General features: G+C 47.7%; 13 protein-coding genes and 2 long non-coding RNA genes across 47 annotated transcripts; 7 read left to right on the top strand and 8 right to left on the bottom strand.

The window, feature by feature from the left end:
- Positions 1-3,282: 3,282 nt before the first annotated feature.
- Positions 3,283-9,218, top strand: LOC122390432 (60S ribosomal protein L44-like). Its single transcript, XM_043383377.1, has 3 exons — positions 3,283-3,376; positions 6,189-6,362; positions 9,030-9,218. The coding sequence occupies exons 1-3, from the start codon at positions 3,374-3,376 to the stop codon at positions 9,165-9,167; spliced, it is 315 nt and encodes a 104-aa protein (XP_043239312.1). The 5' UTR covers positions 3,283-3,373; the 3' UTR covers positions 9,168-9,218.
- Positions 9,219-11,105: 1,887 nt separating this feature from the next.
- LOC122390424 (WASH complex subunit 3-like) lies at positions 11,106-13,474 on the bottom strand. 5 transcript variants are annotated; one of them, XM_043383356.1, is made up of 4 exons: positions 13,331-13,474; positions 12,961-13,086; positions 12,375-12,539; positions 11,106-12,126 (listed from the first exon to the last, which is right to left on the bottom strand). In XM_043383356.1, exons 2-4 carry the CDS (start codon positions 13,009-13,011, stop codon positions 11,650-11,652), a joined length of 693 nt encoding a protein of 230 aa, XP_043239291.1. In that variant the 5' UTR covers positions 13,012-13,086; positions 13,331-13,474; the 3' UTR covers positions 11,106-11,649. The 5 variants fall into 5 exon arrangements, with proteins under 5 accessions (XP_043239291.1, XP_043239294.1, XP_043239295.1 ...); XM_043383359.1 differs by having other exon boundaries at positions 13,295-13,336; XM_043383360.1 differs by lacking the exon at positions 13,331-13,474 and adding an exon at positions 13,303-13,321.
- A 691-nt stretch (positions 13,475-14,165) lies between these two features.
- LOC122390425 (probable 28S ribosomal protein S25, mitochondrial) lies at positions 14,166-23,993 on the bottom strand. Of its 6 annotated transcripts, none has more exons than XM_043383363.1 (5): positions 23,963-23,993; positions 21,001-21,150; positions 15,359-15,465; positions 14,887-14,974; positions 14,166-14,423 (listed from the first exon to the last, which is right to left on the bottom strand). In XM_043383363.1, the coding sequence occupies exons 2-5, from the start codon at positions 21,135-21,137 to the stop codon at positions 14,243-14,245; spliced, it is 513 nt and encodes a 170-aa protein (XP_043239298.1). In that variant the 5' UTR covers positions 21,138-21,150; positions 23,963-23,993; the 3' UTR covers positions 14,166-14,242. The 6 variants fall into 6 exon arrangements, with proteins under 6 accessions (XP_043239298.1, XP_043239297.1, XP_043239301.1 ...); XM_043383362.1 differs by lacking the exon at positions 23,963-23,993 and adding an exon at positions 23,908-23,953; XM_043383366.1 differs by lacking the exon at positions 23,963-23,993 and adding an exon at positions 23,932-23,951.
- On the top strand, positions 23,982-25,764 carry LOC122390426 (ribosome biogenesis protein WDR12 homolog). The gene has a single exon (XM_043383368.1). The coding sequence runs from the start codon at positions 24,487-24,489 to the stop codon at positions 25,747-25,749; it is 1,263 nt and encodes a 420-aa protein (XP_043239303.1). The 5' UTR covers positions 23,982-24,486; the 3' UTR covers positions 25,750-25,764.
- A 960-nt stretch (positions 25,765-26,724) lies between these two features.
- LOC122390421 (importin-7-like) lies at positions 26,725-44,467 on the top strand. 2 transcript variants are annotated; one of them, XM_043383345.1, is made up of 17 exons: positions 26,725-27,162; positions 32,210-32,457; positions 33,642-33,800; positions 34,643-34,820; positions 35,158-35,321; positions 35,623-35,796; positions 36,481-36,626; positions 36,872-37,035; positions 37,730-37,849; positions 38,098-38,286; positions 38,644-38,883; positions 39,317-39,499; positions 40,758-41,203; positions 41,559-41,701; positions 42,191-42,369; positions 42,686-42,947; positions 43,274-44,467. In XM_043383345.1, the coding sequence occupies exons 1-17, from the start codon at positions 27,079-27,081 to the stop codon at positions 43,348-43,350; spliced, it is 3,156 nt and encodes a 1,051-aa protein (XP_043239280.1). In that variant the 5' UTR covers positions 26,725-27,078; the 3' UTR covers positions 43,351-44,467. The 2 variants fall into 2 exon arrangements, with proteins under 2 accessions (XP_043239280.1, XP_043239281.1); XM_043383346.1 differs by lacking the exon at positions 33,642-33,800 and having other exon boundaries at positions 26,950-27,162.
- A 307-nt stretch (positions 44,468-44,774) lies between these two features.
- On the bottom strand, positions 44,775-69,076 carry LOC122390422 (sorting and assembly machinery component 50 homolog). Of its 7 annotated transcripts, none has more exons than XM_043383348.1 (11): positions 68,921-69,076; positions 65,382-65,444; positions 55,030-55,104; positions 51,932-52,150; positions 50,522-50,733; positions 49,541-49,646; positions 47,946-48,121; positions 47,472-47,565; positions 46,823-46,984; positions 46,301-46,427; positions 44,775-45,147 (listed from the first exon to the last, which is right to left on the bottom strand). In XM_043383348.1, exons 2-11 carry the CDS (start codon positions 65,400-65,402, stop codon positions 44,960-44,962), a joined length of 1,380 nt encoding a protein of 459 aa, XP_043239283.1. In that variant the 5' UTR covers positions 65,403-65,444; positions 68,921-69,076; the 3' UTR covers positions 44,775-44,959. The 7 variants fall into 7 exon arrangements, with proteins under 7 accessions (XP_043239283.1, XP_043239284.1, XP_043239287.1 ...); XM_043383349.1 differs by having other exon boundaries at positions 68,847-69,053; XM_043383352.1 differs by having other exon boundaries at positions 68,997-69,050.
- LOC122390423 (glycine receptor subunit alpha-2-like) lies at positions 58,050-61,059 on the top strand. The gene is made up of 2 exons (XM_043383355.1): positions 58,050-58,778; positions 59,445-61,059. Exons 1-2 carry the CDS (start codon positions 58,729-58,731, stop codon positions 60,640-60,642), a joined length of 1,248 nt encoding a protein of 415 aa, XP_043239290.1. The 5' UTR covers positions 58,050-58,728; the 3' UTR covers positions 60,643-61,059.
- Positions 69,077-69,108: 32 nt separating the features above from the next.
- Positions 69,109-73,089, top strand: LOC122390434. The gene is made up of 2 exons (XR_006258145.1): positions 69,109-70,752; positions 71,348-73,089. It is a non-coding gene; the product is annotated as an uncharacterized LOC122390434 (long non-coding RNA).
- Positions 73,090-74,904: 1,815 nt separating this feature from the next.
- Positions 74,905-123,947, top strand: LOC122390406 (LON peptidase N-terminal domain and RING finger protein 3-like). Its single transcript, XM_043383313.1, has 11 exons — positions 74,905-75,033; positions 77,493-78,211; positions 105,498-105,616; positions 107,315-107,431; positions 109,573-109,701; positions 114,168-114,273; positions 115,898-116,094; positions 118,256-118,554; positions 119,640-119,824; positions 120,575-120,780; positions 123,440-123,947. The coding sequence occupies exons 2-11, from the start codon at positions 77,533-77,535 to the stop codon at positions 123,533-123,535; spliced, it is 2,133 nt and encodes a 710-aa protein (XP_043239248.1). The 5' UTR covers positions 74,905-75,033; positions 77,493-77,532; the 3' UTR covers positions 123,536-123,947.
- Positions 123,948-124,168: 221 nt separating this feature from the next.
- Positions 124,169-154,199, bottom strand: LOC122390407 (protein ILRUN-like). Of its 2 annotated transcripts, none has more exons than XM_043383315.1 (6): positions 154,037-154,199; positions 152,659-152,841; positions 145,196-145,430; positions 142,382-142,514; positions 141,381-141,616; positions 124,169-124,769 (listed from the first exon to the last, which is right to left on the bottom strand). In XM_043383315.1, the coding sequence occupies exons 2-6, from the start codon at positions 152,811-152,813 to the stop codon at positions 124,734-124,736; spliced, it is 795 nt and encodes a 264-aa protein (XP_043239250.1). In that variant the 5' UTR covers positions 152,814-152,841; positions 154,037-154,199; the 3' UTR covers positions 124,169-124,733. The 2 variants fall into 2 exon arrangements, with proteins under 2 accessions (XP_043239250.1, XP_043239249.1); XM_043383314.1 differs by having other exon boundaries at positions 153,818-154,061.
- LOC122390408 lies at positions 132,985-133,887 on the bottom strand. The gene is made up of 2 exons (XR_006258144.1): positions 133,601-133,887; positions 132,985-133,356 (listed from the first exon to the last, which is right to left on the bottom strand). It is a non-coding gene; the product is annotated as an uncharacterized LOC122390408 (long non-coding RNA).
- An 81-nt stretch (positions 154,200-154,280) lies between the features above and the next one.
- Positions 154,281-165,367, top strand: LOC122390405 (translation factor Guf1, mitochondrial-like). The gene is made up of 14 exons (XM_043383312.1): positions 154,281-154,591; positions 156,486-156,646; positions 156,948-157,057; positions 158,243-158,323; positions 158,825-159,025; positions 159,504-159,622; positions 160,038-160,190; positions 160,549-160,678; positions 161,037-161,146; positions 161,451-161,578; positions 161,862-161,999; positions 163,874-164,088; positions 164,355-164,567; positions 164,913-165,367. Exons 1-14 carry the CDS (start codon positions 154,479-154,481, stop codon positions 165,036-165,038), a joined length of 1,998 nt encoding a protein of 665 aa, XP_043239247.1. The 5' UTR covers positions 154,281-154,478; the 3' UTR covers positions 165,039-165,367.
- A 3,572-nt stretch (positions 165,368-168,939) lies between these two features.
- Positions 168,940-176,297, bottom strand: LOC122390431. The gene is made up of 2 exons (XM_043383376.1): positions 176,158-176,297; positions 168,940-175,945 (listed from the first exon to the last, which is right to left on the bottom strand). Exon 2 carries the CDS (start codon positions 175,604-175,606, stop codon positions 169,592-169,594), a length of 6,015 nt encoding a protein of 2,004 aa, XP_043239311.1. The 5' UTR covers positions 175,607-175,945; positions 176,158-176,297; the 3' UTR covers positions 168,940-169,591.
- A 188-nt stretch (positions 176,298-176,485) lies between these two features.
- On the bottom strand, positions 176,486-194,811 carry LOC122390418 (troponin T, skeletal muscle-like). 16 transcript variants are annotated; one of them, XM_043383328.1, is made up of 17 exons: positions 194,702-194,806; positions 189,886-189,927; positions 188,969-188,989; positions 188,300-188,335; positions 186,766-186,780; positions 185,501-185,537; positions 185,054-185,182; positions 184,463-184,672; positions 184,085-184,189; positions 183,636-183,749; positions 182,799-182,869; positions 180,605-180,626; positions 180,101-180,181; positions 178,919-178,997; positions 177,529-177,650; positions 177,136-177,224; positions 176,486-176,783 (listed from the first exon to the last, which is right to left on the bottom strand). In XM_043383328.1, the coding sequence occupies exons 2-16, from the start codon at positions 189,909-189,911 to the stop codon at positions 177,147-177,149; spliced, it is 1,146 nt and encodes a 381-aa protein (XP_043239263.1). In that variant the 5' UTR covers positions 189,912-189,927; positions 194,702-194,806; the 3' UTR covers positions 176,486-176,783; positions 177,136-177,146. The 16 variants fall into 16 exon arrangements, with proteins under 16 accessions (XP_043239263.1, XP_043239261.1, XP_043239262.1 ...); XM_043383326.1 differs by lacking the exon at positions 178,919-178,997 and adding an exon at positions 178,559-178,637 and having other exon boundaries at positions 194,702-194,804; XM_043383327.1 differs by lacking the exon at positions 182,799-182,869 and adding an exon at positions 181,536-181,606 and having other exon boundaries at positions 194,702-194,804.
- Positions 194,812-208,697: 13,886 nt separating this feature from the next.
- Positions 208,698-216,300, bottom strand: LOC122390414 (D-ribitol-5-phosphate cytidylyltransferase-like). Its single transcript, XM_043383321.1, has 7 exons — positions 216,196-216,300; positions 215,604-216,012; positions 214,964-215,217; positions 212,463-212,613; positions 211,340-211,404; positions 208,979-209,129; positions 208,698-208,714 (listed from the first exon to the last, which is right to left on the bottom strand). Exons 1-7 carry the CDS (start codon positions 216,280-216,282, stop codon positions 208,698-208,700), a joined length of 1,134 nt encoding a protein of 377 aa, XP_043239256.1. The 5' UTR covers positions 216,283-216,300.
- Between the last annotated feature and the right edge of the window lie 29,120 nt (positions 216,301-245,420).

Below are 245,420 nucleotides of genomic sequence, written 5' to 3'. Positions count from 1 at the left end.
GCAGTTTCTCGGCGACCATTCAGTACCATGGCTGATCTCTTCTTGCAAATTAGTGGCTGAGCGCCGTACGCCGTGACTGGCACTCCCGAGATCGCCCAAGGTCAGGGTAGGGTAGACGACCAGCGGCAGCCACGGCCTGCCGGTCACAGTGTCACACCTGCCCACGCACGCGCCTGACATTTGCAAAGGTCGCAAGTCCCTAGGGAAAGCGGGAAGGGCCACCCCATGGTGCTAATCCCTCCCCAGGACCGACGCGGGAGGGCTGACCAAGGGTGTCCGGGGCCACCGCAGACGCCAAATCCTTCCGCGATCACCCGACCGGGACAGTTATCCCCTCCCCTCATCACGCATATCCCCACCGTACCCGTCAGCGCACATAGACCATCGCATTTCGCTGGGGGAAGCCCGCCGGTGGCGGAGCGGCGGGCGCCCGTCCTGGCGTCGGCAGCCGCCGCGGCCAGTCCCCCTCCCGAACGGCGAGCCGAGTAAACACCGGCCGGCCGGCCGCGGCTATCTTTGGAGCCGCCCGTCGAGGGCGCCACGGTCATGAGGGCGCCTGCCAGCCATCTGTTGGCGGAGCCCTGAACTAGGCCGCCCACCGCGGCGCCGGCCGGCCGGCGGCTCCCCCCCCCTCCCCCCGGGCGGCCCCCACCGCGCCGGCCTGCCGGCGGGTCCGAGGACGCCGCCCGGCACGGCCGCCAAAACACAAACACGTCTCATTTCTGTCTTTATTAGAAAACGGTACTGTAATAACGGCAGGCGCTCTCGCACACGTCCATAGGCGTGCAGACAACCCACCTTGAGATCCGGGAGCTCCCGGTCGGCCGTCGACGTCCGTTGAGAACACAGTACCAGCACACCAGCAGTCATCCCTCCCTCCGTAAAACCGAAATAAAACAGTGGTCGTTGTGATTCTGAAGTGTATGTAAAATGATGAGTTCACTACTTGGAGCAACAAGTTGCAATATTCAGCGACCGATGTGGGCAGCGAAGATTCGCAGTGTTGTTTTATTGACCGAGTCGGGGGAAAGGAATTTCGTTCCTTAGCATTATGCCAGTGGGTGGCGACACCCATACACCAACACGACCCACCCCCGGGCGCGCGGAGGAGTGCGGTGATGTCTAATTGCCCGCCCACCCACCTGCATGCATGTTACCCTCCCTCCCGGGCCCGGGCGCACTCCCCCGCGGCACCGGGCGCTCTGCTCTAACACAACACGCCTTTCTACTTGTACACATCGAGAAGGAATAGTTACATGACACAGATGAGGACTCGACAGACGAGGGGTGAGACGCTTTGTGATCTCGTCTGTGGCTGGCTGATGGATAAAATTGATGTCTGCCGGTGTCGGCGGCTCGGTGCCGGCCGGGCCGGGAGGCCGCGCCGCCGCCGGAACATGCGCCCGGCCATCGACATGCCCCGACAGCGGCCACCTGTCAGCGGCACCCCGCCATTTTAGTCCAGATGTAATGAAGCTACACAAATTATGCATCGTCCTCCTCCTCCTCACCGCCCTCTTCTTCCTCGCCGTCCTCCTCCTCACCCTCTTCGCCTTCTACGTCCTCTGCGGAACACAGACAGCAGTTAGAACGAATGATTCAAAACGCATGGAAATGAAAAGCACAACAATATGCACCGCAAATAGAAATTCATTGTTTAGACCGAACACAAAATGTGTTACTGACCTTCATCCTCCTCGCCCTCAATATCGTCTTCCTCTCCTCGATGTCGTCCTCCTCGCCATCGATGTTCTCCTCCTCCTCGCCGATGTCCTCCTCTTCCTCGCCGTTGACGGTCTTCAACTTCTTGGCCTCAATGTCATCCTGCAAGGTCAATATTGCACAGATTAAGAACTGCACGCTTGAAAATTGTCGTGGGTAATACACGCAAAAGCACGGTACAACAAAACAAAAAAATGTAGAATATAAAGCCTTATTTTCCGGTACGACTAGGATTTGTTAGAAACAGAAATAATCAACATGCATAAAACGAGTTGTATCAACGAGGGGTGTTTATCCGTGGGAAGTGCTACCTTACGAGGAATTGCATGGTTCTTTGCTGTTTCAAAAGTAAGAGCTCCAATAATCGTTAGGTAATTGCAACCAGAGAACAAGAGCCTATCGGCTACGACATGTAGGTAAAAGCTGGGTAAAAGGTCTCCCCGCCGTACCGGTCGTCACCGGCCTGACATCTAGCGGCCAATACGCAAACTAATAGCAATGGCGCGAGATAGGCTATGTTCCCAGGATGATCCTGTGTGACACACAACACCGCATATATCAAACCGGCAGATGTATAAGAAAACAAGCCAAAAACCAAGCAACTGGCGAACAGTTTGAGCGGCATATCCTCCCGGTAGAGGCTAAACCCCTCCCCCCGGCCCCAGCCCCCACCCCTGCCGTACCGGTCGCGGTATTTATTCAGCGGAAGCAAATTGAAATGCAGTGATGGCCAGCATCCATCAGGATCAAACATGGAAATTTTATTGTAAATATAAATATCAAAAGCCTTACAAAATATTCTGGGAGCACGAATACAGGCACCGCTTGCACGTGACGGACGCCGGCTTCCCACCAGAACCTTCGAACACAAATAATATCAAAAGTACAACTTACCTCAGCAGCCCGTTTCGTTCCCTTCACGTCTTCGGCATCAGCCTTGCCATTTCCGAGGTCCTTCTTGGTCTCCGTCTCGCTCATTTTGAGAAATTTGTGGTTTTTACGCGAGCGCGTACAACCGACCGGCACCCACGACCTTTCCACAACTCCGAATGAGGGCGCTGCAATCGGTATCTGATAATTTGTCTGTAGTACTTCATTGTGCTGAAAAATTTCAAATGCTATGAACTGATGACCATAATTTCAAATTTCATTGAGGCAACAGCCTTTTTGTTACGAATAAACCTCTCTTTGATGAAAAAGTTGACGTTTCTTACATGCTTCGTTTTTGGAGTAAAATAGGGTTTGGTTTGGGTTTAGGAGTAGAATAGTTCATAAGACGACGCCAACTTCCGGTCAAATATATTCTATCGATGTACAAAACTTTGTGAAAAGTTGGTATAGAAATTCAATATTTGAAGTCTCAGATCAAAATTTTACATTCAAAACATTTTATAAATTTTAATCTGATATTTTTTGTCCATAACTGCCATTTAACTTCAATATCAATAAAAATATTTTCTGTTTTTATGCTTGTAATTTACTACTTTACTCTAATTATTATTTTGAAAATAATTTTGAACAATTGCATTGAAAATTTTTATCAAAAAATCAGAAATAGGCAAAACTGTTTATATTTATCGATACAATACTTTTTTGTAGCTTATAACGTCGATAGTTTGTAAACTTCCTTTGACAAAAGCAAGCTGCAAAGATGGTAATGTATTTCGTTATTTTTCGTTTACAGTTGTATATATGCCTTATTTTGGAATGAGAGAAGGTTATTTGATTATTTAGGGACATATTTGTGTTATGAGGTTATCGGTGGAGCGAACAAATAACTAAATGTACTTACTTTTATTATAATAAAATATAATAAAAGTAACTTACTTTTATTATAATAAAAGTAAGTACATTTAGTTATTTGTTGGCTCCACCGATAACCTCATAACACAAAGAAGGTTATTTACGAGTTCGATAACTCACTTTGTTTTTATTAAGCATAAAGCTGTTTAAAAAAGGTTGCAGCTTTACTTAAATTCTAATTTGATTAGGTTTTAACTAGGCACGGAAGATTCTATTGTTATTAATTTGTTTAATGCATCATCCATGAACATAATTATTGTACTATAATAGCATGTGCCCACATTGTGTCAGGATTTTCTTTCATGGGTGCACGCAAGGTTTCTTTGATGAAATTTTTCATTGTTTTTTATAAATTGAGCTTGAATGTTTGAATGGACGGATTGACAGAGCTGGAGCCCACGCTTTGCAAAGCTTGTTGCATAGACCCTGAACCCTACCGTTTGATTGTGCAATTCCGGGTAACGGGAGAATTTAGATGCCAAAGTTAAACATGCCCTTCAAAGGCTGTCTGACTCAACTGACTTCAACTGGCTGCGGCTGCTCCCACCAACTACAGACCATCCCCGTCAGGAGTCTCAAATATCGAGCGCTGGAGCGTCTAGAACCAGGGCTGTCACTCCTGGGGGGTCCGATGCTCTACCAATTGATCTACAGGACAGATACCTATGTTTGGTCACATAGGTATGGTGAGAAGCTTCCATCAAAGTAACTACCTCCCTGAGTTCATCATCTAGTAATGTATCTCCATAGGTGTCAGCCTATGTGAGCATTTAATGCATATCATCATCATCATCATCACGTTTATTAAGAAACAAAAGAATACACAAAATCAAGATAAGTAAGAACTGGTGCAAAAGCACTCGAAAGTGCTTAATTCGAGGCACCAGCTCTGTTAAAGAACATACAAGCAAATAAACATACACACATATACAAGAACTTAAAATGGATTCAAACAAACTAAATCGCCGGTCGCCGCCACCAAGCCGAACGCGTCGCGCATTAGAGGTTGTCCAGAGAGCCCCGTTGCCGACGCCACCCCACCGAGACACGCCCATCCCGCCTCGTAATTAAATAGTCAGAGTGTTGGGATTGTAAAGCGCCGTAGAGTATATAGAGTTGCTGTAGCAGGCATTCTCACAATAAGAAGCAGTAATTGATAAAACATTTCCTAAAGCCCAAGCGACATAATGAGTGACAGTCCAGAAATGTGTGTGCTTGTTCTGCAGATCTGTGCTTGCCGGATTTCCTTATCGCAGTTTCTGCAGTTTTCCAGAATTTCCATGAACAATTAAAGATATGCTGATACCATCATGACTACTAGCAAGAGCTTTGCTATTAAACATAATTTTTTGCTATAACAGAACATTTAAAATAAGATAGATGTTGAATAATGATAATGACACTTGTGTTTATATGATACACCGCCAAGTGGGTGTACAGCTCTCATCTCGCGCAAGCTTGCAGATTCTGCAAAAAAGTTTAAATGTTTGAACTTCATATCAGTATGGCCAACCCTGACAATTCTGCCTGTCTAATGTTTCCTGGACTCAACATCCATGATTTCCTTGACTGAATGTGTGTGCCCCACAGTGTAGACCAGTGTAGCCAACCCAGTGTGTTTCCTAACAGCTGAACTTGGCCTGCGTCCTGATTTCTTGCAAAACCTGACAAAAGATTAATCATACAAGTAATTTCCTGGAGGATCATACATAGTGTAGCCTGGGCTAAGCCTGTAAAGTGACGCATCACATTGACGCTTCTAATATTTTTACACAATATATTTCTAAGTTACACTCAACAGTCTGCTGAGTCAGAAAGTTTGGTTATGTTAGATAAGGTTTGGTTATGTTTTGGCATTTCTGCTTAGTGTACTTTTTCAGCATTCTGCTGCTTTGCACTCCCTAATTAATAACTATGCAATTCACAAAATAAAAACATTACAATAGATAATGATTTAGACAGAAGTACTGAGACATCACCTGAAAATTATAATATTTTTACAGTAAAGCAGGATACTAGTCAGTAGTCACTCTGCAAAACCTCACAGTATTCACATGAGAGGAAGGCAGATAATTTGGTGATAATTTTGTAGATAATTTGGTTAAGCCTGTCCCGTAGCTCAGTTGGTAGAGTTTTTGACTCCCGGTAGTGATAGCCCGGGTTCGAGTCGCTCCGGCGCTCGATATTTGAGACTCCTGACGGGGATAGTCCGCGGTTGGTGGGAGCAGCCGCTGCCAGTTGAAGTCCGTTGAGTGGAACAGGCCGTGTCCAGCTTTGAAGGGCACCATAAACATTGGCTTCTAAATTCTCCAGTTGCCTGAAGTTGCGCGATCGGACGGAAGGGCTCGGGGGCTGGGCTTACGCAACAAGCTCAGCGTAGCCTGGGCTCCGGCTCTGTCAATCGGTCCGTTCAGACATTCGAGCTAATTTTGAAAAAATATTTGGTGCCACGTTCTTGGATATGCAGTATGCTGCACCATCTCACTTCTTAACTGTTTATGGTTGCCCTTATCTAACGCAGGCTATCCCCAGTGAAGCTGCTAGATTTGGCCCGGTCAAGCTGGCGTGTGAGAGGAATAGTTTGATGCTTAGTATAAATGTATTGTGCATTTACCCATTTGAACTATCTGGAATATCTTCAGTGACCATATTTGTTGTTTCAGGTGAACGTTCCGAAGTCCAAGCGGACTTTCTGCAGGAGCTGTAAAGCTCACAAGGTCTTCAAAGTAGCCCAGTACAAAAAGTCTAAGGAGAGGCCCGCCTCCCAGGGTCGTCGTCGTTACGACAAGAAGCAGGCCGGATTCGGTGGCCAGACCAAGCCCATCTTCAGGAAGAAGGTATGTGCAGTAGAACTGCATTATGCGTGCCACAGACACTTGGCATTTTATTAGTATAGCCGACAGAAGATTCATGAGGTCTGATTGTGCATTGATTACCTCTTGTTTGTCCTAGCCCGCAACCCCAAATTATTATTATTAAATATGGTTGGTAATACTTCAGTCAGAAGTTACAGCTAAATGTGTCCATCTGCTCGGATCCACTCAACCCGCTCCAACTTTCCAGCGCGTGTGGTTGCCCTTACCAATCATACATGGAAGTCTCATGTGCGGACCGCTGGAGAGATTCTGACCCGCGTCACATCCTATCGCCATTAGCTCCAGAACTGTGGAGTCGAAGTTGAAATCTGAGTTGTCAGTTCTCGGGGGTGTCGGAGTCGCCAAAATATTAGGAACTGAGTCAACATCCGGTCCCGTAGCTGAGTCGATAGAGTGTTGGTCTCCGCGTGGCGATTCCCGGTTACAACAGTCTTGGTTCGAAGCGCGATGGGCGATTGACGTTTATGGGCCTCCTGACAGGTACTCGTATGGTTGCGGTTGATGCCGGTGGCAGGCCATAGCCAGGCGAAGTCAGTGAGGGGACCGGCCTTGCGCGGCTATTTGCGCGTGTTAAACTTTGGACTCCAAATTCTGCAATAGAACTAGAATTGCGCGATCAAGTTATACCCTACACCTATTCGCTTGATAATAGGACTCTTGTTAACCTTCCCAAAACTCTCTCTTTGACCTTTCGCAGACAGTTCTTGTAGAAATTTTTTGCCATACTTTTGACATAAACGGAAAAGTATGTTTGCAGTGTAAGGCTTATAACGTTCCAAGGAATTCTTCCAGGAACGGTAAATAAATCTCCAACATCATGAACCTAACATCATGATGTGGACTCGAAGAAAAATGTTCAAAGCTGCTGCTGGAGTCTGAGCCAGAGTAGAGTTGTTTTTTTTACTCCAATTTCTAAAAATCAACAAAAATCCAACTTCGCAGTCTGATTGTTATGCTCTACCAGCTGAGCCACGAGATTGATAAGAATGCTATCAATTAGCACTATCACATAACCCATAATAGAATGTCGACCACATCCACATTGTCGGACATAGCCCTCCCTGTTTACCGATTTCATCTGACCCGTTTCGCGACTACTGCTATTATGACTGTCGACCAAATAATCAGGAGCAAATGATAACGCGAAACCGCACAAAGCGGGTCCTCAATACCGCGCTGGTCAGTGGTCCACCAAGGTGACGGACATTGGCTGAGCCATTACTTTACGTTGAGCTCATCAATATGATAGTCAATGGTTAGGTCTGAAAACAGTATTGAAAAAAAAAATGTTGGAAGGAAGCTATGAACTTTGGCCTTCGCGAAATGATTCATCCATTGAGTATTCTAACGATAATTAATTCCAACTGTCTGATTTTGCAACGCCTCACCCTGGGAGAATCTGGATGTAATGCTATCGGTGTTTCTCTGGTTCTAACTTCTAAACATCCTCTAGGACCGCTGCATTGTGACTAGAGGTCGCAAAAGGTGAACGTTTTGGGGAATCAGACTTGAACCGGACCTTACTGGACATTTCTGGTACCAGTCAGATCCGCTCGAAGAAGCGCTGAAGAAGTTGGAATCGGAACCAGTCGACCGACCCTTTCCCCAAAAGTCAATGAATATTGAATATACACTATATTTGTAGATATCATTAGTTGCATCATGTAAAACAGCCTCGAATAATTACGAGCTACAGTGTGCAAAGAAACATACATGAACAAATGTTTTCTTCCCATTCACTTCATATTTTGCAACTGTGTAGTGTGCAATAAAGATGTATGGTTTATGGTAGGTACCGGCTGCACCCGTCAGCGTCAGAAAATTTCCAGGAACCGGTCTGGCTGGACCCATATGGGTTCAGACTTCAGACTGGTTCTTGGGATCGGGTCCTCGGGTCCACATTTTGCTACCTCTAGGCTCTAATTGTGACCACACTTTCGATGCGCCCCCTATATAGCACTTCTAAAAACGTCTCTTTGTTTATTGAAGGAATTTATGCATGCTTTTCCAATATCGTGCTTCCTCTGCAACTTTATTTTCTTGCTTTCAGTTAGGAGATTGTAACGCTCCAGCCTGTGCAGCCGGGAAGGCTTTCCGCTCATTTCCCTCAACTCGAGTGCTGGCTTACCGGCCATCAGATTTCCTTCTAGCCCATCAATTAGCTTATCGATAGCGAGCAGTGGACTATGTGTTAAAAACTATTCACGCAATCAATCTTCGAAATTGACATTGACACCCATTCGAGTTGAATACTAAATAATATAGCCCGAAATGTCACATAGAATTTGATATCGAGTCTGATGTATATTTGGGGGGGGGGCGGCGAGGGGGGCATTGCCTCCTTTAGACTTGGTTAGCGCCCTCGGCGGGCCCTTTGGTATTCGATGTCACCGGTTGTGACCTGCGGCCAGGGACGTTATTGGCGGTGGTCGCGATGTAGGCTGGATGGAGCTGCTGAGCGGGAGGGACTGTGTCGGTAGATGTTTAACGCAGCTCCCTTTGTGTGTTTTGCTGTCCACCGTGCGACTTTCAGCTACGATGTTGTTTTCTCTGTCCCAGCTCCACCCCCTCCCTCTCCAATTCCCACCTACACACTCCCTCTGACCGGTCGCGTTATTCTCTCTTCAGGCCAAGACTACCAAGAAGATCGTGCTGCGTATGGAATGCACCGCCTGCAAGCATAAGCGCCAGGTTCCCATCAAGCGGTGCAAGCACTTCGAGCTGGGAGGAGACAAGAGAAGGAAGGGAGTGATGATCCAGTTCTAAGCCGCGAAAGAAATGCCCACATTATCTTGTCAATAAAATCTCGCTCGAAGATCTGCCGAATTTGGAGGGGACATGGGGTGTCTACGGTAAGACTGGTTGGTGGGGGCGTGGAAGGTGCGGCATCAGGGCTCGTCACCGACTAAAGTAACTATACGATTTTATTTACTACTCCTTTAAAATATGGCAGTTGGTCGAAAACAACTTGAGTCACCTGCGCAGAGCTGCCCGTCCTTACGTTTCATGCAAGTTCATAAACGTGGTGCGTAAATTGTAATTTGTTATATGTAGTTTTATCACCAATAAGTTTCTTGTGCACCTTAAGTTTAAATCCAGGGTCTTCGAGTACCTGATAGGTACCTGAGGGTAGCTGAGGGCTTTATGGGTTCGATGTCTGTTTTTTTTTCAGGCTGTTCTTTTGTAAGTCATACTTGAGCAGGGACGTGTGATAGGGCGGATAGCTAGTGGGCTGGGGTCTGAGTTGGCTCATCGAACTGTTTCAGCTTCATGATTCGTGATGAGCCGTCGTGACTAGCAGGTCCAAGGGGAGGGGAGGGAGAGAAGTTCTACGGGACGGGTCACCGGGTTGAGTGGTGAGGTGGGGGGACTCCTCTTACTGTAATTATTCTTGCGGTATTCGTTCACTCTCCCGTTCGTCGCCGCCCAGCCAATTGAATGAATGAGAATGGTCATCAGGCGATATCGTGTTACGACCCTGGTCGAAGTAATAACGGACGATGCGATATAAGTGGATTATTTACATGATCTTGGGCTTAGTAAAGCTGTTATTAGCCGGCTAAAACCGGTTATAGCTAGCCTCATCATGGCAGTCATGCGGTTGCCAGTTTGGGTCGTACGCCATGAAAGTGACTCGTGTCTCAGTTGAATTTTGCTGTTGGGTCCGTGGCAAAAATGTGTGTTCGGTAAAATTGTTGCCATCAAAATTTAAAGCGGGGCAGAGGCAGAGAAATTGAGGGGCGTTGGCGCCTGAGAGATGGCTGAATTCCTCAAAACTGAACGGAACAGGTCCAGCCGTTCACGCTCGTCGCTCGTGATTTTCCACGTTATTACATAAAAGATCGTTCAAGGTTCCAAAGAAACTACTATTGCTAGGATAATCACCGTTCCGTCGTTTCCATCCTCAGGACAGTCAAATCCTTCTCCACTTCTCAACCCCCTGATAACTGATCCGGGATGGAGTGGGCAACTCCCATAGGAGCACACACGCGTAGCCGGGTGCAATGGGTGCTTGGGGTTCTGGGTGGCCTGTCCAACTGGACGGGCTCAGCCCCGGCCTCGTCCTTGGCGACTCTCTTGGGTGCCCGCCCAAACCAATGTCTCCCTAATTTCTGTCATCCTCCCGGCTCTGCAGTAGTTACAATTGACCGAAAGAGCTTAGCCAAACAAAACAGACTAACAGAAAGCTGGGGTAATGCCCGGGAAATGCGAGCAAGAGTACTCGGCTCAGGGTAGATGGCGCGATGAACGGGCGTGTGTTCCGATTGCAGGTGGCGCCACGGGTAAGCGACTGCGCCAGAGGCGGCCCCCGTGCTCCTCGTGTTCGACTAGTCCCTTGACCGCTCCAACATCTGAGGGTGGCGTGGCTCATTCGTGATTCATAAGACAGTAGCCAGTAGCCACAGCGAGGCACAGCGATTCATTAGGGCGCAGCTCGGTTCAAAGTAAAGGTTGTCTGATGCCCGCGATGTCACTGTGGATATTGGTTGGTTAGCCGAGCGTTGCATTGGGCTAGCCCAAACCCCTCAATCCTCAGTACGATCGTACATATGTCATCTAATCCACAGACCACAAGCGATATCGGCATTGGCTTTTTATTGACGAAGAACACCATGCACTTAGCAATACAGCAGCGGTCATAACTACACATCTCAAAGCCTTCGAACTTGTAAATGTATTTCAACGCCTAACAGTACAAAAGCGACCCTTTCCTTCCAAAGCTTGATAACAACCCGAAAAGAAGCCGGGGTAATTCGCATACAGTTGGAATGCCACATCTGTTTCACCTATCACAGTTTCATGTCAACCCAACAGACTCAAGAGCTGAATGGGGAGAGGGGAATATACACAGCCCCTAGGAGTCACGGGATGTAACGGTTTCTAACGGTACACGGGTTTGTCCATAACCTGCGCAAGTTCTACACTAGGTCTCACGCTTTCCCGAGGGAGAACAAAATCAGGGAAGATGACAGAGCAGCTCAGCTGGGTACTCAGGCGTAGTACCTCGGGTACTACGAGTTCGACACAGCGATAGTATTTGACAAAGGGAAATATTGTGATGATATATAGGCGCAACATGCGTAATTATGTACTCAAGGATAATTACATTGCTTGAATATTTCTCGATAATTACGTGATACATGAATACTTCTCGACCGCAGATAATCAGCATGGCTGCTAAGCAGCGCATCAGTCACATAGTGACCAAAACACACACACATGCCACTCCCGCCGCCCGATCACCACATCAGCTGGAGTCGGATTCCCAGCTGGGGGCGTCCGACTCCTCCGAGCGCGAGCCGCGCCTCCGGCCGGCCGTCGCCGGCTCCGTTACCAGCTCGTCGCCCCGCTGCAGGACGCCCGGGTCCACTCCCTCCTGCTGCATCTTCATCCGCACGGCCGGCTCCGGCACGCCCACCTCCAGCATGCGGAAGTAGCGACGGTAAGGCTCGGTGTCACGCAGACGCACCTGAGTTGTCCCCGGCTGGTCGGCGGCCGCAGGTTGGTCGACGTCCGGCTGAGGCTGTACTTTTGGGTCGCCGTTTGGCTGGGATGATGCTGATTGGCCATTTGTGAGCTCTGTGGAAGCCGATTGGCTGCCAGATTGTGCAGGTGGAGAGGTGTTACTGTTATCTGATGGCTTGGTGCTTTGTGATGCCTCGCCATTGGTGGTAGCTGGGCCGGCTGGGCCCTTGGATGGTGTCAGCCCCGGCACAGATGACAGCTGAAGCGGCATCAGTTTGGTTAGGCTAGTGATTAGTGCATGATAGGTACTGGTCTAACATAAAAGGCAATGTGTATTGATCATTTCTGATCCTAGGAAACACAAACACCAATGATAACATATAATCTTGTTAATTTAGGCTATTACTGGCAAGTGCTGAAATGTAACATGTCTGTAGCAAATGCTTCATTGGCATTACAACATACTTATGCTATATGTAAGAATATCAGGAGTGCTGTGTCACCCACCTTTGCTTCCAGTATTGACAACATGGTCTCCAGCTTTTCTAATCTTGTGTCAACTGTAAATAATTTCTCTTCACATTGAGAAGAAAACTTATTCAGAAATGTGACAGTTTGAGCAACAAATTCATTGAAAAAAGCAATGATCCGCCTCTGGCTAAGCGCTCCAACCTGAAACAAAGGTGATTAGTAATGAGAAGTGATGGTCACCTTTAGCACACCCGACTCAAAATTAATTAAAAGACTAAGCCATATGGTCATAAACTTCCTCACTAACTTGGCAACATTTAATGAAAATAAATAAATATGTCATTTCAATAGGTACAGCCCACCGCTAAAGTAATGTGTGGTTTTACCAATCTCAACGGATGGCTTCGACAGGCGATTTTTAAATGCGGACTGATTGGAAAGAAGACGTCAATAGATAAAGTTGTAGCTGCAAGGGTGAAGATACATGTAAGCTACATTTAAAGTCTCGTTGCAGTCTGGCTGATCGTTCGTAGGCTTCAGAAGCAGAACATACCCATGACTGAAACCACACGTCACTTCTGCTGTGGACTGTACCTACAGAATACAGATCAATCAAACCCACCTCTTCGTAGTTAATAGTACTGTCAAGATCAGAAATGCCATCAAGGTCCATGTTGAGCAGTAGAGTTGAAATGATTCTGGTTTTTGTCCTCTTGTAATTGTAATCAACTGACAATCAGGAAAATCACTGAAAGAAGGGAATAGAAGGTTCATAACATAACAACAAACAACAGCAGCGTTTACATAACATTTTTGACAAGGCTCTAGCCTCTAGCCCATTTATTTTGCGATAATTTCGATGCAGTGATCTTTGAGTATTTAGAGGGGATAATTTTGTAAATTGTAAAGCACCATTGGCATCTTTTGCTATATAACGGGCGGAGCTGTCAGCTTACAACAATCCCTATGTAAACGGGGCGGCTAATGCTTACCAAACTAAACGGCCTTCTTCGACCTGATATTGTTCATGGCTCGATGCATTTTCTGCGCTATGATGTATTCTAGAAAACAGAACAAAGCTATTAGTTGAAAAGATGGTTTGTGAGTTCGCTAGCATCTTGCGTATATACTTTGAACAGATATTTCGTAATTGTTGCGCAGGAGTTGATACATGAAATAGCTACCATATCATACGATTTTCCTTCACCCACCATAAATCTCTCTGAGATGCGGAAGGCCGCAAGCTTTTGGCCGCCAGGCGTTATCACTTGGCAGTCCCAAATAATGGACGGGTTTTATTTCTAGGCAGGCAATGTGAAATTTCCCATTGTAAAATGGCATGTATCAAGGCCCTAGCCTAGCCCAGTAGAGTGCCGATTAATAAACATAATAAAACCGGCCTCTGTTGACCCAGCTCCGGTAGCTGTTCCCCTCTTGGACCCAAATCCGAGACACCAAAAAATGCGAGCAAAATATGCAAGCGCTTATGATGATCTTGAACTGATAAGTAGCCTATGGAACATATAAGATCTAAGCTGAGCTTATCACGAATAATAACGATCACCAACTCACCCACTAAATGCGATGTAAGAAGTATTTTTAATGCCCAAGGCCTCATAATCCGGCCGGGCCAGTTTATTGTGATAATTAACGAGCCCCTGCTCATCAACTTTGGTTTCCAGTCATATATGCAACTCAGAAATGTTACATCACGATCGAAACACTTTGCAGTTCCTTTTTACTACCAGCATGACCCGATGTCAGCGGGAGACGACCTAACTACACGCATGCGCCCGTTGGGAGCCACCTATCAAGAAAAGGCGAAAATCAGCTCACAGCGCCATAATATATTGCTAACACTAGACGACACCATAACACGAGACACACACCAACACTGGCACAAGTCAGTCGTCGTCCATGTCGCCGTTTTTGTATTTCCCCCGCCACGCCTTTGGCAACGGGACGACGGAGGGACAGGGCACCTGGCCGGGCACCTCACAAATGCAGTAGCGGCCGCAGCCCACGCCGAAGTTCGATTTGTTTTCAACTATCTGCGCCTCCTTCTCCTCCGCTGCTAACACAGATCTGTGAAAGATATAAAGTTTATCAGAATGGGTAACACTATGCTCGTATTCGCCTCACTCGCAAATGCAAGGCTGATTTACCTTCATTCATACTGAGGTTAATTCTCATCAGCTCAAACATAAAGGCGGACTCAAGCCATAAGTATATCACAGGCTGAAAGCTTCGAAAAGTTTATGACGTCCTCATTTTAACTACCTGTGAAAATGAGAACCGTTTGTGCCTTCCGTTTGAACTTCTCTAGGCTATGAGATGGACAAACGATATACGCTGACAAAAAGAAAAGCATCGCAAGGTTGGGAGAAGACTTTCGATTTGATGATTCGCCGCCAGCAGTGACTTGAAATATGCAATAAATACAATAACGATATATATTACATACGATGAAACACATGAAGCTACTGTAACACATCATCAGCATGCATGACAAAAGTATGCGTTACAATGACATTTTATCGATGCTTACTGGGATTTTCCTAAAATCTTCGTCAGATGAGAGAGGATGTCTTCTTTTGTTTTTCCTTCCGCGTCGACAATTACCTCCTCATCACCATCTGCGAATAAAGATAAACCAGGATTAACATTTTATGCTTCAATATATAAGAGTACATGTCCTGTAAAGTAAACCATAGCACATTTCGAGCAACTGTTTGTCTTTGACGATTGATCAATTGGTGACAGCATCCTCTTCGGTACTTTTCGGCAGCTGCTGTTAAATTCAGGTACCCTTAACACCTAGTCAAAGCAATTCAAACATAACGAAGTTTGTTTTTACGTGTATACCTACGGAGAGCTGGGAGAATCAATCCTGTCCTATCTAAGTCAGATCGGACACACGGATCTACAAGTCCACGACGCGGACTGGCGTCGACGATGCCCCGATGTCTCGTGAGTCGAAAGTACCCTGTTCTCCGATTCCACCGCTCTTCAGCACTCACCGAGGAATAATCTGATGAAGGGAGACGGCATCATGTCCTTCATGGCCACCAGCTGGACGTTGGGGTTCTTGTACTGGATTTGTGGCGTATACCAGTGAAGAAAATCCCTGAAGAAACAGAGCACACGTGTCATGAGTAAAACGGAAAGAGTGGGATGCTACTGCCGGGAGACTAGTGATGCCGACGGCACAGGGCACCGTGCCGTGTTCACATACACCACATACAATGCAATGAAGGCTGGATGAACTAAGTAGCCAGCAGTCACATCACAGGCTGCAGTCTATCTCATCATTTAGCGGCACGAGGCCCCACGTTATAGCTGCTTCCTTGCCGCAAGCGGGCGACATCGACGTGCTCAGCGGTACAGCCTACTTTACGGCGTTCATCGCTAGCGCCATCTGTGGAGGAAATGTAGAAATGATAGTCCCACAACTGCGGTTGGTGGGATCTTCACTCAATATACCCTGCACCACCACACCCGTGTTACCAGTGTGGTGTCGGTTATGCCGTCTGTTGAGCTGGCTGGCTGTAGTCTCAGCTCCGCCCCCACACCAAGGCCCCCCACACCAGTGTGACTGCCGACTGGTGTGGGATGACGTTCGCCGTGCCATCTGTTGGCTCCAATGGAAACCCCAGTTGTGCCCCGCCATCTGTTGGCCGTAATTTAGACTTCGGTTCCGCGCTGTCAGTGCGTCCGCCACCTAGCGGTCGTAATGTGTGTGAGGAAATGTAACTTCGCTCTCTTGCCCCGCGGTCGCCGCCGCAGCCGGCCGACGAAGTGGCCGGCTGCCGCCATTTTATAATAAATCCGCTGTCGCTGTTAACGAACCTCTCTCGCTACACCGGGGCAGTGGCGGATCCAGGGGGGGGGGGCTGCGGGGGCTGGCAGCCCCCACCCAAGGAAAACTGGCGCCACTGCGCAGAAGGCGCAGTGGCGCCAATTTTCAATTCGCAACTCATCGGAGTGCCGCATACTAGGACTAGGATGCAAAAATCAGTCGAATAACGTCGTTTCAGTACGCTCCGCACCGATATTTCCAATCGTGTGGTGGCACTGTACATACTGATCCTGGGCGCCTCTTGTCAGGGCCACTGGGCGCCAATATTTCAGCGCCAATACGATGCGACTATGGCGCCCATCCGGGGCGTGGCGCCCAATTATGACCTGCAGCCCCTCCCCAGTGAAAATCCTGGATCCGCCACTGCACCGGGGATAACTGGCGTGGTGACAGCGTTTCAACCTATGCCTCCCCTTGATGTTTGTTTTGCCAAAAGCGGCGCAGCGACACTTGTCGTACTGCACATTTGAGGCGGTTTATGTTATCAAGATGGCGGCGCTGGCGCGTCCGCGCCGTGGCCTGAGTCACCTGAGTATTGTTTATTCTCGGAATTGACAAGCATCGGATTTGACGTCAACAGAAGCCAGAAGATACGGTTCTGCGCCTGTTGTTTGTTTTTCAAGCTGAATATGTCTGCTGGCTCGCTCTGCCGTGGTTCTGCTGGTGCTGTCGGCCGGAGACATGCCGCGCCACGCCGGTCGCTGCTGCCTTCGACGCCTGTCCTGTCGAGTGTCGGTTTGACCGCCTCAGACTGCCGCCAGCTGCGGGCCGTTGTCGGCGGCCCCGCCGACTCCAACTCTGATTCTACTGACTCCCTAGTCCCTGCTGAAGACTGCCGCGCTCACCGTCCGGTGTGCCCCTGCGTGAGGCTGCCGGCTGGCCGAAGAGCGATTCCAGTCGGGGAAACTGTGGAGCCGCAGCCTGCTGAAGAAGCGGCTGATCCCCAGTATTTCTACCTTCTCTGCCGGCCTGACCCTGCGGCCGCCCGACACTGGACGGCCGCCCGCTCCTGGTCGCTGTGCGACGCTCCCGCCGCGCCGTCGACCGTGGAGATCGGCCCATCAAGACTCGACTGTACGAGCACGTATGTAGCCGCGACTCCGCCCGAGTGTCTTTGTTGTTCATTCGGACTGTGCCTATGCTAATGCGCGCTCAGCGACTCCCCTCTCCCGTTCGTTTGGGGTGATACGAGTACGACCTTACGATGCGATGTTTAGTGATGCGTGTTTTGCCACCCGCGGTGATTTCACTTGTATTTTTTTTTTCCATTCGCTCCTTGCACCTCGTTTTGCAGTCCATCACAATCAGGGCTATGCTGATTTTTATCCAGGGCATTCGTAATTTTCTTTTCGTTTTTTTTTTCGATTGCGGAAGAGAAGAAAAGTGGTCACACCACCACACCCGTGTTACCAGTGTGGTGTCGGTTATGCCGTCTGTTGAGCTGGCTGGCTGTAGTCTCAGCTCCGCCCCCACACCAAGGCCCCCCACACCCAGGGGGATGTCGTCCCGGTTCTCCCCATGTATTATTCGCCAATCAGCTTAACACTACCAGTGACGTCACTGGTGGATCACCAATCGGGGCCGGCCGGCCGGGCCCGTAGGAGGCCAAACGCAGACGTTTTCAGAAAAGCGTAAGCCGTATAGATACAGTCTTGGATGGAGTTTTGCTGTGATTCGGCTCTTCAAGAGTGCGTCAGCGGACCAGGACCAAGATAAAGGTCATAGTGAACCGGCATCTGATAAAATCCGCTCACGGCTTAGCAGCCGACTTCGACCCTTCGCCCTCGTAAAGTACAAAAGCTTGCCGGTCATCAATCCACCTGCATCTCCTCATCTCCTTACTGCCTATGTCGACCAGTTACCGCAGCCGTTTTGGAGCGGCTCACGGCCGATAACACGCCGGGCGTGCGCTAGCCGCCGGCGCTAAGCGCTAACCATTGAGTGCGCATGGCTGACTGCCGCCCCGATGGCGCTGGCCCCCGGCACCGACACCGGCGCGGCGCCGCTGACCCATGGGGGGGGGGGGATTGCTAGAGCCGGAATACTGAATAGGGATAGAAGCCGGTATGGGATTGGGATGGAAACTCAGCGAGACTAAGGGATTGTGTTGTGCCTTCGGTAGGCCCCCAAAAATCACCGGTGTAGTGCCCTCAGGGCCGCCGGTTATGAAGCCTTTGGAGGCACTGGTGTGGGCCCTCAGAGGCATTGGTGCGGGGCCCCGGAGGTGCTGCTGTGGGCCCTCTGAAGTGCTAGTGTGTGGCCCTCAGAGGCGCCGGTGAGGGTCCTCACAGTTGCCATTGTGGGCTCTCAGAGACACTGCAGTGTGGGGTCATCACAGTCGGGTGTGGGACCCTTAAAGCTGCTGGCTCGAACCCTTTATAAGCCGACAGGGGCTCTCAGAGACCGACAAAGGGCCCTTAAGAGGTCTGCGGTGTCTTCAGGAGCCCTGTGGAGTCCTCAGAGACCAGCAAGGTATACTCTCAGACGCCGGTGGGGGCCCTAAGAGTCGTCGGTGCGGGGCCCTCAAAACTCAAGTCACCGGTGAGTGGCCGTCCGATGCGAAGGTCCCGTCGTAGGCCGTCCGAGGCTCCGGCGTTGAGCCCTCAGAGCCGCCGATATATGGCCTTAAGAAGCACTGGTTTGGGCCTTTGGAACTTCGTCGGTTGAACTCAGAGGTGGCAGTGTGGGGCCCTCAGCTGGGCACCGCTTTGGGGCTTTCACAGCCGCCGGTGAGGGCCCTCGCAGGCGCCGTTGTGGGGGCCGTTGTGGTTTAGGGGATCATCACAGGCGTGTGTGGAACCCTTAGAGCTGCTGGTCCCTAATAGGCCGGTAAGGGCCCTCAGAGGCCGGCAAGTAGCCCTCAGAGGTCGCCAATGGGCCCTAGGGCCCCCTCTCAGCTGAGAGGCCGGCAAGGGGCCCTCAAATGCCGACATGGAACAATAAAAAGCCGGTGTGTGGCTCTTTTGGAGAGAAGTGTGGCTATTGTGTGGCTATTCGGAGCACATAAGATGTTCTTTCGAGCCCTGTGGGGCCCTTCTGAGTCGAAAATGCCAGCGTGGACCCTCAGCCGCCAATTGGCGTCGCAGGGCCCCTCGGGCCCGAGAGGCCCCCTGATCCGATGGGGGCACGTGCCCCCTGCCCCCCCCCCCCTCCGGGTGCAGATAGAGAATGTAATCGGCGGTGCGGGACGCAACAATTGCAATCGTTCCTTCTCCCGTCGCGAGGTCGCCCATCCGACCCACATATATCCCAAGATTGTCAACCCTGGGGCTCAGGTCGGCAATGTATCGGCAAGGAAATCAGCTTTAGGTGGGTAAAAAAGTTATTAAGAGTCATTAGTTGTCGTTACGTTCAGTAATAGCAACGATAAAGTGCCAAATGTACCCGACGTACGGCTTGGAGCCGGGCGCCGCGCGGCATCCACCAGTGACGTCACGCTAATGCTTAGCGACCGGTCCATTGGAAATTGCGGGATGATTCTACCTCTCTTAGGCCTTGCCCAATGCCCACACCAGTGTGACTGCCGACTGGTGTGGGATGACGTTCGCCGTGCCATCTGTTGGCTCCAATGGAAACCCCAGTTGTGCCCCGCCATCTGTTGGCCGTAATTTAGACTTCGGTTCCGCGCTGTCAGTGCGTCCGCCACCTAGCGGTCGTAATGTGTGTGAGGAAATGTAACTTCGCTCTCTTGCCCCGCGGTCGCCGCCGCAGCCGGCCGACGAAGTGGCCGGCTGCCGCCATTTTATAATAAATCCGCTGTCGCTGTTAACGAACCTCTCTCGCTACACCGGGGATAACTGGCGCTGGGTGGGATCAGCCGCAGCCAGCTGAAGTTGAGTGGGACAGATCGTGTCCGGCGTTGAGGGGCACGCTAAACTTTGGCATCTAAATTATCCCTTACTTGTACTTGTTGGGTTAGGGCGCATAGCCTCGTTGGGCTCAAGCGTCCGTAGTTGCTACAACAAGCGTCCGCTACCCGGAACTGCGCGACTGGACGATGGGGCTCGGGGTCTACACAACGAGCTCTGCTTAGCCCCGGCTCTGTCGATCCGTCCATTCAAACATTCAAGCTAAATTTAAAAAAGGCCATTTGGGACGGGCCAGGGTCATGAAATTTTAATAGGAGATGTAACATTGCACAATTCAAGGATAACAAGTTTCATCGCGATCCACCGCTTCAAAGCAAATTATTTGCGAAAAAACTGAGGGGATCCATCCAGTCCCCTTTGAACCCTGGCCATGCTGGGGATGGGGAGGGGGACGTTTTTACATCTCTGTCAGTTCTGGTTAATAACTCAGAAACTGTCGTAGATCGATGGCTAAATTTTCAGTACCTGTTGGGACGTACCATTTGTTCAGCATGTGCTAAAATTTCCAGCACAAGTCATGTCAGGTCAGGTCACTTGGAGACTGGAGTGACCCACTTTGAGATAGAGTTTGCAGTTTCACAACAGCCAGAGTTGAGAACAGATCAAATAGAAAATTTCAGGATTTAATTAGCTTACTAAAATCTACACTTTGAAAGTCCCATTTTTATATTGGTAACCTAATGTCAGGTCAGTTTTGTGACCTCTCCATTAGAAGTCAATGGGAGAGAGTAGAACTGTTCTTCTTTTAAATGAAAGCCATGCCCAGCACTCTGAAACATTAGGAAACAAATGAGCATGACACACTGAATCAGAAAATTGCACACATGACCCCTCTTTATGCCCAAGGTAATACCCATTTCAACCCATGAACGGAGAAAGATAGAGACAGAAAAAATGCCTGTAGGCACCCATGTTGACATAGGATAAAACTTACTTCACTCCAGCATGTGACTTTTCACGTGGATTGAAGTGCACCAGCATCACCCGCACTCGCTCCTTGAAAACTAGTGGACCCTTTTCCAGGTACTTCAAGGTATGTCGAATTGGATCCTTTCCTAGGCGGAATGGCATATTTCAATATCACCTGTAACAAGATACCAAAAGTCAGTCAAATGAAGTCTTAAGTTCAATGTACCTTGAGCATATGTTCGTTTCTTTTAGAGTTATAAAAGTTAAAACATGGCATGCATTACACATCTATTCAATGGAATACAACTAATAGGCACTAGATAGTTAGATAAGAATTTAAATGTAGGAGAGACCCGGGAGGTATGGGCCCCGGGAAGTATGGGCCATCGCAGTTTTGAAGAAGTGTTATCAATTATCATATCACGCAATCTCGCAGATTCTGCAAAAAAGTTCGTAGCTCTGAACTTTATATCGGTAAGGAACATCCTGACCGTCCTGACTATCCGGCATTTCCTGTACTGAACGTCCGGGATTTCCTTGACTGAATCTGCGTGACTCCAGTGTAGCCGACCCTGTGTATTTCCTATCAGCTGAACTTCATCTGCGTACCGATTTCCTGCAAAACCCGCAAACTCGCAGATCACGCACGTAATTTCCTGGACGATCACGCATAGTGTAGCTCGGCCTTTACATTATCCCTCCCTTGCCCCAGCAGCCTGAGAATTGAGACTGAGATGGGTCATAGAGACAAGCATTGACATGAGCAGTGGGGGGGGGGGGGGGGATGAAGGATGAGATGTGAATCGTTTGCCTTCTCTTATCCTGTGTGTTCGCACAGTCTACTTCCCAGTGCGGCTTTCAGTCCCTTTTTAAACTGCACCAGGGACTCCTCGTTCACCAGCCAATCTGGGAGGGCATTCCAATCGCGCACGACTCTGTGGGTGAAAAACCTTGACCTTGCATCTACATTTAAGACTCCGACACGTTTTTATCTTTCTACTATGCCCCCGCATTCTGTTGCGGCCTCCAGATCCCAGAGGATCTCCGGGGATATCTGACTGTGGCCGTGAAAAATCTTCCAGCATTTGATAATATCGGCTCGAAGGAGGCGTCCCTTCACAGAGAATAGGTCAAGTTCCTTTAGGCGATCACCATATTCCATATTACGGAGCCCAATCACATTGCGGGTCCAGAGCCTTTGAACAGACTCTAATCTTTTGAGATCCTGTACATAGCCAATGCTCCAGATCGGTGACGCGTACTCGAGAATGAAACACAAGGTGAAAACACAATTCATTGAATTGGGAGGTGGACGTTGGGCAGCAGCGGCGGAACATCTTCAATTAAGGGGGCACTGCCGACTTTTGGTCCCATTCTTATTTCTTTCCATGCAACGCCCATAGGGGCCAATGTTAAAATGCCAAAATCAAAAGGGGGCACGGTGCCCCGGTGCCCTCCCCATTCCGCCGCCTATGCGTTTGGGGGAGATAAATAGAGGGCATGTTTTTTTAGACCGCAACACAACTTGCGTAACTTTTTAAGATTATTTCAAATTCTTGTGGGTTGTAAACAGGGATGCGGAGCCGTGGAAATTTCAGACGGCTCCGGCTCCGGCTCCGGAGAAAAAAATCGACTCCGGCTCCGGCTCCGGCTCCGGGTGAAATGTATTGGCGGCTCGGGCTCCGGCTCCGGCTCCGAGTAAAATGATCCGGCTCCGGCGGCTCCGGCTCCGGCTCCGGCTTCTACTCAGTACATCCCCTATGCGATCAATTAAATACGGGTGGAAGAAAAAAGGCGATGGGATTGGTACACGTTGCTTCTGTATTTGCATAACAAGGCTATTTTGAATACCACATTGTTTTACGCCTTGTACTGTCAAACCGAACTAGGTAAATAATTGTTTCCTCTTAAGAAAAGGAGCCGGAGTCGCCCCCTTTTTTGACGGCTCCGGCTCCGGCTCCGGCTCCGGGCTATATTGTTTCACGGCTCCGGCTCCGGCTCCGGCTCCGGGCAAAATATGCCGGCTCCGGCGGCTCCGGCTCCGGCTCCGCATCCCTGGTTGTAAATTATTTTTCTTAAAGGAAATAGTTCACTTTTAACATGGGGTTTTGAGCTGGAATAGCAGTTTCGTAGCTTGAGCTGAGACTAGCACAAATCAGGAGCTTTTACGGCTCAGCGATCACCCTAGACGAAGATATTCCATTTCTCGTTCCGAAAAGAGTGCCTTGTAGAGGAATGCGTGCCTTGCACAGGAATGCAGCGACGTCATCGTCAGCCAATCAGCGTGCTGCTTACAGCCAATGCAGTATGCGTAGGTTTGAGCTACACAATATGATTGGTCAATGCGTAATAAGCTTCCACGTCAAACATTATTTTACATAGAATATAGTTCCTATATCTATATTCTATGTAAGACTATATAGTTCCTATATAGTCCTATATTAAAATATAGAAAATAATTGTTTTTACAAAAAGGTTTTATTTTATTTCATGATTATTTTGAGCATAAAAAATCATAAATCAATAGCAAAATACTGATTTCAGGAAAGTGGACTGTTTCCTTTAAAGCTGTATGCCTTCTATATTTCTTGTTTGTATTTGTATTGTATTTACATTTAAGAGCGATCCACATACAAAGTGCGTGGCAATTAGTGATTACTGCTGTTTGTGTATAACCACGGTGAAGTGTGAACCACCCACCATGGTATATCAGAGAACTATGTACCTAATAGCAGAGCCTATCTATCAAACAATCATCATTCATCGTTAACCCGGTTTACATAGCATATTTGACGAGGCTCTAGCTCGTTAATTTGGCGATAATTTCGATGCAATGGTCTTCAAATATTTAGAGGGGATCATTTTGTAAATTGTTAAGCACCATTGGCATCTTTTGCAACATCACGGACGGAGATTTAAGCTTGCAACAAACCCTATGTAAACGCGTCTAATGCACCCAACACAAATGTTGTAAATAAATCATGCACCATGCACACATCAGCGAAGCATAGCACCAGTAAAGTCTGATATTGGTCCTCTGACGTCATCAACACTCTTGTTTTCTATTTGCGGTTGGAATCAGAAACAATTTTTATATGAGTGGTGTTGGTCACTGTTTTTATCTTCTATCAATTATAAATGCTTTAAAGCTACATGCTCTAAAGTATCAGTTAAAATTGTCATGCATTTTTGCTTAAAAAACATTTGTCGCTATCTATTCTAATGACATCATTATTTGTAAGAATTTGTAACTTTTGTCTAGATTTCAGTCCTTTTTTGTCGCAGGTGCGCAATGACTGAAGCTGTTGAATAGTGATGAAAAAATCAATTTTTGAAGAGATTCATATTAGCTTATTGACGCTATTTTGCAAATATTTTGTTTTGACTGTCAGAGGAAACGAGCTTACTTTCGATGTATCGGAAAAATATATCAAATTTACGTCCGAATCTTGTAGCAGATGTCAAATTATTAATTAATCACCTCTAAATTGCCAAACATACCGGCGGCATCATGGCAGGCGTGGGTGATGAAAGTGCTCCTCATATTCAAGTTAAATTAACTACTAAGCAAGAGCGATATGCGGTGCCAGATACGCCATTCTCAGTTCCTATCACCATTGGTCATGACGAGCTCAATAGCTTGATCAACAGTCTGAGAAGTGAAACGACAGAAGGATCTGCTGATGCTGAGTTCGACTTTCTTATCCATGGCGAATTTCTTCGCCAGTCGGTCAGTGAGTTCCTGGTGGAAAAGGGTATATCTTCGGAGGCTGAAGTGGAAATTGAGTATGTGGAAAAGGCTTCACCCCCAGAACCAGAAGACAGCCTTATGCATGATGATTGGGTGTCGGCTGTGGAGGCATCTTCGACACTGCTCCTGTCTGGCTGCTATGATTCAACATTGCACCTGTGGACGCCAACCGGCGAGCACAAGCTGACCATACCAGGTCACACAGAGCCTGTGAAAGATGTGTGCTGGATAAGCCATGATGAGGACATCTCTACCTTTGCGAGCAGTAGTATGGACCAGACTGCACTGCTATGGAAGTACAGTCACTCTGGAAACAGCATTCAGTGTGTAACTGTCTTCCAAGGACATTCCAAGAGTGTAGACTGTGTAGCGGGTCAGAATACTGGCAATCTTCTGGCCACAGGGTCATGGGACTCGACCATCCACATCTGGAACACTGCTGCAGCTCCAGATGACTCCAAGGAGCTGCAAGTCAAGAAGAAGAGGAAAACAGTTGGGAAAGCTCCTGTTGCAACCCCAACCATGACACTGTCAGAGCACAAGCAAGGAGTATCATCTCTAGCCTGGCTTTCACCCTCAGAACTGGCATCAGCATCGTGGGACCACACCATCAAGCTCTGGGATGTGGAGCTGGGGGGCATGAAAAGCCAACTTGCAGGCAACAAGGCATTCTTCAGCATATCAGCATCCTCAGTGAATCACACCCTTCTGGCAGCCTCTGCGGACCACTATGTCCGTCTGTATGACCCAAGGTCCAGTGAGGGCAGCATTGTGAAGTGCATGTACTCGTCCCACAAGGGCTGGGTGACTGACGTCTGCTGGAGCTCAGACAGGGAGTACGAGTTTGTGTCATCAGGTCAGGACATGATGGTGAAGCACTGGGACTCCAGGGGCACAAAGGCCCCTCTTTATGACCTGCAGGGTCACAGTGACAAGGCGCTCTGCTGTGACTGGTCGAACCCAGAGAGGATAGTCAGTGGAGGCGCAGACAACGCTGTCAAGGTCTTCTCCATCCGCAAATAAATGAAGTGACTGTGACCGTTGTTGTGTTACGCTTTTATGTCTTGTGGTGTAAATAGAGAGCGGCATCATCCAGAAGCCATCCTTGTGAATTGATGTGTATTTTGGAATCGTTTGAATTAGGAGATGTGCGGTAATATGTTACGTTACCCCCCGCTGATCCTATCGGTTTTAACACCCTGACCAAGGGGGTGGGGCGACACCTCTCGTCGTTTTGCTCCTGATTGTAATGGACCTAGGTAGAACTAGGAATAGCAATGTGAGAGTTGTTACGAAACATGGGGACTAAAGGGAATATTCCATTTTCCAAAGCACGTTTTTATTAGCTAGCTCGGTCGGTTATCCCTCGGTTCAGGCATCTGTCGGGATCGGGCTTTCAGTAAATGACTTGGAGAAAGATGACCACAGAGCGCTGATTTTGTTAGGTAGGTACAATGCTTTTGTCATGTACCGGGGATGTTTTACTAGGCCATAACCATCCGAGATCGATGAAGAGCTGGACCCAGGACCACTGAGAGCTCAGGGTACTGAGGGTGTCTGACCAAGAAGGGAGGGCATTGCACTACGCTGGCGTGTCAGTGCAGTGTTGTTACTTCGAGACATTCCGAGCTCTGGACTCTGGAGGGAGGCAGTCGTGGGCCACGGTTCGCCGGAGTCACCGAACAAGGCTATCGAAACTCCAGCGATAGGCGTCAAGAGGGCGCCGGTCCGCCAGCGCCCACCACGGTGTGCCACAGTGCACCACGGTTTGTATAGAAGACTGTGCACGCACACTACAGAGTCTTCATCTCTTCAATTCAATGCATCTGTAGTTGCCGTTTCGCAAAAGCTGAGAGTGAACGAACCTGCTCCCAGACATACCTAAAGGAAAATGAACTAATAAGCTCGTATAAGTTATAACACACGTAGATATTTTGGCGGGCCATTATTCGGGTCATTTCCCCGCTCGTCCAGCAAGTTTTAGGTCCATGGCAGTCGCCAGCTGGCAGAAATCCCCGCTCACATTTTTGCTAATATTTCGCTTGTTCGCTTCTATCCGATAAAATAGGTACAATAATTTACTCAAGCTTGGCAGTTAGCATCTTTTCTTGACCAAGACAGAAAAACACGTTTGTTTTTGTTGCAGTAAGTTAGTCCTAGAAACGAATAAAAGTGCATATTCCACAATTTGGTGATATCTCATACATTTTAGGGCATGGTTTGCCTCCGTCGGCCTTTTCTCGCGTGGGAGCCGCGAAGTGGGGTGCGGGGTGACGCGCTTCGACTGAAAGTTTTGTGTTTACTTAGTGCATGTAATAATTAATTCTGTAAGACATCAATTGAAGACTAAAGATGGACCAGCAAAACATTATAAATCTGTTGCGAAGCACGTTAGACATCAGCCACCAGAAGGAAGCATCTGCTCAGCTCGATCAGGTATGCCGCACATGCTCCTTGGTGCGCCAATAAATGTCTGGCGCCCTTAGCATGGTTTCAGATGATGAATATTGATGAAATATATTAATAATGGACGTTAAATATATGAAATATATGTCAGGATTTCATTGAAACATGGGAGTCAGCTACACTCCTTCCCATTGTTTGACTGGAATTTGAATGCCAGGTCTGACAAATTTGCTATCAGGCATCAGTCGGTGACACACCAGGGAAATAAGCTAAAATTAGAGCGCTCTATTTATTGCTCCTGCCCCATGTTGAAGAGATACCCCTAAAAACGTGATCTTTTATCGGCCCTTACGCAGCAAGGCAGTAATTCTCAGACCGGTGGATGGTATCAATAGAAAGAGAATGCGTCAAAGATTAACATGAATTAATTAAAATAACATTAAAATGTTAATTAAACGTGGAAATTAGTCCCAAACATAAGCTACTTATTGCTCCTACCTCGGCGACGGCGCTCCCCGCAGTCGGCGGAGAAGCTAAAATAAAAGCCACCATCCTCCTCCGTAAGTCAATTTTAGAGCGGCCGAGTGGGCCGATGCGGGGCCACCAAACTGAGGTGAGACGTGGCTAGTAATTGCAAACCGCCATAGAAATCAATATCTTAAGACGTACAATATGGAATGATTACTCTGAAGCTGGAGTGAAAGCATGAGTAGATTGCAAGAAACGAAATGCATAGATTGGTTGAATTATGTACAACTACAATAGGCACAGCTCAGATGAAGCCATTTCTATGATGTTGACATATGACATAACCCTTCCTCTCCTCACCTATGACCTAAGTGCATTGGCAATTACCGGCATAGTTTTTGAGCACGAGTGTAATTCGCAATCGGACCGCAATACATGTTGCTAGGCTGCTGCAATTACAACGAACATACGAATACTGCCTTCATTTGTAGACGTTTGTTTTTTAGGCGGTCTTTGACGTGCAGGGGGCATACCTGTCGACAACTTCAGTTTCTCCGAATTTCAAAAACTCCCAGAATTTCAATTCCTTATGCACTGTTGTAGGTACAGCTATGTTCACAAGTTTTCGTTTTCTCCTGTTCTAAAAAGGATGATATTTGTCGATTTCGTGCGTCGCTGATAGGAGGGTGCGTTTAATAATTAGGCCCAACGCTTTCTGCATCCGCGAGTACCTTCAAAAGGGAACAACAGTTTCCATTTATTACACTATGGGACATGTGACAAAATGACCACTGGAACACGCATGAAACGGAGCTCATATTCCTAAAAATGTCTACAATCACTTCTTTTCTGACACTATTAGCAAATACCATCTCAAGTTAGGTGGTTGACAGACAGTCAATGGAGATCTGGGGAGACTGAGTGATGCCAATTCACCACTTAACTGATAATGAGGGCCGAGGGAAGAGAAACATGCAACATGCACAACTGACAACTTGACAAGTGACAAAACACTACCACTATTGCGCAGTGCACAACAAATTACAGCAGCCAGCCCAAAAAATGCTTTTGGTGGCTAATTGCAAAACAAGTCACTAATAAATGTCTTAGTTGCAGCTGAACACTGCACAATAATCACACTGTTCACACATTGAGTGAGATGCCACAGGTGGTTTGAATCACACTTTGGTTCAACTGCAAATCTGAAGTGTTGTCATGAGGTTCATACCTCCATGATCACAGCACTTTGGTTGTGGTTGGCATAACACTTGTAGTCTGCAGAGTTCCACATGAACTGCAGACACCTCATCTGGTGGTCTTCATGTTGCTCAACTTCTTCAGGAGGCAAATGTCGACCACCCAGCGGAAGCATGGTCCTGCAGAAAAGAAAGGTAATGCATAAGGTACAAACATTATCTGCTGAAACAGCTCCTTCTGTTGGCTGTTATTAAACTTTTAACATAGGTAACATAACAACATGTATTCCATGTATATTACATTTGTTGAAGTAAAATACTGCCGGCTATTTCAAAACCAGAAAATGAAATTATATTGTGGCATAATTCACCTGCTCAGCTATTGGTATCAAATAATAATTAATTTAATATTTGGCATATTCTTTATAACACATTCATAGAATATTCTACTTCACGTCACAAGGACTCACAATCTTTCTGTTGGGTGTTTGATTGACGCATTAACTAAGTTCGTCTTAGGTTTTATTATTGCAAAAAATTCATACCTATTGCATTATTGTATCAAAATACTGCCAGCAATAACAAAACAAGAACATGAAATGCAATGAGCAGGCCGCCTTTCCTTAAAATGGATTACTTTGAAAGGAATTTTAGTTTCTTTTAAGGAAAAGGAGAAATGATTATCAGGTAATTATCAGAAAACCACTCAACCAGCAAGTGGCTGGGTGGTTTCACAGCAAACATCAAGCCAAAACATATACTTACATCTATCTAACAATTGAGCCATTTGACTACTACAAGGATATTTGAGAAAAATAAGAATTCAATTATCCAATGTTGACTTCCTTGCAAAGTTTATGCCTTATTTTATGAAAATGTGTCACTAGAATATGATAATTATCATCGAATATTATTTAAATTACGATTTATTTCTATCGGAATGCACATGGAGTCCCGCGCCATTTTCGTCGACGATGAATATGATCGTGCTTCATGAAGAGATAAGGGGTTTCAATGGTCTTTCAAAGCAATAATTTGATGTAAAAATTTGTAGGAAATAATATGAAGCTGGTTCAAATGGCCATCAACCATTTAAAACACCGAAAATACTCACAACTCCGTCCCGACGACCACGCAGCACCGCGCACGCCACACTACTGGCACAATGCCAAAACTGCTGTCACAGCGGAAATGTTTTTTTTCTCGATTGCAATTGTGGAATTATTTATTAAACAGAAGATGATTTTTCCGAAAAACCGACTGATTTCATACACAGATGCATGGAAAATAAAAAAATCCCGGTAAGTTTATTTGTATTGTTTTGTCGATTTTGACATGCTCCTAGTTTGCAGCCATATTTCGATATGTTCTACAGGGAGTTCAGAATTATTTCAGGACCAATCTTTTCCTCATTCATTTTCCCGTCGATCATGAAATTTTTAGAGCGGAACAATTGGTTTCCAGGCGGTCCGAGCGGTTTTCGTGAGAAGGGTGCAAAAATCGGCGTCATTTTTAGAGCCTCGACACCAGCTCAACACAGGACCCTATGGGAGACGGTGAAGTAGCGGGAGCAATAAATAGAGCGCTCTAATTTTAGCTTATTTCCCTGGTGTGTCACCGACTGGCATTCTTGCTATGGATCTCTCGTTTCATTGCGTAGCATACTGTGGATTGTCATTGAGGTATTGCTTTGCTAAAATACTCATTTCAGAACCTTAGCAGTACACTTCGCCAAAAATGTGGTAGGTAGAATAAATTGGAATGTCATTTGGTTGGATATATGTCAGGAGCTCACCACCACTCTTCATTGGCATGCTTTTGGAGTGATAAGCATATGGTTCCATTATGCCACTTTCTGGTGCTATTCAGCCACTCATTGGTGAGCAGCACTTATGGCATAGGTAACCCTTATGCCTCATTGGTATTTAGGTATTTGCTGTTTTAACTTTTATTAGGAATTGAGCTGGTCTCTGGTTGGGCTATCAGACTAAAAACTAATGCCTAACATCTCTAGAGGATTCAACCATGGTATCAGGTACCTTTTTTACATTCTACATTCCATCTACAAATAATGCTAAATTTTGTTTGTGCATTTTGATAAAAAAGACAAGCTTATAGCTGGTGGCTATCTTTCCCCAGTGAGCATAAAAACAGTGTCATACTTTTGCATCATAAGTAGGCTTGTCTTAAAATGCATAGATATTTTGGGAACAGCTGTAGACTTAAGCATTGAAGTCGACATGTCACTTGATAGCTTTTATCTCAAGTTCTGTTATTTGTCATCATTTTTTGCTCTTTAATGCTAATCACTATGAAATGTACTATGACTTTAAACAATACAGGCATATTTGTATAAGATATGCCTGTATTATTATGTATGATGCCAGTTCAACAATTGACATAGTAGAAATAGCTGAGCTACCTAATGTCACTAATAATATTTAGTCTAGGCTCAGTAAAGGCACTTGAAAGTGCCATGTTTGAGGACATGCTGCTTTTAATGCTTTCTGCTTGACAGATGTGCTGTTTTTTAGGGGGGGGGGCATGATAATTAGTGAAAGATTGAAGTCTTTTACTGAAAGATATATCTCTGTTGCAATAATGGACATGTTGATTGAATACAAGGATACAAAAACTAATCCAAGAACAGGCATTGACTTCATTGAGGTTATCTGATATCACATCAATGAGAAATTGGTTGTTCTTTGAACTAATATTCCTAGAATGAAAGTTTAGGTAAAATTGTATTCATGTTTATCATATTTGTATAAGATGTGCTGTTGCTGTAAAGACATGTAATTTGTAAAATCATTTTTGGAAAGCTGATGTTTATGTTACCTTAATTAGATATTCAGACTCCATAATTTTGAGAAACAACTAGCAGCAGTATGATACCTTGTAGATATGACTGCCAGCCTTTACTATGCCTGTATTATTAGGTATGTATGATGCCAGTTCAACAAGCTCTTAACAAGTGGTGTTACATGTGATCCAGGAATCTGAACCTGCAGCCATTTTTTACCACATTATGTGTCAAAATTTTGTAGCTTCACAGATTTCTGTAAAGGCTCACCAACTTGTATTTGTTTATCTCTATTTGCAATTTACATAGGAAATATACAGTTTGCAATATATAACAGGAGATCATAGAAATGAAATAATGAGCATATAGGTACTCACCAATATTCATAATGATCAGCACCTCTCTTAGACATAACGATGGTCGTTTTGCTCCCATCTGGTCATGAGGATGTCTCTGGTCATAAGAACACTAAGAAACACTGCTGTCAAGTGTAAGGATCAGACACTTGGGAGAGCTGGCTACAAGGAATCAACCAGGCTGTTGACCAGCTGTGAGCATTTCCATCAAACCAGTCGAAATGACTGCTGATGTACGATCTCTCTCCCCACAGATGTACAAGATCATCGGCTTTGCGCCGACCCTGCTACAGATCGTGATGAACAACCAGGTGGAGATGCCGGTGCGTCAGTCAGGCGCCATCTACCTGAAGAACATGGTGAAGCGCAGCTGGGCTGACCCGGGCCTCCACCTCAAGTACAAGCCGCGCGAGCCGATGCCGTTCCTTATCCACGAGCAGGACTGCGCCGTGCTACGTGACACCATGGTGGACGCCGCCGTGCACGTGCCCGATATTCTGCGGTCAGTGGCGGCGGATGGGACTGTTAAGCGAGCCGTGTGGTGTCGGTCATCGGGACAGATAAGGCATGACTGAATTGGGGTGGCAAGCTGGCCAATATTAAGTTGTCAACAGTTTTTACGGAGCGAGCGAAGCGAGCGGAGTCTTACGTAGAATAACGGAAATTTCTGAGTATGAGCGGCCGGCCGGCCGTGCGGACGCTTTTGCGAGGCTTATATCTCAGCAACCACTTGACCGATTTACACGCGGTAATTTTTGTAGGGTAGCTTCATTCCTTCTACCAAGTATTGGACTATTCCCGATGCATGTGGGTGACCCCTTATGCACGTGCCACGTGCAAAACGAAGAGGTGTCAGTTTTGTAATTGTTGCAATATCTCGGTAACTACTTGGCCGATTGCGCTGAAACTTGGCATGTAGGTAGGCACCCACTAGGCACTGCACATCCATGTGCCAGAGTTGGGGTGCTGCTGCACGTGCGCACGTGCAGGGGTCGTTTCCAGATCTCGAGAACGGCTGGACCGATGGCGCTCAAATTTGGTACGCGGTTAGGGACCAGTTAGTAGGGTGCCGTGCACAAGTCAGTTGGGACCCATTTTGCACGTGCGCACGTGCAGGGTGCCGCTTCCAGATCTCGAGAACAGCTGGGCCGATTGTGCTCAAATTTGGCACATCGCTAGAGACCGGTTAGTAAGGTGCCGTGCACAAGTCAGTTGGAGGTACCCCCTCGAAATTTCGCACGTGCAAGGCCCACCCTCTCGCTCGCTCTGTTAGTCGCCCCAAAAGGCGTTATACTGGTTCAGTAGCGGTCGGATTCACTCGTTTTGTTATGGAGAAAAGTGACTTCGTTTCCTGTTGGCAATCAGCCTTCCCCCCCCCCCGTTCGTTCATACTTTTTTTTTGTTCGAGAGCTCGAGCGTGCTTGTCGGCCCGTCGGCTCGTTCCTCCGTTCATCCTCTCGTTCGCTTGTCCATTCATTCATTGGTTCGTTCCTTCGTTCGTTCGTTCGTCCGTCCGTCCGTCCGTTCTTTTGTCCGTCCGTCCGTTCTTTTGTCCCTTCTTTCGTTCGCTCGTTCGTTCGTTCGTTCGTACGTTCGTACGCTCGTTCATTCGTCATTCGTTGGTGCTTTAGCACATGTCTAGTCTGTTGTTCGATGGTGTCATTTTACCGTTTATTTTTCCCACAGGCAGCAGCTGACCGTGTGTCTCAAGGACATGGTGAGCAGCGACTTTCCGGAGCGCTGGCCGGGCGTCGTCGACAAAATCTCCATCTACCTGCAGAACCCCGACAGAAACATCCTCTCCGGAGCGCTCAGCTGCCTCTACAAGCTAGTCAAATGTTTCGAGTAAGAACTTAACCGGTTGATTACGGAGCGAGCGAAGCGAGCGGAGTCTTACGTAGAATAACGGAAATTTCTGAGTATGAGCGGCCGGCCGGCCGGCCGGCCGTGCGGACGCTTTTGCGAGGCTTATATCTCAGCAACCACTTGACCGATTTACATGCGGTAATTTTTGTAGGGTAGCTTCATTCCTTCTACCAAGTATTGGACTATTCCCGATGCATGTGGGTGACCCCTTAAGCACGTGCCGCGTGCAAAACGAAGAGGTGTCACTTTTGTAATTGTTGCAATATCTCGGTAACTACTTGGCCGATTGCGCTGAAAGTTGGCATGTAGGTAGGCACCCACTAGACACTGCATATCCATGTGCCAGAGTTGGGGTGCTGCTGCACGTGCGCACGTGCAGGGGTCGTTTCCAGATCTCGAGAACGGCTGGACCGATGGCGCTCAAATTTGGTACACGGTTAGGGACCAGTTAGTAGGGTGCCGTGCACAAGTCAGTTGGGACCCATTTTGCACGTGCGCACGTGCAGGGTGCCGCTTCCAGATCTCGAGAACGGCTGGACCGATTGTGCTCAAATTTGGCACATCGCTAGAGACCAGTTAGTAGGGTGCCGTGCACAAGTCAGTTGGAGGTACCCCCTCGAAATTTCGCACGTGCAAGGCTCACCCTCTCGCTCGCTCCGTTACTCGCCCCAAAAGGCGTTATACTGGTGATAGGGGCGACCTGATTTCTGTTTGCTTATTTTACATGATTGACTGACAGTATGGATGTAAGGCAGCCTACAATTGCATAGAGTGGGCGCATTTCTGTTGCATTCTAGCTGATCGGTGTCTTGGCTCGACAGATACCGTGCCGAGGAAAAACGCCAACCAGTGGTGGACGCAATGAACCTGCTGCTGCCCATCATGTACCAGCGCATGTGTGAGCTGATGCCAGACATCGGCGAGTGCTCTGTCCTCCTTCAGAAGCAGATCCTCAAGATCCTGCGCAGCTACCTGCTGCACCAGCTGCCGCTGGAGCACGTGAGTGTCGGCGTGGCAGGTGGGAGGGGAGAGATGTGACCAGAGAGATGTGAGAGATGTCATGAAAGGTGACATGGGAGGGGCAGGGGGATGGCTAGTGCAAGTACGTGCCATTTGGTAACTCCTTTTTGGAGACTGTAAGACGAGCATTTGCAGTGTTCTAGGACAGGCCCTCGATTTGCCAGTATAGTGTATCGACAAGTCCCGTATTCATGCTATGCCGCTGTCTCCCCACTGCTCACCCTACCACCTCTGTCGTTTTCTCAGATCACCCGCGACTCGCGAGGTATTCACCCAGAGGAAGGAGCTGTCACCCTTCTGTCTGTCGTTTTCTCAGATCACCCGCGAGGTGTTTACCCAGTGGATGGAGCTGATTCGTCAGGTGGCCGAGCGGCCGGTACCCGAGCAGGCCAATCAGATCGACGAGGAGGAGCGCTGTAACCTCTGCTGGTGGAAGTGCCGCAAGTGGGCGCTTCACCTGCTCAACCGCACATTCGAGAGGTTAGTCGAGAGAAGAGGGTCGACATAGGGGGAATGCAGGAGTCTAGGCGAAAGTGCGATAGTCTAGCTAAAGGACTGTTAGTGACTCAGCTGTGTGCAATATGAGTTATTTATTTGAATGATAAGTTTATCGGTTCCTTTTTACTACCTCAGTTGTGCAGAAGACTACTTGCAGATGTGTATAGTCATTGATGGCTGACATTTTTGCCGCGTGTTTGTCGTGTTCTTGTCCTACAACCACGAATCACCCTAACTGTCCATTATATGGCGATAAACCACGCCATCTATCTGTCTGCTGTAGGTACGGCAGCCCGGGTAAGGTGCTGAAGCAGTACGAGGATTTCGCCGCGTGGTACCTGAAGGCGTTCACCCCGGGTACTCTGAAGGTGCTGATTGGTATCCTGGACAACTATCGGAGCGGACAGTACGTGGCTCCCCGCGTTCTGCAACAGACCATCAACTATCTCAACAAGTGGTGAGTGACGCTGGAGGTGCGACAAGGGTCGCAAGGGTCGAAGGTCTGGGTGTGAACGGATAAAACGACAACAAGCCAGCTGATGAGCCATATGAAGTTTGCTTTGTAAGTTGTTGAATAGTTCGCTACATAGTTTGATGGTTTGGACGTGTGACCGGGCGCACCAGCAGGCGGGGATATAATATCGCTATGCTACATAGTTGACACATGATTGTGAAGTGTGTGGGCGGTAGCTATCGGTCGCGATTTCCCCGAAGTAATACACTACTGACACATCAGGATATCGCACTATATTCATGGCTGATTCATGGCAACAATCGCTTTAATCTCAAACCTGTGCCACCTTTGAGTCAAACCTGTTCATTGCCCAATCTTGATCTAACTGATCTAACCTTGATCTAACTAGTGACATATGAACTCTGCATCCACCTCTGAACTTTACCCTGCCTGCGTGCATTGCCTTTCTACTCCGGAGTAACGGTTTGACACCCCTGCGCCATCAGAAGTCTTACAGTCAGAAGTACCACTTTCGACTTTCCGAACCCTGTAGGAAGTGCCGCTTTGGTATGATGAACATAACATTGCACATCTTACGGCTCTCGTGCCTTGCCGGTACCGTAGACTGCATTTGTTCCGCCTCTCGCAGTGTGCCGCGCTGACGCACCCTCTTCTCTTTGCCGGCAGTGTGCCGCTGTCATTCTCCTGGAAGCTACTGAAGCCGCACATGCTGGTCGTCATCAAGGACGTCATCTTCCCAGTCATGTGCTTCAGCGACGCGGACGCCTCCATGTGGGAAGATGACCCTTACGAGTTCATCAGGGTCAAATACGGTAGGTGTTGCCGGCACTAATTGACGTGAGGTCGTGGTACTATAATGACTGAATGGCTTCTAGCAGTTTCACTTGTATGAAGTTAACCCTAAGTAGGACGCCAATTCATGCAAAACTCCGTACTTTCTGCGTAATTCCAGTAACTATTTACCGACAGGTGTCTTCCAGACTTCCAACGTGAATTCATTCGCCTAATCACGCACCCTATTCTGACCCCGCGGTGTGCCCGTCCGTCTCGCCCACAGACCCTATGGAGGACTCTGTCTCCCCGGCCATCAGTGCCGCCTCCCTGCTGAACTCTGTGGCCAAGAAGCGCAAGGACATGCTGCGCGACACCATGATGTTCGTCGTGCAGGTGTTGACGTCATCCGAGACGACGCCCCGACAGAAGGACGGCATTCTTCATCTGGTGAGAGGCTGGGAGAGGGAGAGATGCGGGAGAGAGGCTGGGAGTGGCGTGGGAGAGAGGAGGGAGAGTGATGAGGTGGATAGTTTGTTTAATTGGGTCTTAGGTGCCGAATGAGCTATTTGATGCATGGATGAAATGGTAACAGACTGGGAGAGACGGGAAATGTGAACGGTGTTATGTGTTGTGCTTTGGAGGATTGGACAGATACCTGAAGTGGCTTGCAGTGGCATAAGCTAGCCAGGGGTGGGCGCTTCATTTGATGTGAACGAAACTTTTAGAGTATAGCAGTCACGGATTAAGTACCAGCGCCATGGAATTTCGTTTCCACGTCAACTGTCTTGGCTACATACGGTATGTTCCCGCATTGTCGGCTGAATTATTTAATCACTGTGTTAGGCGCCACCTGTTGGACTCAGGTGTATGATTATTAATTATTGTCTGCCTGGTGGCAGCTGTGGCCGAGTTGATGGACGTATGGTAAAGAGGGGGGGGGGGGGAGGGACGCCAATGAGAGTTGGTGCGCCTTTTACTTAGCATGTTCTGGTGCTGCATGGCGTCGTCCACGCTACTTTTCTTTCTGAAACCCAAATGTCATCGACAAAATAGCCCCAACTCGGATTTGTTGTTGGAACTTTAAGGATCTGTTTATTATTAGCCGTATTACATTTTTTACCTAACGTTTCACTCTGTGCAGGTGGGCAGCATCAGCAAGGTGTTGCTGTCGAAGCAGCTGTACAAGAGTCAGATGGAGATGATGGTGACCACGCACGTGTACCCCGAGTTCACCAGTCCACACGGCTTCCTACGCGCCAGGGTGAGTGAGGCCGGACCGTCAGCGATGTCGTTATATCGCTCCATTACACTTCGTTGACCGTCACTGTCTACCCAGTGATGATGACACTTTTACGACCAATACCAAGAGCCGGCTCTTCAACTTCCTTTTGCTACCATTCACTCATGATTCATGCATGCAAAGTGGACTCTGTACCATAATGTTCATTTCTGTTGTGCCACGTGTCAACTAATGCTCAGGTCGAAATGCTGACGGCCTGATTCCCTCAGGCGTGCTGGGCGATGCAGCATTTCAGCAAGATCAAGTTCCAGAACGACGAGAACCTGGTGACGGGGGTGAACGCCCTGACGCACTGTCTGCTGAACGACAAGGAGATGCCGGTACAGGTGGAGGCCGCCATTGGTCTCCAGATGACCCTCCACTTCCAGACCAAGGCCGTCAAAATCCTCGAGCCCAATGTGAGTGAAAGGATGCTTTAATTCTGAGGCTGGATTGTGCTGGGTTATGGATTTATGCGACAACGGGAGGTTGTGAACTGTGAAGTGCTTGATTGTGATTGATGAAAATTGTGAAGGATGCTTTAATTTGGTGGTTTGCCTGAATGTTTTAAAGTCATTATTCGTGAATCGTGTGTGCCGTCCTGTTTATTGGAAGCCTTTTGAAATGTCTGAGCACTTACGATGTGCGTTTTCATGTCTAACCATAACGTTGGTGGGGTTTCGCATTACCAGTAATGCAAGGTGTGACAAAAAAACCCGATGAGACCCGAACGGCCATCTGCCACTGACCTGTCCCCTACCTCGCCACCGTTTCAGATCCGGGCCGTGCTGGTGCGGATGTTGGACGTGATCACCACCACAGACAACCAGGAGCTAACTTCGTCCGTGCAGCGTATCGTCTACACCTACCACGAGCAGCTGATGCCCATAGCCCTGGAGCTGGCCACCCGCGTGCTGGACGCCTTCAAGGGCATCTGCACACAGTGTGGCGGCGATGAGGCCGAGGACAAGATGCCGGCGGCCATGGGACTGCTCAACACGATGGATTCGATCTTGGTGAGTGCATTGGTGGTTGGATGTGAGGACGAGTTGACTGCTGTAGGCCTTGGGTGAACTGCTCGTTACGAGCTCGTATATGTAAAATTGCTTGGGTGAATTGCTCGTATATGTAAAAAGTGAACCAGTGCTTGCATCTGAAGCACGCTGCGTTCAACTAGAGCTGAGCATGCTTCCACGCTCTCAGCACATGCGTGCGGGCCCGTGTCCGTGTATTACCGGTTACTCGCAAGACGCAGACCCGCACATTTCATTTTAGCCCGCGTCTATTTTCATCTACCGCAAGATCGTAAGGCAGGACCAGCGAGATGTGGCGTGCTGTGCAACGCGTGAAACGTGCACTGCATATTTTCATCCCTATTGCAGCAGTACCAGTGGGAAGACTAATCTCATTATGTGTTACGTGACGTGTAATTCCATGTCTCTATTCCAGGACGTGTGGGAGGACGAGCCGGAGATTTGCGCCCAGCTGGAGCCCGTCTTCCTCCAGGCGGTGGTGTTTGTCCTGGAGAACAGCATCATGGACCTCTACGAGGACGTCTTCAAGATCGTCATCAGCCTCACCATGACGCGCATCAGCCCCGACATGTGGAAAATATTCGAAATGCTATACAAGGTGAGTGATTGATGAAGTCTTGGGTCGCAGCTGAGGATCCGGACTTACGTTTAAACATATATTTGGGAAAATTAGAAAGTTAACCCTCGCCCATGTAGGGGGGGGGTTGGTGCAACCCCCCCCCCTGAGGTTTTTCGGAAATAGTGCAAAAACGGCGGCGCGCAGCGCCGCCAAATTTTAGGTACCTTATGGGGCAAACCTTGCGCATCTTTTGATAAAAAAAATTGACCGGGTCATGTCAGGTCACGGAGTTATGACGTCACAAAGGGAACAGCCTCCGGCCGGATTTTCACAAACTGAGTGCCAACGCCCGAGGTTTCCTGCCGGTGGTACGGACATCGGTTGATGGATCGTGATGAAACTTCCCATGCATGTTGGGGCAAGTATTGGCTATCATATGGTATAAGAAACTTGACCGGGTCAGGTCAGGTCACGGAGCTATGACGTCACAAGAGGAACAGCGTCCGGTACTATTTTTGAAAAGCGTCCGAACCACTATTTTGCTAATTCTTGTCACCTCAATGGGAATATGCAGCTATATTAGCTTCTATAGGCAGCAAATGGACCTTCCAAATCCAAAAATACAATCAGATTTCAAAAATTTAAATTTTGATTTTTCGAATTTCTGCCGCCGACTGTGACCTTGCCGACTTCCGGCGCTCCCAACGCGCCATTTTTAGAGCTAGGGAAACGAAATACATACCAAACGATAGAGAATTGATCAAGGAACACGATAGTGAAGGTTTCAAGTCGATATCTCCCACCGTGTTGCCGCAATCGCCGCGGAAAGTTGAAAAAAGTCTATTTTTCCGAAAATTTGACCTTTGACCGGCCAAAAGTAGGTCAAATGTTGACCTAGGACCAAAAAATATACCACCAATCGCGAGATCTCGGCGAGAGCAATCCGTTGGTCTTTTCCGCTAAGCTCTACGACGCTCCGTTTTCAAACGCCAAGGGGGGGGGGGTCGCACCAACCCCCCCCCCTGCATGGGCGAAGGTGGCAGATGGCCGTTTACGGGCGAGGGTTAATATAGGTATCGCGGTGCTTGATTCTGTTCCGGTCTCGGCTTCGATTGTGAGTGTTTGATAAGCTTCAGCTTTTCTCCTTTCGACCGTTGAATAATATTCGTGATCCTCTCGGTGCACACGCTTATAATCTTTCATCATGTCGCTCAAAATGCAGTCGATGTTGGCCCCAGTAGCTTCTCAGTGCCCTACGCGGTCCCTTGACTAACTCACATCCCTCCACCTTTCTCAGGTGTTCGAGGACGGCGGCATCGACTACTTCGACGAGATGATGCCGTCGCTGCACAACTACGTCACAGTCGACACAGAGGGCTTCCTGGCCAACGAGGCGCGCGTCGTGGCCATGTACAACATGTGCAAGGCGGTGCTGACCGGCGATCAGGACGAGTACAAGGAGCTGCACGCCGTCAAGCTACTCGAGTGTATCATCCTGCAGTGTCAGGGCCGCATTCAGAAGTTCATCCCCATGTTCATCCAGCTGGTGGTGGAGCGACTGATGCAGGCGATGCAGTCCGGGGACCTGCGCGTCATGTGTCTGCAGACGCTGATCGCGGTGCTGTACACGGAGCCGGCCCTGCTGCTGGAGACGTTCAGCAAGACGCCGATCCCCAACACTAACCAGACGCTGGTCGATCACTTCATCACACAGTGGATCAGCGACCACGAACACTTCTCAGGGTGAGTGTCTCTCAGGGTTGGTGGCAGGCCGGATCTTCTCAGGGTAGCAGGTGCCATGAGCTGGTGCAGATCATCTGGCTGGATGTGGACGGGTCCGGGCCCAGGGGTATGCTCTATGTTGTGTGTCAGAGTTGTGGGGACTGTGCTCGGGGGAAGAAGCATATGCCTTTCGGATGTACTTCAGCTTTGGGAAAATTTGTTTTGTCTATGATGCTTCACCAAACTGGTGATATGTTTGCCAGTTTTATTCTATGCTGAGCTCTCGCCACCCGTAGAATTTCGGTTTGTATGTGAGGTCTCCTTACCTTCTGTTATTTCATATTCAACTAACATTTTGTACTTCGCCCTTTGACAGCATCCACGACCGCAAGCTGTACGTCCTCGGCTGGTGCGTACTGATGCAGCTGCAGAGCCGGCCGCCCGCCGTCGACACGGCCACCAACCAGATCCTGCCCGCCATGGTTGTCATACTTCACGGGCTGAAGCGAGCTTACGAAGGTAGGGACGCGCTCTGACAGGGCTCGAGAGGGAGGTGTGGCGGATGGTGGGATTGTGAGGCAGCCGTGATGGCAGGTGAGGGATTGAGTGGTGTTGCGTGTGAGTGAGTCGCTGCTTTGTTGTGTGAGCTTGTGAAATGGGTAGATGCATTTTGTTGAAAGTGAGCTGACCAGTTCTGTGACTGATTCTGGTGAAGATGCTGATTACTAGTAGAAGTTGCGCTTTCTCTGTGCTTCAATAGTTTTTTATTGAGAGCTTCCAATACTGGTGGTGTCTTTAGGTCTCATCTCTCTCCTTCCACAGCACATGACGGGTCCTTAGGAGGGTATACCCTGATACTAGCCACCAGTGTCTTTCCTCCCCCCCCCCCCCCCCAGCACGTCGAGCCCAGGAGGAGGGTGGCTGACATGATCACTCCCACGGCACGAGGAGGGTGACTAGAGGGGGGTGGCGACTTTGGCTCAACAGGCGCCCTCTCCTCCCTTACAGCACGAGCGCTGGAGGAGGGCGACGACTCGGACTCTGACGAGGAGGACGAGGTGGCCTCGCTGGACGAGGACGAGGACGAGCTGGACGAGGAGTCCAACCAGTACCTGGAGCTGCTACAGAAGAAGGTGCAGGAGGCGTCACCCAGCTCACCGTTCACCATCTCGTCGCAAATTATCGAGGTGAGACGCGGTGTGGTGCGGTTTCGCGGGAGACGGAATGCTGTAATGAAATCTATCGTCTTGAGGCTTGTAAAGAGGTGATTGTCGGCTATGACGTACAGGATGGAATTTGTATGCTTTCCTTAGCTGAACTTCTTACAGCTGTTCGTTATCTCGTCAGGCTCTGCAGTTGAGGCGTAAAACAAACCGGACGTCAATGGTATCAGACTTGGTCACTTGTGTGTCGCTGTTTTGCTGTATCTTTCGCTGTCATCCAAAAAAGCTGCATTGTCACGGTCACCTCCGTCTAAACCCGCCGCCTTTTCACCATTTTCAGGACGACAGTAGTGAGTACAGTCTCGACTACGACGAACTATTCGAGGACTACACGACACCCTTGGACGCGGCCGACTGTCCGGTGGACGAGTTTGTCGTGTTCCGGGAGACGCTGGAGGGCCTGCAGCGCGCGCAGCCCGAGTGGTACGGCGCGCTGACGGCTCCCCTCTCAGAGGAGGACCGAAAACACCTGCAGGAGGCGTTCACCATGGCCGAACAGCGCAAGGCCGCCCGGCACGCCGAGGCCATCAAGAAACAGGGAGGTCAGTGAAACCGGGAGCTGAGGGGAGAGGGAATGTGATTTTTATCTTGCGATGGCTGGCTTTTCTGTGAAATAGGTCACCGAAACTGGGTTTGCAATTGGTAATCGCTTGTGTTTGCTATGACTGCATTATATTTTGGTTTGTTGTGGTTGGAACTTAGGCTGAACGATTGGTATCTTTAATCATTTTCTGTTATCAGAGATGCAGTAAATATAGCGACGATGATCGTGTGCTGTGGAACATGATCTTTATACTAAACATTGCGCTGACTGCTAATCACACCGCGCCCCTTGCTGATTGCGCGCTAACACGTCCCTTCGTTCCAGGTTACAACTTCGAACAGAAGACGGTGCCGTCCTCCTTCAACTTTGGCGGCGGCAACGTGACGTTCGGCAGTCCGTAGCGGCGGTGGCCGTAGTGAGTGTGCGCGTGCGCAGCTGCACGTCAGAAACTGCCCGGCCCGCCGGCCGCAACCCAAGTCAGGTCCTATTTATCGGCAACAGTAGCTTGACAGAGACGGTCCCGGTGGAGTGAGGTGGCGCGCGCGTCTGGTTGGGACTGACGACGCGCGCGCGTGCATGCAAGAATCCGGCGGCCGAGTCCGCCCCCACTGTGATCGGCGCTGTCCGCCCGCCCGCCTGCCCGCCGCCGGTACAGAGCTGGCGTCGGAACACGGTTTTGTTGCCTTATTGCTGTTGCAAATTTGCAGCGATACAATAATACCCCGACTCTCGGACTCTGCGTTTGGGGAGGGGGCGCCGGCGGGCCGAGGGTGCTGTGGCGAGTGTTGGACAGCGAGTGAGTGAGTGAGACCGGACGGTCGGCAGGGATGGTGACGGTAACGGCGGGCCGGCGGCGCGGCGCCGGGTGTGACGCGGCGGACAGAACAGTTCAGACGGAGCGGACTGTGAGCTCCCGCCGGGCAGTATGTGCGAGGGGCCCTTTCAGCGCAGCCCGCTGTCGGTTCGGCGAGGCCCAGCGACGAGACGCGAGACGAGACGATGGAAGGCGAGCAGTCCAGAGGCCGGACGGCGAGCGCCAGCGCCGAGAAACATCACTGTGACCGGCCACCGAGCAAATACCTGTTACTGAAAATATGTTGTTGATGCGGCGTCAAATTGTCGTCAACTGTGGAGTGTGCCTCCGTTAGGGAAATTCGTGACACCGACGGGGTAAATTTTGAGGCATTCGTTCCCGCAGTCAGCTTGGTACGGATGCGATCGGAGAATCCCGTTCCAGTCGCTGCCGTCAAATCCAGTGGGTGCGCCATTTGTTACCGCCCCAGGCTATGTCGGGACGGTCGCTTCTGCGGTGAACCGTGGAAGCTTGTTGTGGCCGGCGGACAGCAAAATGGCGACCACGGACCTATCTGACGTGTGCGCATTTATCTGTTTTGTATTAATGTATTCTGAAATATTACTTCGGCGTTTGTGACATGGCGTTGGCTGATACGGGATAGCGTGAGGCTACGAAATGCGAGAGATGGATGAACTTCAAATAAAATGCATGAGTAATTTAAAGTAATGGTGTATTTTAATGACCGCTCTCTGACGTTCGATCTTTGCAAATACTGGACTACGGAAGTCTCTTACTTCGCGAGTGTCTCCTCTCCGCAGTGATGATAGCAAACACCCAAGAAAGTTAGGGTCGCGCCTCGCGAAGATCCTAGAGGGTTTTCTTCGCGACCTATACCTAGCGGTGGGCTTACCTCCATACCAACGGCAGATGCGTGAATATAGGCGTTGTATGGACCCATGACACACGGGGCGTACTCGTCTTGGCTTTTGAGCTATGGAACCCCCGGCCCCATTCCATGTATCCAAAAACTTTTAAAACAACGTCCAACGCATCATATATTCACTATTCAGCACCAGTGACAACCTCACCACAAAAGCTGGCCGGGCGGAGGTCCCGCATTGGACCGAGTCCGCGTGCGCAGCCCACGCGCGCGTCGTAACACAGAATATATCATCACCAGCTGTCTGGGACCGCCGTCGGCCGGCCAGCCGCCGCTACAGAAACGAGACGCCCACGCCGAACTGGAGCCCGTGCACGGGCCGGTCGCCCTTCTGCAGGCGCGTCGGCACGCAGTAGTTGAGCTCGAGCCGCGCGATCTCGCCCAGCCGCATGGACACGCCGATCCCGTAGGCCAGCCGCAGGCCCGAGACCAGGATCTGGGCATTCCTGCTGATGTCGTCACCTGTGGGCGCAGAGGGCGCCGGTGAGGGTCTGCAGTGGTAGCATGGGGGAATACACGTAGTGAGAATATACCAGTAATAATAATAATAAAAAATGCGGGAGGTCTTGGAGGAGCACGAAGTTGGACATTGATGAACAGGAAGAGCGAGTGAATACGGAAATGTGTCTGATGGAGGACGGAAACATCGATATAAGAGCATAAACTAAGACCCACTTCATTGTTCGCTTATCGTAGAAGTCGTTTTGAAAGAGAGGCAACTAATTTTCGAGCACCCTGTTGCCTAGAAATAGTTGAGCTTTTACATAATTAGATTCACCTCAACCTAGACATACTTCTGCCTAAGCCTTTGACTGACCATTGTGTGCAATACATTATGTCTTAAAGTCATTCAGCTATCTTATAATGCCTGTGAATGTGAATAAAGTGCAATTAAGAAGACTTAGTAGTAGACTTAGTAGACGACTTAGTACTTAGTAGCGGTGCAAAATGACGCCATAAAATAGGACAATGAAGTGGCATCCTGTCGCATGAAATAAATTGCATTCCGTCGTACGAACTGTCATTCATGGCAGAAACGCTGGTACCGTAAAGTGGGGCTATTTGAGACAGTGGGGCTATTTGAGACAGTATTTAAAATCGCTATCAAATGAAGATCGTTTGATTTTTGTGTGATATTTTTGCTCAGGGAAGTGTGGAATCGAGCAGTAAATCGCCTGAGCAAAAAATTGAGCGTGAATTTCAAGTGGTTTTTATTTTATAGCAATTTTAAATACTGTCTCAAATAGCCCCACTGTCTCAAATAGCCCCACCTTACGGTACTTATTTTACTTCGGCACCTCAGACAAACGTGAAAAGGCGTTCAACAGGGCTATCGTACATAAATACACTGTGATGCAATGGTACGTTCTGCTGACCAAGAATTGGCGTTCAATGTTGCATGATAGAGGATGATTTGCCACAAGCCTCATTATTTCAATATTAGAGACCGTAGCCATTTGACAAACGAACCAACGCGAAGTTTCCTTCATGCCCAGACGTTATCGAACGTTAAAAGTTTCGTCGCACGCTCCTTGGCTATTAAGGTATGATAACTTCGATTCCCAACAATCTTCCCAGTTCCCATCCATGCGAGTGATGTCCCGTTGCCACTCACTGAGTCTGAAGTTGCCGATGTTGCCTGTGTTGACGAAGAAGTGCGTTCGGAAGAGCTCCCCGAAGCCGCCCTTGGAGCGTCGGAACGGCAGCGGGGTGTACAGGTGGAACGCGGCCGCCCAGTACATCTGGAACAGGCCGGACAGGCGGTCAGCGCTAGTTCAATTCCACGGGCAGTATTCAACACAGCTGTCCAGCCAGACCAGCCCAGACAGAGATGCCTAACGGTTTCCATTCGTCTCTCGTGCCTTATTCTCTATATCTCATAGACTGACTGACTAGCCGACTAACTGATTGAATGAATGATGACTGGCTGATTGGCTGATTGCTTGACTCACAACTCAACCAGACTCACTGTTTTTTTTCTCTTTCTCTCATCATGCCCCACACACATACTTCTCCCCTCTCTGCCCAGCCCACGTCAAATCCTCTCACCCACTCACTTCTCCAACACGACTCACAACGGCACCAATGACTTTAATGCCTTGTCCCTACCCTCCCCAATCCTCCAGCCCCGGCTCACATCAGCACCGGTGAAGGACCCGTCCGACTGGGGTCCGATGCCGCGCATCTCGAATCCGCGCACGTTCAGTGGTCCGCCCAAGAAGAAGCGGTCGCTGATGTTGTACGTCTTCTCCGGATACATGGCCTTCATGTGGCCACAAAAGAAGGCGCCTTGAAGTGTCTGTGGGAGCAGCGTGCGGCGTTGGCAGGATGCGACCGAAACAGTGTGTCTTGGTGAGCGTGTCAGGTTTAGTAGCTATAAAAGGGACACATGGGCGATGAACCATGATTGGTGATGTTACATACAAAGACGACGATAAGCTGCCGACTATGAATTATTGTGATGAGGCTATTTAATGTTGGCGAAATGGCAGCATAATGCGCATCGTGCAATAACTAGGACGCCAGGTGGCCTCAATAGATTCACTTACGGTGACGTCTGAAATCGAACAATACAGAGTCACAACTGCTGGGGAACAGGCGCGCTAGAATGACCCATAAAACGGACAGGTATAATTGTTAACGTCATGAGTTTCTATTGCAAATCATAACGCGTTTCAGCAGTGTAATCGCATACTCATTTCCGCTCTTAAGACTCAGACAGTGCCCCGTAAATGCCGCCCGCTGCCCTAAATTTGTTGCCATTTTGACCGCCCCGCGTGTCTTACGATGTCGAGCGGAAGAGGCAGATTGTACTGGAGCTCGGCCTCGTGCTTCAGGAAGCCGATGTTACCTCCCAGGCCCGCCAGCTCCTGGTTCAGCCTAGAGAGCACGGTGCGGAAGGTATGGTTAAGACGGAATGTCATCTTGGACAGCACACTTGCTGACGACACACTAAACCATCATCAATGGCTTGGATACCGAAGTCAGCATCCATCAGTTTTCTTCACAACTCAAGGAGTACCATAACAAATAATCAGGTATCAGGGTGGCAGATTTATCAAGACGGCACTAACAGCTGATGACTGCGAATATTTGGTAAGTTACCACAAAGCAAGCAAGTTACAACTCAAGAGCCCTTATGAAAACCGAAACATCACCATCAACACCTCACATTGACATGACATTCGCAATTTCATTGTGAACCTTGCTAAAACTACCAATACCCCACACTTCACATTCCTTAGTCCGCCGCCACCCACCTGATAAGCGCGCCCTCTGTGGGGAAAATGGTCGAGTCGCGTTTGTCGACGGTGAGGATGTGCTTGACGGCCGATTTCAGCGAGTGGCCCGCCTCGAGTCGCACCTCGAACGGCGTGGCCCGGTCCAGACAGGCCACCTCGCGCCACGCTACGTCGTAGCGCAGAGAGTGTAGCACCTGGCGGGTACGGGCCAGGGCAGGTCAGGTCACGTAGCATCGAATCGGTATCGTAATGTGATGCACATGGTGTTTACGCTAGGTCAGGTCAGGCTGAGGTCGCACACCGTCGTATCCCAATGCGAGGTGTCTAGCGGGAGATGGGTAAAGCCAATTACTCATATCCAAGAGGCATCATTTCCTAGTAATGTTCCCATGTTCCTATACTTTTTACTGGGGTTAAGCCAGGTGAGGCGGTGCGGCACAAAATATCCCACATATTTACACCAGTAACACTTTTGACTCTTGGCCTTTATTACTTATGCAAGGCTTTGACAAACAAGTGAAGTGTATTGCGTCGCTTGCTGTCTTACATATTATGTACATAACAAAAATAATACGCGAACTATGACAACATTCGTGCGGTCTGCTGAATATGGGCACAAAGTAAATAAATGGCACTCGTGTCTCGTTGATCATTTTACAGACGTCTGGCACATACAGGCGGGGCTGATCGTTAAGGCACGGTTAATAGGCTGGGAATGGGGACAGCTGTGAGGAATAAAGTAGCAAAAGGGTCCGGACCGTCCGGTCATGGCGGTAGGGCTGCAGTAAACACCCCTCCTACCTACCGGGAAATGGGCGAAGCAATGTGAGCACTTGGGGATGGGAGTGCAAATGAGTTCAACCGATAACGCGTACTGGTTTCATGTTTTGTCCATGCGTCAACTGGTAACACTCTTCAAGATTAAAGCAGGAACTTTGTTATGTTCCCAGTGACGTAAGCAAAACGAATTGAATAAAACTCCATAGATCACATGAATCATGTTATCTATGCTAACATGTTCATGTTATCATGTTATTCATGTTCATGTTCATTGTTCATGTTATTCATGCTTTCTATGCTAACTCCTAAGCAGTGAGCAACGCTCCTGAGTTTTTTCTAAGATAGTCCCGGTTACCCATGATCAGGTAACCAGGAGTGCCCCCTCCCACAGTCCCGGCGACGCACAGAGACCTTACTTTAACACCAGGGAACATAATAAATTGAACAAGTCGCGGCACTCCCTGCTAAGAAGTGGAAAATACAAATAAAATATAACGCATGCAATACTACAGTGTCGGCCCGAGCAAAATGACTGCCCACTATACCAACACAAGCAACTACCATTCATACCGGTGTTAGTAGTTAACGCAATACGCATTCATACTCGGGTGGGGAAAAGCATGCCTGGTCTGTTCTTGCAAGGTCGTTTTATTGCCGAAACCCTTGGCTCCGTTCGGCTAAGCTAGGCTTGTTGCCGGAGTTATTACAAAACCTGTATTACCGCACTGCGATATCATACCGCCAGGAAAACATTTTAAGGCGGGCCAAAGCGCGTCACACCATGTGAAATGACCTCTACTTGAAGTGGCATTACCAAACAGCACAGCACTTACGTCTGTGGCGGATCGGAAACTGAGATCCAGTAGCAGGCCGCGATCGATTTCTCGGAAACCCGACCACGGAAAGTCCGTTCCAGACTGGTACACTGACGTGGACAACCTGAAGCGATACAATATCATATATTTATGGTATGGTCGTTGCAGACTAAAGTGGAACGGTTGTAAAGCTGGTGAACAGGGAACAGGGAATTGGGCCTACTGGGGATGTATTGCACCTGAACATACTGGTATTGAATCAGACTAGAGGCTGCAACCAACACCAATGCATCGTGCGATACCTACATCATACACTGATGGCGCTGGAAATGAAAAAGGCTGAAAAACGCGACTATCCAACATGCTGTGTAAATATATAGAGACAAGCAGCATCGGGACTCGCCAATATTATTAATGCACTGGGAATAACATTTTTTTTGTGAATATGTCTGGCGTCTGGGTACATTCACGATTGACAATGCTGGGTTTGCCAATAACATCAATAAGGGAACAGCACCATATGCCTCGCACCAGTCCCATCCCGGCAATGGTATGCTTTTGATAATAGACCTGCTAAGTCGAAATGCCATGGAAAAGTGTCTGCGAACGACCCTGGGTACTTTGATTGATGGGAATGACGGCAACCAAGAAAACAAATGGAAGGCCAAAACATCAATTTATTATAAAGGCATGAATGCTGAAGAATCGATATATTCTTACAGATGTCAACTAACCTAGTCATTAATCACGTAAATATTCCACTACAACAATCAATCAATTGCATTTGGAATGTTATCCTAGATTAACGATGGGGGGGGGGGGGCGGCAGGTATAATATCCGGCTATGAGCTCAGCATGAGAAGAAAGGCATCTCAACCTAGGACCGTTTTTACATATTCCAGATTATATATCCAACTCCGTCACATATAACCCAGCCCCGCTATTCCATCACACAGTCCCTTCTCTTCCCTTCACAAACACTCCAATAGATCAACTCACGTGGTTCCGGCGGCGTTGTGGAAGGGCTTGACGAAGGCCAGATTGACGCCGGTGGTCTTGTTGGTGCCGTAGGTGTACTCCCCCTGTAGCTTCTCGCCGCGTCCGGCCAGGTTGGGCAGGCGGCAGCTGAGCACCAGGGAGCCCTCGTTCTGACCGACCAGCGTGTTGATACCTCCGACGATACGACGCAGCTCCTGTACCTCGAACGTTACCTGGTGGGAGAGACAGGGGGTCGGTGGGGGAAACGATACTAAGACGAGTCTATCCCCAACAGCTCAACTCAGAGTCACGGGACATACTCGTATTCTAGGAACAGCCTAGTCAACAGAGGAAAAAGTAGATGCCTCTAGCTAGCTCCATATAGCTCAAAGAAATAGTTCCCAAAATCTGACCATTTAATGAATTTCAGAAGCTAGGCCTTCCCACTTCAAATGAGACCTACCATTCCTGCAGCCACAGCGGGCGGTGGCTATAGGAGTCTCATGAAAAACGGAAACACAGCCCATAAAATTACATAAATGTAGTTATAAGCCGACGTTTGCATGGAATGTTACGTGATCAGCCAAAATAGATCAGAACATAGCAATAAGCCAATATCGTTCGACTTACTCTACTCCCGTGTTTCAAACAAGACTCTGAACGAACGGCACGGAGGCACGCATAGCCACCGTTCATAGTACGCTCATACACGAGAAAAAGCCCTACGAACGTTTTGCGACCCCGCTGGCAGCGTGACCTCATAAAGTTACTCCGGAACATAATCGTTACGGAAATGTGACGGACGACACACGGCTGCGTGCATGTAGACAAAGCATCACTCACGCTAATTGTGCAGCAATAAAATGTATTCGTGTTCACCGCTGCGGGACCATGTCGGAATGTATTGTATTGTAACCGTTTTTCGTCCGGCAGAGAAATGACGCAGGATGTTTAGGCGTGACATCCTTTCGTCGGAATACGCTACATCGTTATAGTCATCGGTTCACACTTCATCATTTAGTCAATAATATCCAAAATAATGGTGCGACGAAGCTTCTATCAGTTGAAAACTGAAGGGTCACCTGACTCTTATATCGAAGGAAAGCGGTTTATGGTGTGCGAAAATGGAGCAAAGAAGAAAGTAATAATATCCAGGGGTTTCCTTCATTGCTTTTTTTTAGCGATTATACACAGACGTTGGTATAGGACGTCAGTACCTCAAAACAGCCAAGCACCATTCACTTTCCTGACCAATGACCGGAATCCCCAGCATCAAATAATTTTGGGGTCTGTTCGTGCCACCCACCGACTTCAACTTCCCTCTCTTCTCCCGTCCATTGATTACTCAACCTCCCACGCACTCTGCCCTTGTTCCACCACCCATCCCTCCCTCCCACTGCCCTTTCCCCCACTCCTCCCCCATCAACTCACCTCCAGCCCCTTTTCGGTAGCTTCCGGACCGCGGCTGGTATCAATAAACACGCCCACAGAACGGAAACAGCCGAGCTGCTCCAGCCTGGTGCGTGCCTCGTGCGTGCGTGTGATCACATCCTCGAGTGTGGCCGCCTCGAACATGGGCTGCACGGTGGCCTGCACGAGATCATCCTTGGTGCGACCCACGCCGTCCACGTGCACCTTGTCCACACGAGCCTGTGGAAGATGGTGGAAGTGAGTGGAAAATTACCGGCGGTATGGTCATGGGGGATAGTGCACTGAAAACAACTAATAAAAGCGGCGAATGAATGGAAAGGCGGAAAAAGTGAATGGAAAATGTCATGGGGGCATTCCATGTCAACCGGGACAGCCAAAATCGGCCACCTCTGCGATTTTGTTCAAACTTGGTATGCTTGTTGGCTATTGGGTGAAACCTCTGAGGGTCAAAGGATTTTGTCATATGCCCTCGGGCTACAGAGATACAAGCCGCTAAACTTCTGCTTTTTTAGCAGAATTGGACGTGTATTGCAATCTTGAAAGATCTATAGCTTCAACATTTTTGAAGCTATTAATTTCAAACAAACGGAAACGTGAACACGAGGAGTTATGCTAGTTAAATTTGGTAATTTTAACATTTTTTGGTGATTTTGAATTTATTTTATTTTGAATTAAATTCTTAAAATCTAATTTGTGAAAAATGGGTACCCTTCGATTTTGCTTAAATTTGGACATTATCTTCCACCACACGTAAGGCATACGTGCTGAGAAAATTAGAGTGGGCCAACGATAACTTTGGATGATATAGCAACAAGTAGTGCAACGTAGCACGGGCGATGGAAGGGGCGGATTTCGCCAACCCCACCTGTTTTTCGCCAATAACTCACGCCATAACTATTATGTTAACGGCAAACTTTCAGCATCTGTCCAGAATTGAATTGCAAATCCTCCTGTGCAAGCAATAGGTAAATCGGTCCACAACTTTTCTAGTAATAGCGGTGTAAAGTCAAACATCTTGCCGGAGCGGCGCGGCGGCCGGCGTCGGCCGTTGCCGCCTGAATGGTAGACTGTGCCGGCGCCGGACGGTTCCATCTTTGCACTGCGCTTCTTACCGCTGATTATGATCGATTCGTGTCAAATTTTGTGTGAAGGCTTAAAAATGTACAGGCAAACTAATGGTCAAATAAATACGAAAACCAACTGGTAAAAATTGAATTATTAGGGTGCAAACACAATCTGTGACTGAAACGTTTCCCGCGTCGGCCGATCCCCGCGCCTTTGCCGGCGACATCTTACTCTTAGCAGGCCACTAACTGCCAAATTTATGGTTAGATTATCTTAAGATTCTCATAACACTACAAATGTCGTAAAAAGGAAGAAATAGGAAAATCGGCCAGTAACTCTTAGAGCTATGGGCGTATAAACGCAAAATAGTCACCAAAGCAAATTTCATCACGATTAACCTCATTTGATCTTGAAGATATTGATCTAGGGCCATGAAATTGGCACACGATAAAGTTCCCCACCGCCCCACCTACAATTCAAATTCCGTTTTTTATACCTTTTTTGGCTAAACCGGGCCTTTCTCCCCTAGCGCTGGGAGAGTCAGGCGTATTTCCTTTTTGCAACCAAAGAGAGGCGCTGCCCGGAGAATGCCCAATTGCATCATTAAAAAAAAAAAACTGGCTTACATCTCCGCGATGACCAGCTATCTCCGTGGCTTAGTAGTTAGTGTGCCGAGTGTACCCAACTCGTAATCTAAAGGTGGCTGGCTCGTGGCCGGTTAGCCTCAAGTGTTTAAACACGCATTCGTTTTTTAAGTAGCATCTGGCCAGCCGGCAAATGTCGTGCAGGGCTAATGTTCGTATCTAAGTAGCATTTGGCCAGTCGGCAACGGCCGTGAGGGCTGTACATATTTACGCATGTTAGATTAGGTCAGGTCACGTCAGGTCAGGCTAGGTTTGCTTTGGTTTGGGGCAGAAAGAAGCATCTCCGGGTAGCGCCTCTCCTTGGTTGCTAAAACGAAACACGCGAGTGCCAGACATTCCGAAGTCCAAAAGGCAGTTACGTAGACGTCGGCCCATTCTGGATTTTTTATATGATGTAGCTTATGTATGGGAGAATAAAGTATGAGAAAATCAGCAAAATCGAAGGGTACCCATTTTTCAGAAAATCAAAATTTATTTTTTTAATTTTAATTTAGTTCATTAATTAGCTAATTATGTCAATATTGTTATCCTCAAATTAAAGCCTGATCTATTCCCTCCATTTCACACTTTGTCTCATGGTGATATGTCTAAAACTTCAATGGTTATGACGCTTTAAAGATGACAATGTGCCTTGCCTAAGTCAATGTTTGATGACGTGTACCTCGGAAACGTGACGTCATATCTTGACAAAAACATGTCTCCTTTCTTTTCACATATAGATGAGTAGTTTCACAAAGTTTCGCAAAAATCGTAGGAGGTGAGGTTCAAAATGGTCATTTTTTGTCTCACTTGACGTGGAATGCCCCCATGGTGACAGACAGCAAATACAAAATATGAAAAAATGAGTGGAGCACGTAGTATGCTATATCAACTCATTCACAAGTTGTCTAGCCGAGCTAACATGCCACAAGCGATCAGTTCAGCTCCCTTTATGCCCTGGCTAGTGCGGAACGCGCTCGCCAATACACTTAACACATTACGGAGAGGATCAATGCCACATAAAAATTCTACAGATAATTACACTTGGCCAGGCAGAAGCCATCGGAATGCCACGCAAACTTCATTCGTTTCGAGCGTAACTATCGTGCGTGAGGTTAAAACAAACATATTATTACCCGTCAACATGCAACGCAGGCACCACCAAAGTCAAACTCTCATTGTGTGTAAGCAGGACACGTCGTGTTAATTTAGAAGTATGCCAATGTGAATCAACATAAGTGCATGTCACAGATGCTTACGACAGCGCGAGGAGACATTTCGCGCTTTGTGGCTGTCGATACTTCCAGGGCAGACCATGACCACAATGGACATTATCGAGCACCGACACAGCCAAACGGATGCGGCGTTCCCACGGCTCGCTGCCGGCTCCGTGTGTAAGTGGCCACCCACCTGTATGGTTTTGAACTGCTCCAGCATGGAACGCTCCTCGTGGGCGGCCGGGGTCAGATCCTCACTGGCCGCCGCCTGTGGGCACACGCGGGGTCAGGGGTCATCAGAGGTCAGGGTACGGGTCATCAGAGGTCAGGGTACAGGCCATCAAGTCATATGGGTCGGTACAGGTCATCAAGTCAGCTTATGGGTCAGCAAAAGGTCAAAGCTCAATCAAAGCAGTCAGATGACAGAATATGGTTCATCAGAGGTCCTGGTCCATGTTCTTCAGAGGTAAGGGTACAGGTCTTCGGGGCCCGGGTCATCAGCGATCAGAGAAAGGATCAGTGGTATGAACAGGGGTCATCAGAGGTCAGGATCTGGAGGTCAGCATGAGATGGAGCGGCAACAGTGGCACTGGGCAACACAGAGTGACAGCAGCGCTGGTGTCCTGTTTGCGTCAAAATGGCATATTGACGGAAATTGTTCATATGCCGGCCTAAAAAGGTGGTGTTAGAGCTCATGCGTTAGCCTACGATGTCCACAATTCTATGAATGTGGCGGACGTTATTGGCAACAATATAATGACTGGTTCAATTACTGCGACCACTACTGATCCTTGCATCCAAGCATCGATTCATGGTGAATGCTCCGAACAAAGGGAAAAAGGTCACGCACATTGGCCATGCCGGGCATTGGTTGATTGATCATACCTGCGTTCCTGCGGAGCCAATAATGTCGGGTCATTACCCCTTACACACCAAACCTCGAAACACGAAACAAATACGGTCATACCCAACCAAAAGAACGACGAACGGTGCTCTGCTGCAGTCCAGTAGAATGGACAAACCTGGGCTGAGAATAAAAGTAAGAAAGAAGTTATTTATTACATCAAAATGTAACGCGATCCGGGAATGGCTGTGCTACAGACTTCATTCACAAATGTATGAAAGAGGATTAAGGTGAAAGAGGATTGTTTCTTAGCGGCATAGGCGCTAGAGCTCGCAGATAGCAGACTGCAGCAATTTTGCGTCACCAAGAGCTTTTAATCATGGTGGATCCACGAAACATATATTAATGTTTTAATTGGCACAATAAATATGTATATTTAATCTATTTAGTTTCATAGAAGAGCGAAATTAGAGGAAATGGTATATGTATTGCTCTCTTTCCACGCACTGCGCAAATGGCTTGCACACGGCACATCCGGGAGCCTCAAAAGCGCATGGTTAATTGGTTAATTTCCTGTAAAGACTTGTTCAATAGTTGTTGGGAGTCTTGGGACACCATCAGGTGACCAACATTTACATACCATTCACCGAACAGACATGCTCGCCATTGCGTTTCCTCCATCCACAAATAACCCAATAACGACTCCGCATGGAGCAACGCACAGTAAAATGGAAACAAACGACAGCCTTCCACGCCAGGTGGGGCGCTGTTCCGACCCTCACTGCATGACCATCGTCACACAGGTCGCATGCAATGGTGATGAGGCCTGTTTGAAGGCGGTCCCGGCAGACGGCATCAATCAAGGATCGCGGGGTGCCGGCATTGCCAGTGTTTGGAGCACAGTGTAGCAGCTGGACACTCCCACCATTCCGAGTTCGATGGTCGGCCGGACTGGCACGGGACAAAACACGGACACGCGGAACGCCTCCCTGTGTTTTTGCATGAATGGTGATGTAAATGATGGTACAGCCCAAGGCTATATAAACCAGGTAGAACGCTCCCGAAGAAAAAGTGGTGACAAGCAATATTTAGTTGCCGCGACCCTCACTTGTTCAAGACTATATCCGCAAGCAGCATTTACAAGCTAGCGGAAATCGACCAATCGGCGTTCGGCAATACTCAACGCTGATTGGCCCGATGCTCGTGACGAAATTGCGGGGGACTGCAGCTACTCCCCTATGGCGTTTCATTGACTTATGACTTTTGAAGGGGATTTGTATCAGTTTTTGTTGGGTTTGAGGCCATTTTTGAGCTTGGATATTCTTTCCGTGACCTTTGACTATATAATAACGACATTTAATTATGACATTTCTATATACTACCGGTGTCACATCGGCCAAAAAGACCGTAAGTACATGGGATAGACGGACCACTGCTGATGGGGCCACACATGTCGGCGTGTGGTCATCGGAGGCCCATGAGGGCTCGACATGGGCCCTTTATGGGTCGGTATAGGCCCAGTGGGTCCAGTGCAGGCCTACCAGGGGCCGGTGGCATATAATGTAAGGCTGTCTCGGGACGAATTGAGGGCTCATGGGGGCCATATAGGACCATTAGGGACAACATAAGCCAATCAGGGGTCCATTTAGGCCAATAAAGGCGCTTCAGGGACTTGAAGAGGCCATTCAAGAGCCGTGGTGGGCCCATGAGGGGACGGCATTGGTCCATCAGGTGCAGTCAGGGGATGTTGTACGGGTTTCTCAGTGACCCATTTGGGCATATCAGTGACCAATTTAGACCCAGCAGGGGGCTTTGTAGACCTATCAGGGGCTGGTGATGGTTTATCGGAGGCCAGCGTTAGTCCATCGGGGCACGGCATGCCCATTAGAGGTAATTGCGGGCCCACACTGAACAATGATGGCCCTTCAACGGCCCCTAATGGATCTAGATTGACCCATGTTCCATGATGTGTCATGTATGCCCCTATGGCAGGCCTACTCAGACCCCTGATGGACGTTCCCGGCCTCTGATGACCCTATACTGAATCCTGGTGGGGCTCTAAGAGTCTCCAATAACCCTTCTTCAGCCCATTATTACCATACGCTGGCACTAAAGGCCCCACATCAGCCGCAGGGCAGTCCGTGCCAAGACAGCATGTCTTTTCGGCCGATATTACATCGGTAATATTAATTAAAATCATGATTTTATGGTGCCATTATATAGCTAACAGTCATAAGAAATATATTTCAACTCGAAAACAGCTCGAAACAGCATATAATCTTAAAGAAACCCCTCTGAAATCCAAAAGCCTATTCGGGTCCATAGAGAATAACTGCGGTCCCCCGCAATTTCGTCACGAGCGTCGGGCCAATCAGCGTCGAGCACTGCCGAGCGCTGATTGGTGGATTTTCCGCTAGCGCGTGAGTGCTGCTCGCGGAACAAGAGTTCGTCGACAATCCTCCACAAACGTCTGTCACCACTTTTCGTAATGCTAAACAGCCGGAGCGTACCCCCCTGGTACAGCCAATCATTTACTTGTCGTACAACAATTTCTCAGCTGGAATGTTCCGATGTTTACTAATAACTGTTCCAGAAGTTTATTGGTATCATTACAAGAATGACGCGTGAAACGCAGATGATGAAACGCAGAAAACGCAGAAGCGTAAGTAATTTTCTTCAAGGGAAGAACTACCGTGACCGTTTGACATTGCGTTAGACAATAATTTCAATAATAAGAAGAGGAAACCCCTTTCATGTCCCTCATCGGCGCATGAACGAACACAAGTCACGGAAACTCATCGACAGAAAGACATGCAGCTACATCCATCCATCAACCCCAACAAACAACCAAATGTATGAGAGACCATGCATAACGATACAACAGTGTGTACCAATCAACGTTTGGCGTGCGCATAGGTCGACGCCGGCCGGGCGGGGTGGGTCACCATACGTCACATCGACCAGGCGACCACTGCGTGGCGCTCTACTGCTGCCCCAGGTGGGAGTCCAGTGTGGCGGTGCTGCCCGCCCGCTCGGGCAGCCGCGAAGATGGTGCTTCACTGGCGGAGACTGGTCGGCCTGCTGTGCTGCACGGTCAGGTCTGTAAGGTGGCTGTTCCGAGGGGCAGTCGGGCATTGGGCGGATATTTATCTCACGAGTTACGAATTTCAAACAACGGACTCTGCTTTTCGTTGACATTATCTGGGCATATGAGAGCAACTTTTAGTTTTATCTAAATACAGTGCCAAGTCTTCCTAGTTATATCAAGGGGATTTATGCATTCGAAGAATGGCCCGCTGAATTTCACAAAATTTCACAAAGCTGATAGTGTCGGACTCCCAAAACAATAGCGACTCGATGATACTGGAATTCCAAGCTTAAACGAGCCTTTGGCTCGTTTCCAAGGCTCCGCTGAGCCTTTGAAATGTGCATACATCTAAAAGAGAACATGGATGTGATTAACTAATAACTATAGACCAGTGCATACTTGCTATGTAGGGTCTGTAGATAAAGATTTGACTAAGAATTCAAAATGTTCACGCTAACGAGCTGTACAGTGTGTGCAGTGTACACATCATTAACGTCGTGCAGTTCGACACCAATGCTCTTTACGCTCTCAATCACACACACGCTTCAACTATGTATCATATGGTGTGCAGAGCGCTTATGCGTGACAAACTGCCCGTCAAGAGGTGCCGCATTATCTATCAACGCCTGGTTCCGTGTGAATCCACTCTCTTACATCGCCATGCTCTTGTTCCCAGCGTGCTGTCCGCGGCCACCACCGCCAACAGCACTGTCTGCGAGCGGCCGCCGCCCGACCAGCTGATTCCCGCTGACTACGACCGACGCGTGGCACCCTTCTCCGGCGACCAGGCGCTGCCGGTTCACCTCTCCGTCTGGGTAGTGGCCGTCACCTCAGTCAGCGAGCTACAGTCGGATTTCTCCGTGGCGCTCTACCTGCGGCTGAAGTGGCGCGATCCGCGTATCGTGTTCCCCACCTGTCTGCGCCGGCCGTTTCTGCTGATCGAAACGGGCGAGATTGATCGACTCTGGCTGCCCGATGTGTATTTTGTGCATGACAAAAAGTCGTCCAGGCATATGGTGGTGCGGCGAAACGCGGCACTGCGGTTGAACCGAGAGAACTCGACGCTCTACTTCTCTGAGAGACTGACGCTGACACTGCGCTGCAGCTTCGACTTCGAGCTGTTTCCCATGGACACGCAGGTCTGCGAAATGATCATGGAGCCATACGCCTACGACAAGCAGTTCATGGACCTGCGCTTCGAGAATCCGGGCATCTACTTCAACAACTTCAAGGCGCGCATCGCTCAGTTTCAGCTACTGCGCGTGCTGCCAGGTAACTGCAGTTATACCTATCTCTACCAGGGAACGCAGCTTCGCCAGAGCTGCCTGCGGGCCGTCTTCTTCTTTCAGCGTGCCTTCAACTACTACCTTCTGCAGATGTACGTGCCGTCGATGCTGATTGTGGCCATCAGCTTCCTGGGTTTCTGGGTGCCGGTGAACCTGGTGCCGGGTCGGATCGCGCTCTCCATCACCACGCTGCTGACGCTGGCCACGCAGTCGCAGACGGTGCAGCGCCAGCTGCCACCCGTCTCCTACATGAAGGCCAGCGACGTGTGGATGTTCGCCTGCATCCTGGCCGTGTTCGCCACCCTGGTGGAGTTCACGCTGTCGTACCGACACTACGACCGGCGCCTGGTCAGCGAACAGAGCGCCGTGCTGCCGCTGGGCCAGCCGCGCCGCGAGCAGCGCTCCCTGCACGGCGGCTCCAGTCTCCGGCGCCGCCTGACACTCGCGTCCCGGTCACCCCACTTTGTCGACAACGTGTCCAAGATATTGTTCCCGGTCTCGTTTGTTTTGTTCAACATCATTTATTGGCTTTATTTTACGGCTAGCCAAAAGAAGAAGCATCTCGAAAAGATGAAGTATATTGCGTAAGCGCTTGTGAAAAGTTGACAGCTCAGGAGAGCAGTGCACAAATATCACGAAGTTATATTTGTGATATTTGTGTTATCACGAACCTAGTTACGGCATACGTCATCATTGCCGTCATAGGCACTTTTCTGCGCAGTTATTAATGGCCGTTCCGATTTGGATTTCCCGGTTAAAACTTGCAACTTGGTTTTAATTTATCTCGATTTTTGAATTGATCGTATTTGCTAGGCCAAAAAACAACTTATAACTAAATTAAGTGTGCTGATCAAAAATTTAATGCATTCTTATATCATCGAACAAGCAATATTACGGATACGTTGTAATACGATCGTTGAACCCCAAATCAATGTTGTATGGGCGAAAAGAAAACAAAAAGAAAAAGGACGAAAAGAAAAAGAAAAACAAAACAAAAAGAAAACTGTTAATTGAGTTGGTGGCCGCCACTGGCGGTCGCAGGGGGGGGGGGGGGGGGGGGCCACGGGGGCCATGGCCCCCCCTTTGGTGCTGAAAGGTGGGGCCATACTATCTTTTGGCCCCACCTTTCAGATCGAACAAAAGTCCTAGAAAAGTTTTTCGTATGTTTCATTTTCTTTCTTGCGCCATCAAAGGACGTAAATTTCACTCATGAGTGGGCTCAGTTTCGCATTCTGTCAATTTGGCGGTCAGCGTCGCTGGCACCGGTTCACGAGTATGGCCGGATCTTATATGGAATATCAGCGTGGGTTTACTTGAGGCTCTCGTAGGCCCAGCATTCAGCAATGGCTGGCATGAGACCCTCTTCGGCAGTGGCGGGTGGGCCCTGCTAAAGGAGATTGGCTCCAAGACACTAAAGTAAGACCTCATGGGTTGGTGCTGTGCACCTCAGAAGCCCGGTGGTGACGCCGTATGCCGGCTTGGTTTCTTAAGGATTAGCGTGGGACCTCCGGGGCCTGCATAGAGTTTGCATGAGCTAGTATGTAATCTCAGAGGCATGTGTGTAATGTGTACACAGTGGCGGTCGCGGGGGCCGGGGGGGGGGGGGGCATCAGGGCCATGCCCCCAAAGGTCAATAAAGGGGGCCATCATATCATTTCCCCCCCCCCCCCCCCTCAAACAACCAATGGGCCCCCATATAGGTGTATGGGGCCCTGGCAATTATTCGATCGTCACGAGGCTAAAAAACCCACGCCCAGCTATTAATATAGCTCCCACACCGGTCTTTGAACGTCCTACACTGACCTCTGAGGGAACTTCAGTGGCGGTCAAGCGCCTACGTTGACCGCTAAGAGCCTACATCAACCTCTGAGGCCCCACATCTGGCCTATGAGGGCCCCTAACCGGCCTCAGTGGTCCCAACCGGCGTCTGAGGGTCTCACACCGGTCTCCGGTAGCCTTATTTTTGTCTCTGGTGTCCCAAGACGAACCTTTAGGTGCCAATAAGGGCCCCGCACTGGCTGCTGAAGACCCGATGCCGGCCTCTAAGGGTCTGCATTGGCCTCTGAGGAGGGCCCATCTTGGCCTTTGAGGGCCCTCTGCTGGCCTCTGGGGTCCAACGACGGCTCATGCCGGTCTTTTAGGGCCCCACGCTGACCTCTGAGGGCCCATGCTGGCCTGTAATGAGTAAGGACCCACATTAGCTTCTGAGAGCCCAACTCGGTCTCTGATGGTCTCAAACTACTGGCCTTTGTAGTTTGCAGGCCCTGTGCTGGTCTCTGAGGGCCCTAAACTAGCCTCTACATGAAAACATACATGGGTGGGTTTCTGAAGATCAGAGGGCTCACGCAGTCTCCGGCACAGCCTTACGTTGGTCCTGATCGAGATTGCTTTACGTCCTGATGGTCCCGCGCTGATTCCCTCATATTTCGAGGTCGGGACCCCATGAGCCGGTATGGGTCCTGGGGCTGGCAGAGACTGATGAAGTCCTTAGGGCTCAGGGCCAGTCTTTTTAGCAGTAGGACTAGGCAGGTTGAGTGAGCCCCAACAGAGCCGTTGCGAAGCCCCGCAGGAGTCGCGCGCGGCCCTCAGATGCCAATTCTGAAAGCTCGGAACCTGTGGGGGTCTCCAGAGGCCGGTGTACCTACTCTCTCCCGCCGCCACACAACTAGGTACCTATATGGGTAAATGTCATAGTCTAAAAATGCTCTCTGGGTTTCACATGCTTGTTCAAAGCAAGAGGCATCTGTACTTTTTAGCAAGATGTATCTGTACTTTTCCGAATTGTTTTATAGTGGTAAGGTCATGAATCCGCGTGCCTGACCTTCCAGTATACCTATGCTTCACCGATCCGTCGTCATGGACGGTGCAGCGGCCCGACCGGTGGGCACACCGTGAGACGGTAAATGGAACTGGTGATTTTGCCTTAAATTCCTTAAATTGAGCTCAAAGATTTCACGCAAGAATGAGATGGATGAAGCATAAGTAATGCCAACTGTGCGGCGCCTCGTGGACGTAAAAAATTAGCCGATCACCCCCCCCCCCTCCCGGTGACGGATAATGTTATGTCCCGCGAGTGTGACTTTGGCCCCCCCTTTTGCTAGCGGCTGCGACCGCCAGTGGTGGCCGCGGATGACGACTTATCATTTCAACACATATTCAGCATACCGTGTCACCATGACAGCAATACCTATGTACAGCCCACCGCTAAAGTAATGTAGGGTTTTACCAATCTCAACGGTTGGCTTTGACTGGCGATTGTTTAATGCGGAGTGATCGAAAATAAGATGTCAATAGCTAAAGTTCCAGCTGCAAGGGTGACGATAGATATAAGCTACATTTAAAGTTTTATTGTAGTCTGGCTAATCGTTCCTAAGCTTCAGAAGCACAACATACCCATGACTGAAACCCCACATTACTTCTGCTGTGGACTGTACCTGAATGAAAATAAACGAAACAATGTATGTGCATGACAATACACATTTCACGATGGAGGCGTCCTGGCTTGAGCACTGTAAACAGCAGGACAGAAAACAATCGATGGAATTACCTACCTACCTAGAACTGATGTTTTTGGGAACAATGGTGTTTTATGATACGCCAAGTAACTTTATCGCACAAAACTGTCAGCACGAGCTTGATACGCATTGCAAGATCCCACTACATCCTGTTCAATGACCTTTTTTGCACATAAATTGAACCATCAAATTTAATGACAGCAAACGAGACGAAAAAGTTAAAAGTACCTATGCCTTTTATGATGTTTCAGGTCAACGTGGAGGCACATTGCTCAGTGTTGGCGAAATCACCCAATTTTCAGCTAACTACAGACCCATCTCAAGAGGCCCACAGAGACAACCCAACTATCAAAGCCATCGGACGAAAGCATATGCTCACGATGAATAAGCCAAGTGAGCCATTTGAACGCATTTAAATGACCTAAACGTATCTAATGACCAAGCAAACGCGTTAATGTACATTGTACAAGCAAAGTGGGGCGGTAAAGGTGGCCAGGCAGAATGAAGTGTCTACATGAGCGCATACAAATCGATACATAACGTCTTGTCGACCTTAATAATAGTAACAAGGAATAGTAAGCAGGGCGTAATAAATATTCAAGGGAATGGCCTGGATTTTGCAAACCCAACACATTCACCAATAGGGCCCGTACATAATCAGTCAATGAGGCTGCAGAACTGAGCTTAAAATTCACGGGCAGGACAGTCACCACCCGAGCCTTTTACACAGCTATTGGATACCATGCATCACATAAAGAAATGGGAGCAAACTCGAGGAGGTAGCGCACCATTCCATTAGTTCACCTGCTCCAATTCCCTTTTCAAAACTTCTCGCTCAAACTAGCAGGCGTTGCTAATTACAGGCAAGCTAAAACCAAACTTACATTGATAGTGATACCTTCACGTTCTCAGGTACGAATGCAACCAACAAGCTTCCTCCATGCAATTTGCTACTCCAGAAAGTCTACTTGGTGATCCCTCGCCAACCAGCCCGAGCGTGGACGGTGCTGCCACCTACACAGAGCCGGCAAATGTGACAGTGCCATCAAACAAAACGAGCACATTCGCTCCCGATAGGTCCTTATGCGATGATATAAGACATATAGCATTGCTTTTTCATAACCACATTCATCGCAATCTAAATTTCACTGAGAGGGCCGCGCCGTAGCGTATCTTGCGCTAGGAGTTACATGCCATGCGGCACAGCATACTTTCAGGCGTTACTGCTAGTGCCATCTAGCGAGGGGAATCTCTACTAGTCGAATACTAGCTCGTTCTGAGTAGCTGAGGAACGCTACTCGGTTCGGAGACGAACGTTTTATCGAAAAATATTTCGAGAACAATAAAGGGGCAGAGAAGCACAAAAATGTGGCAGTCAAAGGCAATAAAACAACAGCAACAAGAAAATGAAACAAAATGGAACCTAGGAAACAAAGGTCATGACTGTTCATTAAAGTTACGTTATCCTCAATTCATCATTCCTCTCACAACCTCAGCTTATGTGCGCACTGTGCAGGTAAGCGTCGATCAGCACATCAAGATTTCGTTTTTTTTTTTTGCTGTAGGCATAACTAACAGTCTGACTAGGGGAGCCAGGTGTATTATTGGCCTCGAGATAAGGGTTCCAGCGACCAGTAGATAGCGGCGTTAAATGCCCTCACCCTCGCCCCCATTCGGGTGGGACTGGGTCCACTTAGGCAGAATCTGCCAGCTTGGTCGCTCTGATAGCTACGGGCATTCAGACTGCACCCAAACTACTGGTCGCTGGAGCCCTTACTCGAAACCTATACTATAAACGCAGACGGCACCTACCTTGGCCTGAACGGCGCCCATGGTGATGGAGCTTCACGAGCACTTCCACAGGCCAGCCGGCACCTGCCGAAAATGAGGTCTCCGTCAGGATTCATATCACATACAGCAGAGTATACGTGTATGAGTTCAGAGCTATGCTGTGGTGAATTTCAGAGGTTCGGAGTCGGAGTCGCCCGAAGTCGTGACCACGAGCCAAGAGTCGGTGTCGGTGGCGGAAGAGTCGTAGTCGGTAAAGCTGCGTGGACGCTAAAACCTGGCGTATTTCTAGACTCGTTTCTGAGGAGTCATTTAAAGCAATACATTATACCACCCGCAAAAAAAAAACAGCCGATTGCTCTCGACGAGACATAGCAAATATTGACCAAAGGTTTAAACTCTAGGTATGTACAGTCCACAGCAGAAGTAATGTGCGGTTTCAGTCATGGGTATGTTCTGCTTCTGAAGCTTAGGAACGATTAGCCAGACTACAATGAAACTTTGAATGTAGCTTATATGTATCGTCACCCTTGCAGCTGCAATTTTAGCTATTGTCATCTTCTTTTCGATCACTCCGCATTAAACAATCGCCAGTCAAAGCCAATCGTTGAGATTGGTAAAACCCTACATTACTTTAGCGGTGGGCTGTACCTGACCTTGACATTCTTCACTTTATCAACTCATCAAGACTGCATTAAAATTATGCCTGGACTGATCCAAAACCTTTCATTCATGGCTTGTTCGTCGACACTGCTTATCAATCTATTTTACTCGTTTCCGTAAGTTCCCAGGTCTGGAGACTGCCCTCAGCCTATGAAGGCTCGGTAGACCCACAGTGCCTTGAAAGGCCCTCAACCTGATCTAAGGGTTTTCTTTACTAGTGAGATCAGCCATCCAGTCTCAGAAGGATCATACCAGCCCCTAGGGACACTGTAGAAGCAAGAGAAGACCAAACCACGCTGAGATGGCAAAGCAAGTTGCGTATCTATCACTCAGTGCTGTCAGTGAAGCCATGGGTCCAGACCCCAACAACTCCCCAGGGTCTTCAGCGCTGATCTGACCCATGCAGGAAAACCTATTCTGATAGCTGGGATATGCCATGCCATACGAAATTGGTAGATAATTAACACTAAGAACACTAATTGGCGCAGATCAGGCCTTACGCCGATGAGTCAAGGAGACGCTGTGAGTTGCACTTGGGATTAGAAACACACATGGGTTGTGCTCCGTTGCAAACACCAAACACCACAGCAGAACTTGCTTCATCACCCTGGCCCCAGGACAGGTAGGTGTCATGAGCATGTGAGTGCACGTCTACAGTATCTTTAGGAATCTTGTTGGTCTGCTGATCTGCGCCATTCAGCGACTGACATGCGCCACAAAATTTAGCGGTCGCCATGATCTGAATTTGGCACATGTGAAGTTTCGTCAGACGTGTGCTGGGGAGCCATACTGGAAACCATCCACACACTGCGCCCGACGTCTGTGAGACCCTCATTCGCCGAAATTCGGCGCAAGCAATTTTGCCCTGAAACTTCTGCATGAGTTGCACTGAAAGTTGGGTGTCTATTTGCGCAAAAATTATGCCACTTTTACATAATGCACATGAACACATCTACCAACCAAGGTTGTATCAACCAGACAGAGTGTTCGTGGGTCGAGCATCTGAATTAATGTGATGTTTCCAAATAATTTTTTTGGGGGCAGGGGGGAATTTCCATGGAATTCAATGGAATGGAATTGATGTTCGCCAATTCAACAATACGCTCAGCGGACTGTAGCGTCGTGGCATGAAACAAGGCCGGGACCGGAAGGACACACAAATCGGCACGCCCAGGTCAGCGAGAGGGCGGCCGAGGGCAGGGCGGCCGCTTGTTTTGTCAGATTATCCCCACTCTAATTCCTCTCGATCTCGCAGTGAGCAGGAAGGACTACCCATTGAAGGACTTGAGAATTGCTGAGCATTCACGATGCTCACCTTTCGTGGGCGGATGCTCCTCCGCTGAATAAACTCAGGGCGGCAGCAGCACATGACAGTCGGAGCAGGGGACATCTCATCCCAAACCCTCTCCAGAGCCACCCACAGCACGAACTGCTGCTAGATTGACCAGCATGCCAAAAATTCAGTGACTGTTATTCACCAAAAATGTTGTGGCTGCCCCACTCTGTGCTGAAAAATTCAACGGCTACCTACTATGTGCTGAACTCAACACATGCGAAGTGCTCTGGATGTGTGCATGCGAAAAACGGCGGGTGTGCTCCAAAATTTTCTGTGCAATCCCACTACTACGCGAGACATATTCAGCATAACATGCATTTTTCCAGTCTGGCTGAGGCGTGCAGAAATTTCAGGTGCAACACCACCACACCAGATAAATTTGGCATAGCGTGCATACTACATTTTTCCCAGTCTCAGTTGGGGAAACTACGAGGCGAATGTCAAAAAATGGATTGGTCAATAAATGGACTTTTGATGACCATATATGGGCATAAATGCAGCCCCCGCTACTAAGGGTGAAAAGCTGTATAACAAGCCGGTACTTGCGGTATCGTGTCTACTTATTGGGGAGAAAAGGCTTCCATTTTTCACTAGGAATTAGTGTGATTTGATTAAATTCGGCGAATTGACTCGAAAATGGCGATAGGTAAACGGCTTTTCTGCAGGTTCTGGGCATCACAATCAGCTGGCCATTCAATAAATGGATTGGTTTTATGAAAGAAAACTGTTTAAAGATTTAATTTAATTACAATAAACAAAAATATTTAATTCTAAAATAATAATTTAACTACAATTAGAAAAACCATAAACAAAATAATAAAAATGACATTTTTAAACCACGGTACTGCTTACATTTTTTGGCGCGTCTGTTTCAATCGGCCATATTTGCCAATCACGGTTTGACCATGCCGCCATGCGTTGTAACTCTGCGATTTAGAGCCGCCAGTTAATTATGCACTGGATGAGTGTAGGCCTTGTGTGGTTAAAAAACATTCTTATGCCTTATTTTTTCATTTGAATGCTAAAATTCATTGAAAAGATGAAGTTGTCTGATTTTATGACCATATATGGTCATTGCCCCGCCCACTCCAGCCGCTGATTGGCTTATCCAATTTTTGCTTGGCTCCTCGTAGTTTCCCCAACTGGTCTGGCATAACATTGGTAAGGTAAGGGCACCTGGTGATTGGTGGTGATGGTGTAAAGCGATATTGTCAATTCATAACCAAATGAAATAACACACCCTGATCAGAATCCAATTTGAATTGAGCAGGTAGGTAACTAACTTCCCTTTCAAATAACCCACCCAAGTCCACATGTCACTTTGACTTCCAAATCAAAATTGAAATTGAGTACAGACTTTAGAGTAAAATTGAAATTCAAGCAGCTCTAACCACGGTAATATATAGGTACGGTACAATATCTATAACATAGTCTACGTGCAAAATTCATAGTATGATATGCGCAATGCAGATATCATTCAGTATCAGTACCTCATCAGAGTGAGGTACCTCACTGATAGGTACCTCAGGTACCTATCAGTGGTGTGTGACCTATCACACACCACCTCCTTCAACAAAAATAGCGCGGTATGTATATTGAAAAATAGCAAAAACAATATAGTAGCCACGCCAAAAGACAACTATTTTGCGGCTTTGTCGAATAAAATTATTGTGGCGCCAGAATAACTAGCAGGGAAATGGACGCCAACAGCTGATGAGGTGACATTCCAGTTCTGCTACTTGCATGTTTTTTAATCCCACCCAGAAATGACAAACAAGCTCCCTGATTGGCCAGTTGCCGGCCAGTTGGACTTGAGCGGTCGCCATGGTGGTATCGGGGAATCGGCCGGCATCGTTAGGTGTTGAATTATGTGTTTCGTTGTGCTAGATATTGCCAATTTGCTTTGATATTTGATAAATAACGTTGGCTCATTCTTTGGTGACCTTGCATACTAATACGACGATATTTTGATACCGATTATTATGCATCAAACATCATGAGACAAATGTGGCGATTTCCACACCCTTTTGCAGTGCCCCCCTCTTGTGTAGTGAGTTAACAGGCTTGTAAGAACCAAGTGAACCATTTTTATGTCAAGTGGTCATGATCGTCCCTACATCTAATGGATGTACATCTACATCTAATGGAAGTGGTCTTGCGCAAACTTATAAAGTACTGGAGGAAGCAGAAGTTACGATTTTGGAGTACGCAAACTTGATGTTAAAAAATCTCAGGTATTTTGGCTATATAAAGTGAGAAGAAAAGTTCAATTGATCATTTTTTATTACAACTGCAATAATGATAATATCATGATAATTGTACTGTCAGGTATTGATAATAGTCATGTCACGTCATGCCACTATATCACCAGGCACACAGACACAACACATTTTCAACTTTATGTATCTAGGCATAAGGTGTTACAGGCATGTTTTTGCACACCTCTCATGTGCGAGAGGGCATGGCCTCCTTCACAGTTAAGTTTTGGCTGATTGTGCTCAAATTTTGTAGGTACCTACCTACATGTAAAGGGATGTAGATACTAGATACAGTTGGCCGGGCACTCTTCTTAATTCAGTTTTGTGCACCACTTCCTGCTTTCACCATGCTGTGCCCACTCTGCTTTACAGTGGACAGCTGCTTCTGTGACACGCATTAATCTTGCGTTCATTGAAACACTTAGTTTTGAGTGTTTTGACTCAGTTTTGTTGTAACGTTACCTGTGTTTATATTTACAATAACTTGTTTTGGGCTTCTCATATTTATCTTTTTTTCTTGGCTTAGCAGGTTTAGTGTAAAACAAGTTTTAGCTGACATTTTACATGTTAAGATTACATGAGTGCATACATTTTATAAAAGCTATTTCAAAGTACTGTAGCCATGTGTAACATGCATATGTCTTAGTGAATGACTACTCAGCATGCTGCTTGGTGCTCAATGGTAATAGTTTGATTTGTTTTTGACATCAAGTAAGATTTGATTTTTGTTTCTGAGATTCCAATGTTATTTGTGGCAAATATTTTCCAAAAATCCTCCATCTAAAGCTTCAACTGAATTCTAAAATGCCTGCATTTTCTACCAGAAACATTATCATTGATACCTCCTACAATATTTCATTTTGTCACCAGGTACCTGGACTGGTGAAAAGTGAAAACTGAAATTCGTTCATGTCACTATTATCCTACGACCTACCCCTAAATGGAATTGATCTTGTTTCACAAATGAGTTGTACATTGTACAATGTCTATCAGCTGATGTCTATTGTCTATCTCTCTTTCAGCACAGAAGATCCTCAGTCATAGTTAACAAAATGGAAAAAAAATTAGCTGTGTTTTAAAGATTCCAGTGGTGGCCATCAACTGCTCAGGAAAGCAGCCCAGAATCACTTCACAACAGGTATGTTGATGCATGTACATTGTACATTAACATCAATGTCTGAATGCTGAAGAATTGTTGAACAGGGAACACATTTACCTAGCCTCTAAAAACCACAAATCCTACATTACTTACATAAACATTTTTCTATAGAACTTATATTATCTACTTTCATCTGGCTAAGGCTTTTTTACATTATATTCCCTCTGTTAAACATGAAAATATGATGAGTTATAGACTAGTATAACAAGCTGGTAATTATATCTGCCTTGTCAGCTTGGCCAACATCTGCATCATGTCTATCACAAAATATGACTGCTTTCCTGACATTTGCATTTGTTCCACTCACCAATTGACCACTTCTACCATCTGCTTGCTCTGTGCACAGACATTGTCATAGGGTCTGTTCCAGTCGCACTTCCTAACACCTCTCAACTCCTTCAAGATTGCTTCCCTGTTCCAGTGGCAGCTTTCGCCCCTACAAAGCCAAGAAGGGCCCTGCTCCAACCTCCTCTATCTTGCTCTTTGAGGAGTTTAGATGTGTTAGGAAGTGCGACTGGAACAGACCCATAGCAAAACAGTTTCATCTCCCTGAGTCTGTACTGTCTTTTTCCAGGTTTCCAAAGGATCATCATTCATCAGCACAGAAGGGTGGGAAAGAGAAGACTGTTCAAATTCTGAAAAGCCAGAGCTGCAAAGGAGGTCAAAGATGCAGTGCAGTTGGCCCACTCAGTAGAGTTTCACTAGTGGTTCTGATGTGGACTGAAGATTACACGCTGGATTGAAGTGGCCGGTCTGGAGCAGCTGTAGTTCATCATTCTTGCTGATTGTGGACGAGTAAGAGCCCGCGTTGGCCCCGATCGGCGATCGCTGGCCAAAGCCATGGATTAGAGATAACTTTTATTATCTCTTATTCATGTATCATGTATTCATTATTCATGCATTCATGTATTCATGTAGGTATCTCTTATTCTTGCCAAAGCCCACCACCAGTTTGGTGATAGGCGTTGGCTGTGATATCTAGTGTCGCCTATGTGTGAAAAGGACAAGTTGATAACAAAACCTGTTGCGCCATGTTATTAACCCGCGCCCGGGTGGCCCTCAGCCAACTTGGTGGGGGGGGGGGGGGGGGTGTATTCGGCCACACCAGGTTATCTTGGAATGTAGCAAAGCTGGAAAGACGCAGTAAAATCAATCTATAGATCGCTATTTTTCTTCAGAATCATTCAGGTCATTTTTGATCAGGTCATCGCTGAGGTCACTGGAGGTCACCAAAAGTAAAATGATGACGAATTTTGGCCCCCGATTTTGACAACTTCACAAATTGGTTCATAATTCGGGAACCAAAGAAGCTACAGCGCCGCGGAAAAGCGAATTCGATAGCTCTTTCGAAAATCTTTCAGGTTCTCAGATTTGAGCTAAGGTCAACTAGGGTTAAGCCTCCAAAGGGCAAAAACTGAACAATCGGCTTGCTTCGGAAGTCGTCTTTTCTTTAAAAATTTTTTAAACTGATACCAACCTTTTATTACGTTGATTTTACCGGCACTGCGTTTCTCTCGTCTTCTTGGCCTAACAAGGTCAGCGTAATAAATTTGACCTTAGGTCAATGTCGCAGAAAATGCCATTTTGCATGTCATTGATTCGTTACATTGAAATTGAGATTAACATCAGTAGCGGCGGAACACCTTCAATTAAGGGGGCATTGCCGACTTTTGGGCTCATTCTTTCCATGCAACGCCCATAGGGCTAATGTTAAAATGCCAAATTCAAAGGGGGCACGGTGCCCCGGTGCCCTCGGCCTGTTCCGCCGCCTATGATTATGATGCTTTTAGCGCTCTGGCCACGTTCCATCTAAACTCGATGTACAAAAATAAACTGTTGGGAGGCGTTACATGACCTGAGATGACCTCAGGAGCATACGATAGATCCCGATGTTTGAGTGCTTTTGTTTCAAAAGCAGAACATTTCGAGTTCCTCATACTGACTGAAACTGGAGACGTCGCAAAGTTGACCTGACCCTAGGTCACCACCGATATCAAAATTAAAGATATTCAAGATGTTGGTACTGATTCTCTCATGCAATAGCTCGAGCTTCAAACTTCTACTTCATGGTGACCTGACCTGACCTTAGGTGACATGGGGTTGCTTTTTTCACAATTGATGCGAATCGATGCATTATACATAAGCTATACTAAGTTTCGTGTCGTTTTATCTATGCAAGCACAAAATTGTTAGGTATGGCCAAAAACGCCCCCACGGACCACCCACCTGGGGAACGTTAAAGCAGTGATGTATTTTTTCGGTGTATTCCACGATGCATCGATCGGTGTACTTGATAATGCATTATTTATTGCTGCGTGTGTACGCTTTTCCTCTGTTCAGTGTGATCTGTGATAGGAAAACTACCGATATATCTCCACCCGCATGACTGAAAGAGCTGGCGTGATCTATAATAATGGGTGTCTGTTTTTGTTTGGCATTTTATAAATAATGAGTCAGCTGTGATCGTTTGATGAGACACTGGGACAGCCGTCCTGTATGATCAGCGAACGGCAGGCGGCGGGGCAGTGGTCCGGTGGCTGCTGCATGGGACTGACACCAGCAGATTCAGAGCTGCGATACGCGGACGTTATGTTCACAATACCTTTGCAAAATAATATCTGATAGATATCATGTCCTCGAAGATGTTCTTCAATCAATATGATTTACCTCCTGGCTTATTCCATGGGGGCCGAAACCGATCGTTTTATGCACGCCTTTTCTGGGCCTCGTTCTCCTCTAAATGCGTGTAGGTAGCAATTTTATTCAAGGGACGATTGAAAGTGCCTCCGATTGGTTTTCAGCGTAGGTGGGATATGGCCGTTGAATGTGAGGCAGTCGACAAGGAACGTCGAGCTGGAACGGTCATTGGGTAGGTACTAGGTAAGGTATGTGAAAGGCAGCAGTGGAAAACAAGGAAGGGAGGCGTTTGGTGTGAGGTTTCAAATGCTCCATGCATAAGAAAAGTACATTTGATTATATGACACCGTCCTTTTTATCGCGATACGTGAGCAACGCATGAGACGCTCACTGTTCAGACTTGTAGCGTTAGAGACAGGCTGAGAAGGGCTATTTCCGCGAAAGGATATTCTGGAATTTGAATTGAAAGGCATTTAGTTTTGAAAGCATCAGTACTTCTTAACACGATACTGACTCATTTAAAATTTCAATTTTTCCCCATTGCGATAACATAAACAGAGACTGCGGTGTCCCCGTACGCAGAATTGTGGAGACTGTCAGGCGGATGTTAGTAGCTAAAAGCTTTTGTTCTTTATTTAACAGATAACAATCATTTCTTTTAATACTTTGTAACACCTAACTGACTAGAAACAATCTGTACGGGCTTCCAAAAATGTTATATTTAACATGTTAGATCATATACAATATTTTAGCTGCCCTAACCTGTAAATGTAACGGATGCGTCATTATTGAAATCGTGCTAAAGCATAGTATTCTATTGCTGACAAATATTCTGCGTCTGTCAGCCAAAACTGGCCAATCAGAGGCCTTAACCCGGTTTACATAGCATATTTGACGAGGCTCTAGCTCGTTAATTTGGCGATAATTTCGATACAGTGGTCTTCAAATATTTAGAGGGGATCATTTTGTAAATTGTTCAGCACCATTGGCATCTTTTGCAACATCACGGACGGAGATATAAGCTTGCAACAAACCCTATGTAAACGCGTCTCTTGTTTGTCATTTCTGGGTGGGATTAATAAACATGCCTGCTACTTTTGCCCCATTTTGGGTTTGAATGCTAATTTACGTTCAACGATTTTTCGTGGATGGATTGTCCATTAAAAAATGTCGAAAATGCGTCTTTTGACAGCCAAATTAGATAATAATCGAAATTAAAACAGGGAAAACTAAAATAGTTTTCAAAAATTTAGTGATAAATAACTTAAACCGGAAAAAGTATAAAAGAAGGACGCAAATATCGTACCCAAGAAGTAAAAAAGTCACATTCGTTTACTTTTTTAGTATAATCTTAAAATGATAGTAATAAAAAATCATTTATATTTTTGTTGAATTTGACCTAACATCACAAAAATTGATTTTATAAATATTGACGTCATCAAAATTTTTATTTTTATTCAGCAGATTTTGGAAGTCAATATGGCGCACATCCTTGCTATGCAGTTTCGTTTGCTTTCATTCAGAAGGTGGGCGAGGAAGGGAGTGGGACGGCGCATCTCGTCAGTCTCCTTGTTGGTGGATTGAAGAGGTCTGATCCTGTCTGATCGGTCACCGTGTTTTCAGGTAGGGGCATGACAAACAGTTATTTGCGTAAACTTCAGTTTCATTGCTCAATCGTTAAGTTTCTGCAACGGAGCTTGATCTGATTGCATGTCAATCTTTATCTTGGCTAATGCAATTATGATCAATAATTAGAATAGGAATGACAATTTGAATTGCTGTCATAGTTCTAGGCTGAGATGTTTGCATTTCTAATATATGTCCAAACATTAGGCATGTGTCCATGCAACTGATGTGGGTTGGCACTGCAGCAATTCAATCCAGGCGTATTGTCTATGCCACCCATCTGGATCTGAGCAAACCTAAACCGAGTTAAATTTGTAGCATTTTCATTGATAAGAACTTTGTAAAGGTATGTAAAAGGGTAAACAAGTTTATCAATAGGTAAGACATTATGATAATCTGCGCGCCCTAACTCTCCAACAACAACAACAACGACATTATGATAATGAAATCAACATTTATCATTTGTATTATGTGTCGTGCAGGTATTAGATTGGAAAATACATAGGTATCTCTTGAAACATTTGGAAGTTAACCTAATAATGATTGTATTGCCCTCTGGATTTTCAATCATTCATAACAGGGATGCGGAGCCGTGGAAATTTCAGACGACTCCGGCTCCGGCTCCGGCTCCGGAGAAAAAAATCGGCTCCGGCTCCGGCTCCGGCTCCGGGTGAAATGTCATGGCGGCTCCGGCTCCGGCTCCGGCTCCGAGTAAAATGATCCGGCTCCGGCGGCTCCGGCTCCGGCGGCTCCGGCTCCGGCCTCTACGCAGTACATCCCCTATGCGATCAATTAAATACGGGTGGAAGAAAAAAGGCGATGGGATTGGTACACGTTGCTTCTGTATTTGTATAACAAGGCTAGTTTGAATACCACATTGTTTTACGCCTTGTACTGTCAAACCGAACTAGGTAAATAATTGTTTCCTCTTAACCCGGCAGTTGCTGGGGTATTTCGCCACCCACCGTTTGCTGGGGGGGGGGGGGGGGCGTTAAACGCCCCCAGCCGATAACTCGAGAACCAATAGGCGCAGCGAAACGCACGAGGCGGCAAACGAAAGAACGCGACGAGACGCTTTAGATGAGTACTTTAAAGTTGAATTTTGAGGTCACAGGTCGGGTCAAGGTCAGGTCAAACACCTGAAATCGGGCTTTCAGTAGCATGGACTTCAGGACTTCGCAATGGGCGCCTCTCGTCATAAACTCTGTCAAAACGGTGCACAATCCATCATATAAGGCCTACAAGAGTGTCAGCTCCATGTAGGGGTCAGTCAAGCATAGGTCAGGGTCAAGGTCAGGTCAACCGGGTAGGCACATATCCCCGAAAATCAAAACTGATATTCGCAGCCCGTTACACATGTTTTATGGGTAATTCGGGGCGTAGAACACGATGGTGACATTCATTTTATCATATGTGTACGTGTTTGGCTCAAAAAGTTCAATTTAAGAAATGCATGTATCATGGTCGTCAAGTAGTTAGTCACTAGAAATTGCCAAGTTTCAGTTCAAGAATTTGGGAAATGCGGAACGATAATCAATAATCAAAATCAAAGATAGCCATTTGATTGTTCATGGTATTGGCAGTCTAATGGTGTTTACGGCATGTCTGTATGTCTATTCTGTGATTTTATATGATTTTTTGAACATATGCCGTTTTTGGTCGAAAACTCAGAAATCATGACGTCACTAAAACCTCGATATCTCAAAATTTTTCCGACCGATTTTTTTGAAACTTCGTCACAATAAACTTCAATCAATTCCCTACAGGTACCCAAAATTTGGCGCGCCTGCGACGCGCCGTTTTCATGCTATGGCCCGGCGAAAAAAAGTGGGGGCGTTTAACGCCCCCCCCCCCAGCAACTCGCGAGTTAAGAAAAGGAGCCGGAGTCGCCCCCTTTTTTGACGGCTCCGGCTCCGGCTCCGGCTCCGGGCTATATTGTTTCACGACTCCGGCTCCGGCTCCGGCTCCGGGCAAAATATGCCGGCTCCGGCGGCTCCGGCTCCGGCTCCGGCTCCGGCTCCGCATCCCTGATTCATAAGATTTTAAAACAATGAATTTTTTATTTGGAATACTGGTAAATGTCTGAACAAGTGAGGTCTTTTTCTACAGAGTTTCTTGAAGGTCTGTTACTATTTGTGCTGATATGCATGCAAGCTGCATGGTGTTATACCTATAAACTGAATCTCTGCTCACCAAAATCTTAAGGTGTCCATCTAAATCCTTGAAGAGCAAGTTCATTCTTATACATTTGTATTACATCACTGTTTTTGTTGATATATTTCCAAGGTTCTTACTTCTTGGATGTATTTTTCACAGAAAATCAGTTTAACTATATAGAGCATCTGGCACTCAGGTCAGGCCGCACACCAATACTTTATTTACAGTAACACAATATAGATAAAAATACAAATCTAATAATATAATATGCAAGCTGATTATGCATTGTTTTGTTGCAGAGCTTCTGGATGAATATCTCATGGTGAAGAAGTGGAACAAATGCAATTAATCATCAAGAGGCTCAGAAATATGGCCGAAGCAGCACCAGTAACTGGAGAGCCACTGGACGACCTGTTGTTGAAAATCCTTAGAGACATAGACCACAGTAAAGACTTTCATGGGTGTTTTGCACCTAAGAGTTGTGCACCACGAGAAGGGGTGCTCTGTAGTGTCATGGCAAAAGGGAAAGAGGTAAATACCTTTGAATGTTTTCTGGAGACATGCGACAATGTCACTTACAACAAAGTCATCAGTGATCTCATCGATCATATTTTGAAAACATGTTGCGAAATTCTGTGCCCGATTCCTGCGGGCACCGTCGATAGGATGAAACCAAGCCTGCAGTCCAGCTCTTTGGAACGGCTGAAGTGCACTCACCCGTTCTCCTGCCCGATCTGTGATTTCGTTCTGAGCGAGCCCGTGACCCTTCTCTGCGGCCACACGTACTGTAAAAAGTGCTTAGTGAAGTGGAAACCTAATGCCTGCAAAATCTGCAAAAAGCGACTGTATGGATACGAGTTTGTGAGTGCTAAGGTGAATGTGCTAGTGTACGGACTTGTCAAGAGATGGTGGCAGCCGGAACTGGACGCCGAAGCTTGCCGGCTCAAAGGAAACCAGAGCATGGGCGTTCAAGACTATGCAAAGGCCCTGAGCGCCTACACCGAGGCCCTGGAGCAAGGTCAGTCCCGGTGCTAGTTATTTGTGCATGTCAGCCTGCATGGGGTGATGGTCTTCTGTGAATCAGTATGCAAATGATTGCTATCAAACCTCATTGACCTTTTCCAGGTATACGTGTTGAGTTACGCGTTTGACAATATCATGCATTTTTCACCTCTTTCATATTGTTAATGATTAGTTTAACGAACTTGTTTAATTACAATTTACCAGGGATGCGGAGCCGGAGCCGGAGCCGGAGCCGCCGGAGCCGGCATATTTTGCCCGGAGCCGGAGCCGGAGCCGGAGCCGTGAAACAATGTAGCCCGGAGCCGGAGCCGGAGCCGGAGCCGTCAAAAAAGGGGGCGACTCCGGCTCCTTTTCTTTAGAGGAAACAATTATTTACCTAGTTCGGTTTGACAGTAGGGACCGTCGAGGTCCTGGTCAGTGTTCTCTACCTTCAGTGTTCGCATACACGGTTACACCTCGCCTCGCATTCAAAGCAATGCTGCCACCACCTTCAAGGCGTAAAACAATGTGGTATTCAAAATGTGGTATTCCACCCGTATTTAATTGATCGCATAGGGGATGTAGGGTAGGGTGAGGTAATTTGAACATGTGGGGCAATTTGAACATAGTGTGAATAACACAAAATTACGGAAAATCCATAAGTGGCATGACAATAAGACCAATGAGAGAAATTATCGTAACTAAAAGGGCTATCATATGAACGGGGTTTAAAGTTTCAGGGAATGAAGATGTTGACGCACAGTGTAAAAAATAATTTCGCAAGGATAAACGCCTAACAACACGTCATTGCAACTTCATTGTAGCGCAAAATCTTGCATTGCTAGTGCCTAATACGTAACAGCTTTTGTTGTACAATGACCTAATCAGTGTCTTCAATCCAAGAAATTTGCTTTTGAACCCTGTTTTTGAAAATGGCAAAATAACTTTTTGTGTGGGGTAATTTGAACATAGTGTGAGAATTTCAATGAAAACAGGGATAGCTCCGAAAAAAACAGCTCTCCCAGTTTTTTTTTTTTGCCAATATTTTCGACCCAAAGCAGTAGCAGATAAGTGATGCCAGTTTTCGAAAATTTACGTCTAATTTCCGTCTAATGCCCGGCATTTTCGTTGATTTTCCGTCCAAAAATGTTAAAGTCAACTATTTGTCCAAATATGTCCGAAAATTATGCAGCTATCAACACTCAAAACCGTCATTTATATTGCTTATCACGTAATTTTACCAGCCGAAAAGTGTTCATTACATTGAGAGCTTAACAAGCTTTCCATTCGCCAAGCAATGCTACGCACGATTACTTGATAAAAATGCTCAAGTGTGGCAGGCCATCGTCCAATGTTGTCCAGACTACTATACCTACCTTTGTGCAATCAATTCCGAATTGGACATAATAAAGAATCGGAACTCCGAATGTCCAGGTTCCGATTGGCACCACTATAACAGATGAAGTAAGGTTTGGTAGAGTTTTTATCGAACGGAGATGATAGACGTCCTGTTAATTGAAGAGAGGCGAATTCTTTCAACTGACCTGTGTGCAGCGTGCAGATATCGATACTCTGCAACTGTTATTTTTGTTGCTGTGTTGATTTTCAAATGAAGGTATGTTTAGAATTGCTCTACCTATTCGTTTATGGGTCAAACAATGCATCGGTGCTGGCGAGACTATCGTTTTTATGGCAGGTAAAGGCAGTATGTTCAAATTACCCCACGGTGGGGCAATTTGAACACACCGTGACTTGGTGGAGAAGTGATGCTATGCTATTCAAGGTATGCTCGGCTCGTCCAAAAATGAGGCTTGCATGGTAAAAGCAAGTGACACATGCGCTACTGAAACAGTTTTTCTTCATCCAGGGTTGAGCTGGAAGTTGGTACAAGGGAGAAGACGTAAAAATATGCTCAAATTACCCCACACTACCCTACTTGGTAGAAGCCGGAGCCGGAGCCGCCGGAGCCGGAGCCGCCGGAGCCGGATCATTTTACTCGGAGCCGGAGCCGGAGCCGGAGCCGCCATGACATTTCACCCGGAGCCGGAGCCGGAGCCGGAGCCGATTTTTTTCTCCGGAGCCGGAGCCGGAGTCGGAGCCGTCTGAAATTTCCACGGCTCCGCATCCCTGCAATTTACAAACACATTTCACTAACGAAGACGTTCGTATTGTTTATATCTTCTCCAGGATTGAGCTGAGTAGCTGATAAATCCAATCCACTGAACGATTTATTTGTTCTTCTTTTGCACACGATCCGAACTTTGTTTATGTAAGCTCATCTGTAGGTATGTGTTGTTTGATATCATATCTCTGATCATCTATTCCGTGCCTTATCGGGTCGAGCGCATATTTCCCGGTCCCGCCCTACCCAACCTGTGTTTGTACCATTCCGCCTTCTCTCTCTCTCTCTCTCTCTCTCTCTCTCTCTCTCTCTCTCTCTCTCTCTCTCTCTCTCTCTCTCTCTCTCTCTCTCTCTCTCTCTCTCTCTCTCTCTCTCTCTCTCTCTCTCTCTCTCTCTCTCTCTCTCTCTCTCTCTCTCTCTCTCTCTCTCTCTCTCTCTCTCCTCTCTCTCTCTCTCTCCCTCCCCTTCCTCTCCCTCTCTCCCCTCCCCCTCTCCCTCTCCCTCTCCTCTCCCCATCCTCTCCCCCTCCTCTCCCCCTCTCTCTCGCCGCCCGCCCTCACAGCTCCCCCTCTCTGTGGTCGCAATTGTTGGTTATATAAGCGGCCGTGGGCGGCGCGGCAACGACCTACCGCACCACCCGATATGCGGGGCGCTCTGCCTCCCCCGACGTGCGCCGATGGCCGTCTACCTCCCTCGACGTGCGCCGATGGCCGTCTAACCAGGTGCCGAGCCGCGTCCTCGCCATGCCCCGCGGCACTATGACCCTGTGTCAGTGCCCAGAACCTGTGACCGGCGCTGGGTCAGCGGGCGGTGCTGCGAGAGAGGCGGTGCTCAGCGAGCTCTGCTCGCTGTATTTTACTGCAAACCTGACCTACCTCCACAGTTTGCCGTCGGTGCACCGGTTTTGTTGGTTATATAACTCTCCTGTGTCGACTGGGATCAGTGCTGGTGAAGCCTACCTAGCGACTCGTCTAGGTATGTCGAAAAGACGACGATTTATGAGATTCGTGGTAGCCAATGGGTTATATAATCATTGGTGTCTAATTTTAGTGTCGTCCTCTTCCGAACTGACTCGTCCGTTGGCCACAACGATGCGCTGCGGGGCAGTCCAGAGGGCTTAGTTTTTATTTGTTTCATTTGCAACTATGCTACGTTATGTAACGGCTCGCTCCAGTGTTATATAAGTCGCCACTGCGAGACGGCTGTTGTTGAGAGGTCATTGGGTGCGTTTGGCTGGATAGGGGACGACGCATTTGGGCTCATGACCCCTAGATTAGTCGCGTTGGGTCCTAGATCTAGGCGAAGGCTGGATATTCTTTGGGTGCTGTAGGCGTCTGTAAAACATATTACGATGCTGGTCTGTGGAGGGACAATGGACAATATTGTGCCTGAATAAGTTTTTTTTTAATCGTTTCGCTGAAATCGGCACATCGTGGCCTTATGCATGAGACGATTATTATCGAGATCTGCCTTATGAACGTTGCCTCGACGAAATAACCGGCGTTATGTTTTGATATGGTGTCTGGACTGCAGCCACTGGCACCACACATCATTTGTATTGATCATTGATGACTCGGCGAGGCTATGAAATTCTGCGTCATGCACCTCCGGTTCGAACTCGTAAAGCTCTGGTATTTCTATCAAAGCTTCTGTCACATGCCGGTTTTTACGTCGGCTGAACACCGGTTAGATCCGGCGAAGAGCGGTTCTCACGACACACGTGCACGGCCCGTCGTTGGCTCGCAGCTGGGGCGTGGCCGCGCTCGCTGTATCGTGACTCTGCATTGTGCACCAGAGTAAATGGCTGCCGGGGCGGGCTCTGCTCGGCTCGATGGCCGCTCTCAGTCGCGCGCGTCGGTCGTCGTCCTCCAAGCGGCGTCACCGGCGCGGTAGATCCCCCAGAACCGGATCGCCGGCCGACGGGGGATCGATTCGAGTCCGGCGCTGTGCGCGCGGCACTGGCCGAGAGTGGGTCGCCGCCTCTGAGTCATGTAGAGTGGAGGTCTCTACGGGCGCCGCGCGGACCGCTGACTCTTCGGGCGGTATCTGACCTCGCCGGCCCCTCCACCGAGCCGGAAGTAACGAAACCACCGTGACTGTCTTTGTTGTCCGCCCAGCGCCTGGTCGTTAGGCGATGGTAGGTACTGTTCAGGCGAACAGGTGACGAGTCCCATTCATATTCGGTCACTGAAAGACACTGATCTGAAGGTGATCTAGAAATGCAGCTGCGCTGCTGGAAGGAAGTGATGAACGCCTGGAGAAGTTATGCTTGAAAAAAAAATTGTCTATGTATCAGCCATGAGCCAACAGACCCAGTCTCGTTTATTTTTGCTAATGACAAGGAAATGTATGATACATCTCGGGTTTTCTGAAATATTAACAGATGCAATGAGATAAGCGGTGAAACCTAAAACATATGCTACAGAGAGTACCATTTTGATAAGATTTCCGGTTTCGAAGAGCCACCCGGCGTCAGACGGTTGCCCGTTAGTCGTTTTACAGTTTTAATAAGCTTTCGGCGTTATTGATCGCAGTCGGCGTGTCCCATGAGTGTCAAGGTCAGCTTCCAAACAGATATGCCCGCCGTATGGTTCATATGCGCAGCCCCATGCGCCTAATCCGCTCTGCCCCGCCTGCGCAAGCGCCGACGGTTCTGGGCTCCTCTGGCGCGCACATGATGGTAACGGTCTATGGGAAACCGGATGGCCTCCCACCCAGACGGCAATGGCGCCCAGACGTCATGCGGTTGCGCAGTTGGAATGTCTGGCAATATGGTGTCTCCACGGCTTTGCCGGCTCTCTGGTGTCATAAGTTTTGATTGTGGTTAGGTACCTGTCCTTCGAATCGGTGTGCTGAGATGGATATTTAATCGCTGTTCATATTCATTCTAAGCCACGGAGAGCTCACGTCCAACACAACTGGCTTGCTGTTGACAAGCAATGCGATTCGCCATGTGCCCTGCTGTGATTGGTCAACCTGCAACAGCCAGGTAATGGGGTGGACCGCCCCAGCGTCGCAGTGCAGACCCGCTGCTGACGAACCAGCTGCCTGCTCGCTGCTGGTTGGTCGGATGCACACAGATGACGGACGCTATCGCGTTTCATCCTCCAGAGCACGGCAGCTCATTTCCATATGGTTATTTCTGGATCATTGTTCGGTGCTCCAGCAATCGGTTGACTGCGGATGTTACTATGTCATGAAACAATGGAGCGATATTCCCTATAAAGTGACAGGGGGATCTGCCTCAATAGTTTGCATCTCTGCCTGATTCAATTCTCTTTGATATCGGATAAGCGAGGTCAGCCTTAGCTTCCACAAGCGACAGGTGGGACAGCATCGTGGCTGACAAAGCTTCAATCTTGCATTCGCCTCTTGTTTACGGCACGTTTACGATCGCTATCTGTTTATGTTACTGTCAATGTGCTTTCCCTCCTTCCCATATCAATTATCCGGTCCTCGGACATGCTACCAATGTTCGCCCCTCTGCCTTCGCTGCAGGATGCCCGGCAGCTCTTCGCTCCCTGTAACCATGCGGATAGCGCCGTACCAGCTAGTACCGACCCGTGTTAAATCAGTGCCAAGTCGTATTGTGATGGACGGCTGCCCAAACGGTGGCGCCAGCGCGTCCAATACACTTAGTCCAAAGCCTTCTGTGGATCGGCTCAGGGCTCTGATGGATGAATTCAGGTCGACGTTTCGTGTTGGAGGTAGCTCACTGGCGAAATGAAGCCAACGAAGTGTTCCGGGTGCTCGGGTGTTTTGTTGGATGCATTAGAATCCACGGTAACGTTATGAGCTCTGGTGTTTACCGTAATTGCCTTAATTCGGTGTCGGTGCATCCGTTATGAAATGATTTTATCCGCCCCAATTTCTTATTCTTGATCTTATTGAAATACCTCTTGCATGCTTATATCCAGTGCTTATTGGAGGAAGGTTCTCTCATGTTTACGCTGAAGTATATAATATGCAGATCCACTTCTGCTTCCACCGCACTGACCATTTGTTTTCTTAACTGCCTTTTACTGTAATCATTCGTTCTTGTGTGGCATAACCAAACGTTACGCTCTTGCTGTTGATGTGCTCTGGCTTGGGACATTGCCGTTCGACCAGGTGGTAGCTAGTTTCGCTGACACGGCTCCCAACAGTCACGCATGCTGGCTACCGCGGCCTCCATTGGACGTGACGCGGCTTTCCCGAGCCATCTCCACGCCGCGATGCATGCGGGCCTGGTCTGGTTCCTTTCTTAAATGAGGCCATCCACTGTGTGGAAATTCACACCATTGCAGTGCAGATAAACCATCTATTTTAAGAACCGAACTGCACCATGTGTTAAATAAATTGATAAATGTTAGTACTAAATGTCCTTGGTGAGCTATGCTGCGTACGAATGACCAGTGTTATTTTTAGGTATCTGACTCATACAGGAGACATGGTAACGTTGCGAACATAAAGAGCGTACCCACATTTTTTCCACTGATACAATCTGCAGACGCCTTTATATAACCTCCGGTCCCTTTCCATTCCGATGAGATTTACCTTAGTTATATAAGCGTACGCCTGGTGACTTTGTCCGGTTGTGAGTGGTCCGATACTGGATTTTTTGGCGTTGTTTTTTAGTATGATTCCATAATGGTGACGCTACGTGAATTCAATATTGTTTTATCTTTCTGTCATGGTAAATTGAAGAAAAGTATTGGTGACAGCTACTGGATGTTGTGTTGAGGTAGATTTAGGTAAGCACTTAGGCCATGCCGCGTGACTACAAACCGCATTGTTAGGGTGTAAATCGACTTTTGAAACGACTTCATAATGTCTTTATTTTTCATCCTTCTTGTGTACCTAGTGCTTGTGGCTGTCTCTTAATAAGGGGTAGACTTCCAAATAAGTTCTGGCTAGGATTGCGGGCGTTGATAAGGCCTGCACAGTGCACATTAGCCTTTATTAACAAAAATATTTATAAATAAGGCTTATGGGTTGTTTCCAGGAAGCGTACGTGCAGTTTCATTAAGCCTTTACAGTTAACATACACCTGATAGGTGAAGGAGTATGAGGGCACCATTCTGCGAGCTAGTGTTATAATTGGTCAGTGATGCGTAAAGGTAATCCGTAAAACAGTAATAAGTTAAGCTTATGCATTTGCTGATCGCTCGTGCCGATGATTATTGATTTGGTCTCACGAAAGCACGTTCACCACCACGGGTTCATGACTACCTTTCTGGCTGGCCGGCTCTAGGGCTCGTGAGTCATGCGGATGACCTCAGGCCGACCTGATCATGGGGTCGCCAATGATCGTTCCCGGTAGACGTAAATCGTGTTATATAAGCCGCGCGGCGGCGGCCGAGGCGCAGCGCTCAGAGACAGAATGGTCTAATCATCGGGACCAGTGCGAGGCATTCGTACCTAGTCGAGACGGGCCAGGACGACAAATACAGCGGCTGCAGGGTCGTGGGGAACAGAGCGGCGCAGTCTTTTCACAACCGGCATGGCGTGATGGTTATATAACAGTTCTGGAGCTTCTCCAACGAGCGTGTCTCGCCTGGAAAATGCACGTCATGGCAGGTGATAAATATGATTAATCTGAGAACTGAAATTGCTTATGTTTGAGTCATTACCCTGCATGAGCTTGTGTGATGGCGTGTTTTTTGTTTATGCCTGGGCGGTAGTACTTTTATGATCTCATTCTCAGTCTTATTTTTTGTCCTACCGTCTGCCGCTTCTCAAAATGGGTTTATTTGACTTGCCTTGCATATGCTCCGTAGGTACTGAGAGTTGGCTTAGGTACCTATGCGGTGTAGTGTTACGGCTAGCAGATAGGATAACCATAGACCCCCAACTTTACTGCTACTTTTTCCTAGTTTTTTTTTTCACAATAACATCACCAGACCTTCAAACAATGGCCATCTAAATTCGTGTTTTAATGGCCACGAATAAGCTATCGCAATATATTCCCGTCCCTCTACCGTCCATCTATTCGTGGCGTCTCTGCCGTCGCCAGCAGCGCACTCTGTCACTGTCTGGAGATCCCAGTGGGATTGCATCCGTTAATATGCCCACACGGCGCTGTCACAGCCGCCTTTAAATAGTGTCTGGCTATATTGGCACGGTGTTGCATTATGCAGCGCCTCATGTCTGTAGCGCTGTGGCTGCTCGCGGCTCACACACTCCTCACTGAGTATAGTGAGTGTGAGAGACTGAGAAGTTCTTGTAAGTCCTCCACAGCATCCCATTGCATCTATTGTAGAAAAAGTCTCGTATTTTGCGAATTTACCAAAGAAACCGTTGTTTGAAAAGGTTCATCTTGATTATCCTTCAGATTCCAAAGCCTGCTCTAGGGACTGACATACTCGGAAAGTTAGAGCTGTGCTTCTGAGCGTGGGTGCAGTGATAATGGCTTTGCCACTCTCTACTGCCCGATAGTCACTATGGCGGAAAAGTTTGCATTCATGCATTGATAAGCAAAGTGGAACAGTGGACTGTGGAGATTGCTCAGCGTTTGATGGAAATTGTTGGAATTGTTTGCGATTAGCCATTCGCGATTAGCCATTCTGCATAGTTTCTGCGTTTTATCGTACCTTTTGACCAACGGATGCCAATTGCTAGCATGTTATTTGTTACATTGGAGGGAGAACAGAATATCTCTTTTATTTCATTTGGCTGTATCATAGGCGGCGGAACGGGGAGGGCACCGGGTCACCGTGCCCCCTTTGATTTTGGCATTTTAACAGCCCTATGGGCGTTACATGGAAAGAATGGGACCAAAAGTCGGCAGTGCCCCCCCCCCCCCTTTTAATTAAAGGTGTTCCGCCGCTACTGGGCTGTATCACTTTCATTGAGCCTTGACGGAACATCCCCTCCCAAAAAAGTTATTTTTTAGATCGGCTGGTCGGTGTTGGATTACATAACTGTTTGCTTGCCTACTGTATAGTCGGTCAAATATGTATCTTTCCCGGCCGGCCCTCCCCACGCTGGGCAGGTCGGTAACTTGGCTGAATCCGCCGGCCGCTGCGAGTACTACGGAGGGGAGGGGACAGGTTGTGCGGTTGCCGCGTCGGCCAATCAGCGCGGACCTGGCGAGCGGGCTGGGGCCACGGCGTGTTGACCTAATATGGTCAAAGGTTCATGCCCTGCGGGTATGGTCTGCGGCCAGCTGGCCCACTGATTGAGCCACAGCACCGGGTCGCGGAAAGGTTTCGATAGGTATCTGAATTGGAGAGTGGAGACCGTTAGCTTGAACTTGAGTGTAGTCGCTCTAGGTTTGAGATGCCGTATCACTGCACCGTTTTTGAAAAGGGGAGAATTATTCAGTTGAGTGATGAGGGTAGAACGGTTGCAGAAATCGCTAACTCGACGCTAACCGTCTAACTCGACTCCTGAGCGTCGTAGAGACAAGCGGTAGGCGGCGTTCGAAAGAGCGATAAAAACGTTTTTACTTCTGATACTTTTTCTTAAATAGCTTTTGATCCAGACAAGATAAAGGATCGATTCGAACGTCATCGTTCTTAGCTTGTCAAAGCGCATCGAAAGCTATATCATGTGACCTCGAAAGGTCAAGTTGAAAATTTGACCTAAGGTCAAGGTCATGACCTGACTGAAATAGGTCATGTTGCATATCATTCGATCCGCATTGATCAGACAAACATGATAAACGTCGAACGGAGTCTCTATTTCTATTCACTCAAAAGTTATTGCAGAAAACCCCCGCTGGTGACCTCAGGTGACCTCGGATGACCTAGCGACACCTTCCAAAGGTCACCGGTGACATCTTTCGGTAGAATGACCACCAGGGACCTGCAACACCATGATCCTGAATATATTGTGTGGATCGGGTGGCATTCAGATGAAGTTGAAATTTATCCCATTGACTTATAATGGGGAGGTTGTGAGATTGACCTGACCTCAGGTCATAGATAAAAAAATCCGAGACATACATTTTGTGGATATTGTCACCCTTACTAACTCCTGAAAGTTTCATATCGATCGGTCAACAGTTGTAGCATTGGTGCAAGTTCAAACTTTTTGTGACGTTAGGTCACTCAAACCGACCTGTTGACCTGACCTTAAGTCATATAAGGTCAAAATTCGCACACAGTATGCGCAATAGATGGAAAAACAGGTATGCAAAATCTGGTGGCGCTGCACGCCGCCGTTTTTCGGCTATCTGCGAAAAACCTGGGGGGGGGGGGCGCAAATCGCCCCTCCCCCCGGCCCGGCGCAGGTTAAGATTTTCAGTAAATATGGCTTAACGCTTTCCCGTTAATGCCAAAAAAAAAAATGAAAAAAGTTTTTGCTTTATCAAAAAATAACCGGTCATAATTCGATTAAATATTTCTCTTGCGCTAATCATCATATCACCAAGCATTCGATCGTATCAAGAGCAACCATCTTAATTTTTAGGTCAGCGACCCCTGTTGAAACACGAGATAATCCTTTGATAGCACATAGCACTCAGTCTACAATTTACACGGCGCATGAAAGCACAGCCATCATTAGACCATCGCGCTGCCCTCACATTCGTTAGATTCCTAACGCATCCGCTTGCTCGCCTCTCCCGGCCAGACCCGCCGGAGCACCCGGCGGCGAGGCCGTCCAGTGCTGGTCTGCGGTCACTCTCCAGCCGGCCCACTATGGTTGGAAACGGCCTCACGGATGGCCATGGGCAATTTCGGAATATATGTACATTTGGGGTGTCATTCGGTTGGAAATTGATGAAATTTTCTGAATTGGACAGAAAAAATATTTAGTTGCGCATTTAGTCTTCATTATCGTACGTGGAATCGGGAGTTTCTGATAGTGGCTTTTTTGGTGCGCCGTCAAAGGTTTAAACAACCGCGCTGGTGATAGCATGTGGAGTACCTCAATGACGTTGTATAACTGGATTATTATATATCAAAATAATTCTTGTTATGTTGGCTATCGAGTGGAGTGACTCTTTTTCCCATGCGTGTTCAAAATCAGGAACGGCATTGCATTCTGTTTGCAGTGTCACCACAGCAACATTTGCAAAATTACGTTTATGTTTCATTGGACTTACAAAAAGTTCTCCATCGACCTCCATTGAGCTTTTTGGCAGAATAAATCTCTGTTCAATTCTGCGTAAGGGGAACCTAAAAGCAAACTGCGCACTTGTGCGCAAAATCTTCTGTGAAGCTTCATCTCCCGAGGCGTACCTACCCGTCGCTTCGTTAGCAGCGGGTCGGCTCGTCAGTAGTGCAATCGCTTATCCTAATAAATGATGGTAAGAAGCAGGATTGCGGAGTCGTGGTGGCGCCAAATCCGACTCCGACTACGACTCCGACTCCGGACTTGTTGCCATGACTCCGGGTGACTCTGTCTCCGACTCCGGAACCCTGCCAGTGTTTCGGAGTCGTGATGGAGCTGTTTCGATTCGGACCGACTCCGACTTCCACTGCGGGCTCCTGACCGACCCCGACTCCGACTCCGACTCCTGGCTCGTTGCCACGACTCTGGGCGACTCTGACTCCGACTCCGACTCTGACTCCGACTCTGACTTCGACTCCGCACCCCTCGTAAGAAGTAACTGCTCGCCCCTGCACCTGGAGTATGGATATCGTGCAAACGTGTATGGATATCCTGGAGTATGGATATGGATATCCACTGACAGAACAGACATACAGACATGCTGTAAACGCCATTACACTGCCAATACCATGGCAAATCAAATGGCTATCTATGATTTTTGATCATCGTTCTACATTTTCCAAAATCTTGAACTGAATGTTGGCAATTTCTCGTGACTACTTCACGACCATGATGCATGCATTTCTGAAATTGATTTTTTTTCAACCAGCCACGTACTCGTATGATAAAATGAATGTCACCATCGTGTTCTACGCCCAAAAGTACCCATAAAACATGTGTCATGGGCTGCGAATAGGTACCAGTATGGGCTGCGAATGGGTACCAGTTTTTAATTTTCGGGGTTATGTGCTTACCTGATTGACCTGACTTTGACGCTGGCCTATGTTTGACTGACTCCTACATGGATCTGACACTCTTTTAGCACTTATATGAAGGGTTGTGACAGTTGTGACAGAGTTTATGATGAGAGGCACCGATTGCGAGGTTCTAAAGTCCATGCTACTGAAAGCCCGATTTCAAGTGTTTGACCTGACCTTGACCCGACCTGTGACCTCGAAATTCAACTTTTTTCGTGTGAATCGTCTCGTCGCGTTCTTCTTTCGCTTGCCGCCTCGTGCGTTTCGCTGCGCCTTTTTGTTCGCGAGATATCGGCTGGGGGCGTTGAACGCACCCCCCCCCCCCGGCAAACGGCGGGTGGGGAAATACCCAGCAACTGCCGGGTTAATCTGACGCATTTCTTTTTTGTCATTTGATCGTCATTTTATTTCTTAATTTTTTGCCCAATCTAAAAAAAAAATCATTAATACTTTTTCTCCAAATTTTTGACCCTTTATGACCAAAGTAAGACACTGTGCGTCACTACGTTGATATTTCTCGCCCTAAAGCATAACAACAATATCCATTCAGTAATAGCAGTATTCAAAACCTGTTCAAAATGCCTCGCGATATCGATAACATTACGAAAGACATAGGCGACTTATAACATACTTGCAATGATGACGTTAAACACGCGTGACGTGACGTGATCTCGTCATTTCTGAGTTACTGTATGATGCACGAAAGACACTGGTATACCTATGCAAAGTTTCATCGCAGTCGGTCTACGCATTAACAAGATATGGGCAAAACATTTTTTCGCGTTGACCCCCGGCCATCCGTGAGGCCGTTTCCAACCATAGTGCGGCCGCTGTGTAGCTCCGCCCCCCGCGCGTGACGTCACAGGGCCGCCAGAGCCGCCAGGGCAGCTGGGGTGTGGGCTCAGCCAACTATCGAATCCAGACCGTAGCGCCACTTGGCGGCCGGGAAAGATACATATTTGACCGACTATACAGGCACAAATATGGATAGGGGAGAAATGTGGTAGCTTTGTGTTTTCAACAACACGTGGTGTAACGCTTTGCGATGAAAGATTTCGTGAAACATGAGGGAAGTCGGACACGCTTGGCTGGTTACTTCACAGGAACTACATGGTCAAGGCATTTACTGTATGCCTGGCCTATTCAAATACATTAGCCAGAGGGGTGTGGTAATAACTGGTGTAAGCAAATTGACCACGGTCAAAAATGCATTACCAGAATGCACTTAAGCCAACATTTTGGGATGGTCTCGTTCCTAAGTCGGCTAAGAGCTTCGGTCCAGAAAATAAATTTATCGTTGGCATACAGTAAAATACATACCAAACTCGGCCGGTGATAAATTTTCAAGACCTCAGTCCTTACTGATTTTTGAACTCGGCCTTCGGCCTCGTTCAAAAATCCAGTAAGGACCTCGGTCTTGAAAATTTATTTACACCGGCCTCGTTCAGTATTATATAGCACCACATGACTTCTTAGGTGGTGGCGATGGACTTTCACTTACAAAGAAAGAGTATGGGACCGAGTACAGCTCATTTGCAACATGTAGGGCCTTTCTTTCGCCTTCATGTTGTCACATTTAACCTTACATATTTCCGAACTCACAAACAGTTGTTCTGCATCTGACTAGAAATTAATCACAACTTTCTTAAAAACAGCGAATATTAATACACCAAAATTGCAATGAATACTTTCCTAGGTCTCGGCCAAGGCCATGCGCCCAGAAATGTCCGAACGCCGGCCTTTCTATGTATTGTTTTATCCTGCTTCCCATACTCTGCTAATCTGTCCAAGAAAAGCATTAACTTTTGAAGGGCACCTACCCAGTACCCACTTTTCTGTAAGGATTGACCTGCCTTGAGCGGTGTTTGTCATCGACTTTATGGGATGACTCATCGATAGGTGGGCATCGTTCCCCAAAATTGTAACTTCGTTACTCGTTCCTCCGTTCCTTCAAAACGTGACTTCCGTTACTCGTTCCTCCGTTCCTCTGCATCTAATGTAACGGAAGTTCTTTAGTCCGTTACTCCGTTACAGCAAAATCAAAACGTTAAAATGTTGGGTATTTCACACATTTTTTAGACCATTCTGACAAAAACTAAACCTACCGAGAAAGCGGAATGCCCACCAAATCTACCAAGACAGCGGGCACTGATTGGACACTAAACCTTGGAACGTCTGGTGGTACTGATGCGCATCACTTGCCCCTGGCCAGATGCCGGTTGCCCTTCACGAACACTAGACGTTCCGTTGGCATGTGAGAGCATAGGCGGCGGAACGGGGGGGGGGGGGCACCGGCGCACCGTGCCCCCCTTTGATTTTGGCATTTTGAGTTTTAACATTAGCCCTATGTGCTTTGCATGGAAAGAATGAGACCAAAAGTCGGCAGTGCCCCCCCCCCTCCCCCTAATTGAAGATGTTCCGCTGCCACTTTCTGAGAGGGTAGCCCTTTTTGCACGTAGCAATCTTTTCCCATTGAGAACATGCGCAAAACATGCGCTCTACTGAGGCGCTTGAAGGGACGCCCGTGTTGAACTTTGCGAACACATACTGCAACGCCGGCTCATTGCGGAAGGCCAGTACACTGAGGCCATCTTCCGTCTTCAAGTCAGGGCTGCTCAATAATCCACTATTCCGCTGCTGCATTAATGTCTGCGGGTTAGCTGAAAGATCAACCCACTCGGACAACGAAAAGTAACGGAGGAACGAAGGAACGGACTAAACTGTTAAGTGTAACGTAGGAACGAACAACCAATGTAACGGAAGTTACTTGGTCCGTTACCCTTTTTAAAATGTAACGAGTCCGTTCCTCCGTTCCTAAAAATTGTAACGGCGTTCCGGAACGGAGGAACGGAGGAACGGATCGTGCCCACCTATGCTCATCGGCAACTTCTAACAATATCTTTATTGATGAAGAAGCGGTCATGTTTCTTGTTCATGGTCAAAGGGTAACATAATATCTTGTCTGCCCCATCCTGAGGCGACTATGAGACAAGCCCCTCTTCCATCGGTATCATCTATTTACTATGCTGGAAGCTGTAAATTATACCGATAGCGAGCACCGAACACACTGTGACGAACTAATGTATTTTAATTGCAGGAAGACTGGAAACATGATGACTTGTCTCATTTGCAAGACTTACGTTTTCAAACGCATTGTGAGCAGTGGTCTTCTTAGCTTAATCTAAGGAGAATATGTTTCCAATGTTGTCTTAGTATACATGCATACATATATTTATGTATTCTAGGTGGATATATTTCCTGCAATGTCTCGGTTTAATCTAAGCGGAGTAGGTATATTTCCAGTGGTCCAGAACGGCCACATGGTTACAATAGTTACATAATACGCAGTGCAACTTTTGAGCCCACATGACTGGCCTTGTGGGTGATCAGACGATGTCATCGTCTCCTGACGAGCAGGTTTCGATTGGTCTCAGCCTCGCCTCGGCTCTGTCGCTGTATCATGCAGCGCGCCGTTGTTTGTCCCGAGGCAATAGCATAGCTCCGTGCACTATTCAACATTGAATAACTACGTGTCGCTGAGCTATTTGAGGCGAATAGTCGTTAGACTGTGCCTGTATTTATTTTGTTTCTTTCTGTCATTACCTACGACAGTAAGTCGGCGGTATGTGCCTTCTGTGGACTGGGTGTCCATCACTATACTATCTCTTGTCTATCCATGTCATCTATGAAGGTTTTTCCGAGTCACATGAAGCTCGAAACCTCCCTTGTCCTCCCTCTGTCATACCCTCGCCAAAAACAGCTCAAGAGACCGATCCAAGTCGCTCTGAGTGCCCTCATGGTCGTTCGACCGGGTCAGTCTGTCTGATTGCGTTTCTGTAGTTACTGGCCGATACGGCAACGTGACGACGCTCAGCCGCCTCCGGTGCCGAGACTCGCCTTATATAACGGCTTATATAAGCGCGCCGCGACGGCACCCGGGCCAGGGCGACTCTGCCGACCCCGCACGTGTTAGTCGGGAGTGTACACGTGCAGTTCGCCAATACCATCCCCGGCGCTAATGGCGCGCATGTCGTGTTTGTTGTTTATCGGTCGATTCCCCCGGTTACTGACGTCACGATCCCCCTCGCGGTACGCACAGTAGGCTTAGTGAGCGTGGGATGCAGCGGAGCGATACGTTAGCCGTAATTGTCCAGCTGCGGGTAAGATAGGGCGGTAATGGCTGTAGTAAATCCCCAGAAACTAGCTCAACTACTAATGTGAAGCGCCCACCGTGAAGGGCGTTTGTTCTAATTGCAGCTAACTGTCAGCAGTGTTGGGTGGCATTGCTTATCATACAAGTATCTGGCTTGAAGCTGATTTTCGGTTGGCATAATCTTTCCTTACTTCATATGCAAAATCAACTTTGGCGAAATGGGCAAATAAGATGTTGAGGGGTCGTGGTGAACGGAACTTGCTTCAGACGTGCGGGGAAAAAGGGGTCACCTTTGCTAGGTAAGACAAAGTAAACAGTAAACACATTCACTAGCATAATAACTGTTCAACTACAAGTGAGGGATCTTGCAAATGCTACTTGTTGTTAGAGCGTTCCGGCTCACAGTAAAATTGATTTGTCAGCTTATGACGCGTAAACCTGTTTGCTCGCAATATCAAACGGCAGAAAGTTTCTCCATTCTCTGCGTCGTCCATTTGCGTATCTCTTATCCTCTGTCCTCACGCTATTCTCGAAAGCCTTCTTAGGGACGTGGCCCTGGCGACAAAGGCCTTATTCCGTGCGATCAGGTCTTTTCAGGCTAATGCGGGCTGCGTTGCAATGCGGGGTAGTTTCCCTCACGCTATAAATAGCCTCACTGGTCGTATGACCGGTGGCGGGTTGTGCAATTCATAGCATATACCTGACAGTGAAAGCGTGCCGAAACTCACGATTTCATCAAGCTTTGCTATTTTAAGCATTTGCAAACTGGAAATAACGAATGTCAAAATCCATTAATCGTTTAACGTTGTAACGACTACGCGTTTTTGACCGCTTTTTATGCAATTGCATGTGAACGTATAATTTCAATCGGAGTGGGCCTTTGACCTTCGGTGTGCTGCGCGAGTGCAGATGAAGTGGCTGAAGTGAGCTGCTTGACCTTTTTGACGGGTGCTTTGCTTGTCATAGGGTTGGCCAGCGGTTAAGCAAATAATATTTTATTTTCTGTTAGCGTAGATATAGTCGCATTTTCGCACATTCAAACGCACGCGATATTGACCAGACCTGGGTTGCTTTGACAGGGCATGCATATAACATTATGTGTGCAGTTAGTAGGACAAAGAGTAACTATAGCTATACCTGCATTCGCTAAATACATTCGAACAAATATGAAATCCTTGTCTTCTGAGGCCGGGAACAGCAACAGTTTTACTTTGACTTTACCCGGGAGGATTGAAATAGCACCACAGTGGATTAATTTGGGCGTCGTTGGACTAACAATATCCAAAATAATCTAATGGCTTTGTTGCAGAGTCCTGCAGATTTGATTCGGACTGATTCCGATGGATACGGAGCGTGGTTGGCAACCATGGCCCATGTAGATTTTCGCATGTGCGGGCGGGGATAATCCTCATGGCAAGTGCGACGAAGTTCGTACCCGGTCAACTCGGTCATGACGACGAAAAGCTCAGCTGCCATGGGGTCATTGGGAACGGCCTGACGCAGTTCTTTCCCTACCGGTAGACACTACGGCGAACGTTACATAACGGGGATTTGAAAGTTCCTCAGCGACCGTGTCTCTCGTCGTAAAATGCAAGTCATGGGTAGTGATAAGTGCGACTTATATTTATTATTACATTAGTAAATAACGTTTTCTTACATGCTAGTGACCATGAAACACGCTGAGAAATAAACCATTAAGTCATGCCGCATACGTTGTTTCATGCGTTATGATTAAGTCGAAAAAGCACAGATTTGATGAATTTTGACTTGCGCCGTTTCTAGAATCCCTCTGAAGACGCGCAAGATTGATCGATTAAACTCAACACTGATCTGGCGCGCAGGAGTCCTGATCGTCATCCTTGCACCGTCATCGCCCGAAGTTCGGTCACCTCATTCCGAACACATGCGGATATCGTACCGCGGAATGCGGATGTTCTGTCATCATGACTTCCCACTCGTTTGCTGAATTTGCAATATTGAATCCGCCCATGCAGAATTGCGATCTCTATGCAACCCCTCCGTCATTACGCCATGTATAATTTACGCACATAGCAGCGCGCAACAGTTTGTTTAGCGTGTTACGCGACCGTTGAAATTCGACCGCGCCGCGGTGCCATCCGTTTGGCCTTGCGGGCAGCCGGGCGGCGGTCACCACCCTGCCAGCCGTGCCCGCGGCCCGCCCCGCCGACCGTACCGCCCGCGATTGTATGGCTCAGTTCCCGCCGCCGCCGCCGCCGCCGAAACACGTGAAGCTGGCCGGGCGGGCCGGCGCGTTGGCCGCTGCACGTGACCGGGCCTCACGTGTAGCGGCGGGCCCGCCGACGGGCGACGGCCAGGGTTCGGCCCGCCGCCGCCGCCGCCGGGCAGCGCTGACACTGCGCGTGCCTGGGAGACTACGTGGCTGTGACGTAACCATGAGATTACGGGACGAGGGGGAGGGTAACTGACGCGAGTCTGTTGTCAAACTGTAGATTATTTTTGACGAGCTGCGCTCGTAGGTGTTTAAACTCGCACAGTTTTAACGCAAAGACGTGTCACCATGGGTGACAAACCGAACGGAACGACACAGATTGTCTAAAGCGGATGGGACTGTTTGGAACATGGTCATCCTGAAAAAATGTTTTTTTTTTATTTGCATGCACTTGCATGACGCTGCTCGAATATGTTGCTTTTAGATTGATTTAGCCACATTATACGGCATTTGACCCTTGCCCGACCCGGCTGCAGAACTGAACCGATGTCGGTGTGGACCGTTTCGGTTTGTTTAGACGGCTATCTTTCCGATGACGCACGAGGGCCATGTTTGCACCGCACACTAATGTCACCGCGCGTGGCACGGGTCAAGTGTGTAGTGAAGGTCGCACCGTGACGTCATAGGGTGTCTGCGGTCATGGGCGCGAGCGTGTATGGTGGTTGGGGACAGGGTTACGCGGGCCCATCACCGTCTGACGTCCGGTTTGGACAGCAATTTGACAGCTTTTGGTTGCTGACGTAACGCAGAGTACGCTGTCGCGAGTTAAAAATGATGGAGCATGATCGCACTTCCCAAATGTTGCGTGCGTCTGCCGAACGGCGTTTCCGTTTTTGGTGCGCTCCTTCTTGTCGGCTGCCTCCAGATCTTATTCTGTACGCACGCACCTGAAATGTTGGCCCGCCTGCGGTTAAACCGGACCGGATCTTGTGATCATATTCTCTGGAATCATATTACCTCGTGTGCCGATTTCGTGTTGAGATTGGGGCTTACAAACAAAAAGTTGCTGCATTATTATTTTGTATATTTGTTTGTGGCTTGTTAACAACGGTATGCAGTTCATATTTATAGCAATGCACGGAAACAGGTTTGTTCCAAGTTCTCTGAACCGCTGTCGTTTTGCTCGAACAGTAGGCGGGTTCTGTCCGCCCCGAATTTTTGTTTATATCACGAAAATGCAGGCAGTGACACGACAGAATCCTCGTTATGATGTTCGGACGTGTTTGTAGTTAGTCTCTGGCTGCAGAAGTCATGAAATAAATAAAACGAGCAGAGAGGTGGACACCATGTTTGCTTAATGATGAGCACGATTTATTATTCCTCATTAATCATGCAGTGTACTGCAGCCCGACTATGTACGGATGCAAATATGCGAGTTTTTCCAAGTGTTTAGGTATATCCATAGCGCACCAAATACTTAAAGGTATTATCAGGGTTTTTTTCCGAAATTTCGGAGTTACTCAGTGAAACGTGTAGAAGAAGGTGGCTGAGGCCCCAATCCGAAGTCATTCGTCTCAAAATTGCCTAATTTCCAAATGGTGGGCCTCCAAAGTTGATCCGTCTGCCAGCCAGTACCTGGAGGAGGCAGTACCAAGTACTCGGATACATTTCCCTATAAGTCCATAGGCTTAACACTAGCTAGAGACTTCTAGAGACATTTTTTATGCCAGATAAGGCCGTCGCATACCAGATAAGGCCGCAACGGCCGTTCAACGTTACGTGGGGAAATGGGAGAAATCTAATGACTTTTTTTCTCTGACGTCTCCACTCCAATATCTCTAGCGCAACTGGCAAGCGTTGTTAGCATTGGCTCGCGTCGTCGTAAATAAGATTTGTTTGACGGATATTCCGTAAGTTGAGTGTGTTGTTGTAATTTCTGAGGCTGTATGAGTTGGACGGAATGGCGCCATCCCGCCATGTGCGAAATCTGTGCGAAACAAAGCTGTTCCTATTCATATTTGAATGTTCAAGACTTTGACTTGTGGGCTTTGTAGCCAGTGCGTGTAGCTTCTAGATATCCTGTGGGTTATCAAAATAATTAAAAAATTGTGTTGTGTGCTTTCAAACTAAGCTCATCCCGAGTGTAATTCAAGAATGTCTTAGTTCAAGTAATTAAACTTGAAAGTGATATAGCTCCAGCAATGAAGAAGCTTGGATGGAACGTTGAATCAAAGTTACCTATCATTTGTAATGTTAATGCTAAGCGCTGAACGTTACCAATAATTCGAGACATCCGTTGTAAGATGTATGACGCAGATCAACTTTGATCAAGTGAAGAAAATTGATTTAAGATGAAATAATGTCAATGTTCAAGGCTGAGCGACTGGCAGATTTCGGAGTGAGCACGAGTGGCCTTGAGACATTCTGTTTCTGTAGGTACTCAAAATAAATAAATTATCATGTTGTGTGCTTTGAGGTTAAGTGTTATCAGTGGTGCTTCATGGTTGTGCTTTGTTGTTGGTGTATGGGCATGTTTTGAGCACATTGCAGCATGATATTGGTGGTGTGTAAAGCAACTGATCTCCGCAGACTTTGCACTTACTTGCAAAGCCTGTAGACTGACTTTGCAGACTTTGGCTGACAATGAGCAATGCATTGCTGACTGATATCATTTATTCTGTGTTTGTAGCACAAAGTACAGAAGTGGCACATACATTGTTACTTTGAAAACCTAATGTGAATTTGATGTAGAAAATTGGTGGCTGACGTTGAGTCCTTACGTATTGTGAGTAGTGTACAGCTGGTGCATTGAGCACAGACTTGAGACCAGTGACGTTTGTATCAGTAGACTGTGTTTGAGTCTACTTGTATGGGTAGTCATAAAGCAGGTGTCACACAAAACAAGTGTGACGCCTGCTATACTACTACCCTTATATGGCCTTGGTTTGAGTGTGGTGACCGAGTAAGCTGGTGTGTATAGCCATGCAATAAGTGTTTTGAAATATATTTTTGGGACAGTATTGAAATGGTGTGTTTTGGCCATCTGGCATGGATGATGGAAAGCCACTAACTCAACTTCAGGAACGCTTCTTCATTATGCTCATCTAAGGCACAATCATCTATTTTCTCTTCGCAAGGATTTATTCCTAATTCACTGTCAATTATAACCTGGGGCAGAAGGTTTCGCTGGGCCACACGGTTCATACAGATTCATCCACAGTGCTCAGCAGTGCATGTTTTCAGATTTCAACAGACTGTAATTGTTTCTGTATGTACATATGCATCATGCAAGGGTACAACAGATGCGGTATTTGGTAAGCAGTTGGCAGCAAGGTGGTGTTTGTACTTATTGGCAGAACCAGTTGAGCAGGACTAAAACTATCCTAGTTTCTCTTCAATTTACTCAGATCCGTCTCAACACATTGAACATATTGAAAGCGTCCATCCATGAAGATGTCTGCATGTATACTCATTTCCGAGAAGGCACGGTCGTCGCTCATCCATTGCCGAGCAGGCACTTGCGTGCCAATCGCCGGCGCGCATTAGCGCGCGTCCATGGCTGGGGCGCACGAGCGCGGCCATGGCCGGCATGCACGCGCGCGCGCCCATCGTCGGCACGCAAGCGCGCGCGCGTCCATAGCCGGCGCGCGCGCCGCGTCCTTACCCGGCGAAAACGCCGCGTCCGTACCCGGCGCGCACCCGCGCGCGTCCACAGCCGGCACTGACAGACCCTGACCGACGGGCGTGCTGCCGTCGGCGGTCCTGACAGATGGGCGGCGGGCCCGGCTCCCGCAGCTCCGGCAGCGGGCGGCAGCCATGGTCGGCATACACGCGCGCGCGCCCATCGTCGGTACGCAAGCGCGCGCGCGCGCCCATCGTCGGCACGCAAGCGCGCGCGCGTCCATAGCCGGCGCGCACCCGTACCTGGCGCGCACCCGCGCGCGTCCGTACCCGGCCCGCACCCGCGCGCGTCCGTACCCGGCCCGCACCCGCGCGCGTCCACTGCCGGCACTGACAGACCATGACAGACGGGCGTGCTGCCGTCGGCGGTCCTGACAGATGGGCGGCGGGCCCGGCTCCCGCAGCTCCGGCAGCGGGCGGCAGCTCCGGTGACTGTTCCGGCAGCTCCGGCAGCGAGCGGCGTCTCCGGCAGCGCTCAGCAGCGGCGCCAAGCAGCAGCAGCGGCTGAGCCAACAGGCGGCCGCGGAGGCACGCCCCCCCCTTGCACATTGCTCGTCCATGGAGATGTCTGCAAGCACGCCCATTGTTGAGAAGGAACGTGCATCCATGGCTGAGCACTGAGCAGGCACGTGCGACCCCTTTGCACATTGTTCATCCATACATATCAATATAATTTACCTTATTGATTAGTGTGTCTTACAAAATCTTAAACTCAGAAATACCACAAGGCAGGCTGCCTGGGTGAGTTGCTAATATGAACATAATGAACATTATACATTAGTGCAGTACCAATAAGTATCCATGCTGTGTGAAGGACTTGGCCCTCACGTTCATTCGTTTGGTGATTGCACATGGTGGCATGTGTACCAATTGTTCTCCCTAACCCTTCTTACAACTTTGACTAGCAAGTAGAAGCTGGCAAAATGCAAGGAGCTTACAAAGTATGCTTATATGTAGATAACTGAGGATGATTCTCTCAATTGAAGCATGATCTGCACTCAACAGCTTCTTCTGTTCTGTTCCACAAACTAAAACTGAAATGCCTCAATTTTCCTCAAAATATATTTATTTATCACTCATAAACAACAAAAATATACATTAAGTAGGTACCAGGGCAATAAAAAACATACAAGTTACATATTTTTTCATGTACAGTCCTTTCACAGCAACAATATGTAGAAACGCACCAAGATGTTCACGGAGAGCCCACCCATAACAAACTATAGTTGAAGGCGGGGCTCTGCTGCAGCAGCACTAGCAGGGGAGACGTACAGGGCACAGAGGTCATGTCACAACATCATGTTGTAAGACCTGTTGTTCGAAAAACAGATCAACATAGATCTTGAAAAACTGTAGCGCCTTCTTCAGTCACTCAGGTAAGCTTTCTCGCAAGACGTTACATTAGATTCACCACTCTTGACAAAATAATCAGATTCAAACTTAGCTCTTGTGCCTGCAGCCTGATGCACTTACATTTCAATTTATTGAAATAAAACACTCAAAATTAACCTTGAAAATTGTTGCCATTTAAATGATATTAACATCAATATTTTGATGATCAGCAAACAAGCTATTCAAATCACACCCAAATAATAACTTTGGCAATGTTGATAACTCTTGCTGTCTTATTGAAAAGTAAATCTTCAATTTGTTAATATCCAAATCCAATGCCAAGCACTGAAATCTTGTTGCAAGGCCCTAAAAACAACAGACAAAAACAAAACAGACAAGGCCCGTCTTGTGGAAATCGCCAGTGCGGTGCGGCGGCCTTGGCGAAATTTCCCAAGGCTGCTCTTTGTTTACATTTTAGCGATGGGCCAACTTGGCCGCCCAAGTACTTGTTTTGCGTGAGTAAGTACAATTTTGTCAATTTTGAAACGGCTATATCTCGCAAATTTTGGTACCGATTTACATTTTATGCATATCTTTAGAATCGGCAGAGTCTGGGGAGTTCATTGATTGGAAATTTATGCCGATTCCTTTCAATTTTTAAACCCTGATAATCCCTTTAAAGGAAATAGTTCACTTTTAACATGGGGTTTGGAACTGGAATAGCAGTTTTGTTGCTTGCGCTGAGACTAGCACAAATCAGAAGCTTTTACGGCCCAACGATCACCCTAGACGAAGATATTCCATTTTTCGTTCCGAAAAGAGTGCCTTGCAGAGGAATGCGTGCCTTGCTGAGGAATGCAGTCACGTCATCGTCAGCCAATCAGAATGCTGCTTACAGCCGATGGGTTTGTCCTACGCAATATGATTGGTGAACGCGTAATAAGCTTCCGCGTCAAACATTATTATATATAGAATATAGTTCTTCTTATACTAAAATATAGAAAATAATCCTTTTTACAAAAACGTTTTGTTTTATTTTCTGATCATTTTGAGCATAAAAAAACATAAATCCATAGCAAAATACTAATTTCAGGAAAGTGAACTATTTCCTTTAACGCTGTTTACCCATTTTCGCATTCGGCTTCTGTTTTAATAAAAATTAAATTATTTCCTTAATGTAGCTATCACCAGATTAATTGCAAATTGCAAGGCCATCGGGCACAGGTGTGATATTCAGAAACCGTTCGCAACCACAATCCGTTGTAGAACCAGGAAGAAAAAGGTCTCTTTCGTGGTTTCTGACAGGAATATTCCTACTGCTGTTAAAAATTCACTTCTCGAGACGTGCCTCGTACTCGTGAATGTTCAGTGAGCTTCCTTCCGCGGGCCCGCGGCAGTCTCCCGTTCACCTTAATTACATAACAGCCCCGGACATTTGCTATCGTAGATCAAGTCCGTTGATCCTCCGCGAGGCCCACCTGCCACTCGACAGGGAGAGGCATTGGGCACGTACTCGAATACCCTCGAGTACAGTGCAGTTTGTGCACGAAGCTGCCGCGGCTCCGGCCCCCGCGGTGAAAACGACCAATCACGGGTCGACAGCCTGCTCTATCTACCGGCCGCGTTCACGGCGCGTTGGCCTCGAGGTCGACGGCGTCCCTTGACCGGCGTCGGTGAACGCTTCGTGCCGCCGCGGGCTGTCGCCGGGCCGACCTGATGTAATTCAGGCCACCGGGAAGGCCCGGGCCGGTCGGCAGCCTCGGACCGGCGCGTCGGGGACTCGGCCGAGCCGGCAGGATCGATGAACGCCGACGGCACCGGCGCACGCCGCCCCGGGGCCCGGCGACGGCTGGAGGGCGGCGCCGAGTGGGGTTCTCGGTACCTACGCCGACCGGCCGCGCTCCCCACTGCACGGCGGCCGAGTCGTGAGCCCTGGACTGGCTCAGGCTGTTAGCTCTGCTGCGTACCGGGGCGACAGCTGTCGCTCAACATACATACTCTGCACGCGTGAAGCTGGTTCGTGCCTGACATTTCGGTAATGTCCGGATTTAGCGCTCACCGCCGACCTCTGACGTGCCCCCGCACATTTTCGTGCTATATCGGTCGCCGCGACGCCCCTGCACAGGGACGCTGACGCGCTGTTCTGCGCTGCAATAACCGGCCGACCTACTGGACTACTATCTGAGCACTCATCACCTTTCCGACCGGGCGGTTTTAGCCGACGAGGAGCCTCGCCGTTGGACCACGCCCTTGGCGGTACGGGGGCTACAGGTGTTCGCTGGCAGCCAAAACAGCTCAATACCGGCGGGCCGGGCCGTCCGCGCGGAGAGGCGCCCGCCGCCGCCGGCCGTTATATAACTCTGACGGGCGCTTGCAGGGCCTCCCGGGAGGGCCTCTGGGACGACCGGGCGGCCGGGGCGGACCGTGCTGTCCCATAGCACACACCTCCGAGCTGTCCAGACGTGTGGACCGAGACAGGAGACTGGGGGCGGTCAGCTTCAGGCGACAGGGGTGTCTCACCCACCGTCATAGCAGTGCCGGGGCTGGCCACTGGCAAGTGTGACGCTCAAAATAAGCTTTTGCTTCCGCTTCCATGTTGGGCTGCTTTATGTTTCGGCATTTTTATTTGTTTATGTAATGGTCCTTAAAGACACTGATTAGCTGGACCGTTTCCACTGCATGTATAATTACTGCATTATAAATATAATCATGCAACCATTTCTGTGCACCTGTTTTTTGCTTTTTTGTCTTTTTATCACGTAACTATGATGCTTCAGAGATGGTGTGAATGAGTTTTTGGGAAAAATATTGGCCTTTTCCCGTCATTTCTCACGGCTTCGGCGCTTATGTTTCAAGCTATCCATTGTCAGGTTGTGTAATGTTCATGAAGACTTTTGGTTCTGCTCGAGAGCGAGATATGTTAGGTGAACAGAACATGATTGTGATTGATCTACTAACGATGAAAAGTGCGGTACCCAGTCTTCCGCCTTGAGCAGAGGACTAGACGCCATTCTTAGCTAAGTCATAGCTAACCGGAAACATATTACTCAGCTTCTCAGCTGAGTAAGTTCAGCTGGGTAGGTTCTCAGCTGCTTTTAGGCTGGGTTTACATTTCAAAAGATTTCGCGTCAGCTGATGCTTTTATCCACACATTCTATTAAATTTATGTCGAATGTCTGTTTTTAGAAAGTAACATCCGGATCGCAAATTCAAGGACCGTAGTGCGCACGTATGAGGTGTGCGCTGCCTGTTTGTCATTCATGCTTGTTTAACGCACTCAGACGGACAACAGTGCATTGCAAGGGATAAAGAGAAACGCATAGTTTGCTACAACTCTAGCTTCCAAGCACCATGCATACCGCCTTGTTCCTATCGGGAAGCAGTGAGCTGAAGTCTTTTGGAACTCAGTCCACGCTGAACACCCCAGCCGCTGCTATATTCTGCCCCACATTATGTAAGATGGTTATGTGATCTCCTCTTGCGTAACTGTGTGCTTGGTTGGAAAAGTACGGGAGCGTAAAATGTAAGGGGTTTGCTGCGTACTACTTAGTTTCCAATGCGATACTGCCAGTGAAGCTACGATCTACGATTATTGGCGAACGTAATGCGTCGCTCTGAACGGGTTCTGCAAAGGACAGCGCATCTGTCGTGCTAATGAGAGGTGCATTCTATACGTTGCATAAAACGTATCCTTACACATTGAAGACCCCCGGCCTAAAACTGCTGGTGACCCCTCTGTGAACTCGGTCCTCACTCGCCAGACCTTGCCTTTCCACCTTTCTCCCGACATTGATAGGAGTTTTGTTTCAGTTCAGCACCCCTCCCCGAATTTGACCCGACCCTGACCGAAGTTTTGTTTCGTTTCAGCACCTCAAGACCACATCACACTGAGTAACCGCAGCCATGCGCTCAACAAGCTGTCTCGGAATGCAGAGGCGCTGCGCGACGCGGAGGCGGCCATCCAGTTGCAGCCCTGCTGGGCGAAGGTGAGTTGGCGCCCGGATGGGCTGCGAGAGGCACGGGCTATGAAAGCCGACTGCGACTGTGGCCATGGATAGGCTTATGGTGGTATTTATACTAGGATGCCTCCCGGCCTTTGCGACATGGTAGTGCTGAAATCGAGTTCTTATAATAAGATTGTCTGTATCATGTGATGTCTTCTATTTGGCAAGAGATGGATTTCCTCTCATGTGACTTCAACAAACCCATGTGTTCAAATATTTGCATTACTAGTGAGATTTTAAAGGTGTCGAAACACTGCTTCACGCCCTAATGCCACTAATGAAAGCAACTGAGATGTGTAAAATGACTGGTGAAATGAGCCGTGAATATGGGTAAAGGTCACTTCCTCCGCTCATCACCATTCCGTGATATTGCTCCAGTTCTCGGCCGCCATTCCGGCTCAGGTCGTCAGTTTCCAGGGGACGTCCGTTACCAAGTCCTCGGGCGCCCCGACTAGCGCCCACGGCGACTGATTGCTCAGGAAATGGGACCCGCTGCAGCGAGTCAAATTGCTATGAGCGCCCATTCAGTAAATGGCTCCTTACTGGAGCAGAGGGCGTTTTATTAGTTTGCTGGCATTTGCGTTATGTAATTCTCGGGTAGGCGCAGACTGAGGTGGGCGGTAGGAGATGCCGCGAAGATTGTTTCAAAGCACCATGATAGTGGGCGGATGCACTACTGAAAATGACAGAATTGGCATGAGCCTGCTCAATTTATCCCATTTGAGGATGTGCGGCTCAGTGCCAGCCAGTCCTATAATCTCTTTGAAGTGTGCTAAAGTTGTGTGTCATTACTTTTATGTCATTTGGTTTGGTCAGCGTCCGTTTTCTGTACGAGATTCCTATGTCATGCGCGATATTTTTATTGCCAAAATAAGCGCCTGTCAGACAATTTTGTGCGTCACATTCTATATACACTAAGCATGAGATGACGACGATAACCACAGAACGAGACATTCCGGGTTTGCTGACTGCGCACTTTGTGCCTTGCTATTTTTTTTTTTTTAGCTCAGTCTGGGCATTGTCTGCTGTCTAGTCACTCGCGTGTATCATATGGGTGTGGAATGTCATATACTCATTGCTTTGTGGCACGAAACAACGCTGTTTCATCAATATTAAGCCTTGGTTACATTGGAAGTCATGCTTTGGCTTCATAGTGCCAGCGAATTCAGCTTTTGATAGTGAACAAAAAATTTCGTTTTGCTGCTCCGTTTTCATACATTCCTGCTTCCGGGCTGCAAGTTTTGGGAACACGTGATTCTAAAAAGATTGGGGAACTAATCAGAGAGACCATCGCCGTGACTGCCAGATACCCTGTGTGACGGTGGTGAAGTGTGAAAACTGGTGCGTTCGCGGTGGCTGGGCGTTAGCCTCGGCCGCCGGGGGCGGATGGGTGTCACCCGGACACGGGTGTGCCACGCCGCGCAGCGCTGTGGTCTGCCAGCTGCAGGGCGGCTGTGTCTGGCGACTGCGGACGACAGATGCGGTCCCGTATGGAGGGTGGGCGGGTTAGTGTCTGACGGCTGGGTGGAATGGTGTCTGGTGGACGGTGCGAGACAGCTGGGTGGGCCATGGCAGCTGGCTGAGTTACTGACTGACTGCTGGGCTGGACGTTCTCTGACACTGGGCGGACGTTACTCTGCCGTGCCGCTGTACTGACATCTACTGCTGTCTGTTCGACAGGGCTACTTTCGTCAGGCGGCGGCGCTCAACAGCCTGGGCCGGCTGGAGGACGCCCTGGTGGCCTACGTGCTGTGGGCGGCCCTGGAGCCCACCGCCGCGCTGGATGAGCTGCACCTGGTGAGAGTCCCTCCGCACTCTGCCTCCCCGCCCCTCCGCACTCTGCCTCCCCGCCCCTCCCCCTCTTCCTCGGCCCGCACCGTCTGCCGGCCGGAGCACCGTTCACCGCCCGCGCCGTCCGCTGCCGCCGGCGAAATTAGCGGCACGCGCAGACAGACGCTGCCGGCAGCGTCGTCTGAGCACCGCTGTACCGGAATAGAGCTGCCTTCATCGTACGCTAGTCGTACAACCGTTGCGGCAGTGAAATGGACATTTTTGGTAGTTTTATATAAGGGGTTTTATATAACTACGAAGTGGTGCAAGACATGTCTTTTGACTGCTGGGTGACAGCTTTCTTTTTTTCTTCTCAGTTACGATGCCCGATTTTGAAGGAACTTACAGATCTTGTACACTTTGCCTCCTGCGCTTCTTGCTTATTTTTCTTACCGTCTTACATTACATCAAATCGGTCGGATCTTTTGTCGACATGGCCCCTGCCGACACGAACCTAAAGTATGCCTGTCCCCTGCCATGCTGCGTCATTGCATTGCGCGGTTCGGTTACGTCACCAGGGGTACGCCGTTCGTTTTCTTTGTCTAGCCCCCACCGGCCCCCGCCTTCTGATTGGTCGATGCATTTTGTCAGCAGTAGTCAGCAGCTCACAGCAGAAGTGGTGAACAGAGCTCTGGGCTGCGACTGGTGACTGGTGCGGTCGCCTTCCACCCCACGCCGCCCCGAGCTCAGCACCCTCTAGATTTCTGCGCTGGCCCCCGCACCACCCAAGCGGGGTAGGCAAACGGGGCTCTGCCGCCCGACCCCCCCCCCCCTACATCACCCCTCTTTGTCTTGTAGAGTATCTCGCCCGCCTTACTACGCCCACGTCATTGGGCTCAGTTGTTAGTGCTTTTTACTACTTATTTATAGCCTCACTAAGATGTCCGGTAGGAGTTGTTTTATGTAGGCAGCTAGGCATGGACGTCGTAAGGAACCCTATTCCATAACTCCCAGTCACCTGTGGCCTCGCTCCGGTCTTATGCGCTACCTTGTGCAATGTGCAATGTGCACTGTGCGCTGTGCGCTGTGCAGCCTTGACACCGCGAACTTGTAAGGACACACTTTTTATGAAGCATTTTCCTTTCATTTATCAGTTGACGTATAATGCGTCTTAGGCACAAAAGCGTTAAACCGTTAGCGTTCTTTTCTGCTATCAATCACGCTTACAAACCATGTTAGGCTTACGTAAACACACTGGTCGACTGCGTTACGTATGGTGTTCTGTATTCAGCTTTCATCCACAATGATAAGTGACTTTTAGGATAGGTATTTTCCGTGGATAAGTTCATTTTCCAAGTCCCGCTACTGAGCAGTGTAGATTTTAAAACCAATGTCGTGTTATATTATTTGCCCATCACTAGGCCGTGGGTCGGTCTGACCTTATCCTCGGGATCCCAACGCTGCGGAATTCAGGGTTATGTAATCGAGCTTGGGTTCCGGCTGCGTCGGACATAGATCCCTGGATGCCTCGGGGGCCGCGCCCGATCTGGCCTCGCCCCCACTGACGCGACGAGCCGCCCGCGTCACCGTGCGATGACGTCAGACTGATGTGCTGCCGGGGTGTGACTGATGTTGGCCGCCGACATCGGAAGATGATCGTGCATTGAAAATGAGGCTGGTGTTCGTCTGATGGCAGTCTGATGTCACCGTTGCATCAGCTAGCGTGACCCCGATGGGACGTGACCTAACCGTCGCTTATCGTGTGCGTCATAGCATTCCACGGTCGTGAGCTGTGTCGGGGAATACGATATGACCTGGGCCTCGGTCTGCACTGTATGTGACATTCAGTGATTGGGACTAAAGCCTGACTTACAAGTTGCAACTGACGGCAACCTGCACGCTACTGTGACTAGGTTATAATTACCTGCCAAGTGCCCACAGTGCGGACTGTGATCTGATCGTGACCTGTGAGCCTGTGAGGATCCCTGTGAGCAGCTGTGGCAGTTTTTACAACGATGCCCGTCCTCAGTAATCACTGTGATCTGACCGCTAACTATTCACTGATTAGTTGGCCATCACCTGTGTCAGATGTCCTGCACCTGTGACTGTGGCCTGCCTTCATCTATAATCTGACATCCTCACAGCTGTGATCTCTCTCCTGTCCGCAGTTGCTGAAGCGGTTGCTGCGCCGACGCCATCCCTCCGAGGGTCGCGGCGGAAAGCGCTGTCGGCGTAGCTCCGATGCCGAGGAGCTACAACAGCACAGTGATGACAGCAACTCAAGCAACTGCAGCACGGTAAGAACCGAGAACTCACTGCAGTCCCGCCGGGCAGTCCCGCGCGCGTTCGGTGGCGCGCAGAGTCTTGATGTCATGTGTTCAGACTGGTGTTTGATTCATCTGTGATTGAATCGATTGGATTGAATCAAACAAAATTTGTTGAATCAAAAAGGTTTGATTCACCGTCAGGATTGTTTGATTCACAAGCCATGATTGAATCAAACGCATTGGGAATCAGGGTTGATTGAATAAAAAAAAAGATTCATGAACTTAAAAAAAAATTGTAGTGAATGATTCTCTGAATCAAAAGGAATCGATTCACCAAATTTTTTGAAAGAGTCAAACGGTGATTGAATCAAACAAAAATCAAATGAATCAATGATTGAATCGATCCAAAAAAGTTGAATCAAAAACCAGTCTGGATGTGTTGTTAATGAGGAACAATACCGACGTTCAAACCATTCAAAATTCCGGTGCTAACCCATGCGTAGTGAGGGTCAGATCTGCTGTATCGTGTGTCTGCATAATCCCACCACAAGAAACACAAAGTGGGTAGGGACTAGGGAGGGGCAGAACGAGCGGGACTTTCAGAGCTGCTGGTGTTACGGAATCCGAGCGGGGGCCTCAGCTCGTGCTGCACTGGCCGGCTCTCACGCCCTGCTGCATGGACCCCCGTCGGCGGAGCGCTGGTTGTACACCTGCTCATGGCGCTTATCGGCCCATCGGAGCTGGTGACACGGGTCAGCCGGACCGGGGGAACACGCCGTGTGACAGGGGAGGACAGAGGGCCGGATGTCGGAGGCCGGAGAGAGTGACGGGAGGAGGTTCCGGGGCAGGGACGACAGACGAACTTAGGGCAGTGCGGCCAGGCCAGGTGTTCCGAGGTATTTTCGTGTGTCCCCATGTGTTTTCATGAGGTGTATTAAAAGTGTTTTGCTATCGTTCTTGGAATGACATTCGGTTGCTGTGTGTCAACAGAGAATCGTGGTGTTGTGACGGCTGGTCCAATTTGTCGCCTGTAACTTCATGTTGACTGCAGATGTCATGCTTCATCCGCTCCAGAAAGAAACAGGGCGGGAAAGTCGGAGACATGCACGTCCACTGTGGAAAGGAGAGCTCCCACTGTCGTCCTTGTTAGTGTTGTTTATCACGGAAGCTGCCTCTAAGCAGACTATCACATGCATGTCACTGCTAAAGACGGGCTGAGTTTTGAGTCTGACTGACGCCTTTGTGCTATCGCTGAGGGCTCAACGACGGCTGATCGGGTTCCGATCCTTATTTGGCCGCATTGCTGGGACGCCGTTTAGACAAACGACGGACAGTATCAGACGCAGTGGACACCTGTCGTTGTCAGTCGTGTTGGCATGGATGGTCTCTGCATCGTGATGCCTTTCAATGTCATTCCTTCTGCTCTCTTGTGCCACTTAGCTATCAGCTTTTACCAGTCATGCTGGTGCTTCATATGCGCAAGTCGCAGTGGTTGGGTTTACTCTTGAGACATAGAACTGAGCCTTCCTTGAGTTCCTGCACTCACGAAACTTCATCAGCATGGACGGTGGCTGCAGGAATTGAAAAATAACCCAGTAGATGTAAGCACGCGCCGGTCTGAGTCGTATTAGCATGCCTACTCAGTGCTCACCGTGCCCAATTAGTACTCTGATATAAGGGTGAGTATCGTGTATCGCTAATAAATCTCTGACTGCAGCATATCGCGCAATTTTAGTTACGTAATCGTTCATTAGAAGTGCTCTTCCGTGGAGGCCCCTATTCTAGGAAAGCTTCATCTTGCTACTGCATCCATCTAACTAGTCGCAAATCATATGCATCTTACCCAAGTACCCGGATTTATTTTCTACAGACACGCTTAGCGGTTCATCTTCTGGTATAAAGTCCATCAGCAAATGACCAGCTGCAGTTATCCTTTCCAGGCCTCACAAGGGCGTTACTTAATCTAATTAGATCCTATTCATATCTCTCCTGAACTAGACGCATCACATTTTCGCGTCGCAAACCACCAGTTAGTAGCTTGGAACATGTGTGACGCACTGTTTAGCTACGTGATACTGATACTAGCAATGTTTGGACGGTCGGTACGGGTAAGGCTATCTCAGAATATGATAGTGGCGACTGGCGATACCCAGCTGATGTGCGTCTTATTTAGTATCTGTGTGCTGATGGAGCGGAGTTACAACCGGCTGGTTTTTCTGTGTCCGGCTGACTGGGCTAGTGGACCTGTTGCCGCACTTCCGACCGGGTCCATCTCACCTGCTCAACTGGTGGCTCTGTTTGGAGTTGGCATGCTGAAACGCTGCTGAGCTGAAACGCCACTCATGTCTCCTCTCTGTCTTTGTTTCGTCGGCGTGCCTAGCTGCTCAGTGATGACGCTGCCCTTACGATTTCCTGGAGTGCATCGGACCGTGATAATGTAAATGTGGGTAGCTTCTAAATACCCGGTCACGTCCGGCTTACGTGGACGCCAAATGCATCGTTATATAATGGTTGAGCCTTCCTATTTTATTTCTCTTCCTATCTTATGTAACGCGACATGCCTGATGCCGTTTCTCTTCATGAAACTTGGTTCATCGCTCTTCCGCGGAAGGCTTGCGGTTCTGGATGACTGCATCTTGGGAGCGCGACGCACGACCGTCGCTGGGTATAAATCTTTTTTAATGTTTTTGTGTGAAGACGGAAGAGGAAATGCGATCGTCCAATGCAATTTGACCCTCGTTTCGTTTCAAGTGGACAAGTTGTTGATGAGATGAAACGTGCTGGAACATTTTACATTATTTTTCTCTGTTGCAATTCCGAGAAAGCAATGTTTCAATTTCCTTTGTTCTCTCTGTACGCTTTTTGCTCGCACACAGCCGGATTGAAGCAGTTTGGGGCGGCCCGCGTGCAGGCCGCGTCTCTGAACTGTTTACCCGTACCCCGGGCGTTGTGCAGTGGGCCGGGCTGTTTTCGCCCGGTGCCGCGCACGCGTTATATAACGCTGCGCCGCCACCCGGTCGACCAGGGGCCGCCGCGCCGCCGCCCGGCCCCGGCGCAGCCGGCGTTACGTAACCACCAATCGGTGGCGCGACTGGCGGCCGCTGCATTACGTAAATAGGCACGGTCGTCACCTGCGACGCAGCTGCATCGGCGACATATGCTGCGGCGGCGGGCGCGCCGCCCATGGGTAACCCCCATGATAGCTATTATTGGCAGTGAAGCGCGTGGGGCTTCGCACGTAGCCGATGGGCAGATTCGTCACTGGGTGAGCCCCGTCTGGATGGTTCCAGACCTGTGAGTCGCGCTGAGCGGTCGGCCCGGGCTCTGAGACAGAGGCGGGGCTTGAGTCGGAGGCGGCGCCTCGCTGAAGGCGTGGGCTGCGGAGGCGCGAGGCTTTTCCGGCTGACCCCGGACTGGTGCTGTCGTCATCCGTTGGCATCTGGAGCCGGCCTGGCGCGATGGGCGGCCCCGTTGGCCGACCGACCCCAGCCAGCACCTTGGCAGACAGAGATTATACCGATCAATGCCATAACTCATGGAAGCCCGGTGAGGCCCGCGCGCAGAGGCGTGCGGAGCGAGTGCGGACTGCGGAGTCCCAGTGTCATCAGAACTGCGCGTTTCAACCCGCCCGACCAGGGGGCGGAGGCGTGCAGCGACGGTCGCAGCGCAGGGCCGTGGCGCAGCCAGCTTTTACGTGCTTCGGCGTCACCGGATTTACCCAGAAAACTCGAGTTGGCTGTATGGGTTTAGCGCTACTCCGCTGCGCGGTCGCTCCTGTACAGCCGTCTGTGCCGTGCATCATGATTCGGGTTACTAAAAATAGATTCCGGTTGGGTTGGTTTTCATGACCCTCGACTCAATGTCACATTCGACTCATTGTCGGCGTTTACGTGTTACGGATAAATCCAGGCGCGGCCTGCCTTTGAGGACAGGTGACAGTGCGTCGAATTCCGCGGAACTGCACCGGACGGTTATCGCTGTTAAAAGGATGTCGTGTCGGGGATTGGTGTACTGAGAACGGATCCGTCCGGTAAAAGCGAATCAGCGATGGTATATCATCTTGGTATCAGCAATTATATAACCAGTGGGAAAGTGACGAAGCATGAAGGTTGAAAGCTGTATGCCTCCCATAGATCAGCCACGAAACCGTTCTGTTTTCCTGCTGTAGCAGTCTCTTGTGCGCTGTTCTCTGTTCGTTTTTGGCCTTTTTTCTGGGCTGGTTCGCGGGCGGCCGACGCTGACGTCCCGGTTGACCAGTCACCACCCCGCCCGACCTCGCCCGGCTTCTGGAAGCCTCCTTTGAGTGGTGACTGCGCGCGGTACTTTAGCTGTGTGCGAGGCGTGTGACGAATGGCTCTTATATAACCACAGGCGTCTGATTGGTGTGCCGCGCACGGGAGTGAGCACGTGACCTGTGCCTGTGATCGCCTCCTCACGTGTCGACACGTGACTGTGCCGTGACCTGAGATTGACACCGGTCTGTGTCTCTTCACCAGGATGTGCCCACCACGCGGCCAGAGCCGACCCGGGTCGGCCTCTCCGCCGACCAGAAACTGCGCCGTATCGTCGAACGGTGCCACAGCGCGGCGGTAGCTCTGCGAGGTACGTACCCCACCCCCTCCTCTCCTCTCCTCTCCTCTCCCCTCCTCTCCTCTCCTCTCCCCTCCTCTCCTCTCCTCTCCTTTCCTCTCCTCTCCTCTCCTCTCCTCTCCTCTCCTCTCCTCTCCTCTCCTCTCCTCTCCTCTCCTCTCCTCTCCTCTCCTCTCCTCTCCTCTCCTCTCCTCTCCTCTCCTCTCCTCTCCTCTCCTTTTTACCCCTTTCTCTCCCTCCCTTCCCATCTCCCTTTCTTCTTGTACGCCCCAGTGCACGTACGCCCCTTCCGGCCCATCCTTCTGGTGCTTCGTTCTTCTGTGGCCTCGAGCTAGATTCCTGCGCTGCAATATGACGGTGACCCGCAAAAAGAGTCACCGGTCCAGCTGCGCTCGATGGGAAATGTCAAGGCCGACGGGACCCACAGCGATGACCTTGTGGGGATCTCACACAAATGCTGACAAGCGTGTTTTTAGGGGTTTCTCCCCGCTTGTTCCCTTTACATAAATGCGTTCAGCTCTGCCGTTCAACTCTTTGTTTATTGCCAGGACGGAAGAGGAAGGGGCATGAAGTCGATCTTGTTTGTCTGCTAAATAAGTTTCTTTTCTTGCAAGGTGTCGGTCGAACATACATTGAGTTGATTATTTGCTTTGTGTGCTAGAATGTGCCTAGTGCGTCTTTTTAAAGCGATTTTACCGAATTCTTGATGTTTTTTCCTAGTTTATCGCTGCGTTATTAGCTGCGAGAAGATGACGTGTATGTGCTATATTTGTGCCCAATGTTCGCTTTCACATCCTGGTGGCCGTATTTTTTTGCTACCGCCTTTGTTCATGCCCCTCTACCTAATCATAGGTCTAACCATAGTTACCAGGAGATCAGCCAGCTCCAGACATCTTACTTTGCGGACTCCCCCCCCCCCCCCGCTCATATACCACAATGTTCAGGTTTCAGCGATTATTGTAAGCCCACCCGGGGAAGCACCGTTTCCTTGGAAACGCAGACAACATGTGCCTTTACGTCCGGCGGCGCGACTGATATGCGTTCAGTGACAGTGCCAATATTGACGTACACTTGCACGAAACTTGTGACACGGACTGAGCCCGCGCTGGCAGGCTTGCAAGACCGGGGAGGGGGGGGGGGGTAGACATTACCGATCGGAATCATGGAACTGGGTGTGTGTCGGGGGGAGGCATGGTTACATCAGGTGTTTGATGAACTTGCGACATTGGCAGGGCTTTTATACTACTATGGAAACGGGGAAGTCAGGGTTTAATCTATGACGCAAGAAGACTGGGAAATACACATATGGTGCTGCAAGGGAACATCATATCTTAGACAGTTGGTGGTAGTTTTTACGTCTTAGATAAGATGCTTGCAGGAGTTCTGCGAGAACTGACGCGTTGACAGCTGAGTCAACTGACAGCGCGTGGTGTGGCTGTCACGGACGAGCGTCTGTCGCACCTGTCATATCTGTCACGTGTACACTGTGCCTGTCACTTTGTCCGTTAGCACGTCTATCGGTCCATCGCTTCTGTCTGTTTGTCACTAAGGTGTGTCGTTCAGTCAGTCTGCCACTTATGCCACTTTCTGTCTACCCGTCCGTCACTCTATCACATATGCCCTTCTCTGCCCACAGCGCGGCAGGGGAAGCAGTTTGTGCGTACGGTGGCGGACGGCGAGGCGCGCCGGGAGGATTTGGAGTGTTCGCTGTGCTTCCGTCTGCTGTGGCAGCCGGCCTCGACTCCGTGCGGTCACACCTTCTGTCGGCCGTGTATTGACCGGTGGCTGGACCATAGTCCCACCTGTCCACTCTGCAAGATGGCCCTGGACGAGGTGGGTGGCCAGTCGGCAGATAGGGACTCGGAGAGGGAGAGAGAGATCAGATAGGGCTGCTGGCTGCCCCCAGTGGAGTGTGCTGTGTCGGTAGTTCGTCCCCGCTCGGAGTTTGAATTTGTTCGATATTTCTTTTCAGTGGCGTGGGGCACCAAAAATAACACAATAAGGCAGCTGATGCGTATTTTGAACTCCCACTCGTAAAATTCCCACAAATACCTCCTAGAAATCCCAGCACAAGACATGCGCAAAAATAAATGCGCAATAATTGCTCGGTGCCTTCATTGAACCATAGACCTCTATGGTCTATGATTGAACATAATCGTATACCGTTTGGGCGTGATCGGCTTGCCAAGCAGCCGTTTGCCTGCTGTCCGTTGGAATGGTTTATGCATACAAGTACATCCGGCACTGGCAGGCTAATATTTACCCATTAAGGGACTCAGACAACCTCAGCTCCTCCTTACCAATGTGCCTTTCAACTATAAATGCTCCATGAATTTTGATTACGATCATCATCGCTCAGGTGTTGTATCAGTGGTAGAAGTTATGCTTATTCAACACGTCCCATTTATAATCTCCGGCTGTGCGACAAATCATCCTCTGCAACCAGCGTTCAAACTCAGACGCCTTGTTACAAAGAAGCGTTTTCAGAACCACGGATGCTTCCTGTTTCCGCATGCTGGCTCCACAACAGGAAGATGCATTTTCAACAAACATCTCACTTATCTCTCCTACCCTGTCCGCAGTCTAGTCCCGACCGTGTTAACCCTCGCCCTGGCAGGGGGGGGGGGGTCGATGCGACCCCCCCCCCTAAGGTTTTTCGAAGATAGCGTAAAAACGGCGGCGCGCAGCGCCGCCAAATTTGGCACAGCCTATGGGGCAACCTTTTTACATATGACCTGAAAATTTCAGGTCCGGGTGACCTTGGGTCAGGTCACCAGGTCAGAAAAACCGGTACAAGGTCATGGTCAAATTTCAATTTTCTTTTTGCACCTGTCCAACTCACAGTTTTGCACTGATTTCCTTCAAACTTTTAGGATGTGCTAAGTTCACCGAGTTGTATAACATATAGTTCGGGTTTTTTGAGGTCACTGACCTGAGGTCAGTTAGAGGTCATTACGTCGTAATGTTAAGCCTATGGGAAAATACTAAATTCGGAAAATACTGGAGATATCCGCTTCGTTCTATCACTTTTGTGCTTTGAAACCACAGTACTTAACAGCAGGTCACTTGGTGCTTCTTTGTTTGGTGTACTTATCCATGGGTCAGGTCAAATGAGGTCAACTGAGGTCAAATGACGTTTTTGCCAATAACTTGGCACATAATGACGCTAGAGCTTAAAAAATGGTATCATTGTGTTCCTGGTGATCAGCCGAATCAAATGATATGCGATATGATGCAATTTGGTTAACTTTAACTTAATTTATTAATTTAAGTTTACTTAAAATTTAAGAAAAACTTTAAGTACACTTAAGCACGCTAAAAAGTATATCATTCGACGCGCTTTGACGTGCTGAGTTCACTGGTGCTTTTCTTTTTGCTCTATCTTAATTAGATCAAAAGTTATAAGCGAAAAACTTTTGACCTGTTTTTAGCGAAATTTTTGCATTTATACCCCCCAAAACCCCCTTAAATATTGACCTAGAGCAACCAAATTTACACAGGGGCGAGAACTCCAGGGGGCCCACCTACCTACCAAATTTGGTGTTTCTAGGTGCCATAGGAGCCAATCGCGAGGGGGGGTCGCATCGACCCCCCCCCTGCCAGGCCGTGTTATGAAAAATGCCCTGCCAGGGCGAGGGTTAAACAAAGCGTGATTCACACCGCCGTCCGCATTTATGTTAAGCGGTCGGCAGTACTCTGTGAACCGTTGCATAAGTGAGACCGGCCGCGGTCGTGGTCGTCGGCCGTGGCGTGACCGGTTATGTAACGTACTCAGCGCGCTGCGCCGTGCGCTCGTCGCTATTCGCCACAGCTGCTCAGTATATTGTGGTAGCTGTGGGAATGTGGACGGCGTAATAGCGCAGCGGGCGTTTGGTGGTTAGGAGAGAGATTTGTGCCTGGAGACTGCTGAAGTTATCGTCCACTGTGACTGAAATTCAGCCCGGGCTGAAGTCAGTCCGCTGAGACTGACGCCATGTGTCGCGGGCCTCCCCAGTTTCTGGCCGACCGCGGCCGGGCCACCACGACGTTCCTGCAGCACGCCATGGAGACGTACCTGCCGGCGGCCACGGCCGAGCGACGGCGGACGCACGACGCCGAGCTGCTCGCCGACTCACTGGCCGGCCACGACCACCACCACGAGATCCCCATCTTCGTGTGCAACCTGGCCTTCCCGACGCTGCCGTGTCCCCTGCACGTGTTCGAGCCGCGCTACCGGCTGATGGTGCGCAGATGTATGGAGAGCGGCACCAGAGAGTTCGGCATGTGTCTGCCCAACGAGACCAGCACCGGAGGGTAAGTGAGGGAGGGGGAGGGGTAGTCTGTCTTCGGTGGCAGAGTGGGGGGGGGGGGCTGGGGAGGGGAGGGGCAGAGGGTACTGGGGACAGGAACCGGTCGGGGGGGGGGGGTGAGGAGGGGGGTGAGGGGGAGGGGACCTGTAACGACCGGGGGGGGGATGGGGGAGGTGGATTACTGGGGAGAGAGCGGGCCATTTGCCATGGAGATGAAAAGACGTAGTCCATCCGACACTACACCGTGTGCACTCTGTCAGGTGGTGATTATTAGACCGGTCGGCCCTTTGCTATCCATACTTCTGGTAAATAACTTTGTTAATATAACCGTCCACATTTTCCTGCATTTCCAAATGCGACATCTAAGTTTGTCGTGACTTATGTCCGTATTAGAATTTCATATACGGTCGTATCCTGATCTAGATAGAAGCAATATGTTCTAAGATGATGGATGCTGGCCATATGCTGTGTATCTTCTGAAGGCTATCACACACCAAATCAAAATTATGCTTGGTATGGTCAGTTCCACGCCGCTCATGCCGCTGGCAAATGTAAAGAGCATGCATATTTGTGAAATCACTTGTATAAACACAATGTCTGTTACTTTCAGTGATCATAAAGATGATTTATTTTTTACCATTACTGAAAGGAACATGCGGTTGGTTACTATCAGAGAGGTGATCGCACATATCCACCATACACGCTATTTGGCGTATTTGTATAATCCATGTGGTGATACGTGATTGAAAGACACCGCGAATGATTTATTCTTCGATTATGGATAATTTGGCTTGATTTATCATTTTTATGAAGCATGGCGCTAGGCCATCTGTTTTCTGCATTCAGTTTAGACATTCTTACATTTTTATGCATTTAAAATTGGCAAAAAAAGGTTGTAGGGCTGTGACAGTCAGCTGATTATTCACATGAGATTGGATTCGGGTCCATCATTTTATCCTTTTTCTCACATCCACTTACTCACATAACTCAGTAACACTTATCACGGTGTGACAGAAGCGCTCGTCTGACGAGTTTGCCCTGCGCCAGGATCGTCTCTCTGACGGCGTCCCCGGTCTGTGCCCGCGCCAGGTTCGTCGACATCGGCGTTATGCTGGAGATCCGGGACCTGCGCTACTTTCCCGACGGACGGTGCGTCGTCGACACCATCGGATCGCGCCGCTTCCGCTGTCTGGAGAAGGGACAGCGCGACGGCTACGCCACTGCCCGTGTCGAGTTCCTCACCGACCAGACGGTGCCGCCGGAGGGCATGCAAGGTCAGTGCAGGGGCGGCGTCAGGGGTGGGAGCGGGTGGGGCAGGGTCAGCACAGGGGCGGTGGAAGGGATGAGGGTGGGTGGGGGCTGGTACATCACAGAGGCGGTCTCAGGTGCGAGCTGGGGGGGAGGCAGGGTCAGCACAGGGGCGGTCTCAGGCGCGAGAGCCGTGGGGGCAGGGATAAGTGCAGAGGGATAAGCACTAAGCAGCGCTGACGTTAACCTGACTCTTTTTATACCTTGCTGTCGACAAAGTCTCGATAGCTGGATCAATAGGTAGGCTCGTCTCTGGGGTTCGTCAGTGATCCGCGGAACGGTGTCTCCCGGAACCACGACTACCCGGAATATGCGCGCACAATGAATACGCCGCACGCCTCTCAGTCAAACGCGAAGGATGCCGGATCTGTTAGTAATAACAGTCTACCGACGGTTGAGGAGAAATCCGGGTGCTCTGTCCTTACCTGATATCGGCTCATCTGTCCAATCGCCTGCCGAGCGATCGACCCGACGAAGCGTGTGGGTGTGTTATCATCACGGGAGGGACGCACGAGATGTTTACTCGTGCGTTCCAGTTCTGATTTTTCTTTGTGTTATGATCCTTTTCCGGTCCTTTGCGTCGTTATGAATGTTCGTGCCTTGCCTTACGATACATAACCTGTCGTATCACTCCTTGCCACTCTGTTCCCAATCGTGCCTTGCCTCTTGTGCCGCGCTATGCGTTCTTTTCACTAAAGATATCTGCCCATCCGCAGAGCTCCAAACGCTGCACGACAGCGTCCACGCGCAGGTGGAGCGTTGGTGGACGGAGCACTTCCGCGGCCAGCTGGAGAAGCGTGACCGGGTGATCCAGTTCTACGGGCCAATGCCGGCCGTGGAGACGAGCTACTGGACGCTGCCGTCCGGCCCCTCCTGGCTCTGGTGGGCGCTGGCCATCCTGCCCTTGCGCAGATCGGTGCAGGTGAGAAATAGGAGACTCGGGGGATGGGATTGATGCAGAGGGATGTCAGTGGGCGCTGCAGACACCGCTTAATTCGCACTGCAGCCCTTCCCAACGCCTGTATGTATGTACCTTTTCCGTCATGCAGTTTTGATACCATTATTTAGCAGAATCGGTATTTTTAGTTTCCGGAGAACAAAACAGCTGCTCAAGTATGCATGAATTCCTCTATGTTTTGCTTTCTCTTTCCTGTACTCAGGTGTCTTACTTGTATCCACATCCGAACACCTCCTAACACATCCTAATTTTCCTCGTCGGCTTCGTTTACTGTCGCCGTGCCAACCTTGGCATTCATGCCACCATTCTCGCGTTGCCGAGCCGCTAAAACGTGACTCTGCCACCCGACACCAGTGTCGTTAGCTACCGAGGCCGCTCTGTGCCAATGTACATACACGACCTTTAGGGACGACTCTGATGTGAATGACTGATATCGCAGCAGCTTGGGAACCGTCGCATGGCTCTGATGCTTATTTTAGTTGCTTTGCTTATTTGTTGAGACACGCAGTGTATTATCAGACTCAGAGCAGCGAAACCGTGCAACGCGGACCACGGAAGCTGTCGTTTTTGGGCAAAATTTCTACAAACAGATGGTCGTCAGCTTGTAGCGGGGCCAATAACAGTGGCCGTGTGGGTTGTTTTGTGTCTAAGGCTTAGTTGACGGAGAGGGCATCGATTTAATTACGGTGCTGTTTGATGGTGTTCCCAGTGACCATTCGCATGCCGTTGGCCGTCGCCTGATAGCTGGTTCGTGTTTCGGTAGCGGTAGAACATCCTGCGGTGTGTCGAATCATTTAGGAAAGTTATCAGCATCGTGTTGGCTACATTCAGACTGTACGTTTTGTGGGCGAGGGACCAAGTTCGGAAATCAATTAGAAAACCGAAGCATTTGAGTCTGAATTGGAATGAAGGGGTTAATGGGTTGGCTCTTGGTGTTGTGATGCGGAAAACACGCAAAGTAATGACTTTTGAGTCTTGTAGGGTATTGCTGGAACAATCCCTAGACCTGTGTCATGGATACTTTTTCTTAGTTAACCTCTACCTGAGCTATGATTGTCTTGTATAATGAATTTTGAGTTAGGCTTTTTAACGGGTTGAGCAGAAATTAGGCACTGCATTAGTCTTCTCAGTATCGACACCGGTTAACATGTATTTTCAAGTCATTTTTAAAGAATGCAGCATTCTGTAAAATCCGTTATTCATTCAGTCGACATGTTTCTTGTTATTCTAACGGCGACATTGAATAGATTATATAATAGTCAGGGTATTTTTGATGGAACACCTGCTCCATTGTTTTATTGTTTATTCTCAGTCAGTCCTTAAAAAAGGCTGTGTTCCGTTCTGTTTTATTCTGCTCAGGGCCCGACATTTCAGCGGGCTGCTCCGTCCCCAATATCTGACATTGCGTCGGTCCTATTGTGTTGTGCACTCAGTGCAGAGTACCTATTTACTCTCACCCCCATTTTGTCGACTGTTGGCTCAACAATAACATTGCTGGCGTTGGTGATACCAAATTCAGTCCCTTCCCGTCAGCGGCTACATTTATAGCAATGGTCTTGGTCACCCGGGTTCCCCGGTAAAAGGGTACTCTCGGCACATACCTGTTCATCGGTGGCCCAGTGAAAATGTCGCTCTTATTGGCCAATGACCAATTTTGACACTGTTGAAAGTTACGTCAATCATTGTCAGCTTCCGGGCTGAAAAATGCAGCTAATTTTCACTTGTTTTGGAAACCCGCTTTGCCATGTCTCGCTTTGATGCACAGACATCAAAGAAAGCAAATCCCTTCTAAATTTTGGCCTTTCACTCATGATAAATGGGGCCTTATAAGCTAGCGATGGGCATCATTTACATGTCATGCTATCAGTCATGAGGACCCCCAAGGGAGTAAAAAATACATTGCATGCGCCGTGCGTAGCAATGCGGATCTGTTCGAAGCAGCCGTTGCTTGGCATGATACTGCACATCGTATATTGTCCGCTAATAGAACGTTTAGGAACATTTACTGAATGGATTCCAAATGCCAGATTGCAGACATGCTATGCCGCTGATATGCCATATCAATCTCGTGACTGAGTCACGTCTATTACCGTGAATTGCATTCTGTCATGCTGGATCAAATGCACTCCAAAATTTATAGCTGCCAATAGCTGAGGTCATTTGATGTTAAGACATACTCGGGGCGTACGAAATGCGGCCCCAGACGGATATTCCACTTTAGAGGTCGGAAGATGTATGCTAATGGCATTAACGAATTCTGTGTGAGGCGAGTTTTACGTGCACTAAATGTGAATCACGTGTTGGGAGCAATGCTGCCAGAGAAGCTAATGCGACATCCTGTCATGGATGGCGCATAACTTTGAATAATCTCCACTTACGCTCAAGATATATGATCAAGCGTCAGGAATGATTTAGTTCGGGTTATGAATGTTTCAGTTCGAACATTAGGGATTCTGTTGTCTGAAAGACGTCGTTGCGCAATGGGAGATTAAAATCGCACTTGTAATTTTGTCGTCAAAGGAAAGACGTTCAGTGGAAATTTTCGACGTAATGGAACTTATAAATGCAAGCGTTTTTTTAACTAACGTAGTCTGACCATCCGTTCGTCCCTCTGTGCCGACAGCTGGATATTCTGAGCATCGCATCGCTGAAGCGGCGGCTGCGGGTGATCGGCAGCGTCCTGAATCGCCTCGCCCAGCCGCCGGCCAACCCAGCCTGACTGCCAGCCGACGCCCTCGGAGTCGCAGATGACCTCCGGGGCGACCTCTATAATATCGAGCGACAGCAGCGCCACCTATGCCGCCGCTCGCCATGACCCGTACGCGCGAGCCCACTGTGATCGATGTCCTGCCGCCTGGTGCGGATGACGCGCCGGCGCCCCCCGGACCCGAGTGAGGTCCTCTCCAGACGCGAATACGCCAGTGCGTATTGGCGCGATCTACAAATAATGTACTCGTTTGTCAGGTTGATAGTGCGTGACAGCTGAGCTGTGTTTCCGAGCTTCGTGAGCTCGCCTTCCTTTCATTCATGTGTTGTATGTGTTTGTATGGCAACTCTAGGATTCGCGGGACGTCTCATGACTCGCTACTTGTCCTCATATTTGTGAACAAATATAATTTGTTTTTGACACGGCCCAGCCTCTATGAAGTTCGGCGCGACTCCACTGAAAGCATCTGAATCTCGCGATTTCACAGCAAGGTGCACTCCCGATGGCAGTGTCTCCAACACTCAGATGACTGCGCTTGTGATAAAGCTCGACAAAAACAATAGACACTAGACTTGTCATCTGTGCCTGTGATGAAGCTCGACACTGCACACTCGACTCACGAGACGTTCGGAAAGAAATACACGCTGCATACAGTTCACTGTATTCAATACAAGTACTTGGCGCCCAATATAACGATTCAGTCAGTCTACCAAAGTCCAGAATTACAGTGCTATTACGTTTGATGGGCGTGGAAAGATCAATAACAGCATATTCTATAGCATACACAGATATCATGTCCCTTTATCCCCATTTTCTCACCAGGTGATGCGTTCAAAAGACGAGCGCAGCACTAGAGATACAATCCAGCAAAAACCCCGCACGACACTAAAAGATTTGTCTGATATAGCGCTCCTCGAACGCTGTCTCAGAAGCCAAGCACAATCGCATTTCAATGTAAAAAATAGGGTCGCGCGGCGGCGGCGCTGTGGCACGGCCGCGCGGGTCCGCTCGTGGTGCGTGAGGCCCACACCGTCCCGACGAGTGTCAGTGCTCGGACGGAGTTCAGCGCGGCGCCGACCGGCCTGTGGGGGCGGCCCCGGGACCCTCGGATACCGGGGAGCGGCGCGGGAGCCGCGGCTGGTCGGGGCGCGTCCCGGAGCGGCCGGAGCCGGAGCCGGAGCAGGCGAGCACGGACGGGAGCCGGCGCCTCTCAGTCCATCTCCGCGTCAGTGTTTGGAAGTTCACACTGCAGGGCAGAGGGAGGGCGACACGTGAGGTGAAAACACGCATTGACGGGGATCGCAGCTCATCTAGGTGAATGGAACGGTTCTGGGTGAAAAGTTGAAGAAGGCAATGGAAAGATGTCCAGGCATTATATCGCGTGATGAAGCGACACGGAAGGAACTCGATAAAACCACTGTATGTTGATACTATGTGTCACTAAGGCAAGCAAGTGAAAGAGCAACACTCCCAAAATCAAATGAAGCGAGAACTAAATCATCTTAAATCTTACTGCCGTTCAAAGTCAAAAACGCATAACTAACAATTTTGGCAAAATTTGGTTTTTTATACTATTCGATTCCTATTCCTCTCTATGAGCTACACATTGACATGCTCATATCAATATTGAAGTCTATACGTCATTTAATAACTAAAATATTTCATATATAAGTTTGGAAAAAGCACACACAACACAATTAGGCAGGCATCCACAGAGGCAAAAACACATAACTTTTACATATCTACTCCCTGCTGGCAATCGTCTGGATTAAATAATCCTCCTTCCAAAACAAAAACGCATATCTGTTGCAGATATGCGTATTGTTGGTCTCCATGTGCAATAATGTCTTGGCATTCCAAGACAAAAACGCATATCTGTGTAGATACGCGTTTTTGGCTTGGTAAACAGTGAACGAGCAACGTAGTTGTGCGTTTTTGTCGTGGTGGAGCGATTCTCAATTATGTTCATTCGACGAACTTTGCAGATATGCGTTTTTGACCGCTTCTCCTGAGCGGAGGTATCGTAGTGAAACACGTGATTCTTTTTTCGATGAGTGAATCTGCCGTGAAAAAGGAAAGGCTCGTAACTCATAACCATGGGCGGCGCCACCGGGGGGGACGGGGGGGACAGGTCCCCCGCTATCGAAAGTTAGGGGGGTACAGTACCCCCCTATCGGCGAGGCCCGTTCAATAGTTGATAATAATGCATTATAGAGCTATCCGTGGCATTTAATGCATCGTTGGTTAATCAAGGCAGGTTCTGAATAAAGATTGCTGTTGGAATGCATCGCAGGGGTCCTGGCCATCTGCAAAAGGTGTGGAGCTGTGATGTCTGTAGTTATAAGGTGATCGGCAGGGCCTCGGGGATCGTGCCCCCTTTTTGGGGCGCCAGGCAGGGTTATTACTTATTACCTCCCCACCCCACTGCCAGGCCCCATTGCCGATAAAACCAAGCTGAAATTCCATTGATTTCCGTTACTATATGAAAATTTTCCATTCCTAATGAGTCAAATTCAAGCATGGCAGTTCTACCACAGGAACCATTTGAAATCTATGCCATTTAACCCCAGCACTTGTGGGGAGAAGTGTTCGGATAGATCACAGGCAGGACCAAAAAAGCACGCAGTAGCCCAAGACCTTATAATTGGATATAGCATCGGCTCCCTCTCGTCAAGGGGTTCGATAGCACTCGTTTTTTTTTCTGCAAAACTAAGTTCGGTCGGCGGCCGAACGGCTGGGGGTCTAATCGAGCCCCCCATCCCTCCCCTTCTTACGTCAGCGGCTGTGAAAATGCCATTACCAGCTGTTGAAACATGGCAGTTGCTTTTGCATGAGTGCACGAAAGGGTTTTAGGTCCGTGATACGTGAAAGGTTCTACATGAAAATTGAGATACACCAGCTTATCAAATTGTGCTCACTGTGGTGCGCTCGGTTTTACCTTGACTAGTCTTTGAATTCTGGGGTGAAACAGACCAGTCAAGAAACCTGTTCCATAAGGAGAGCCACTAATGCTTAAGAGATGTGGGATGAGGTTTCCAGAGACCTTCATTACCTCCCAAAGGGGGTGCCCCGCCATTTGCCAATCCCTGCTGTAGTTGTTACGATTGGAGGGTGAATATGAGAACGATGCAGGTCGTGCCAGCTCGATCATGACGAACACAATGGTGCCGACATCACAGCTCTACTGCCATTTTTGACGAAGTTAATCAACAAGGACCGGAATCCTACCCTGGGGCATTTCACCTGCAGAGGTCGCCGGACCTGAGACCCTTTCACTCAATTTTTTCAACGGTGCATGCGCTCGTTTTTCCCGCGAAGCTCTTGGCAAGTAAAATCCATCAGAAAGTGTGATCTAATAACGGTTGGTGACCTTCCATGACCTAGCATGGCCTTTTGAGTGACCACCGATGACATGACCACTGACGGCTAGCCATTAGCTGCACCCTGCCCGTTGCATATGGATCAGGTGGTGATGTCATGATTCTGAAATTATATTGCAGTTTTGGCGCACTTGTCAGAGCAGAAGACATTCCCACTTTTCCTCCATGACTATGTATATGATGGTGAAGCCCTGAAGCTGACCAGACGTAAGATCGAAAATTTGAAAGTACGAAATGTAAGAATAGCTGGCACTGCTACTTATGCCTAAGCAATTCGCAGCTTGTAGGAAACCAGCTTTGAGTTGGCAAGACTGCAAATTTTGATTTAGAGGGAAGGATGCTTGAAAAGGTGATCGATCTTTTTTTGCATACACGATCAGTATCTACTTTTGGGATTTTCGATTTTCGGTCCCCGTCCCCCCCTATCGAAAACCCGTGGCGCCGCCCCTGCTCATAACCAATATCATCTGCGAATTCAAGTTCTCTGTTCTTGTATCAATGGATTCCAATGAGTACAATGAGATGATAACATTTCTTTATCATTCTCATGTTTTCACTCCCAAGGGCGCACACAAGGGGGGGGGGGGGCACACGGGCCCGTGCCCCCCCCCCATTCCATTCGAGTCGGGGGCCCCTAATCAATAGACCGCCGAAGACCGTGTAAAAATGAGATGAAATAAAGTTTGAAAAGACCGGGAGGGCCCATCTCGTTCCCCAGCAGTCTCATGAGTCCATAAAATGCCCAGTAGCGCAGCCAGGATTATTGTGGTGAAATTGCAATGGCCCTCAAAAGGCCTCAAAGGGCCCTCGGATGGCGTGACAGGGTCCTCGGATGGTCTCTAGGGCCATCAGTTAGCGTCAAATGGCCCTCATCTGGTGTCAAAGGGCCCTCAGATGGCCTCAAAGGGTCCTCAATTAGCGTCAAAGGGCCTCATCTGGTGTCAAAGGGCCCTCAGATGGTGTCAATGGGCCCTCAGATGGTGTCAATGGGCCCTCAGAGTCAGATGGCCTCAAGGGCCCCCAGATGACCTCAAAGGCCTTTCAAATGGCCTCAAAGGGCCCTCACTAACGTCAAACGGACCTCAGAAGGCCTTCAAGGGCGTCAAAGGGCCCTAAGATGGCGTCAGAGGGCCCTGAGCTCGCGTCAAACGGCTCTCCGAAGGCCTTAAAGGGTCCTTAGCTGATGTCAGAGGGCCCTCAGCTGGCGCCAAATGGCCATCAGAAGGCCTCAAACGGTCGTCAGCTGGAGTCCAACGGTCCTCAGCTGGCGTCAAGCGGCCCTCAAAAAGCCTCAAGGGGTCCTTAGAAGGCCTCAAGGGGCCCTCAGAAGGCTTTAAAGGGCGTCAAAGGGCCCTGAGCTAGCATCAGAGGGCTCCAGCTGTTGTCAGAGGGCCCTGAGCTCGCGTCAAACTTAAAGAGCCCTTAGCTGGTGTCAGAGGGCCCCCAGTTTGTGTCAGCGGACCCTCAATTGGCGTCTAATGGCCATCAAAAGGCCCCAAACGGTCCTCAGCTGACGTCAAGAGGCCCTCAAAAGGCCTCAAAGGCCCCTCGGCTGCTCAAATGGCCCTTAGAAGGCTTCAAAGGGAACTCAGAGACGTCAAACGGCCCTCAAGAGACCTTAAACGGCCCTCAAAAGTAAAAAGGCTTAAAAGGGCCCTCTGCTGGTGGCAAAGGGCTCGCACCTGACGTCAATAACAGCCTTGTCAAAAACGGACCTGAGAGACCTTGCCGGCCCCTGGTTATCTGAGGGACTCCTACAGTTACCTAAGAGGCCTCCGTTTACTGAGGGGGCCCTAGTTATTTAAGGGGTCCCTGGTTACTTGAGGGGCCCCTGGGTACCAGAGGTTCCCCTGGTCACCTGGTGGGCCCCTGATCAATTGAAAACCCCTGGTCATCTGAGAGGCCCCTGATTACCTGAAAGGTTCCTGATCACTTGTATTCAGTGGTATAGCCAGGAAGCGAGGGACCGGATACGTGCCCGTTCTCGGGTTTAGAGTTCCTTCGAACCCGAGGGACCCTGCGGCGTCAGTTGGTGGCAGATGGTTCGTGCTAGCCGTGCTTCAACTCGGAAAAACACCACAGGACTAGTGAGAGCACGTAATTGGCTCCTATGTTGCCTCACTTACTTATCTCCATAAAGGCCCAATGCCGGTTTATGAGAGACCTTGCCGGCCTCTGATGGCCCTTGTAACGGCCAATGAGGGATCAGCTGCAATGGCTCCACATCCATCTGTGATAGCCCCACGGCCCACAACAATGTTTCTAAAAGCCACCACAACGGCACCTGCGTAGCTCCTCAGTCCTCACGCCACCTCCAAGGGACCCACACCAGCGCATCACCAGGGCCTACATCGGCGACTCTGAGGGCCACGTACCAGTGCCTCTGAGGGCCTCTTACCACCCTCTGAGTGTCTTTGCCAGCCTATGAACGGCCACTTTCCACTTGCAGGCCACTTTACACGGCCACACACATGCCAGTGATGGCCCCACCAGTGTCTCTAAGCCCTGAGACCCCGCAACGGCGCCTGTGAGGACCCAACACCAACGCATCTGACGGCCTTTCACTGGCACCTCTGAGCGCGCCACACACCGGTGACTCTGAGGACGGTGACCCAGAGGAGCTCGCTCGCTTCTCTCGCTCGTAAAATACTATGCACATTAGACATGAGTGTACATTAGGGACACTCCTCGGGCATAAATGATACCTTTACTTGCCAATTTTCCACATTTTCTCAGGGCAAAGACCGTTTTAAAGAGGCCCGTCTGCCAGTGGGACTAGACCCACCATGCCCCCTCCCCCCTTCCCATCGAAAGGTCCTGGATACGTCCTTGCTTGGGCTGACCCCGGGCGCCCGGATGACTCGCGGGCCCCTTCAAGAGCGGGTGACCCCTTCTTCTTGGGTGAAATCCTGGGTACGTGTCTGACGTACATCGTACATAGTCCTTTTGATTTGATTCATCGGTTAAACATTATAAGTTATAAGCTGGATCTCTGGTCTGTGATCTCGCATCGTATCAGATATAATGACATTGCATGTCGATGTGCCTAAATAAATACGCGAATATACGTGAAAAAGAATGCTGCTCCCGCTCCTACACATCCGGACTGGCCCCTGCTTCCAGCCACCCGGGGCCGGTCGGCCGGCCGGCAGTCCGTCGCTGCCTGGGGCTGATTTCTGAGGGACTTGCAAAAACGCTTATTAATTGAATGTTTTACCATGTTTTACGTAATGACTTAGATGATTAGGCATACCTATGTACCGACTTTGAGACTGTGTCCCCTTTGAATAAAACATGCCAGCGTAAAACAAATGCTATAAATGTTTTGAAAATTAAGCTAGTAGGTACCGAAACAATTGTTTTGCCATGCATTGACAAAAGCTGAAGCTTCAACGCAAATAATTATCCTATTATAAGGCCTTGGCCGTTATTAGCCACCTAAATTATAGACTGAGCCGGCGCCGGACATTTCCGTCTTTGCAATGCGCTGTAACCGCTGAGCGTCTAAACCCCAGTGGAGCCTTGCAAATGTAGGTACTGGCAATTTAATGGTCAAAGAAATACGAAAATCGGCCGGTAAAATTTTGAGTTACGAGGGTTTACCTATGCACAAAATTGCGGCTGAAACTTTCCGCGTCGGCTGATCCCGCCGTAACCGGAACACGTCTTACTCTTAGCACAGTTCTAACTGCCATTTTATGGTTGTATTAACTAGATTTTCTCAATATGTAGTTAAAAATGTATTTGCTATCATATAGTGAAAGACATAAGAAAATTGGCCGCCAACTTCGGTATGTAAAAACAAAGCAGGCCCTCCTGTGCCAAAATTTACCCCTGTTTAAAGGAACTCGTTTGACCTTAAACACCCCCCCCCCCCTCCCCTGGAAGACTGGAAACGCGCGGATAATGTGAGTTGATATACGCCGAATCGCGATTTCGGCCAAACACGGTCTTGAGAAATAAGTCACAGCTCAAAGGTCATTTGGGTCAATGTCCTCAAATTGTTTCGAGTAGGTGTACAATTTCTAAACTCAAGGGTAAGTTAAGTTTTGTTGCGATCGGCCGCTTTTTGCGCGAGTTATTCTCGAAAAACCGAGGGGTCCATAGGTACTCCATACGACCCCTCCCCCGCTCTACAAGTGCGAGGGTTAAAAGGCCGGCAAACTTTTTACGGAACCAGGCACTTGCGTGCAGCGTGAGGATCCACGACAGCGTCACAACATTAGGTATACCAGTTACCATCGCACAAACGTCTTGCCAGCTATGTGAATCTGTATCTCCCGTATTGATCACAGGGTGTGGTCAGTTACGTGTGCATATGTATTTACGGACATAAGTTTTGTATGCACGAGCCACGAAACAACAAGCGTATCATCCAATATGTTAGTTGTCTAGTTGGATAGGACGATTGTGGCAATTATGCACATCTTACTATACGTCTCTTTTCCAGCTAGCTGGTGGCGTCTGTGTCCAATGGCACGTGCGCATATCTCCCAATACGCGTATTTGCCGATAGTGCCAAGGATAGTGCTACCGCCTTGTGCCGAGGCATATTTACGTCTGGACAACGAGTTGCGTTGGAGAGGCCGGAAATAGTGGCGATTTCTGGACCGCAAGAATGGACCGTCATTGGAATGATTCTTTTTCAAACCGTGCACTGTTTTTAGCCGGAATTTAATAGTTACTACAAAATATTTTTGTCATTACATTTGGCTAAGAATGAATGCCATCAGGGAAGGTTTTACTGCCGCTGCATTTTGTCCAGAAACATATAGTGCTGTTATATTGCAGTTTTTGCGCTTTTGTTACAAAATATGAAGCGAACATGCATCAGGCTCTCGTCCATCCACTAAGAAGTTATTAAATATTTTGTTTTGTGTATTCCAAGAGGAGAGGAAACTATTTTATTTGTGCCTTCATTGAGAATTGAAGATCGATCATTAAATTTTCAAGGCAGTTAATCAATCAAACCAAGCATTTAGTCATTCTCGTATAGCAGTGGCTATAAGAAGAAAAGGTTGATAAATACTGAAGTTCAGTCATCTTACTTCAACTTGGCAGCAAGATCCCAGAGGATAAAGGATATAAAAAGTATACCTATCCTGTAAATCAAAGCATTTTGGTGCCTGCAAAGGCTTGCGTTATTTGTGGTGTGCTCGCGGAGTGAGGCTTTGGGCGTTTTTGTTGTGTTTATGTGGAGATTGAATATAACTGTGACCCTGTGTTTGTTTGTGTATTTACTACAGTCAAACATCACATTCACATAAAATACTCACCTAGCTCATAGGTGTACCCTGCAGAATTTGTACTTGTTGATGTCTGGAGCATGAACAAAGCACTAAAGTATCTCAATTATCATTTCCCACATTTTCTGAGCATCTAACATGGCAATACAGCAGTGCAGAGCAGCTTCAGAGAAGAAACACTTTCAATGCACAGACTGACACCAGCCACCCAATGAGCCAGTTCCTCATTTGGCTGTTTCCATGGATGCGGCTTGGCAAAGGTGAGCTAACTTGGCAACGGCTTGACGCGAGCTGTTTTTAAGTTGTTAGCAGGTAAGATTGAGTCATGGTGAGTATCTATCATATAACTGGGTGCTTCTGCTATGAGTAGATTGCAAATATGTGTGATGATTGAGGTTAGGTTAGGTTAGTCAGGGCCCTGTTTCACCAGTGATAGCAGCACGCTGCTTATACACGTGTCAAATTGGGTTTCCATGGAAACATCAACAGGCCCATTGCTCCAACACTACCACAAGTGTGACGTCAGTTCGTGCAATTGGATAGCAGCGTGGTAGCAGCATCCCGTGAAACACCGCCCTGGTCACATTTTTTATGGACACCTGGCAAATTAACTAAAAACTAGCATAACCTAATCTAACCTGACCAAACTAAACCTACACAACTACTAACTATAGGCACTAAGCACCTAAGTTCTTGTGCCTACATCTCATACCAACTCAAAATAAAGTTCCTTGCTGGAAGATAACCCTCCAGTACATTTTATAACATCCCTGTGAAGAAGACTAATACTTCTAAATCCTGAGTCACACTTCTGGCCATCCACAGAAAGAAGCGCTGAGAGCTTTGCTATTGTATATTGGACCAAAGATCATTGTCACGAATGACTATTAACACGTATTATATGATCATATCGTTGCATGGCTTGTCACATTCACAATTTTACTGAAATCCTTTTTCAAGAAATGCAAAGTTTCATTTGCCAGACACTTGAGTAATGCACATTACCATCTGCATAGCAAAGTAAAGCTGCCTGAGTTCGCTCATTCTAGATTTTTTCACTTCATAGTCAGCGCTTCATAGTTATAATCTTGCTGTTATAAGTTATAATTAATTATTCATCCCAATACATCAATAGACAATATGCAATCATCATCAGCAAACATTTTCTGGCTTGATACTGCTCGGCGTACTCTTCAGTATTGATCTCCTGCAATAATATGGCTTGTTTTTAGCCAATAAGCTCTTTTAATTTTACTTTTATTGCTGATAAGTGAGCCAGATCAACCTGCGTTTATCAACCAACATTTCATAACTTCAACTTGATCTTGCTCAGGACGATCAGGACCTCTCTTAGCCTCCTCCTGGATACTTGGGATTGTTTTCAGTCAACATGCTTCTTTAATATGCTATAAGTCAATCACAAGAGATTTAAGACATCCAACAAAACGTACACGAGTACACGAGTACGAAAACCTCCAGATGAACTCGAAAAAGGCCTTGGAACAGAGCCAAGTGGTGCTCCGTTTGTTTGTTTACAATAATAGTAGTACTGATGTATTGTTTTAGGACTCTAACGTTCGGCTTATAAAAATTGAAACATTTTTACAAAATCTGTAAGGCAAGTAATATTTCTCTGAAAGAACTAAAATATTCAAAAGCCAAACACTATGAAATACAGGAATCGGAGCGAAAAAGTAACCCAAAAAACCAGCCTAATCACCGACTCCTAAAACTGCGACAAAATCAGCACTTTTCCCCGCAACTCGTTGTCCAGACGTAAATATGCTGTGCCGAGTGGCAAATACGCATATCTACCGTTGTGTGGATTTGCCAAGATACGCGTTTGTTGTTGGCATGAGTCACCCCCGCAAAGAAAATATTGCAATGGCAGAAAAACTTTTATGTAATTATATGAATATTTATTACTTTTGGACTATGATACGCATGTACATTAGGGTGTTTCACTTTTCACTTTTTTTCTCAGATTGTCTCTCCTCGATCGGATTCCCATTATTTCATCTTTTTAATAAAATTTGGTGGCTATTATTCGATTTTAAACTCGATTCTAAACGTCGCGATAATTCGCCAAAGTTTTCAATTTTTGTGCCGTTCGGCGTTGAAGTCACCCATATTAGAGCAATTGCAAGTAGGGCACTAACACCAAGAAAATACGGCCGTGCAAGAGGTGGTATTAACCGCTATTTTATGACACTGTGAAGGTTGAATATGGTACCTGCGCTTCCATAAAAGTGTCGTCGCATATTCTGGTGCTCAGATTAACATACACAGACATAACTCATTATTCAGGACACGACAACTTAACAGTACAAGCAAAACACTGGTACGTCAGTGATGGCAAAACATGTATTTCGGTACCGGGCCTCAACACCGTTTCTCATCGAACCCAGTCACAGGGTAGCCAGGGCTGCCTTTGTCATGTGTGGCACTGCACGCCTGTGCCTCTCCACAGCCTGCAGAAGCCACTGGAATTGGTCCTGCCCTTTCACATGCTGAGCGAATGTTTTCAGAAGAGCGATGCCCCTCTCCACGGTGTCGTTCACGACTTTCACTGTTTTCACGAATTCCTTGCATAGGATGTACGCCTCGTGACCTTCCCACTATTGTATTAACATTAAATGTATTAACATTAAATGTCCGTCCGTGTTCCCACAGTTTTTCAGGACATTTTAAACATGGCAGTGTACACGGCAGTAATGTAAACACAAATTTCCACACAGATGTACACGGCAAGGTGCCAACGTACGGTAACATACACTACATGGCGCACAGCAAGGCACAGAGTACACACTACACATTACACAGTAAACGCGATCCGTGATACTATCCCTGAGCAAGTGAGCTGGTATGGTTCACGCGTTTTTGCACCTAAGTTTTTTCCTGAATTCTTTTTCTGACGCTGTTTGTGTAGTTTCTATTGGAAGTCGATTCCATTCAGTTGCGGCTCTGTACGGGAAAGATCGTTGTGTAATAGACAGACGCACTTTTGGAAGGTGGAGCCGATTGGTACATGCCAGGCGGGTCACTCGAGTGGTTATGTCTGATCTTTGGTGAAACATCCTTTTTAGAGCTTTGGGGGCGTCGCAGTTATTCAAAGCGCGAAATACTTTTAAACAATCACGCTCCTTGATGAGCTCTTCAATTGTTGGCCACTGAAGCGCACTTAGGGTGGGTGTAATGTGCTCATGGCGGCGTGTTCCGGTTACTACACGGGCTGCGAAGTTTATTACTTTCTGAACGCGAGATATTTGGTTTTTGCAGGCCCCACCCCAAACTGGCAAGCAGTACAATATCTGGGAAAAGACGTGTGCCTGGATAATGAGAATAAGAGCCTCAGCAGAAAAGTGACGCCGGAACCTGTTTAAGGACGATAGAATAGAGTAGCAGCGTCGTAAAACTTCTGTAACGTGTTTTTGCCAGGATAACGTTTGGTCTATTTTCACTCCCAATACTTTAATGTTGTCTGAAGGTTCAAGCGAACTTTCACAGAAGTCAAGTTTGAAATCAGAGACTCTCTGCAAAGCTGATGATGTGCCTATAAGAATGAAATCAGTTTTGGCTACGTTCATTTTAAATGAGTTGGTAGTGAACCATGTCTGCACTGAGGCCATGGAAGATTCCAAACGCCTTTTGAACTGGATGAGACTTTCGCTGTCTATCGGCGAGCTGTCCAAAAGCTGAGTGTCATCTGCATAGCATATAACGCGGCCATGAGGTATACAATTTGGTAGGTCAGCAGTGACTAGACTGAAGAGAACAGGTCCCAGGATTGATCCTTGTGGGACACCGAATTTCACGGGAAGAACCTCAGAACCACCTCGAACCATTTGACCACGACCGCTCAGATAACTTTTGAACCAGTGTGATGGGACGCCGTGCCACGCTAGTTTCATCAAAAGAATTTCATGATTGACGCTGTCGAACGCTTTGCTCAGGTCTATTGCTGTTATTGAAGCAATGTGGCCCCTATCGATTTGATCAGTAGTCCAGGCAATGGTCTCGAGGATGGCGTCTTCCGTTGAATGGCCCCTGCGGTAAGCGTACTGGCTGTTACCTAGTAAGTCATTTTCTTTGAGATAGTGGGTTAATTGGTTGCACACGACACGCTCAGTGATTTTCGACATGACTGGCAGAAGTGAAATTGGACGATAGTTGCTAGCGCGACTGTGATCACCATTCTTATGTAAAGGAACTACACACGCTATTTTCCACTTTTCTGGAAATATGCCGCTTGATATTGAAGTGTTAATGATATGAAGGAGCAGCGGACCGATCACAGCAAAACAACGACGAATGGCCAGGATGGGGACTCCATCCAGTTCGACAGCTTTCGAATTGCTCATCAGACGCACCGCTGTTGACAGCTCAGGTAGAGTAGCGGGCTGAAGCTCAAAGCTTGTGGCACACACCACAGGGGGACGTATCTGGGGATCGACATACGTGTCATCCTGTCTGCGAGGTAAGAGTTCTGCTGCAATGTTAGAGCCTACATTCGCAAAATACGCATTAAACATGTCGGCCTGTTTTGAATCAAGGTTGTTATCTAGACAGTTGCCGCTCGTGTTTTTTACATACTGATTAAACTTCTTCCAAAAGCCACTGAAGTTCTTGCGCATTAATTCGTTACATAGAAAGTCTTTCCGTGCACGTGCTAATTTGCTTTTAACACTGTTGTGAAGTCTTCTGAAGGTCACGTGTCGATCTGCGGTGCGGAGGTTCAGCCAGTCCTTTTTAGCTTGGTCTCGCTTCGTCATCAGGTCACGCAGTTCACTGGAGAGCCATGGACAGCCACGTTTTCTATTTGTGCGTACATTTTCCATGGGACAGTGCCGGTCTATGACCTCGTTCCAGACGCGCATGAATTTTTCAAGCTTGCTATTGACATCAGCGGTCTCTAACATCTCACTCCAGTCCGCTAGCAAAAGATCCAGACAAACTGCGTTCCAGTCCGTTTTGTGCCAACGCCTGGTATGAAGAGTCCTTGATTTTTTCCGCGGTTTGGGTATTTTCACGACACACGTCACCGGCTGATGATCACTGAGTGAGTCGTCTAATACGCTGACAGCTGCATGGAGATCTGGCAGACTGGTTATAATGTGGTCGAGAATTGACGGACGTGGAAACAGATGTGTTGGCTCTTTAACCAGTTGATTGAGGTTGAGCTCAGCCAGAAGCTGCTCATATCTTATTACCCCAGCGCCATCTCTGGTGGATAGATCGATGTTCATGTCCCCGAGCAGGACCACTGGCTGTCCTTTCGATAGTGCTTCTTGTAGTTGAGTTCTGAGGGAGTCCAGGAAGTCTGTAACGGAGCTGTCTGGAGGCCGGTAAATGACGCCAAGAACAAGAGACCGACCGTGACTGGTGGCAGACAGCCAGAGTGCGTCGGTTACCGGATCGGTATTATGAATTTTCAAAAGCGAAATTTTTATTGAGTCACGGTAGATGATAGCAACTCCACCTCCTCGTATCACTGAGCTACCACGCCTTGGCTTGCTTCGGTCAGCCCGGAGGACGGCATAGCCGGGAAAGACTAGAAAGTCCGTTCTTATACTTTCCGTTAAAAATGTTTCTGACAGACATAAAATATCAATCTGTTTTGATTCCAGGAAAGCGTTGATTTGTTCCAATTTCGCAGTCATCGACCGTATGTTCAGATGAGTGATGATCATTTGAGGGCGGGCCGGGACCCCAGCCGTCCGCGTCTGCTCCGTTGACAGCCGTGTTGGACGGCGCAGAGTCCTGTTGTCAGCGGACGGCCGGAGTGGACGCTCTACACGGCGGGGTAGCTCCCCAGCGTCCGGAGCGGTCAGCTGGTCACCGCTCGCTCTCCCCTTGGCGCGGCGGACTCGCCACCCGCCACGGCATCCGCGGTGGGCGGGCCGGCGGGAGCGCGTCCCCGTCGCCTCGGGAGCGCCCGGCATGTTGACTTTAGCCGGGCGACGTCCCCTGACCGTTGGGCCTCCCTCCGGCGGCTCCGGTTGTCATGGTTACCGGTAGGGGAGACGGATTTGAGCTGCTACTCCGCGCGGAAGTATGCGTCGGAAAGAAAGTAGTTCCCAAAAAATTGTGCAGAACTTCCCGTAGAAATGTAGAAAAGCAGTCCTGTTTCACATTCAAGGTTCGACAGTGATTTGCGGCACAGGAAGACACTTGGATTTAGTCTATTTCTTCAAGTTGGTTAACCGTTCTGTCAGGGTCTAGCTTGAAACGTCGCAATTCGATGATGCGTATTATTCCTGGAAACTTGCTTATTTCCGGTGCCAGGTAGAACTTACGGCTCTTCTGTTGGTGTCCGGCGATGCGTCTGATGATAACGAGCACGCACACACTGATTTCACGAGGTGTAATGCCATTTTCCGTTAAGAGAGAAGAAAAACAAGGGAGCGGCCGGGGGTCGCCTGTCTAGCGCGCGCGCCCGGCACGAAGGCCTCCACTCCCCAGGAGGCTTCGTCATCCACTCGTGGTCGACTCCCATCAGGTCAAACATCAGCCACGACGACGTGGTCACCAATTCTGACAGGCTGGTGGACTCATCCAGTGCGACCGATGGTGTCTGATCAGGCGCCGCGGAGCACGAGTTTGCGAGCAGGTTGACACATATGGCCTCCTTCTCCTCTTCTGTGACACGGCTGCTAAAGAGGCTGAATACTACAACTGATGGCTGCAGATACCACAAATGGCGCCGCATCACAGCGAGAGCAGCGTTCGCCACTGGTTGGTCCAACTGCCTATACCGCACCAGGCTACGGTACAGGTTGAGGTCGTTAGCGGGGGCGTCCTCTGCAACAGGGGCCCGCAGCCACGCGACGACATAGAAGAGGAGCAGGAACTGAGCCATCCGCTGCACCTTCTCCTGCATTGGCTCATCGTACTCCAGCTGGTCCGCGAACAAGAACATCTTGATGCTGTACAGTGTACAGCATCAAGTGATACAGCATCAAGTGTATCATTTGTGGTATCTGCAGCCATCAGTTGTAGTATTCAGCCTCTTTAGCAGCCGTGTCACAGAAGAGGAGAAGGAGGCCATATGTGTCAACCTGCTCGCAAACTCGTGCTCCGCGGCGCCTGATCAGACACCATCGGTCGCACTGGATGAGTCCACCAGCCTGTCAGAATTGGTGACCACGTCGTCGTGGCTGATGTTTGACCTGATGGGAGTCGACCACGAGTGGATGACGAAGCCTCCTGGGGAGTGGGAAGGTCACGAGGCGTACATCCTATGCAAGGAATTCGTGAAAACAGTGAAAGTCGTGAACGACACCGCGGAGAGGGGCATCGCTCTTCTGAAAACATTCGCTCAGCATGTGAAAGGGCAGGACCAATTCCAGTGGCTTCTGCGGGCTGTGGAGAGGCACAGGCGTGCAGTGCCACACATGACAAAGGCAGCCCTGGCTACCCTGTGACTGGGTTCGATGAGAAACGGTGTTGAGGCCCGGTACCGAAATACATGTTTTGCCGTCACTGACGTACCAGTGTTTTGCTTACTGTTAAGTTGTCGTGTCCTGAATAATGAGTTATGTCTGTGTATGTTAATCTGAGCACCAGAATATGCGACGACACTTTTATGGAAGCGCAGGTACCATATTCAACCTTCACAGTGTCATAAAATACCGGTTAATACCACCTCTTGCACGGCCGTATTTTCTTGGTGTTAGTGCCCTACTTGCAATTGCTCTAACATGGATGACTTCAACGCCGAACGGCACAAAAATTGAAAACTTTGGCGAATTATCGCGACGTTTAGAATCGAGTTTAAAATCGAATAATTCACACCAAATTTTATTAAAAAGATGAAATAATGGGAATCCGATCGAGGAGAGACAATCTGAGAAAAAAAGTGAAAAGTGAAACACCCTAATGTACATAGGTAGAGCGCGTTATTCTGTTTCGAATGATATATACATTGCTGCGCTTCTGGTCAATGGAAGACCACAATGACCGAAAAACACAAAACTCGCCCCTGTGTAAAACTTTGTGCTGACAGAAAAATGTTAGATATGCGTTTTTGCCTTTGCACGGCAGTATCAGCATAATTCAAGCTACGGAACTCATCGTTATATATAAAATGTACAATGTTGACAGTTGACATATCAGCAAACGGACAAATCGCAACCAAAGCTAGACAGATAAACGAGTATATGTATTTGAATAACCACAAAATTATATTTCTTATGAAAAGGCCGAATAATTCAGAAGCACCACTATCTTCTCGATAATTCTGACGGACAAACCGATCACCCTTCGATCAGCTCCTACATAATTTAGAAGATCTGCAACACAGAAAAATAAGAAAATACAGATCCTGCGGATTTGGAAAACACGAATGTATATCTAAACAATCAACCCCCGAAAACGTGACCATGTCAAAAACGTCTGTACAAATTTAAAATTTAAACCAGCGTATCTGATCGTTTAGTCTTCAGACACTTATCGAAAATCAGCAATTCCAATAAGCCCACCGCTCATTCAACTGACAGCCACCGCTCCCTTCCAAAAATTTCCATCGAAAGCATACGTTTCCACCATGACTCCCCTTGTCACTCACCCATCGTTCTCCCATGGACCAGCCTATGCCATCCCCCGCCCTACCCTGGATTAGGCTGATACATTCAGCACTATTAGGCTGTCCCCTCCGTATTATTATAGTTCGTTTTTTTTTTTCTTCAAAAGGACGCTGGCTCCAAGTTCATTATCGAAGCTCTCACGTGACTTTTGGCAGCTTCAGCGTCTGGCCAAGAATTTCTTACCGAAAAAATATTCGATTTCAAATTGTGCACGGTAAGTACCCGGAAATTGTGTCTTGAAAAATTAGCATACTGTGATGACGTCACTGGCGGCAGCAGCAACCGATGTCCGTACGATGGGAGAAAGTGTCGACGAATTTAGAGGAAACTTTGTTTTTCACTGTTGCCGAGGTTATAATCGAGTAAGCGGTTCCGTTCATGATATTTATACGTTATGTTGCAATACAAGTTCGACAGCATGACGTCACCACTGTTCTAATATCTAGTCCCAAAACGCACGCATGTAAATTATCGGGAAGAAATCACATGTTAAAATTAGTCGACGTTCGATTTTCTCAGGTTCAGTTTTTGGCCGTTTTGCTCGCTAAAACACGTGCTTATTCGAAAAACATACTTGGAGCCAGAGTCCTTTTGAAAAAAAAAAACGAACTATAGGCTACATATATCACGCCCGCCCCGTACCTACCGCATGTTCAGGCTGGAGTGCCGTGTGCGGTGGCGGCGTTGGCGGCGGTCTGCCGGGCGCGTTCACGCCGGAGAAGGCGGGGAGGCCGTGCGGTCGCGGTCGTCCGTCCGGCTCCCCGAACGGGTTAACGGGCGAGCCGGCGGTGGGCGAGGTACCCAGCTCGGTCAGCCGGGTCATCTGCTGCGTCACCGCCAGCACGCCGTCGTGCTGCACCGTCAGAATCACCCAGATCACGTCTGTAGGCGGGAGGAAGGCAGTGGTCAGTGCGTGCTGGTGTGGCTTTGGGCAGCTACATCACATCTGACGGAGAGTGAAGAGCACAGTGGTTAGCAGTAAGCGATGGCCATGATCATCATCACCTAGATGACATCGGCTCGGGGAAAGAGCAACGATTGCGTCAACACATCACCAAGACCAAATCAGGCAGAGGGGAGGTGACAATACCTATTCATCCATCAGTGAACGTCATAATTGCACGCACAACACTGTGCACGTACGCCGGACAACAGCACGATGTGCGTCCGAATAAGCCACACCATACCAGACAACTTGTATGATGTTACGAGTAGGTATCCAAGCATCATACGCAACATTCGTTATCGCATTCGAGGTTGTAAGAGGACGGCTAGCGACATAGCCATGGTGACGAAACCACAACTGCAAACGGACACATGCACCGAACGAGGTCATGAGACACAAACACTCATCACAAAGAGGATATCGTGCACTTCAACCAAGTCTGGCCCATGCGTCATAGACGGTGAATAACCACACTATCGGTCAACGACACGTCAGACGCCCCTCAACAACCCCGTTCATTTTTCCAACCTCCTAGACCAGCCGGCCGGGTCGTCGCCTAAACAGGTTTGGCGTTCCGGTTCGCTCCAGTTTACAGTCGGCGTTCCTATCGAGCGAGTGGCGGGGAACCACCATGCGTCGGCCGGTAACCGCCTGGTAACCGGCTGGTAACCGGTTGGTAACCGGAGAGGGGCGTCACTCACCTCCAAAGTGGGAGCCGGAGGCGGTGGTGGCGCGCCACTTGCTCTGGTACATGCCCGGCTCGCCGGGTGAACGCATCTGGACACAGACCTCGGCCACCTCGTCCGGCGCCAGGCAGCTGAGCGGTATGAAAGTCTGTGGAGAAACGGGACAGAGAGACAGGCGTCAGTGGGAGGGTTTTTGTTTTCAGAAGCTCGAATGTGAATAGTCTCGGATTTATTATTCACTCTTTTCCTAGCCTTGTTTTGTAAAGTATCCACTCCCTTCTTGAAATGTGGATTATCACTGCTATGACGTCGATCACTCTTAGTAGGTACAGCCACACAGTTTTTTTTTCTTGTCAAAATTTGAACGAGGATTTTGAACGAGATACCCACGAGTTACTTGCGAACTGGAAGTCTCTAGCCTTGTCTTTCAAAGCTGAAGTTTTCACTCGGCAACCAAACTAGTTATATAAGATATTTAAATTTTAGAACCAACACCTCAACATATGACATCATCCAGCCACCTTACGTCACATGATTCATGTCCATGAGCCAACAAGCACAGAGCGGCGGTAGCATGTCTCATCCACGGGTGTCGATCTGTTTATTTAGCATCGACTCCGAGTATCCATGCCTGGCGTCACTTGGAAACATGTGTGAAGCAGCGGTAGTCGTTTGGCGCGGCATTATTCATGACAAGAGCCGGTGATAGCGTCGGAAGTGGCGATACAGAATGCAGGTACATGTTCCGACACGACAGATTATCTGATGAGTCAGTGTCTAAATGATGGCCACTTCACAGGCCATCTAGACAGACAGCGATGCACTGTGCATGCTGAAACCCATAGTAAAGCCTTTGCAAACACCGACCCTCCACAAAGGCGCACATATCGATATCGCTATAACACGGAAATGGCACATATATCACGAAAAATGTCACCTATCTCTTAATCATTCCATTCGATGCACCCCAATTCAGTTTCAATTTGCAGGAACATGAAATTTACGAGGAATTGTTTACGTCAATGCTCGAAATACAGAGCATCGCTAACAATATTCTCAATACATTTAGACCTTGTGCAATCTATAAATTGTGCACGGTACACAGTGTACACCCCAATGAAGCAGTACGCCCTGAACGACATTTCATTACCATGCTATTGGCACGCCAAATTGTTTGCTCTACGGGCTGCCGGAGGTCCTTAAATAATCCGACTGTCGTACAGCGTTTAGGTAAGGCGAAACTTGCACTGAGGACTAAGTTTTTTTTCCTGGTAGTAGCCCTAAAATATTTCAGCGGCGGATGCTGGCATTTTCACCAAAACAGCGATCGGTATTGGTAAATACATATCTACCTTCACGACCGGCTTCGATGCGATGACCGTCAGCCGAGACAGATAAATGATACACTCCAAAAACGTTCAGACAACAGCTTTGACAGCATGGCCACAGGGCGAAGCACTCAGACCACAGACAATAAAATGCACATTTGTGATCACGGATGTACGTGCATCATTCTACTATTTGCCATGTAAAACATTGCAGATAATGCACATACATTTACTGCAAAATCGGTTTACTTACGAACATAATTTATGTTGCGTTCCGAAAATCCACGCTTTCCTTACATAACATCCAAGCTGCTGTTGATTGATTTCGGGGTTTGAAGGATGACGATGTTATCGTCCATAGTCAGGCGCAGCCACAGTCGCTGAGAGCCTCATCCATTGCTGCTGCCTTGACAACAGTCAATGTGATGTCCCCAATCGATTCACTAACCAATATTGTCCTTGGGGTAGACCTTAGTTTCCATTTCGCTGAGACATCCCTCTGAAGAAACATGTCAACAGCTTCTGACCAATCCCGGCTAGGAACAGTCACGCTGCGTCTAAGACACATCTAGCAACAACCTCGAGCAACGCAACCGAAACAGCAGCGGATCAACAGGAAAAAGGAAACAAAGCCCCGGTAATGGCAATCTGAACCAGAGTTCCACGAAGGTCTTTTATCTGTGACGACTGGCCGTGTCGTTAGGTCTTTGTGGGAATAATGACCCGAGCACTTATGGAATTGTATGCGGAGAGCCACAACAGCCTTCTGAACGCAGGAAGGAGGCGGAAAATAAGCCAGGATGATTTTTTTTAAAGAAATCGTGCTTCACTAGCATTTAGGATATTAGACTTATCTACAGATGGTCACCATTTCTCTTTTCACTTCGTTTAAAATCAAATATCGATCATCCAGACGCACCATTCCAGACCCATCCGGAGCACGTGATTTACACCGAGAGCTACATTTTTGGGCATAGCACTCTGGATCGACGATCTAGTGCATTTCCTTATCGAAAAAGCGCGTAGTCTGCGTATCAAATATGCCTTTCGCACGCCACCACAATGATGTGCGGCGAGCAAAATAGTAACTGTTATGTTTCGACAGAATGAACGCCTCAAAATATGGCATAGTAGCAAAATGCAGCACAGGGCAACGTCATATATACCGCGCAAGGCAGGATGGATCTCTCAACTAATTTGCTAGCATGTACGACCACCACAAAATATCGCGAACCGTGCTCTACGGAGAATGAAGTCATGCAGCAGGTAGAGGTAACAAAGGCATTTAAAAGGCAATCGTAGGCATATGATACGAAATTCGATCTACGAAACATTCGTTTTTTATATCAAAGCACAACTTGAATTACAATTGGAAAACGCCATTGCGGCAAGAGACAGAACTCGCTGTTTGTTTACTGGGACTTTAGGGCGCGCCGAGACTGACAGACCTTACGTTTGTTTGCTAATTGAGGCTTTAGGGCGCGCCGACCGACTGACTAACCTTCTCTGAGAGCTGACTGCCGTGCAGGAAGCGCAGCACACAGCCGGGGGGCCACGGCTCGCGGCCGGCGTTCTTGATGCGCCACGTCTTGATGAAGGTGGTGTCGGGCGGTACGCTCTCGCCCTCGCCCACCGTGGCGTCCTCGATGAGTACTAGCGAGGGCGAGGGCGGCGGCAGCAGCTGCACGGGCCCGCTCTGCAGGTCAAAGTAGGCGCCCACCGCCTCCTGTAGGTTCCTGCGCGACAGACAGGGCAATGGCGGGCCATATAATGTGCGCGGTGACAGAATCAGGGGTCCATTTTACATATCAGAGACTGTCAAGCAAACGGTGTTATCATACTTTTCTTGGAAACCATCAAGCATAAAAAGAAAGCACTGTAACAGCCTCTCTACAATTTGATCATGCCCAAGACTTTTACTGCGAGCGAGCGGTAAGGCTTATTCTTAAAGGGAGATAATGACCTTTTTCCACAAAATCTGAGTTAGGACCATTTTCTGACAAAACGCAACAAGTTATAATGTAAATTAAAGCCATTTTGCTCAATTCGGTACCTTGCCGCAAATATCTCAACTTGAAGTCACGTTAGCGGGGAGCGCTGAAAATGACCGTTGAATAAGTACTTACATCACTTTTTGGTACTTGCATGTAATTTTGTAAAATGAGCGTATTCCTTACATTTGATCTTCATCACATCTAGTTAGTTAATGGTCGTCTATAGTGCCTTCAAAAGATATTCATGGTTTGGGGGTGGTTTATGTCTAAATTTACGCAACTATTTTTCCTGTTCATCATCTGACGCCATATGCTGCTATTTTAGTAGCAACGACTCAATTTTGAATCGGTCCCGCCGACTGCACAATAAAAGAAGATAGATACACCACTTTTGCGGCATCACTGAAAAACTTATGCAGTACTGTTATCAAAATTCTCATAACACCGTTCGACAAACCTGAAGTCTTTTTGAAATAAATATGCTTGTATTTTTCGCTTCAGGCTCTGACGCCAAAATAATGAATTTCGTAGTCGCAATCGCAAGATTTGGCTGCGTTTCTGGCGCATGCCGCTCATTTGTGGCGCAAAATAATGTTGGAAACAAAGAAGAGTAGGCACTATGTACCCCCGAATTAGAATGTAATTAATTCTAAACCGAATTAACTCTAATTCAAATTAGAATCCTTACAACCAAGCAACGACAAGGCGATAACATAAACAAAAACCCAAGCGTCGCTGTTTGAAACAAAAGCGCCATATACTGCGACTTTTTTATACAGAAGGTCAACGCATTTCGGTGGGTGTTACAAGTACTGCAAGTACTGCTTCTTTCTTGCAAAAATAAAAACCTTTTTCACATACGAAAATGTGCTAGGAAATTTTCATATTTTATAGAAACTACAGTAGAAATAGTATAGATGTCGAGTAATTTTTATTTAAGAAAAAAGAAAGCTCATTATCTCCCTTTAAAGGGACCCTCCCACCTTCAAAAAAGTTAATGAATTGGCATGAAAGTGATGTCGCTCGGTTCAGAAAGAGCAAAAAACGAATATCTACCAAATTTCATCGAAAAATATTCACCGGTTTTCAAGATATTAGACTTTTACTTTTGTTTACTTTTTGGGATCTCCGCTGTTCCTAGCGACTTTATTTGAAGGTGCGGCATTTGTTGCGCGCAAAGCAGCATATACCACCGCGTGCTACAAAACGTTTTAGTCAAACATTTAACGGACGTTCGAAAGCCTGATGACGTCATCAGACTCCCGTAATGGTTAAGAGATAGGGACCACGCTGGTCCCACCCTGCAAGTAAAGGGAAGAAATTTCTTGAACACCAAAAAGCTGCGGGGGTTGCGACCAGGATAAATGGTGGGTTCTGAGCCTGGCCGCAAACTTGGCTATCTCAACTCAAAACTAATGTAAAGGAAGACTGCCACCTTCAAAAAGTTTTCTCAGATCGGCCTATGATTTATTCCCTGGACAAAACAAAATTTTAGAATTCACCTGACAAAGTATCATCACGTGAATCGCGAAAAAAATTGTCGATTATCATACAATTATCAATCGGTTAATGTCTAGCGACAATATTTACACATCACTAGACTTCAAGGTCATAAGATTATTACATTTTATTTGAAAAAGTAAGGTATTTTATGATTTACTAATATATGATTTCATAAGAAATTGGCCATGTTTAATTTATTTTGCATTTAAGTTCGTAAAACATTTAAAAATCATGGCTCATTTGGAATGGGTCTGGCCCATGTTAAACCCCATTTCCCACACTTTTTTGGAAAAAATGAACTACTGAATATATAAGTTTAACTTTTATTTTGACACTCCAAAATTCTTCTCTGATCTCGAAACAATCAAAGTTTTGACATATATTTACCAAAAGATAAGAAAATTCATGTTTCAAAGTTATCGATAAACAGTAGAGATGTCGGTTTTCTTGGACTAAAAAAATGGCATCAAACTGAACTTTGGTCTCCGATTTCTCGCAAACGGGTTCGAATTTCGGAAAACCGACTTCAGTCTGGGACATAGGTGGCTCAGCTCTAGTGAAAACCGTTTTGTGGAAAAAAGGTGGCAGTCTACCTTTAAGGTGGGAGGGTCCCTTTAAGCGAATGACTACGAGCGGCCAAACGCGTTCACGTTATGATTTATGAATAAAAGGCTCATCCCATCTCAGAGGCTATTTCAGCAGCCACTGGGCCGATCGACTTGCAATCTAAATCACAACAAACATTTAAATATTACAGCATGATGCACCTATCTTGGAGGAAAGGTTTTCATATCAGATCCTCACAGAATTACAAGCTCCATTCCATCCATATAAAAAGTAGCAGTGCTGCAGAGTCGACAAATTTCGCCTTTCGGTGACTCCGACGCCGACTCCGACTTCCAAAAACAGACTCCGACTCCGACTCCGGGTAGAACTGTCGACTCCGACCGACTCTGACTTCCACTTCGCACCCCTGGCCGCTATGTATGTAGTCGACGAATTTTCGGTGACTTACTCGGACTCCGACTTCCAAAATCGACTCAGCCTCCGTTCAGAGCTGTGGACTCCGACCGACCGCAGCCCTTTGAAGTATAAGCCCACTACCGTCCCGAGTGTCAAACATGGTCGCTGCCTTTGAAGGGCTGACCTGTCCACGTGTTTCAACGGATTGCTTTTCCAGCCCGTCGAGGGCCGGGGCCACCCGCGAAAGGGACTCCCCATTATAGGGTCCCCGGGCCCAACCGAACGGCGCCCGCCACTGATACCAAAATTGGCAGGTGTTTAGGTTGGCGATTAGGTATTTGACACCAAGAAGTGGGGTCATTAAACCATTCCTTTAAATCCGGTCATAGTGACCAAATATGCCGGTTCATGTTACTGAGTCACAGTAAGCATTGCCATTTCTTTGAAATTTGTGCCTTATGGCAGACGCGAAATTTTAATCAGCCAATTTCGACGCCCCGGACATGTGCCCGGCTGCGTATTCGCCAATTGTATTACACGAATCGGCCGACCAATAGCGTGCCTCCTGAGTGACGTCAGCGTGGCGTCATACTTTCGGTCCTCGCCCTTGGTGGCGTCTATTGAAGCTAGGTTTTAAGTTACTGACATTTAAGCTATTTGGAACATGTTGACGCCGTGGCGAAGTAGTTAGAGTATCGGACGGGTGATACAGAGGTAGGTGGTTCGAATCCACTCGGCGACTTCGATTTTCGTGTCATCTGTCATTGTGCGTTTTTTATACATTTGCAACGGCGTGCACCTAAGAAATCAGACGTAGGCATTCTTCTAATGAATATGTTGCATAAGATAGATATTTGCAGTCCAACCGATTGGTTCGGTTTCGGTATTTTCCAATGGTCTTTGTTTGTATTTGGTTTGGTAGCGGTGTTCTGATTTTCTGTGATTGACATCACTAATACATAGAGCATACCTACTGCATACTATGCGAACGTAGCCAATGGAAAGACAAATGGTGCTGGGCGATGGCCATTCATTGATCAATATTTCTCGCTGCTAATGGGTGATAGCACGCAGCATTGACAGGGGCGGCGCTGACCTTTTGAAAGTAGGTGGGCACTTGGCAAGGTAAAGTACCTAAAAGTAGCGAAAACTAAGATGAAAAGTAAAAATCGCACGCTGGTAAGCATAGCTTTTCGTGTAAGAATCACCATGCACAAAAAAGTTCGGCATAGCTGTTAGCGTAATCACGGGACGAGATATCAGTTTCCAGCCGTCAGAGCGTCATCTATAGGAGCTATGCCCTAACTATAACTCTTACATTTCAGCCGCCAGGGGGATACCTAAGTCCCCTTACTTGGAATCTAGAAAGTCAAAAGATTTATATTAGAGCTTTATGAAGATAACTTGGGACTGGTTGTTTAGTTGCATGCTCACGGCGGGCTGTTATCAATTTATCTCTATACATGTCTTATCTGATCGATGAAATAATACAGGAATCCGTTGTCATTCGAGTGAGTTTCATAATAGCTCTTCCGACTTTGACGAATATCGACAGTGCCGTAACAAAATTGGTAGTTCAGGTATAGACTGCAACTGCAGTTCTTTTGCAACTTATTCCTTAATCAGATTAATACTTGTCAGAGATTTATTGGGCGTACGATATTGGCGTGCGAACGTAGGGGCCAAAAATGCGCGTCTACGACCGACTTCTTTTTAAGAGAAAAGAACCGCTAAAGCAAGAATCGATCCACCGACCTCTCGTCCACCACACCGAGACTCCAACCACTCGGCTACTGCGACACATACATGTGTGACAGCCATATACAATTTCAAAAAAGTCTCAACTCAAATCTAGCCTCAATGCATGCATTGTCGCGGCGGATGGCTATGACGTCGCACTAGAGATGTCGCTAGTTGATGGGCCGATTCGTGTAATACAATTGGCGAATACGCTGCCCGGCTCGAGCTGGCGTGCCGCTCGCAGCCGGGCGCAGATGACGGGGACGCCACGCTGAACCGGGACGACCGAGGGCTCCGAGGGTAGTGATCTCCGTCAGTGCTTAGCGTGCTGATTATTTTACGGTTGTGGTCTCTGTTGAATTAAGTTGAATTGCTAGATATCATCGTTAACATGGCAAAAGTGCGACTCGTGCCCGGTGAGGAGGCGATTGAAGTGCTCATCAATATGGACTCGGGTGACAGTGACAATGATGTGGTTGATATTCCTCCCGAAAGCAGCGGCGAGGATGAAGCAAGCGACGGGGACACCGATCTAGAGGAAATGGATGGCATTACCGACACTGAAGAAGGTTGGGCTGCTGAGGAGAACAAGACTCAACCAGCACCCATCAAAAAGCGCCGAATAGAAAGGAGCGTGCCCGTGTGGCGCGACCAAGAGCCACAGTACACTGGATGGCAGGAGCCGACCAGGACGCCGTCTGAAAACCGCGAGAAGATCGCGGCTGATCTGGCGGACAGCACGGCCGTGGAAATCTTCGAAAAGATTTTCACGCCGGAAGTATTTCATCTTATACAATTGGAGACGCTTCGGTATGCCAAGGACGTCAAGAATGATGCGCTGTTCACGCTGACTGAAGGAGAGCTCAAGGCGTTTTTGGGAATATTGCTGTATTCGGGGTACTGTACTCTTCCTTGTGAGCGGATGTACTGGTCTGAGGACAGTGACCTACAGCGTCCTATCGTCCGCAACGCCATGACAAGGTTCAGGTACCGGCAAATCAAATCGTATCTCCACCTGCAGGACAATGCAAAAATGACGCAAGACAACGGAGACCGAGGCTTCAAGGTCCGGCCTCTTTTGGACATCATGAACCGTTCATTTCAAAAGTACGGTGTATTCCAGGAGAAACTGGCAGTGGGCGAAATGATCGTCCCCTACCACGGCGACAACCGTCCGAGGCGGTTTCGACGTGACGAGCCCAATCGCCTCGGCTACAAGCTTTGGACCATTTGTGGCGGCGACGGCTACTGTTACAAGGTCGACCTCTACTGCGGCAAAGAACAGGGTCCCGAACTTTGCGGTCAGCCGCTGGGGAGCCGGGTGGTTCTGGACATGATCAGCGTGATATCTGATCCCAGCGGCCATGAGGTGTTCTTTGGAAACAAGTTCACCTCCAGGACTCTCCTCGGCCAGCTGAAAAGTCGAGGCATCCGTGCCACCGGCGTTGTGAGAGAAAAACGCCTTGGCAAATGCCCAGTCAGTACCGTTGAGGTCATGCGCGAGATGAAGCGTGGCTCGTATGAACAGCGGTTCGATCTCACAGACCAAGTGCTGTTAATCAGATGGCACGACTACGGGGTCGTAAACGTAATGACTAATTACGACACCGCCAACCCGACCTCCAACGTCGACCGGTACGACAGTGAAGCTAAGAAACGTGTGCCAGTCCCTCAGCCCAAGGCGCTGAAAACCTACCATGCCGCCATGAGTGGAGTCGACCTCCACGATCAGCTCCTGGGAGCATACCCGGTGTCCATCCGAGGAAAGAAGTGGTACTGGGGCGTCATCACCCGACTGCTGGATATCGCTGTAGTCAACAGCCACATTCTTCACAAAACAGCCGTCACCGGCGACAAACAGCTGTCCCTCCTGGACTTCCGCCGAGAGATCGCCGTCACCTATCTGAAGGCGGCAGCCAGCCAGAAGGGCTGCGGTGCCCGGCCTCTGCCAGCCAACACACCAGCCAGCCTGCGGTACGACGGGATCGGACATTTCCCCGCGCCACTCCACGGGCGTCGCCAGTGTCAGCTGGAGAGCTGCAAACTGCGCTCAACAAAACGGTGCAACAAGTGTGACGTGGCGATCTGCCTTAAGTGCTTCGTGGCGTACCACCAACGGAGTTAGCTCTTTCCTGGTGCCAGTGCAGGTGTGAAAAGAGGATACGCAAGTGAACTAGAGTGTTTATTGTGCATTGACAATGTTTGCGCCATCAAAAGTTCGTTGGGTGCCAAAAGTTACCTGTGCCAAGTGCCTAGTGAATGGTGAACTACCAAAGTGAATGATGCATCCAGGTCTACGTTGCGCGGTACTTGTGATCGTGACGGGTTGTCTTTGACAATAAATGAGGTACACAACCCTAGTCCCCAGTTCCAGCATCTGTTTGTATTTCTCGGCCGTCTCCGCACCGAAAAATAAACTTCCCTTGGCGCGAAGGGCGGGCCGGCCGCACGTATGGGCCGTGTACGAATCACTTATGGTCATTGCTTCATTCATATAAAATTGAGCTTTTTTCCATGAATTATGAATTTCACCCATAGGAGACACAATACACAAAAAATGACATGAGCAAATAAAAGGTAGGTTTTAAAACAAGTGGGCAAAGCTCTGGGAGTGCTATAACATTGAAACTTATGCATTGTTGGCAGCTAGGAATATGCTACTAAACACTGTGCTTCAGCTGTCCAGTGTCCACCACAGGCCCTGTTGTCAAGACAAAACAAAAAATGGAATATTATGTTAGTCAATGCAAGTCCTTTTACTCACCAATTGTTCATTTCCAAATAGAAGGCAGCATCCCTTTCATTGGCTCCATCACCAACAAGCTTGTGAAACTGAGAGATGAGCACATCTCTGTCTGTGGTGCCCATGCAGCTGAACTGCTGCAGCACGGAGTCGACATCAGACTCATCCACCTCCATGGCTTCAGGTCTTAGCTGACAACTACAGCTGGGAATATGACAGAAGGGGTGGATTAGAATTATAATTATTTCTCAATGGAAAAACGACTTTTAAAACAAAACAAAAGCTAAAATAAGGAACAAAGAGAAGCTAGTTTTAGTTTATGATCACTGGCTTCATTTGCAACATCTGGGAGAAGCATAACCAGCAGAATTTTGAGTCCAGTGGAACATGGATAGTGAAAGAGAACAATCAGAAATTAATGTGTGGAATGGCCAGGAAATTCTTTACAACTCAACTTCTTAGTAAATTCAAGTCCAGTCTTTGTAACACCAAAAATCAATTATTACAATGGCCACAAAGCAGCTACCACCTACAGCTAAGCACACTCGAAATGCCTGCAGTAAATGCATAAACCAGCCAGTAGATTGACAAACTTACCAAATATGAGCATACAGCACTAACTAACTCAAACTCAGCTCTCAAACCAATCAACTCATAATTGATAGGGGGCTCAATTATAGGGCTCTCCTAATGGGGCTCTCCTCACTTGGTTATTGAGGTGCTAAGCAAAACCTATTGTACATCAGGGCCTCAGGCAGCATAGCATTTAAGTGCAAATAACAACATTGACATTGTCATTCAGTAACCAGTAATATATTGAAATTGTAGTGTGAATCCACACACCATGAATCCAATTGAATGAACCAAATTAAGATTACTTGATAGGTACTGCTTCTGAATGTTCATGTTGTGCAGCAACTAAAAAGCTAATATCAAAGCCTCATAACTTCACCTTCTGACAAACAATATTGTAGGTATTGAATCAGAATGTTGCCACTCAAGATAGGTACTTAGAACATCAAATATGCTCTGTTCCTCGTACTCCAGTCATATACTCATGAAAAGCTATGATTTCCTGTAAGGCCCTAAAGCCCTAAACAGAACAATCAGCATTTAGCATGACATTCCATTCAATGCAAACTGAAAAAGGTCAGCGGGCGCAACACGCCACACAGCGTACCTCGTGTAGAAATTGTGGGATTAGTTTCAACTTAATTGCACTTGTTAAACCTCTTCATTTATTATCAACCATTTAATAATCATTTATCTATTACTTTTTGCTAAATTTTGCATAAAAACAGCCTGAATCACCCACAATTCCAAAAATGCGCCACAAATGAATCGGACATGCGTGGAAATCACCACCAAGCAAAACACCGTCGCATTCGCGATAACTTACCCAGTTCAATCATAACATGACATAAAAATCAATTTTCATGAATCAACTCAATCCACCATCCGGAAAGAAACAAAAGAACGTGTCAATTGATACAGCGCGGTGGGTCAAATTCCAAATTGCAGATCACTGGTGAAATCGGCGAGTAATTTCTTTGAAATTAAAAGTTTCCTTCATATGGCATCGATATTTCATCAAAATTTGGCAGCAATACATTTCTTAAAGACGCTTATATTGCTCAGAGAGCACTATTTATTGCAAAATATTTCTAAATCCAATGTACAAAGTACTTTTATTGTAATTGACTCACTATTCCTGGCACTTTTGGTCCTCTAGGGCTTCAGTGTTTATGTTGAATAAATTAACGTATATTACAATGCATTGTTTATAATATCAATTGCCTTTCAATGATATTCTGATTAATGTATTGGTATTGCTTATCGTCATGGCTCTCCGAGGTTTTCAGTTTTTGCAAAGAGACTGGAAGAAGACTAAGCTCATTTGTGAATTATGCTCACAGCATGGTTCTAATAAATGGTTAAATCATAAAAGTTATAGGTAAGATGCATAGAGGCTTGGATATTTCTGACTTTATGAAGAAAAGTTAGAATTTTCGTACTTGTACAGCCCTTAGCACACTGCGTGATAGTTATTATTTCAATTTTTCACAAAACTGATAATACCTCAAAGCATTATTCTGGCAACATATTCAGCATTATGAATACAATTATAATGCCAATCTAAGGTGCGGAGTCTCGCGCATCTGGTAAATGTCAAGTTTAAGTCCTAAGAAGATTTCATTGATAAATTTTTCATATTTTTACATTATTTGACATCCTGAATCCAAAAATGACACTCATATGTCTCGCAAATAAAAGGAAAAAACATAATCAAACCTGACCTAACCTTACCTACTTACCTATAACCTACCAACCTACAACCTACAAACCTATCCTAACCTAACCTAACCTACAAACCTACCTACCTACAACCTAAAACCTACAAACCTACAACCTAACCTAACCTAAAACCTAATTTTTTTGCTGTTTCATATTCGTATCAACAGCGCCACAATTGTAGTTAGGACCTAAACTTGACATATACCGCGCATCTTTCTGTTACAACTTCCGAGTGACTGATAGCATAGTATTCTAATTATTCTCGGTTTTGTCAAAAAAGAATAGGTACCAACCACGCAGTGTGCAGAGGGCTGTACCTATCCTTCTTTTAACCCAAGGAAGATTATCCTTTTTCAGAATGAGGGAGTTATGGTTAATTAAAAGGTTGAGATTGCCATTTTACTTCATTGTAGCGGCAACAGGCATCAGAAGTGCCCTTACAGAAAAAAACTTTTTTTGCGGTGAATACTGGAACTTGATAATGAGGGTGAGGTTGAGGCATACTGATTGGAGGCATGATTCTCAATCAGAGTGTGGTTTTTCTCAGTTATGCTCATTGTTGCTGCTCCCACTGAATGCACATTTTTGTAACTTTGCCACTTTTGAAGTTTAAAAAGAAACCTTTAGAGTTTAGATGTTGTCATGAGAGGCTATCCCCCAGAATGAAGTGTGCAACTGGAAATGATTGGAAGGCAATCCATCTGACAGATATTTGCAATAATGTAATGTTTTGTCTCTAATCCTTGCTGAGTCAGAAGGTTATCTGCTGAAATAAGCTCAAGTCAGCTCATGATAAGGCTCACAGACATTCTTTCCAGGCAATTCCTCATTCTGCTTTTCAGCAACATCTCTAAAGGTCCCTATCTTTGGCTGTGGCACATTCCATGAAACACTATTGATGCTACATAACTGCAGCCAGATTTTGCTATCTGGCCTGTTTGTTACTGGTGGTGGTAGTTAATCAGTCCAATGGGATGGACTGGCGCCATTGCTATTTCTATTTGGGATCAGGCTCCAGTGCTCTATTTTGCTACCTTTTCAGCCAGCTGTTGCTGGCTCACATTTTCCTGTTCAGGGGCCGATGTTGAGCTGCATTGAGCCAGTCTGTTGTGCAAACTGCTAAGATCACTGTATGTCATATCTGATATCTTGAACAGCTGTTGCCTTTTGAGCCCTGTCACTCATCAGTTGCAGATTTTAGATAGATGGATGGATGGGATTAAATATCCTACAGCAGCAGCTTTGGTCATTGGTGTCATGTACTGTGTCAGCTCATATTGCTGGACTCAGGAAAGCTCACATGACTTGTGGTTTGGTGGCCTTATGGCCTGACTACCTTAGAAGCATCCAGGCAGGACACAGTTCCACACTCTCAATAAGCTTAGATCCAGTTCTATAGCCTTGGTTAGATTTACACCCTCCTGCCCCCCCCCCCCCCGCCCCCCCCCCCGGCATAAAAGGCTCGTTGCTCTCCACTGATGCTTGATTAAAAATTCCACAAAATTATCTCTCACTTTCTCTCAATTATCTCTCTTCTATTTTCTCCCTTTCAGATTGCTGTCTGTGAGTCGATCTCATGGGGCTCGTCCGCCGGGCGCCGCCGAAACTCTGGACGTCTCTCACATTCCTCTGGAGAGGACACGTAACTTCAGCATCATCGCCCACATCGACCACGGCAAGAGCACACTGGCCGACCGGCTCCTGGAGATTACTGGTGAGAAAGTATGGGGTAGATAGATTAGGTGTTTGAAACTGGTGAGTGGTGAGAGTCGGTGAGACCGTTGATGTGGTCGTTTGATTATTTCGTTTCGGAAAACGGTGCTTTCAGACATCTCTAACGATGCGTGTTTTTTTTACGTTTTAACGGTCTTTTTGTCAAGTTGCGTGGCAAAAATGTACAGTAGGTAGGATTTTAGCGACCAATTTGAGCATGAAGTTTCGTGTCTCTTCGCTATCCCCTCTGTGGTCCCTGAAAATACCTGACCTGTCTGGTTTATTCGTGTGGTTCGTTACAGGAACCATCTCTCCTGGTGAAGGGAATAAGCAGGTGCTGGATCGACTGCAGGTGGAACAGGAGCGGGGCATCACCGTCAAGGCGCAGACCGCGTCGCTGTTCTACACACACGTGAGTGTCTTGTAAACCCACGGAGCTTGTACCGACCACGAATTCCACGATCCGATGGAGAAAAGGCACGACATGGCGTTGAATCAGTCGAACTTTCAACGTACGAACGGTAATACTGCCTAATTTTTCGCGGACTGGCGTACCTAAACATTGTATGGTTTTGTGTGACATGCCGAGAGTGTGGCCGTGACACCAGCCATTAGCCATCCATGACCCGAGTACACATTCATCCTTGTCTGAGTGTGAATGTGTAGGAAATAGTGAACGCCGTATAGGCTCGATCCCGGATGCCACCTCCTAGGTCGAGGGACCGAGGGTTCGTGGCGAACGATCGCCTATTGAGCTATTAGGCGATCACGACCCAAGTGCTTGAGATGCTCGAACACAGCTCGACTTAATCTCAGCTCTCATACACTTATAGCATGGCCAGCTCAGTAATAAGTGGCATAAAGAAATATGAAAGGTTGATCCCATTCATGAAACTCGAAAGCTCGGATCTTAGTAACTACCAAGATCCTTTTTTCACATTGCGACACAGATCGTCATCGTAGATCCGTTAGAAAGGGTCGCATGCGTCGCACTCCAAGGCCCAATCTCACCAACTGCGGTAAACTCATTTTGAACCAAGTGTAGTGAATTGAGCAGTTATGAAGTGCAAAGCCCAAGTGGGAAAGCTTGGATATGATCTACAAGTCGCCCAGTGCTCGAAAGTTTTATTATTCCTAAATTTACCTCGAAATATCGCTACCTGCGCGGTGGCACTCTCGTAGTTACAAAGCTGTTCATAGATGGCGTTAGTAGTCGACGCCTGAAGGTAGACTGTGCCGCATCACTTGAATTCCGCCGTGGCAGCGACCCCTGAAGGTAGACTATGCCACATCGCTTGAAATCCGCCATAGTGGCGGCGGACGGCGCTAGGCATTTCGGTAATTACGCTTGCTAGCCTGCGTTCTGCAAATTACGAGTATGATGGAGAAAGTGTGAATAGACTGCATTGATATTTTTTATTGATCTTTACTAGCATGAAATCGAACACTAAACCGTCGCCAAACTGTCACGTTGATCAACTGCATTCATCATGTAGTCAGTGCCATTATATGTGTATTATTTATGTCCATGTCTTTCCCTCATAGCCGAGTGGTTTCGCGTGAAAAGTTGTCCGCTCACCAAATCGTTCTGTTTCAGAACGGTGAAGAGTACCTGCTGAATCTCATCGACACACCCGGTCATGTCGACTTCAGCTATGAAGTCTCACGGTCATTACAGGTGAGGGATCTGTTAAAAACAGAGCCGCTCTAATGCATAATACTGAATGCATAATATTGCGCGGTATAGACGTGAATCAAGTTTCATAAGCGCCGGCGTGCTTAATTAAGCAAAATGATGTAACCAAAAAGGATGACATCTTACTATCTGCGATCAACAGCTGTAGAGTTGTTTTTAACATGCGGAGAGCCGGAACCGAGCTTCTTTTCTGACCGCTGACACCGTGGTTGATCGTCTGACTGTCTGACCATTTGATGATTTACCGTTTGACCGGTGACTGTTGACCGCTGACCGCTTATCGCAGACCGTTTGCTGAGCCTCACCGTATATCTAATCGCCTATCTTACCGTCTCATTAGTTAACTTGCTGCCTGTTTATCCGTCTGACTGGTCGTCTAACCGTCTGTCTCATTGTCTTACTGTCTGACTTTACTGGTCGTCTAACTGACCCACTAGCTGACCCTCTGACTGTTTGTCTTACCGTCTGACCGTCTCCCTCCAGGCGTGTCAGGGCGTGGTTCTCCTGGTGGACGCCAACAAGGGCGTGCAGGCACAGACGGTGGCCAACTTCTTCCTCGCCTTCACCAGTGACCTGGCCATTGTCTCCGTCGTCAACAAGATCGACCTGAAGAACGCCGATCCTGACCGGGCCATCGCTCAGATGCAGAGACTGTTCGACTGTGATCCCGACAAAGTCTGCCGGGTGAGTGAGAAATTGCTTATTGTGAGAGGGTTCTTTGGGAGATTTCCTGATTACTGCTTGGTAAGATCTGTTAAGCTTCCATGTTGTGTTGCAGGAGATGAGAGTCGGGGTGGGCGAAATATTGCGTTTTTCCTTTTCGTTTCGATTTTTTCTTAATGCGTTTGTGCTCTTTGACAACACATTTGCTAAAACGGGTAGTGTGCACGTCCAATACACAAAAGAGACTGACGCGATTGCTCTCCTTTCTCTCGTGGTACCTAGATCTCGGCCAAGCTGGGCACCAATGCAGAGCTCACACTGATCCCTGCGTTCCCCCCCCCCCCTCCCCGTCACGGAAGATATGTGCCAAATGGGGCATCGACGTGCAGCACTGACCACTCCTCTCCCCCTCCTTCTGTCACGTCAGATATCAGCCAAGCTGGGCACCAGCGTTCAGTCGGTATGTACTGACTTAACCTTCCCATTTCTGTCACGTCAGATATCGGCCAAACTGGGCACCAACGTTCAGTCTGTTCTGACGGCTGTGATCGAGGACATCCCGCCGCCGAGCCAGTGTCGGCGTGACGAGCCGCTCCGGGCACTCATCTTCGACAGCTGGTGAGAAGTCTCTCTTAGACGCCTTTGAAGTCTAGGCCAGGGTGGGTGCTGCGATTTGCGAATAATCCCATTCGTGATCTCGCTGGAGCCAGTGTTGAGTGCTTGTAGCGTCTCGAAAGTAAATGTTGATCTAATGCATAGTTTTCACCATGATGCTTCTGTGTTTGAAACGGCCCATTCGAGAGCTTGAGTACGCTTGGTAAAGCGGACGGTATCACATCCTGCTTGGCTTTGATCTGCATTATTTTCGCTTTCCGTAGTTGTACTTGTCGTTTTAGGCGTCATACCGCTAAAAAGTGACGAAAAACTGGCTGCCGACCGAATATTCACATTGGTTCGACATTTACAACCGATCGTACCTCATGCTACCACATATTTTTGCTGATGTCACGAATTAACGCCCACCCCTCGTCAGGTTTGACCGGTACAAGGGCTGCGTGCCGCTGGTGGCCGTCGTGGACGGTCAGCTGGCGGCCGGTGATGTCATCGTGTCGTCACAGTCGGGCCAGTCGTATGAGGTGCGCGAGGTGGGACTGCTCCGGCCGCAAGAGACGCCCGCCACGCAACTGTGAGTGACAGATCGGAGAAGGAGAGTGGGCGTAAGGTGGGTGGGAGACTGATTAGAGATGGGAGTCATGTTATTTACATAGGTATGGCAGTGGTGCATGATTTTCAGTACCGCTTGTACTTTTATGTGACAGTGTATTGTTTTATTGAAATATTGATTGAAAGTGCCGCATCAGCTCGAACGAACCAGAACCGCCTTAAATGTCTCGTTAGCTGGATCTCATAAGCGGCACCGATAAGCTGACCAATGTGACATTTCCTTTCCCAAGTCACAATCTGTCCACACTGTAGCGCGTGTTTTATCACGTAACATTATCTCTCTTGTCTCTCCCGCCTATAACCGCCCATCTTGCCGTCAGGTGCGCCGGCCAGGTGGGCTACTTGCACGCCAACATCCGCACGGCCACAGAGGCCCAGGTGGGAGACACACTGTACCTGAAGGGACAGTCCGTCACACCGCTGGCCGGCTTCCGACGCGCCAAGCCCATGGTGAGCGACTGATGGGAGACTGTTTGGGGAGAGGGTGATGGGTAGAGAAGGCAGAAGTAAGGAATAGTGGATATGGGGTGCATTGAAAACAGTCATGCTGAAAGTCAATCAAGTATTCACGTGACATTGTATGTATTTTAGGCGTTTTAATGCAGTTTAATCTCATTTCAGTACCGAACTATCACTTTTCCCGATGCCGCCCCCTTTTCATCGACAACACCTCACTGTGTTGTGGCATTGCGTTCCGCTGAGTTCGACCCACAGCGGCACCTACCGACGTACCGACGCCACCTACCATACGCTGGTGTAACCCTTCTTTGAGCCTGGCCGCATTAACTTGTCTGTTCTTTACCTCCAGGTGTATGCCGGTGTGTACCCCATGGACCAGTCTCAGGTACCGAACCTACGAAGTGCTATCGAGAGGCTGACTCTGAATGACTCCAGCGTCAGCGTTCAGGTCGAATCCAGGTGAGTCAATATCGAGTCTAGATTTGTTATGTCGAGGCTAGAATACGATCAGTTCTGCTGCCAGCATAAGTTTGTGGCCACAGATTAGGCACTGGACTTCAGAGCGTGGTGGTTGTGCGCACCGTTCACTCGCTCTGCTCTTTATCACCACGTTACTTCAGGCATGGGCTAAGTATCGACAATGCCCATTATCAGTTCACACTACCTTTTTCTCCGATCTCCAGCGCCGCTCTCAGACAGGACTGGCGTCTGAGGCTCATCAGCCTGCTTATATTCTGCTCATACCATATAACTTCTCTCCCAGCGCCGCTCTGGGCCAGGGCTGGCGTCTGGGCTTCCTCGGTCTCCTGCATATGGACGTGTTTACCCAGCGACTGCAGCAAGAGTACGACTCGGAGGTGGTGGTCACTTCGCCCAGCGTGCCGTACAAAGGTGGGACAGAGCCGTGTGAGGTTTGTACCTATTGCCCATATTGGCAGGTCAGGATGAGTAATGGTGCTACAATGTGGCTTGAATTGGGCGTTTGGGTGATAATTTGCTGCTGCTGGATTAATTCGTTGAAATCATAGAATGTGGTTTGATTCCATTTGCATTGACGGTACACTTATCAGGTTAGCTGTTAGCGTCCGTGTTAGTTACAGTTCAGTATGAGGATATCAGTTAGCTCTGCTTTATGAAAAAAGTGTAGATGAACATTGTGTCATGTCTGTTTCAGCAAAAATTTTCGGCGCGAAGAACATCAAGAAGTATCGCGGTGATGAAATTGAGATCAACGGCCCCGCCCAGTTTCCGGACGTTATGATTGTCAGCGAGTTCATGGAGCCCATGGTCATGGGAACCATCATCACTCCAGGTACGAAAATCACTTGGTTTGGTGTGTCGCTAATATAACACTGGACTAAGTTCCAAGTTATTCCGTGGTCATCTGTCGGAAGGCTGAAGCTTTGCCAGTTAAAACAGACAGGTTCTATAATCGAGGTGTCTCGCATGATGTCACTATGACATCATTATGATGTGATATGGAATTTTGGCTGCGATTTTCGGGAGCTGCTGCGCCTGCCAAGCTATCGTTGCTGGGAGCCAATATTTACACTTATCGCTTCTGCTCTCATGCTGGCATTTTCATCTTCTTCCGAGAATGTTAATTTCACACCAAAAATTACATACGAACACACAGAGATACTCTGCAGATTATACAATGCAGCTTGGAAAAAAACGGATGAAAATCACTTTGGTTTGTCTGCTGCGTACAAGCCTTCTCATTCACACATAGCAGCGCTTGTTTATTTGACTCCGATGTTTTTATAACCCTCGTAGTTTGTTTTCTTGTGTGATGCGGTCGTCTGAGATGCGTTATCATTCGTTGTCCGTTCGTGGTTTTTCCTTTGTCACATTTCCCTCCGTCCCTTCTCAGTTTCGTTGGGTCTATAACCAGCGGGTTTTGTGCCACTATTACAGATGAAATTGTAACTGTAGGGAAGTCGCGGTATGGCCTCAATAACTGCTGCCGTGCTCGTTCCATGATATACTAGCTGGCGCGGCTGCCGACTGGCCGGGAGGGACGGGACGGGGCTGAGGGGAGGGACGACTTTGATCGCGTTTGGTAGGGCGCCAGCGGGCAGCTCAACGCCTCGCCCGCGACCCATCGACACCTCTCCCCCTCTCCTTCCCCGCTCCTCTGCCCCTCTCCCCCTGATACCCCTCCCTCTGATACCACTGCGGTTTGGGAGCCTGATAAATGAGTAGGGTTTGGAGCGGCTTTCAACGTGCCTCTGATCTTGCGCCCGCGCGAGCGCTTGATCCCCACTCCCGGGCGTTTGATCTTTGCTTAAAGATCGATGATTTGGCGCTGTAACTGTGCTAATTGCGTGTTATTAGCCAAGCTGCTATTAACCCCATGACGCTAAGTTAAGTGTCACAGGAGGTAGCTTGATGATTTGGCTTTGATGATGACATTGTATTTACAGCTAATTTCAACCCAAATATCGTGTAACTCCTAGCATTTCACGAAATCACGTCAGTTAGTACGTGTGTATTTTACTGACACAGACTCCTACTTTGGTGCCGACGGTGTCTCTCTAACGCTCCCGTCCGACCCACAGACGGCCTGTTAAGTAGGTGCCGTGTCCCTCTAACCATGTCCGTCCCTGTCCGACCGACCCACAGACGCTTACTTCGGCGCCGTGTCTTTCTAACGCCTTCCTCTGCGTCCCATCGCCACACAGACGCTTACTTTGGCGCTGAGTCTCTCTAACGCCTTCTGCGTCCCATCGCCACACAGACGCGTACTTAGGCGCTGAGTCTCTCTAACGCCTTCTGCGTCCCACCGCCACCCAGACGCGTACTTAGGCGCCGTGTCTCTCTAACGCCTTCTTCTGCGTCCCATCGCCACACAGAAGCGTACTTTGGCGCGGTGTCCCTCTAACCACGCTGTCTGCGTCCCCTCCAGACGCGTATTTCGGCGCCGTGTCTCTCCGCCTTCTGCGTCCCACCGCCACACAGACGCGTACTTCGGCGCCGTGTCTATCTAACGCCTTCTACTGCGTCCCACCGCCACACAGACGCGTACTTAGGCGCCGTGTCTCTCTAACGCCTTCTGCGTCCCACCGCCACACAGACGCGTACTTCGGCGCCGTGTCTCTCTAACGCCTTCTTATGCGTCCCATCGCCACACAGACGCTTACTTAGGCGCCGTGACCCTCTAACAACGCTGTCTGTGTCCCCCAGACGCGTACTTCGGCGCTGTGCAGGCGCTGGTGATGGAGCGTCGCGGTCACCAGTCGGAGGCCACCAACATCGACAACGAACGCATCATGGTGCGCGCCACCATGCCGCTCAGCGAGGTGGTCGTCGACTTCTACGACGAGCTCAAGTCGCTGACGTCCGGCTACGCTAGCTTCGATTATGAGGATGCTGGCTATGAGACGACGAATCTGTCGAAGGTGGGTGGTTGTAGCAGAGCAACTTGTGCTGCAGCTGTGCAGGTGCTTTTTGACAGCAATAGTTATGTGATAAACCGGTGTTTTTGTTGGGTTCTTCTTTTATGATAGCGCTCCGTTTTAAGCGGACCATCACCACGCCCTTTTCTTGAGTCTAGATAACCGCTTGTGTGCGTTTTTTGGCTTAGCATTGTTTCCTTTTTCAGTGACTAATTCCGTACGTTTTACGTAACTGCTTTGTTCCCACTGACCCTTGTGTCCATTTTCAGCTGGTCATCCTACTGAACGGCGAGCCGGTGGAGGAACTGAGCCTCATCGTCCACACCAGCCGCGCTCGCTCCATCGGCCGGGCGGTGTGTGCCCGACTGGCAGAGTCCATCCCGCGACAAATGTTCAGCGTGGCCATCCAGGCGGCCGTCGGAGGGAAGATCCTCGCCAGGGCAGATGTCAAGGCACTCAAAAAGGACGTGCTAGCCAAATGTGTGAGTGAGGGTTGAAGAAAGAAGTAGCCGTTGTCGTTACTCTGAGATGTAGTGAACGATTAAAAACACAATACAACAGGATTGGCTAGTGGCTATAGCTTTAGCGTGGCATTACGAAGATCGTTAATCGCAACCATTGAAATGCTTCACTTCATGCTAAGTTATTGAGGTGTATCAGGTTAGTGTTGTCTGCGATTGCTTTTCCTTTTCAGATCCTCCTTAATCAATTTCATGTCATTGGGGATGCTTTCCGAATCGTTACGGAATGTGCTCATTTTCCTTGCGAAAGAAACCTACAAAGTAGACGGCATTCTCACTCACTGACGCATCTGCCTCCCTCCCCAGTACGGCGGCGACATCAGCAGAAAGATGAAGCTGCTGAAGCGACAGGCGGAGGGCAAGCGACGCATGAAACGGATAGCCAACATCGACATCCCCCGGGAGACGTTTGTCAAGGTTCTGAAGCGGTGACGACCGTCAGGTGCGTCTCTAACGAGAGGGAAGGGTGAGGGAAGGGTGCTGGGGGTGTCCCGCCGTGTCAGTGGGTTGGGACAAGCGGGTGGGGTGAATGAACGATGTTGCGTGTTATCGGTGGATGACGAGATGATTTTATAGTGTTGTGATACGAGCGGGACTCTTGAAGTGAAGTGTCTGTTTCGTCGTGGATTGCTCAGGACGTTGCAAGCATCTCGCCTATGTCGTTGGTACTAGATCGTTTCGATTTGTTTAGTCGATTGACGGTCAATGGTCATAATTGACATACTGTGCTGATTTGTGTAATATTATCATGTGATGACATATCGATGCCTTTGCGCTAATAAGGAACTGAGATCCGGTGCTGCCGGGCCTACCTGGAATATTCTCATTTTATATGTATCTTCCTCGGACTGAGCAGTCACAGGGAGTTGTAAGTTTGTAACTCAGGAACGGACTTTAACCTGGCCCGTAATCACATGGTAGCTCGCGCGATTATTTGTCAGCCCAGGACTAATGAGCTCATCCTTTCTTTGCATTACCGCCATTTATTTTGGAAGGTGAATTTTCTTACTCACATATGTAATGCAGGTCAATTCATACAGGAGGCCCTGAATGAAGGCCTACTGGCGATGACGATGTCATTCACTGGCGGATCCAGGGGGGGGGGGCATTTAGGGCCATGCCCCCCCCCCAAAGGCCTAAAGTGGCCTGTTTGGCCCCCCCCCCCCCCCAAACGTCAGAAAAATTGCTAAGAAAATATACCTTGATGGAGGTTTTTAGCCACTTGTTGAAGTAAAGCTTTCCACAGCGTAATATGGAGGCAATATGGTAGCAGTGAGGGTCAGTCAAAAGTTGCGCGAGCGGAGTCGCCACTTTCAAAAAAAGACTGTGGTTGGCACGTGTTTATGGCGCGGCAGCTGGTAGTTGGCGGTGTTTCGCGTGGTGTGGCATCACTGGCGGATCCAGCGGGGGGGGGGGGCACGGGAGCCTGAGGTGCCCCTGACAGCAGGCCCGTGGTGCCCTTGCTGGGCCTGTGGTGCCCCTAGACCCTGGCAGACCTGTGGTGCCTCTGGCGGGCCTAGGGTGCCCCTGCTAGGCTGCTGATGCCCCTGGGACCTGACAGGACTGTGGTGCCCCTGACAAGCCTAAAGTGCCCCCAACAGACCCGTGATGCCCCCGACAGGCCCAAGGTGCCCCTGCGTGATGCCGTGATGCCTGCGAGGCCGGTGGGGCCCCTGACAGGCCCATGGTGCCCCTGCGAGGCCGGTGGTGCCCCTGGCAGGCCTGTGATGCCCCTGCTAGGCCGCTGGTGCCCCTGGGCCCCGACAGGACTATGGTGCCCCTGACAGGCCCAAGGTGCCCCTGCAAGGCCGGTGGTGCCCCTGTAAGGCCTATGGTACCCCTGCTAGGGCCTCTGGTGCCCCTGACAGACCCATGGTGCCCCTGCGAGGCCGGTGGTGCCGCTGGCAGGTCTCTGGTGTCCCTGACAGACCTGGGGTGCCCCTGACAAGCCTGTGGGGCCCCTCACAGGCCCGTGGTACCCTTGCTAGGCCTGTGGTGTCCCTGGCGGGCTGGTGGTGCCCGGTGCCCCTGCTAGGTCGGTGGTGCCCCTGACAGGCCTGTGGTGCCCCCGGGCACCAAGGGGGGTCATGACCCATGTGGCCCCCCTTGGATCTGCCACTGATACGTTATGGCTTATGCAATGTGCGATTGCAGGCACTTGGTATCCCTCACTTATCCCTCATTGGGGGCTCTGGCGGGCTCCTGAGGGCCCACGTCTATCTCAGGGAGCCCTAGACGGGCTCCTTTGGGTCCTTTCAGTCCACTATAGCATAAGAGGTCTCCACGCGAGTCCTATACATCTGAGGGCGTACCCTGACGTCTGAGGTACCCAACTGCAGCTCCAATGGTCTCTTACATTGGCGGATCCAGGGAGGGACATGCCCCCTTCCCAGAGGCCTAAAGTGGCCCGTTTGCCCCCTCCCCCAAACGATAATGAAACATAGTTCAATCAGTGCGTGGCCCAGGAGGCGAGTTGGACAGGGGGTGTTTTACCACCTCCCGGCCCGCAAAGGGACACAAGCACTGACTCGAAGCGGGTTAACTGGTCGACAAAAGCAATGGTAAGTGTTTACAAAGTAATATAAAGGCATGGGTCGGGTGGGCTACCATTTATATTTTTTCTTTTTAATTAGAAAAAAAATATTCATAGTATCAGGGCTGTGACGAAAAATAAGTGGCCTAAATCCGATGAGAAAACAGAATTTGGGGGTACCCTAGGTTTGGCTCCTGCATGAGTTGCCCCCCCCCCAAAACGTAAGCCTGGATCCGCCAGTGATGTCATTCAAATTGCTATGGATTCCAGTCGCATCCCGTCTTTTTACGGTGGTCGTTAGCCAGGAATAACCCGCGAGTTGCTGGGGGGGGGGGGCGTTAAACGCCCCCACTTTTTTCGCCGAGCCATAGCATAAAAACGGCGCGCCGCAGGCGCGCCAAATTTTGGGTACCTGTAGGGAATTGATTGAAGTGTATTGTGACAAAGTTTCAAAAAAAATCGGTCGGAAAACTTTTGAGATATCGAGGTTTTAGTGACGTCATTGTTTCTGAGTTTTCGACCAAAAACGGCATATGTTCAAAAAATCATATAAAATCACAGAATAGACATACAGACATGCCGTAAACGCCATTAGACTGCAAATACTATAAGCAATCAAATGGCTGTCTTCGATTATTGATTATCGTTCCGCATTTTCCAAAATCTTGAACTTAATCTTGGCAATTTCTCGTGACTACTTCACGACCATGATACATGCATTTCTTAAATTGAACTTTTTGAGCCAAACACGTACACATATGATAAAAATGAATGTCACCATCGTGTTCTACGCCCCAAATTACCCATAAAACATGTGTCACAGGCTGCGAATATCAGTTTTGATTTTCGGGGATATGTGCCTACCCGGTTGACCTGACCTTGACCCTGACCTATGCTGACAGACCCCTACATGGAGCTGACACTCTTGTAGGCCCTATATGATGGATTGTGCACCGTTTTGACAGAGTTTTTGACGAGAGGCACCCATTGCGAAGTCCTGAAGTCCATGCTACTGAAAGCCCGATTTCAGGTGTTTGACCTGACCTTGACCCGACCTGTGACCTCAAAATTGAACTTTAAAGTACCCATCTGAAGCGTCTCGTCGCGCTCTTTCGTTTGCCGCCTCGTACGTTTCGCTGTGCCTATTGGTTCTCGAGTTATCGGCTGGGGGGTTTAACGCCCCCCCCCCCCCCGAGCAAACGGTGTGTGGCGAAATACCCACTAGCAACTGCCGGGATAATAGGGAAGCCTTCTCATTGGAGTAGGTTCCCTAAGGGGGTCTTGAGGCCACCCTCTGTGACCCTTCTAGGGACGAGCTGATCCAAGGTGGTGCACTACTTGGTGGTCACTTCAGCATATTTCCCCCTACGCCTCCACAGCTTTTATCCCGTGGTCCTGCGATTATATCTGAAGGGACTAATTCAACTACAACATAACAGCAACACTAACACTAAAAAAGCATGGCTGATGTACGATATTCGTCTGTCATTTGGTTGCTAATTCATAAATTCATATGATTCTTCGAAACTAATCAGCACCCTTGTGCAAGGTGCTTCCCTGCAGTGGAATATTTGACAAATTCGTCATGAATCATCTAAGCAGTTTCTGGTGATGTTTTCTAACTTCCTAGTTCCTGGTGTAGCTGTTGGCCTGAAATCATTAGCTTCTTTCCGACAATAAATGTCGCAGACACTAGGGAAGCTGCTTATATTGTTTTTGAATTAGTTCTAATTCTCGAAGGCATTTCTAGGCTGTGCTGATGACTAGTAGCAGTACATGTTACGGCAGGCAAAAGATTCGTTTGATAGGATTTATCTATTGTCGCCTCTTTGATGTACGTAATAACTGAAAAATACACATAAATAACAATCAGTCCATAAAAACGATAATTGATACAAATATGACGCTCATTCATATAAAGCATAGATTATCACAGCCAAAATTATGAGAAATAAAGCAAATAAATGGTTAAATCAGTAACGTAACAAGTCAGTAACATATTGGCAAATCATTTGGATAATAACATAATCATAAATATCATCTATTCTGTCACCTACTCTCTCCTTCCTTTGGCATAGCCCACGTGTCAGATATCTCAGCGCCGAATCACTGGCCACGATGCGCAGTGCGCCACGCAAACAAATCAAGGGCCGCGTTCGCCGCGCTATTCCTGGGGAAACCCGCAAGCAAATTGTAATGCGGGAACATGGCTCCCCCAAATTTGAACAAAATTTGCACTTCCTCTAAATCTCGACGCGAGATCACATCGTAACACCGTAACACCCAACACATCGTCACGCTCCTCTGGCGAGTTCAGTTTTGCACGCGCACTCACTGATCGCTCACTGATCATCCCACTCACTGATCAATATAGTCCGTAGCAGATCACTGAGCACTTTGTGCTTCGATTGGTCGACCTGACCAATCCACATCAGGCTTCCTCGACGGGGAATCACGTACAGTCCCTCCGCAGGAGAAGCACAAGGCGGTGCACCGGCCTCTCGTACTCGGAGCCGCCCAGGAGCACGCGAACCTTCCGCACAAGGTGATCGCCGCTCGGGTGCGTAGCGACAACACGCGCCAACGGCCACTCCGAGCGCGGGCGCTCGTCGTCCACGACGAGAACGATGTCGTCGACCTCGATGTTCTGCACAACCCTCGTCCATTTGCGTCTCTCTTGTGCAGCGTAGACGATCTCCCTCCTCCAGCGGGCCCAGAAGTCGTTCGCCAGGTGTTGGATGCGCCTCCACCGCTGGCGGGCGTACAGGTCCGGCGAAGAGAACCTACCAGGAAAGGGAAGAACTATTCTACTTTTCTGTGTAAGGAGGAGGCTGGGGCTGAGAGGTTCGAGTTTGTTAGTGTCAGACATATCAACTACAGAGATGGGACGGCTATTGACTATGTCCTCTACCTCACACATCATGGTCCGAAGCAGCTCGTCGTCCAGCTGCTGTCCGTTGGTGACCAGAAGGCTGGTCAGTGCTGATCTGGCACAGCGGATCATTCTCTCCCATATCCCGCCCATATGACTGGCATGAGGGGGATTGAATGAGAACTCGATCCAATCACACTGGTCCTTCAGCAAAGCTTCTGTGACCTCTGATTTCATCTCCTTCAGTGCAGCTTTCAAAGCACTCTGTCCACCGACAAAGTTGCTGCCGTTGTCGCAGTATAGTCGCTGTACAGGTCCCCTTCTACAAACAAATCTCCTGTACGCATTGAGAAATGAGTCGGTTGACATAGAGTTGAGCGTCTCCAGATGCACCGCTCTAGAACTCAGGCAGGTGAAGATAAGTCCCCACCGTTTCACCTCACTTCGACGCTCCTTCACAAAGGAGGGGCCGAAACAGTCCACACCACAAAACGTGAAGGGAGCGGACGGCTCCAGCCGTTCGGACGGGAGATCAGCCATCTTTTGTCCACAGGCTGAGCCACGCAGTCTTCTGCAGAGCACGCAGCGCAGAACGTAGCTCGAGACCGCTGATCGTCCGTGTATGACCCAGTAGCCTTGCTGTCTGATCTCACCCAGCGTCATTTCTCTTCCAGAGTGACCTGTCTTCTCATGACACTGACGAATGATGAGAGTCGTCACATGACTGCTCTTGGGTAAGATCACCGGGTTTGTGACCTCTTGAGGCAGGCTGGCCCGCCTGATCCTACCTCCGACACAGAGGAGGCCATTGTGTCTCATAACCGGGTCCAGTTTTCTCAGTGAGCTGTTCCTCTTCTGTTCTTTCAGCTGACAGCTGGACAAATCATCTTCCGTGTTGTCCTTCGACTTCTCGAGTGTTTCACTTCCATCGTGACACTGCTCTCGGACAAAAACCATCTCGTTCTTGAATGTCTCTTTCTGCAGCGACCTCAAGATGATTACTTCAGCCTCCTTGAGGTCTTGTACTTGCAGTTCATCCTGCGTCCGAGTTCCTTCACTGTTATCAGCACGACGCTTCTTGCTCGCTTCTTGCAGCTTCCTCATGTACCGCAAGCAGTTTGCCACTGCTTTCTTCGCGGTGAACCACGAGGAAAATCGCTCCAGTCGTTCCAGCAGAGTAGGATACACTGCTGCGGATGTGCTGCTCTTGGTCATTAGTGCAGCTGCTTTCTTCACCTCTGGGTCTCGCTCATCTACCACTTCTTCGTTGTCCACCAGCGGTAGATCTGTTGAGAGGGAGAGGAATGCTGGTCCATGCCACCAGAGATGATTGTCAACAAGTTCTCGCACACAACTGCCGCGAGAAGTCACATCAGCAGGGTTATCAGCTGAAGAGATGAAGTGCCACTGATCGGGGGTCGTGTGGTTGTTGATCAGCTGCACACGGTTAGCAACATATACGTGAAACCTACGAGAACTGTTCCGTATATATCCCAGTACAACTCGGCTATCGCACCAGTAGTGTTGTTCCAACGCAGGGATGCTCAGTTCGTGTCCCAGGAACTCACCGAGCTCAGCAGCCAGCACTGCCGCCGCGAGCTCCAGGCGAGGGACAGTGATGACTTTCTTCGGCGTCACTCTCGACTTGGCCATCACCAGGTCGCAGGTTACCTCATCGTCTCGGATAGCTCGTAGGTAGCTGCATGCACCATATCCACACATGGAGGCGTCGGAAAAGTGATGCAACTCGTATCTGGTCGTGCCGCTGCTCGGTCGCATGTTGGCTCCATACTGCCTCGGGAGCCTCAGAGCCGAGAGGTTCAGCAGCTCCTTCCTCCAGGTAAGCCATTCAAGGCCCAGCTCCTCGGGAACTGGGTCGTCCCATGTGCAGTCTTGGCCACACAGCTCCTTGATGATCATCTTTCCACGAAGCGTGATCGGCGAGATCAGCCCCAGCGGATCGAAAACAGAGCTGACACCTGAAAGTATGCCTCGCCTGGTCAGCGGTTTTTCAGGGATGTCGATGTTGAACAGGATCGTATCAGAGAACAGATCCCACCTTACTCCTAGTGCCTGCTCACAGAGCTCAGTCTTGTGCTTCAAGAGGTCCACATTCTGCAGCGTCTTGGACCTGGAGTAGATCGGGATGGTTCCCAGAACTGCAGAGTCATTGCTGGCGAACTTTCCAAGCTTAAATCCGCCTTCAGCGCAGAGTTTCGTCGTGTTCTCGATGAGCGAGATGGCCGTACTTGCTCGAGGCGTTGAAGCTAGCCCATCATCGACATAGAAGTCGCGTTTCACGAAGGCGGCTGCTTCCTCTCCGTGTCTCGACGCGTACAGCTCTGCTGTCAGGTTCAGAGCGTGCATGGCGCACGCAGGCGACGAGATGGCTCCGAAGAGATGCGTGGTCATTCTGTACAAGACAGGCTCCTCTTCCACGTCACCTCCCGGCCACCACAAGAATCTCAGTAGGTTTCTGTCCGGCGGTGTAACCACGACTCGGTTGAACATCGCCTCAATGTCACATGTCAGCGCGATCTTCTCCTTTCTGAACCGCGTCAGAATGCCTACCAGGTTGTTGGAGAAGTCAGGTCCCTGCAACAGTTCCCGATTGAGGCATCGTCCACGGTACTCGGTACTGCAGTCGAATACCACTCTGACCTTGTTTTTCTTCCTTTCGATGACGCCATGGTGGGGAACGTACCACACACGTCCGTTGCTGGCCTCGATTTCTTCATCAGGGACGGGCTCGGCGTACCCTTTGGCCAGCATCTCTTCCATAGCTCTGACGTACAGGTCCTTGTAGTCAGAATCCTTCTTGAACTTCCTGCTTAGGGACTGCAGACGGCCCTGAGCTTGTTCAATGTTGTCCGGCAGTTTGGTGTTTGGCTCACGCAGCGGAAGTGGAGCCTCAAAACGACCATCTGCGAGCTGGTGCATACTGTCTTCCATTATCATCAGGAACTGCTTGTCGTCTTGAGACATCGCTTTGCCCTTGTCTCTCTGTGGGTCAAAGTCAGAGTCCAACATTCTAGCGACTTGCTCTGGATGTAGTTCTCTGGCTCTCACTCTGAACGCGTAGTGTTGAATCCTCTTTGGGCCTGCTTCTGTCGAGATGAAGAGGCACGCAGAGTCTTCTTGTCCGTCAGTTTCCTCGGCCTCTCCCATGTAGCCAACCACACTCCAGCCTAGGCTCGTACGAATCGCCCACGGCTCGTCGTCTCCACCTGTGATCACTTCAAGGGGTTTCAGGGCCTTCGAGCAGTTGACACCAATGAGGATACCGATCTCAGCCTCGGGACGATACTCTGGCAGCTCTCGGGAGACTTCACGTAGATGTGTCCACTCGGCTGTAGTCTCACGTCGTGGAATGAGCTGACGTTCGGCTGGGATGTCTTCCTTTGAGTATGTGGGAGGCAACTCTATCTTCTGGCTTCCAGAGAGATCTCGGATGGTGAAGCCCCTGATGACTTGACTTTTGGAGACAGTCTTCCCGGTCATCGTGTTCACTTCCAGAGCCACTTCTTCACCATCCACACCCATTCTCTGCAACACAGAATCCTTCACGAAACAGGTGTCGGACTGTGGGTCCAACAGCGCGTACACGATCTCTTTGCTGGTTGGACAGTCTCGATGCTCAAGCTGGACGGGCACCAGCATCGAGTGTGTGCACTTCAGCCTCACACTTCTCGTGTCACTGGAGGTGACATGGAGCGACGTGGCCGTCGTCTGGGTTCCTGTTGAAGCAGAAGCCGTCCTGCTTTGCTTCAGAAGGCTCTCATCGTGCAGTAGAGTAGGGTGCAGTCTTTTGCACTTCTCGCACTGCTGCTTCCTTCTGCACTCTTTCCACCTGTGGCCTCGTCTCAGGCAGCCTCCACACAGTCCTCGTTGCCGAACGAGCTCCTGCCGCTCCTTCAAGGACATCCTCATGAACGCTGCACACTGATCCATGGAGTGATCGTCCTTACAGATGACGCAGTGCTGCTGCTGAAGCTGCAGGTTTTCCTGTCTCTGATTCACCGGCACAGATGTAAGAAGCACATGTGTGTTTCTTTCCTTCTTTGTCGGTGGTCTCTTCCTGTCTTCTTCTCGATTCCGTGACGTCACAGGACCAGAAGAGACTCTTGCCTCCTTGCTCATGAAAGAGACGAACTGTGAGAAGGGAGGATACTGAGGCATGGCACCATCTTCAGGCTCATGTATCCACCTGTCCACCACCCGTCTCCAACTGTCACTCATGTACCTTGGCAGTTTTCTGATGACCATGTCAATATCATGCATGCCTTCAAACATCTTCAGCTCTTGCATGGAGTTTGAAACCATCAAACACTGTTCAAGAAAGTCAGCCAGTTCAGTGAGTGACTTACTGTCTCCTGCCTTCACCTCTGGCCACTTGTACAACCTCTTCTTGAACTCATTGGCAGTGATGAAGGCATTGCCATATCGGTCTGTCAGTCGTTTCTTGGCCTGCATGTATGCGTCCTCTGAGCTCAGCTGTAGGAAACCGAGAATGGAGTTCCGAGCATCTCCAGCAGTGTAGTGTCCCAAGTAATGGAGTCGTTCACTTGGTGACGAGCATCTGGCCTCAATGTAGGCTTCGAAAGCCTTCAGCCACATGTGGAATGTCGTGTGGTCGCCTCTGAAGACGCTTGGCTCAATCTGAGGCAGACGATCTCTCTGAGCCTGCTGAGAAAGAAGCTCAGTCAACACAGACACAGTCACTGGTCCAGTTGCTGGCTCAGGACCTGGGGGTGGAGATGGTTCAACTGCGGTCAGCTGCGGGTTGGCACAGTTTGTCATGTCTGTGTTTGCTTCATGACAATCAGTAGTACATTCTCCCGTACTGACCTGGTTCACCTTCCTTGTCTGCAGGCTACCATCTCCAACTTCTTGTGGTGTCAGAAATGATGTGTCAATCTCCCTTTCCATATTCTCAATCACTTCTGTCTTTGCTTGCTGAATCTTCAGTTCAGTGTTCAGTTTGTGTCGTTCTTCTTTCCACTTCAGTTCTTGCATTTGGGTTTCCATCATTTTCATTTCTCTTTCCAGCTGGCACTTCTCCTCAAGAGCAGCTGCTCTTGTCTTGAGCTCCACTGTGCTTTGGCTTTCTTTTACTTTCAACATGTACAGCTGGGCTCTCATTGACATTCCTGATCTTGATGACCCGCTCCTCGTAGATGAACATTCATCTTGATCCTTTGCCTTCTTTTGGTTGACATCCTCTCCTTGGGCTGGTGTCAGAGATTCAATTGTTGCTCTCATGACCTCCAACTCTATCAGTTTCTGCTCATACGTTGTCCTGTGCTCATCATAATCTCCTCCCAGAAGAGTACGCAGGTCACCATCTGTCTGTTTCAGTCTAATGTAAGTGTGCTGCCATCTGGAGATCTTTGCAACTGTTTGCTGCATCCTGTCTTCATCATCTTCAGATGTCAGATCATCCAGAAGCATCTTTCCGTCTTTCTCCAGCTTGATCAGCATTTGTCTGAACATCTTCAGCTTCAACTCCTTATGGTACTGGTAACCCTTCTCAGTCATTTTCAGTGCCTGGGCGGGCCTTGTGACAACACGCTCTTGATCATCAGTCGGATCCATGGTGTGCAGGTAATTGGAACGACGAGGTAGGTAGGATTCAACAAAATTCTGTTCTAAATCTACACTATCAGTTCATGTTAGTCATGTGCCACAGTTAGTGCCAACTACAACATAATAAAACAGGATCAATCATGGGTAGGTACACTGTTAGTTTAAAACACACCTCAAAATTCAAGCAAATAACTACACTGGAGGGAAACCCTGGTAGGTACAGCTTTGTCTCATTGGGCCAGGGAGGAATTCATTGTGCCATAACTGGAGAGATTATTACTGTTACGGCAGGCAAAAGATTCGTTTGATAGGATTTATCTATTGTCGCCTCTTTGATGTACGTAATAACTGAAAAATACACATAAATAACAATCAGTCCATAAAAACGATAATTGATACAAATATGACGCTCATTCATATAAAGCATAGATTATCACAGCCAAAATTATGAGAAATAAAGCAAATAAATGGTTAAATCAGTAACGTAACAAGTCAGTAACATATTGGCAAATCATTTGGATAATAACATAATCATAAATATCATCTATTCTGTCACCTACTCTCTCCTTCCTTTGGCATAGCCCACGTGTCAGATATCTCAGCGCCGAATCACTGGCCACGATGCGCAGTGCGCCACGCAAACAAATCAAGGGCCGCGTTCGCCGCGCTATTCCTGGGGAAACCCGCAAGCAAATTGTAATGCGGGAACAGTACATACGTGGAAGTGTTCTTCGTAAAGAGGGTTGATCGTGACCACATTGACAGTTACTCAGTCAGTGGCGAATATCCGCCTTTTTGTGATGTTATGCCTAGGCCGCCATAAAGAAGACTCGTCCGTCCCAACCGATTGTTCATTGTTCATCCTTCCGCCTCTCCGAAAACATCGCGTTACGTACCGAGTCATTTATGAGTCGTCAAAGTACAACAGAGGCAACAGAAGCGTCACGAGCATCGGGAGACATATGAGGCACACAGATTCGGCCCGGCGACCGGCGGACGCCGCGCACTGGGGCCCAGCAGGCCGCTACGGCGGGACCGGTCGGTCGGGACTGGGCTGGGTGGGCCCCGGCCGGCCGTGCCCGGACCGTGTAGGTGGCGCTGTGATCGCTCACGATGTTGTAGAGGGCGCTGCCGCTGCCCGCAGCACGTCAGCGGACGGAACCGATCGCCGGACCATGAATGAGAACTGAAAAAGATGGGTTACGCGTGGTCAGATGGGTGTCAGGGCGGCAGCCGGAGCAAGCCGGTTGTGACCTGTAGCATATTGCAGAGATCTCGACTCCAAACATGATACGCCGGATTTCGGAAGTATCTCACTCGTGTCTTTTTGTTCGATCAACCCAGTGACAGCTGAGAGCTGGAGGTCAGATTTGAATGAATTTAAGGGACGAAATTTGTCATGAAAAAATTGAACTGTGAAATTATTAAATCGTGCCGCAGTATCAGAAGCGGTCATATTATCCCACCTCTTCGTTAGGGAAACAGCGAACGGCCCATCAGACACTGGCTCGACATGCATGCGTTTACTGTACACTTACTTTGGAAGAGTTTATTCCTCTTCCTCCTCCTCCTCTTCTTCCTCTTCCTCCTCCTCCTCTTCTTCCTCACTCTCTTCCTCCTCTTCCTCCTGGGGAAACAACGATCAATCGTCAATGGCTATCTCTACAGATCGACTCTTGCTTATTTATCGTAATTAGCTAATAGGGTAAGGCTACACGGGCTAAGAACAACGCATTACTGTTCGTCTTTATCCAATTTGCAATGCTTGTTATCTTAAAGTTATTTCAACATTTAGACGGTTGTATATTTGTATCGTGTATCGTATATTACCAGCGTGTGTATCGTGTACGGCGTATGTGTAGGTCGTATTTCATCCAGCCAGGTATCTACCCAGCCGTGTTATTTATCTGCCGTGTATCGGCCGTACTGACCAGGGGTTCGGGCTCGATCTCGGCCGGGGGTACTAGCTCCTCCTCCTTCTCCTCCTCCTGGGGGGTCTCGGGGTCATCCGACTTCTTGCCGGGTCGCTCACCGAACCACTTTGGGAGGCGCGCTGGGGACGGACAGCGGGTGGGTCAGATCGGGGAGGGGTGGAGGGGAGGCGCGCTGGGGACGGACAGCGGGTGGTCAGATCGGGGAGGGGTGGAGGGGAGGCGCGCTGGGGACGGACAGCGGTGGGTCAGAGCGGGGAGGGGTGGAGGGGAGGCACGCTGGGGACGGACAGCGGTGGGTCAGAGCGGGGCGGGCAGGTCGGTAAAGGTCACCGAACAGTTGGGGAGGCGCGCTGGGGACGGACAGCGGTGGGTCAGATCGGGGAGGGGTGGAGGCCGCGACACCGAATAGTCGGGAGGGGGCTTCTTGGTGTGAAAGATGGTTTGAGAAAAGACAACGATGTGATATTTTAATTTTTGACAATGTAGAACTCGACTTCACCCAATCCATGACGACGCCACACAAAAAACTTTATAATTATGTATGGAAACATCAGATGCAAGAGTTGCGAGTAACACAAGTTTCGACAGTTGGCAGAAGTGAGCTTTGTTAGAGATTCGGCCCCTGTAAAAGAGAGTCCTTCCCCTGTAAAAGAAAGAGAGTCCTTCCCCTGTAAAAGAAAGATGATACTGCACAGAGAAGAAGTCATCGATCGGAAGCGACAGAACAGAAAAGACACAAAACTTGCTTACGAAGAGAACTGGGTGATTGATTTTATTTACTGCAGAGACTGACTATGGGCTGAAGTAAATTCACACCCAAACTTTAGTCGCATCGAGACAGTTACTCTATGACATGATATATCTGACTGAGAAAGTACGATATTTTAACTGTTCTGCCATTCGTCAACCCAGGTTACTGTGTCATAATACACAGAAGGGATCTGATGCTACACCAATAAAGGGTCGTTAGGGTATCATTTACTGTTAAATAGCGTGCTATTAGTGCGGGTCCGAACCCCCTACAGACCTTTGGAGCGGTGGTCGAAGTCTTTCAACTTTTCCGCCCACTGCTTCTCCTTGCATTCCTTCTCCTGGTTGATAAAGCCCTGTAGATGACATCGCCCACTACGGTCAAAATTCTACGACGGCACACGCCCGCCTTTGTACAGCGGCATGCAACGTACAGGGTCAGTCATTCGGTCAGCCGCCGGCGTCGGGCCAGTCCAGCGGCCGCGCCGGTGCTGCCACCTGCGGGGAAAAATCTAAGCTAAGGTTCCACGTCGAGCCGCACGTCCTAGGCCGGATTCGACCGTGGTGGGCGCGTGTAAAAAATTGATAACGCGCCGCTAGCTGACGACTGGTGACACCGACTAGTGACGTCACTTACTCTTGGGCCGCTTTTCCCACTCCTGTTTCTTCTCACCCCACTCCTTTTCGAGGTGTTCTTTATTGATATTGTCCCATCCCTGTGGCATACAAGGCGCTCTGATACGCCGCCAACAGATCCCCCGCATTTTCAGCCCACACTGACACTCCCACTGTCCGGCACATTTACGTATGCATCCGATGCTCAACCAATATATGCAGTCAAAATAATAAATTAACTTCAAATAAACACACTTCAACACCTAAACAGCGATGGTGTTACCGGTTCGCAACAGCAAGGTTGGTGCAATGTTTCAATTCTGCTCGGGCAAACTTGACCTTCAAAAGACGAGCTACACTGAATATGCTAATTCGATCTGTTTCCCGGGTTGTTAAGCTCTTTTTTTTAGTAGAAAATATTTCCAGATTGCATATTTGACATCACCCTAAAATAACTCACTTGATGATGGACTATGCATGTCATTTCAAGATTCTAATCACGCAATAATGAAGTACATGAGTTTTGAATATAACTTGTAGGCGTGTTCAAAAATGGACGTGGCTACTGGACCCGGCTCAATTAGACCAAATAAGTTACCATGCAGGCAGTATGACTGATGACAATCGAGGAACTTTTCGCTGGGCTGATAAAATATGGAACGGTCGGCACCCGTTGCAAAGCAATGGTTTTATAATTAACCATAACTGGCCGTGCTTTGGTTTAATAGGATGTCCCAGACGATTAAGACCGTTTTATGAAACACCGCTGCTTTTCTGAAGACCCGTTAGTTTGATTAGACCATCAAACACGAAAGTCGTCTACGTTACAATTTAGACAAAATTGAGCATAGAGTCGTGAATTCATCGTGTGAGCGGAGCCTATGCACATCATGTGGAGTGCAAAGTGTAGAGACGAACGTCGAACAGGCAGTGTCTTGGCATGTCGTCCTCGACAAATTCCGCGGTAGCCTTGACTGAACATCCACTGTACTTTCATTCTGACCGTCACCACGACCATAAAAAGCAAACAGCGCAAATCACAAACAAATACCTGCATGATAGTCAGATAGGCGGCTCCAAAAATCGGTGCCATCGCCGGCTGGCCGGGCCGAAAATCGGCCCCAGTCTCTATGCGATCGCGAGCGCTCGAGTCGACAACCCGGCACAAATACGGTATGTGAAAAGAGTCGTAGGTGTCACTTACGCCGGCGAAGAGATCCTTCTTGTCGACGTAGGTCCGGCGGTCGATGGTGCGCTCAAACTTGGAGGCGGTCTGGATCTTGGGCTGTGGGCAGAACGAGCGGTCGATGTTTAAGAATGAAATTATTTACGTAAGATATTCTGAGTTCACTGTAATGAGTGTGACCTGGGAAAGTGCTATGAATTATTTCTGCTCTATTTGCTCGTATCAAGCGATTCGGACGGATTATGTAAATCCGAGGTCATTTGGCGGTAGTGCTTAATATCACATTTGCATATTGATCTAGCAGTGATATTTTAGATTTGTACTCCGACCTTAACACGACATGCACTAATTTACCGCTAGCATGGTTCCAAATGACCAAAATAATCCCCCTTTCACCCATTATTAGAAAGTGTTGTCATTGTAAGGCATTTCTAACGGACCGAGCCCGGTGTAGCATTGCGGATTCATCGTCCAGTATAACCGTACCGATACGGGGTGCGTGAGTCGCCACTGTCAACTTACCGGGTGCTTTCCAGTCAGGGCCCTGGAAGGAAGCCGATGCGGTCAGATAGGCGCGGCAGCGACGGGGCGCGACTCGGAGTCACACACGCTACCGCCGGACATCGCGACATGAACCGGATCCGGCCGCACCAAAGAACCGATTTTAATGCAGCTCTTCAGCGCATTCCTAACACATCGAACAAGTACAGCGAAAAGTCCGAAATAAACACGCAAACTGGATATTTCCCAGGACGTCGTCACCGGTGAAGACGGTGATACGATGTGGTGAAAGTATCGCCTGTGTATTCCGTTTGGCGTGATATGACGTGAGTAATTTTCTAACGCTAGGTCCTGTTCAATATGTCACCAGTGCCGTTACAGATCAACTAAGCCACAGATATACATATTTACAGAGCTAGGCACTAGGCAGTACTTTACATTGAACAACGATAAGCGACGATTAATTGAAAATGCCCTCTCCAGCCCAACTGAACTGATTTAATTTTACATTACACACACAATACGATACAAACCAACCTGGACCGGCTTGTTACTCTTCGTTCCGGCGTGTCTTGCGGCTAGTCGTGCAGTAGCGGCGGTAATGCCATTAGCGCCGTTACCGTTGTTCCGTTTTAGTCCATATCATGTCACTTACTCTACCCCTATTTAGATTCATTTCCCGTTTACATGGTTTCTATTGTACCCGTTTACGTGGCTAAAGTTTTCGAGCATATGGTTCATTAGTTCATATTATACCCCCAAGCTGGACCTATTTTGAAGAATTGGATGCTCGGACACGGTTGATTTTACATGTGGACATTGCCGTATGAATAAGAGCGGGCCCAACTCGCTCCACCACCAATCCCCAACGACCAGGAGCTCCTACTAAGTCACTTCAACCCCGGACAGTAAAATTAATTCGTCCCGGACCATCCCCTCCCCGTCTACTTACTCGGGCTCGAGTCCGAGCCTGACGGCCTTGTGACGCAGCTGCATCTTCTGTCGCTCCTTGAGCTCCTTCAGCTGTGTCGTGCAGAGGCGACGGAGGGTTAGCCAGGTGGCCGCAGGCACAGGCGCACCGGGGGTCTACACACTACTGTGGCTACAGACTAGGGCGGGGCAGGGTGGCCAGAGGCTAGGGCGGCGACGGGGAGAGAATGACGAAAATTCGGTGGCAAGACGTGAGAGCTTGAGTTGCCGGTGTGTGAACGGCAAAATATGTGTAAGGCTATTTATCAAAACTCCGCGTGGGCTGGCGGCTGTTTGATAAATAGCTTTCCTCAATGCGCCGTTTTGCACTGGTCAACTCAAAGCTCCACTCCTGCGCTGCAAAGTTTCGTCAGTTCGCTCCCGCCGCCAGCTCAGGTTCGTGGCCTCGAGCTGGTGTAGAAAAAGGTGCTATTTGGGTCACAGTTGTCCGTGGTTAGGTATGGTATATCGGCAGCGGCAGATCCGCCAAGAAAAATGCCGGCCAGGTAAGGTCTGGGTCGGCGAAAGCAGCCTTGCGGTGGCGTCTGCCTCAAAGTTCGTGACGAAGAACAGTTTCGAGGCGAGACAATGGTGGGCTGCGGCCGCTGGGGCCGCCGGAATGTCAGGGTGGTCTCCCCAGCCCGTTATCGGGATATGGAGCGGGTATGGGGTGAGGGTCTGTTGCTCTTTGTGCACGCATGGTGCAGCATACCACCACTGCGACCCAGTCAGGTAACTGAGCGGGATTACGGATGTTTGGTTTATAGTGATGCTATGCTCGTGAGACCTTTTTAACTATTTGTTATACTCGTACCTACCGATTCAATATTTGTAAAAACATGCCATTTGTTATATCTGTGACCATCTACGTCTCGCAAACATGATTTGGTAATAAAAACTATCCGAAAAACTACAAATAAAGGAGAAATAAGATTTAGAGGAAACCAGCAAATTTTGCCCAAAATTTTGTCCCACCTCACTACTTTATGGAAAGTTGTCTATCAGTAGAAAAAAGCATCTACACCATGCAAAGATAAATCTACTCGCGCCATAATACATGAAGAGATCTGGGCGTAGTCACACGTGCAGCTGGTGCTAGAAAATTGTGGTCTGTGCTCCGGCGGGGTCTACAATAGTGGGGCGTCTATGGAAACAGGGTGAACTGGCCGGCCCCGGGTCAGCCAGCGAGGTATGGCCAGTCTGCTCGGCGTGCTGGGGTCACCTATAGTTATATTCCGGCACTTACTCGGGGTCAAGTCCTTTCTTAAGAGCTTTGTGGCGGAGCTGCATCTTTTGCCGCTCCCTGAGCTCTTTGAGCTACAACAAACGTGGAGCCAGGGAGCTATCATACGCCGCCGCCGCTGCTGAATACACTTTGATATACGACACGGCACACGGAACGCTGACAGCGGAGACCACTGAACACTGAGGGCACCACACACGGCGACGGATGCTTGGCTACTCATCAGTCATGCTCCATCCTATCAGGTACCTGATACATCTACCATATTTCTCATCTACACAGGCAATAGGCATAATCTACACACACGCTTCCATTGGAGGTTTCGATGCATAAAGTAAATACTCTAGTCTCTAAGTATGAAACCGTCCAGTTCAGGAGATCGACCTTTTCAACAACTATCAACTACATCAACCTATCGACTCAGGCCAGGCGATCAACCTATCCACCTACTAAGGGTCATACAGATTGGTTTCTTACTGTCGCGGCTGAGACGGCTGACCAGGGCGGTTGCCTGGGCTCTGACGGCCTCACAGCGGGACTGGCGCCAATAAAAACATATGGTTTGTCCAAATTATGTTTTGAATTGGGTCTGCCACTTCACCCAAAAATTACTTTATGTCTTTAGTATCGGACGATGAATATCGACATTTTCTCCAACAAGTAACAAAAACATCCCGTTTTCCCTTAAGTATTATCAGATCTGGGAGAAAATTATTAAAATTACAGCTGCAGTAGCAACCCAGCTAGACGTGCAGCTTCCTAATAATATGCAAGCAATTAATTAGATTCCCTCGGATGCTCTTCCCAAGCCTGTATCGGGCATTTATAACGCCAACTTACGTCGTAGTCCTGGCGCTTCTGGCGCTCCTCGAGGTCGTACTTGTCGGTCTCGAGCTGCACCAGCTGTGTCCACAGGTCATCGGCCTTCTTTTTGAGCGACTCCAGACCCATGCCCTGCGGACGAACGTCGAGGAAGGTTAGGATCAGCGCTATTGAAAAAGACAGCATTGCTGGCTTTCGATGCTTAATCTGAGTCACGTTAGTTATATCGATGTGGACATAACTATATCGATTCATGGCGCATATTTGAGTCTATGTCACATAAGCAATTGCCGAATAACACCCAGCAAATTATGAACAAGCTCAGAACGGTTTTCATAAACCACTGTTTCCAATACCTAAGCAGATAAACCAAACGAATGTGAGCCGAATATTACAAAGGTCCGATACGTTTACGAACGCGAGAGTTAAAACACGCTGCGATACGCTTCAGAGCCAACTTCACTCACGTCCAGGTTGAGTTTCTTGATGCGGACGCTCATGGCGAGCTGTTTCTCCTCGGCCAGCTGCTCCTTGGTCTTCATGACCTCGGCCTTGGCGGGCGTGGAGCTGGTCTGTTGAGGGAAAGGGGCGGGGTCAGACGGCTTCGCATCGAGTTGGCGTGAGTCGTCCTCATTGACATTTTCAGCAGTCTTATTTTTTCATGATCGTAGTGCTTCTGGACTTGACTTTTGACATTTGAAATTTGACATCTAGAGATGAAGTGCAATTCCAACACACACTGCTTCTCAGAAGCATGCCTTTTAGAAGTCCCCCGTAACGGTATTCAGTCTCATCACTCCTTAATCCACGCCCTTTTCCTCTCTTTCCCATCCCTCCCAACTCACCGCGTCTCCGCTCTTGCTGATTTTGATCTTTCCTCCGGCGGTGGCTTTGGAGGCCTGCTCGAGCAGCTGGCGTTTCTTCTCGGCCTCCTCGAGGCGGCGGCGCTTTTCCTCCACCTCGCGCTGCTTCTTCTCCTCCTGTTCGCGCAGACGGCGCTCATCCTCGACCTTCTTGGCGGCCGCCAGGCGCTTCTCCTCCTCGGCACGCAGGACCTGAAGACGAGGGAGGCGAGGTCAGTAGAGGCCAGTGAGTGGTGGGTGTACTGAGGTGTTGAATAACCACTAACCATATAAGTTGCCCAGAGCGGGAGAGCAAAGTGAAGTAAACGAGTCGAAGCATACCGCAATTTTAGCAAAAAGTGGTCAAAATGTTGGTGACTCGTAGAAAAATATGAACAAAAAAGCATGTTCTGCGTTGAGCTCGTTTACTGCCCACAGGCGGCAAAAAGCTCAGTGTCTCACTGGTCATAGGCAACTTCGATACACAACAACTTCCAAAGCCTGAACGCTGCAACAAGGGTCTCAAATCTCCTGGATAAAACTATCCATCCATATCCATAGGCAGTCATGGCTCGCCGGGGCCGATTGTCTCACCTTGCGCTTGGCCTGTTTCTCGCGCAGGTTTTTCAGCTCTTCCTCCTCCTTGGCGCGCTGTTTGCGCCACTCGGCGATGTACTCTTTGAGCTGTTCATCCAACTCGGAGGTGGTGGTCTGCTGCCGGTGCTGTCAATCGTCACAGGGGGCACAGGTCAGGTCATCGGAATAGGTCAGGGAACATGAGGTGTTCACGCTTGTTGATTGAGCGACGTTGCGACATCGAAGCAATAAGTAATTCTTGAGAGGTAAAATGTCACGCTGAGGCGAATGCGTAGAAATTACAGACAGTAGACATGGAACTCGAAAAACTTTGAACAACTTTTAACATTTTTCCCATTATTTGCAAACAATTCGCCATGTGAATTATTATAACCGTTTATTTTGTTTGACATAGAATGACGTTTAGCTATAGATGTTGGTTCTGTATTCGAAATTGACACTCACAGTGAAGATGTTCTCCTCTTTCTTCTCCTCAGCATGCCTGGAACGTAACAACAGAGCACGTGAACATAATGTACCGAGTCACTGGATGGCGACCGTACAATACGAAAGGCGTTCTGACTTCTCCAATGGACACTGTACCCGGGCAGGATTGGGCCGGATTCCCTGGAAATGTATCATGAGTCATAAACAGACCAGGCAAGGCCTCCCAGCATAAACAATTAAACAATGAGCCATTATGCGTTGGCGATGTCAGCTTAAGCCGTGTTTGCTTGTTGTTATATAATTATTGTTAAATAGAACAGCAAACTAAAGAGCGACTGAGCGAAAATAGCTAGGCAGAATGCGACTTAACATAAATACAGCGCAGGTTTATGAATAAGTTCATTGAACCTAAATTCCAGCGACTGCTAAAAGCAACTGAAGATTCGTCATTGTTCGGTGGTAAAGCGATACTCACGATTTTACCAAGCCCCGTGTCATACTACGATCGATGATGAAACAGATATAGCGTGTTCTGCCCACCGACCCAACAGCGCCAGAGCAAGCGGCATTGAACACACGGATAGCCCGACCGGCACACGGACAAACGCAAGCGACCACTCCCCCACACACGGCAGGGGTGTGGGTGGATCACACAGCGGCACATGATAGATGTGGGGTTAAACGCCGCTGTTCGGCCGAAACCAGCGCCACAGCGCAGACAGAGCGCCGCCGCCAGCGGTACGGGGCGTGTCACGGGTAGAGCACCGAAAACAGAGGTACGGAGCCCGTCTGCACAGGTCACACACGCCGTGGAAAAACACCACCACGCTGGGTCAAACCGGCCGCCCGACGGGTCGGAGGCATGCATAACCACGCAACACCTCACAGGATAGCTGAAAACAAGAAGCTGAAAACGAACGTGGAGGATTGTGGACACACGAGTGACGTGAAAATTGGGAGTCATGAGGAGCCTTGGCTAAAAAATAGTCTTCAGATGTTTTTTTTTTAACCAAAAATATGTCTACAAATATCCTTGGTCAAGGATTTGTCTCGAAATTCGAATATCTTTCGAAGGTCTATTTATTTTCTCAGAAATCAAGCTTCGTTTTTTTTCTTAAAAAAAAAAACTTAAAAGTTTCACTTGACTTTATATGAATAACAAAAAGCCACATAAATTTTCACGTCTCTGCGGGAGAAATGTACACTGAGGTGGTGGACAGTGAGACAAGATGTGCGTCAGTTTCCACACCGTCACAGCACCACGGCACAGCCCTCCCACTTACTTTGCAGGCTTCGGCCTGTGGGCGACGGGAAGGGCGCGTTAGTGAACCAATTGTGGGCGCTACTGACGGCGCAGCTTAGCACCACTAGAGGTCAGTGCCTAATTCAAACGCTATGGGTAGCTAGCTGGCTAACCAGTGACTAAAGCATTCCAAGTCGGCATTTGACTGATCTTGAGTTACGCTAAAACTAGAAACTAGCGCTAGTAAACTATGGGCATACTTCATCGCAAAGAGTTTGCGCTGCAAAGTGATTGAGTTTTACGTCTGCTGGTGAGTTTTCTACAGTCACGGTGCACAGTTCGACGACTGGGGCGGTATTAAATGAGGTCGATGACGTGTTAGGTTGGCATTCATATTTCTCGGTGAGGTTAGCTATGCATCACATGCTGTGAAAAGGCATTGGTTAGGAAAATTGGTTATTCTTCTGATATAATGGTCATTGTAGCGGTGTAAAAACAGTCTGGGGTTTTGCAAACACATTGAATTGTTGTTCGATGTAGTCAGTACATTCCCAGCCTGCTCAGTGCATATGTTGTAGCCCTTGCATTTTTCTGTTATATATCGCGGTCTGCATATGTATTTAGTTTCGTGACTTTTCCTCACCTTCCTTGAGCTAGTTGGCAACCAGAAGTATAAAGAATAACGATTTCAAACCAGCAATGAAAACATAAAAAGGGGAATTTCCCGTTTTATAATCGACATAAAAGCCAACTCCCGTCTGATAACCAATTGATGAATGTTATACCGTCGGTTACTTGCAGAGAGTTTGACGCTCTTGCAGCATGTCCGTTATACATAACACGATATCCGATTTTTTTCTTCTTTTTTTTTTGCTAGGAATTTGGTGGAACTGGCACTGTTCAAGTCCGGCATCGTATTTTTTACAGTAAAAATGGCTCATTGTCACCTAAATGGACCACAGGTGGTCAATTATATCCGCACCCTTTATTGTTTGCCAGTACCCCGAACACGAAAAACGCCGTTCCACCGTTAGGAAGGCACCGAAACAGCGGCACGTATAGGCAGGAATCCCAATCGACCACGTGCTTCGGGCAAGGTACATACTGTTTACTATTATTGCATGCTGGATGTGCCGATATTTCCACATTTACCTCTGGTATCAAACCTCCCTGCCTTTCACAAATACTGGAGTCATGCTAGCACATTGGCACATGATGACACCATAAGGCATTTTCGTTACATTATTTGCAGTTCAAAACGATACCCATTTTGCGGAACATGCAGTGGAACTTTCCAGAGCACCTAGGCAGACATCCTTTTCCTACCGCACAACCAGTTTTCGTAAAGCAAGTAAACTCACGATATGTCACTTCGTACACAGATTAGCATAACCGCAAGTCACCTGACAAGTGGCAATGTGCCTTCTACTTAGTCAGATAACACGTGTGTTTGCATGTCAAAATGTATAACCGCGTGGGCTGTGTATATTATCTTAGTGTGTCACATTAGCGAGGGTTGGTCGGTCAGTGGTGAGGACGGGGGTTGGGATCAGCACACGCCATGCGGTACTCACTCCTCCTGTTTGGGAGCCTCCTCCTCCTCCTCGCTACTGTAGATGGGAGGACAGAGCGCCGGTCAGATAATGTTATAGAACAGCGGCGGCGGTGGGTGACGCAGACAGCAGAGAGGGAGAGGACAGAGAGGAAGGGATGGAGAAAGAGAGAGGGAGATACAAAATAGAGAGGGAGGGAGAAAGAGAAACAGAGACAGAAAAAGGTGGAAAGGAGGAAAAGAAAGAGAAAATCGTATGGAAGCTGCAAGTCACACATATCGGCCCGCCTGTAGCTGTCAATGCTAATTATATCTTAATCGTTACGGGCGGGTTTTACGAAAAAGGTAGGTATAGCTGTTCTATGTCAATCACTCCACGCTTGAGATGGGTCTATGTCTGTGTAACATACATACACAGTGTGTATGTATGTTGGTGTGTATTCTAGCAAACAGGTCTCAATCTGGAAGGAAGGATAGAAAACCCAGAACGTTTCTGACGTTCTTTCATATATACTCGTACTAATATGTCTGCAGAAAATATGGCATAGAATAAAAATTTAAACCATGGGCAATTCACAAAGTATTTATGAAAAATATGGTGGCAAAAACGTAAGGATAAAACGCCCGCAGTGTAACTTTGTGTTCGGTCACTCCAACTCTACTCTAGTAGGTATTTGCAGTTGGTACTTACACCTCCTCTTCTTCCTCAGAACTGAAACCAGAGGCACAGCCGGTTAGCAACGAAACTCGACGGCCGCATCAGCCCAGCCGAGGAGGCTCGCAGCTTTAAGCGAAAAACAAAGTTTGAGACGAAGCACGCAAAGTGGCGTCAAAGTCAGCCTAGTCAGCGTACTGACCCGAGTACGGACTCGGCAGTGATAAACGTAACGGCGGCGCAAAATAAATGATAGACATACACGGGCTTCACATAGACACTGATAAAATAGTCTGAAGCAATTAGCTGTATGAATACATTGGGTTAGGGCGCTTGCGATCGTCGTTAGTGGCTTCAGAAACGAGACGATATTTTTTGGGGGGTGGGGCTTCAATCACCCATGAGCCTAAAACATATTAGCATAGGTTATTTTTGGAGATTTATTTTCGATGATATGCCAAAAGCATATTGATCCTATCATGGTATCTACCAAGTATCTACAAGCGGTGCTTACATCAAAAGGATAAAAATAGTTATATTTTATGGATAAAAAAGAACGAACAGTTGACTGCTAAATTTCAGTAGCTATTGCTATTTAAAATTGGTCATGAACTGTACTGCTATATGGAGGATGAACATTTAAACTTAGTTTCTGAACTTTACCTATCGTAGTTCAAATATCTGACATTAAAATGAGAGCAAAAAGCGTGGTAAATAGTAAGTAAATATCAAACAGTAATTTACCAAACAAATGTCTTCATGTCGTAAAACAGAAAAGTCAAAATGAGTCGTGAAAATGTTTTGCAGTTAGTTTTATAAGATAGCGCAGAACGAAACGCAAGAATCGTTGGGACGTTTTTTCACAAAAGACGTGGTTCGCCGCCAAACGAATGGCAAAAAATTTGAAAAAGGTACATACATCAGTTAGGTATAAAGCTATAAGCGGTACTTACGAGTAAACCTCCTCGTCGTCAGACATGATGCTGTGTTTTTATCTGAAAACCGAAGCATGAATCAGTTAGCATGGTTAAATAACGCATATTGCAGACACATTACCTGCAGTTGCATTGGACGTCGCCATTCACTCTAACAGGACGTGACCACTAATCAATACGAAATGCTTGCGCTGATGCGCAGGGGAAACATGAAGTTATTGCACGCATCCAGCCGTTGCAAATCAATCTACCTTCGTGCGTAATTAATCGCAAAGGCCATCGTGATCTGAGCTTCCCAGTTCCCACTACATTCCCCGAAGAGCAGTGAGAGATTGGAGACCGGCGCAGAGCCGCCGTCTCGCTGGGACGGCGGCAGGGTGGTAGGCTAGCCCGCCGGACAAGAGTGTCGTGCGGCACAGTCTACCATGCCAGTGATTCATCTCCGCTCCACCGACCGGCGCATGGCGGGGGAGAGTGAAATAGCGCTTAGGAACCTAGGGTAATGTAAAAACTAAAATTCATATGACCGCACTATTTATCAGAAGTAGATTATGATCGCATTCAATGTAAGCAGGTATGCGTTTAGGGGGAGGGTGACTTGTTTCGCAAGAAGGCAATGGCGAATTTAAATGCTCTGTCATTTCGATAAAGAAGCGATCAACTATGGGAATAAATGCCGCATATTTTCAGCATCGATATAACGGCATTTAGAATTACTGGATACAGAACATGTTTCGTCCGAAGCAGTTACATCATGCATTTGGTGGGTACTCGAGATGATACCCATGACTGCGAGTAGAAGTCATCAACAAGTGGGCTGAACAATAAGGAAAGAATATATGTAAATGGGTACCCATCAGCAATCAGCATACATGTAGAAATGCAACAAATAGCACCCAACTAAACAATATACGTTTCAGCGAAGGGAGAACATCTGAAGCGTTTTCTGATCAGTGAGTTGGTCCCGGTCCGAGTAAAAGCCGTTCATCTCCATGGCCGTCTGTTCATCGTCTGGTCTCCCGCCGGCACCCCATCGGTGGCTGGTGCCAGGCCTGTCTGGACGCCGCCCAATAAAAACTCCCACATCCACTTTCTGGCGCCGGCGTCGCGAACTTTACTCCTCAGGAATGCGCTCGACGAACCACAGAAGATGGCGGCGCCAGCCAGTACACGTCCACAGATGAATGATATGGCTGCCTGCAAGCGTTCGCGAAAAATAATACAGTGTTCGACATATTATCTGGACCGATTTCTGCAGCAGCCAGCAATAACGGTGCGGAAATTTTCACTTTTACTGCCATTGCACCACGGAATGGCTTCATAACGCAAACTATCGTGACTATCTTCACAAATACCTATGCACTTTTGCCGCCAATGCTGGCAAGGATAAATACGTCCTGTAGGATGGAGGAACCTAGCTGATGCCAACGTCAACTGCCGGTGTTTTCTATGAAATTACGGCTGGTTGAATAGTTGGCAGCCGGGGCCTGGTGCAGGGGCCAGCCCCACCGACACCCACCCCCGAGCCAAGTGCAGGAGGTGTCGGCCCACATAGACATAACGGGTGGCCGAGCAGGGGCGGTGTCCCTCCTAACGACCCAGGCTGACCTCCAGTCAGGCGCGGATACAAGGGGGGGCCATGGGGGCCATGGCCCCCCCTTGGCCGATTTTTTTTTTCAAAAATAAAATAAAAAGTTAAAAAGTTAAAAAGCTGAAAAGGGGGCCTCCTGAAAATAAAGTGGCCGAAATCCGATGAGTTTTTTTTTTAACCTACCCACTTAGTTATTTCTTAGAAGACTAGCTGAGAAGACTTCTTTGTTAGAAGATTGGTAAAGCTTTTCATAACTTGGAGGTCTCTTATACTCACAGAGATGACCACTTTTACAGGGCCTCCTAACCTGCACAGAGGGCCTCCAAGCCTGCACAGATGTTGAGATGTTGCCTGAACAGCTAGATAAGCTCAATAGACGCAGTTTTTTTTTGGGGGGGGCCCAACAAGTGGGAAGATGGGGCCTCCAACAGGTGGGATTATGGAGGGGGCCTCCTGGTTTCTAATGGCCCCTCCCTTGGAGATTTTCTGGATCCGCCCCTGCCTCCAGTCACCGAGCCAGCAGAGGTGTTAAACGTCGCCGAGACGACCTGTGCCAGACAGCACAGATTGTCACAGCCATGGTTTGGACTTCATGAACCCGGAAAGACGGGCGGTAGTTTGCAGCAAGGCAGAATTATTGTATAAGTCGTCATTTGGAAATTGGAAGAATGAAAGTACAAAAAATATAATGCAAAAATATGATAACATGGTGCTCACTGACCATGCTATGGAAAATGTCTGCGAGGCTCTTAAACGGGGCAATAGGCACGTTAATTATATAACCCTTTACAATTCGCCGCGCTGTCTTCAGACCTAAGGCATAGGCGTAGGAACGCCCCCCCCCCACACTTTTCAGCCATTTTTTAACTAAAATCTTTATTTTTGATTTTGATACAAAACTAAGAACAGGAAATGATTCAGCAAGGTGAGATATGAGCACAAAACCGCAAATAATTTCTTCATAAGGGTAATGGGACTCCCATAAAGTGATATTGAAGTTTCGCTGCCCCCCCCCCCCCCCCACACACACACACACACTTTTGGTGAGGCTCCCACGCCCATGACCTAGGGTTGCAGTTTCTCTTTTCTCATAAATTCGTTTTACATTGGGTAGGGCAAGCCAAGGCAGTTTGAACCAAGGCAGTTTGAGCCAAGACGATAAATGTCGAATTTCTTGCCTTTTATAGCTTCGATTTGTATTATTTTTGTCATAAAAGTGAGCAACAAGGCTTCAAACTTTCAGAACAGAAATTTCTGCGATTAAGGACAACAGCCATGAATTGAAATGATGTTTTAAGTTCTTCAAAGTATTTGTGTGTTTTTATCTGAATGCTCACCCACCATTCGCTAGTTTAACTTAAAAGTAGAACAGGGAGCATTGAAAACTTTTGTTAAAACAGTATAATTTTCATTTTGTTAGAAAACGTAGGCATTACCTACGTAGGTAAATGTCCAAGATGCTTTTAATAAAATCCGAATGTTTATGCAACAATAAAACAAAATCAGCTAGCATCCGTGTACAGTTTGATCCATGAAAAGCGTCTTCAGAACATGATCTGACTCTGGCGCGCAGTGACGTTACTTTCCAAGACAAACAAAACGGCACAAAGTTCAGCTTCCAGGTGGTACAACAGTTCCACAGGCCGCCGGCAGAGGCGCTGGCGTCGGAGGTATTTTTGGACGGCCCATTTTTGCGGCCGGGGCGGGCGGCCGAGCTCGGGCGCGGAGGCCTCGTGGGGGATGCTATCGCGGCGCGCCTGTCCGTTCAACACGGGACAGCCGGCCGACCTGCTGTCAGGCACGCCGTGTCACGCAAAACACGTGTTGGTATTGGAGCCAAGACAACTGGTGAACTGAGGTTTTCAGGTTTCCGTCTAAGGAATATTGAACAGGATATTTCAATAATTATATTTTGTCAGGTAATGAGATAATATTCACCTAGTTGTCGCACTTGCATGCAACCACGAGGACAAACAATGCAGAACATGCGATTTTAAGTGAGTAGGTAGTAGGTACTTGCATACCTAGCGCTTTCACTGCAGGGGAACGAACCGTTTTATATAACAATTCCCAGAAAACAGATGCCATGTCCACTTTCTTACCCACGCCCCCAACTTTTTCCTCACTACTTCCACCCGCCCAAGGCCAGGGCAGCACAAACCAGCGTGTTTAGCTCCGGGAGGCCGCCCTTTTGACTGTGTGTTTACAGCGCGTCTGCGACAGTCGATAAACAGGGGAGACAGGGTGCCGACTTCCTGGAACTCGCGCGATGCGTCACTCTCCGAACCGGAGCTAATTTCGCCCGCGGGTGCAACCCGGCCGCAGCACACAGCGCATGCGCAGACCGGGGATGACCTATTTCGGCGGTCGGGGCCCGGGACCACGCCCTTTGCCTCGGGTATGGTCTAGTTCCTCCTGTAGTAGTTAATGATACAAGGGCAAGAAATACTTAAATTCACAAATGCATGCTTTTCAAAAGCAATTACGTGTACCGAAAGGTCCCCAGGACTGAAGTTAGAATAAAACCCTGAGACGACCAGGAAAAGGTGACGCTTCTTGAAAGCATCAGTCACTACGGTACTTCAGTGCATGCAGAGAGTTGACCTAACCATGGCTTTCCGAACTAACAAAAGGATACAAAAGTAGACTACTATTGCGCACTAGGCAGGGATAACGTACTCAGCTAAAGCAACAACCGATTGCAATTGAAGAAATTTAGGGTTTCTGGAATTGCAGCCCTGAAAAAAAAAATTGTATGGTTCCATTGCATGCCACGTGTAAGGTCATGAAAGCATGCAATAATTATTCCAATCTGGAGCAAATTAGCAGAAGTTTTATAGATAAACAAGTCAGCGAGTACTGCTGCTTTCACTGAAGCGGCATTCGAGCTTGGCTCCAGCACTCAAGGACGTAACGAAATGTATCGTGATGTCCCATAACGTGCACCATACGCCACTCGGTGTCCTTCTGATATGTTCCTGTGACCGCATCCGTGTTGGTCACACCATTCCAGACGGTTCCAACTTCCAAGTCCTTGGAAATCAACTCCAGCCCGTGTACCTCACAGCCAAGCCCCAGAGGTAACCAGATAGCCACCAGGCGTTGGTCACCAGGCGCCGCTGACCGCAGGGCGCGGGGCACATCACGGACACACAGACACACAAACACACACACAGTCGCCACAGGTCGCCGCGTCAGTCGCTCCGTGCGCTGGGGCTGGGGACGGAGACGGGCGGCACTTACGGGTGGCGCCGGAGAAGCTCGAGAGACAGCGCGGAGAGAGACCGCAGCCGGTGGAATGTGATCACGGCGAGGGTCCGTCGGCCTCTGAGAGCCGCTGCCGTCCAGCACGGGGAGCAGAGCGGCCCAGCAGAGGCTGGAGGAGAGCCAGTGCCAAACTTAGACCGCCCCGGCAGCTGGCTCCAGCGCTCGGCGGCTCCGGTGGCAGCCGGCCCGACATCCTACCCTCGGTACCGAGCACTGGGCCAGGCTTTACGCTGTGCGGTGTACAGAGTACATGTACATTCGGTACATCCCGACTCCCCCTACCCACGGTACTGAGCAGTACAGGCCGAGCTATCCTATAGGGTACCAGGGACTGATCTCTTGGCACACCTTATACACGATGCTTAAAGGGACCCTCCCACCTTCAAAAAAGTTAATGAATTGGCATGAAAGTGATGTCCCTTGGTTCAGAAAGAGCGAAAACGAATATCTACAAAATTTCACCGAAAAATATTCACTGGTTTTCAAGATTAGGCTTTTACTTTTGTTTACTTTTTGGGATCTCCCCTGTTACTAGCGACTTTATTTGGAAGCAATGATTTGGCAGCCTTAAAGTGCGGCAGACGTTGCGCGCAAAGCAGCGTATACCACCACGTGTTAACGATGGTTTTAGTCTAAGATTTAAAAATCGTTAGATCTCCGCTGACGTCACAAATTCTAAGGGGGCATTCCAATGCATTAGCCCCTTAGAATCCGAAAACTGCAAGTTTGAAATTCCATATCTTCGAATTAAAGCATTTTTCGATGTTGTGAGTGCCCAAACCGGTATTTGCAGGCCATGGCCACCAATTTGGCTATCTCAACTCAAAACTAATGTTAAGGTGGGAGTGTCCCTTTAACGCTGGGAACTGAATCCCGCATTGCTCCCTAATCCCTACCCACTTTACAAGGACAGAACAAGACAGCACACCATGCCAACGGTACTGAGGACTTCCTCCAGTACAGGGTGTCTCAAAAGTTCGTTGACACATTTCCCATGCCAATAAAGCATAAAAGGACCGGCCAAAAATCTAAGGTTTTGGTGTCTGTGTGTTCACTAGACAAATATGCATGCTTTGACAACTGATTCGGAAGGTTGGAAACCAAACCCTTTGCTGTATCTCCAAAAATATTTGCCCATACCGATTTTCGTCGCTCCGTCAGCTGCCGGAGGCTGATAAAAGGTTACCAGCTTTCAAGCTCTTGTAGGGGAATCCCCTGCAGTTTCTGCGTCGGATTTAGGTTCGACGAGCTCCCCAGCAGCATCCGCTTCTCCCTGAAAGCCGACAGCTTGCATCGACACCATCCGTGAGTATTTTGTAGGTCTTCTCTGGCGCTAACTCCTTCATGAATGACTGGCGCCGACCTCCCAAGCACCATTTTCCTTTTCAAAACAACGCCATTCCTGAACAAATGGTAAGTGCCAGGGGCAAATTTTTCGCAGCATATCGTAGCAGAATGTGTCGGCCATCTGTTCCTTAGACACATTTTGCAAATTTTGCAAAACCCAAACGCTCGTCATTCCCCATGCCAAGACCTTCGCTGGGTTCCGGAGTGTTTTCCTCAGGAGAGGTTCTGCTTTGTAAACGGCCAAGACCTGTCCATCGTGCGGTTTTGTCCGGATTTTGTTTGTAAAAGAAAGCTATTTGCTCCAGATCTGCCTTTTGAAACTTCGTAAGATAAAACTTAACATTAATTGACACTTTTGGAGGGTCACTTGTCCTCGGCATTGACGATTTTCGTGTTATTTTCCCCAAAAATTTAGCGTTATAGATATTATAAACAATTTTAAATGATATTTTGTCTTTATTTTATTATGACCTGCAATTTTTGAAACTGGGTAACCTCTGTCTGTAAGCTTCTAGTCAGTTTTCAATAGTTAGGACTGCATTTTCAGCTACTTTCCGGAGCACGAGTCTGCTGCCGTACAAGGGTCGTTCAAAACGCTGTTAGTCTCGCATGGTTTCGTCCTTCAAAAAAATTAGCCACCGTTTTTATTAGATGATCATCATATTGTACTCATCCCCGCCGACACTGTGCCATGTGTCATTTCCGACATAACCATTCCCATTACTCCTGAAGCAGAGAGTTTCTCCGACCCGATTTTGCGACCTCCATTTTCATGCCTAATCCATGGTCACAGGTGAACCCTTTTTGTGAGCTCATGAAGGGTCGAATGCGCTTGAAAACAATGAAATTGCTAAAGGAAGCTTGTTACCAACCCCCATGCAAAATTTCAATTGTTAATTTCTTGTTGATTCAGAATTATTGACAAAAAAGCATGGCTGGTACCTGTCAACGAACTTTTGAGACGCCCTGTAGTACACATTGCCACGGTACTGGTCACTGCCCCAAGGTCCGAGCCGAGCAATACATTTTATGTCCTACCCACGGTATTTGGGACTGATACCAGCAGCACAAAGTAGGAGGTCAGGTACTGAAGTCTGAGTCCAACAGAAATCGCAGCCAACAGCATTGCCACTAAGGATGAGACCCAGTGGCAATTAGATTTGAAGGCAGCTAGCTAGTAGCTACAATTATAGTACCTGATCTCAGCTCAGTATATATAATTAAAATACTTAAAACGCTACGCTCATAGCCGAGCCACGAATCTTGTAAACGAAACATGCAATATGCCATTTACGGGCAAGGAGCCAACTATGGGGAATCTTGGTAGGACGCCCAAAGGGTAATTTCCTGCATTGTGGCAGGTCTTGGAAATGCCTGCCGCATAGCCTCCCGTTACCCTCTGCTCCACGCAACTTTGATGCAGGTACATTTTACAATGACAATCGGCTGTCTCGCGATGTCAAAGTCAAGGTTCTTTTACAGCCAAAACGTTCACGCATCACCGCCGTGGCGGTTCAACCGGGTCCCAACCGTTCAAACGGATTGACAAAGGGCCCGTGCCGCAACGAGGGAAAGGGTCTGCTTAATTAGCTAAATAACTTCGCGAGAAGTGTAGTTGTTTTGTCCATAAAAGTGCTACGGTACAATTCATAGGTGAAAGAACATGCAAAAGTTGGGACATGCACACCAAAGTTCGGCCCGTTGACAGACAGCACCCGGGTTGATTAGGGTGCCCGGATGAAAAATGTAACAATTAGCAGAGTTAACATCAGACCAACTTGAAAGTTCGCCGTTTCAGACGAGCTCTGTTATTAAAAATATCTACAATAAAAAATGTGAGGTCCGACACTCGCTCTGGCGTGTATTTGATTTTTGCATGGTTAATTGTCTCCCAGACGCGTTTTTCTGCCTTCAGCACAATTTTTCATTGTTATTGCGTCTGAGCACATCTATTGTCTCTGAGAATGGGACATGCTTGGTGTCCTAATGCTGGGTCCAGGGAACAGCCCCGGCTCAAACTTAAGTGAAAAGCCGGTAGCTGAAGGCACAGATCAACTCTGCGTGGTTACACAAAATTACATTACAATTTACAATTTTCAGCCGTCTGTGTGTAGCCTAGTGGCGCCAGTTTCATAAAATGGGTATCCAATGTCCGTCCAATGCTCTGATATCTTCGTCGACTGGTCGTCCAAAAATGTCCAAGCCAGCCCTTTGTCCAAAGATGTTCGAAAACTGCATAATGATTTACACTCAACACTTCTATTTCATTTCCTTTTAATGTGTTACCAGCCCAAGTGTTTATCATATCGAAAGTTGAGCTTTCTATTTGCCAATCAATGTTTTATGCGATTATTTTATAAAAAAAAAATGCTGATGTGTAGCGGCTAGCAAGTGATTGTCCAATGTTGTCCAAAGCCTCCTGCCTTTATCCAACCTAACTCCGAATAGGACATATAGGACACAAGGTCCAAGTTCCGATTGGCACCACTAGTAGTCGCCTACATGTTTGCTTGTGCCATTCAAAGCCGGACTTCTTATCATAACGAAAGCTTGAGGGTGTGAAAGGGTTTCAAAGCTAGGCGTTAAAACGAAAGCCGGACCCTGCGCATCCGGGTGCTCGCAATGCCTGATGTAACCACTAACCATTAGCATGTCATCATAAAATGGCATACAGCCAGTCAAAATTGTATGCCTTCCCGCAACAAAGCAAACATCACCAGCCCATTCCAAACAATCACAATCACGTAAACAAAGTCATGGATGCCACTACGATTCAATGAGATAGTATGATGAAAAAGGACAAAGCGTTGATTCCGGGATCACCAAATTATTATAGGTGGATGTAATCGTATAATCAATTTCTGAGGTCACCAACAACTGTCACTAAAATAACTGTCTAAAAACTACCTCATCTTCTAAAGTATCCACAGAATTGTATTATAATATCGTCACACTTTGCTAAGCAGTTAAAAGGAAGCAAAGCAGCAGCATCGTTACGTCCAGTGAGCGTATCGGCCCGCGGTGACGCATTTATGAACCACAGGAGATTCGCATGACGAACCGGCGACTCATGGGGACTCATTCCCGACTCAGTGTGTCATTAGGATTCCCTGTCACACGCCAGTGCCATACACAGAAACGTCTACTTCTGACAAGGACAGAAAACCCGTTACATGATGACACACGACAGACAGAGGGCATCAGCGCCTCAGGGCCTCGAGATTTCATCACAGCTACTTGACACACTGACACAGCAATGGCCGCGGGTTGGCACGGACGCATACTGCGGGTTTAGCTCACGTGCATGAGCACAATGACACAGTCAGGAGTGAACAACATCGTTCAGCATCGGCGCTCATCTTGCCCTTGACGTCGACATTTTTCAGATGCCGCGACCGTGATAATTTGTCACACTCACAGGCTTCCTGTCACATGTCAGCCTGATGAAGTGGCGTAGCCTGTCACCAGGATCCTGACTGTCCACCGTCCAGGTGTCAGGGGCTAGATAAGCGTATGACTGTCCACATGCTAAATAAACAGATACTTCTCGCAGCTCCCAGTGTCATTTAATTGTTCTTATTATTTAAAAATGAACGAAGTGGTAGAAAAGATAGATCGGTCCGTTCACATCTGCATGGTTTTCGTCACAAATAAGTTTTCGGTTTCTATCCCGTTTGATTCGTAGAGAGTTGGTTGGTCCCCTTGCCCACTTCATTGACCCCTACAAAGTACCACCACACATCTCTCCCGACACCCGCTAATGGGTATTTCCATTGCCTACGCACCGGCACGAATCCCCATCAGTCAGCGGGCGCTGAGCTGTGAACCCTCTGACATCAGGGGACCCTTCCGACCACGACAGCTCCCGCCCAGCTGGGACATCTCCCGGGCGCCGGCCGGACGGTCGGGGTGACGCGACGCTCACCCCGACACCGCCCCGACGCCATCGTGCCGCGCTCCGCCACCGCCCGGTGGCAGGTGTGGGCGGCGGCGGGGGCGGCGGCGGCCGGCCCGCCACGTTTGGTTCCTCCCGGTGCCGTAACCTTAGCTCGGCCAGAAATAGCGTGCGGATCCCGCGCGCCGCCGCGGCCGGAGCCGACACGACTATTGGCGCTGGGTGCCGAGCTTTCCGGGCCGCCGCACACTGGTCGGAAACGCTCCAGCGAGAGGCCAGCGGCCTTTCCGCAAAAGTTTTTTGCTTGTTATTCCACAACTAGTGAAGCAAACTTCATAAAACTTTGCATACCTTCTCTGTCATATGTAAGCTATCATTTGGATGTCAAGCACGAAATATATGACGTGAATCTGTTAAGTTATGACGTCATAATTGAGTATAATACAGGATCTAGCACCACTTTAAGTCAACAAGGGAAATTGGGAGCTGCTATTCGGGCACCGGGAATGGTTTCATGCACTCCTTGCAAGGTCCAGTGCTTGACTTTAGCATTTTTGACTTTGCGTGACGTCATTTATGACGTCACTAAGGCCATGTAAGTTTTTCGTCAATAACTCCTGATCAGATGGAGCTAGAGAGTCGGGAAAGCCACCATTGGACTCAGGAAGGCCTGCCGAATCGAATGATATGCAATATGACCTCCTTCAACCATTTTCGTGACCTGAGGGGCTCCGACCTGACCTTGACCCGAGGTTAACACCTTAACCCTCGCCGGCACAGGGCGGGTTGATGCAACCCCCCTAAGGTTTTTCGCGAATAACTCGCGTAAAAAGCGGCCGATCGCGACGAAACTTTCAGTACCCTCGCATTGATCAATTTTACACCTACCCTTCAAATTTCATGACCCTGACTCTAATGACCTTTGACCTGTGACCTCTTTTCCGTGAGCATGTTTGGCCGAAATCGCGATTCGGCGTATGTCAGCTCGCATTAGCCGCGCGTTTGCAAGCTTTTCGTGGTTTCAAACGTTCAAACATGTGATTTGATGTTGCTCCCATACATAAGGATGGGTGTCAAGGTCACCTGAAGGTCAGGTCAGGTCATTGACCTTTGGTGACCTCGGGTGACCTCGGTTCACTTTTTCGAGTTTTACATGTTTCTAGGCTAGTTTTTGGAGCTGAATTCAATTTAGCAACCATTTGAACATTTACGAAGCAGTTTTGGCGCCTTCGGAACATGTCACGAAGCTGTCAGAGGCGGTTGACACGTATTACGAATACCCGTCACAACCCCTACCGGTTGACCTGACCTGACCTGACCCGACCTGGTCTAAATGCTTAAAGACATCATCTCTGATCAAAACTAATACGATATTCGTGATCAGCACCCCGGAAAACCACATAGCAGCCACAATTTACGACTTTCTAACAGGTCCCGATTTTCCCGGTTTTCGGGTCATTGACCTGACCTGGAAGGTCACCCGATGACCTAGGACCTTAAAATTGAGTATCATCGGCTTTCTCTCGTGACGGGCAACACGCTCGTTTTTTCCGCGAGGCTCTAGCTCGATCAGGGGCCAAACGCGAGGGGGGGTCGTACCAACCTCCCCCCCCCCCTTGTGCCGTCGAAGGACGCAAAATGGCCTGTGCCGGCGAGGGTTAAGTTGACTTCACCCGAACACCAAGTATAGCATTCAACGCGCCTGAGCTAGACAAACACGATTATGCCAAAATCGCGGCAGTGCGACCATTTTTGGCAAAGTAATTAACCTAAAACCGAGCCCGTGCCTTGTGGCACTTACCTGACCTAAGAGGTCACTGGCTGACCTAAGACCTTAAAATCGGGTAGTACCTAATTTTTGCGTCTTATAACGGCACACAAGCTTGTTTTTTTTTTCCGCGAGGCTCTAGCTCAATTAGAGGCGAAACGGCGAGGGAGTTGTACCAACCCTCCCCGGTCAATGTAGAAAACCAATCGGTCCGGCCAGGGTTAAATACCGGAATTGTGATCTAATGTAAAAAGACGGCCCAAGGTAACCCGACGTCAGTGACAGGTGTCCTATATTTGCAGCGTCTTATATTCACGAAGGTTTCAGTTTCCACTTTGTTCAGCCGAGTGATGGTTATCAATTGCAAGGCTCTCTAAATGCAAGCCTTAATTGCCACGCAATATGTGGAAGGCTTTTGATGTCAATGCATAAATAAATGCATACATAAAACGCGCTTTTCACAAAATTCATAAACTCAAGCGCATCTGTTTTAATGACCAGTCAACTACGCATGGATGCGTGCAGGCCACACAGGTCAGCGTAAGCCGGGCGCGGCGGCCGAGCCGAAACTGGGGCGGGGCGGGCGGTAGTTGGGTAGGAAGAGCGGCTCCTGCAAATTTTGCGCAAATATGCGCAGTTAGCTTTTATGTTGCCCTGGTGTAAATTTAAATCCTACTTCATCTCACAAAAAATCAGAGTGGAACTAGATGGGACTACCTGTTGTTTCCTTACCTAAACTTTGCAGTTATATTCCAGAATCACTGTAGGAGAGCCTTCATAAAAAAGCTATAGTACATCTTAGTTAGGGAAAAAGTATACCAAAAATTTTGCACTGACCAGTCGGCAACTTCATAACGAACATTTTGATGCATAATATGTGGGATTTCAATTTGATGTCTATCAGCAGTAAGACTCTGAATATCCGGCTCAAGAAACCTCTTGCTCCGCGTCAATTTCCGAGTTCTGGGATACCCCATCTTCGGGGGCTGATTACAGCTATTTTTGGTCACCCGGATTAGTTTTTTTGGCCTAAGTATAATAATTTGATCAATTTCAAATCGATCTATATAAAAAATAATCCGAAACTCCGGAATCGCCCGTGGCCTCTCGTGAGGGCGTTTCCGACCAGTGTGCGCCGGCGAGGTACGGACGGCCGCGAGGGGCGGCTGTTTGTTCACCCCGGGCCACCAAATTCCAGCGCGATGGCACCCAGACAGGTGGCAGATAGGCCCAATGCGTTAGCCGCCCAGCGGCTGACTGCGATTGCCGATTGCCAATTTATGAGCTGACACTAAATAGTTGGTCTTGTTATAAGATAGAGACCAGACAGTCGTTTCTAAATTTAAATGGTCGAGTGGAGAGGCTGCAAAGCGCCAAACGAACCAACCTCGAAACGGAGCGTTCTTGCTTTTTACATTGCGGCATTTTTTACATAGCATTGACATTATGTGTCATGGCATAACATTATGCGTCATGTAATCATCGAAATAGACGGATACGGCCTTGACTTCGACAAAAATTTCAATATAAACAGGGCGTAACACAGCAACAATGGGCTATATAGTTTAATTACGGGTAGTACTTGACAGTTGACAGTGCTCAAGTGAGTTTATGTATGACGATTTATAGGATAATTTATTATTTCTCACGAAAAGTGTACAGTAACACTGTTCTTGTCTCTATCATATAGATTATAGATTTTTTTTCGGGAAAGAGCAGCAAAGTTAAAATCCGGAATAACAATAATAACAGTGATAAATTTCAAGGTCCAGACTAAGCAAACATATTTACTAGCATAAGAAAAGAATAGGTTTTGTGGCCTAAATAGAAGATACATGTCATCCATTTTTATACAGGAAGGTTCGTGATAACAAGCAAAACTGTGGATAAAAGACAGCTATTTTGATTCCAATGCGGATGTGTCAGAAAGAAGCACAGCAATAAATTTGATTATAGATAACTGAGGAGGAATGCGATGTTCATAGCTCCTCAGAGCTTTGAAATAAGGCACGTGACGGGTACGTGCCTACTGCCTACTTTCTGAGGCATGCACAAAATAGTGGTTCTTTATTTACGTTCTCGACCATGCGATGATTAATTCTAGTCCCTATTGTAGTAAAAAACGGTCCCTTATTTCACATTCATTCTTGTTGAAGGTAGCGTTTGCTGGGCGATGAACACGGCTGAAATGATAAATGTTATTTATTCGTATAGGTAATGCCGTAAATGGTTTCAGTACCAGAGGGGCTGATATACCGCGATAAGATTTCAAAGGCATTCATTCAGTGTTGTAGAGTTAGCATCGCAACAGCAACATCATCTAAATTTGCTAGGACTCGAACAAGAAATAGAGGGAGAGGGATATAAAGAGGCAGAAACAGATCGACAAAGATAGAGCGAGCGAGAAAGAAGAGAGAGAGAGAGAGAGAGAGAGAGAGAGAGAGAGAGAGAGGGGGGGGGGGCGTAAGGAGGGAGGGGGCGTAAGGAGGGAGGGAGCGAGGAGGAAGAGGATAAATGAGCTGGGAGCGAGTGGAGGGGATCGTCAGAGGTGCACAAATAGCCCAGACTGTCTCCTACACGGTCTCCGATGGCTCCGGTTTGTCTCACCGATCATCCTTAGGTATATCCCAACATATCTATACTTTCAAGTAAAGCTGGTTATTTACATTACAGTTATTAATATTTACAGGACGTAAACGCTATTCCTGAAGTGTTTTTATTTCTGAAGCTATCCGCAGATATATCGTCATTTTTTAAGAAGCCGACAGACATACGGTATGCGCTGATTTGGGCAAAGTGCGCAGCAGGACTTGGTACATACACCTCCACCTGAAATGCATACTGGTGGTGTATAGACTAGAGTGAGGCGGTCTGGTTGTTGACTGTGTCTGGAAACACTGGAAAGTCAAGAACTACCCTCATAAAACCACCGGGACGCTCAATTAATTCCTCTCATCCAATGAGGGTTCAGTTCCACATGGACCAGACGGGCGTCCATCTCAATCTGCCGTCCCATAGCGTCCCTCTCCCGTTTAGTCGGGCAGTTACTACTTGGCGGGCTGAAGGTGAAGTGACCTAACGCTGCAGTGTGCGGTGCACATCAGTGTTTCTGTTTAGGAATATGAAACTTTAAGGAGTGTGTAACAAGTTTTTTCCTGGATCAACATTACTTCATTTAGGTAAGAAAACATTATTTGAGGACGATTTTGCAATATTTGCTAATGGGACGAAGCCCATTAAATTGCTATGGAATACCTATCATATTGAGGACCACAAACGTTCAGAAAACGTTTTGACAATAGGCTTTAAGAAGCGGCTTTAAATCCTTTTATAATCCATCGCTGACTACATCTACACCGCAATCTATACACATTTCACGTGCAACGCTAATCTCTTCGCTAATACAGATCCTGGTCTATTTTTTCTTGCTTAGCAAACCTCAGCTGTCTTGTAAAATTTTCACGACGCATTCATGCATTACAGGTTAGAGGCAGATAAATCCGATATTCCTGTTTTCTGCGTGGCTCTGTGAGGTCGGTCCCTGCCATGGATGGTGTGAGACCATCCATGCTGCCGATCGTTCGACGCGCTAGTTTTATTGGGGGTTATATGACCGAAGGACATCGACGGCCGACGGAACTGCCTCGCCTGACGGGGTCACCAATGTGGAACACGCTGCCGGTTTTTCCGAAGTAAAACTGGAGATTTGCTAGACAATGTTAGACTAAGTGAAATTAATGTAGTTAGCCATATGAAAGCAAATGTTTGACAGAAAGTAAGCGGCCATTTTGTCGCTGCTGGAGACAACTGCCGGAAAACTAACTGCATTCCCGCAACATCCAATTACTCATCGATACGTATCAAATGAAGCAGGGCAGATTACCATATTATTTTTCTGAGGATGTCGGAATATAACAACATGTTAAAATACCAAAAAGGTGCAATATCCTTGTTTATAACACAGCCTTTGTTCCGAGTCTGTGCCTTTGGATGGATCTCATGTGCTTAAAATTTTCAGAAAAATGCACTAAGTATCCATTTGAATTATTACTTATGCCAACATGAATGGTAGAAGAATAATCAATTGTAATTAATACATACTTTACGGTGCGTTCACTGGAGATTAACCGTGCATTAATTCGAAGGTAGCCGTGCACCAATTTAAATTGGTGCACGCGCGTGCATTGATGAATTTCTCGACTGAAGCTTTTTGGAAGGGTCATTGACTTTATTCTAAGAATTCCCATAAAGGCCCTTTTAGTGTCTTGGACTAAGTTTAATTTTCATTTAAATTCGCACCGTTAAGCATGTATTAATTAGTTTAACACATGGTTTCCGTGCATAAATGGTTTTAACGCACTCGTGGATGGAATGGAGCACTTGTGCGTTAATGCACTCGTTTCACTCGTGCATTAACACACGCGTGCTCCAATCCATCCACGTCGTGCGTTAAAACCATTTACACACGGGAAACCATGTGTTAATATATATTTGTTGTCAAGTCTAGATGTGTTTTCTCCACTGTCAATGACTGATTTCTTCTTGCTGAGTAATGTTTTGCAACCTATTAATTTCTATGCCAGTGGTGGCTCAAATATTGCTGTTATAGCTATGCAATGTGTACCTAATCTTATATTGTTTGAATAAAGTTAGGCAAATTCAACTGAAATCATGACTGTAATATTTGAAATATGTTATCTGATTGACCTTCAACATACCAACATATAGCCTGGGCAAGGATTATGTCAAAAATGGCAAGGCAAGAGGAAAATAGAACAAGTCAGATTGTATTGCCACTCCTTTAGTCAGAGAATGAGGACAAGTTATAAGCAAAAAACACAGATCACCCTGAAATCTTGAAATCAATGTCAAAGCCTACCTGACAACTTGTATGGTCACCCTCTTTTTAAAGTAATGCAATGCATTAGGTAGGTACATTGCTATAGGTGTGAAATTTATGGAGAACTTCACAAACCCCATTACAAATCAGTTTTATAAGCATATGCTTCAAATTGCTATGCTTCCCACACTAACTGAAAGGTTTTTGGGCAAACTCATGAGCAAACTCCATGCCAGCATATCTTGTTATTGAGTAAACATGTTGACTACTTAACTGACCATTCCTTTTTCTATAATTATATTAATTACAATTCTACACAGACCTGTACCTAGACAATTCATGACACATTTTCCACCCACAAAATTATTACCTACACAACTGAACACAAAGCCTATGTTTAAAATAATCACATATCTGTTGCATTTTTGCTGTATAGGTACCTGTCTATAAAACATGAATAATTTGATGTTGTGAGCCTTGTGACCAGATGAATGTTTGTGGTATTGGTGTTACAACAAGGAAATTGAAAATTTGTCATGCAGTTTAGGGAAGTTATACCTAGGTTATGTTCAAAATGTAGTGAAATGCCTTCATTTACTAAATCTCCACATTGAAGAGCTATATATTCTTTTGAAGGAAATTATTAGGTACCTATTTACATTAGAGCTAGGTAGGTAGTTACCTGCATGTTAGCATCTTTCAGTGTTGTTCTTTATCAATCAAAATGAATGGAAATTTAAAAAAAAATAAGTACCTACAAGTGATCAGATAGGATAGGTAGAGCAATTTTACAATTCATTTGACTTTCAGTTTCAGTTCTCATCAAGCCAATTAGGTTAGGTACCTACCAGCACCTCCATAATCGCTCCCCAAAATGCCCCCTGCCACGAACCTCTTATGAAGAGTTTATAGAAGTGCAGGCTGCAGATTTCCGGCCCATGCAGAGTTTTCAGTTCTTTGGCAATTCCTTAACTCCACTTGGAGCTCACAACCTTCTATTACCACACCATCACATCACAAAATATAATGTGGAAGTCCTTATACACTTTGCTTACACTGCACAAGACACATATCCACAGCACAGTACAGCAACTGAAGCGAGCTGTTCACTGTTACAATTATCTTTCAAATTCAACTGACACCAATAGCTGGTTACCACGCAACGCGCTAGCAAATGGCGTCAGCTTGTCCCACGAATGGCGGTTGTTGTGGAAACCAGCTGACGAAACTTTACCAGAACCCATTTTCGAACAGGAGTTTTGTTAAGGCGCCCCAAGAATTTGTGCGCCGTTTTTCGAAACATGCCCACCACTTTCGCAGTTTTCCATCCTACATTTTACCTACACGGTGTCTCATGAGACACAATGTTAATCCAATGGGAACTGTCTCGTGGGTGTCTCATGGAGGAGATTTGTAGGAACTGTTTTTGAAGACACGTAAAGAAATGTAATGACCAAATACCGTTGACAGCTGATTGTACCGACCAATTGCTACCAGTTAGCTGTTTTTATAGTCATTTTTGTACAGAAAACACAAACTGAAATCTGTCTCGCGGCTACCCTTTTCGGCTCTTTCCTGTCTCCTACATTGTAGGCAAGTAGGAAGGTTTGTGCACCTCTGGGGATCGTCTCTATATGAACGAGAATGCCTAAGGAAAATGTGCTTACTGAACAACAAATACTCACCACCAATTGTTGACAACGACAAAAATACCTATTTACCTATTCACAGCACAATAGATAGGTAGTATTTACATCAGCGTTCAGTATATTTTTCTTTTTCTGATAGCGATCAATGACATTACTATTGTGGACATCGCCTTGACTTTGTACTGAGCGTTTAGGATAACATAATTAAGTTAATACTTTCCTCCTATTTTAGGCTATTCTAGTATCCTGCTGGAACATTCAATGTAAGGAAGTGTTGGTAAGGTTGACAAGGTGACATGCAAATGACTGCAACTTTTACCGCACAGCAGCAGACAGTTGGGTATATTCACTCTGGCGTCGAACGTCTTAGGAGCACCCACATCGGCGGGGGTAACGGCATGGGCCAAGGAGTCAGATCTTATCTACCTCTGATGACGGTCGATTAGCGCCTGGACTGACATATCTGACCCTGGTCAGAACTCAGACACATCTGACACATATCAGACCCATTAGGTAAAACCGACAGGGGTGCGCTGACTGCTTAGTGCTTGGTGACTTAAAGCTGCTTCGGGAAGACGGAGTACTTAAAAAAAAAGTATTCCACTTCATCCACAAGTAGCCACCGAGCCAGTGTAAGTGCGAGATTATATGAAAAGTGTCAGCACCCTATCGCAAAACTATGCCGTAGTTCCATTCACGAACATCATAGTGCATCTGACGCGAGAGGAGCATGCATCCCAGGTGTGCCACTCACCAGCCGTTCCTTGGTATGGTACTCGAAGGACGAAGGTTCTGAGGACCTCTAGTGGCCGGAGGCTGCACCAGAATTCGATGCGACTATAAAGGCGGCGCCTCCCCTCAGCGCCAGAGAACCACCACGGATCGTTGAGCACCCGATCCAGGATCTGGAAGGAAAACAGGAGGGCGTCGGATTCGGAATATTGGACAGAATGAGTGGGTAGAGACCATATCAAACTAGCAACGGATCACCTCGGATTAGCCGCAGTGGTGGATACTGATTAGGGGGCTCGTGCGTCACTGCTAGCGTGATGTCACCATTCTTCGCGCTCCATTAAGCCACATATGCTCAAACCCTGTGTACTGCGATATCCAACAATCGAAACGATAGCCTAGTTTGCACGATGTTGCATTCCAGCCATTCACCCAAGCTCAAATAAAGCCATGCTAGTCTTTGGGTTGAGGAAAATGTGAAAACACGGATATCACTAATTCATTCAAGGAATCGTTTGGCGCCATAACGGTTCGCCTATGCATTCACATGCGACGGGTGAGCGCGTTCGCGGCGCCGCGGCACATGCTCATTTGGTACGCATGAGATGTTGTGACAACGCGGTACCACACGGCACGCCCGCCGCCCTTCTTTGATACGACCAACAGACCTACACACGCGGCGGCTGCATTGAACTAGCGATTCGCCGGCGCCCGGCTCGGCGAGGCACTCACACCGGACGGTTGGCGCTTCCTTACAGAGGCCGCTGGCCTTGTGGCGGAGGCAAAAGAGCGGCGTTCGCTGAACACTCGACTGCAAGTGAAAGGGGCTGGCCGCGTCCGGCAGCGCCTGAAGCCGTCCGTAGACCGGAGCCGTGTCCCCGAGCATGTCATCGGGGCTCAGGGCACACGCGACGCCCGACCGGGTCCGGTTCACGGTTTATATGGGCCCCTCCAGTTTTGACACTTCACGTGGAGTGGCGGGCCAGGACAATGGCGCAGGTAAAATAACGAGCTATTCGGTGATAGTCGAAAGGAAAGCACAAAGGATTTTACTGTGAGATCCGAAAGAAAAACTGGTTTTATCACACAACATTGTTATTTGTTAGTTACAAATTATATGTCATAATAGTAAATGACCATCGTTGTCATTGCAAGCAAACAGACGAGTGCATCCGCTGAGATCTTGGCAGCTTAGGCAGACATGATGTATGATGACACATTACACATAACTAGCAGAGATGAATCAAAGATATTTCCTCGGTATGATGCAATGACAATCCGCACAAATTTTACACATACTTCATGCCTAGATACCGCACCTTTCGCCTCTCAGGCTTTTTATCTATAGTAGTGGTAACATTTGTCACAAAGATCACTGAAGCACCAGTCACGTCCCGAAGACATAAAATTGCCATCTTTTGGGAAAACATATTCACTATCGACACAGCCGCAAAGATGCATGTCATTTCACAACGGTCACAAAACTTTTAGATGTGATATGCCGTACATTAGATCAGTTTTGACTCAAACCCTGCTTTCACTTCTCCCATTCAACTATACGCTTAACACTCCATTGTGGTGGTCTTTAAACGTTTCATTATTGTTTCGTAGCATTGTTCTTCTAACCGGACTAACCCATTTCTTCTAACCGGACTAGCCCATTTCCGTATCGCAGACAGGTTTTGCAACGCCTTAGTGTAAGATAAGCCAGCTCAGGTATGTAACTAAAAGTCTAACCACGGTTATTGCACAATCGGCTAAAGCCGGGAGATTCCAGAGTGAGTATGCAGAATCAGCGAGTCATGCAACAGAAAGCTCAATACTAATTAGGATTTATTACCAAGCTACCTAAGGAGATTCATAACAGCTAAACCATTTAGCTTGCTGAAGATGTAACTAAGCAGCCAAGCTCCGTTTCAAGCTAATAAGCAGCTTATCATCCCAATTCCATAACACATCACAACCGCAACACTTGGCCGTGAAACGCGCCCTCTTCTGAGATCAAAATCGATGTCAGTAGGGCTGCTAGTCTTCTGTCGTTCACCGGCCTCTCCGTGCAGTCCACACAGCACAGCCACTTCCCCGACTGTCGGTGAAACTCATCCCCTTTCTCCAACGAACCTTCAGCCGCACGGCCTACCCTAAGGTCCACCACGTACCCCGGAAGGCATCGATTCAAATGGGAAGCCGCTACCGTCAGAGTTTCTGTCTGCGCCGTCATTCCCATCGCCGATCTAGTTCTGTCAGCGGTCTCACACGAGCTGATTTCAACCGCCGCTGATGATCGAATTAATACAAGACTCGAGTAAGCGTAACTGGCGTTGACTAGCTCTGATGAGGAGACTGCAGTGGCACGCGGCAGGCGAGGGGAAAGAAGACGTACCAGGCTATCCCGCATGTCATCCAGAGTCAGGTCCGTGGAGACTATTGCAGGACGAACCACCGTGTCTGTAAAGAAAAAAGCGGCGGTAAATGTTTGCTATTTTGCTGGGACTCATGCGGGTGGATTAGGGCTTTCTGTTGAGTGCAGTTCTAAGCGCCCAACAGAACAACAACGTAGTATTGTAAGTCGTATAGGTAATGTCCCTATTACCCGGATGCGATGCGCGTAGTGCAACAATCCACGGCATGTCGTAAAAAAGATTTGCCCGACTACCTCCGCAACACATGTCAGGTTTCGTTATTACCGTTTCATGTTCGACGCACCTGTTCTAGCGCGATTCAAAGAATGTAAGTATGCGTGACCATGAGACGTCAACCATCAGCGCTTCGTATCAGTTTCACATTCCGAAACATGTTGGCGATCCATCAAACATTAACGAGTAGCGCCAACAACACCAAGGCCTGGCCAGAGCGCGGGTTCAGCGATACGTCGTTACTAGCCGCGGACCGAGGCGGCAAAGTTGCCAAGGCCACCCGCACCTTATATGGAACAACCGGTTCGAAAACAGACTGGCAGGTTCCGCCACAGTCACGTGATGATCATGTGACAGTCACGTGACAGTCCGCTAGGCACTGCCCATGCCGGATGTGCATTTCTAAGCTGTTCTTTCACCACCAACCGATTAGAATCGCATCACGATAAATGTAAAACCACACAAAAACGATAATATAGTAGTGTGTTTATGTAGATCTCTGGATAGTGGATAGCGGATCATATGCATCTTGAAATAAATATTCTATAGATTGACCGGAACCACAACTGGAACCAGCGACATTCACAGATAAATAAATATAAAATACATATGCACATACGCCTACATGGCGACTACGTGGAAATTGACTTATACTTTAAAAAAAGTTTAGCGAAAAACAGATATATTTCTTGCAATTCATTAATCAATCGCATCGCTGTCGTTAAGCGCCCGAATATACTATTAAAGCCCAAATTCCATCTCATCTAGCAGGCATAGCTCTTAAAACTAATACCATTTACCTCCAAATGTCAGTTCATCTTCTTTATCAGTTCTACTCCACACATTCTATATTCCCTCCCCTCTCCTCACCGTCTAGGACGCCGCGGAACGCGTGCAGGTCACGTCGGTAGGTGACCTTCCAGAGGTCAGGCGATCCATCCAATAGGCGGGCAGCTACACCGGCGTGGGTGAGAGCCAGCTGGAGGCACTCTGTGCCGTGATCCAGCTCGTGCTCAGAACACTGACGGCGGAGGAAAGCGATATCTTTAGTGGCGGCCATAATGGACGACTGGGTGATGTGCAGTTCTGAAACTGAGCTTCCGATATAGTGTCAATCACAATGAACCGATGAACATCGATCAATGTCAATCATGCTGGAGTGTGGACTGTGGAGTGGGTGCAAGCTTTACAAAAAGTGAAGGTGATGCGATGCTACCGATGATATCGTGCAAGGTGAGTTTGCTATTATCAATGCAGGATGCGTGGAGCACCGGAATGCGATAAAAGTCTTGTGCACCATATCATACGAGGACTGCATGTTGCAACGGACCGTACGTGCGATTATAATATGTCATGAATTCACTGTCACACATGATTCCACAAACAACACATGCTCAGACTGGTTCCGAAGGTTGCTACCAACCATAAATAGTAGGTTATATAACCTAAACATTGCCTGCAGCGCAAAGTAGAGCATGGAGTCATGTGAAATAGTGGCTATTGATAATGGCCCTTCGCACTTTTTTAAATTGGTACATAGCGTGCCATGTAGTTCCGTGTCAAATTAAAGCGGGGAACATAGGCCTCTTATGCGATTTTTATTGAAGAGGCTGCAAACACTTTCAAAAGCGCGATGCGAGAATTAGGAAATCATGCGCAATTATGAATGTCCGGTACGGAATAGTACCTAGTCAAAGGTGAGCATCCAAAGCACTGGATAGATATTACTGTTTGCCTGGCCTATTCAAATACATTAGCCAGAGGGGTGTGGTAATAACTGGTGTAAGCAAATTGACCACGGTCAAAAATGCATTAACAGAATGCACTTAAGCCAACATTTTGGGATGGTCTCGTTCCTAAGTCGGCTTAGAGCTTCGGTCCAGAAAATAAATTTATCGTTGGCATACAGTAAAATACATACCAAACTCGGCCGGTGATAAATTTTCAAGACCTCAGTCCTTACTGAATTTTGAACTCGGCCTTCGGCCTCGTTCAAAAATCCAGTAAGGACCTCGGTCTTGAAAATTTATTTACCCCGGCCTCGTTCAGTATTATATATTACTGTATGCCTGGCCTATTCAAATACATTAGCCAGAGGGGTGTGGTAATAACTGGTGTAAGCAAATTGACCACGGTCAAAAATGCATTACCAGAATACACTACAGCCAACATTTTGGGATGGTCTCGTTCCTAAGTCGGCTAAGAGCTTCGGTCCAGAAAATAAATTTATCGTTGGCATACAGTAAAATACATACCAAACTCGGCCGGTGATAAATTTTCAAGACCTCAGTCCTTACTGATTTTTGAACTCGGCCTTCGGCCTCGTTCAAAAATCCAGTAAGGACCTCGGTCTTGAAAATTTATTTACACCGGCCTCGTTCAGTATTATATAATACTTCATCGATTATGATAACCAGCGCAGAAACAGACTACAAACCAATGAACTGCAACATAAAAAGATGCAGCAACGCCTCAGCCAAAGCGTAGCAAAGAACGATGGCTTTACAAACTGAACTTAGCAAGGATATTAGAGGAGGGCATTCTTAAAACAGGTTGCATGTGTCCAGCATGCTGACTAGTGACTCCTAATGCAAAATTGCGTGTGTCAGATATGCCTAGCGCCAATAATGTGGGCTGTCAACAGCCATTTACGCTCCCTGATGAGTAAGCGAAAGCCGTTTACTCGTAAACCCGGAGGTTGTAAGTAAGCTCTTTATGTTCGGGAAATTATTCAGATCTATGAAAAAACTAGCGTACAGTTGTTTGCATATTGAAATGATGTCATTTGTATGTTGCCCATTAAAAACCAAGTGATGAATATGCTAAATTAGGTCGATATTCCACACCAGGAAATCGAAGGGAAAGTGTCCTCACGCAATGATGCTATAAACCTTGCTATATCGTGATATTTCCCTTAAACTAATGTCCACTCGCCATTATGATCGTGAACACGACACAACCAGCGGCAGCCGTGTCACATTGCATACAACTTCCCTGTTCCTGTACATACAACAGCTCTTTCTAGCACCCTTGAACTGAGGAGTTTTGAAAACAATGATCGCTCTGATCTTAAGCTTGAAGCAAGCCTTGCAAACAAACATATTATTACGAGTAATGAATTCATTCGCTAGCTTTGTTGTAAACAGATCCTATTTCCTGACGTCTTGATTCGAACTGAAAAGTGAAAATACGATAGAAAATAATCTATTTTATGTAACTATCACGTGAATACAATTCAGTAGCAGTTAGGCCAACCGCAAAAAAAAGACAGCAGGTACAGCGCTCATATTCTGTTGGGATATAATGTCATCGAAGTGGCAACCGATGCTCCTACATCTGCCGGTAACGGGTGCGATAATGTCATACCGTACCTGTTGATAGGCGCGCCGGATCACCGAGTAGGTGAACGCCTGCGGCGTCTCGCTGGCGCGGTGCCGCGAGCGGTCCAGGCTGCGGCCGAGACAGGCGCGCTGGCCGGCGGGCGTCTCCAGCACGGTGGAGACCAGGGGCCGGGTGAGACCAGCAGCGCCGTGCGCCGCCGCGGCCGTCACCAGCGCCGACACCAGCGGCGCCGGCACCAGCGGCCGAACGCCGTCATGCACCAGCACCACGTCTGGTGCGGGCTCTGAGCCGGGCAGACGCGCACAATGGTCAGCTTGTGTATGTTACAGACATGTAGACGTCTGTACATAAGGGTGTTTTATTGTATGAGCTGAACCAATGAGTGGGAAACATGAGTAAATTATAAATGAAATAGGTGTTAAGTTGGGTGAAGGAAGAATAATGGAGACTGTCAGGACAACTACAACATAAACAAAGTGGCAGCCTATTCAAGTGAGCATTAACAAGGTGTTTTCCTCTTCAATTAGATATCATTACAAAGAAAACACATCACACAAACATGTTAAAAACTGCATCCAAGCACAATCGTGCACCAGAATGGAACCTGTTTCAATTACCTACTTAATTTGCTTTCTCACTTCTTGCTATTAGTTTGAAAAGCATACTCACCCTTCCCAATCTCCACCAGTTCATTGATGGCATCCAAGCCACACTTGATAGAACGATGCCTACTGGTAGACCCAGGGACATATATAACCCTGCTTTCTGCCAAAGGCTTGGTTATCTGATATTCACTTGCAAATGTCTGGTCAGTACTATCAACTGAAAGATCATCATTTTTATCTAACCCAGCAACATAATCTTGAACCAACGCATTGCCATCTGGCTTGTCTGCAGAATTTTTGTAATTTAGCTTTGGTTGTGAGCCAGAGGTCACTTGATCATACGCATCCAGCACATGGCACCACCATGAGGGAAGGTTTCCCACTCTAGTCTGGTCTGAAGTCACCACTATTACCTTCTTCACTTCTTCACAGGCCAGCAAGCTGGATATTGTGTAGCTTATCAGGGTGTGGCCCTGCAAAAAAAATGTTACAAAGTGGCACGCAGTGCAGATCAAAATGCAAAACTGCATTAAAACTGATCACAAAGTTGGAGTTTTTTTTTAGCTTTTTTTCTTTCAAGATATTTCCTTTTTTCCTTCCCAAACAAGCATGTAGCTAAAATAATACAACTCAAAAAAAATTGCCAGCATACTTACATGGACAAGTGAAAATTGTTTTGGACATTCATCTCCGAACCTCTCCCCACAACCGGCGGCAGGAACCAACACCCAGGCATTAGGCATTGTTTATAACTTCAAGGCCTGCAATTTATAAAATGAGTCAAAACATTATTTCATTTATACGATTCACTTCAAATACATTTAGACAAAATCACACATTCACGAGTGGCCAACCTCTTATTTCCATCAATTCTGAGGCCAGTGTTACCAACAGAAAAATAGCCACCTGCCGGAATTTTTTGCCTACAGACCGCTTCACATACAAGTGAAAATTGTTACGGCTTACGCTCCGTATGTGAAGCGGTCTTCAGGCAAAAAACTACGGCACGCGGCTATTTTCCTGTTGCTTAAGCTGGCTTCAGGTCTGTCTTTGTCTATGATAACATGCCAGTTTTCAGCAGAAAAGTAACAGAGCTGAATCCTTTCAATATACAAGAAACAAAAAGAAACATTTTACATTGCTAATGTAAGGTTAATACGGTTTACGCAATTATTTAACAAAAAACTAGAAAAAAACCATTGCCACTTGATGTTGTTGCCCGGTCAAGGTGCCAATTTCCTAGGCATGAATTCAGTTAGAAAGATAAGGCGAGAGCTGTCAATTAAATACAAGCAGCATTTCATATTTGTCTGGCCCTCTTCCTCCAGTGAATTCTCCATTCCAGTTCCAAATAAATAAAAAAAATCATGAGCATAAACACACACACACCAATGCAATAAATTCCTTAAAATCAAATATGTTCAAGTTTTCTGCTTGTTGAGTGTTTTTGGTTTTCGCTGCGGTGTCTTCGAGCAAGAAGCATGCAGCTAACAGCAGACTACTTTAAAGCTGAACATAATTCATTTTGAAACAGGTGCGTCAATTTCACGGACGTATAAATAAACGGACGTTTATTTATTTACACGGACGTGCTGTTACTAGACTGCTGCCAATTTATATGGAAGCATCGAATTCCAGCAGAAAGCGTCGATTTTTTTTCTCTACCGCAAGAGTAGTAAAGGAATCTTGCGCAAGACGCGTATTTACAAATTGCAACCGAGCTCCGCCGTAGGGTATTTTATTTCCGCCGTAGTGTATTTCACTTGGGGTATTTTCTACCATACATCTTCCTGAGCTTGGGGTAATTACAATTTGTCGGCGACGTTCAAAAATGATGCACCTTTTTCGCAGTATAGGTTATCGCATGTGCATATTTTTGCCTTTTGGTTGCGCTTTTCCCTCGCTCGTATGGGGCAGGCGTTGAACGGACCCCATCGGTTTTTCGTGAGTAACTCGCGTAAAAACCGTCCGATCGCGACGAAACTTTCAATACCCCCGATTTTATCAATTTTACACCTACCCTCTGAGAATTTCATGACCCTGACCCAAATGACCTTTGACCTGTGACCTATTTCTCGAGACCATGTTTGGCCCGAATCGCGATTCGGCGTATGTCGGCTCGCATTAGCCGCGCGTTTGCAGTCTTTACGTGGTTTCAAGCGTTGAAACATGTGATATGATGCTGGTCCCATGCATTAGGGTGGGTGTCAAGGTCACCTGAAGGTCAGGTCAGCTCAATGACCTTTGATGACCTCGGTTCACTTTTTCGAGTTTTACATGTTTCTAGGCTAGTTTCTGGAGCTGATTTCGAATTTAGCAACCATTTGAACATTACAGGGGGTGTAACGAAATTATCTGGGCATCTTTCTTCCCGCTGTAATTAAAAAGCAAAACATTCTGGTACTTTTTCCTTTAACCCGCGACCTGGTGGGGGGGGGGGGGTGGCTATTTTTTGCCCCCCTCCAGACTTTTCGATATATCTCCAGAACCACTGCGCCGATCGTCACCAAACTTTCAGTACCCTCCCGGACATCAATTTTACACATTGTGACCAAAAATTTTTCCAAAGGCTATGATAGGTTGGCCGGAAATGACGTCAGAGTGACGTCATGTTCTGCCGTTTTCGACTCAAAAAAGGGTTTCGCGGGAAGAGCTGTCAAGCCTATAGCTTTGCAAATACAGAAAAATGATACAGACATAAAAGCTGTAGAATGGACAGGGCTACAAAACTGCTATCTCAGATTTTTTAAATTTTTGGATTTTGACCCCCAAAAATCAAAAAATAGATTTTTGAATATGATAGCCGAAATATCAAAAAAGTTTTTTGAATTTCGAAAAAAACCGGAATATATGTGACAGTCCCTACCGCTTTCTATCTACATACCAAATTTGAGATCGATACCTCTTTTTTTGGCCAGGTTATAGCGAAAAAAACTGTTCAAAATTGATGACGTCAAATTTTCAAACTCAATTTCCAGCAATTCTAGACCTCGTAGCGCAAAACAAAGACCACCATTAGACTCCCCGTGACGAGCTGCATCGAATCAATACCCATTTTATGCAAAAATATCAACTTCGAAATTTGACCTTTTGACCTGACCTTGACCTGACCTCCACCAGAAAGTGACCTAAACCGTACCTGATGGTCTTATAACCAACACCATTGAGTTGGAAATGAAAAACTGGCCATAAAACATGCATCGCACAACCTTAGTAACGTTGGGTTCATGTGGTGACCCTTGGTGACCTTTGGTGACCTGACCTGTGACCTGACCTGGTATGACCAGTGACCTCTAACAGCAACATATCTACTAGGCAACTGACGCACTATCGCTGATTCTCGACAAAATGCGTTTTCCTCGGTGTTATAGCGCATTCCCTAGAAGACCCGTGAACGGTGAAACATTTCATCTTTGACCTGACCTGTGACGTCATCGGTGACCCCGAGGTCAATAAAATTTGGTTTCCTTCGACAAATTTGACAGGCCTTTCGAACGCCGTTTGAATTTTGCGGATCCGTCCAGTAGTTTCGGAGATACGAGGGGGGGCAAAAAATAGCCCCCCCCCCCCACCAAGTCGCGTTATAAATAGACCCCACCAGGGCGCGGGTTAACTAAGCATGTAGCCACCTTTCATAAAAATACAGTGGCGAATGTTCTGGAGCATTTCAGCCACTGGATTCTCCAGCACACTGGCTTTGATGCGGACCAACGCCCTCTAAACCTGCGCCTGCGGTTGGGCGGTGCTTGTGGCGGGCGTCTCTTCAGTCACCTACTGAACAAGAGCCCACAGGTTTTCGATTGAATTGGGATCGCGACTTTTTCCAAGTCATAAGCGTTAGCCCAGAATGATTGAAGGTTCTATCGGCATCACTTCCCGTTCTTTTAGGGACTTTTAAGTAGCGCGCCGCCCCGCATGAAGACAGCGAGGCTTGTATGTATGTATGTATGTATTGCTTATCTTTGGAGAAACCACACAGGCACTTACACTCCAGCGTCAAGCACAATCAAAGTAAGTTAAAATATGAAGCGAGCAGATCATTGTAAGAGGTCACACAGCCACACTGACATACCTATCGGGATCATTTGGACGCCAAACAACTGCGTATGCTTCGCCTGAACTTGGCCGCCCTCGACTGCCTCACATCCGGTGGCAGGCGGTTCCAAGTCGCAATGGCTCGGTGAGGGAACGACATTTTTGTGCACTGCAGACGACACCTAGGGATTTGTAGCATAGTATCATCAGCGGTGGAGCGCGTCGGTCTCAGCGATACCTGTGACCGAGTCTCAACGAGTGCCCTCAGCTGCCGAGATGCGTCCCTCTGCCGCATTACATGATAGATTCGCTGCACATCGCGCAGATCGATCATCGCGTCGAACGTAGGCCAGCCTAGCTCCAATCGGGCTTCCGTGACGCGGTCAAATTTACGGAGCCCTGTGACAGTTCTGACTGCGAAATTTAACACCTTCTCGATCCGTTTCCTGAGAGTCTTTGATTTGGGGGCCCAAACAGGAAGACAGTACATGAGTGTGGGGAACACCAGCGCCTGAATCAACATTTTGGTTGTCTCCCGAGGTAAATTCAATTTCCGAATAGAAACAATAGCACCACTACACTTCTGTGCCACTGAGCTAACCTGTTTTTCCCAGTTTAAGTGACAGTCGAAATGGACACCTAAGATCTTGATGCTTTCTGAGTGCTGAAGTGACACACCATCAAAGTTCACAACTAAATCTGATACGCTTGCGGTGTTTGCTGGGGTTCCAGCCAGCAGGAACTCGGTCTTGGTGGGGTTTACTTTGAGCCCGTTACAGCGAAACCACCGAGACATTTGAACTAAGTCGGACTCTATGTGACGTTTGACGTTTGAATCAGGCATACCGCTTGAATCAGGCACCAGTGCGCGTTCAGAAACCGAGCCCTCCTATACCGTCTGGTTGAGCGCCTCCAAACATTCATTGGCCAGTATGTTGCTCCGGTAATACTTGACGTTAATCGCGGTATTTTGTGACACTAAGGCTGGAGACTTCCAGTTTGCGGTTAACTCGCGTTTATTTTGGTGGCTAACTTCCTTACACGCGTGTAGCTGCCCACCAACTTTTACCCGGGGACTTCCATCCGCGGTTAACTGGTGGGTAGCTACACGCGTGTAAATATTTAAATGCCGACTTACACGCCAGTTTAAAGGGCTTCCCGATCAGCTGATCGGGACGCGGCGATCAGCTGGTCCAATGAACAAGTGCGTAATTCCGTTATTTATGGGACCGGTGGCCCCCAATCAGCGTTTTTACACATGCAATGACTACAGCCGTAACAATGGGATGTGGTGATGCATTAACCTAACCAGAACAGCGTTTGAAGCCGTGCCAATCAGCATCAATAATGCTAATCGCCTTGTATTATTTCACTCTGTATGGCCGACCGCCAGTCTACTGCATGATCTTGCAACAGCCGTATCTCAGATTACTCGTCTGCCCTCGTCGGTTCGTCTCCGTCACCCCCCGTCCTCACCCCCTCCCCGTCACTTCACCGGTGAGGCGTCGTCGGTGTCCAATTCAATGCCACACAAAGGACGATTATCACCGAGTGATCAGTTTAATATGTGCGTGTCGCGGGGGTGGCTGACGTTCCAACGGCGCAGGATCCGGTCCACCACCAGTGCCCATTTGCTGCCGTTTAAACCGCTAATGGTTCTTTTTGGCCGTCCTTTTCATATCTCTCCAGAGCTGTGTCAGCTGTTTCTAGTCCCATTTTTCTTCTGACCTTGCATTACAGGCTGTAACAATGTTCTTCCAAGACCGTTTTCGTTCTTCATTATTCCTTCCATCGTGTCGCTTATTTTCGATGAGTTTTACTTCAGTCTTCATGACATCGGCTAACAAATGCATGTCTCTACTACTGAAATTTCTGCTCCTCTTCTTCCTGTCCATGGTTGTCATAGGCGGCGGAACGGGGAGGGCACCGGGGCACCGTGCCCCCCTTTGATTTTGGTATTTTAACATTAGCCCTATGAGCGTTGTATGGAAAGAATGGGACCAAAAGTCGGCAGTGCCCCCCTTTAATTGAAGGTGTTCCGCCGCTAGGCGCTACTGATGGTTGTTGACCGGACACTCGTATTGCTTCCACTGAGCTGGTCCTCGCCCCACTGACACGTAACGCGAAGTGCGACGACAGGGGCCCGACACTAGCCGGCTGGCTCGACGATCACATTATTTCGGATGCGATACGAATCCCATCTCACTATCCCGAAGATTACGAAATAGCAGCTGGTGGCAAGGAGATAGGTGCGATGGAAATACAGACTAATGCCTCTAATGCCTGTAATGTAGACTAATGCCTCCGTATTTGAAAATTTGAGTCCTACATCCTCAATTCTGTCAACTCAAATATTGCTCTGATTACTCATGTATGACTTGTTGAAAACATCTGGATACTTGCAGTGATGAAATACGTAATTTGTAACCCCTCAACAAGCACAGAGGCCAGTTTAACCAACAGAAAAATAGCCGCCTGGCGGAATTTTTTGCCTAAAGACCGTTTCACATACGGAGTGTAAACGCGATAAGCACGTAAGCGGATAGGGCTTTACCGCTCTCGATCCGTATGTGAATCGGCCTTTAGGCGAAAAATTCCGCCAGGCGGCTATTTTTCTGTTGGTAAAACTGCCCTCAGTACTATGAAAAGGTGACCTCAAATTCGTCTAATCTTAGCAGCCGAACGGCTAGGCCGAACTGGCTGAAAAAGCCAGAACTAGATGATTGCACTATTGTCTATCACTTGCACATACAATTTGCACAGAAATAAACTTTTAAAACCCCCTAAGGACCAAAAAAAGCACCACCGAAAAGATACCCGCGAACTTAATACATGGGGTGGCTCGCGTGTAAGTTCGTTCGCTAACTTAGCGAACAAACTATTTACCCGCAGATGGAAGTCTCCGGGCAAAGTTACCCGCCGACTTAAACGCGAGATAAACGCCAACTTACCCGCAAACCACTTACACGCGACTTACCCGCGTGTGGAAGTCTCCAGCCTAAGTCCTATTGGAGCATCGCTAGGCAGCTGAACATGCTCCAGTTCTGGATATTGTCCGGATGTTTGACGGCGGCGAAGGCCAGCAAGTTAGAGCGGCTGGCCGCCGATACATGTCCGATTTGACGGTTCAAATGATACCTACAGCTCGAATGGCTACCCATCCAACCAGACCACCTCACCCTTATCTTTCTTCAACCAGTGGACGCGATGTGGCGTGAGGCGAAAGGTAGTGAACTGGTTATTTTCCTGTCAGTTTCGTTGTCTTTTTCAGTTTGAAGGGCACTAGAACCAAGTTAAAGGGCGGGTAGCGGTAAACCATGATATGGATCTCTTACTATCTGACTTGGTAAGAATTCGAGTCAATTTGCGGATTGATTGGTGCCGTTTTCTTGCCGCTATCTTGATGACTCTCCTCACCACTTGACAAAGGGCGGCTTTTGTGGTCGCGACCGGGCTGAGTCTGCCACCGAAGTCCCAGCTTATTACGCCTCAGGAGGCAGATGTGCAATTGGCTGCTGCTGATGTCCAGCTACTAGCAGACCAGCTTCTGGCTCATGACGCCGTGGATGCCGCCATGCAATTTTACCACGAAAGGAGGGATTTTATCCCTTTCTCGCAACTGCCTTGGACGAAAACTACCATGTGAACCCGTCTGTGAATCGACTCCTACTCAGAGCAACAGTCACATGACAAGTTCAGGTCACTGCTGAGTTGAAAACCGATAGCAGAGGCACGTATTCATCCAATATTCCCACTTCTAACATCAGAAAGGATTAGGAAACTGTGCAAACAGATATGGCGAAAAAATAGATGTCCGGATAATTTCGTTACACCCTGTACTAACGTAGTTTTGGTGCCTTCGTAACATGTTACGAAGCTGTCAGAGAAAAAAAATAGCGTTCTGCCCCTCCAACTTTTGCTGATTTGTAGAACTTCGTTGCTTAGCAAACCACTACATATGTTGTTTGCATTGAGGAGCTTTGAAATGTCTGTGTAATTCAAAATGTTAGTTCTGTAATTAAAAGAATTGATTCAGTGCTGCACATAATCTAACTTAACAACCGAACATTGCAGGTTTGACGGCTTTTTGCTCCACCACCTTCCCTGAAAAGCTCCACCCTTGCATATGGGGCAAAACATAATGGTCAAAAACATAAAACAAGACAGATAAAAAACAAAACAAAATGAACTCATTACCTAATGAAGTTCAGTCTGGAACAAAAACATAGGTAATATGTATCTATGTCAAATTAGAACGAAAGATTAAAATCAACCTGACCAGGCCTTACGGTCTGACCTGGGGCCGATTCGAGATGGCGCACTAGGAAGCTAGTAAGACTAGGCGGCCAAGTGACACTTGAATGTAGTGACACTAAGCGGTATTTTACACCAATCGGCTAGTGGCTCAGCGCGAACCGAAATCGCATAGTGACGCTTGAAATCAAGTGTCACTAGGGCCTTAGTGCGCCAACGCGAATCGGTCCGGTCCTAACCGCCTTACTTCACCTAACTTAACCCAATTCAACCTAAGCTACCACAACAACTGCAGAGGTACCTTCCTGGAAAATGACGCCCAGGGAGGTGTCCAACTTATTGGAGTCCATGATTGCTTGTCAAAATGTGTGTCATCATGCTCTTGTTTGACAAGTGATGTATAATAAATGTGACATTCAAAAGTGGTCTCCTGACTGTTGAGTGATCAGAATATTCAAATAATCAGGGTACAATGCTGTACATCATAGTGCACACTAATGTTGTTTTTGTGTAGGCCCTCTGTGCATTTAAGGGAAAAAAGTGACTGGTGGTACATGACAACTGTTGCACAATGGGTTGTGCAACTGTGAAGTTCATGCCCTTGGTCTTGCTGGTGCCAAATGCCTATAGCTATAGCAGGATCAGTGAGGGTTGTAGACATGCTACATACACTGTGTATTGAAGATATTGGCACAAAGTTCATCCATAATTACTATGCTTAGCACCTAATGTAAGAAGCAACATAAATGCCCAGATGATACAGCTCTCTGGTCAACATCACACAAATTTATTGACATATTTTGCAGGTACATATTTACATCCATAGCAAATACTTTCGATTTGATTCAATAATTAGGTGCTAGTAAGCTCGTATTCTTGTAGGTAAAACAATGACCATATATTAAATCATAAAAGAACCTTCTTGTGGCATTCATCACATACCTTTTTACCGAACAAGTACCTATCTACCATGCAATGGGCCTGTTCCAGCGCCTCCAGTAGAAATTCTTGACTGGAGGCTCTACCAGAGGTTTCACTGGAGGCGCTGGAACGCAATCTGGAGATTTCTGGAGATTGGCATCACATATACCAAAAGAATGTCAATTGTTCTCTCTTGAAACGGAAAATTTGTTTTCAATTTTATTAAGCAAGATTAACAAAATTATAGCAATGCAATTTTCTTTACATTCAAGTTGTGAAATAATCAGTCAAAAGTCCGTTGTTTACATTCGTGATTGTCACATGTGCGCCATAATTGTAGACCAGAGCCTCCAGAGAAATTTGGACCTCCCAACTCTCTGGAGGCTACTGGAGGTTTCTGGAGCTTTGGCGAGAGCTTTCTGGAGCTTTCTGGAGGCGCTGGAACGCTCTCTGGAGGATTCTAGAGCTTTCTGGAGGTTTCTGGAGGTTTCTGGACGTGCTGGAACAGGCCCAATGATTCTAAATTTTGTCCGCAATCCACCTATATCTCAACTGACACATTGAAATTGAAATACCCTAACAAAACCTAGAACTGTACATAAGAAGAATGCAATACTACAAGAACTATGAAGTTCTGAAGTTATTCTCACATGCTGGAATGTTGAAACTCTACTTTTGTCGTCCATTTTCACGTTTGATTGAGCCATCATATAGAACTGTTTTCACTCTTCAATCATAAGCTTTTGCACAAATCTTGAATTTTTACACATCATCTTGAACCATGCTCCAGTCTTTCCAACAAGGTACTATGGAATATCAAAGCAATTTTGATTTGTCACAACAGCTTCAGATCATGATACGCTTGAAGTTTCAGTTTGTTACACCATTTGCCAGACAAACCTCTACAAAATGTGTATCAACTCCCAAACTAAGCAATTGATTATATCAGTATTTGCAGTTTCCACACAATGTTTCATAATATTATTCAATTTTATATCAAGAAACTCAAATAATCCACAAATTGTTATTGAAACACTCCCACTTCAAGACCTCACAGCAATAATACGGCCTTGAGCAATAACAATACAAGTTCAGAAGCAAACAGACATTGCGCCAGATTTCGTATGAAACGCGCCATTGTCCTGAAGTTTCTACCACAGACGGTAGTTCAACCGCAGCCGTAGTGCAAAAACCCCTGCCCACCTTACCCCACGGCGGAGCTCGGTTGCAATTTGTAAATACGCGCGCAAGACCGTCTTATGTTGGGGGCATTCCACGTCAAATCAAACACCGAAATCCGTCATCCCCTTCGATTTTTCTAAAAATTTGTAGGCAGACTGGGCATGGTTCAAAACTGAGTTACGTATAATATTTTCGAAATTTGATAACGTATCGCTGAGATATAGGTCATCGAATATAGCGAAAAATGCCACACATCAATTTTTTAAATGGCTGTAACTCTGGTTCCCTTTCTGGTATCAAAATGATATTAACAGGGTCTTATAGGCAATTGATAAGGCTTTGATTTTTAATTACAAAATTAAATTGAAGTGACCTTGAAAAGCATTGGACCTTGAATTAAAACAGAAAAATTTAAATAGCAAAAAACACGTCACCTTCGATTTGCGTAATTTTTACATATTATGTCCGTCACAACGTTCCTAACCATCTGTGAAAAAATTGGAGTGGGCCATTCATAACTTTCGCAGCAAACGCCGTTTTCATGCATCAACATCACGCAACCGCGCGTGACCTTGAAAGACAGAGTCAAGACATGCTTGCTTGTGTACACTTTCTGAAATGAATGATTGCTGATTATTGATATCCCAAACTCTGCGAGAATGGAAATGCATAGTCATCGTAGTCAAGCATTCATGTTCCATAGTAAAAGTGTCTCAGGCTAACGGTATTTTGCGGTGAATTTTGAGCCGTGTGGAAATGCATCATGAAGTAAATTTAACGAAAACATTATCACGCAACGATATCTTCACGTCTTTTGATCTTCACTATACGAAAGAACATACATTTTTTTTAGTATGCATGGGGAATTTCTAGTTAATCCAATAATAAATATGGCAGTTAGAGGCCTGCTAAGAGTAACATGTCGCCGGCTGAGGCGGGCTCGGCCGATGCGGGAAACGCAGCAATCATAATTTTGTGTTTACACGTTCATATTTCAATTGTTTACCAACCGATTTTTAAAATTATATCACCATAAGATTGCCTGTACATTTCTTAGTCATCTCACAAAATTTGACGCGAATCGAACGTAAGCGGTAGGGAGCGCGATGTAAAGACGGAACCGTTCCGTTCCGTCCCGGCACAGTCTACAATTCAGGCGGCGCGTAGCGGTCGGCGCCGGCTGCCGAGTCGCCGGGTCGCTGCGGCGACAGGATGTTCACTTTACACCGCTATTACTAGAACAGTTGTGAACCGATTTTCTTGTTGCTTGCACGATGAGATGTCCAATTCAATTCTTGACAGGTAGCCATAATTAATTTCGCATTAATCTTATGAGATATTGGCGAAAAACAGGAGGGGTGGGCGAAATTCGCTCTTCCCCCTCCACTGCGCGTGCTAACATGCGTTTGCATATGTGCAATTTTCTTCAAAACTTATGAATGGCCCACTCTAATTTTTTCACAGGTTGTTAAGAATATGGTAGGCAATAAAATATATGAAAATGAGCCAAATCGAAGGTGACGTGTTTTTTGCTACTTCAATATTTGTGCTTAAGAACAGAGTTAAGCAAATTTCAAGGTCATATATTTAAGTAGGTGCAATTCTAAACAAATGCTTAAGAAATTACCTAAACAGTAAGGTTTATTTCATTCAAATCAAACAAGTACAACCAAAGTTATGGTCGTTCAAAAATATAAAGATGCAACATTTTGTAAAAATTTGATGCACTATATTTAGAAGACCTGTGGTCAGAATGTGCAAAAAACATCAATGTAATGTCCGGAGCCACACAGGAACTCGCTCACAAATTTATAATGAAATCGCTGATGGTAAGGTGCAAAACAGCCGATTTTTGTTCGATTTGACGTGGAATGCCCCGTTGGTCTTTTGAGTGAAGAATGAAGATCTTGAATCAGTCTTGGTTACCGGGATCAAGGCAGTGTACGGGATTATACAGGACGCATCCAGGGTGGGCTTTTGGGCAAATTCTCCCCGCGGGGCACGAAATCTACGAAAATCTATGTTTTTTCGAGAAAACAAACTAACTTTTATTAGGAAAAGTTTGCTGCACAGGAGTGTAGGTACGTGTAATTCAATATACGATGAGTGCACAGGAGTGCGTAAGGAATTGAGATCCGAAGAGTTTTTGAAAACTAGATTTTTGGGGGGAATGCCAAAAATAACTTTTGATAACTTTTGATAGAGATATGGTAGAGCAATGAATCACCCCTCGCACGGTGCAAGCCCGCTGTCCTGGATACGGCCATGTACTTAATTTACATGCTTTAAACTTTATGCTAGCGATGGTCTGACATAACAAAGCGAGCCTGGTTCACCTTAATCACTACTTTTCTGTATGTACCTTATTTTACTCAAAGAGGGCAAAAACACTTTATCACCGCTCATTGCCAGATAGGACTGAGGAAGATTTTGGAAATCACGTGGGTTGTAGGTGTAACGAAATGGCTGCTACCGGTTTGCGTGGTTAAATGTATAAAAATACCTACGCAACACTTCTTTCAAACTACGATGGCCCATACCTCCCGGGGGCCCACCTCCCGGGTCTCCCCTACCTACCCCCAAATATTTTATATTTTTACCTTAGGTAGACAGGTAGGTATAGGCAGTAGGCAGTAGGCACACGTCTGAATGGATGCCGAATGAAAGAAATATACTTCCAGCGATCCCCATCCTATCCGGTTAGACGGCTGGATTCGGCACGGCGGGACATGATGAAGTGGAATTAACATACTTTTGTAATCGGCTCATCTCCTACAAGCTAAACTGGGAGAAATGGTATCAGCTTAAAAGCAAACTGCGAACGGAAAATGCCGGCAACGTGATTGATTCCTTCCACTGAGTTATGCGTTTCACTTTTTTTAAGTTTCCAATCGGCTGTTGCTAAGTACCTAGACGTAAAATAAACTGCTTTTAGTTCACCCGTAGCCCGTAAGAGAGAATCTATGTGAATCAACGTCTTTCTCAAATTCTCATCATTCGATCGAGTCTTCCCGAAATCATCACGGCTAGCACTTAGCAAAAATTAGTTATAAAACGAGCACACACCTCAACCTATGCTGAGTGTTTTAATTGTATGTGCCTTAAAATCAAGTCCGTATATTAAATCAGCAACACGCAAAGCAGACGGATCGCCCATCCTGAGCACGATTAAGGAAAAGGAATTGAGGAAAGGTCACGGAATATGGCCTTGATCCCGGTCACTTTTAGCCACTGCCAGCTCGAGGAAACAATGCAAACGATACAATTAACGAAAGTATTGGACTCGTAGACGGTAGGGGAGAGTGGTTCAGGAGGCCCCCCCTTAAGCTCAGTTGCTATTTTTAGACAACTGATAATATTTAAGAGCTAACGTGTGCATGCGCTGTGAGCATGCATCATTTTCCCATACATATTTGCATTCAAAATGAATCTAGGGGGTACACAAACCGTAAACTTTAACATTTTGGAAAAAGTTGCAAAAGGGCCTCTTACACTATGGGTATGGTAAGACGCCCCCCCCCCCCCTCGGGCGTTTAACAAGGCAAGTCGACTTGTAAAAGACGTTTTGCGAACACAGCTGCAAGGCCTTTTATTTCGAAAAGCTAAGCAAATACGGTGTTATCGAAACCAATAACACTTCCAAAGCGCTCGAACAATGCGAAAACTAGCACAACCAAACGCTGATGACCAACGAAAATTGTACCTATTACCTCTAGAAAAAGAAACAGAAAAAAAGAAACAAAAACAAACTGCTTGAAAAAAGAATGCCACGCCTGCCGCAGGTGCAGGCGTTTTAGCATCGGGGGCGTTTTTATCGGGGGGGCGTTTTATAATCCTCGAAGGGAGGGCCTCTTAAAAAAATGCAGTGTTTTAACGTCACAATATTTATGGTTTATGAGACATTTGCAGCGCACCAGAACATGGTCTATTCTGAAGCTAACATGTGACAATTTCGATGAGATAAGATTGCATTTGATAGTCATTGTTTTTTCAGATATATAAGGGTGATAAAGATGCATATATCTAGCAAGTAAAGGGGCAAAAACAGAAACAGGCTTACCAAAAGTCGCTGCGACGCACCTGATACCTCAGGTTTCGTGAGTTGTTGTTTCAAGAGGGCTTCTGCTTTACAAGAACATTAAAAAATAAATAACATTATTGGTTTGGTAAAAAAAGCGATGGGGCCTCTTACCGACCCTGGGCGTCTTACACGGATCTCCCCTAAATCTTGTGAGCGTGAAACGAATATTGGGCAGCAACAAGGAAATATACTGACCGTGAATCCGATCCCTACTCGCCCATATGAACCGCACAGCTTCTAATCTAAAGGCCTGGCTAGTGGCTACACTATGCGTTTTCTGCGTGCGTTTTTTGCGAGTTTGCGTGCTTTGCGTAATATCGTTCTAGAAAAGGGTTATCATTAATTTAACATCTTTAATATTTATATAAAAATTGATAAAACGTTTTTTGTTAATGAAAAGTGTATATGAAAAACTTATAACAAAACGTACCTACCTAATGTCGTTTCTTTCTAAAACGATATTCCGCAAATAACGCAAACTCGCAAAAAAAAACGCACGCAGAAAACGCATAGTGCAGCCAGGCCTTAACCCGCGCGGGGCTGGGGGGGGGGGTAAATTTTACCCCCCCCCCCTATTATCTCCCGAACTAATGGTCCGATTTGGAAAATTCAAACGCCAATCGAAAGCTCTCATCACGAACTACTAAAAACATGTACTTAATTTAAAGTTTGAGGTCAAGGTTAAGGTCAGGTCAAGGGTACAAATTGCAAGTTTCTACAGTATCGGCCTTGCACCGTAGTTGCCGAAGAATGGAGTCATGGACTGAGACTGATCGCCCAAAACGTGTTCTTAGGCTACCAAGACAATATTCGTTGCATACGATACAATATCATTCAGAGGTCAAGGTCAAGGTCAGGTCAGGTCAGGTCAGGTCACCAAAAAACAAAATATAGAAAAGGGCATGTGCGACACATGTTTTATGGGTCATTTTACTTATAGAATTCAATAGGCACACTCAATAAGTGATATGTACCACCTCTGGATGAATTTCAGGTCGAGGTCAGGTCAAGGTCAGGTCAAGTGAGGTCAAATTTTGAAGTTGGTTGTTAAGGCCTAAAAGGTGTCTATCTGATGCAGTTTTTCACGGCAAATCGAATGGTGCTATTTTTGTTTCCGTACAAGGTCTAGAACTTCCAAAAAAGTCATTTTTCAAAAAATTTGTGTGTCGTGACGTCATAAAATTTTGAATAACTCCCACATTTTTGAACCGATTCTTCTAAAATTTGGTATGTAGGTGCACATAGACCACTTCTCTGACATATATTCCGTTTTTTTCGATAGACACAAAATTTTGGATTTTATAATGATTTTCCCAAAAAAAGTCAGTTTTTTGAAAAAAAAATTAGCCCAAAATCCAAAATTTTCAAAAAACCGAGATAACCATTTGATAGACAAAGTAAAATTACGTATAACCTTTCTTGTTACGTCTTGATTCCTTTAAAAATGAAGATGCTAGCGGCGTTTGAACTTTTGCCGTTTTTGAGGCGAAAATGGCGAGCATGACGTCACTAAAACGTCAATTTCTCAAAAAAAAATTCCGACGGATTTCGCTCGAATTTTCAGGGAACGTGTCAAATTGATGTAAGAAAAGGTACTGAAAGTTTGGCGGCGCTGCGCGCCGCCGTTTTTGAGATATCGCACAAATTCGCGAGGGGGGGGGGTAAAATTTACCCCCCCAGCCCCGCGCGGGTTAAGACATTGGATACGGTCAGTGTCCTGAATGCTGCGTACATTGCAGTTATAGGTTGGAGCAAGGGTTGGAGGTGCCTGTCGCGACAGCCTGCCATCACTGTGGTAATGCACCGCAACCAAATACTTTCTGTGCATTTCGAGTATACACACATTTCGGAGCTATAGTGCCGATGTAGGTAATATTTCCTGCCTGCAGCTACCCACATAGACAAGTATTGCAACAAATCGGCACTCGACTAGCAGGTATACACGTTTATGCCTTTGAGAGTGAACGGAAGAGTATCTGCATAGTCGAAATGGATCCTTCCTGTGGTCACTTTTCGATTTCAGCAGACACTGGTGACTGACATTGGCAGAAATATATGACGACCTTAGACCTATCCTGCTCAGTACATGTACTGAGCCTCTTACACCTGCAGGTGTAAGAGGCTCCACATTGCCTGTATGAAGGTTCACTAATTCCTCGATTTGTGGAGCAGCCGGTTGTACACAGCAAATAGCTAAACCCGTCCAAACGTGATAGGAAGAACCTCTGATAAGAAGGCCATCCCATAACTGCTGATCGGAAACAGTCGACATTCAGGAAGAACTAAGGAAGAAGTTTGGGCATATCATCAACTGACAACTTGAGTTGTCTTGCAGCATACATAAGTTATTAAAAATAGGAAAGGTCAATCAGAGGCCGGTGAAGATGGGATGAAGAGACGCATGATGTACCCTTTTGCCCCCTCCCTTGACAACGCCACTGTTAACCTTCAAAGCATGACGATAAAAATACGTTGCTAGGAAGGTGAATGTCGAATATCACGCAAGTCAAAAAAAAAAAAAAACGCTTGAAGATAAACGCTGTCAAGCAGCCGATAAGTGGCTATTGTTTCGAGCACGGGCTACATGAATGGCACGCTAACTGTCCTGGCGCGGCCCCACGCTTTCCCATGATACGGTACGTTACGGATAGTCTCGAGTTCTAGCCATCGCCGAGCTCCCAATGCAGGTATTTCCAGCATGTGTACGTGCATACTAGTAACGGTTGATGCTTTGATCGCGGACAGTCCACGATCCCGTGTGTCCCCAGCACGGTTATTTCACTATTAAAAATGACCAGCTCATCAGCAGGTCCGATATGGTTACTGGTTAAGTGCCCAGTGAATTTTATGAAATATTCTTGACACATGTGTAAAGAACACACCCAATATGCCGGATTCTCGGGAAAATTAGCACCTTCAATGCGAGACACGCAATAAGGAAACATAAATGTATTTACATTAAATGTTAAGCCTTCGTCGACACCACACATCTATTGTGCTCCACAGCACACCGTTAAGTTATCATACAGACAAAAAGCGCAATTTAACGAAATGTTTCAAAGATACGTGTTTAGGATGTTGGCAGATTTTGGCCGCGATACATTATTAGGTATTTATGCAGCGACATGTAGGCACTCTAGCGAGATTAAGCGGTAGGTTTTGCACTTTTACATTTCCGGTTATATCTCAGAAACTAAGCGATCTACGATGAAGCCATTTTACACGATCATGGCCGGCTTAAGAACCAACAAGTCGATCGCATCTTCAACACTTAAAACCTTAAGACGACGAAGATATAGCCTGAAGTACACTAAATTTTCTAGGTGCAAAACCATACCGCTAAAACCCGCGAGACCTGTACCTACGTCTTTAAATATTTGTAACAAATGCAAGTCCGATAAAAATTCATTAAATACACATTAACAGTAATGATATACGTATAACTTACACATTTACCCTGCACCTTTGGCAAGAATTCAATAATCTATAAAACGGCCTCTGTCTAGAGTACCTATGTACCTATAGATCTGAGCTCATGCATAAAAAGACGTTTAAAAATAAGCCACCGAAAAACAGCACTCCAACGATATTTCTGGCGCTACCCTAACCCGCAAAACCATTTTATTCCGTGCAGTTGGCATAAAATGCACGTAATGCCATCACGCATTACGTGCGTGATGGCATAAGGTTGCAAGACCACACTGATAAATTCAGAGACGCCAAACCACAAATAGCTATGATGTAAAGACATCAGCCACCTTTCCATCCAGGAACGTCAGATCCGGAATTCCGATCCATCCACAAAAATATGACCTCTCACGCTCACCGGACCTCGTGTGTGCTCAGTTCGGTGCTTGGTGTTCCTGATGGCGCATTTGGGGCTCTTTACTAGGTATGTACTTAAGTGAATGACGGTCGTCCTGTCCTAGGGTCCAGAGGAGATGTGATTGGGGCTAATCACCATGGTCAGATGTTTTTGTCAGATGTCAGATGTTCAGATGGTTTTCATATCTAGCTCTTGGATCCAAGGAGCCTCCTGGCCTGAAGGTAGGTATCGGTTAGACCTCAAGCAAAGCTTATCACGATTGAAAGCAAGTCAAACAAAGTGAGAGGGAGACGGACAGAGAGGGGGAAGGAGAGGGAGAGAAAGAGAGAGAGAGAGAGAGAGAGAGAGAGAGAGAGAGAGAGAGAGAGAGAGAGAGAGAGAGAGAGAGAGAGAGAGAGAGAGAGAGAGAGAGAGAGAGAGAGATTGAAGAGGAAGGGAGGGAGGGAGGGAGGGAGGGAGGGGGAGAACAAATGTGGGAGGGGAGAAAGAGATTCACTGCCCGTTGTTTGCAACTGAGGTCAATAACTTATGGACATTTACATAGACATTATATAAGGCACAAGGAGCTGATTACAAATGCAATAAGCTGCAGTGACTCGGCAGCCCGGTCACGGAAAGAGGCCCCAGTAAGACTGTTTTAGATTTCAGAGTAACTTTTGTAACAGTCGAGTCGACTATGACCGTCGATGTCGACATTACATTCGACCAATTCTATGATGGAATTCACTTGTAGCGAGAATCAAAATGTTCTACTCGTAAATGGAGATTTAGTGTCCCTGCATAGATGCAATTGTTTTAGCCGTAGCCCAAAATTATATGGGTAACTGGAGACTTGCTGAATGGTGACCTGCTACGTGATAATTCGAGAAGATAATTTCTCTTATATGTAAACTGCGTGCATAATTCTTCTTTCAGAAATATTTAATTGCTTATGCTTATGCAGTGCACTTCAGAGCCGCACGGTATCAGAGCCGGGCTCCTTTAGAACATTGTTGCCATCCTGTCATCCTGAGCCAATTGCCAATTTCAGCACCAGACCCGACGGTATGCGCGACAGAGAGTCATGGTATGGTCGGTGACTGGTGGGAAGTATGTGTACTGGTCTGACCGGTCGCAGTGGGTGTTGGCTTTACCCTGAGTTATGGACATTGGGCAATGAGGAAAAAGAACGCATCACGACGATGTCCCATGTGCTATTGATAGGTATACCCGTCTGAACTAGGTCAAACGGATGATATACCCACAAAGGTAGCCTGGAACAGTCTATGTCAAATCAGATGCCGAATCTCAGTTAAGTCCATTTTATATTTAAGGTGCTTTCGATTTACCAATTGATACGATGTTGATAAGAATCCGATTATGTCCAGGTGCTGTTTCAAAAACTTTCTCAGGTGACTCATTCTGCGATTTTCCTGAAGAGACTTATGAAGAGACTTATTTGACATGCACAAGCACAATAAGGCACTGTCTCATGAGGCGACTGCAACTTAACCATAAATGTCAAGGTAGGAGATTTCGATTGACTCTGGAACCCTATAGCCATCGCTTGTTTAATCCCTGTTTGTATTTCGTCAATACAACGCCAATACAACTATCTATGCCTGATTGGGAAAAGTGACGGTAAATGACCGAAGGCATGGTCCTGTAAACGTCGGATGCCTGAACTGCGTAGTCATATGACATGCGATGTCATTGAACACGCATTTTCCGCTACGTCTTTCCTCGGTTAGTGTGCAGGCTGTGGACCAAGGTCGGACTCGTCATCACTGCAGCCCGTCTGCCGCCCAACGCCAAGCCAAAGCACCGAGCTGGCGCCTGGGACCGTCTCAGCCGAACTTCTTTCAGCCTGCCATTGTAGAAACGCAGGACCTGTTGCAGAGTCTCGTCGCCGTTCCATCGCAGAAGCATCTCCGCGTCGGCAGTCGCTCGACGCCGGCGGAAAAATGCCCGAGCGGCATCCAGCGAGCTCACGCGAGCGGTCCCGCTTCCAGGAGCGTCGCCATCGCGTCAGGAAGGCCGCACCGCGCCGCTCGTCCTATCGCGCCATCTGCCGCGGCCGCGCCGTGTTCGCCGCGCCGACCCTGGCGGTGACCGGTGCGGCGGTGTCGCGTGCTTGATGCCGACGACGACCGCCCCATTAGAGTGGTTGCCAGGAGTGGCCCGCTCGTGGCCGGTCAAAAATCACCCGGCCACCCCGCAGTGCTGCACCGGGCCTCAGTTGAGTGCCGGGTCGCTGAAAGGCGCCGATCTGACAGGACCGCTAACGGAGGAGTTCGAGGGAAGCGGACGTATACGGCGCCGGTTTGCGTGGACACGATCTCGGGACGGACCCGCAAGTGGAGGCCGTTTGCGGTTTGTAAAAGGCCACAACAATACTGGAATTTGAAAGTCAACTGACCAGTGTTAAAGTATGCCAAAAATCCAGGGTTTTGGACTGTGGCGTCATTTTAGGAAAATGAAGGATAAAAATGTCGCAAATGCAGTTCCAAAGCTACTCGTGTTTTAGATGTTTAACCTCTTGCTAGACCTCTAAATCTTAAAAATGACAACGGAAATTAGGGGTATAAACATAATTTTTTGACGAGTCTTTCAGACACTCACAAGAAGCATTGAATAATATGCAGTCGGAACCTAGAGCCACTTGTTTATATTTTTCACAATTAGCTTTACGGAAACTGTCGTAGTAGCATAAGCGTGACCTTCTGACTACTTGCTTCACCCGAAGGTACTGGACTGGTAGGTAACAGCATACCTAGTTACATAACTTTATGCGTATCCTCCGTTTCTTAGAACTTATCACTAAATGCAAGTCTCAGAATGAGCGCACACGAACCATCAAAGCTTAACCGGAACAATGGAGGCAAAACTTCCCTTCCACAACTTGCTGAGGGTACCTGCCAGAATGTGCACAACCCTACATCTGTAAACGAGCAAAGACGGCCGATGCTCAGGGCGCGGCGGTCGGCCCGCCGTGCCAGCGCACACATCTCAGCTGGCCCCTGTCCCATGGTCCTCATGTGTTCCTGGATTATGTGTTGTGTACCACGAGGGCTGAGACGGGACGGGGGCACGACGTATGGACGCGACTCCGCCGGTGCGAGGCAGCCCGGCGTACGACGTGACCGACGCGGGCCGACGAGAACGACGAAGCGCGCACTGCGCTGCATTTGTGACCGCCGCATTGTACCCACTTAAACCGTTTGCTTACCAATCTAGGACATTTTTTTTGTACAGATTAACTATATCTTTATATAGTCCTTCGGGTGACGAACTGATCGATTGAGTACGAGTACGCACGAACGAACGTGGTGCTCTACAACACGTAATCTAACATCCAACATCCATTGTAGTATGAAAGCGCGCGAACAACACCTATTTATCGGTCGATGTATGGAGGTCATGGCACAACATATACCTAGTCATATTAGGTTTGTTGGTGAGGCCAATCTCAGTCGACGATATGCCTCGTTAAGTTCAACTCGTGTCAGCTACTCCACGCCTCCAAAATATTTGTCAATATCGCCACGGACCTTATAAAAAGACGTGATATATTTATGTTACGTGAAAATTTGTAGAACAAAATATTGAGAAAGACTATCTCAAATAGACTGAACAAAAGCAGCAAATTTCTCGTTACCTCGTTAAATTCTCGTTCTCGTTAAATTTCTCGTTACCGTTGCTCGTAGGGACTTATGATAGTACTACTTATGATAGTACTTGTGGCATAAGTACGTACCTATCAACAATTTGATCCAGCTTCACCTGTCGAGATGGTTCCTGCAGTCCCAGTTGCCCCTGAACATCCATTTTTGTCTCGCATATGAACATCCCTGACTTTCATTTTTTTTTGTTAACATTCGTCAAACCTGAAAAGAACACGTCAGTCGTGCTTTTACGCACGGTTTCTGGTACATGAGCATTGGCGTTGGCGTTGGGCTTCATGCATTCCTCGTGCACCGCTTCAAACGAGGAAACCTGCGACGATGACAGGTGAAGGCCCTGTGGCCGACCTCGACTTGGCGAAACGGGCTCGCTCATCAGGGTTATTGACATGTAGATTGTGGCTAGACTAGTGGTGATGGAGCATAGCAGACTGCCAGTACACCATTTAGTTCATAAATCACGGTCTACGCAGGTCTCGTCCTCGTCTCACTGTGGAGTACCAGGTGTATTCTTACCGCGAGGAAATCACGAAGAGCTAAACGATTTCGCTGCTCAGCAATAATAACGCAAATATGCAAGACGCTTAGCACCTGCATCGAGGAATCAGTCGAGAATCGAGCAATCTATATAGGAATCGATTGCGACCATTATTTTGGCGACTATAGTTCGTTTTTCTTAAGTTTGCCCCTCACTGTAAACGTCTTTTTGAACACAGCACGAGAATTGCTAGCTGAATTACTGAGAAAACTGGTTGGCGCACATTGTATTAGAGATATGAATAATATTTTCAAAATAAGTTTTGAACACCGACGATATAACGTTAATGTTAAACGCCGTGCAATTTATTAATTAGTTCAGACATAATTCCTGAGAAGTCGTCTATCACTGTGGAGCTGTAGGTATGGGTAAATACGAGCTATGAGTCTGTGAAATAGTAAACAAATTTGATAAAATTGATCGTCTGTGAAATCTGGTGAAATCAATGTGCGCCAACCAGTTTTCTCAGTAATTCAGCTAGCAATTCTCGTGCTGTGTTCAAAAAGACGTTTACAGTGAGGGGCAAACTTAAGAAAAACGAACTATAGACGAATCCTTGTGGCACTTTTGACGCGCCCCCGTCCTTTAACCCTCGCCGGCACAGGGGGGGGGGGGGGTGATGCAACCCCCCTAAGGTTTTTCCCGAATAACTCGCGTAAAAAGCGGCCGATCGCGACGACACTTTCAGTACCCTCGCATTGATCAATTTTACACCTACCCTGAAAATTTCATGACCCTGACCCCAATGACCTTTGACCTGTGACCTCTTTTCTGTGACCATGTTTGACCGAAATCGCGGTTCGGCGCATGTCGGCTCGCATTAGCCGCGCGTTTGCAAGCTTTTCGTGGTTTCAAACGTTCAAACATGTGATTTGATGTTGCTCCCATGCATTAGGGTGTGTGTCAAGGTCACATGAAGGTCAGGTCAGGTCATTGACCTTTGGTGACCTCGGGTGACCTCGGTTCACTTTTTCGAGTTTTACATGTTTCTAGGCTAGTTTTTGGAGCTGAATTCGAATTTAGCAACCATTTGAACATTTACGAAGTGGTTTTGGTGCCTCCGTAACATGTTACGAAGCTGTCCGAGGCGGTTGACACGTATTACGAATACCCGTCACAGCCCCTACCGGTTGACCTGACCTGACCTGACCCGACCTGGTCTAAATGCTTAAAGACATCATCTATGATCAAAACTAACACGATATTCGTGATCAGCACCCCGGAAAACCACATAGCAGCCAGACTTTACGACTTTCTAGCAGGTCCCGATTTTCCCGGTTTTCGGGTCATTGACCTGACCTGGAAGGTCACCCGATGACCTAGGACCTTAACCTTCGCCCTGGTGGGGGGGGGGGGGCATTTTGGCCCCCCCCCCTGTGGTTTTTCAGCGATAACTCAGAAACCACTTGAGTTAGCGCCCTGAAACTTTGTATAGCTGTTTATTCAACATTTTTACATCATGTCCTTTTTTGGGGGGTTCGGGTCAGGTCAGGTCAGGTCACAAGGTCACCAAAACTGACACCACCTCTAAAAAAGTTCAAAGCTCTCTCAAAGGCACAGCTTTTATCCGATCGATGTAAAATTTACAGTACTTGAAGATGTCACCCAGCTCTACAAAATGGCTATCTCGGATTTTTTATAAATGTGACCTAAGGTCAGGTCAGGTCATCGCTGCTCCCCATTATAAGTCAATGGGAGAATCGAAAAGTAGTTGTTTTTCAGCTAAATCGGGCGTGATTGTTCCTATATTTCGTTATTGAAGTGTCTTGGGTCAGCAAATCACAGCCCATGTGAAACCATTTGCTTGTGACCTCGCTGAGGTCACGCTAGGTCATCTCCCTGGTCACCAGAGGTCACCAGCGGTTTTTCTGCACTTACTTGTTATTGAATAGAGATAGAGACTCCGTTCGACGTTTATCGTGTTTGTCTCGTCAATGCGGATCGAATGATATGCAGCATGACCTATTTCGGTAAGGTCATGACCTTGACCTGAGGTCAAATTTTCAAAATGACCTTTCGAGGTCAAACTATATATCATTCGACGCGTCTCGACGAGCCAAGCACGATGGTGCATGAATCGTTTCTCTATTTTCTCGTGAATGCATGCTATAGTTAAAAACATTTTCAACGAAATTTGCCAAGTTGACCTTGCATGACCTCTGTAGGCCAAACCGTTGAGCTGAGGTCAAATCTGACGAACCTTGGCGAAAGAGCTTGAAAAGAGCTATCGATTGCTTTTTTCCGCGGCTCTCTAGCTCTTCTAGTTTCCGAGCTACAGCGGAATATGTCCGGCAACACCGAAAACACTGAAATTTGACCTATGATGACCTCTAGCGACCTCAATATTGACCTTAGCGAAAAAATGACCGAAATACTTTCGAACGTACTTGTTATGGGCTTTCGTTTGCTTTTTTCCGCGTCTTCCTAGCCCTCTTCGTTTTCGAGTTAGACGGGGGGGGGTCATTTTGGCCCCCCCCCACCAGGGCGAAGGTGGCTCAGACCCACACCAGGGCGCGGGTTAAAGGGACCCTCCCACCTTAACATTAGATTTGAGTTGAGATAGCCAAAATGGGGTCCCTGGCTCACAATTACCGGTTTCGTTACTCACAACATCCAGAAATGCCTTAAATCGGAAATATTGAATTTCAAAATTGCAGCATTTTGATTCAGAGGGGCTAATGCATAGGAATACCCCTCTGAATGTGTGACGTCAGCGCAGATATCTAACGATTTTTAAATGTTTGACTAAAATGTTTTGTAGCACGCGGTGGTATATGCTGCTTTGCGCGCAACAAATGCCGCACTTGGCACAGCGGAGATCCCAAAAAGTAAACAATCGTAAAAGTCTAATATCTTGAGAACCAGTGGATATTTTTCGATGAAATTTGGTAGATATTCGTTTTCGCTCTTTCTGAACCGAGCAACATCACTTTCATGCCAATTCATTAACTTTTTTGAAGGTGGGAGGGTCCCTTTAAAATTGGGTATCATCGGCTTCCTCTCGTGACGGGCAACACGCTCGTTTTTTCCGCGAAGCTCTTGCTCGATCAGGGGCCAAACGCGAGGGGGGGTCGTACCCCCCCCCCCCTTGTGCCGTCGAAGGACTCAAAATGGCCTGTGCCGGCGAGGGTTAAGGGACGATTAAGGGATAATAGATTAAATACAAACATCTGGATTTCGATGCTACGGCTAGATATTGACCCGAGAAATCCATTGCGTCTATCATTTTGGCGATCAGACGATTTATTGAGGCACTGTTGACGCGCCCCGTCCTTTAGCCCGCGCCCCGCTGGAGGGGGAGGGGGAAGGGGCAGAATCTGCCTTCCCTTTTTCGCCAATAGCTTCTCAGCGCGTTAAACCAGCAACGTTAAACTTATAGTACCTTACCATAAATCAGGTTAACATGCTCCCTGAAAATTTGAGCGGAATCTAATGGATAACTCTTGAGAAAAATTACGTTTCAGTGACGTCATGTCAAGTCGTTTTCGTTCCAAAACTGCAAAACGTCAAATGCGTCTTAGCTCTTCAGTTTTTTTTTTTTAAGGAATTAAGACGTAACAAAAGCGTGTACGTGAGTCTACTTTGTCTTTCAAATGGCTATCTCGGTTTCTGAAATTTTTGAATTTTAAACCGAAATATGTCAAAAATTGTTTTAAAGTTGTTATGAAATCCAAAATTTTAAGTAATTCGAAATAATATCGAAAATGTTGAAATACATGTTAGAGAAGCACTGTTTGTAGGTACAGCTACTCATAGGCGGTCCCAGGGGGGGGGGGGCACGGGGGCCATGGCCCCCCTTTGGTGCTGAAAGGTGGGGCCATACTATCTTCTGGCCCCACCTTTCAGATCGAACAAAAGTCCTAGAAAGCTTTTTGTTTGTTTCATTTTCTTTCTTGCGCCATCAAAGGACGTAAATTTTACTCATGAGTGGGCTTAGCTTCGCATTCTGTTAATTTGGCGGTCAGCGTCGCTGGCACCGGTTCACGAGTAAGGCCGGATCTTATATGGAATATCAGCGTGGGTTTACTTGAGGCTCTCGTAGGCTCAGCAATGGCTGGCATGAGACCCTCTTCGACAGTGGCGGGTGGGCACTGCCAAATGAGCGTGGCTCTACGACACTATAGTAAGACCTCATGGGTTGGTGCTGTGCACCTCAGAAGCCCGGTGGTGACGCCGTATGCCGGCTTGGTTTCTTAATGATTAGCGTGGGACCTCCGGGGCCTGCATAGAGTTTGCATGAGCTAGTATGCAATCTCAGAGGCCTGTGTGTAGGTAATGTGTACACAGTGGCGGTCGCGTGGGGGGGGGGGCATCAGGGCCATGCCCCCAAAGGCCAGTAAAGGGGGCCATCATATCATTTGCCCCCCCCCCCCTCAAACAACCGATGGGCCTCCATAGGTGTATGGGGCCCTGGCCCTTATTCGATCGTCACGAGGCTAAAAAAACCACTCCAAGCTATTAATATAGCTCCCACACCGGTCTTGAGCGTCCTACACTGACCTACCTGTGAGGGAACTTCAGTGGCGGTCAAGCGCCCACGTTGGCCGCTAAGAGCCCACATCGACCTCTTAAGCCCCACATCTGGCCTATGAGGACCCCTAACCGGCCTCAGGGGCCCCAAACCGGCGTCTGAGCGTCTCACACCGGTCTCTGGTGGCCTTATTTCTGTCTCTGGTGTCCTAAGACGAACCTTTAGGTGCCAATGAGGGCCCCGCACTGGCTGCTAAAGACCCGATGCCGGCCTCTAAGGGCCTGCATTGGCCTCTGAGAAGGGCCCATCTTGGCCTTTGAGGGCCCTCTGCTGGCCTCTGGGGTCCAACGACGGCTCATGCCGGTCTTTTAGAGCCCCACGCTGACATCTGAGGGCCCCATGTTGACCTGTAATGAGTAAGGACCCACATTAGCCTCTGAGAGCCCAATTCGGTCTCTGATGGTCTCAAACTACTGGCCTTTGCAGTTTGCAGGCCCTGTACTGGTCTCTGAGGGCCCTAATCTGGCCTCTAAGTGAAAACATACATGGGTGGGCTTCTGAAGATCAGAGGGCTTACGCAGACTCCTGTACAGCCTTACGTTGGTCCTGATCGAGATCACTTTACGTCCTGATGGTCCCGCGTAGATTCCCTCATATTTCGACATCGGGACCCCATGAGCCGTTGTGGGTCTTGGGGCTGGCAGAGACTGATGAAATCCTCATGGCTCAGGGCAAGTCTTTTCAGCATGAGAACTAGGCAGGTTGAGTGAGCCCCAATAGAGCCGTTACGAAGCCCGCAGGAGTCGCGCGCGGCCCTCAGATGCCAATTTTGAAAGCCAGGAACCTTTGGTCTCCAGAGGTCGGTGTACCTACTCTCTCCCGCCGCCACACAACTAGATGGGTAAATGTCATAGTCTGAAAATGCTCTCTGGGTTTCACATGCTTGTTCAAAGCAAGAAGTAGGTATCTGTGCTTTTCCGAATTGTTTTATAGTGGTAAGGTCATAAATCCGCGTGCCCGATGCAGTATATGCTACACCGATCCGTCGCCATGGTGCAGTGGCCCGACCGGTGGAACCACCGTGGGACGGGAAATGGAACTGGTGATTTTGCCTTAAATTGTGCTTAAAGATTCCACGCAAGAATGACATGGATGAAGCATAATTAGTGCCAACTGCGCGGCGCCTCGTGGACGTAAAAATTAGCCGATCACCCCCCCCCCCGCCTCCGGTGACGGATAAATGTTATGTCCCGCGAGTGTGAGTTTGGCCCCACCTTTTGCTAGCGGCTGCGACCGCCAGTGCAGCTACTTTCCGTCAAGTGGCCTGTACCGTCGAGGCGTCCCTAAAATCAACCCATCATCAAACACCTACATTCCAGCTCTATTAGAAGAAGTAGTTCAAAAATATAGGAGTTATTAGAGCTTTAACCTTCGCCCCAGTGGGGGGGAGGGCATATGTTACCTCCCTGTCGCGTTTTTTTTTTTTGCGTGTGAATAAAAAACCGCGGCGCGTAGCGCCGCGCCGCTTGAAGTAGCTTTTTGTACATCAGTTTTGGACAATGTGTGAAATTTTTTACCCCAGGGTATGTCAGGTCAGGTCACCAGGTCAAAGTAACTGACCAAGCCTAAAAACGTTTGCAATCATGTCCAGCCTGCAGTGTTTGTCAAAGAGGTTTTAAACTTGGTGGATTCCATGATGTTATAGGCGCCTATAATTTGTATATCTCGGATTTTTTGTTATATCCGTGACCTAAGGTTAGGCCAGTGGCGTGACCTTTCCATTACAAGTCAATGGAGAAAAATGAAAATGCCTCTAGATCCGTGTGTACGCATAGGAACAGTCCAAATATTTCAGAATCACAATGATTTGGACCACCCGTGATGACCAAGGTGTCTTTTTTTGCTGATAGCCTCTAGAAAGGTCATCCGAGGTCATTTGAGGCTACAGACAGATTTTTGCTAATAACTCTCGATTGGAAAGAGATAGAACGCTGGCGATGGCCTCATTGTGTTTGTCTTGTCGAGACGCATCGGCTGATATGCAACATGACCTTTTCCGGTCAGGTCATGACCTTGACCTGAGGTCGAATTTTCAAGTTGACCTTTCAATGTCAAATTATAGTTCATTCGACGTTCTTGGCGAGAGGAACACGATTCTGGCAACAGAAATGTCGTGGCTTTTTTAGTCGAAAGTTATTGTCGAAAAAAAAAACACTTTCCGTAAAAACAGCTATTTTTGGAGTTTTTGCCCTCTGGAGTCTAAACCGTTGACATGAGGTCAATTTTGACCTTATCAAAAGAAGAGTTCAAAAGCAATCGGTTGCTTTTCAATGCGTTTATCTAGCTATCATAGTTCCTGAGATAACGGCATGTTTTGTGAAAAAAAAAAATAATGACCATTCGCAAATTTTGACCTTGGATGACCTCTGGTCACCCCAATATTGCTCTTAGATGAAAAATGACTGAAATACTTTCAAACGTACGCATTGTGAGCTATCAACTGCTTTTTATCGCGTCTTTCTAGCCCACTTAGCCGTTTTTGAGTTGGAGGTGGGTGGTAACATATGCCCCCCCCCCCTCCCACTAGGGTGAAGTTGGCTGAGACCGCCACTGGGGCGCGGGTTAATAACATAACACCAACCAAATTTTCTCAAACTATTTTTAAGTTCTTGACCTAGTTTTGGAACTAGAACAGCACCATTTGATCCTTCGTGAAAACCTGCATCATATAAACACCTTCATTGGTTTTTACAATCAAGCTCAAAATATGACCTCACTTGGCCTGACCTTGACTTGACCTTGACCTGACCTTGATCCGAAGTCCGAACTTCATTTAGATATGGTCCATATCACTAACATCATGCTAATTGAGCATGCCCATTGATTTCTGCGAATCAAATGACCCATAAAG

This window comes from Amphibalanus amphitrite, unplaced genomic scaffold, assembly GCF_019059575.1.
Source record: "Amphibalanus amphitrite isolate SeventyFive unplaced genomic scaffold, NRLGWU_Aamphi_draft 000395F_arrow, whole genome shotgun sequence".
In the NCBI taxonomy this organism is placed as follows: domain Eukaryota; kingdom Metazoa; phylum Arthropoda; class Thecostraca; order Balanomorpha; family Balanidae; genus Amphibalanus; species Amphibalanus amphitrite.
The sequence above is the reverse complement of the archived record's forward strand: the minus strand, read 5'-3'. Positions and strand labels throughout refer to the sequence as shown.

Bases quoted from the DNA above. Each gene is read 5' to 3' on its own strand.
- LOC122390432 (XM_043383377.1), top strand. The intron at 6,363-9,029 runs GTATGTGCAGTA...TTCTCTCTTCAG, and splicing joins AGCCCATCTTCAGGAAGAAG to GCCAAGACTACCAAGAAGAT.
- LOC122390424 (XM_043383356.1), bottom strand. From the start codon at position 13,011: ATGGACCTTGATGGCATTTCTGATCTTGACAGTACTATTAACTACGAA. The intron at 12,540-12,960 runs GTGGGTTTGATT...CCTTTGTTTCAG, and splicing joins GTACTATTAACTACGAAGAG to GTTGGAGCGCTTAGCCAGAG. The intron at 12,127-12,374 runs GTGGGTGACACA...ATGCCGCTTCAG, and splicing joins TGTCAATACTGGAAGCAAAG to CTGTCATCTGTGCCGGGGCT.
- LOC122390425 (XM_043383363.1), bottom strand. From the start codon at position 21,137: ATGCCATTCCGCCTAGGAAAGGATCCAATTCGACATACCTTGAAGTAC. The intron at 15,466-21,000 runs GTAAGTTTTATC...CTGTTTCTTCAG, and splicing joins AAGTCACATGCTGGAGTGAA to GGATTTTCTTCACTGGTATA. The intron at 14,424-14,886 runs GTAAGCATCGAT...TATCTTTCACAG, and splicing joins AAGATTTTAGGAAAATCCCA to ATCTGTGTTAGCAGCGGAGG.
- LOC122390426 (XM_043383368.1), top strand. From the start codon at position 24,487: ATGGCAGGCGTGGGTGATGAAAGTGCTCCTCATATTCAAGTTAAATTA.
- LOC122390421 (XM_043383345.1), top strand. From the start codon at position 27,079: ATGGACCAGCAAAACATTATAAATCTGTTGCGAAGCACGTTAGACATC. The intron at 27,163-32,209 runs GTATGCCGCACA...CTCTCCCCACAG, and splicing joins CATCTGCTCAGCTCGATCAG to ATGTACAAGATCATCGGCTT. The intron at 35,797-36,480 runs GTGAGTGACGCT...CTTTGCCGGCAG, and splicing joins ATCAACTATCTCAACAAGTG to TGTGCCGCTGTCATTCTCCT.
- LOC122390423 (XM_043383355.1), top strand. From the start codon at position 58,729: ATGGTGCTTCACTGGCGGAGACTGGTCGGCCTGCTGTGCTGCACGGTC. The intron at 58,779-59,444 runs GTCTGTAAGGTG...TCTTGTTCCCAG, and splicing joins CTGCTGTGCTGCACGGTCAG to CGTGCTGTCCGCGGCCACCA.
- LOC122390422 (XM_043383348.1), bottom strand. From the start codon at position 65,402: ATGGGCGCCGTTCAGGCCAAG. The intron at 52,151-55,029 runs GTGGGTGGCCAC...CATCTTCCACAG, and splicing joins AGCAGTTCAAAACCATACAG to GCTCGTGTGGACAAGGTGCA. The intron at 50,734-51,931 runs GTGAGTTGATGG...CTCTCCCACCAG, and splicing joins CTACCGAAAAGGGGCTGGAG to GTAACGTTCGAGGTACAGGA.
- LOC122390406 (XM_043383313.1), top strand. From the start codon at position 77,533: ATGCAATTAATCATCAAGAGGCTCAGAAATATGGCCGAAGCAGCACCA. The intron at 105,617-107,314 runs GTGAGTTGGCGC...TCTGTTCGACAG, and splicing joins TGCAGCCCTGCTGGGCGAAG to GGCTACTTTCGTCAGGCGGC. The intron at 107,432-109,572 runs GTGAGAGTCCCT...TCCTGTCCGCAG, and splicing joins CGCTGGATGAGCTGCACCTG to TTGCTGAAGCGGTTGCTGCG.
- LOC122390407 (XM_043383315.1), bottom strand. From the start codon at position 152,813: ATGGAGGTGGATGAGTCTGATGTCGACTCCGTGCTGCAGCAGTTCAGC. The intron at 145,431-152,658 runs GTGAGTAAAAGG...TCTGTCGCGCAG, and splicing joins TATTTGGAAATGAACAATTG to GAACCTACAGGAGGCGGTGG. The intron at 124,770-141,380 runs GTAGGTACGGGG...TCTGCCCTGCAG, and splicing joins CACTCCAGCCTGAACATGCG to TGTGAACTTCCAAACACTGA.
- LOC122390405 (XM_043383312.1), top strand. From the start codon at position 154,479: ATGGCTCTCCGAGGTTTTCAGTTTTTGCAAAGAGACTGGAAGAAGACT. The intron at 164,089-164,354 runs GTGGGTGGTTGT...GTCCATTTTCAG, and splicing joins AGACGACGAATCTGTCGAAG to CTGGTCATCCTACTGAACGG. The intron at 164,568-164,912 runs GTGAGTGAGGGT...CTCCCTCCCCAG, and splicing joins AGGACGTGCTAGCCAAATGT to TACGGCGGCGACATCAGCAG.
- LOC122390431 (XM_043383376.1), bottom strand. From the start codon at position 175,606: ATGGATCCGACTGATGATCAAGAGCGTGTTGTCACAAGGCCCGCCCAG.
- LOC122390418 (XM_043383328.1), bottom strand. From the start codon at position 189,911: ATGTCTGACGACGAGGAGGTTTACTC. The intron at 185,183-185,500 runs GTGAGTGTCAAT...GACGATTGACAG, and splicing joins AAGAGGAGAACATCTTCACT to CACCGGCAGCAGACCACCAC. The intron at 178,998-180,100 runs GTAAGTGACACC...TGTATGCCACAG, and splicing joins AGAAGGATCTCTTCGCCGGC to GGATGGGACAATATCAATAA.
- LOC122390414 (XM_043383321.1), bottom strand. From the start codon at position 216,282: ATGCCTAATGCCTGGGTGTTGGTTCCTGCCGCCGGTTGTGGGGAGAGG. The intron at 212,614-214,963 runs GTACGGTATGAC...CTCCGCCGTCAG, and splicing joins TCCGGCGCGCCTATCAACAG to TGTTCTGAGCACGAGCTGGA. The intron at 211,405-212,462 runs GTGAGGAGAGGG...TTTTCTTTACAG, and splicing joins GTTCCGCGGCGTCCTAGACG to ACACGGTGGTTCGTCCTGCA.